We start from the raw sequence: 245,274 nt of genomic DNA, 5'->3' as shown, positions 1-245,274 counted from the left end.
CATCTTGTGTTTTTCACGTTCCTAGTACTGTGCTTCTGTGGCCAGTTCTGTTCATATATTTTTTCTCCCCTTTTCTTTCTATTATCATAATGAACACATTGCATTTACATAATATGTTTTGTGGTTTACAAAGCACTGCTATAATAGCATTTCTTGAGCGTCTATTGCATGTTGCGCAGTGTTTTAGACGTCGTGCATGCATATACCCTATAAGGTGAAAATTGCCCACTTCACGTTGAGGCTTTGAGAAGTTTAATAACTTGCCAGAGGTCACAGAGATAGTAAGTTTCAGAGCCAGAATTAGGACTCATGACTACATGGCTCTAAATGCTATGGTTTTTTCACCCTGCTATGCATGCTGCTTCCCTCCTCCAGCCACCTTGTGATGTGGGCAAAGCTCAGAGCATGCCTATTTTACAGATGAGGAAACAGGCACAGAGTTTGTCATTAGCCCAAGTGAAATAGTAATGTTCACTTGAGATGTCTTTGGGAATGTGTGAACCTCTTTGAGGGACATCAAAGAATGTAAGGAGAGAATCTATTTTTAATTTTATATATTGATAGCTTAAGCTGTGAAAACAATAAAACTTATAGCAAGATATGAAATAGAGAACAACTATTATTTCAATTCCGTTGGCCCTTGAACAACGTGGGTTTGAACTGTGTGGGTCCATTTATATGCAGGCTTTTGTCAATGATAAATACTGCAGCACTGCACGATCTGCTCTGCTACTTGGTTTAATGCATGGATGCGAACCACAGGTACGGAGGAACCGCATATACAGAGGACGAACTGTAAGTCATACACAAATTTTCGACTTTGGGGAGGGTCTGCACTAAACAATAAGCAAATTATCAAAGGATGGCTTAACGGTTTATGGCATGTGGCATATTAATCTCCTGTGAGTTGGAGAAGAAGCCATGTCTGGTGGGCCTCGTGTGGGGTAACTCACACCTCGTAGATGGCTCCCCTCCTCCTAGCAGTCAGTGATACTTAGATGCTACCTAGTTAGTGAGCCTTGCTCACTACGGTACAGTTAGTCACAGTTGTCTTCATAGTATATGATTTTACATAGTTATAATCTTAAATACGTCATTTTGAATTTTAACTCATAAGCATCTTTCTACATTGCTACGTAGTCATCAGTATTATTATGGTGACAATTATATTTCAGGGCTTCCCTGGTGGCTCAGTGGTTGAGAGTCCGCCTGCCGATGCAGGGGACACAGGTTCGTTCCCCGGTCCGGGAAGATCCCACATGCCACGGAGCGGCTGGGCCCGTGAGCCATGGCTGCTGAGCCTGTGCGTCCGGAGCCTGTGCTCCGCAACGGGAGAGGCCACAGCAGTGAGAGGCCCGCGTATCGCAAAACAAAAACAAAAACAATTGTATTTCAGCATCTATTTCATAATTGTTTCAGAATGTCTTCCAGACTAGCTAATCTGATCTTTGCTAGCTCATTCCCATGGAACAATTAACTGGAACACATACTTACAAAGGAAAAATCCTGCGAAAGAATAAAAATGAATCTTTGTTAAAAATCGCCTAAAACAAATTAGGAAACCAAAAGTGATCGATGGATGGGATTTTAGGTAACACCCACAGCTAGGTCCCATGGATATGAAAAATCAAAGGGGTAGACTGTCCAAGATTTATTTTTTCTCAAATGTCCTGTCTGAAATTTTTGTGAGCTTTTCTATATTTTTCACATACAGACCAAATCATTTCTTACATGATACATTTAGTATCACTCCGTTGTTCTGCAGAAGAAACACACTGAATTTCATAAAATGCAGTTCTCCATCAAGGACTACATGCATTTTTAGCAGTTTGTGTACTCACTAATAGCAACATTTGATGATTTATTCCCAGGAGGGGGTTCACTGCCTTGTCATGACTAAAGATGTTTCTTGTGACCGCTGCTTAATCTTTATTACTTACTGCTTGATTATACAGTGGATCACATCTTTAAGTTCTGGGTCAGGTATGTTCTTTTCATCCTTCTTTCTATATTCTGTCCAAGGTGATATCAGTGTTTGCCGGTGGGGTCTATGAAACACCTGCTCCAGAATCACTTAGGATGCTTCTTAACATACAGATTTCTGGCTTTCCCTAAAATCTACTAACTCAGAATTTCCGGGCTTGGGGCCATAAACTTGTTTTCCTCCCACCCCCATAAAGTTTTAAAACCATTGGTTTAGATAGTTGAGGGGTAGAGCCTATTGAGAATTTCTTCATGTTAATATTCTGTTTGCGGTTATCTTCCCCCTTAAAAGAGAAGAAAGAAAACCAGATGTCTGCCTTTGTAGTGGACTTGTATATAATATTATCACTACTTCCTGTTAGAAAAAAAATGAAAGGCAATAAAAGTTATATGAAGTTTAGTGTTAAATATTAAAACTGTTCTTCTGCATTTCAAATCAGAGAAAAATGTACACCTGATGAGAATCACTTGTGATTTCTAAGTTATCAAACGTACTAGGTAAAGTGAGCCCATAATAATTGGTCACCCCCGCAGACCCATCCCTGGCTTCTGTCTTCCTAAGGCACCTTGAGAGAGAAGTGGCTGCTTCTCACGCGACAGCCTCGAGGTGTCGAAACAATGAAGAGATGGCTCTACTCCGACGGGGTGGGGAAGACAGCAGTGAAAGCAGAAGATGGAAGAGCTCTGAGGAATGTGTGAGCCCTTGTCACGCACAGGCCAGGATCTCTGTGGCTGACCTGACCTTTACCCTACTTAGATCACCTGTTGGGAACAAACTCCACTTCACAGATCATTCCCCACCTAAAAAGGAGCCAGGAACCCAGTGCAGCCAGGACAGAGGCATAAGCTCTTCTTTCCTTCAGTCAAAAAATATTCATTGAGCTCTCTTATGTCAGGCCAAACAATGCAGCTGTCAGTCCTTTCCTGAAGACCAGGACTCTCAAGGTATCCTGGTACCCCAAGAGGGAAGCTGCCGGTGCTTCATCTTCTCTGTTCAGATTCCCCAATGCAGAAAGGGGTCTTTCCCCTTTTTAAAGTACCTGGTTGCAAAGGGTTGAATCACGCAGAAAGATTAAGAGGTTTGACTACATCAGTCTAGAATGCATTCCATTACCATGATTTTAATCAGCCAACCCTCTGTTTTTAGACATGCTTCCTCCTTTTTGCTATTTTAAACTTCATTCATTCAACAGTTATTTACTGACTGCCTGTGTGTAAGTGCCAGGTACTAGTCCAAGTTTTTAGGATACATCAGTGCAAAACTGACAAAAATCCCTGCCCTTGTGGACCTCGTATTTTGTGTGGGGAAGACAGATCATAGACATTGTAAGTAATTTCTATAGTACGTAGGAGAGAGAGCAGGGAAAGGGGAAATCAGCAATCCCGCTTTTATTCAGGGGTAGGAATGTGAATTGGAGTTTTAAACTGCGTAGGTCAAGACAGGCCTCTTGGGAAGATGACAGCTGGGCAAAAGGTTGAGAGAAGCAGAGTGGGACCTCGTGGGTCTCTGGGGGAAGAGAACTGAGGCAAAGGAAATACTCAGAACAAAGGCCCTAAGGTAGGAGTATGACCAGTTTGGAGGAACAGCAAGGAGCCTGTGTGGCTGGAGGGGAAAGAGCGAAAGAAGCGTGACAGAGATGAGGTCCCAGAGGCAGAAGGGAGGGCATAGGTGGCCTTGTCAGCCAACCTAAGGCTTGGCCTTATACCTTGGTCAAGTGAGGGTATAAGGGAGGGTGCTGAGCAGAGGGCTGCGGTGATGAAAATAGATTGTGCTGGGGCTGAGTGTGCGGGGGGGACAGTGTAGGGCAAGGATGGAAACAGGAAGATTCCTTATGAGGTTTCCACAGTCATCAGATAAACTGTCAGAGTTTTTCCTTCTTTGAGATCATTTTCTCAGTACAAATTCCATAAGAGGGCATCACAGAATAAGAACAATTTATGGCCAAATAAATTCCAATTATATTGCCACCCATAATATGTGAGACTTAGTTTCTTCTTTCCTATCCTTCCTAGGATAGGATATTTTGTTGTTATTACTATAATAGTTAATTATGTATATACATAACAGTTAATTGTATTATTAACTGTTTCCCTACATTTTTACTAGTTATAGTATCTTTTATGAATGTTCTCTTTATTTTCTTTGCCTCTTTATCTACTGGATCTTGATGTTTTTATCAATTTATATAATATCCTTATTTTCAGATGCAAAATTTGGATCCTGGAGGCTGGATCCAAGTTTCAAGAGATTAGCCCACATTCAAAACTCGAAACCTGGGCCCTAAAAATATTCACGCAGAGCTAACCAGGGATGCATGGGGTAGTTCTACTAATTTTCCTGGTTTGAGGCAGGACTAGCTATAGGACTATCCTTGTTATGCTCCCTTATTCCTGCTTCCTGTTCTCTGTTAAAAGTAGAAAATGAAAGATACATTTTTTAAAGTTAACACCTTAAATGAAAAATGGATAAAATAGTACAACCAGTACAGTTTTAAAAGAAATCATGGAAGAATGCCAAACAATGAGTTTATCCAATTAAAGCGGCTAAAACTGGATGGTAGATGTGCGTCTGTGGTCCTTGACTAGGAGGATTTAGCAGTTGGCAAGATCAGGGATTACCATCCTAAAGCAAGGGTTCTCACCATCCGGGGAGTAGAACATGAACACTAGGATTCAGGCCAGAAGAGCACTGCTATGCACAGGTGGACAAAAACAGCTCAGCCCCCAGTGAAATCTGCAAGTAGACTTTGCTGTTCTTTCCTGCCTGAACAAACAGCAAGGCAGGCAGAGCCCCGTGCTCGGGGCCCTCCTTGTGCCGGAGATGCCTGCAGGCTTGCAGTGAGTGATGCAGGCAGGTGTGGAGCAGAACTCGGGCTGTCGGCTCCAAGACTGATGCCCTTTCCACTGTATCTCATTGCTTCTTGCACTCTTTCTTATCCTCCAAGTTCAGCTCAAATGCTGCCTAGTCTGTGAAACCTTTCCCACTCTTCACGTTGAAATCAATCATTTTCTCCTCGGGGAGAGGGTATAGCACTATTGATTTATTCCTCCATTACAGAATTTCGGTCACTACAGCTGATATTAGAATTGTTCATATTGCCTCTACTACTGGATTATAAACTCACTGAGAGCGGAGACTGTGTCATGACAATTTTAGCATTATTGTTTTACACATTAACAATTCATGTTGGTTGTATTAAATTGATACTACATCCTGTGAGGAAGAAGATATTCTTTGTATTTTACTTATTACATTAACTGAAGTTTAGAGGTTCCTGGAAATCACAGGACTTCTGCATCTGAAGACAGTGTCCTATCACTGCATGGGAAGCATTTTGAGGGTATCTTTGCTCTATTCCAAAGCCATGTAAGATCTTTGAAATATAAGAATCTATTCCTTTTAGGGATATCCAAAAGAGGAGTTTTAACATATCTAGCCTACATACCAGTGCTTTTAATTTAACTTACTTTATTTTTAATGTGTATGGACCTGATCACTGTACTCAGAAAACTCCTCATAAATCTTAAGGAATAAAATTAAGCATTAAATATCTTCTTTTCTTTCTTTTTTTTTTTTTTTTTGCAAGCTGCGTGATTCTTGCTTCTTAAAATTCTACTCATCGTTGATATTTTTCTTGAAAACCCTTCTATTTTACTGGGTTGTTTTTTGTTTGCTGTGGAGCCCTCAAATGAATCTAGTGAACATCTCTCTAGTGTAAAAAAACGAAACAAAACAACAAAAAACTGATACTTCACTTGTTATGAATTCCATATACTTTTTAATGCAGCCTAGAATAGTTTGTGCTTTCCAAAGAAATGATTAGTGTTACCCATTTTTATGTTCCCAAGTGAATCTAAAGGATATCCAGGAAGTAAGATTCTCTGGGAAGGATATTATCTATTATTTGTATTTAAGGCATCTTGAGAGTTCTTACATGAGATTCCTCTGATGTCCCAGGGGAAAAAAGTTCAACTTATATAAAAAACAATACCTTAATTGTGAAAATACTAAGGCTGATCATCACATGTTTACTGCTGCTCTTTTATGGAGTACGAGGCAAAAATAAACGTGGAATAGTTCAAAATAAAAATAGACTCAGTGCTCAAAGGCCAAAATTCTTGTCCCACAGTGGCTTCTTCATGGGTTTTTGGTTTAATTATTGATAATAACTTCCATGTTTGAAACTTGATCTTCTGAACTTGAAAGTAGACGTAACCTATTTTGGTTTTCAGATTAGGAACACCACAAGAAGCACCAGGATAGAAAACCTGAATAATCTGAAGAGTGGTAGAACAAATAAGATTAATATGCAGTGAGAAAGGAGAAAAATGTAATCCATGTTGATCTAATATAAATAGTTCAGTTGATAAACTCATTGGAAAAAAAAAAAAACCTAAAACTCCACTTACTCTAAAATACTGTATTTCAGGGAATATTTTCTCACAGAAAAGTTAGCTTTTCCTACTCTTCCCACAATATCAAATGTCACTCCTCTGATTTCTCCTTTTATTTCATTTTTAAGAACAATTTGAAGATTTTAGAAGTTCTTGGTAGGCTTTCAAACTATAATTTGATTTTTACCAGTATCCACCCCAGCCTCGATCCTTCTGCCCCTCAAAAGTCCTATAAATATAATTTACAGTAGTAGTCATATTATCTGTAGAATATACCTAACCACTTACAAATAGATTTTCTGTAATCCAGAAATCAACCAAAAGCACAATAGGTATAGACTGTAGGTTGCTTTTCTGAATCTCAAGGGGGATTTAGAATATAGAACGTTTTGAACTGGAAAGAACCTTGCATGTAAGTTGAGGCAAGGAGGGCCCAGAGAGGTTAATTGCTAAAGCCACGCAGCTACTGAGTAAGGGAGACTGACCTGAAACTAGAACTTCTGAATCCAAACTTGTTGTTTTGTTTTTGCTTTTGTTTTTTGTCATGCTTTCCTGTGTACTTTGTGGTCTTTAGAGTAGAAAGGTAATTTTTGCCCCCTTTCTGTGGTATGCATTGGAAAATAATTGTGTGACTGTGGAAATGAAGATACTGTCAACTGAAAAAAAACAAAAAGCTCAATGTGAGAGTTGTGAGTTAAGTTTTGTCTGGAGCAAAATGAGGACTATAGCCCAAGAGACAGCATTTCAGATGGCTCTGGGAAATTGCTCCAAAGAGGCAGGGGGGAAGGTCAGCATTATCTATGATTTTAGTGAAGGGGAGGGTACGTGCAGTCAAGCACACATGTTGGCAGAGCCTTGCTGCTAGCCGCGAGGAGCAGATGTCACCGTTAATGATTTTGCTGCTTTTCTAGATACGAGGAGATGCAAGAACTGGGCTCATAAAATCTTCTCCTGAAACTACCTAACTCTCTGAAGACCTGTTCTGCCAGTTCTTCCCAGAGCACAGAAGGCCTCATTCCTGATCTCCACCCTGAACTCCTCTCAGGGGGTGTTGAAGGTCAGTGGCTGCAGCAGCTCATGATTTGATCCTTGTAGAGGTAGATGGCAGGTGCCAATTTGTAGTTGGCAATATGCATCATTGTGCAATTCTTTGGTGTAAATTTTCCCCAACTATTAGCTCTTTAAAGTGTTTATGGTTATAATACAAAACAGTATTCTTTATATGGAGATTTCCTTTTTGTAATAGAACTTCTTGGCAGGCTCTCCATCCACAATTTGATATTTACCACTGCCCAACCTGGTAATATTTCTTGTAAGTATAACTATGAATTAAAGATCAAATGTAAGTCCTAGAATACAGTGTATGGCTTAACATTTTACTTGTGATTGACTTACAACAACTTTTTTGGGCAAAATTGTGTTTAACTTTTGTGTGTGGGTCTGACAATATACTTTTTGCTCATCTTTGGCGTGTTTCAATGCTGCGGCTCTCAGCATCCCATGCTGGGAACAGGAAGGAGATGAATGCAAATCTGTGGCTGTCTTCCCCTTAATGCTTATGTTAGACAATGAAAATGTGGATCAATCTTAAGTTTTTCATGACTTGTTAGTATGTTGAGCAAGTGGGAAGAACACAAACCAGCTATGCTATTAAAAATACTGTCTTTGTATTTGCTAGCATCTGTTTGGGTGGATGTTTTCACCGTGGTGGAAAACAAAAAAGTGCAACAAATTAGGTTTGCCACTCCTTAGTGCTTTTTTCCAATGTGCACTGAATGAAAGATTTAAAACAGAGACAGAATTCCAGAGAAAACAGGTGGTGTGAGAGCTGGACTTGATGTTGGCCAAATCCTCTGTGGCAGGGATTCACCCTCTCTAAGCAACTGTCCATCCCATGAAAGCTTTTTGCAATTGATTACAAGGAACATATTATGTGAAGAGTGTTGAGAGTTGGCCTCTGGGTTGGACACTTGGGAGGACTGTGACAAAGGATCATGTGCTGATACCTACGTGTACATGAAAAATTATCCATTTTATAATGTAATTTCAAGTTAGATTAGTACTTATTTCTTGGGAAAAGGAGGTACTGTTTATACTCAGATGGCATTTGGCTTTCTACCTTCTTTTCTCCCCTTGGAGGGACGATCTAACTGGCAAACATGATTATACTTGACTGTGTGTGTGCATCCATGAGTAGGGTTTAGGCAGTGCCTCTTGGAGAAAAAAGGGAGAAAAAATGAGTCTTTGTTTATGGTCTTCACAAGCGGAAATTTGGCAATTGCTTTACATAGGACATAAATCTTTGATGATAGGATCAGTGTAAAAATTCTGTTCCCAAGAAAATAGTTCACAAAAACAATTATCTTGGCTTCCCTGGTGGCGCAGTGGTTGAGAGTCCGCCTGCCGATGCAGGGGACACGGGTTCGTGCCCCGGTCCGGGAAGATCCCACATAACGCGGAGCGGCTGGGCCCGTGAGCCATGGCCGCTGAGCCTGCACGTCCGGAGCCTGTGCTCCGTAACGGGAGAGGCCACAACAGTGAGAGGCCCACGTACCACAAAAAAACAAGCAAACAAAAAAAAACATCTTCCTGTAATTTGTGAAAATAGGAGTAAAACAACTTCACATACAAAGAAATAATGTTATCATCAGGTGATGGGTGCCCCTGTGGCTTTGTACTGTCACAGAGAATATGGTCAGTTTCTTGCTGGCTATTGGCATGGGGCCTCTCCAACATGGCAGCCTGCTTCATCAAAGTGCCCAAGCCAAGAAGGAAATAGAGTCTCCCAGCAAGATGGCAGTCACAATATTCCATGAGCTAATCATGGGAGTGACATTGCATCATCATGCTGTATTCTGTTGGTTAGAAATAAGTCACCAGGTTTAGCCTACACGTGAGGGAAGGGACTAAACATAAGAGTGGATACCAGGAGGCAAGGATTATTAGGTACCATTTTAAAGTCTGCCTACCATAAGTAGTGGAAATTCAACATTGGACAATAGAAGGTTGTGTGTGAAGGGAGATCAATATTGCCTGTTCCAAGGGAAATGGACTTGCACAAGATTTGTGAGGTTTACCTGAGTCACATTTCCAGAAAAGTGGTGTTCTAGAAAATTGAGGCACAGTATGGGGAAAACTTTCCCCTAGAAATAGTAACAGAAGTCTTAAGGTGAGGGACATCCAGTCAAGGAGAAGGTGACATCCATAGCTTAGGCCAACAATCAGTAGTTAGTTATGTCCATCAGAAGCATTTTATGCTTTGGAATTTTTGTAGGTGTCTAGTGAGTCATGAAAAACACAGAAGATACAAAGGAATGCATGATTTAAAGGGAAAATAAAACAAGCTAATACACTTAACTGCTAAAAAACAAAACAAACTGAACAACTACAGAGATTTTAAAATACAACTGTCAAGGAACGTAACCCTGGAAGCGCTGATAGTGTGGGTTTCTCACACGTGACTCCAGATTCCCAGGGGAGTTTCAGAACCCTGGGCAGCTGAAGGGGAAGGGAAGTGCGAGGGCTGTTCGTGTGGATGCACAAAGTGACTGGAGAGGAATTTGCAGGATATGAGGTATCAGGGATATTAAGTAACAAACATGTTTCAGAAGCAATCAGATAGTATGGCCTGGTTGTTAAAAGCTCTGAAATCAAACAGAAACTTGCTTCCTAGGGCCATTACTTGGTTCGCTGTGTGATCTTGGGCAAATTACTTAAGTTTTTTGAGCCTCTGTCTCCTTTTTCTATGAAATGGTTTTATCAATAGCATCTACCTCATGGGTTTGAGAATTAAATGCAATAATGTAGATGCCATTTAGTGGCACACAGTAAATGCCCACTAAATATTAACTATTACTATTATATAAATTGGTGACTGCACACAGAAGAGAAAGAGTTGAGAAAGGATGATACAAGGTTTCGGCTAAGGATGCTGAAAGAATGCTGGTACCATGCACTCACCCAGAGTAAAGGTTGAGGTGAGGGTGTCATATCATTTGGGTGGGGTATGATGAGTTTGGGGCTTGTTAAATTTGAGGTGGCAGCATGTGACGATATTGAGCAAATCTTTATGTGCTCAGGTAAGAGGTTAAGTCTGGAGGTGACGATTAGAGCTAACATGTTCTTACGACCACTTAGTCATAGTCGATCAACCCTAGGTGAGCACTTGACCCTTTCCCTTGACTGGACCCACAGTCAAAATTGATTTATTCAAGACCCAAGCCTAAGCTGAGCCAATCAAGATCCTTTCTTAGAGATTTGGGACGGAGACCGAGACATTACAGCTCAGTCTTCCTGGTCTCTGCAATGAAAGAGATGTAAATTCAGTCTGCACAAAGGAAAATGAGACAGAAAAAGAAAACAAAATAGGCAAAAGAAACAAAAAAGCCACATGTTTTGAGTCCCTAATACCAGGTGTTCCTGAGGCTCAGCTTCATTGTTGCCTGGGATCCTTAAATATATTTTACATTTTTATGCTAGTTCAAGTTAGGTTTCTAATATTTGCTACTCCCACCAGTCCCAAGAAGCCACATGTAGGTGATAATTGCAGGTATTTATAGTGAATGAACTCCCTGAGGAAATGGGAAGAAACCATGAAGGGAACAGTAACGGTGCAGTGCAAGAAATGAGTGCAAAGCTAACCTGGTATTGTGGTAGCCACGGGAACCAGGGCAGGGATGGGGAGGGATAGATGGACAGCCTCATCAAAGGCTACAGAGTGGTCAAGGAGAATGAGATTGGAGGAGTGCTCACTGACCTTAGTTTTTAATTTTAAGTTTTTAATTAAAATTTAATTTTTTTGAGTTACCACTGGTAACTTTAAAGATGTCTACCATTCTCAACAGATTATCTATAATGAAATCTCTAAGCATCTGTTTGGGTGGATTTTTGAAGCTCGGCAAATAATGTTTCCTCCTTTATAAATCTTCTTAGCACACATGTTGAGTATGTCCGTATTTAATTTAGAATTGTTGGGTAAATGGATTGACTGAATTAAATCTACGTTGGTTATGGTTCAAAATGATCTGATCTTTAATGGCAAGGTTACTGATTAGGGCTGAGTTACTTAGTCTTGAGCTTAGGAATCAGCTCAGAAACAGCTGACAGGGACATCACTGTGGCCACTATAAAAGGCAGGAGAAGAGGGGTATTTCAGCCTGCTTCAGGATGGAGAGCTTCACGGAAGGGAGCAGTTCCCAGGTGGAAGAAATTATGACCCAGAAGAGTGGAGCTGATCAGAGACAGGCTTCTCTGAGAATCAAGAAAGACTCAGCACAGGTGCATTGAGTACACTGGCGCTTTTGGCAACTGAGTAACCGAGGAGCAAATTTTCTACCTTTTTAAACACTGAGACTTGACTTAAAATAAGTGTGAATCCCCTTATAAACGTAAGGCCAAGGGATGATCAGCTTAAGCACATTGAGAAGCATAGGATACCTCTTTTTTTCCTCCTTTTGTTTTTCGTGCTATTATGTGGTTCTATGTCTGTGTGTTTGACAAGGAGGTTAACTGATTTGTTTTGAAAAGTGTGTGTGTGTGTGTGTGTGTGTGTGTGTGTGTGTTAGGATAATTAGTAGGGCTTTGCTTGCCCATATTTACATTTCTACAGGCCTAAATCACTGTGTTTTTTCCACTAGCCGAAAGAGGCACACAAGCCTTCTAGCAACACTGAGTGATGGTCTAGATGAGAAAAATTCAAGGATGTCCACTAATAGTTCCAGAGGTATCTCAGATCTCTCTGAGTCTTAGCTGTGGGCAGAAGGGAGAAAGCTCCATCTTAGATTTCTCTGTAACACATCTGGGACCTATCTGGACAGAAGACAGGGGCACACAACTTTAAGTGCGCATGGAAATTATGAGTTACCATTGGAACTGCATGTCTCCTACTGACCTGCATTGCCCTCGGGACAAAAGGCCTCATTGCCTTCATCCCCAGCTTCTTTATCTGTTGTTTTGGGACCCTAAATTAAGTATGAAGAAAACTCCCAAAATCCTTTGCCAAGGAAGTGATGAGTGCATATTTACCCCCTACCAGGCAAATGAAAAGCTGATAATATCCTGGAATCGGCTCTCCTGCTTTCAGTTGGGTTTTTGCTTGCATATGGTCAGTGCTTGTCAGCACTCATGTTAAGGGGGGTGACCCTGAGCTTGTCACCTAAAAGCTAAGTAGTTACCAGATTGAGAATTGTTTAAAGAAGTAACTGAAAAAACTAAAAGTTTTTACCATCTAACACAGGTGATGTGGCCTCTCAAATGATAGTTTTACAAATTAGCAGTACAGAAAAGTGCTTCCTGACAAGTTAGGTGAAAGGAAACTAAATACAAAGTAGCATCTGTTATGATTAAAACTAGGTAAAAAGTATCCATGTGTACAAACAGAACACATTTTTTGTACTTTTTTTTTTTTTTTTTTACGTAGACAAACTGAGGAGGGTGATTTACTAGAGTGGTGGGCATCTGGATGATTTTTTAAAATTCTTGTTGACGTTATAATATTATGAGTGTAACAAATTTAAAGTAACCAAATTTGATGGATTTGTAGCAAGTGATGGTTTTCTGCTTGAACAACAATAAAAACGTCTTAACCTAAACCATGCACGTAATCACTGAATCCAAGAGTGGCAGAAATCCAGATTCTTGCGAGCCAAGCAGTTATATGGGGTGATAGAGTGGGGAGGCCTCTCATCCCAGGAAGGGAGCAGAGGGAGCTCAGAAAGGGTTATAGGATCCCTTAAGTGAGATTTCTTTCTCCATAAAGGAGGGCTAATAGCTAAACTCTGAAGCCGGGCTGTGCAGAAGTTACACAAGTAACTCTGGGTTCATGGCTAGTTAAGAAGAGAAAAAATACATGTCAATGTCTTCTGGGGAATAGTCCACGAAGCTAAACAATAAGGATGTCTAGTGGTGATAAATTGTGCATAGAAAATTGACCAGACCAGAAAACGAAACCTTTTCTTGAGAAGAGATGGGTCTAACTTACTGGAGATATATATGTTCTGCAAAAGCAATTAGAATTAGAGTGCTTGAGAGATGGCCAATTCAGCTAGAAAGCAGGAAGTTTCACTTCCCTTGACTTAATGATGTAGATGAAAATATGGGCCCTCTATGCCTCTCCGTCTCCAATGAGCATTTGTTTTTGCATATTAAACTTTAAGAAGACACAGCAATAACTCCTGAAATCACAAAGATTCTAGCTTAGTAGATTCAGATTCAGATTCAGTCCACAATGTATGCTGAAATGGTTAGATCTAAATTAATCTAGTGGTGAAAAGCACAAACTTTGGAGTCACATGGACTTAGGCTTGAATTCCACTTTTTACTATCTGCATCATCATGGGCAACATCTTGCTTAAACTCTCTGAGTCTCAACAAAATGGGGATAAGAATACTCTCTTAGAGAGACCCCTGTGTTGCATGGAATGAAATCTACTCAAGGTAATTTAAGAAAGGAGAAATAATTGTAAGGATCCAGGCTGTCTCATGAACCAAAGACAGGACAGGAAGTATGGCGGACCTCATAAGCAAGTGAATCCAGGAACTGAAACATAGCCAGGCACCACGGGAGTTCTGAGTCAGTCAGTCTCTCTCAAGACCAAACAGTCTTCATCTGCATCATTCTTCATTCTCCCCAAAGACTTGCAAATGGATCCAGCATGGCCTCTCCATCAGACATTTGTCTGTTCCAATGTTCAACAGAGACCAACCTCGTTTATCTATATCCAACTGCAAATTTCTAACAGTATGAATTAGATTGGCACAGTCTACCTACTGTCAGGTGTTGGGCTCTGGTCTAGTCCAGTGTGACCTAGTGGATCAGGATCTTGTCATATGAAAACCAACCCCTTCCTGAAATGTGATGATAAGTGTGTAGGAGTAAAGAGAAAATGATAGACATCTCTAGAAATGAAACTTGAGGATCAAATGAGATAATGTATGTGAAGGATATAGAACAGTGCCTGACAAGTAGCTCAATAAATGGAGCCTGTGAAATAAACACAGCTGATAGGCAAGGGCCGTAAAATCTCCTCCACTTAATCTTTGAAATCGTATTTTGCTGCACCTGTCATCAGAGAAGGAAGCTCACAGAATCATTAATTATGTGAGATCTATGAAAAGTTTCTTTCTTGACCAAAGTGGCCACTATGAGAAAGAGCTGCCCGAGCAGCTGGTGTTATTGTGATCAAGTTCTTCCAGCCTGGTGAATGTTCACATCCCACCTCCCATCTCTCTGGTCTCATTTGAGTTTCCCATATATGTTTACTATAAGTATATGGCTACTTAAAAGCTACCTGGCAGAATGACTAAATTATGTGGATACTTTCCTTGAGTTTATGTAAAAGACATGTAGCCACTGACTAAATTTTTTGTTAAATTGTTTTCTCCTCCCGCATTGATTCTGATGAAATTATAGAGCATCTGAGGCAAGACATTGGGCCCAAATGAAAGCTCCTTGCTTTAACACTGAAACGGTATTTACCTTTCACAAGCACCTCTTCTCTGACTCTGAGAAAAGTATCCCCCATGCAGAAACAAGCATTCAGTCTCCCAGATAGCCAAGCTCAGCTGAAACACAAGCTCCTACCTGAGATGTGCTATTTCATTCCTGCTTAAATCAGGTTGCCTCTTTTTAGAATTTAAATATCCCCTTCAGTTAAAGAAACATTATGAAGTGGGTATGAATGCACTTTTTCTTCTGCACCTGCAGCAGTTGTTTTGTCCAGAGGTGGTGCTATTTATAAAAGAAAAATTATCCCAATAAACTTGAGTTCTGTACTTGATATTGTATATAAGGGAACTTTTTGAAAAATTCAAAAACCCAAACACACTGAATAGTTTCTCTTTGAAATGATTTGAATTTATTATTGTACCAAATTAAAGCAATGCCTTTCCTTGCAGGTTTTAGAAACCAAAAAATATAATTAAATGAAGAAAAAAGTTAACTTCTCTCTGAAAGATATTTTAATGATTTCATACTCGTGGAAGACATTACTTAATACATTTCCTCCTTTTCTCACTAGCAGCTTTCATACTTTACCTTCCAGGGCTAAATTCTGCTTTAGTCTAAGGTCGGTATTTATTTCAGAAACAAGGGTACCAGTGAAGTTGTCAGGAAATGTCTCAAAGAAAACCATGATGCACAAGTTATGAGAAATGTACATCTTGCACATGTCAGTGAAGTGGCTGTGGCCACCTCTGGTTTTAGGCTGCAGAATCTCGGGGGGGGGAGAAGTCCAGTCTTCAACCTGGTTTAGGATCACATCAGGAACCTGTATTTGTCCTGCCTGGATCCAGTCTACTCTGGTGCAGACTTCCTAAAATTGCCCCAGATAGCCTTCATAAGATGAACTTAGAGGTCCCTCCACTGCTGAGGAGTAAAGATAATATGGTTTCATGGTGGATACATCACATCTCACTGACATGTTCAGGATTACACAAACATTGTGTAGGATATCAGAGGTCACCCTGGTTATTAAATGGATAGCATTGGATAGAGATAGAGTGAAGGTACCAGACCTTAATCCTGATGCTGGAGGACACTGCCCTGGGCCTTGCCTAAGTGGCCCACTACCTTATCAACTCACACTTTTATCCTGAGCCTGACTTGTGTATCCAGCTCCCTCTTAGACATCTCCAACTGGAAAAAGCACAAAGCCCAGCATGTCCAGAAATTGAACACATGGTTTTTTTCTTCCAAAACTATACATCTTCCATTGGTGAACAGGTTCCAGCCTCCATCCACTTGCCCAAGCTAGAAATCCAGGGACTACTCTTTGAAATTCCTCTCCACTCACCTCCATAACTAGTTTCACTCAGTCATGTCAACTCTGCCTCCCAGTAAGTCTTTGATTTTGTGGTTTGTACTACTCTTGGGTTCCTTTTAAAGTCCATCAATTACAGTATTTTCTTCTCTCAATTGAAGTGATGATTACTTTCCTAAAAGTGGGCCATTAAAAAAAATACAAATGAATTTTTTGTAAGAAAAACAACAGCATCAGAATTATATATTCAAGTCATTAAGATAGAATAGTTATGCTGGTGTAATATGAATAATAAAAACAATTTATAGAAAAATGAATATATAAAGTGTTTTTTCATGAAAAAGAACGTTAATGACAATGACCAAACAAAATTAACTGATTTAAGCTCAGTCCTCCTCAAAGGCTAATGTGCTTACAAATCACCTGGTGATCTTGTTAAAATACAGATTCTGATTCAGTTGGTCTGGGGTAGGGCCTGAGATTCTGTGTCTTACAAGCTCCAAAATGATGCTGCTGCTGCTGTTCAGAAGCCCATGTTTTCAGTAGCAAGACCTTAGCTGTACCACTCTCAGTTATGTTCATTTGTATCTTAAGGAATTCTTGCCCCAAATCATCTCTGTCTTACTGAGGGCTGTTTCAAACTTGGCTTTTAAATATTAACAACATTGTTCTGATGCTTTTCCTCTGGTGAAGCAGCTCCTCAGAGAGATGACCCATTCACAATTTTTCATTGTATGTGATAACCTCTGTTCTTATACCAGGTGTAAAGGCTTCAATTTGCATGAATTCCAGTGACATTAAATGTCATTTGACAGACACATAAACTCTTAAAAGATTACAAAATAAGAAACAAGACCAGCATTAGATAAATACATGTGTTTATAGAACATGGACCTAAAAACACCTCAATAGCAACTGAGAAATCACTTCACATCATCCTTAGCCACTCTCAGCATGAGAACTTGTATTGCCAGCAAAAGTCTCCAAAAATGTTGTAGGGCAATATAAACCATGTTATCTTGAAAATAACACATGAGTATTTTGCCTAAAACAATTTTGAACTTTTTCATCACTTTATTCTGAAAATGTAAGGAGATATTTTAGGAGTTGCAAAATTTGATATTTTCTGGAGATAAAATTTTTATATTTTTTTACACAAATAAGATCATGCTATATATTCAATTCACTTTCTCCACTTAACAATGATCTTGGGCATCCTTATTTACTGTTACACTATATTATTTTTAACATATGCTTTTTGGTGCCGGTGTATCAAAACCCTTATTTTTGTTCATTTGCATGTATTCTGAAATTGAATTTAAAATCTGTCTGGCCTGAGGTAGAGGTTCATACCCATTAACTGAAAAAAATTAATTAGTTGCATGACTTTAGATTAAATTGTTTTTCTAAACACTTTCTGAATGCTTCCTCTGTCCCAGATACTGTACCAACTGCTTTACAAGCATTATTTCATTACACCCTGGGGCAAAATTTAATGGAAGGTGTTGTGAACCTAATACGTAGATGTGAGTCACTGCTCCTATCCCCAAACCTATTCTGCTTTCATCCTCAGCTTCGTGATTTCTTATTTGTCCTAGCAGATGCAGTAACAAAAACAAAACTTTATTTTTTATGAAATATGATTCTGTAAGAACTTTATACTTACTAGTTATTGCTAATGAGTAGATAGAGGTGAAGAAAAAGAGAAAATAGTCTAAGAAAATCATTTGGATAAAGAGTAGAATGTCATATTTGGCAGCGGTTCAGATAAACTAACTTTATCATTGTGAAAGGATTGCTATGGGCATTCCAGTTGGAGTGCAGAAACTGCTCAACTGGAAGGGAAAGATTCAATAAAAAATTAAAAGTCATTATGGTATTTAGACTGGCACAGGACAAGAATCTTGAAATGGAAATGGAAAGTTATTTGGGAGAAAGCCAGGCACTTCTGTAGACACCGCCATATTCATTCATTGGGAATTTGCAGGGACAATTTCTTTGTGAATGTCCAGGACCTGCTGTAGTGAATCTTTTGAATTGGCCTATTTCTCTCTGTCCCCTTGAGTGCTAACCTAGTTCAAAGCCTTTGTGATTCCTCATCTGGACTATTGCAGTAGACTCCGATTTGGTCTCACTGCCTCCAATCTTGCTGCTCACCCCTGCCCCAGCCCAACTAGTATTCCACACTGGCAACAGAATCACCTTTGTAAAATGCAGATCTGACTCTGTCATTCCTCTCCAAACCCTTCAGTGATCCTCCATCAAGTACAGGGTAAAGTCTCTGCAGCCCATTTGGTGTACAAGTTCCCCCCAGCCTGGCGTTTCTTTTCACTCCCTCTACTCTAGTCCTTGACTCTATGCTCCTGAAATACCATGCTACACTTAGGTCCCCAAATATATGTGGCTACTTCATCCTTTGTGGGCCATTGCCTACACCACCCTTTTCACCTGGAATCACTAGGCACCGTGGAAACAGTAAGCATCATGAGTACAGGGACCATCTGTCTTACTCTCAGAACCTGGCACAGACTTCCAATCTGTATGAAATAAATCCCCCTTTATTTCTTCTATCTCCTCTCTGTTACTACCACAGCTGGCACACATCACAGGCAATGTGTCTTCCCCCACTAGGAGTGAAGGGGTTGAACCTTGTAACTGAAGACAGTTATTCATCTCTGTGGGATAACTATTCAGCACAGGGCCTAACAGGGCTCAGTAATTGTTTTTTTTTTTTATTATTCCAAATTATTTTTTTTATTCCGGATTGAGTCGGAGGTTTGTTACATATGAGGTTAACCTGGAGGAGATTTATCCTTAATTAGGATGAACAATTGGGGCAAAATCTCTTCTCAAGTTTTCCTGATCTCATCAAGTGGCTTCTCAGTGTTTTCTCATGTTCATGGATGATTTCTGACTTTAAGACATTTTAGTTTGCTTAACTGATGCTTTTTTAGTAATATTTAAGTCTTCTGGGTCTACTTTCCTCATTGTCACCTACTTTGTGAGCCACTGGGGTAGGAAATACGTCTGAGTGACTTAATCTCACACACACACTGAAAACGCACCTTTTGAGTAATGGATTGAGGCGGGAGTCTCTATAAATGGAGCCTCTCGCTGGTTATTTCCACACAAATCCTGTAATGGTAATAAAGTGTATAGGAGGCAGGTAGGAAGCAAGACGCACCGGGAAGGGGCAAAGGAAGCGTGTGTCAGCTATTCCAATCCTCATCGTACTTTCTGTGTGGACAGCACATCACATTTGGCTGGGGCTGAAAAGCAAAATCCTATGTTTAATGAGCCAGTAAAATGCCTGGAGCACCAGTGGGCTTGGGGAGGCTTGACTTCTCACTAAGCTAAAAGCTGGTAATTGAGCCTGTGCGCCAGCTGAGACATGGAGGTTCCCGCTGAAAGAGCTGTGGCTTTCACAATTTTTTTCTTTCTCCCCTCTCACGTGCAGCCAGCTTCTGATGCGGACCCCAATTCTCCTGGGAGTCCTATCACGTAAATTATTTTGATTAACCCTTACTCTGAGAGTCTCAGTTTACTGACATGCCACATTAACGGCAATGCTCCTCTGTAAATGCCTGAGGGGGGAAGTGATAAACCAGGTCTAATGCCAGGGGATGAGGTTGAGCCTTCTTTGCTGTTTGTTTTGTTTTTTTTAAGCTTGAAATAGAATTGTAATGGTTTCTCCTTCACCAACGCACAAGGAAGAGGAAAAGTGTAGCACCAAAGACCATTTTATATAATTTTAGGCTCATCTTCCCCCTTCAGGTGATAAGTTTAGCTGTGAGATTGCCTTAGTGGGGATATTTTTTAAAACACTGCTTGATCATGTCTTTAAACAATTTTCATCATATATCTGGACCCTCATTCCCATAGTTCTCGTTGTGTGCGTCCTGAATTAGAGTTGATTCTTCTGGGAGTTTTACAGGAATGCTTTCTTGAGCTTTTGAGGCTGGTGGTAGAGAGATGTTTTGGGCATTTAAGAAACTTAAAACCCAACAAAACAAACATGATTGTCTTAGTCCATTCAGACTGCTATGAACGTAGACCACGGGCTGGTGGCTTATAAACAACAGAAATTTATTTCTGAGTTCTGGAGTCTTGGGTAGTCAAAGATCAAGACGCCTGCAGATTCAGCAACTATTGAGAGCTTGATTCCTGGTTCATAGATGACTGTCTTCTTAATGTCCTCATATTAGGGGTCTCTTTTATCCCATTCATGAGGGCTCCACCCTCTTGACCTAATCACATCCCAAAGGCCCCACCTCCAAAACCCATCACATTAGACATTAGGGATTAATATATGAATTTGAGGGGATAAAAACCTCCAGTCTCTAGCAATCATGATAAATTAGTTCAACTAGTCACTAGCCATTATGAAAAGCTAGTTCAACTACATTTGTGGACATAGAAGGCTAGTAATGTGATGACTTTTGAGCTTGATCCAGAACCTGGATCCTATGTTGTGAGATATGATAAAAGAAATCAAATGGGTGTGGCAGGAGGTGGTGGTGGTGGGATGAGTTGGGAGATTGGGACTGACATGTATACACTAATATGTATAAAATAGATAACGGATAAGAACCTGCTGTATAAAAAAATGAAATAAAATTCAATAATATATATATAACCTGACATTATTCTACATTCAGTGAGATTCATCTTTTGAAATATCCAATAATATAATGGCTTGACATAGGAAAGTGGATACTTAATGTAGTGTAAATGAATATAATTATAACTTAGTCAAACAGCCAATGAAATAACAACAACAAGAAGAAAGAAACAAGAAATCAGTTATATGACCAAAGTCTCCTGAGATTCTGGTAGAATTTTTTCAAGGTGTATAAAATGAAGTTCAAGGAAACATTTTATAATGAGTCATCTGTCAAGTTTAATATATAACTGTGATTGCACACCCCCAAATTTTATGGACAGTAGGCAAATTTAAGTGAAGATGGGCCATTACAACTTAGGCAAGTGTATTTTATTATAGGCTAGAGCAGCTATGTCAATCTTGTGCCATTTCATTTGCAAAGAGGTTTTATGCCACATTCTTCTTTCACTTAAAAACGTCTGTAGAGCATTTAATATAGTTATGTAAGATAAAAGGGTTTGTTTAGCATATTTTCATCAGGAAATAATTCCCCTCTGGCCTACATTTTTCAGACTGTATGTACACACTATTGGAAAACGAACTTAAAAACTCATTTTCTAGAGCCAGCTTTTGTTTTCTCTTGCCCCTGGTACCCCATTTCTCCTGCATAAACTTCACTTGAGAGTTAGAATTGAGATTTCAGGAGAAGTTAGAAGAAATGAAAAAATTGCAGATCAAGGAGGCAAATAATGCTTACGAGATGAGTGGAGGCTGCAAAATTCTTGTCAGATCCTCCTAACTATCCAGAGTTAGAGGAGTTTCTAGGCTCCTGTATGGAGTTCCTCATGTGTTCTCAATTACACATTATCCTCTGTGATTAAGAACTTTTCCCCTTAAACTAGACTCTTTTTCAGGAAGATACATACAAAAAAACTCTTTTGTTTAGGGAGGCAAAAATTTCATTCATATCCATTAAAAATTAAATTGATACATATGTATAACTGAATCACTTTGCTGTACACCTAAAACACAACATTGTAAATCAACTATACTTCAATTTAAAAATAAAAAATAAAAAGGGGTTAAAAAATAGTCTTATCATCATTGAATATAACTGGAATCAGTAATAGTTGATGTAATTAACATAATCATTTATTATAAAAAAATTTATTAAAGTAATTTCCTCCCAGAGATTCACTTTAAAACTGAGAACAGATTTCACTGGCTTAACTTTAAATTTTGAAATCAAAACATGTGCTTGCTTTATTTTTTTTCATAAATTAGAAAAAATCTTTATTGGAGTATAATTGCTTTACACTGTTGTGTTAGTTACTGCTGTATAACAAAGTGAATCAGCTATATGTATACATATATCCCCATATCCCCACCCTCTTGCATCTTCCTCCCATCCTCCCTATCTCACCCCTCCAGGTGGTCACAGGCAGCAAGCTGATCTCGCCATGTGATGCAGCTGCTTCCCACTAGCTATCTATTTTACATTGGTAGTGTATAAATGTTAATGCTTCTCTCTTACTTCATCCCAGCTTTCCCTTCCCCCTCCCCGTGTCCTCAAGTCCATTCTCTACGTCTGCATCTTTATTCCTGTCCTGGCCCTAGGTTCTTCAGAACCTTTTTTTTTTTTTTTTTAGATTCCATATATATGTGTTAGCATACAGTATTTGTTTTTCTCTTTCTGACTTACTTCACTCTGTATGACAGACTCTAGGTCCACCCACCTCACTACAAATAACTCAATTTCATTTCTTTTTATGGCTGAGTAATATTCAATTGTATATGTGTGCCACATCTTCTTTATCCATTCATCTGTCGATGGACACTTAGATTGCTTCCATGTCCTGGCTATTGTAAATAGTGTTGCAATGAACATTGTGGTACATGACTCTTTTTGAATTATGGTTTTTTCAGGGTATATGCCCAGTAGAGGGATTGCTGGGTCATATGGTAGTTCTATTTTTAGTTTTTTAAGGAAACTCCATACTGTTCTCCATAGTGGCTGTATCAGTTTACATTCCCACCAACAGTACAAGAGGATTCCCTTTTCTCCACACCCACTCTAGCATTTACTGCTTGTAGATTTTTTGATGATGGCCATTCTGACTGGTGTGAGGTGATATGAAAGTAGAACACTCCCTAACACCATATACAAAAATAAGCTCAAAATGGATTAAAGGCCTAAATGTAAGGCCAGACACTATAAAACTCTTAGAGGAAAACATAGGCAGAACACTCTATGACATAAATCACAGCAGGATCCTTTTTGACCCACCTCCTAGAGAAATGGAAATAAAAACAAAAATAAACACATGGGACCTAATGAAACTTAAAAGCTTTTGCACAGCAAAGGAAACCATAAAAAAGATGAAAAGACAGCCCTCAGAATGGAAGAAAATATTTGCAAATGAAGCAACTGACAAAGGATTAATCTCCAAAATATACAAGCAGCTCACGCAGCTCAATATCAAGAAAACAACCCAATCCAAAAGTGGGCAGAAGACCTAAACAGACATTTCTCCAAAGAAGATATACAGATTGCCAACAAACACATGAAAGGATGCTCAACATCATTAATCATTAGAGAAATGCAAATGAAAACCATGTGCTTTAAACCTAACACTTGTCACACTTGTCACAATTGTTCTCAAACGTAAGTGTGTATGAATCAGAATCAGCTGACGGGCTTGCTAAAACACAGATTGCTGGGCCCCATTCCGAGAGTTCCTGATTCAGCAAATCTGGGGTGAGGCCAGAGAATTTGAATTTCTAAAAGTTCCCAGGTATAATAGGCAGAATTCTAAAGCTGTCTCACCTGTAATCCCATGCCCTGGTTACTCAATCAAACACCAATCTAGAAACCCCTGTGAAGGGACTTTGCTGATGGAATTCAGGTTACTAATCAACTGATTATAAGATAGGAGATTATCCTGGAGTATGTGGGTGGGCCTAACGTAATCACATGAGCCCTTAAAATAGAAGGAGAGGTCAGATCAGAGAGAGTTGAAGCGTAAGAAACACTCACTCCACCCTTCCTAGCTTTGAAGACGGAGGAAGGAGGCTGCAAGTCAAGGTTGTGGTTGGCCTCTAGAAACTGAGAACAGCCCCAAACAGCTCAAGGAAACAGGGGCTTTGATCCTACAAGGAACTGAATTCTGACAGCAACCTGAATAAGCTTGAAAGCAGATTCATCCCCAGAGCTTCTAGAGGAAGCGCAGCCTTCATGACACCTTGATTTTTTTGCCTTGTGAGACTCTAAGCGGAGAACCACTTGAGCCACGCTGAGCCCAGACATCTGACCTACAAAAACTGTGAGATAATACATTTGTGTTATTTTAATTATTAAATTTGTGGTAACAAATTACAGTGGCAATAGAAAATTAATACACGTGGTAATACTGATGCTGCTGGTCCCAGGAACACAATTTGAGAATCATTGGTTCATCTTTTGTATTAACAATTTAGAGACTTCTGAAAAAGTTAAATCACTTTCCTTGTTTTCCTTATTTCAGAGAATAGGTACAAAGCGGAGGGCTGCTATTTTATTATTTAAACTGAAAATAACATTTTAAATGTTTAGGAGAGTGCTTAGCCTTTGCTGAGTGTTCAAAAAAGAGTAGCTATAATAATAACTTTTATTAGTGGGTAGCATTTATTAAAATGCTCTATGCCAGGCACTGCGCTAATTATTTACTACAAATTTACCGGATTTATCCTCATATTAACTCTGAAGCAGCATCATTGTTCTCATTTTATAGATGTGCAAACTGAGGCTAAGAGGAAACTTGCCCAGAATCAGGCAGTCAGAAAAACATGGGGGTGAGATGTGAACCCAGACGGTATGACTCTAGAACCTAAACTTTTAATTGCTATTGAGTTCTTATATGTTATTTCACATCGGCTTATGTCTTCATGTCTTGTTTGCCACTTGAACTAAGCATCCTTACATAGTTTTACAAAACAATAAAACTTAAGCTATATGCTTTTGTCTTTATTAAACTTGGCTAACTAACACAATAAAGCATATCTATATCATTTATTCAGCCAGTATCTATTAAACACATATTATATACCAGGTACTGGGCTGGGCTTGAGTTTACAAATTTGTGAGTGGTTTCTACCCCTGTTGAACTTACAATATCAAAATCAGCAGTCATTAAAGTACTAAGAGAAACACTATAGCACAATTCTTAGTAAAATCAGAAATAATACAGTGATGCTATGATCAGTATTATTTGGCATGATTCATGTAGTGCTAGCAATGCAACTAACCTTGCCAGGTTGAGAAAATAAAAATATAGGCTATCCAGCTACTTGTGAATTTCAGAAAAACAAAAATGTTTTTTAGGATTGGTATGTCTTAAATATTGCATGGGAAATACTTAAAGAGTTATCTGTTATTTAAATGAACAAAAAATTTTTGATCTTTTATTTTATCTGGTTACCTTAAATACAGTTTTGGTGCCAGAACATCACAGACAAGACTGATGTCAAGGGGTTTACTGCCTATGTTTTCTTCTAGAAGTTTTATGGATTTAGGTCTTATGTTGAAGTTTTAACCCATTTTCAGTTGATTTTTGTGTATGGTGTAAGGCAGTAGTCCAGTTTCATTCTTTTGCCTGTGGCTGTCCAGTTTTCCCAACACCATATTTTGAAGAGACTAACATTCCCCCATTGTATATTCTGGACTCCTTTGTTGTAAATTTATTGACCATATATGTGTGAGTTTATTTCTGGGCTTTCTATTCTTTTCCATTGATCTATGTGTCTGTTTTTATGGCAATACCATACTGTTACGATTACTATAGTTTTGTAACATAGATAGATTGAAATCAGGAAGTCTAATGCCTTCAGCTTTATTCTTCTCTCTCAAGATTGCTTTGGCTATTTGTGTCTTCTGTGGTTTCATACAAATTTAAGGATTATTTATTCTATTCCTGTGAAAAATACCATTGGAATTTTGATAGGGTTTGAGTGAATCTGTATATTGTTTTGAGTTGTATGGACATTTTAATATTCTTCCAGTCTATAAGCATGGAATATCTTTCCATTTATTTGTGTCTTCTTTAATTTCTTTCATTATGTCTTATAGTTTTGGTGTACAGGTCTATCATCTTCCTATCTCCATGGTTAAATTTATTCCTAGGTATTTTATTATTTTTGATGCAATTGTAAATGGCAGTTTTTTTCCTTGATTTTGTTTTTGGTAATTTGTTATTGGTGTATAGAAATGCAACAGATTGTATATGTTGATTTTTGTATCCTGCAACTTTACTGAATTTGTATATTATTTCCAACAGTTTTTTGGTGGAGTCTTTAGGGTTTTCTATATATAATATCATGTTATGTACAAATAATGACAGTTTAACTTCTCCTTTCCAATTTGGATGCCTTTTATCTATTTTTCTTGCCTAATTGCTCTGGCTTGAACTTCCAATACTATGTTAAATAAAAGTGGCTAGTGGACATCCTTGTCTTATTCCTGATTTTAGAAGAAAGGCTTTCAGTTTTTCACTGTTGAGTATGATGTTAGCTGTGGGTTTGTTGTGTGTTGTTTCATGTAGGAGATGAACTTTATTGTTCAACCTTGCACTAGCGCTTGGTTGTCTCTCAAATCTTTTGTCGAAGAAGTCTTCTTTGTTCTTCGTGGCTCCCAGTAGTTGAGGGTGTGCCAAGACCTGACAGTGTCCCAGATGAAGGAGCTCTGTCAGCATCTAGATGCAGGCTGATTGGAAGCTGGACCCTCAGGCCAGACTGAGGCCTGCTGATTGGAGGCCAGACCTTCAGCTTTTAGAGTACGCAAATATACCTCTTTCAGGTGTGACTGGGAGATGGGTGTTTCTGTCTGCTCCTTCTGCATTGAGCCCTGGGAGGGAGGCAGGGGGAGATAGCCAGTTAATAACTGTTGTTTTTGTTTGCTACTGTTGTGTTGAAACTGTGAAACCAAGCCCCACTGGCAATCATCCAGGTGATCAGGAGTGCATCCCCTGGGTGGCAGCCATAAAAACCAGGTTGCCAGTCATGTGCACAAGCTCCTTTCCAGTAGAATGCTGGCAATCTTAAGTGAGGTAGTGGGAGAGCATGAATATGGTGCCTGCCAGCATTGGCAGTCTTTGGAGAGTATTACAGTCACCCCTAGATGTGTGTTAAATTAGAAGCCTGCCCCTAGGGGCTTCTAAAGCTTTTAAGATGAGCAAATAGGCCTGTGTCAGAGAATGACTTGGCCTATTTCATTCTGCTGCTTCTATGCTGGCCCTAGGGAGATAACTACAGTAGGTTCATGCAAGCATTTTAAGGTCCATTTTGCAGATAACTATAGCCTTGTGGACCTTGTGGACTCAGGCCCCATTGGCTTTCAAGGGTTGATGTTTTGGGACCCCATCTCTCAGGGTGAAGTCGGGTCACCAGATATGGGATCCAAACCCTTCACTCCATGGGGAGAAGCTGGGATTTGTGAGTTCCCTCCTGGTTGTGTGTTGCCATGTTGGATGTGAGGTTTACAGATTGTGTCTTAGCCTCTCCTTCCTATTTTATATGGGTTTTTTCTTGTTCACCCAATGCGTAGGAGTCAGTTTCTGGATCTCTTTTGGAGGATTTTGTTCTGAGCATAGCCGTAGATTTGGTGTGTCATTGGAGGAGGTGAGTTCAGGGGCCTCCTAAATCACCCTCTTGAACCAGAACCAATAATACCACTTAAATTAACACTCAACAATGAAAAGTAAAGAGAAAAGTTACCAAGAAGAGTATGGAATAATATGAAGGAAACTGTAAAATGTAAGGGGCATAAAAAATTCTTGAAAAAAATGTATAGTTATGTGTAATATGTTCAGATGTCATTTCTCCTTAAATAGTATATTTAATGCAATTGTAATTAAAATACTAGTGGCGTGAGGGGTGGGAAGTGAGATGGGGAACTTTGAGAAGTGAATCTAAGGTTTTCTTGACAGGTAAAAGTGTAACAATAGCTTAATTCTGCCTAAAGGGATTAAAAGTTATGAAGGTGTGGCCAAAAATTTTGGTGTAAGAGAGCTGGTTTAGTAAATAGTCTCTTAAATAGAATTAAGCTCAGGAATTGTTTGTGTAACTTCTCCTGAATAGGGATGTAAGTTCCAAGTATAAAAGGATTGTGGTATAGCATGGTGAAGCCCCAGCATGGACAGGGGACTGTCACTGGGCTATATGCCCCCTGCCACTGACATATTGGGGTGTGGGCAAAGGAAGCCACGTTAAGGTATGAAACATTTGCCTCAGCTTTGTACAGCTACCTCACTTTCACCAAACTGGGTAAATAAATCAAGAAGTGTGTGTGTATGTGTGTGTGTGTATATCATGTACTCTTCCTGTTAACCTGTGGCCCACCTGACTTTCTACAAGGGTGCAAGTCAATATTCACTAATTTTGAAGAGGAGAAGGCATGACACCAAGACAAAAACCCATAAGCCAAAAGATTTTTAGATTTGACTTTACAAAAAATAAAACTTACACTTAGATGTTTATAAAAGAGTTTCTTTGAACCTAACAGACAAAATGCCAATATTCTTACAATGCCAAATAACTTTTCAATTTTATACAAATAACATGACACATATTAGAAACATAGGTATTTACAAAAAAGCAATAGAAATGGCCAATAAGCCTATAAAAATTACAAACAGTTTTTAAGATTCTATGTTTTAAAACCTATGAGCCTGATGTGGTTTGGGGTAGATAATTGGCAAGAGGTAATGAACATTATCATAAATTGTGGTGAAAATGTTTCAAGCATTGGGAAGCATCTGAAATTTTACCCTATGGGCAAAACCAACAGGTTAGGCTGTCACAGTTCATGGATGCCTAGGTCAGAGACAAAAGACTTTATTACTCAAGCAGTAACAATAGCTAGAATAGCAGCATCTTTTTTTGCCTCTCCTGTTGCGGAGCACAGGCTCCGGACGCGCAGGCTCAGCGGCCATGGCTCACGGACCTAGCCACTCTGCGGCACATGGGATCTTCCCGGACCGGGGCACGAACCCGTGTCCCCTGCAACGGCATGTGGACTCTCAACCACTGCGCCACCAGGGAAGCCCCCAGAGATAATTTTTTAAATTTTTAGTTAGTATTTTGGGGTAGGTATAAAAGCAAATGCAGTCTCATTTATCAAGTTAAGGCAAGTTATTTTTTAGTCATTGTATAGAAGAGGCTTGTTTTCATGAGTTGTATCATTAGGAATTGTGCCTTATTCAAAGAAGTATTTCCATTATGATTGGTGTTGGCTTAATTTTGACACCCTGTCTTTTGTATTTCATTTTGATATATTAACCCCTTATAGTTCATCACATTTATTTTATAGCAGACCAGTGATGCATTTGTGGCCCATTATTGAAAGGAAACAAATGTGTAACGCAGATGTTATCTGGGGCTTCTATTTCCTAAAGGTCCAGGTGAATTTTGTTCAAACCCTCAATATCCTAGTTTTTCTGACTACTGAATTCTCCACAATTTCCGTGACTTGCCACATTTATCTTATAATGGTCATTCCTACACATCATCAATCCTAGCATATTCATACTGTTATAATCCAGCCTCAACGAGCCAGTTGAAGACCTTTGCCATTTCATTTTATTTTCCATGAAAAAAATCCCATCAGTGATGACTTTGCAAGTTTAGTAACATGATTGAAGACTTGGGGTGTTGTAAGGAGAGATCAAATCACATCACACAGCCTTCAGCCAGTTTACTTGCCCCACTTGTCAGATCTTGCCACCTTCTAAATGTGTCCCTAATAAAACACCCTTCTCATGATTTGCAGACCCCTGGAAAGTATAATCTTGTCCTATTCGTTTGAATCCTTCTTTTACAGGGAACATTCTTTTCGGGTTTTTCTGCCTACCTCTGACACCTGGGAATTATGCAGAATAGACATTTTTCCATTCACTGTATTGATGACATGGAAATGTAATGTTACTGACGCTCATGCAACAAATCAGTGGCAGAGATGATATGCTCACTCAGCAAACAGGGGTTTATTAGATACCCTCCAAGTACCCAATACTGTGCTAAGTACTGAGGACACAGAGACATAGTAATTAGGTAAATGTTTTTAAAAGTCTTTTCCAATTGCAGAGACATGGATGGACCTAGAGACTGTCATACAGAGTGAAGTCAGAAAGAAAAACAAATATCGTTATTTTAATGCATATATGTGGAATTTAGAAAAATGGTACAGATGAACCAATTTGCAAAGCAGAAATAGAGACACAGACATAGAGAACAAACATATGGACACCAAGGGGGGCTGGAGGTCGGATGGATTGGGAGATTGGGATTGACATATGTACACTACTATGTATGAAGTAGATGGCTGGTGAGGGCCTACTGTATAGCACAGGAAAAAAAGAAGATATAATCTATTTGCAGGACATATATTAGGTTAACCTTAAAAGTGTATTTCAATATACATTAGGTGCAGACAAGTACTGTTTGATTCTACTTATACAAGGTACCTAGAATAGTCAAATTCATAGTGTCAGAAACTACATTGGTAGATGCCAGTGGCCAGTGGGTGGGGAGGGGGAATGGGGAGTTAGTGTTCAATGGGGACAGAGTTTCCGTTTAGGAAGGTGAAAAATTTGGGACATGGATGACGGTGAGTGTTGCACAACAATGTGAATGCACTTAGTGCCACTTAGTTCCACTCAACTGTACAGTGAAATGTACATAAAATAGTATGTTTTATATTATGTGACTTTTACCACAGTGAAAAAAACGTTAAAAAAGAGTCTTTTCCATATGAAGAAAAAAACATTATAAAGTTAAAGAATTTGACAACTAGGAAGGCTCTTGGAGGTCAGCTGTTTGAACTCTTCATCATTACACAGATGAAAAACTAAGGAATACAATTGCCCAACTGATTGATGGCAGAGCTGGGAATGGTACCTTTGTCTTCAGTCTCTTAGTCTAGTTCTTTATCCTGGATATCTTGGATATGGAGGATGTGGACTGAGTGAGGGGCAGGTGAGATGTGTTAGAAAAACATGGGGGGGGGATGTAAGAAATATACAGGGAAGGAAGAAATGAAACAAGCAGGGCATCCTGATGAGAAAAAGTACAAGAGGACATACCAAGTCCCAGGACAGTAGTGGGCTCATGCAGATAGGAGTGGTTCATGAGCAGACTGAAGTTATGTAGCAAAGGGAATGACACAGTTGTGTATGCATTAGTAGGTGGGATAGGAGAGAAAAATGTAAAACCAGTGCTTCCTTTTACTTTTTTTAACATCTTTATTGGAGTATAATTGTTTTACAATGTTGTGTTAGTTTTTCCTGTATAACAAAGTGAATCAGCTCTTTATGTACATATATCCCCATATCCCCTCCCTCTTGTGCCTCCCTCCCACCCTCCTTATCCCACCCCTCTAGATGGTCACAGAGCACCGAGCTGATCTCCCTGTGCTGTGCAGCTGCTTCCCACTAGCTATTTTACATTTGGTAGTGTATACATGTCAACGCTACTCTCTCACTTTGTCCCAGCTTACCCTTTCCCCCACCCCCGTGTCCTCAAGTCCATTCTATACATCTGTGTCCTTATTCCTATCCTGTCCCTAGGTTCATCAGAACCATTTTTTTTTTAGATTCCATATATATGTGTTAGCATACAGTATTTGTTTTTCTCTTTCTGACTTACATCACTCTGTATGACAGACACTGGGTCCATCCACCTCACTACAAATAACTCAATTTCGTTTCTTTTTATGGCTGAAAAATATTCCATTTTATATAGGTGCCACATCTTCTTTATCAATTCATTTGTCGATGGACACTTAGATTGCTTCCATATCCTGACTATTGTAAATAGTGCTGCAATGAACATTTTGGTACATGATTCTTTTTGAATTATAGTTTGCTCTGGCTATATGCCCAGTAGTGGGATTGCTGGGTCGTGTAGTAGTTCTATTTTTAGTTTTTTAAGGAACCTCCATACTGTTCTCCATAGTGGCTGTATCAATTTATATTCCCACCAACAGTGAAAGAGGGTTTCCTTTTCTCCACACACTCTCCAGCATTGCTGTTTGTAGATTTTTTGATGATGGCCATTCTGACCAGTGTGAGGTGATATCTCATTGCGGCTTTGATTTGCATTTCTCAAATGATTAGTGATGTTGAGCATCCTTTCATGTGTTTGTTGGCAATCTGTATATCTTCTTTGGAGAAATGTCTATTTAGGTCTTCTGCCTATTTTGAATGGGGTTTTTTGTTTTTTTGATATTGAGCTGCATGAGCTGCTTGTATGTTTTGGAGATTAATCCTTTGTCATTGCTTTGTTTGGAAACATTTTCTCCCATTCTGAGGGTTGTCTTTCTGTCTTGTTTATGGTTTCCTTTGCTGTGCAAAAACTTTTAAATTTCATTAGGTCCCATTTATTTTTGTTTTTACTTCCATTTCTCTAGGAGATGGGTCAGAAAGGATCTTGCTGTGATTGATGTCATAGAGTGTTCTGCCTATGTTTTCCTCTAAGAGTTTTATAGTGTCTGGCCTTACATTTAATCCATTTTGAGTTTATTTTTGTGTATGGTGTTAGGAAGTGTTCTAATTTCACTCTTTTACATATAGCTGTCCAATTTTCCCAGCACCACTTGTTGAAGAGGCTGTCTTTTCTCCATTGTATATTCTTGCTTCCTTTATCAAAGGTAAGGTTACCATATGTGCCTGATTTTATCTCTGGGATTTCTATCCTGTTCCATTGATCTATATTTCTGTTTTTGTGCCAGTACGATACTGTCTTGATTACTGTAGCTTTGTAGTATAATCTGAAGTCAGGGAGCCTGATTCCTCCAGTTCCGTTTTTCTTTCTCAAGATTGCTTTGGCTATTTGGGGTCTTGTGTGTTTCCATACAAATTGTAAAAGTTTTGTTCTAGTTCTGTGAAAAATGCTAGTGGTAGTTTGATAGGGATTGCATTGAATCTGTAGATTGCTTTGGGTAGTATAGTCATTTTCACAATGTTGATTCTTCCAATCCAAGAACATGGTATATCTCTTCATCTGTTTGTGTCATCTTTGATTTCTTTCATCAGTGTCTTATAGTTTTCTGAGTACTGGCCTTTTACCTCCTTAGGTAAGTTTATTCCTAGGTATTTTATTCTTTTTGTGACAGTGATAAATGGGAGTGTTTCCTAATTTCTCTTTCATATTTTTCATCGTTAGTGTATAGGAATGCAAGAGATTTCTGTGCATTAGCTTTCTATCCTGCTACTTTACCAAATTCATTGATTAGCTCTAGTAGTTTTCTGGTGGCATCTTTAGGATTCTCTATGTATAGTATCATGTCATCTGCTAACAGTGACAGTTTTACTTCTTCTTTTCTGATTTGGAATACTTTTATTTCTTTTTTTCTCTGATTGCTATGGCTAAAACTTCCAAAACTATGTTAAATAATAGTGGTGAGAGTGGGCACCCTTGTTTTGTTCCTGATCTTAGAGGAAATGGTTTCAGTTTTTCACCATTGAGAGTGTTGTTGGCTGTGGTTTGTCATATATGGCCTTTATTATGTTGAGGTAACTTCCTTCTATGCCCACTTTCTGGAGAGTTTTTATTATAAATGGGTGTTGAATTTTGTCAAAAACTTTTTATGCATCTATTGAAGTGATCATATGGTTTTTCTCCATCAATTTGTTAATATGGTGTATCACATTGATTGATTTGTGTATATTGAAGAATCCTTGCATTCCTGGGATAAACCCCACTTGATCATGCTGTATGATCCTTTTATTATGCTGTTGGATTCTGTTTGCTAGTATTTTGTTGAGGATTTTTTGCATCTATGTTCATCAGTGATTTTGGCCTGTAGTTTTATTTTTTTGTGACATTTTATTCTGGTTTTGGTATCAGGGTGATGGTGGCCTTGTAGAATGAGTTTAGGAGTGTTCCTTCCTCTGCTATATTTTGGAAGAGTTTGAGAAGGATAGGTGTTAGCTCTTCTCTAAATGTTTGGTAGAATTCACCTGTGAAGCCATCTGGTCCTGGGCTTTTGTTTGTTGGAAGATTTTTAATCACAGTCTCAATTTCAGTGATTGTGATTGGTCTGTTCATATTTTCTCTTTCTTCCTGGTTCAGTCTTGGAAGGTGGTACTTTTTTAAGAATTTGTTCATTTCTTCAAGGTTGTCCATTTTATTGGCATATAGTTGCTTGTAGTAGTTTCTCATGATCCTGTGCATTTCTACAGTGTCAGTTGTTACTTCTCCTTTTTCATTTCTAATTCTGTTGATATGAGTCTTCTCCCTTTTTCTTGATGAGTCTGGCTAATGGTTTATCAATTTTGTTTATCTTCTCAAAGAACAAATTTTAGTTTTATTGATCTTTGCTATTGTTTCCTTCATTTCTTTTCATTTATTTTTAATCCGATCTTTACGATTTCTTTCCTTCCACTAACTTTGGGGATTTTCTTCTTCTTTTTTCTCTAATTGCTTTAGATGTAAAGTTAGGTTGTTTATTTATGATTTTTCTTGTTTGTTGAGGTAGTATTGTATTGCTATAAACTTCCCTCTTAGAACTGCTTTTGCAGCATCCTGTAGGTTTTGGGTTGTCATGTTTTCATTGTCATTTGTTTCTAGGTATTTTTTGATTTCCTTTTTGATTTCTTCAGTGATCTGTTGGTTGTTTAGTAGCATATTGTTTTGCCTCCATGTGTTTGTATTTTTTACAGTTTTTTTTCCCTGTAATTGATATCTAGTCTCATAGCATTGTGTTCAGAAAAGATACTTGGTACTATTTCGATTTTCTTAAATTTGTCGAGGCTTGATTTGTGACCCAAAATATGATCTATCCTGGAGAATGGTGCATGTGCACTTGAGAAGAAAGTGTATTCTGTTGTTTTTGGATGGAATGTCCTGTAAATATTAAGTCCATCTGGTCTAATGTGTCATTTAAAGCTTGTGTTTCCTTATTTATTTTCATTAAAACCAGTGTTTCTTGAAGGTTGATAATGTTTCTTCTTGTTTTTTCAGACTGTCTGTTTGATCCCCAAATTTCCTCTGATGTAACTTTTCTTAATATGGGTTATGACAGTAGGAGCTGGTAAATTTTTGAGAAATCATGTTATTTTTGTGGGATTCCGAAGGGTTGAGAAAATGAACTGAATAATGCTTTTTTTTTTTTTTTTTTTTTTGTGGTACACGGGCCTCTCACTGTTGTGGCCTCTCCCGTTGTGGAGCACAGGTGCTCTGGACGCGCAGGCTCAGCGGCCATGGCTCACAGGCCCAGTCGCTCCGCGGCATGTGGGATCCTCCTGGACCGGGGCACAAACCCGTGTCCCCTGCATCGGCAGGCGGACTCTCAACCACTTGCGCCACCAGGGAAGCCCAATAATGCTTTTTTAAAAATTATTTTTCTCGGGCTTCCCTGGTGGCATAGTGGTTGAGAGTCCGCCTGCCGATGCAGGGGACACGGGTTTGTGCCCCGGTCCAGGAGGATCCCACATGCCGCGGAGCGACTGGGCCTGTGAGCCATGGCCGCTGAGCCTGCGCGTCCAGAGCACCTGTGCTCCACAACGGGAGAGGCCACAACAGTGAGAGGCCCGTGTACCACAAAAAAAAAAAAAAAAAAAAATTATTTTTCTCAAAAGCTTTGTTGGAATCACTGGGGTATACTGAATAGCTCCAAATGGTAAAATTAACAGTGATAATGTTAACCAAAGGACCTTAGATACATACACAAATACGTGATTTCTACGGTCCAAAAGCTACACAACATTAGAATGCTTGGAAGTGATAATGGAGAGAGAGTTGGAAATACTACTGAAGACTTTTGTATGTTCTCTAGTGCGTTGAAAATGGAAGTACTTGTTATGGTAAGGAATGCTTTTCCTTACCTCTCTGTTGTATAGTATTTTCTTTCTCAATCAGTACACAGTCTGACCTTACATGTGAATTGGTAACCTCAGCCAGGTAATGAATATTACCCTATTTTTTTAAGTTTATTGCTTATAAGGGATAAAAACCCATTTAAGCTAGAGTAGAACATGAACATTTAAGAATAGAAAATGATATAGAGCAAGGTAATACAGAAACTAGAACTGGAAATTCAAGACGTGAGGTGCTTCCTCTGTGATTTAAGTCTGCAAGTTCTTTTTTTTTTTTTTTTTTTTTTTTTGTGGTACGTGGGCCTCTCACTGTTGTGGCCTCTCCCGTTGTGGAGCTCAGGCTCCAGAAGCGCAGGCTCAGCAGCCATGGCTCATGGGCCCAGCTGCTCCACGGCATGTGGGCTCTTCCTGGACCGGGGCACAAACCCATGTCCCCTGCACTGGCAGGCAGACTCTCAACCACTGTGCCACCAGAGAAGCCCTGCAAGTTCTTTTTATACCTGCTTCTGAATATCTTTTCCCAAACCTAAATGATTTTATCAACATGTGGCCCAATATGGCAGCCCCAACCCAATTCTACATGATCTTTCTTATTATTCTTATACCCCTTATCATATTATTGGAGCCCTGTGTCTCACAACTCAAATTCTTGAGAGGTAATCTGGTTTACTGTGCTCGGCTTACATCTTGGGTCCCTTTTTAATTTTTTTTAATTTATTTTTTATCTTTTGGCCACACTGTGTGGCATGTGGGATCTTGGTTCCCCAACCAGGGATCAAACCCTCAACCCCTGCAGTGGAAGCACAGAGTGTCAACCACTGGACGACTAGGGAAATCCCTTGGTTCCCTTTTAAAAGGTATCCACTGTTGGTCAACTTAGCTGTGGCTAGAGAGGAAGGGAGGAGTGATGAAAACCCCTTTCTCTAGCAAGGGAATATGGTTTGCTGTTTCTCGGGAAAGTCCATGTGCTTGACTCTGTATTGTATTATTTTTTTCACACTCATAGTTTTGAAGAGCAAACAAATCACACTTCCCAACTCGTTAAGCATTTCTCAGTAGTCTTTTGGTCTGGGATTAAGAGTTTCTTAGTGAGTACTTAAGATATTTAGAATTAGGATTTGAGATCTCATCAGAGAAGGTGAGAAAAAGTTAAAAGCATGGGAATTGTGGGGCTTTGTTTCCTTAAGCTGTAAGTGGCAATAGCCACAATGCAGTACAGTTGCAGTACAGTTGTCTTTATGTCCCTGATTCTTTCACATGGCCTAAATTTAAAACAAAATCAGGGTAGGTTTTTAAAGAAATATGTATTTGATATGGTGAGAAACTACCCCTCCAAAATTAAAGCCAGTCTGAGAGAGTTAATAAAGTTGGGCTGCAGTGGAAGGATGTGTCAACTGGGGAGTGGGGATGAGGTTTTTTTTCTGGTCTGTAGGTTTTGATAAGTGGTGAAATCATAGAATTCCACTTGCTCTTTTCTGGAGATCTGAGAGCCTAATGCAAAGCATCAGTCATATCTCCAGTAATATCTGCAGAATTTCGTGGATTATAAAGGTGCATTTTATTGATTACATTATGAGAAATAGATTCAAAAGTCACCCAGACCTTTATCTCCAGGGTGCCTTCTGTAAACACAATGCAGGCTGGCTGTTCATCATTAAGGCTAAAACTGAGTAGCATGGAGTGCCCCTTTATAGCCCTGGTGAGAGGATCTTCAGAGAAGTAATTGTGGTCTCCTTCACTACCTTCATGTGGCCTCAGCGTGAGGAGTTTCATCATTCTTTCCCAGGCTGTGACAGCAAGAGCACTAATGCAGCTCTCTGTAATTTTGACTTCCCCGGTTCTTTAGATTGAATCAGCACTCCCCCCGTTCATTAAATAAAACCATTTCCCACAGATGCTGAGCAGCTGTCCTCATCTGAAGATGCTCTGAGAAAAAGCAGAGGCTAGAAACCCTTCATTTCCTTTGTTCAAAATAATCAGACTTGTTCATTGAAAACAAAACTTACCCCTAGGAAGGAGGAGAGCAGGAACCATGGGTTAAGGAGTGAACCAGAGAGGGTACAGGAGTGTAATGGAGGAGCTTTGTCAGAAGCCCTCCTATGAAGACGATATTCTTAAGGGCATCTGGCTCCCTTGTGCATGCTACAAATGGCTAATAAAATGCTTTGGATCAAATAGATTTCTTAAAGAGATAGGACATAGGCATTATGGCTGTCAGAATTTAACCTGTCTGCCAAAAAGAAAAAAATTATCAGAGCTGTCTGGGCAGTTTCTGATGTGTCTTCACTACTGCCTATTGACTTATTTTGATCTGCTAATATTTTTATGGTTTCCCATGTAGAACCTCCATGTGTAGAGAATGAGATAGAAATAGCATGAGAATATAATAAAAGAGAAGCATGTTATTCTTTCTATCAGGAAAAGCTTTAGTTTTGCCCTATGTTTCCTTAATCTTCTCCTTTAGTCTGGAAATAAAACACAGCAAGAGGAAAACAATGGGCAATGATGTCAATGTGTGCTTGGGTGGGGAAGATAGAACCCGTCTGAATCAAAGATGAGCTGCTCAGAGATCCAATCTCCTGAACTACAGTGGACTGGTAGGTCTGTTACTTTGGGAATTTGATAGGCAAAATATAATAGTATATATGATTCGATTTTCTATTAAAAATTTTCAGCTGTAGCTGATCTAGATTTTAGGTTTTAATGGTCAAAGAAATATCTTCAGTGCCTAAGTCCTGGATGTTTTTATTCCACTCAAAAGAAATAGGTTAGGCTTTTCTGGTGATTCTGCAATAATATATGAGAATCATTGCTGTAATGTGATCAACACATCTTTTACATTAAAATAAACGATCATCCAAGTTCCTAACAATGGAAATAGAGAACAGCTGATGAAAACAAGGTGGCCTATGCAAGCAAGCTATGAGGAATTATTTGTTTCTGTTGTCAAAAGCAAACTTTTCTGGACTTTTTTTTTTTAATTGAAATATAGCAAAAATAAAGTTTGGCGGAAAGGTTGCTATCTTAAAAGTAGGAAAATAGCTAAGCTACATTATCTTAGCTGTGATGAGTTTTGGTAGTGACTGATGGGTACAAAACTGTCAGCTTCGTTTCTTCATGAACAAATTATCAGTCTAAACTGTGGAAGACAAAATTGTCAGCTACGTCTCTGGATGAGCAAAATTATGGGTTGCGTCCCTGGAAGGTGAAAATCCTTGGGAGTAAGAGAAAATTGTCAGATGCATATTTTCAAGACAGAATTGTTGACCCTGTCAGTTAAATAACAGGTTACTATTATTTTACTGCTGAACTCTGAAATTTAGCATTTTTTCCCTTTGCCATTCAAATTGACATAGTGAATGCCATCCAAATTGTCATGTGCCTTGGTACTTAGCAAGGACAGATGTGCCACATGTGCTTTGGTGTTATGGCTGGAAAAACAGATACATATGGACAACCAACCAGGTAGCATATAATAAAATGTTGCTTGTGTTAATGGAGAAGGAGCCATTCTGGATTCCTTTAATGGGTGCTTCAATTCAAAATGAAAGGCAGCTAGGTCAGCATGAGTAGGACAAAGGCTCAGGGAGGGGGACAGTCATTACTAGAGCACTATACTTAATGACATGGCTGGTGAAAGCCATTTTTTGTGCTAAGTCAATAATTCCCTTCTGAGTCATGTTGTTTGGCTCTGCGGTGTATGTGTGTCTTTGTGTGTGTGTGTGTGTGTGTGTGTGTGTGTGTGTGTGTGTGACAGACAGACAGACAGAGAGACAGACTATATTTCTACACTGACTCCCATTCAACTGGCAAGAGATGTTTCTGACAGAGGAAGTTAGCCTGAAGGGTAAAGAGCAAATAGATGAGAATGTCTTGTGTAAACCTATATAACAAGAGTTTTCCATTCATATTTAAGAAACTAGCCTGATAACACTGCCAGAATGAGGTAGATTAAACACTACTGGAAGAATTTGAATTCCTTTCCCAACTACTGAAATGCTAACACTGGGTACATTTTATTTTTTGAGACTAGATGGTATGCTTCAACTCTCTGGGAATCTCTGAGATAACCTCAGAAATTAGTCATCAATTTTATTTTCATTCTGTGGTCTTGTGATTGTGGTTATAAAAGGCAGGTCCAACTTTGGGTCTAAATTAAGGAAGTTGAAAATGGATTCAGGATTTCCAAAGTTTTTTCTTTAGCAAAACTAATCCATTTATATGTATTGTGATACACTCTGGCGCACAAATTTTCAATGGCTTTCCAATGCCTACAAGATAAAGTAAATATACCCTAGACTAGACTCCAACACCTAGAATTAACTTAATTTTTAGTTCTGACCTTGATTCTTCCTATTTGAGTGTCTTGGGATCTAGAGCAAAGATATCTTTATGTCTGATGTTATCAAAAAGCACTTACTCCTTTGTACTCTGAGCAGTTATTGACACTCTATACTACCAATTTGGCTCTGATTATATATTGCCTTTTATTGTTATTTATGTATTTCAATAATATTTTAAGGGCAAACTAAGTGTACTATATCTGATATTTGTAATATGATGGTATATAAGACATGTGCCTAGTTTCTTGGCCATTGTAGTTCAATAAGGGAATCAGAGAAGAAACCAGGTGATTATAACAGGGGGCAGAAAGTGTTATGAGCGGGAAGCACAGGGCACAATGATAGCAGACAGGAAGAACTCCTTTTCCAGACTTAGGGTTCAGAAGGAGAAGTATTCCTTGTGGAAGTGACATTTAGGCTGACACCTGAAGGAAGGGAAGGGTCAGCCAGACCCACAGGTGAGAGATCTTAGTTCTTGCAAGGAAACCATGGCAGGGTCCTTTACTGAACAAGTAAACTGAGTTAGTGCTCCCTATACCTCTATGTTTCTCTTTATTCAAAGCAGGTTGGACTCTACTATGTGAGAAGGGGATGTGAGAGGTGGTTGGGGGTACATATCATGAAGGGTGTTGTAAGCCATCCCAAGCTGTTTGAACCTTGTCTTATAAGGAGCCATTAAAGAGAGGGACATAAGGGGAGGGATAAGATCAAATTTGCATTTCAGAAACATCACTGTGGTTTCAGGGGGAAAAGATTGTAAGTTGGATAACTAAATAGTGTGGTTTGCTTGTTGTATTGTCCTGTCCATTTTAGCGTTTGTCTTAGATTTTTCATCTTTTAACACATTAGGAACTTCACTTTATTACTTCTAGCTTCTACCATGGGCTCTTCTTATAGTGTTTGAGATGTATGTCAGTGAACATAATGCTCACCTTAACATGTGGGTGAGTCTGAAAGGCACCTCCCTTTCAAGGACACTATGCAAGACATTCATGATAATAACAGCCTAATAGACTACATCTAAGTTCTTTAGATCTCAAGTAGTTGTGGGAGAAGTGTATAAAACTGCTGATGTACCAACCAGTTGTGCCAGCTTGTGAGATGCAGGAAACCATCATGTCAGTGGAAAACAAGGGACAGTAGAAGTTAAATGTACATGAAATAATGAGCATAAAATAGAATTTGGGTGGTCTTGCTGTAGCACATAGAGAGAAGTCCCACTACAGTGGTTTTGCCATTTATTGTATGTCATAAATCTATAATTATTTATTTGATTTTATTATTTAATGACCTTTTATTTAGCAATAAACCCTTTCAGCAGCCATAAGTTCAAAAAAATCAAAAGCACATGTTCAATGAAAAATTAAGTACTGAATATTGTCTCCTGAGAAAGTTGAAGTTAATTGATCAACAGAATGATCAAACAAAATAATAGCACTAACCAAATAAAAACTAGAAGACAGAAATCCTTGAAAAATTGTCTATTTCAAAACTTAGTATTTATACGAAAACTGTGTTTAATTACAACAATTTAATGTGTGTGGGTACAGAAAGTGCATTTCCTTATGACTCTGAGAATATAATTTTTCATTCGATCAATTGACTGCTCTGTTCATCTTCAATTCCAAGTTTTCTTTTTTTTTTAATTGAAGTATAGTTGATTTACAATGTTGTGTTTCAAGTGTACATCAAAGTGATTCAGTTATACATATACATATATATATTCTTCTTCATATTCTTTTCCATTATGGTTTATTACAGGATATTGAATATAGTTCCCTGTGCTATACAGTAGGAACTTGTTTAGCAGATACAAACTACTGTATATAAAATAGATAATCTCAAACACCTAATTCATCCCTCCCCTTCCCTTTTAGTAACCATAAGTTTGTTTTCTATGTCTGTGAGTCTGTTTCTGATTTCCAAGTTTTGTAATACACATACAAATACAAGTGATAACTATTTGCTCCATTAGCAGAAGAGAATTCCACAATCAGTGAAATGATGACAGTTTTGTATAATATTATCAGATGCCTAAAATAGAAAATCAGTTAATTCTAATAATTGTCGTTTTAAAAATATAATTCATGGAATCAAAGCAAACCTTTTGGATATTCATTTGGTTGGCATGATTGTGGCTGTTATTTTGCAAGTTTAGTTTAAAAAGAAGTTCAACTTTGCATAATAAATAAAAGTTTGGGTGAAACACAGACATGAGGTATAATTATTGTTTTCATACTCAATTAAGAAACTTATGGAGCTGAGTTCTACTTGGATTACTTCTAGTGCATATATACTTTATAGCTGTAGCTAACTAAACAAGCTGTATTATTCTACTAATTAGATACATTTTTATATATTCAAAGTTACTGTAAATTTTTATGATGTTGGATACAGAAAACTTTTTTTTCATCGCAGAACTTACGTTTCTTCTCCTTGCTACTCATTACCAATTGGATTTTAGAAATGCCTGAGTTTTTGAAGAACTCTTTGTAAATCAACCTAATTGACTTACAGTGGTTCTAAACTTTTGGAGACAATTTATTTAACTTTTGATTGTATTTTGTTTAAAATAAATTGGGAATTTTAAATGCAAGTATTTAAAAATGGAGCAAACAAAATATAAGGTTTCAGCAAATCACAATTATTGGGGGGTGGGTAGAACTTAGAAACAGGAAGACATTTATTTTATCCCTGAAAAAGCAAAAGGAGCATGGACATAATGAGGACTCAACTGGAACATGATATTTCATTCTGAAGTTTCAAAAATTTTTTGCAATATTTCTATTTGGGGGAAGAATCTTTTAATGGAGCTCCTGTTTTTAAATGACTAAATTTATATTCCATATATCAAGATGGAAGGAAATGGAGGTTTATGATTTTCAGCATCTAAATTTAGTAAAACATTCAAAAGGATCATAGAGGCAACTTTTCGGCCAAATTTATTTAGTTTTTGCAAAAATATGTATCAAAGAAAGGCACTTTTCAGCGTGGCAAAAAGATAGTATCTGTGAAAATATTTAAGCTGAAATATCTACAACTTCCATATGCAAAATTTAACATTGGTCTGGGCTTATCAGGCACTGTAAAGAGTATTTTCTCAATGAAAATGTTAAGGACTACAGGGAAGAGTCAATTAAATGTATAAAAATCAAATTTGTTAACCATGACATGCAATTTTAAAGAAGATTTCAGATAATTTTATAAGAAAAATTTTAATAAATTTGAAAAATAACATTCAGTATTAAAATAGATACAGCTAAGAAAGTATATTCACTTTGTACAACAGAAACTAACACAGTATTGTGAAACAATTATACTCCAATAAAGATCTATAGAAAAAAAGAGTAAAAAAAGAAAGTGAATACAGCACATAAATATGTATAAGAATAATTATTCTACGAATGTGATTTTTAGTTTCAAATAACCCCATGTAAAGAATTTTTTTCTCTAATATACATGAATATTTTTTTAGAATTATGTTTATTGTGGTAAAGAATTAACAAAATTTGCCATTTTAACCATTGTCAATTCAGTGGCATTAGTTACATTAACAGTGTTATGTAACCATTGCCATTAACAGTGTTATGTAACCATTGCCACTATCTGTTTCCAAAACTTGTCATCAACCCAAACAGAAACTGTGTACCCACTATTCCCTGTTGCTCCAGCCTCTGGTAACCTCTAATCTACTTTCTGTGTCTATGAATTTTGTCTGTTTATTTTATCCAAGTGGAATCATACAGTACTTGTCCTTTTGTATCCCACTACTATCACTTAGCATAATGTTTTCAACTTTCATCAGTGTTGTAGCATGTATCAGAACTTCATTCCTTTCATACATCTGAAGAATATTCCATTTTATGTATATACTACATTTTATTTATCGTGCATCTGTTGATGGACCCTTGAATTTTTCCCACCTTTTGGCTATTATGAGTAATGGTGCAATGAACATTGGTATACAAGTATCTGTTTGAGTTCCTGTTTTCATTTCTTCTAGATATACACCTAAGAGTAACATTGCTAGGCCACATGATCATCCTATGTTTAGTGTTTTGAGGAACTGTCAAACTGTTTTCCACAATGGCTGTGCCATTTTACTTTCCTAAAAGGAACATAAATACGCACAAGGGCTTCAATTTCTCCAAATCCTCACCAGCACTTATTTTCTGTTTCTTACATTTATTGTTGTTTATTATTATCACCATCCTAGTAGGTATGAAGTAAGACCTCATTGCAATTTTGAGAAATTTTACTTATAAAGAGGTTTTGAAAAAATCTGTTTTATCAGTTCACCAATATAATGACATATATTGAAATCAACTTGCCAACCAAATAAATATTTCAAGATATCATATATCAATTAAATAGAGGAGGGGCAAAACATAAAAGTAGGCAGACTGAAGGGCAGTTGTATTCCAGGCAGTAGGTGATGAGGTCCTGAACTGGGGTAGTGGCAATATGAAGGAAATGAAGAGATTTAAGAAGTAGATATCAAAAGATATTAAGCAGGTAAGATGAATGGACTTGAAGGTTGATTTGATTTGAGGGATAGAAAGAAGAAAGAGTTAAGCACGATGCTCAGGTTTCTCACTTGGATTACAGGGTGGACGGTGGAGCCATTTTCTAAGATATAAACCCCAGGAGGAGGAAGAGCAGGTGTTGAGGTGAAGGTGGATAAAGATGATAAGCTGGATATGTTGAGTCTGAGATGTCCATGGAGCATCCAAATAGAGATACTTATCCAGCAAGCGGTTGGAACTATGGGCCTGAAGTTCAGGAGAGAAACCTGGGCTGGTTGGGTAAAGTTTGGAATTACCTATTTTTCTGTACTCTTATTTCTGTAACAAGATGATAAGATCCTTGAGGACATTTCAAATATTTCCTTGTTTTTCAGTCATACAGCAATTTTTAAAATGTAATTACGTTTTCTTTTTAAAAATTGCTCTATGACTGAAAAAAAGAAATAAGAAGTTTAAGGTATACAGCATAACGATTTGACTTACATGTATCATGAAATGATTACAGTAAATTAGTGAATATCCATGATCTCATACAGATACAAAATAAAAGAAAAAGGAAAAAAATTTCCCTGTGATGTGAACTCTAAGGATTTATTCTTTTAACAACTTTCATATACAACATGCAGCAGTGTTGATTATATTAATCATGTACATCCTATTCCTAGTACTTATTTGTCTTATAACTGGAAGTTTGTACCTTTTGACCACCTTTATTCAATCCCCTTCCCACCCTGCCTCTGGTAAACACAAATCTGATCTCTCTGCCTGTGGGTTAGTTTGTTTGTCGAGTATAATTGACTTACTACACAATGTTAGTTAGTGATTCAGTATTTCCATACATTACACAATGATCACCACAATTAGTCTAGTTATCATCTGTCACCATACAAAAATATTACAATAGTATTGACTACATTCCCTACACCGTACATTTCATACTGGTGACTCATTTATTTTGCAACTGGAACTCTGTATAATCTCTTACCTATTTTTTTCTTCCCTCCACCCTCTCCCCTTTGGCAAAACTTGTTTGTTCTTTGTATCTATTTCTGTTTTGTTATGTTTTTGCTTGTTTATTTTGTTTTATAGATTACACATATAAGTGAAATCATACAGTGTTTATCTTTCTCTGTCTGACTTATTTCACTTAGCATAACACTAGCTAGGTCCATCCATGTTGTCACAATGGCAAGATTTCATCTCTTTTATGACTGAGTAATATTCCATTGTATACATCATTTTTATCCATTCATCCGTTGATGGGCATTTTGTTGCTTCCATATCTTGGCTGTTGTAAATAATGCTGCAGTGAACATAGGGATGCATATATTTTTTCTAATTAGTATTTTTATTTTCTTTGGATAAATATCCAGGAGTGGAATTGCTGGATCATATGGTAGTTCTCTTCATTTTTTCAGGAATCTCCATAATGTTTTCCAAAGTGGCTGTACCAATTTACATTCCCACCAACAGTGCATAAGGGTTTCCTTTTCTCCACATCCTCACAACACTTGTTATTTATTGTCTTTTTTGAGGTTAGCCATTCTGCTGACAGGTTGCAAAGAACACATACTACCTATGTTTTCTTCTAGAATTGTTGTGGCTTTAGGTCTTACATTTAAGTCTTTAATCCATTTGATTTTATATATATATATATATATATATATATATATATATATATATATATATATATATATATATATGGTATGAGAAAGTAGAAAGTTTGGGGTTTTTTGCATATAGCTATCCAGTTTTCCCAATACCATATATTGAAGAGGCTGTCTTTTCCCCATTCCATATTCTTGTTTCCTTTATCATAGATTACTGACCATATAAATATGGGTTCATTTCTGTGCTATCTCTTCTGTTCCATTGATCTTTGTGTCTGTTTTTGTACCACACTATTTTGATCACTGTAGCTTTGTAGTATAGTTGAAAATCAGGGAGCATGATACCTTCAGCTTTGTTCTTCTTTCTCAAAGTTGTTTGTCTATTCAGGGTCTTTTGTGTTTCCATAAAAATTTCAGAATTATTTGTTCTAGCTTTGTGAAAAATATCATTGGTGTTTTGATAGGGATTGCATTGAATCTGTAGATTTCCTTTGGTAGTATGGTTATTTTAACAACATTGACTCTTCCAATCAGTGAGCACAGTATATCTTTCTATTTGCTTGTGTCATTTTCAGTTTTTCTTTAATGTCTTACAGTTTTCCTAGTACAGGTCTTTTCCCTCTTTAGTTAGATTTATTCCTAAGAATTTTATTTTTTGGATGCAGTTGTAAATAAGAGTCTTTTCTTAATTTCTCTTTCTGATAGTTTGTTAGTGTATAGAGACACAACAGATATCTACATTATTAATTTTGCATCCTGCAACTGTACTGAATTCATTGATGGGTTCTAGTAACTTTTTGGTAATGTCTTTAGGATTTTCTATATATAGTGTCATGTCATCTGCATATAATGACAGTTTTACTTCTTTCAAATTTGGATTCCTTTTTTCTTTTTCTTGTCTGATTGCTGTTACTAGAACTTCCAAAATTATGTTGAAAAAAAGTGGTGAGAGCAGGCATCATTGACTTGGTACTGATTTAGAAGAAATGCTTTCAGCTTTTCAATATTGAGTATGATGTTGGCTGTAGGTTTGTCATATATGGCCTTTATTATGTTAAGGTACATTCCCTATATACCCACTTTGTTGAAAGTTTTTTTCATAAATGGATGTTGAATTTTATCGAGATTTTTTCTGCATCTGTTGAGGTGATTATATGATTTTTAATCTTCAATTTAAAGATTAATGTGGTGGATCACATTGATCTGTGCATATTGAACTATCCTTGCATCCTTGGGATAAATCTCCTTTGATTATGGTGTATGATCCATTCTAAGTAATATTGAATTTGGTTTGTTAATATTTTGGTGAAGATTTTTGTATCTATGTTCATCAGTGATATTGGCTTGTCATTTTCTTTTTTTGTTCTATATTTGTCTGGTTTTGGTATCAGAGTGATGCTGGCCTTGTAGAATGAGTTTAGAAGCACCCCTTCATCTTCAGTTTTTTGGGAATAATTTGAGAGGGTAGGCATTTATTTCTTTTAAATATTTGGTAGAATTTACCTTTGAAGCCATTTGTTCCTGGACTTTCATTTGACGGCAGTTTTTAAAATTATTGATTCAACTTCATTACTGATAATTGGTCTCATCATATTTTGTATTTCTTCCTGATTCAGTCTTGGGGGATTGTATGTTTCTAGGAATTAATCTATTTCTTCTAGATTTGTCCATTTTACTGGCATATAATTGTTCATAGTAATCTCTTATGATCCTTTATATTTCTGTGGTGTTGGTAGTAACTACTTTTTCATTTCTGATTTTATTTATTTGGGCCTTCTCTTTTTCTCCGACTCTAGCTACAGTTTTATCAATTTTGTTTATCTTATCAAAGAACCAGCTTAGTTTTAATGATATTTTCTTTACTTTTTCAGTCTATTTCATTTATTTCTGTTCTGCTCTTTGGGGGTCCTGGGGCTGGTGCCAGCATGTTGGTGGGTAGGGCTGGGGTCTTGGGAGACCTGGGGCTGGTTCTGTCTCGCTGGTGGTAGGGGCTGGGTCCTAGAGTGACTAGCTGTGAGCCCATGGGGGTCCCAGGGCAACTGACTGTGGGGCCTGGATGATCCTGGGACTGGTGCTGACCAGCTGGGTGGCAGGTAAGCCCCCAGTGCTAATAGGCTAGAGGGAGGAATCCAAAATGTCACTTGCCAGCAACAGTGTCCTCATGGTAGAATAATGCTCCCCAAAATTGCTGCCACCAGTATCTATGTTCCCAGGGGAATCCCAGTTGCCTCCTGCCTCTCTGGGAGGCTCTCCAAGATCAAGTGAGTCTGACCCAGGCTCCTTTAAAATTACTGCCTCTGGGACTTCCCTGGTGGTCCAGTGCTAAAGAATCTACCTTACAATGCAGGTGACACAGGTTCAATCCCTGGTCAGGGAACTAAGATCCCACTGCCATGAGGCAGCCAAGCCCATGCACCTTAACTACTGAGCTCACGTGTCTAAACTAGAGAGCCTGCATGCGGCAAACTACAGAGCCCACACACTCTGGAACCCACATGCCACAACTACAGAGCCCACGCACCCTGCAGCCTGCGCAGCACAACTAGAGAAGAGAAAACCCTCACGTCACAACTAGGGAGGAGCCTGCATGCTGCAACTAAGACATGATGCAGCCAAAAATAAATAAATAATAAATAAATCTTTTTAAAAAATTACTGCCTCTGATCTAGGTCTTGGAGTGTTGGAGATTTTGCATGGATCCTTTAAGAGTGGAGTCTCTTTCCTACAGCCCTCCAGCTCCCCTGTGTGCAAACCCACTGACCTTCAGAGTCAGATGTTCTGGGGACTCACCTTACCAGTGCAGGTCCCCCTGGGTTGGGGAACCTGATGTGGGGCTTAGTCCCCTCACTCCTTGAGGAGAACTTCTGCAATTGTGATTATCCTCCCATTTGTGGGTCACCTACCTGGGGGTGTGGGTCTCAACTACACTGTGTCTCTGCCCCTCCTACCCTTCTTTATATCTTTAGTTGTGGAAAATCTTTCCTGCTAGTTTTTAGGTTGTTCTTGTCAATAGTTTCTCTGTAAATATTTGCAGTTTTGCTGTACCCATAGGAGATGGTAAATTCAGGGTCTTCCTACTCTGCCATCTTGGCTACTCTCCAGTCATACAGCAAAGTTTAATGGAGAATCTTTTATACTTGAAGCATTGTACTAGGCTTAAGACAAATTAGTTAAAAGATGAATAGGGTATAGTCCTTGTCCTCAGAGAATTTATAATCCAGTAAGGGCAAAGTAAAATGTAAAAATAAATAAATATAGAGATGAAATGAAGTGATTTAAGGCATAGAGAAAAGTATTCTAAGGATATCTTAGAATAAACTGTACTTAAAAAGACTTCAGTACATCTTTATTAATTGTATGATCTAATCAGGGTGGCTACATAATTTGTTGGACCCCTTGTAACATGAAAATCTGAGGCCACTTGTTCAAAAATCAGGAAAAAAAATTGCCCATTCAAGGTTCATATAAATTTCCATGACTCGGCAGGTTGTTTTCCATTTGCTATTTAATGTTGTTCTAAGTTAAGAAAAATTAAAATCTTGAATTATTAGCATGAATTTACCATTTAACTTTATGTTGCACGATGCTAGGTTAAAATGCAAATATCAGAGCATCTTACTCATGCAGAATCATTGAAATTATACAATTTGAATTTCATGGCTCGTTCCCTCAAAGAGTTCTTAAAACTGGCCAGGTTAGGTAAACACAACCCAGGCTCAGGAAGGTTGGAATGAGGGAGAGAGGATTCCCCGCAAGACACAGGAGGTTGGAGAGGCAAGTGCAGATCCTCACAGGTACCTGAGGCCCCTGCTCTGCCACGCAGGCCTGTTTCCCTTCCTACCAGTAGCCAGACCTCTGAGCTGTGCTTTGGCTGAGGGCCGGGTCTGGGGAAGTTGAGCCAGGAGCATCTCCTTTCTGCAGTGACACACAGGAGGGCACACAAGAACCTCGAAGCCTCCACTCTGGGAGGAATGTGGTACCTGGATCAGAACGAAATGGGTGAGGCGCTTCCCCTGCTGAGATGGGCACTGGCCAGCTGCTCATGACACACACCACAGTGCCTCCAGCCTCGGTCATGTTCTGCCCTGAGATGCCACCTGGCGTGCTCGCCTGACCCCAGTTCTCTTCCACACTCTGCCTAGAATGGAGGGCAGCTGGGGTCACAGAGTGGAGGGCAGGCAGGAGGCTGGGTGGGGCCAGGGCATCAGGGCTCCCGAGGTGGCATGACCCAGGCTGCAAACGCCCAACACATTTTCCATTGTCCCATCAGACTTCATTTACAAAAAATATTCAGCAAAAAATGTTAAAACTTTCGAGAGAGTGACAGCAAGGGGATTAAACCCTAAGTATGGGGCCATCTGAACTTGGGGCCCTATGTGACTGTGCTGATTGAGTGCCAGTGAAACCGGACCTGGATGTCATCAACTCATATAAAATACAGCAGGTTGTTAGGTTTATGGCTCTGTGTGTCCCAGGCCCTTGACTCCACGCTACCTTTTTCAGAGAACCAGGGCTAGGATCTCCATCACCCTGAAGGTGAGCATAAACATGCCCAGGTCCATATGGGGAAAAGTAAAAGTGGGAGGGGGTTACTCAAAAAGGAAAATGAATGCCCCTCGTCAGTCAATTTTTTCCAGTCCACTTACTGAGAGGAGAATTCCTGGAAACGTGAGGTTACGTGCAAAACACCCCAGAACTGAACCTACGTGTTGGAATAGATGTGTGTTCACCTCCACCTCTCTTTTCTCCTTTAAGACATTTAATTTTTCCTAGTGGGGAAAAAATATAAACAAACCAGAAACACACATAAAATGTGAATGTATTAAGTCTAGACTAAGCATTTTATTTGGAGGGAGGGAGAGAGGGAGAGAGGGAGAAAGAATTAGGAACAGCTTCCTTTCCCTACTAGGAAGTCCCCCCCTGCCCCAGGTACACGGGCCTCTCACTGTTGTGGCCTCTCCCGTTGCGGAGCACAGGCTCAAGACGCGCAGGCTCAGTGGCCATGGCTCACGGGCCCAGCCGCTCTGCGGCACGTGGGATCTTCCCAGACCGGGACACGAACCCGTGTCCCCTGCATCGGCAGGTGGACTCTCAACCACTGCACCACCAGGGAAGCCCTGCTAGGAAGTTTTTAACTTCCTGGCTTCCTTGTGGGTAAAAGGAGCTATTTCTCTCTCTCTTTTTCTCTCTCTTTCTCTCCTTCTCTTCCCCCCACTACTTCCCCCCTCCCCAGTTCCCTCATTAATCCTGGCAGCTGTAATTGGTATATTGAATCCATGTACACGCTTTAAAAGAGAAAATAGGTGGAGGAGTTTTCTGGCCCAGCCCAGTTCATTATTCCTCTCTCTGATTATCAAATGTAGATGCTATACACACTCAATTGTAAGGTCAAGTTCTTTGGTTTCTGGGCTCAGCCTCTCTGAAACTCTGAGGTACAAGAACCTCTGCTGCTTTGAGTCTCAGGCCTTCTGGGAGTACTCCTGTCATCAAAATACTTGAGAAGAACATCAACTTTGAGGAAACATGATTCTCCTGTCTCGTCTCCTCCCTCCTTCAGCCTTACCCACAGCCCTTCCCCACCCACCGCCTCTCTGACCCCATTTCCAGGATAGGTAGTGCTCTCTTGAGTCATTCTTTCTGTTTCCAGATGGCTCACATTAATAGTGACTCAGAAAAGCTGAACAGCCCTCTTTTCTCTGAAAGAGCTCATGGTTAGATTCAGTGAGTGGCTTCCGGGCATGTTTCTATCCTTCCGTTGCAGAGTGTCGTTCTCTGCAGCCCTGGGGGTTTTCCCTCTTCTAAAATTCTGGCTGTGAATGGTTACCATGAGAGCGAGTGGCTAACCGCTGTTTAATAGACCAAAGGGTAGGCGAGGCTCTGTGACATCAGGTGCCGGAGTGTGCTTGGAACCAGACACACGCCCACCTACACCCACACTGTTTTGCTTTTGTCATTTAGAGCTGGAAGCGCTGAATGGAGCAGGACCCCAGGTATTGTAACACCACATCGCTGTGTAATGTTTTCCACTGACTCTTTTCAGAGAGTCAGAGAAATGCGTGGCCCATCTGGGGGTTATAATGTGGATGTGACGCATGTATACTCAGCATTCTAAGCTGTGTCATTGGATCTGAGGGCATTTTTGTTTTTCCGTTCCCCTCACCCCTTCTCACTGACCCAGATCCCTTTGCCAGGGAACAAAGAAATAGTGGACGGTGTTTCTTAGCCAGTTCATTAATGGAGCCCAGACAACATCCACAGGATTCCTCTCAGTCCTAGATGAGGCTAATTATACATGTGGTCACCTGAGAGCTCTATTACAGATTGGACACCAGGGCAAAGGGCTGACCTACTGGGACTCTGACTGTTTTGACTGGTCAGCCAGAGAGCTTATTGCCCAGATAAGACAATTCTTCACATCGCCTTACTTTCAACCAGGCTCTGGAGCCGCTTATTAGCTCTGTGATCTTGAAAACATTATTTCAATTCTGTGTCTCAGTTTTCTCAACTATAAAATGGAGATAGGGCTTCCCTGGTGGCGCAGTGGTTGAGGGTCCGCCTGCTGATGCAGGGGACACGGGTTCGTGCCCCGGTCCGGGAAGATCCCACATGCCGTGGAGCGGCTGGGCCCGTGAGCCATGGCCGCTGAGCCTGCGCGTCCGGAGCCTGTGCTCCGCAGCGGGAGAGGCCACAACAGTGAGAGGCCCGCGTACCGCAAAAAAAAAAAAAAGTGGAGATAATAAGAGGACTTCCTTTAAATGGTGATTAGTGAGTATTGAAAAAGTTAATCCATGTAAGGCACTTATATCAATCTTTGGCCCATAGTAAAATTCTCTATAAATGTTAGTGATTATTAATATCCTTACTATGCTTATAACTTCCTAAGCTGCAAACCTGTAAGTAACATCACAGCCTACTTGGGAGATGAAAGCATAGCCTTTGGAAAGTTCTGTACCTTGACCTGAAAATACTATGACTGCCCATCTGAGTCATTCCCATCCATAAGCACCTGAGTGCTCCATGAACATATGCTCTTTAGCTGCAGCTGGACTTAAAGATACCTGTAGGGGCTAGGACTGAGTCATACTTAACCTTACTTCCAGCTCTCTTCCACAATGCCTGGCATGTTAGAGATGCTCAACTGAGTTGGCATTGAGGGCCATTGTTTGGAATCTTTGCTGTGAAAATGCTTGGCCGTGCAGTGCTGACTGCTTTGTCACAAGTGGAGGTTGATTTCAGGCACTAGCAGCTCCAGAATTCCTGACTAATATGATGTACGTGTCCCAGAGAGCACAGAGGGTTTTGTTTTTATTTTTAAACTGTTGGATCTCCAGTGTCTAGAACAGTACCTGGCACAAGATCAATGTTCAATAAGTACTTGTCGAAGTATAAATACATGAAAACATTGGAAGGGCTTCAGGAGGTAATGTGTTTAGAAGGTGGCACAAAGGGACTGACTTTAAGTCACATTTGTTAAAGTCCACGTTTTCAACTTAGGTTTTATTTTGTAATTTTTACTGTGATTAAATATACATAACAAAAAATTTACCATTTTAACAGTTCTTAGGTATATAGTTCAGTGGCATTAAGTACATTGACATTGTTGTGCAACCATCTTCGTTATCCATCTTCAAAAATGTTTCAGCTTCCCAGACTGAAATTCCCTACCCATTAAACACTAACTTCCCATTTCCCCCTACTCCCCAACCCTGGCAATAACTATTCAATTTTCTGTCTCTCTAAATCTGACTACTCTAGGTACCTCATGTAAGTGAAATCATATAATATTTGTCATTCTGTGTCTGGCTTATTTCACTTAGCACAATGTCACCAAGGTTTATCCATGTTGTAGCATGTATCAAAATTTCATTCCTTTTTGTGGTTTCATGATATTCCATTGTATGTATATATACCATATATACATATTTTTCCATTTGTCTCAGTCAATTTGGGCTGCTGTAACAAATTACCGTAGACTAGGTAGCTAAAACAGTAAACATATATTTCTCATAGTTCTTGAGTCTGGGAACCAAAGATCAAGGTGCCAGCAGATCCTGTGTCTGGTTGAAGTCCACTTCCTGGTTTGCAGATGGCTGTCTTCTCATTGTATCCCCACATGGTGGAAAGCAGAGAGAGGGAGCAAGCTCTAGTGTCTCTTCCAATAAGGACACTAATCTCATTCACGAGGGTTCCGTCCTCATGACTTAATTACCTTCTGAAGACGTACCTACCTACTGATACCATCGCCCTGGGGGTTAGGATTTCAACATATGAATTTGGGAAAAGGGCACAAATATTTAATCCATGATACCATTCAACTGTCAGTGGATATTTGGGCTGTGTCCACCTATTGTGAATAATGCTGCCTGTGAACACGGGTGTACATATATTTATTTGAGTCCCCACTTTCAATTATTTTGGGTATTCACCCAGAAATGAAATTGCTAGATGATACGGCAATTCTATGTTTGATTTTTTTTTAAAGAAACCACCGTACTGCTTTCCACAGTGACTGAAGCATTTTACATCCCTATCAGTAAAGCATAAGAGTTCCAATTTCTTCACATCCTCACCTGTATTTGTTATGGAAATCCTGATGGGTGTGAAGTGTTATCACCTCATGTGGTTGATTTGCATTTCTGTGATCATTATTGATGTTGAGCATCTTTTCATGTATATTGATCATTTGTATATCTTCTTGGGAGAAATGTCTATTCAAGTCCTTCACCCATTTTTTTTTATAGATGTTTATTGGAGTATAATTGCTTCATAATACTGTGTTAGTTTCTGTTGCACAACAAAGTGAATCAGCCATATGCATGCACATGTCCCCATATCCCCTCTCTCTTGAGCCTCCCTCCCATCCTCCCTATCCCACCCCTCTAGGTCATCGCAAAGCACCAAGCCGATCTCCCTGTGCTATGCGGCTGCTTCCCACCAGCCAACTATTTTACATTTGGTAGTGTATATATGTTGATGCTACTCTCACTTCGCCCCAGCTTCCCCCTCCCACCCCATGTCCTCAAGTCCTTTCTTTATGTCTACCTCTTTATTCCTGCCCTGCAACTAGGTTCATCAGAACCATTTTCTTTTTAGATTCCATATGTGTTAGCATATGGTATTTATTTTTCTGCCTGACTTCACTCTGTGTGACAGACTCTAGGTCCATCCACCTCACTACAAATAACTCAGTTTCATTCCTTTTTATGGCTGAGTAATATTCCATTGTATATATGTGCCACATCTTCTTTATCCATTCATCTGTCGACGGACACTTAGGTTGCTTCCATCTCCTGGCTATTGTAAATAGTGCTGCAATGAACATTGTGGAACATGACTCTTTTTGAATTATGGTTTTCTCAGGGTATATGCCCAGTAGAGGGATTGCTGGGTCATATGGTAGTTCTGTTTTTAGTTTTTTAAGAAACCTCCATACTGTTCTCCATAGTGGTTGTATCAATTTACATCCCCACCAACAGTGCAAATGAAATTAGAACACTACTTAACACCATACACAAAAATAAGCTCCAAATGGATTAAAGAATTAAATGTAAGACCAGACACTATAAAACTCTTAGAGGAAAAACCCTCTTTGATATAAACCACAGCAAGATCTTTTTTAACCTACCTCCTAGAGTAATGGAAATAAAAACAAAAATAAACAAATGGGACTTAAACTTAAAAGCTTTTGCACAGCAAAGGAAACCATAAACAAGACAAAAAGACAACCCTCAGAATGGGAGAAAATATTTGCAAATGAAACAGTAGACAAAGGATTAATCTCCAAAATATACAAACAGCTCATGGAGCTCAATATCAAAATAATCACCCATTTTTTAATTGGGTTTTGTGTTTTGTTAAGATAGTTGTTTTACATTTTTGTCTAGTAAATTTGATGCCTGTCATGTTTAAGGGTTGTATTCTGCCAGTTTATTTTCTTCTCTGGAATGGGCCATATTTTCCTATTTCTTTGCATACCTTGTGATTTTTTACTTGTTGAAAATTAGGCATTTGGAAAAACAGCAATCTCTTCCAGTCATTGTAGACGGGCTCTGTGCTGGCCTAGTCCTTCACTAATTAGCCAGGTGTGCTCTGGGCCTTGGGATAAGCCTGAGTTGATAACTAAAGGTCTTTTCTGAGCGTGAGTTTTGTCTGGGCCCATGTGTAACTTTAAAAATCACCCCTTGCCCACACACACACAGGGTTGCTTATGAATGTTTTACTTCTCCAAAGTGTCTCACCCAGCATCTGCGCAGGGCCTTTGAGGGTCTATTATATGTCTCCACCAGTAATCTCTGGCCCTGCGCACCTACTAATCTTGGTCTCCTTGTAGCTTTCGTGAGCAGCTCTCATTCTTTCTCCCCAGCTGAGCTTTAAGTTTGATGAAACACATGTTCAGGTAGGCCCCAGACAGGTTAGAATGTTGCAGGTAAGGTCTGCTCTGACCCTCTGGTTCATGGAATAGAATTGGAAACTGGGATGCTGCCTCTTCCAGACCAAGACTCTGTCTCATCCAGGGACTCTGCATCCCCCAGGAGGTGGTAGGGCAAGGGCAAGTAAAACAGCGCAAAATTTCCTACCATTCTAGATGTGACTTTTTCTTGATTGGGTATCCTCTTGGTTGCTGGTAGGCCTTTGACTTTTTTTTCCAGCACTCTTATCAGGTTATTTTAGTGTGTGTGTATATGTTTCTGTGGGGAAGTGACGGCTTGGAGATACCTAGTCCACCATTTGCTGACATCACGCTTCATCTTAGGTTTTTAGACTTCATTTCGAGTAGCTTTGGGGGAGTTTTGATGGAAATTGATATTTTTTGAGTTGCCTCCTCACTGAAGTTACCCTTAGGCACTATGCCAGATGTCAGTATTTTGAAGCCATGAATGAAACTAGAAGGCAAAGTGAAGAGTGTATAGAAAGCCATATTTGGAGTTGGGAGAAAGCCTTTCTGCTATGAGGACATCACTGAGGGCGTGACTCACATGATCAACACGTGTTCTTTTTCTTTTTTTTTTGTGGTACGCAGGCCTCTCACTGTTGTGGCCTCTCCCGTTGTGGAGCACAGGCTCCGGACGCGCAGGCTCAGCGGCCATGGCTCACGGGCCCAGCCGCTCCGCGGCATGTGGGATTTTCCCGGACCGGGGCACGAACCCGTGTCCCCTGCATCGGCAGGCGGACTCTCAACCACTGCACCACCAGGGAAGCTCAACACATGTTCTTTATGCGGTCCCAGGGGAGAAGTTTCTCTCTTTACCTGATAAGGTTGAAAATACACAAATATTCTCTGAAAAGGAGGCAAGACGTTTCTCACATTCATTTGCCTCATGAGGAAACTGAAAATTAATAGAAGTTTTAGCCAGGATTCTTCTTCCCACTCTAACATGCTGCCCTCTCGCCCTCCCTGGAAAAGGAAGATTCCTTTGTAGCTGAAAGCAGACTCTGTCTTATTTGCTCATGTATCGCGTGCATCTGGAATTGTGCCTGGCACACAATAGATGTTCAATAAATATTTGTGGAATGACAATTGGGATTATCATATATGTTGTATGTTGGGGTTAACATACACACACTACTATATATAAAATAGATAACCAACAAGGACCTACTGTATAGCACAGGGAACTATACTCAATATTTTGTAATAACCTATGAGGGAAGAGACTCTGAAGAAAAAATATATATAACTGAATCCCTGTGCTGTATACCTGAAACATGATATTGTAAATCAACTACATTTCAGTAAAAAAAAAATTTGTGGAATGAATGAGTGAATGTGAGGAGTCAGTTTTCTATAGTATGAGAAAAAAGAGGACTTTAAAAATCTTTTAAAAATTTTGTTTAGTGAACTTTATGTTGAAGTATACATGTAGAAACATGTAGAAAAGGGCACCTATCCTAAGTATATAGGTCAGTGAGTTTTCCCATGAACACATACAGGTAACCAGCTTCCAGATACAGAAACAAAATGCCCTCTGATAGTCAAAACCCACCACTAACCCCTATCTTCTCTCTGAAGGGTAACAAGTACCCTGATTTCCTAACCCCATGTATTTGTTTTGCCTGTTCTTGAATTTCCTATGGATTAAATAATACAATACATACTTTTTTGTTGTTGTTCAGCATTTTGTGAGATTCCTCTATATTGTTGAGTGAAGTTGTAGTCAAACTTTTTTAACTTTTGAAACTCTAAAAACATTTTAGTTTACGGTCAGTCAATGCAAGGTGAAATCCCAGGTTTATGGAATAATAACCTTCACTAACCACCATTTACTGAGTACATAGTGACAGACACTGTGCTGAGAGTTGACATTCATGAATGATCTTACTTAACCCTTTCAACAGTTTCCTGAGGTGTAGGTATCATTCTCCCAGTTTCTTGATAAACATAGAGAAGTTAACTAGCTTGCTAGTTCATTAAGGCTCATAATTGATGGAACCCTCATTTGAACCCAGGCCCTGCAGTCAACCGTACTCATGTTTACATTGACCGCTACTCTCATTTGCCTCTTCCATATAGGATTCCTTTAAGAAAATGTTTTTAAATGAATATGCATTTAGGTCAAACCAGGGGAAAAAGTGGGGTTGGTACTGATTTAGAGATGACTGTCTTTTAGCCATCTGTACCGTGTGATTGGACAGCTTCCCAGAGCCTCTTTGCTATCTTGAACTGTACATATGTGACCCTTAGGGTTTTTGCCCTTTCATTGCCAAGGCTGATTCAGGGACCCAGAGTCCAGGAGAAGAGGAAGAGTGGAACTGGCCCCCGGCCTGTGTGTTACAGATTTTGGCCTCAGGATAGAGGCAGGAAGAATTGTCTCCAGCCATGTCCTGTGTCTTTGGGTCCCAACAGTCACGGGTCACAGACCCAGTTAGAGGTCAACTCCACACCAGCTGTTCTCAATATCTGTGTAGGAGGTGGTGACCTTGGTTTGAATCCTCCCCAGTTGAGAACTGGATTCCTCTGTTGAGTGGTAAGCTGCATCTGTGGAACTTTTCTCCAGAGGCAAACTTTCCCAGCCTGGGATTTACTGTGCTTACTTCCCAGCTGTTATTAACACACCATTCAGAATGAAGCAATTTTTTTTTTCTTGCTAGATTTTCCTTGGGCCAACATTTGGCTGTCTCCATTTTCATAGGCCTTAAATACACCAGCCTCACTTTGACTCCTGCTTTTGCATTCCTTTGTAGAAGATATTGGCAAGCAAGGACAGAGACATCTATTTGGCACCAGCAAAGGCTGTACTCATCCCCCTTCCTTGCTACTCACAATGACCTGTCCTTTTGTGAGGCCGGATGCTCCTCAAGTGTCCATTCTCCTTTTCCCTACAGTTTTTTTTTTTTTTTTTTTTTTTTGGCTGCGTTGGGTCTTCGTTGCTGCGTGCGGGCTTTCTCTAGTTGCGGTGAGCAGGGGGCTACTCTTCATTGCAGTGCGTGGACTTCTCATTGCGGTGGCTTCTCTTGTTGCAGAGCTACTGAAGCTCTGCTCTAGGCACCCGGGCTTCAGTAGCTGCAGCACGTGGGCTTCAGTAGTTGCGGTGCATGGGCTCAGTAGTTGCGACGTGCGGGCTCTAGGGGATGCGGGCTTCAGTAGTTTTGATTTAGTTGCTCCATGGCATGTGGGATCTTCCCGGACCAGGGATCTAACCGTGTCTCCTGCATTGGCAGGTGGATTCTTAACCACTGCACCACCAGGAAGTCCCTCCCTTCAATTTTTTATTAAAAAAAAAGTTTTCTTTGCTGATTTTACAGATTTTGCCAGGATTTAACTCTTAGTTTGGATCTTTCACTTCCCCAGTTTTGGGGAAAAATGCATGCCCTCTGTCTTAGGTCCCTTTCCTAATTCTTATTCAAGCCTTCAGCCTTTGGGGAGTTCTCTCGGTGTCATCAGCGTCCTCTGTCAGTTCAACACTTTCCTTTATCTCTCTGTTGCTTTTAAAGATATATACTGTCAGCCACATAGCACAGGGAGATCAGCTCGGTGCTTTGTGACCACCTAGAGGGGTAGGATAGGGAGGGTGGGAGGGAGACACAAGAGAGAGGAGATATGGAGCCATATGTATATGTGTAACTGATTCACTTTGTTATAAAGCAGAAACTAACACACCATTGTAAAGCAATTATACTCCAATAAAGATGTTAAAAAAAAAAGATATATACTGTCCAGAGTTTTATGATTGTGGACTTTGCTTATTTCCTCTGCTGATCTTACGCTTTAAAAAGTGTCTTTCTCCAGCCTCTCCCCTTTTCTGTTCCACTTCCTCTTGTCTCAGAGAATGATTTTAAACCAGGAAGCACAAATTCATATTCCCCACAGCCTCCCTGAGTTGTCTGGAAGAGCCAAGCTTCTTTTGCACCAGGCATCTTGCTGGACACATTCCCATGCTTCACCCATGGGAATCCTCACGGCTGCCTTTGCAAGAGACCCGCTACTACTGCAGTTTGAGAGAGATGAGGAAATTGTGCCAAAAGGCATAGAGCTAGGAATCAAACTCAGGTTTATTTAGAGCCAATATTTGGTCTGCTGTACCCACTTGCCTCCAAGTCCTTTTATGTTTGGTAATTGTAAAAGAAAACTGTTCAGAGGAGAAGGGTCCCATTCTGTAGTTTGTGGAGGGAGCTTCCTAAAATAGAGGGCCTGTCGGACAGTATTTCTCTATCCATTCACCTAACCGGACGCCTCCATCTTTCAAAGCCCAGCTCAGATCTGACCTCTTCTGTGCAGCCTCCACTGGGAACGGCCGCCCCTAGTGTCCCCTTGTTCCATTGAATAATCGAGAGGCTTGTTCGAGCACATGTTTGGCACCTACTTATTTCACATTTTTATTTCATTGTTCCTACTAAGGCGCATCCCACCTCCCATCCTCGACCACTTAAGGGTGGCGGTTCTTTCATGTGCTTTCATTTATCTTCCAAGTTGCCCCGAACATAGTTTGCACCTAGGAAATATATTTTGATAAACTGGATTCTTATTTAGATTCTAGCTATTCTTTCCTTTTGTGTTTTGTCCTTTTTTTCCCCTTTCAAGTCCAAGGCTTTACACTTGAGTTTCCCGCCTTCCTCACAAAAGCCCTTGTATGTTTCCAGGTAGCTTAAGTGTCATCTTTCCAGGCTGCTCAGTTCTCTGCATCTCCCTCCTTATCCATATCCCTTAATAGCAGCAGCCTTCATGGGGCCCCAAACCTATGCAACCTTGCATTATTACGCTTTCATAATAAAATTTTTCAGGGAATTGTTAATCAGTATCATTTGAATTCCTCTTACATGCCAGGCACTAGATTAGGTGGGGAGTAAAATCAGGGCCCCTAGAGACAACTGACCCTGTTTTCAAGGAGCTAAGCAAGCCATTGTAGCCTGATGAATGGTGTGAGAGGGGAGACAGGGCTGCAGGGGAGGGACACAAGCCCGAATTGGGCATTGGGGAACATTCCATGAAGTATCGCCACCATGGGGAACTAAAAAGAGTTGGATATGACTAGAACATAAAATGGGACTGAAGATACGGGGCAGAGGAGGGGCAGGAGATGCAGGAAACGTGACCAGAACCCACAGCAGGGGCCCATCACCGAGGACCCTATAACCCTGGCCAGGAGGTTGAACTTGATCCCAGGAGCAGTGAGAAGCCCCTGAAGGGATTTTGTCAGGGATAGGGGTCGTTCTCAAAGCCTGCCACCCTGACCGTGCACTGAGGCCTTTGAAGCCAGATGCTTGTGTAGCTTTTCTGTAACTCAAAAGACCTTGGCAGTAACTGCTCAGCCGTTGATGGTGAGGAAGTTGCAGAGCTGGGATTCTGGCTTTCCTCCTACCAGCCCCACTGCCTGAAATGGAATTGAAGTAGGAGGGAAGTGGACTTCACAGGATAGGCTTAAGTGCTTACTCTGTTCTGGGCATTCTGCTACACACTAGTTTATGTATATAATTTTATTTAATCTCCACAACAACTTTGCAGCAAATGTGTTATCCCTCATTTACCAGATATGTAAACAAACTCAAAGAGGTTAGATAATTTAATCAATAACAATATCTGATAATAAATGTTAGATAAACTGAATGACTGCAGCTGGAGTGGCCAAGAAACAACCAACCAACCACAGCACAGTTTACACTTAACTTCCCGTTGAACCTAATCTCATAGACAACTTTATTAAAAATGCACTTAAGGTCATTTTCTCCCTCAAGTGTGTATCTTCCTAAGGTTTACAATGGCATTATATTAAGAGGAAGGAAGGAAGGAAGAGAGGAAGAAAAACAGGGAGAAACCTCTGCAAAGCTTCCCCTTATCCAAGTTCTACACTGACTTGAACTAGACTCTCTGTGACTTTGCAGTATATATGACAATGATGATTCCTGGTTAAGAAATTACACATTTGGGGTAGGAGGGATATTTGCCTACTTGTGATTTACAAATGAGCTTTTTAGCATTTGAGGCATGAACTGTCATTATACAAAATTTTTATCATAATTATGAATGAACTTTCTATATGAAAGACCTACCAGCACCTCTACTTAAGAAGAAAGCCTCACTTTAATTAGAAATGGGACCTATATGGTCATAAAATGGCATTTATTTAATAAAGCGATGGAATCTGTCAAGTCAGTGGGCTTTTACGTCCCTGTCCCTTCTGCCTTCAGTTACAGGGCCTGTAGCTGTGATTGGGTGGGAAACTTCTTGCAAGAAATAGCAGAAGGCCTGGGCCCATCCCTTGCTGCCTCGTCACCTCAGCCAAGTTGTTTTCCTGCCTTAGGCCTCCGTTTCTTCAGCATTTTCTTTTTTAAATTTAAAGAAGTCCCTTTGCCTCCTCAAGTATATCACGCCAGAATTCTCCCCTCAATCTTTCTGGTGCATTACCAATTTCCCGTCTCTACGGGATCATTCCCATCTGCGCACAGAGACCTCTATGGTATCCCAGCTTCAAAAGCCTTTTCCCTTCTTCCACCTACCCTCCAGACACTGCCTCATTTCTCTTGTCTATTCACAGCAAAGCTCCTTGAAAGAACCAGTGTCTGAAACCCCTCTTCTCCACTTCTTTTCATTTTATTTTTTTTATTGAAGTATAGTTGATTTACAATGTTGTACCAATCTCTGCTGTACAGCAAAGTGACTCAGTTATACATATATATATACATGCTTTTTTTATCTTCTTTTCCATTATGGCTTATCCCAGTATATTGACTATAGTTCCCTGTGCTATGCAATGGGACATTGTTGTTTATCCATATTCTAAATGTAATAGTTTGTAGCTATTAACCCTGAACTTCCAGTCCCTCCCTCTCCCTCCCCTCCTCCTCTCCACTTACTGAACTCTGTCCAGTCAGGCTTTGGCCTATGCCATTCCCTCAAAACAACTCCTTTGAATGTAGACCATGATCTCCCCGTTTCTAAATCCAGTGGTCCACTCTCAGGCCTCATCTTTCCTGACCTGTCAGCAGGACTGAACACTGCTGATCATTCTTTCTTCTTAAAGCGCTGTCTTCACTTGGTTTCTAGAAAACCTCTCCGTCTCACCTCCACTGCCACCTATATCATTAACAGCTCTTTTTCAGTCTTCTTTGCAGGTTTCTTTTCCACGTCTTCATTTCTGAGTATTAGAATGGCCCATGGCTCAGTCCTTCAGTATCTTTTCTATGTACACTCCTCCTTAGGTGATTTTATCTATTCTAATGGCTTTAATACAGTCTTATGCTGAGACTCCTACATTTGAATCTCCAACCACACTTCTTGGGCTCCAGAGTTTGTTTCCAATTGACTTTTCAATACCTCCACTTGAATATCTGGTAAGCATCTCAAACTCAACATCTTTGAAACTGAACTCTTAACTCTCCCCACCTCAGCCCCCAACCTTTTCTTTCTACAGTCCTCCCGTCTGAATTTCATTCTTTCCTCCTGAGTAAATGACAATTGCAATCTTCCAGTTACCCAAGCCAAAAACTTTGAGGTCTTTCTTCTTTCTTTCTTTCTCTCTCTTTCTTTCTCTCTCTTTCTCTTTCTTTCTTTCGTTCTTTCGTTCTTTCTTTCTTTCTCTCTTTCTCTCTTTCTCTCTCTCTCTCTCTCTTCCTCTCTCTCTTCCTCTCTCTCTCCCCCTCTCCCTCTCCCTCTCCCTCTCCCTTCCCCCTCCCCTCCCCCTCCCCTCCCCTCCCTTCCCCCTCCCCTCCCCTCCCCTCCCCTCCCCTCCCTCCCCCTCCCCCTCTCCTTCCCTCCCTCTCTCCCTCCCTCCCTTCCTTCCATACCCACATCCTTGATTCAGCCACTTCTCATTACCTCTAGCACCCTGGTCTCTTACTTGGCTTATTCCAGTGGGCTTCTTCTATCTGACCTCCTTGTTTCCATCTTTACCTTTTTTCCCCAGCTTTATTGAGATCTAATTGACACAAAACATTGTGTAAGTTTAAGGTGTGCAGTGTGTTGATTTGATACATTTATATATTGCAAAATGATTACCACCACAGGCTTAGCTAACACCTCCAAACTGTCATATTTCTTTATGTGTGTGTGTGTGTGTGTGTGTGTTAAGAACACTTAAGAGCTATTCTCTTAGCAACATTCAACTATGTAATACAGCATTATTGGCTAAAATCACCATGCTGTACATTAGATGCCCAAACATGTTAATCTTATAACTGAAAGTTTGTACCCTTTGACCAGTGACCACCACTTTACTTTCTGTTACTGAGTTTGACATTTTTAGATTCCACATGTAAGTGAGATCATACATTATTTGTCTTTCTTTGTCTGACTTACTTCACTTAGCATTATACCCTCGAGGTTCATCCACGTTGTTGCAAATGGCAGGACTTCCTTCTTTCTTCTGACTAATATTCATTGTGTATCTATACCACATCTTCTTTATCCATTCATCCACTGACAGACACTTAGGTTGTTTCCATATCTTGGCTATTGTGAGGAATGCTGCAATGAACACAGGAGTGCAGACATCTCTACGAGATCCCGATTTCAGTCTCTTTGGATACGTACCCAGAAGTGGATTTCTGGGTCATATGGTAGTTCTATTTTTAACTTTTTGAGGAACCTCTATGCTGTTTTTCATAATGACTGCACCAATTTACATCTCCACCAAAGTGCACAAGGGTTTCCCTCTCTCTACACCCTTACCAACACTTGTTCTCTTGTCTTTTTGCTTATAGCTATTCTAACAAGTGTGAGGTGATATCTTATTGTGGTTTTGATTTGCATTTCCTGATGATTAGTGATGTCAACTACTTTTGCATGTGCCTGTTGGCCCTCTATGTCTTTGGAAAACTGTTTATTCAGTGTGTCTGCCTATTTTTCAGTCGGGTTGTTCAGTTTTTTGTTTTTTTTGCTATTCAGTTGTGTGAGTTCTTTATACACAGTAGTCCCCCCTTATCTATAATTTCACTTTCTGTGCTTTCAGTTACCCACAGTCAACCATGGTCCAAAAATATTGATTGAAAATTCCAGAAATAAACAATTCATAAGTTTTAAATTGTGTACCATTCTGAGTAGTATGATGAAATCTCACACAGACCTGCTCTGTCCTGCCCAGGATCCCCAGCCATTGACATTGTCATGGCTCAGTGATCCACGATCACCTAGAGCAGATGATCTGCTTCTGATGTATTGTCAAAAGGCCAATGAATAGTAGCCTAACACTAGGTTGCAATGCCTATGTCCTTCACCTCACTTCATCTCATCATGTAGGCTTTTTATCATCTCACATCATTAGAAGAAGAAGAAGGCTGAATACAGTATGATAAGATATTTTGAGAAAGGGAGAGAAAGAGAGACCACATTTGCTTTACAGTATATTGTTATAATTTATTACAGTATATTGTTACTATACTGTTTATTACAGTATATTGTTATAATTCTATTTTATTATTAGTTGTTGTTAATCTCTTACTGTGTCTAATTTATAAATTAAACTTTGTCATAGATATGTATGTATAGGAAAAAAACATAGTATATATAGTGTTTGGTACTCTATACAGTTTTAGGCATTCACTGGAGGTCTTGGAACCTCATAGATAAGGAGGAACTACTGTACTTCGGATATTAACTGCTTATCAGATATATGATTTGCCAATATTTTCTCTCATTCCATACATTGTCTTTTCATTTTGCTGATTGTTTCTTTTGCTGTGCAGAAGCTTTTTTAATTTGTTGTCACACTTGTTTTTGCTGTTGTTGCTTGTGTTTTGCTGTCTTATCCAGGAAATCACTGCCAAGACCAAGGTCAGAGAACTTTCTTCCTATGTTTTCTTCTACATGTATAATGTTTTCAGTTCTTAAATTTAAGTCTCTAATTCATTTGAGCTATTTTTTTCTGAATGGTCTAAAATAGGGGTCCTATTTTATTCTTCTGCATGTGGTTATCCAGTTTTCCCAGCACCATTTATTGAAGAGACTATCTTTTCCACATCAAGTATTCTTGGCTCCCTCCTCAAATATTAGTTTGCCTTATATGTTGGGGGTTCATTTCTGGGCTCTTGGTTCTGTTCCATTGGTCCTTGTGTATATGTTAATGCCAGTACAATACTATTTTAATTTCTATAGTTTTGTAATATAGTTTGATACCAGGATGTGTGCTGTCTCTGGCTTTCTTCTTCCTCAGGATTGTGTTGGCTATTTGGAGTCTTTTGTGGTTCCATACAAATTATAAGACTGTTTTTTTCTATTTCTGCTAAAAATGCCATTGGAATTTTTTTTTTTATTTGCGTACGCGGGACTCTAACTGTAGTGGCCTCTCCCATTGCGGAGCACAGGCTCCGGATGCACAGGCTCAGCAGCCATTGCTCATGGGCCCAGCCGCTCCGCGGTATGTGGGATCTTCCCAGACCGGGGCACGAACGCGTGTCCCCTGCATCGGCAGGCGGACTCTCAACCACTGAGCCACCAGGGAAGCCCTGCCATTGGAATTTTGATGGGGACTTCATTGATGGCTTTGGGTAATATGGACATTTTAACAATATTAATTCTTCTGATCCACAAACATGAAATATCTCTCCAAACTTTTTTGGTTTACCTAGTGCCACTTGTTAATTTTTGCATTTGTTGGTGTCAAATCCAAATAATCATTGCCAAGACTGACTTCAAGGAATTTACCACCTATACTTCCTTCTGTGAGTTTTATTGTTTCAGGTCTTACATTCAAGTCTTTAATCCATTTCGAGTTAGTTTTTGTGTATGGTGTAAGATGGTGGTTCAGTTTCTTTCTTTTGCATGTGGATAACCAGTTTTCTCAACATCATTTATTGAAGAGATTGTCCTTTCCTCATTGTATATTCTTATCTCCTTTGTCATAAATTAATTGACCATATATGCATGGTTTTACTTCTGGGCTCTCTGTTCTGTTCAATTAATCTATGTGTCTAGATTTTTTTGCCAATACCATCTGGTTTTGATTTCTATAGTTTTGTAATATCGTGTGATGTCAGAAATTTTGATGCCTCCAGCTTTGTTCATCTTTCTCAAGATTGCTTTGACTATTCATGCTCTTTTGTGGTTCCATACTAATTTTAGGGTAATTTATTTCTACACCTGTGAAAAATGCCATTGGAATTTTGACAGGAATTACATTGAATCTGTAGTTTGCTTTGAGTAACATAAACATTTTAACAATATTTTTTCAATCCAACAGCACAGAATATCTTTCCATTTATTTGTATATTCAATTTCTTTCATCAGTGTCTTAGTTAAATTTATTGGTTAAATCTTGGTTAAATTTATTCCTAGGTATTTTATTCTTTTAGATGCGATGTATATAGGAATGTAAATGAGATGGTTTTCTTATTTTCTCTTTCTAATAGCTTAGTATATAACATTGCAACTGATTTTTCTATGTTGATTTTTGTATCCCACAACTTTACTGAATTCCTTTATTAGTTCTAACATTCTTTGGTGGTGTCCTTATGGTTTTCTACATAAAATATATTGTATCTGCAAATGGTGACTGTTTAACTTCTTTCTAATTTGTATACCTTTTTATTCTTTTTCTTGCCTAATTGCTCTGGCTTAGATGAGTGGACATCCTTGTTTTGTTTCTGATCTTAGAAGAAAAGTTTCCAGCTTTTCATCATTGAGTATGTGTGAGTTTGTCATATATTGCCTTTATTATGTTGAGGTACATTTCCTCTATACCCACTTCGTTGAGAATTTTTATCAGAATGGATGTTGAATGCCTTTCTGACATCTGTTGAGATGACCATATGATTTTTATCCTTCATTTCGTTAACATGGTATATGATATTCATTGATTTTGCAGATGTTGAACCATCCTTGCATCAGTGGAATAAATTCAACCTAATCATTGTGTATGATTATTTTAATTTATTGTTGAATTTGGCTTGTTAATATTTTGTTGAGTGTTTTTACATCTATGTACATCAGGATATTGGCCAGTAATATAATTTTCTTGTAACGTCCTTGTCTTGTTTGGTATCAAGGTAATGCTGGCCTTGTAAAATAAATTTATAAGTGTTCTGTCTACATCAATTTTTTGGAAGTGCTTGAGAAGGATTGTCGTTAATTCTTCATTTTTATTTTTAAAAATTTTATTGAATTGTGTTTGACTTATTAGTTTCAGGTAATTCAGTATTTTTATATATTTTATGCAAGAGGAAGTTATTAAAATATTTACTACATTCCCTGTGATGTACATTACATCCTTGTCACATATATTTTAACCTACTATTTTGTCCCTCTTAATCCCTTTTATCTATTTTGCCCCTTCTCCCACTCTCTCTCCTCTAGTAACCACTAATTTGTTCTCTGTATCTGTGAGTCTGTTTCTGTTTCATTATAATTGTTTTTTTAGATTCTACATGTAAGTGAAACCATAGAGTATTTTCTTCTGTCTTATTTCGCTGAACATTATACCCTCCAGGTCCATCCATGTTGTCACAAATTTTCATTATTTTATGGCTGAGTATTATTAGTGTGTGTGTGCTTGTGCATGTGCGTGTGTGTGTGTGTGTGTGTGTGTGTATGTGTTGTGTTATCCATTCATCTATCAATGGGCACTTAAGTTACGTCCATAGTTTGGCTATTGTAAATAATGTTGCAATGAACATAAGAGTGTGTATTTCTTTTTGAATTAGTGTTTTTGTTTTCTTCAGATAAATACCCAGGAATGTAATGCTGGATCACATGATAGTTCTATTTTTGAAGAACCTCCATACTTTTTCCATAGTGGCTGCACCAAGTTACATTCCTACCAGCAATGAATGAGGGTTCCCTTTTCTTCACAGCCTTGCCAACACTTGTTATTTGTTGTCTTTTTGTTAATAACCATTCTGACAGGTGTGAGGTGATATCATATTGCAGTTTTGATTTGCATTTCCCTGATGATTAGTGATGATGGTCATCTTTTCATGTGCCTGTCTTCTTTGGGAAAAATGCCTATTCAGGTCTGGTTCTCTGCCTATTTTTTAATTGAGTTGCTTTTATTTTTGATATTAAATTTTATGAGTTGTTTAAATATTTTAGATATTAACCCCTTATCAAACATAGTTTGCAAATATCTGCTCCCAAGATATTGAGGAAAGTAGGTTGACTTTTCTTTTTGTTGATGGTTTCCTTTGCTTTGCAAAAGCGTTTAAGTTTGATTAGGTCCCGTTTGCATACTTTTTGCTTTTGTTTCCCTTCTCTGAGGAAACAGATCCAAAAAATATTGCTAAGACCAAAGTCAAAGAGCTTACTGCTTGTTTTCTTCTAGGAGTTTTATGGTTTAAGGTCCCAAATTTAGGTCTATAATTCATTTTGAATTTATTATTGTATATGGTGTGAGAAAATGTTCTAGTTTCATTCTTTTACAAGTAGCTGTCTGGTTTTCTCAGAACCACTTATTGAAGACACTGTCTTTTCCACATTGTACATTTTTGCCTCCTTTTTCATAGATTAGTTGACCATATAAGTATGGATTTGTTTCTGGGCTCTTTATTCTGTTCTGTTGATCTGTATTTCTTTTTGTGCCAGTGTCATACTGTTTGATTACTGTAGCTTTGTAGTGTAGTCTGAAGTTGGGGAGTATGATACCTCTAGGCTTGTTGTTTTTTCTCAAGATTGTTTTGGCTATTCAGGGTCTTTTGTGGTCCCATACAAATCTTAGGATTATTTGTTCTTGTTCTGTGAATAATATCATGAGTGTTTGATAGTTATTGCATTAAATTTGTAGATTGCTTTGGGTAGTATGGACATTTTAACAATTCTTCCAGTCCATGAACACAGAGTATCTTTCTACTTATTTGTATTGTCTTCAATTTTCTTCATCAATGTCTTATAGTTTTCATATCCTTGGTTGAATTTATTCCTAGGTATTTTATTCTTTTTGACTTGATTATAAGTGGGATGGTTTTCTTGACTTCTCTTTCTGATAGTTCATTATTAATGTAAAAAGTGCAACAGATTTCTGTAAATCTTGTATATTACAACTTCACTGAATTCACGTATAGCTCTAATAGTTTTTTGGTGGAGTCTTCAGGGTTTTCTATATATCATATCATGTCATCTGCAAATAGTGACAGTTTTACCTCTTCCTTTCCAATTTGGATCCTTTTTATTTTCTTTTCCCTTGTCTGATTGCTATGGCTAGGACTATCAACACTATGATGGATAAAAGTGACAAGAGTGGGCATCCTTGTCTTGTTCCTGATCTTAGAGGAAAAGCTTTCAGCTTCTCACCAGTAAGAATGATGTTAGCTGTGGGTCTGTCATAAATCTCCTTTATTATATTGAGATATGTTCCCTCTATACCAACTTTGATAAAAGCTTTTATCTTAAATGGATGTTGAATTTTGTCAAATGATTTTTTTGCATCTATTGAGATTATCATGTAATTTTTATACTTTGTTTTGTTAATGTGTGTATCACATTGACTGATTTGTGGATATTAAATCATCCTTGAATCCCTGAGATAAATCTTAGTCAATCATGATGTATGATTCTTTTTATGTATTGTTGAATTTGATTTGCTAATATTTTGTTGAGGATTTTTGCATCTCTGCTCATCAAGGATTTTGGCCTGTATTTTTTTTTTTTTTTTTTTTTTTTAGTGTCTTTGTCTGGTTTTCATATCAGGGTAAAACTGGCCTTGTAGAATGAGTTTGGAAGTATTCCCTCCTCTTCAATATTTTGGAATAGTCAGAAAAATAGATATTAACTCTTCTTTAAATGTTTGGTAGAATTCCCCTGTGAAGAAGCCTGTTCTGTTTGTTGGGAATTTTTTATTACTGATTCAATTTTATTACTAGTGAATGATCATTCAGATTTTCTATTTCTTTCTGATTCAGTCTTGGAAGATTATATGTTTCTAAGACTGTATCCATTTCTTCTAGGTTGTTCAGTTTAGTGGCATGTAACTGTTTATAGTATTCTCTTTTGACTGTATATTTGTGATATAGGTTGTAACTTCTCCTCTTTCATTTCTAATTTTATTTTATTTGGGCCTTCTCCTTTTTCTTGATGAGTCTGGTTAAATGCTCATTTTTTTTTTTTTTTAATTTTTAAAAAGCAGCTCTTAAGTTTAGCAGTCTTTTCTACTGGTTTTTTTTGTTGTTGTTGTTGTTCTTTATTTCCTCTCTGATCTTTATTATTTCCTTCTTCTGCTGACTTTGGGCATGATTTATTCTTTTTCTAATCCCTTTAGAGGGAAAGTTAGGTTGTTTGAGCTTTACTTGTTTCTTGAAGTAGGCCTGTATGGCTGTAAACTTCCCTCTTAGAACTGCTTTTGCTGTGTCCCATAGATTTATAAAGTTGTGTTCCTATTTTCATTTGTCTCAAGGTATTTTTTCATTTCTTTTTTGATTTCTTCATTGATCCATTGTATTTTTAGTAGCACGTTGCTTACTCTCCATGTTTGTGCTTTTTCCAGTTTTCTTCCTGTAATTGATTTCTAGTTACATACTATTGTGGTCGGAAAAGAAGCTTGATATAACTTCAGTTGTCTTAAATTTTTTGACAGTTGTTTTGTGGCTAGCATGTGATCAATCTTGGAGGAGGTTCTGTGTGCATTTAAGAAGAAGGTATATTCTGCTGTTTTTGGATGGAATATTCTATAGATATTAAGTCCTGGTGGAATATGTCATTTAAGGCTATTGTTTCCTTATTGATTTTCTGCCTAGGTGATCTATCCATTGATGTAAGTGGGTGTTTGTTCTTTAAATGTTTGGTAGAATTCACCAGTGAAGCAGTCTGGTCCTGGAGTATTGTTTGTTGAGAGGTACGATTACTGATTCAATCTCCTTACTCATTATTGGTCTGTTCATATTTTGTTTCTTTATAATTCAGTCTTTCTAGGAATTTTTCTGTTTCTGGGAATTTATCCACTTCTAGATTATTCAGTTTTGGACATATAATTGTTTTTAGTAGTCTCTTATGATACTTTGTATTTCTGAGGTATCAGTTGTAATATCTCCTCTTGCATTTCTAATTTTGAATCCTCATCCTCTTTCAGTTTTTCTAAGTTTGTCAAACTAAAAGTTCATGAATTTTCTTTATCTTTTCAAAAAAACAGCTTTTAATTTCAATGATATTTTCTATTGTTTTTGTGGTCTCTATTTCATTAATTTCTGCTCTGATTTTGGTACTGACCTCCTTCTGCTAACTTTGGGCTTAATTTGTTCTATTTTCTAGTTCCTTGAGATGTAAATTTACATTGCTTATTTGAGATTTTTCTTTTTTATTAATATACACATTAATATATGAATATATAAAATTCCTTTTTAGAACAGTTCTTGCAGCATCCCATCATTTTTGATATGTTGTACCTTCATTTTTTAATTTGTATCTAAGCTATTTGATTTCCCTTGCTTTTTTTTTCTTTGGTTTTTTTTTGTTTTGTTTTTTTTAACATCTTTATTGAAGTATAATTTCTTTACAATGGTGTGTTAGTTTCTGCTTTATAACAAAGGGAATCAGATATACATATACATATGTTCCCATATCTCTTCCCTCTTGCATCTCCCTCCCTCCCACCCTCCCTATCCCACCCCTCTAGGTGGTCACAAAGCACCGAGCTGATCTCCCTGTGCTATGCAGCTTCTTCCCACTTGCTATCTATTTCACATTTGGTAGTGTATATAATTCCATGCCATTCTCTCACTTCGTCTCAGCTTACCCTTCTGCCTCCCCATGTCCTCAAGTTCATTCTCTACGTCTGCATCTTTATTCCTGTCCTGCCCCTAGGTTCTCCATAACTAATTTTTTTTTTTTAGACTCCGTATATATGTGTTAGCATATGGTATTTGTTTTTCTCTTTCTTACTTCACTCTGTATGACAGACTCTAGGTCCATCCACCTCACTACAAATGACTCAATTTCATTTCTTTTTATGGCTGAGTAATATTCCATTGTATATATGTGTGACATCTTTATCCATTCATCCGATGATGGACAGTTAGGTTGCTTCCATCTCCTGGCTACTGTAAATAGAGCTGCAATGAACATTTTGGTACATGACTCTTTTTGAATTATGGTTTTCTCAGGGTATATGCCCAGTAGTGGGATTGCTGGGTCTTATGGTAGTTCCATTTGTAGTTTTTTAAGGAACCTCCATACTGTTCTCCATAGTGGCTGTATCAATTTACATTCCCACCAGCAGTGCAGGAGTATGCCCTTTTCTCCACACCCTCTCCAGCATTTATTGTTTCTAGATTTTTTGATGATGGCCATTCTGACCAGTGTGAGATTATATCTCATTGTAGTTTTGATTTTCATTTCTCTAATGATTAATGATGTTGAGCATTCTTTCATGTGTTTGTTGGCAATCTGTACATCTTCTTTGGAGAAATGTCTGTTTAGGTCTTCTGCCCATTTTTGGATTGGGTTGTTTGTTTTTTTTCTTATTGAGCTGCATGTGCTGCTTGTAAATTTTGGAGATTAATCCTTTGTCAGTTGCTTCATTTGCAAATATTTTATCCCATTCTGAGGGTTGTCTTTTAGTCCTGTTTATGGTTTCCTTTGCTGTGCAAAAGCTTTGAAGTTTCATTAGGTCCCATTTGTTTATTTTTGTTTTTATTTCCATTTCTCTAGGAGGTGGGTCAAAAAGGATCTTGCTGTGATTTATGTCATAGAGTGTGCTGCCTATGTTTTCCTCTAAGAGTTTGATAGTTTCTGGGCTTACATTTAGGTCTTTAATCCATTTTGAGCTTATTTTTGTATATGGAGTTAGGGAGTGTTCTAATCTCATACTTTTACATGTACCTGTCCAGTTTTCCCAGCACCACTTATTGAAGAGGCTGTCTTTTCTCCACTGTATATTCTTGACTCCTTTATCAAAGATAAGGTGACCATATGTGCATGGGTTTATCTCTGGGCTTTCTATCCTGTTCCATTGATCTATATTTCTGTTTTTGTGCCAGTACTATACTGTCTTGATTACTGTAGCTTTGTAGTATAGTCTGAAGTCAGGGACCCTGATTCCTTCAGCTCTGTTTTTCTTTCTCAAGATTGCTTAGGCTATTCGGGGTCTTTTGTTTTTCCATACAAACTGTGAAATTTTTTGTTCTAGTTCTGTGAAAAATGCCAGTGGTAGCTTGATAGGGATTGCATTGAATCTGTAGATTGCTTTGGGTAGTAGAGTCCTTTTCACAATGTTGATCCTTCCAATTCAAGAACATGGTATATCTCTCCATCTATTTGTACCCTTTCTTGTTTTGATCCATTGGATTTTCATGAGTATATTGATTAATCTGCACATATTTGTGAATTTTCCAGCTTTTCTCTTGTTATTGATTTCTAGTTTCATACCATTGTGACTGGAAAAGATACTTTTATGATTTCAGTCTTCTTATATTTGCTAGGACTTGTTTTGTCACATATTATGTGATCTATTCTGAAGAAAGTTTCGTTTAAGCTTGAGATGAATCTGTATTCTTTTGCTGTTAGACCATTCTTCTGTATATGTCTGGTGGGTTTATTTGGTCTAAAGTTTGGTTCAAGTCTAACATTTCCTTGTTTTTCTGTCTTGGTATCTCTCCATTGTTGAAAATGGAGTACTGAAGTCCCCTACTATTAATGCATTATTGTCTATTTCTCCCTTCAGAACTATTAGTATTTGCTTAATATATTTAAGGTGCTCTAATGTTGAGTGTGTATATACTCATGATTGTTTTATCTTCTTAATAAACTGACACCCTTATCATTATAATGTCCATGTTTTCCTCTTGATATTGTTATTGGCTTAAAGTCTATTTTTTTTCTGATATAAATATAGCTACTCCTGCTCTCTTGGTTTCCAAGTGCATGGAATATGTCTACTCTTCATTTGATCCATGTGTGTCCTTAAAGCTGAAGTGAGTCTTTTGTAGGCAGCATATAGTTGGATCTTGTTTTTTAATCCATATAGCCACTCTATGCCTTTTCATTTGAGAATTCAGTCCATTAATATTTAGAGTAATTATTGGTAGGTAAGTTTTGAAGTTCTGGTTTTCTTTTCTTCTTTTTCCTTCCTTTCTTTGTAAGTTGATGACTTTCTGTAGTGGAATGCTTTGATTCCCTTCTCTTTATCTTGTGTATCTGTTGTAGATTTTGGCTTTGTATTTCCCATGAGGTTTACATAAAACAGCTGTTTTGTTTTTGTTTTGTTTATTTGTTTTTGTTTTTGGTCACGCCATGCAGCTTGTGAGATTTTAGTTACCTCACCAGGGATTGAACCCAGAGCCACGGCAGTAAAAGCACTGAGCCCTGACCACTGGACTGCCAGGGAAGTCCCAAAACATCTTGTATATATAACAGTCTAATTTGCACTGATAACTTTGACTGCATATAAAAACTATATTTTTACTCTCTCCCCCTTTTATGTTTCTGATGTCATCTTTAACCATTTTTTTTTAAATTGTGTATCCATTAACAACTTGTTGAAGCTAGAGCTATTTTTATGCTTTTGTGCCTTAACCTTTACTCTAGAATTAAGTAGTTAGCACATCACCATATTAGAGTATTCTGAATCTATTTGCTAATCTTTACCAATGTGTGGTATATTTTTATGTTTTCATTTTACTAGTAAGCATTCTTTTTTTTTTTTTTTTTTTACTAGTAAGCATTCTTTTGTTTCAAATCAAATAACTCATTTCAGCACTTCTTGTAAGGTTGGTTTAATGGTCATCAATTTCCTTTTGTTTATTAGGGAAAGTCTTTATTTCACCTTCAGTTCTGAAGAACAACTTTGCTTGGTAAAATAGTGTTGGTTAGCAGTTTCTTTCTTTAACACTTTGCCTATGTCATTCCATTCTCTCCTGACCTGTGAGGTCTCTGTTGAGAAATCCACTGATAGCCTTATGTGGGTTCCTTTGTATGAGAGAATTTTTTTCTCTTGCCTTTTCAATTCTTATTTTTCTTTGGCTTTAGACAGTTTAGTTATTATGTGTCTTGGAAAAGAACGTTTTGGATTAAAATTTTGACATGACCTATTAACTTCATGAGCTTGGATCTGTCTTGCCTTTTAAAATCCATTCTTAACATAGAGTTATCCTTTAAAACCCTAATCAGGTCATGTTCCTCCTCTTCTGAGAACCCTCTAATATCATCTTCTTAGGGTAAAGGCCAAAAGACTTACAATGCTCTATAACAGGGACCCCCTCCACCATCTAACCTTATCCCCACCACTCTCTTCATTGCTTGTTCTGCTCCAGCCACAACCTTCCTATATTTGCTAGCACACTTTAGGGCTTTTCTCTTGCTGTTTCTCTCTGCTTGATATACTCTTTCTCAAATATCCACATGGCTTGTATCTTCATTGCCTTCAAATATTACCTTATCAGTAAAACTTCCTTGACAAACTGATATTTAAAAAATCCAGCATCCCTCCCAATAGTCACTGCTCCCTTTTCCCTTACCCTGCCTTACTTTTCCTCTGTGTACTTAGCTACTTTATTCTGTGTGTCTCTCTCCTAACTAGAATATAAGGGACTTACTGGTTTTGCTCATTGCTGGATGCCTAACCCCCAGAAATGCACGTGACACCATTTTTAAGAGTGTTTAAAACTATTTCTTAATGGATGGATGAATGAGTGAATGAATGAATGATTATATAAAACCAGGTGTTGGGAAAGGTGATCTCTAAGGTCTCATTCAAATCTGCTTATCCATGACTTTGTACAGTTAAAATGTACTTCCTTTTTCTCACTAATGACTTGAAAATGCATAAAATAAAACCACTATGGTAGGAAATTACAGCTTCAGTTCAACTAATTAACATAATTATAATATCTGGCTTTTGTTTTTTTAGTTTTTTGATGTGCTTTGAATTCATGTATTCCTCACAACAACCTTGTGACATAGTTATTATTATTTTCATTCTTCAGATGTGGAAATTGAGGAAAATACAGGACAGATTAGCACATAGCCCAAGGTCGCACAGCTAGTAACGCAGAGCCAGGATTTGAACACAGAGCTATAGTTCTTTATTGTAGGTCATCTCCTAGGGAATATAAAAACAAAGATTTTTAAAAATCAATGATACATAATATTTGGAACATAACTCCCTTCCATTTTAACATACTCTGCCTTAAAAATATTTTATTCAAATACGTGTATTTGAAACATGGATATTATAAACACTAATTCCACGAAATACACCTGTTAGTAGATGACATTGTAAGGAAAGGAAATAAACATATAATTTCCTCAATCATTTATTTTTTTCCTTTGGTTAATTTTTTTTTCCTTCTGCTTTTAACTCAAATTGGTTAAGCTTCTTATTGGTCTTTGATGTGTATTTGGTATCTTAGAAACTGTGATGTCATTCCAACTACTGGAATTTTCACAGAGTCACTAGGGGATTATTACCTCATCTGAAAACCAATTTGAGGGTTAATAAGATTATAGGACAGAGGATTATTTCCTTGTTTTGTCACTGTCTTCTCTCTAGCTTGGAGGTCCTAGTGCTGCTTCATAATCAAGAGCTCTTACGGTGTTATGCAAACCTGTTTGGTCAGGCGAGGGAATTCGTGGTCGTGTTGTGGGAAGTCAGCTGGGTGGGCACTAAAGTGTGGTCAGTGGGATGCACCTTCTAGCAGGAAGCAAAGGGTAGGGAGGGAGGGAGGGAGAGGAAAAACTTTGCAAGAATAACCGTGTATTTGAGTTTGTACTTAAAGTTTTACATTCCCATTAATCCTTACGACGTCCCTGTGAGGAATGTACTATTTTACGGACTTTCACAGATGAAGCTTAACTAGTAAAACTACTGCATCCAAAGCCAGGTGCTTTCTGCTGCACTTCTGCCGGTACTTCGTCATGTTTCTTAAAGCTCAGTCAAGAGCTACCCATGAGAGAGGGGTTAGGGCACCGGGGCATCTCAAGTTTCAAGCCACACCACCCAGATTTCTATTACTGTGACTATGCTGTGCAAGGAATATAAAGCAAGCGCTTGGTGAATATGCCTATAAATCCTTCATTCCGTGAATTTAAATGACCTGAATTCCTTCTTGTGGGGGTAGGGAAGAAGTGGAGTATCTCTCTGTAACTACTATTTTACTCATCCACTAAGGAGAAATCTCATTTCAGTTTGAATTAAGAATTGATTAGAAAGTAAAATGTCAATGTAAGTCAAGAAATTCCTTTTGAAAAAGCATAAAAGGAAGCCCCCAAAGAAAGCATACTCGTGCAGCGTGTGTGCAAGGAAAAGAGAGGCTCCTTTCAAGAGGGAATGAATGTTGTACCAGACAAGCAAAGACATTTGTGAGAAATTGCCTGGTAAGAGAGAGGGAAATGCAGGCACGTGGCCTCGGAAATATGGGAATAAAAGTATCTTTGTTCTTCGAAAACTTAAGAGTGCTGGTAAAACTGAAATAATCTATAATTACGGTTAATTCTCTTCTAGGCTTTTTTGCGAACGTTTTCTCACCACTCTAACAACTAGAGAGTGTTTCTCAGCGGAGAGAGGGAAGAAGGCAGGGAGGATGTAACCCCGCCCCTTAGAGGAAGTAACCCCGCCCCTTACCGCAAAGCCCAGTGACTGAAGTTAGTTAGCAAGTGTTTCATGTGGCCCGCACTCTCCCCCTGCATTGATTTGAAAGAAAAGATGCTCCCCCAGCTTTCCTTTTTTTTTTTTGCTGGACACTCACCTCCAGGTGGCCTTTAAACCAACAAAACCAAATAAAAATTCTCTGCAGCTTGAGGAGAAGATTCCTTGATGAATAAGGTCTTTTCTCACTGAATCTTACATAGCTGATTTGGTACAGAGCAGGAGAGTCAGGCAGGAGTCGAAGAGAAGCTCGAATTACCCAAAGCGGGAGGGAGGGTTTTTAGGATAGACCAACTGAAGAGACCAAGGAAAGGAGCAAGTGGTACTGTGTGACAGGGCAGCTGTGTGCATGGCTGCTTGCATGAAAAGGTTCATTCTTGGCAATTATTTCCAGAGGAGGCAAGGGGTCAATAAAGCTTTGTGATGCTGGCTCATGTGTTACTGCCAGCTGTCTCTCCTCTCCACTTGTGGGCTTAGAAGCCGCAGGGCTGCCTGCACCTTCATTTACAGGGCACTGGCATCACCAGCTTCCACTAGTGGGATCTGGATGGGCCCTGGCAGGAAAAGTTTTTGTGCTCACAGAACCTTAAATTCCCCTTGCCCTGGGCAGTGGAGACTAGCAAATGTGAAGAGTGGGAGGTTCCCAAGGTCCAACCAGAGGATGGATCATGAAATGAGCGTTGACAACACCCCAAGAGGGTTGAAATTAAAAAAAAAATAAAATTGGTGAATCACTGCTTTTTAATGATGATGTTGCTTCTCCTCTTAACATCCTGGCTTGAGTAGAGTGCTGGAGGAATCACCCAGGCCACGAGTTCAAAGATCATTAAACGGCAGTCATTTCCTGGGCTCAGGCATGACTATTTGACCCAGCATGGGAAAGGGAATTCCCTTACTTCAGGCATGATGTAAATGATTTCCCTACCAATTTCGGAAGGGGTCAGGGTGAGGGTTGGAAGACTCAGTCTAAGTAGAACTAGTAACTGTGTTTGGTATCTTGTGTTTCTAGGAAGTGTTTCAGCAGGAGTGCACTGGGGCTGTGTGAGGGGTGATTGACATGACAGGGGAAGGGGTAGAGAGGAGGACAATGTAGCCTCCAGCTCCCTGAAGCCATGTGGGGTGGGTGAGGACATGCACATCTGTCTGGTGCCTCCCAGGCTACCTCTTCCCACTCCCGTTGCCTAACATTGCTTGCCTTTCCGATAGGCAGGAAGAGGAGTTTTCCTTGAAGAGTGGACTTGAGGAGGAAAATGAGAATCTGAAAGCAGGGCTGGCCTTAGACCTAAGCAGTATGAACTCAACCCTGGTGTCCCTGCTGTCACCGATAGCCCTCAGACTCTACACCAGGAGGGATGGTCAGCCTGTGGTCAGCAGAAGTGCTGTTATACCACTCCTGACTTACACTGGCTACACATGCAAAGTGAAGAGGCTAAACAAGCTTGAAAACAAAGTTGAATAACTAGAGAAATATTTTGGCCTTAATTATTTCGATGTTACCATATAGTTTGCTATTGAGAATAACCATCGGGCTTCCGGGCTTCCCTGGTGGTGCAGTGGTTGAGAGTCCACCTGTCGATGCAGGGGACATGGGTTCGCGTCCCGGTCCGGGAAGATCCCACATGCCGCGGAGCGGCTGGGCCCGTGAGCCATGGCCGCTGAGCCTGCGCATCCGGAGCCTGTGCTCCGCAACGGAGAGGCCGCAACAGTGAGAGGCCCACATACCGCAAAAAAAAAAAAAAAAAAAAAAAAAAGAATAACCATCTACAAAGTAGCTTTAAAAAGCAATTTCTTTTCATTCCCTTTTGCCTCACCGAGGTGGCAGTAATTCAGGCAGTAAACAGAAACTTCAACAAGACAATACTTAGAGTGCATTAAATAAATATAAATTTTATTAAAAACACTCACATAGCATTATCAGGAATGATATAATAATAAACGCTTTCAAATAACCTGCATTCATAACATTACAATACTTACAGTATTTATAACCATCCTCAGATTTTTACAGACAACCAAACATCTCATGAAAATGAAATGAAACTGTTTTTTAAAAAAGCATAGAAAAATGCACACAGATTCATTATATTAGTGTCAAACTGCAAAAGTTTCCTACACAAGTTAACCACTAGCTTTAGAAGTGAACTGTACACCACTGTGCGTCAATCAAGATGAAAAATTCATTCAAGTAAAGTTGACACCACTCAGAAGCATTTTCAAGTATGGCTATATAGTCAACCTGATATTCCTATATAAGCAAATTGGAGATCTGCTTTCCATTCATTCTGAGGCAGGTTTGATATTTACAATTATAGATCTGATATTTACAATATGCCACTCAATTTCCTCTCTTCCTCCCTACCTAATCTCTCCTCAACCCCCCAAACTATACTTCCTGCTCTTGTTGGCCAGCAGTTTGACAAATGACAGTGGAGGATACAGAAACCAAATATTCACTCATATCGGGATGGCTGACTCAAAACCAACACATGTGCATGAAGTAATCAAATATGTGGGGTGAGATATACGGTATATGCAAAATATTAAAATCATGCAGTTTGACAAATACAAAACAAATGTTCTTGAAATGCCTGTAAATTGGTTACAGCCAAAAACTGGAGACATTTTTTTAAAAGACAAAAGCCAAGTTATAAAGATTTGACCAATAAAACTCAAAGGCCTCTGTTGATTAAGAATTTATTTGAAATGTTAGTAAGCAAAAATGTACACAGACTAAGACATAATTGTACAGCTGATTGCACACCATCCCCCTAAGTGTTTTGTTTGTGTAGAGAAGTCCTCATGGATCTGTGCCTGTATTGGTTACAGGATCAAAACATCTTTATTTAGAGAGTTAAGGACTCTAGCCAACAGTCACTTGCCAAACTCCTGCCTTACAATTTTCCCTTTATCAGCTCAGTGCATTCTATTTTCATGTAATTTTTTTTTTCTGCTTGAAACAGTCAAAAGATTCTCCAAACTCTTAAAATGCTTTTCTTTACAATAAAAAGAGCCAACAGATTTACAAAATTAGTTTTAGTTACATCAGGACATATACAAGTAAAATAGGAGGGATTCAAAATAAAAGGGTTAAATCCCTGAAAAAGAATATATTTATTAACCTACAACAATTTTACATAAACACAGGTGACATGTTGGCATAAGGAGAACATGAGCTGAAATATCCCTGAATTTTTAGAACAAAAGGTTGAAGTTCAAGTTATACTTGCTAAGAAATCAAGTATTGAAAAAAGGTATGCTTTTTTTTTTTTAATAAAAAAAAGACTTGGAAAAAAATGATGGTACACAATGCTATAAGCTTTCACTCTCAGTTCAATATCCTATTGCCAAACTAGTGTTGAGGTATATGACAAATAGGAACATCACTCAAACCTTTAATGAATTCTTAGCTCACATTATGATATATAGCAGGCTGAGTAGCACCATCATGATGTGAATTCTGCTTCAAATCCATATATATATATATATATATATTTAATTTCTTTTTACAGTACTAAAATACTAAAGCATTGCGTTAAAAAAGTTTTGTTTACAATTTAATTTACTTACTATACATCTCTTTCACTTCTTTATACAAATTAATGATTTAAAACCACCACAGCAAACCAGCTGCCTGTTTTTTTTTCTTTTAATTAATAGATTCACATGGAACTAACCCTGTTTATTAATCTTATGCAGGCATCAGTCTGCTCAATCTTCCTGGTAAAGAGGACACTTAAGCTAAGAAATGACAACATCACAACGTACAATTATCAACACAAAGGCAGCGCTGAAGAGCATACAGATCCATAAAATAGCATTGCTTAAGTGAACTAGCTTTGTTGAGTCTGTAGCATGCGGTTAATCACTACCTGCAGTTAACAGAAAATTCTTAAAACTCTACATATTTGAGCAATGAACTTGTCATACAATTTTGTACAAAACTGTTTTACAGTATAGCATGTGAGATGAGCACCAGAAAACATGTGTTTTGTGGACTAATGTATTCCCTTGAATCCAATAAGTCCCGTTTTGGATTTAACTGGCTGTAATAAAAATGGACACATTGCTCATCAGCAGATGCATGGCTAAAAGCAAAAATATTTTAAAAGCTTTGTTTCCTTAAAAAAATCAACTTTGCATTCTAAAATGAAAGTAAACTTTTTTTTTTTTTAAACGTCTCAGTACCTTAGCATTGTTCAAGTTGTCAAAGCTTAGGTAGACAAAGTGCTTCTAAAACACCATTTAAAATATTTATAGATATACATGTTTGTGCACATATACATATTTGTGTGTATATATATATGTACATATATATGTTTATTGTCCTACAAGGACTTCACTGGATGAGCAAAATCCAGAGGCCTTTAAAATGTCCACATTTTAAAAACTAAGCTTGTGTAAGAATAGGTAATTATGATTAAAAACTTGAATGAAAAGGTACCCCCATTATTCAAGGGCATTGCAGTACACTGATAGCATCTTGATGATATAAAGGCATTAATTTTCAACTGTTAAAGACACCATTTTCTTAGCACCATTTCTTAGAACATCCAAACAAATTCAGTGTTTTGCTGTTTATTCATTTATGTTCCTGTAGCTATTTTGATAAATAAAAGTTAATATTAAGATTACAGTAAAAACTGCATGTTAAAAAGCCATAATTCCAGTATTTCAGTACATTGTATATTCAGCACCAGATGGTATTTTAAGATTCCTGCCCCTGTAATACTACAGTACTTGTTTGATTTGTGTTCCACGACTATGCAAACTTGGTATTATTAAAAGTGGTCACAGATGTGTAGAGCTGTAAAGGGGGAAAAATATCACATTTAAATATCATCTCGTCCAATAACAGAACCAGTGTTTAAAAATGTAAATTGTGGAACACTTTCTTCTCCACCTTCTTTTTGCATAGAATGCTTTGGTCTTTTGCCTAGATTCCATCTGTGACCACTTAGGAGTCAGTGGAAATTAAGTGCTATGGTAAGATGACCTCTTTCTTTGCTGGTGAGCTGAGGTTCCTCTCACCACATTTGTCAGGAATACTGTGTCCTTTCCCCACTGCCCACATCATGAGAACTACACTATGGACAGACTGGTTGTGGTCTTTTCAAATGAGGTAACCACAAGGGGCGACATCATATATATCTGTTGTAAGGCCCCGTGACCCTAGTGAAGGCGTATGGAGATGTAGTTACTGTGGAGTCTGTGGTCACGGACATGGTCCTTTCGGCAAGGGACTTGATGAAGCGCAGGTACGTGGGCTCGGCAGGTTCATGCGGCTCAGTGGGCTCCCGTTTCACTTTTTTGCCGTGGGTTTTCTGAGGCACATAGTCTGGGCCATACTTTTCACACTCTTCCTCTTTCTCGCGGGCTTTCTCGGCCATTTTGGCTTCCCAGAGCGCCAAGCCATGTTTTGGCTCATTCATGCTCTTGTGCTGGTAGAAGACGAGTGAGATCCTGGTGGGGTGATTCCTGTTGGGATTCTTTAAAGGGGTGGTGGCGTGCAGCTCGCGCTTTGCACACTCGATGAGAATGGACCCATGAGTCGGAGCCACAGCCACTCCCCCAACGTCAGGGTCCAGGAAGCTCTGCTCGCTATCAGACCAGACCTCGTCATTGTCCTCGGCAGCACAAGGCTGCTTTTCCTGACTGCCAGCGTCGTGCACTTTGTGGAAGCCTTCTTGGACAGAAGCAGCTCCATCATGGTTAAGACCTGGAAGCGTCTTAGATAACCCATTCGCCGTGTGGGAGAGCACGTCATTCTCCTTGTTTGGGAGATGCAGGGCATGAAGAGAGCTGTTGAACATGCTCGGAGCTGCACCGTAGTTATGGATTAAGTGAGAAGGTGGGTGATGCTCACCATTTTTATAGTCTGTGTTTGGATTGCTCAGATTGGGTGGTAATCGAGAGGCAGCCCCCATGAAGTGGCCATCCATCTCATGAGCGGAATAAGGAGGAAATGTACCTACATGGTGTACATTTGGTCTAAGAGTACAACTGCTGAAGGCATCTCCTTGTATATTTTGGTTTCCGTAACCTAAGTACTTAGAAGTAAAACTCTGGCTATTTCCGAACCTCGGCTGGTAAAGCGTATGGATGGGTGGTAGATTTAGCTTAGACAGAGGATCTTGGCTTGGATACCTGTATAGATCCATGGGCTGAGACTGGGGAGAACAGGAACCCAGATATTGGGAGCACTTGTCCATTGATATGTTTCCATTGCATTGGTATGATGATGGATATTGGTTATTCTGATTCAAAAGCCCAGGGTAGGGGCTCATGGGATTAGAAGAATTCAAATATGAACCTGCAGCTTGGGATGAGGTGGAATAGAGGTTCATAGGGTTGGCGCCTCCATAAATATCTGAAGTGTGTGAAGAGCTTGGATAAGGACTAACTGGATTGGGCCTTCTCGTGTATAGACTGGTGGATCCAGAAGACGTGTAAGAGCTGACAGACTCTGACTGAGGGTTATCAGTGAAGGGGTGGTGTGGCTGCTGCAGCTGTGGTGGCTGCTTCAGTGGCTGTGGAAGCTGCTTCTGCAGTTGGGGCTGGGGCTGCTGCATGACTGGTCCTGAAAGTCGCAGAAGTTCTGTGGACAGGATAAGAGAGAGCGAGGACAAACACGCTTGATCAGCACTTTATGAGAACTAGGGAGGATGCCTACATGTATGTGAGAACCGTCAGTAGAATTATGCAACACCCATCACACGAGGACAAGAGCAACGTCAGAGCTCTCTAATCACCGTCTGGCGTCATTTTTTGTGTCTAAAGCATTAGAAATAAAATGGCAGAGCACACAGCAGTACATTTTGGAAAATGGTGAAAAATGTAATAAAACATCCAAAAGCCATTCCATCGAGAGCATCGTGTTCTCTGGAGCTTCTGCGTGTTTGATCAAGCCACACTCTCTACTTGAAGTGCCCTGCCATCTCCCTGCCCTTCCTTGACACAGTTATGCCTTCCTCAAGGAAGCTGTCTATAAACCCAACTTCTAGTGCTTTTGTAATACTTCGTCATGGCCACTGCAAACATCAGTCAGATAAAGCAACAGTCATAACGTACTGGAATTATCCATTTTTAGTCCCCTCCTCACCTCACTGCAAAGTAGTCCCTTGAGGGAAAGGACCATGTCTTATTTTACTTTATTTCTCCATTGCCTGGCATGCAATCAAATATGTTAAATAGGTAATGTAGCAAAAAATTTGTTATGGAAGATTCAGCAATGCTATGAGAAAAAGAATGACATCCATTTAAATACCCAAAGCATCTTATACAATTGGCAAACCCTATTTCATTAGCGTGCTTTCCAGGAAGGAAATTAACACAGTTGTAGATACAACTTTAAAGGAACTTTCAGCTTTGTAAATGAAACTTTTAAAAGTCATACTTCTGTTTCATGGCCACACTTAAAAGAAAGAGTAATATGAGATGAGAACAGATAAATGGAGCCACAATGGCAGTCCTGAGAACTGAAACAATCACTGCAGAGGCCAGTTAGAAGGAACTAGACACAAAGTTCTAACTGATTGTACTTTATAGCTAACTTAAAAGAGATATCAGGGAGTGGATAGGATTTACTTCTCTTAGTGTAAGTCAACCAATCAACAAATGTTTATTAAACATCTTTGACATATTATTCTAAATTAGTTTTATCCTTGAGCTTCAAAATCAATCAGTAGGGAGATTTGACTTTGTGAAGCAAAGACGGTTGGTTCTAAGCAGAGCATTATACTAATGCAAAAGATATGCATTTTTCTTTTGTTAATAGCTAGGCCAATACCATCTCTGAAATTTGGATATGGACATCACATTGTATGATTTCTCCTTTTAGAGTATTAACTATAGACAAAGCAAGAAACAGAGTATCTACTAGCATTGATAAATAATGCTCTATTGCTACTACTATAGATGTGATCTATTTTGATGGGTAAAAGCTTTTTAAGAGCTATATGTGGATTCCCCTGGTACACCTCAGCCTCAACATGGCTAAAGAAAGGTATCTTATTCTCCTGGCCTTCCCTCATAAATCTTATTTTCAAAGTTACCTCAATAAATAGTACTGTTTTAATTATCTAGGCTTATAACTTTGGAGTCATCCTTAAGTATTTTTTCTCCTTCATTCTAATGGTTTGTCACCATCGTATTGATAATCATTTTGGAAGAATTCGCTTCTGTCATCTCTTCCTATATCTTCATTGCTACCACCAAAATTCAAGCTCTTATTACCTCACTCTTGGTTTACTGCATCAATCTCCAAACTATTAGTTCCTCTACCTCTAATTTGGTTTGTCTGTCATTGACGGATTAACACTAAGTTCACCATATCACTTACTATAAAACTTTGCCATTTAGTATAGAATAAAATCCAAACTTCTCCCTCACACTGGGGCTGATGCAACACCTCACTACCATCTCCAAGAACAAAGCCTGGGCCTTGCTACTTTAGAGAAAATTCTAGTACAGAACTAAGACCATGATCGAACATAACCTTCCAAAGTTAACAATGTTCGTTTTTAAAATAAGTGTCACGTAACATACAGTGCTTCACATTAAATTTACCTGCCAACTGTTTCACCTGGCTTCCATTTTCAATCTGTTTGGTGCGAGAGGAGGCTGACTTTTCCTTTTCGTTCTTATTTGTGCTGCTCTCCAAAGAGGAAAGCTTTTCAGCCGCAGCTTTCTTGGCTTCTAGTTTCCTTTGTCGGCATGTCTTGACTGGCTCTGCTAACATCCTGACTTTCCGTCGAAAAGAACTCAGTACCTGAATGGCACCATTTCGTTTTTTCTCCTCCTGAGCTTCTACGCTCCCAAACTCATCCACATCAGAGACTTTGTAGAGAGGCAGAACGTGGAGCTGCTCATCCTCAGGTTTTCCTCCAATTTCTCGATTGTCTTCTCTAGTGAGGGTGCATACCTGGCAGGGAAATAAGACAGCACAGACTCAGTTTCAGTCCAGATGACAGCTGGTGTGTGTGTGCGTGTGTTTTCCCTTCTCAGTATTTACATTTGTGGTGCTGGCCTAGTGGACCAGATTGGTTTGTTACCATAAAACCATGACTGTCTGTTATTAATGAAAATTGCATCAAAATGTACATCAAGATAAACAAGTTCATGTTGACATTTTTTTTTTTTTGGAATCTATCAGGAACCGTTACAGTCACTGCAGTGACACTTCTTCACATACATTTCTGACTAAGGGAAGAAGCTTCAAAAAGAAGCTACAAGTTTCCTCTACCAAATGACTTCCTCTGCTTTTGGTAACATCACATTTGCCTCATCTCATACTTTGTACACAAAGAGATTTCACATCTTTCCTCACAGCTAACTCTCCTTAGCTGTGTTTAAGAAATTTCCACAGGATACCAAAGTGAAATCTAAATAATGTAAAATTGAAGATTTGATTGATACAGGTAATATTTAAGTTAACACTGCTTCTACCTTTCTTTTCCCTCCTCTGTACTTTATGAAATCTAACTTACTGTTTCTCTTCTCACTCATTTCTCTTCTGAAAAGAAAAAAAAAAAAGCTACTTCTGCTGCTTTGATAATTTGATGGTACTTTATTTCTTTTGTTGGCCACAATCACATTGGCTTTGATGAAAGATTGTTTGTTGGTTTTAAAATACTAGCTTTTAGTATTTAGTGTTTTTAATTAACGGAGAAAATGCGACCACAGTTACTTAAAACCCAAGGTAATACAAAATCATTGAAAGATACTCTTGAAAGGAGTGTGATGATTACATTAGATTTACCTTTATAAATAAGTTTAACATGCAATGGTATTAAAATGAGCATTTCACTTCGTACACATAAGTCTTCCCAAATCCTTGCCTCTGAGCACTTGTAACCTTTTCCCACAATTTATCCCTACTCGCTTCCACCTCTCCAGTGCTGCTTTCCATTTCACCTCACAGAACCTGTGACCTATCAGAGACAAATTCCCCTTCAATCAAAAACTTTCTCATCCTCTGCCCACTCTCCATCACCTTGCTGGAGAGAAACCTGGTTATCTTCAAGACCTCCTGTAGCTCCAGCTATCATTTATTTCTTCTACTTCCCAGAATCTAGCAGAACCTCCAAATGATGAGCAGGTGTTCAATACCTGGTGAGTGACGGTGTTAGATATTGTGGATGATAAGTCTCATGTTTGTTCTCCTGAATCAGAAATCAGCAAACTAGGGCCTGTGGCCAAACTGCCTTGCAGCCTGTTTTTGTATGGCCAGTGAACTAAGAATGTTTTTTTTGCATTTTTAAAGAACTTTTTATTGAAAAAATCCCAAACAAAGAATATGACAGAGATCCTATGTGGCCTGCAAAGCTTTTAACAGAAAACTTTTCCAGCCCCTGCTCTAGACCAATACCTTCTTTGTTTCTCAACAAAAATTTCACAGCAGATTCCTCGAATTAATTCCACTACTGCCTACTATCTCTCTGAATTCTCTTCTACACTATAATTTAACTATAGTGCCTGCCTGCTATTTTCCATGTTAGGTCTCATTGGTCATCTTCCTCAATTACACCTGTATCCATGTTGATAACTCATTAGGTTGATTAATTTATAGTTTCTGTACTTGAGCTTTTTCGTTCTTTATCTCCACTCTGAGTCATCTCTTTAGGTGCAAGGCCACACCCTGGGTTTTGATGGTACGCAACACTGCTCCCCCCTAAGATGGATCCATTTTCTCCCCTTACCAAAGCCTTCAAATACAAGGACCAATCCATTTTACCCACTGTAATATGTACTTACAATGGGTTCTTTCGCACTTTGAACTTTCTGTAGTAGTTGGTGTGACATCGACGATGCATTTTTCATTTATACTTTTCTCTGCAGGCTGGACTGGTACCTTAGCTCGTATATGGCTTTTTGCTTAACTGATTATAACCTACTAGATATGTGACAGTGAATTTTGAAAGAATTTTTTTGGGCATCTGATTGTAGCTGGAGAGCCTTAGTCACTGGTTTAGATTAGCACCAAGAATTTCCATGTTTTTTTTTTTTTTTTTGCGGTACGCGGGCCTCTCACTGTTGTGGCCTCTCCCGTTGTGGAGCACAGGCTCCGGACGCGCAGGCTCAGCGGCCGTGGCTCACGGGCCCCGCCGCTCCGCGGCATGTGGGATCTTCCCGGACAGGGGCACAAACCCGCGTCCCCTGCATCGGCAGGCGGACTCTCAACCACTGCGCCACCAGGGAAGCCCAAGAATTTCCATGATTTTCACATGCTTGTCAATACAGTTTTCCACTAATGTGACATGCCAACCTGTTATGAGAGTACTAGTTATGCAAAACAAGGTCACCTTGCAATAGCAATCATTCATGAAAACACTGTTCTCTGCAGGGACACCGGCAGAAAACATATTACTCTAAATGCTGCTAACTTCCAGTCCTCTACTCTTCAACAGGACATGCTGCTAACCTCTCCTCAGCACCACTTACCAATGTGCTGCCATTCTGCATGTTGTGCAAGTCTCTATGGGCATGAGCACAGAAGTCCAAACATGCAGTGACCCCTGAGAATGGACGGCCTTCCTTCAGACCCAGACGGCACTCTGGTGCTCTGTGTTCATATTCAATCTGAAAAACGGAAGCGAGTGTGTGACTAGGGAAGTACTTAGGCATTTCAAATCTTTAGGCACACATTTGACAAAAAAGTACAGGACCTGTGTACTGAGCAGGTCAAAAAGGTTCCTTAGTATTATATTTTATATCCCCAAATACAATGGAATGACACAAAATAGAGCAAATGCCTTGACACAGTAAAGTTATTTAATAGTGTTACTGAGATATAATTGACTTACACTTTAAATATATGCTGTTTATTATACTATTTGATTATATATATATATATATATACACACACACACACACACATACATATACATACATGAAACCACTACCACAATCAAAATAATGTACATATCTATCATTCCCATAAGTTTCCTCATGCCTCTTTATAATTCATGCTTCCCACTTTGTTCCCAGGAAACTACTGATCTGCTTTCTGTCACTAGAGATTATTGTAGTTTGCATTTTCTAGAATTTTACATAAATAAATCCATTTTGAGTTGATTTTTACATAGGGTGTGAGATTAAGAGTCAAAGAATTTTTTTCCATATGGATATCCAACTGTTCAAACACTGCTGGGTAAAAAGTTTACACTTATCTCATTGAATTGCCTTTGTTGAAAATCAATTGACCATACATGTTGAATCTATTTCCAGACTCTCTATTCTGATCTTTTGTTATGTAATGGTGTGCTGGTGTGTGTGTGTATTTATGTGTGTATATGCCAATAATCAACTGTCTTGATTACTAGTAAATGTGGATTTGTAGTAAATCTTGAAATCAGGGAGTATAGGTATTCAAATTCTGTTCTTTAAAAAAAAGTTTGACTATTACAGGTTCTTTACATTTCTATTTAGAGTCACCTTGTCAATTCCTTCAGAACACCTGGTGAGATTTTGATAGGTCATGTACTGAATCCATTGATTAATTTGGGGAAAACTGAAATCTTAATAATACTTAGTCTTGTGATCCATGAACATGGTATATCGTTCCATTTAGGTCTTTTATAATTTCTATGAGAAATGTTTTGTAGTTTTCAGTGCACAGGTCTTGTACATTTTTGTCAGATATATATTAAGAATTTCATATTTTTGATGCTATTTTAATTGTTATTGGTTTTCATTTCAATTTTTAATGGTTTATTGCTAGTATAGAGAAATACAATCGATTTTTGTATTTTGCAACTGTGCTAAACCATTTATTCTAGGAAATTTTTTGGTAGACTCTTTGGGACTTTCCACACACATGTTGTCTGCAAATAAGGATAGTTTTATTTCTTCATAGTCAATCTGTATCCTTTTTATTTTCTTTTTCTTGCCTATTTCATGGTCTAAAATTTCCAGTTAGATGTTCAATAGAATAAGATACAAGGATATATTATACAGCACAAGGAATATAGCCAACATTTTATAATAACTATAAATGAAGTATAATCTTTAACAATTGTGAATCATTATGTTGTACATGTGAAACATATAATATTGTAAATCAACTATACCTCAATTTAAAAAATTAGGCTGTCACAAAAAGCTTGCTGGCAAGATGAGAACTATTCTTGAAAACATCCCTTGAATTTTCTTAAGCAAACATTCATTTGATAAAGAGTAAAAAGTATTTATTTTTATTATTGTATGACAATTGTATATTAAATTTATGTTTATAAATATGGCACAGAGAACATCTTCAACAAATAGTAAAACCTACTTCAGAAGTTAAAAAAAAAAAGATTTTAACTAGAAGTGGTGAGAATGGATATGCTTTTCTTGTTCCCAATGTATAATGTGTTTTTTAAAAAAATTTAGCTTTCCATTTACTGAGTTTTCATAGATGGCAAAGCCTACCTTAGGTAATAGGCATGATCCTATCACAATAAAATAGCATTAAAAAGTTTCATGTCACAAAATGGAGCAAAGAAATTACAGTTCCACCTAGCTGAGCAAGTTAAGGAATGAAATGCTTCTTTAACTTGCTACTTTACCATAAAAACACTAAACACTTTAGTTCTTTCACCATTATGTGTGATGTTAGTTTTAGTTTTTTAATCTATGCCCTTTATCAGGCTGAGAAAGTTTCCTTCTATAGATGTTAAATTTTGTCAAATGCTTTTTCTCTATCTATTGAGATAGTTTTTCCCATTATGTTGGTTAATATGGTGAATCACATTGATTGATCTTTGAGTGTTAAATGAACCAGCTGCTCCTGAAATAAACTCCATTTGATCATAATATATTATCCCTTTTACACATCGTTGGATGTATTTAGATGAAATTTTGTTAAGAATTTTCACATCAGTATTCATGAATATCATTGGACTTTATTTTTTCTTTAATGCCCTTGTCTGACCAGGATATTTCCAGCCTCATAGAATGAGTTGGGAAGTACTTACTCCTTTGCTACTACTGTCTAGAAGAGTTTCCATTGAACTAGTCTTTCTTTCTTAAATAATGAGTGAAATTTGGAAGGGAAATCATCTGTGCCTGGAGTTTTCTTTTTGGGAAAGTTTTTAATTACAAATTCAATTTTTAAATAGATATAGGACTATTCATGGTACTTTTTCTTTAGTAAGCTTCAGTAATTTGTGCCTTTCAAGGACTTTGCCCATTTCATCTAAGTCATTTATTTTCATAAAATTTTAATAATGTTTTCATTATTATTCTTTTACTATCTGTAGGATATATAATGGTGTCTCATCTTTAATTCTTGATATTGACAATTTGTACCTTCTCATTTGTTCTTGAACAAATTGACTAAAAGTACTAGCTTTTGGTTTCACTGATATATTCTATTTTCTGTATTCTATTTCATTGATTTCTGTTCTTACCTTTAGTTTTTCCTTCTTTCTGCCTTTTATGTGGCTAAAGTTGCTCTTTTTCCAAGCTTCATAGGATATAAACATAGATCATTGATTTGAGACTTTTATAAGAAGCTTCACAGCTGCATCCCACAAATTTCAATGTCACATCTTCATTTTCCTTCAGTTTGAAATACTTTCTCCCTTGTGATTTATTCTTTGGCCCATAGGTCATTTAGAAATAAGTCACTAAGTTTCCAGATATTTAGGGATTTTGTAGGTATCCTTCTGGTACAGATTTTCAATTTAATTTCATTGTGATCAGAGAACATATTTTTTGGCTTTTAAATTTATCAATACTTGTTTCATGACCCAGAATATAAACTATCTTGGTAAATCATCCTTGTATATTTGAAAATAATGTTAATTCTGTCATTGCATGGGGAGTTCTATACATAACATCAATTTCGTTAAAAGTGTTGTTCAAGTCTTCTGTCCCCTTACTAATTTTCTGTCTACTTGTTCTAATGGTTTGAGAGAGATATATTGAAAACTGACTGTATCTGTAGCTTCGTTTGTTTTTAGTTGTATCAGTTTTTGTTTAATAAAATTTAAAGCTATTATTAGATGCATAGTTAGGATCATCATCTTCTCTTGCTAAACTGACCTTTTTATCATTATAAAATGATCCTCTTTATAATATTCTTTGCTATGAAATCTACTTTGCTATTAATATCACTCCAGCTTTCTTTTGATTGACATTAGCATGGTATTTCTTTTTTTTTTTTTTTTTTTTGGCGGTACACAGGCCTCTCACTGTTGTGGCCTCTCCTGTTGTGGAGCACAGGCTCCGGACGCGCAGGCTCAGCGGCCATGGCTCACGGGCCTAGACGCTCTGCAGCATCTGGGATCTTCCCAGACCGGGGCACGAACCCGTGTCCCCTGCATCGGCAGGCGGACTCTCAAGCACTGTGCCACCAGAGAAGCCCAAGCACGGTATTTCTTGGTTCTTGCTTTTCTAAATATCACAATTGTTCTGTATCAATGTGATTATTCAATATCACAAGCTCTGCCTTTTAACTGGGAGTGTTAAAAAATTTATATTTAATGTGGTTTTTGATATGGCTGGGATTAAATATACCATTTGCTATTTGTTTTGTATTTGTTTTAGTTTTCTTTTAGTTCCATATTTTAAAATATGTTTTGGGATTAATTCCATTCTCATCTCTTTACTGGGGGATTACTTATACATTTTTTGGTTAGTGGCTGCCTGCTTTAAGGTTTACAGTGTAGTGTACAGTCTATATTCAAGTAATATACCATTCCATACATATATGACATAAGAATCTTACAACAGTATACTTCCAATCCCTAAGCCTCTGTGCTATTTTTATATGTTATAAATCTTAAATTACATTTTTAATATATTTTAAAATAAACTATCTTGTAAAGAAATTTTTTAAATAAGGGGAAGAAGTCTTTTTACTCGCATATCTACTATTTATGATGTTTTCATTCCTTTTTGCCAATCTAGATTTCTATCGTATCATTTTTCTTTCTATCAGAGGGCTTCCTTTAACTTTTTTGAAGTTTTAGTCTGCCGGTGGTGGTAAATTATTTCAGCTTTTGTATGCCTGAAAAAAAAAAAATCTTTATTTTTGTCTTCACTTTTGAGAGCTGTTTTTACTGGTTATAGATTTGTAGATTGATTGATAGTCTTTTTTTTTTCTTTCTGTACTTTAAGGATGTTTTTCCTCTTTTTTCTTGCATCTTTCTCAGACTTTAAGTCTTGTGTGTGTGTCATCCATTTTTTCCCTATAAGAAGTAATGTCTTTTTTCGCCCATCTACTTTTCACATTTTCTCTTAATCACTGTAAGCAAGTTGATTTTAATGTGATTTTATATAGTTTCTTAATATCTCCCCCCACCTCCACCATTTGGTGCTTGCTGAGCTTCTGGGATGAATGGGTTTATAGTTTTGAACAAATTTGAAAAACAATTGGCCATTATACTTAAAAATATTTTTCTGTCCTCCTTTTGGGACTCTAATTACACATATATTAGTGTAATAATATTGTGCGATGATGTGATCTAGTTGGCTTTATTCTGTTCCTTGAATAAAAATGTATACAAAATCTAGCTGGTCCTTAGACTCATGCCATCTCATAAGAAATACCATGCAGGGGTCTGTGACTGGATTACTGGAAATTTATCTCTATGTCTGGAAGACAGTTCTAAGTGCATGGCTTTCTGATGGTGTAAATCTGTGCTGTTCAATATGGCAGCTACTAGCCACATGTAGCAATTTAAATTTAAATTAATTAAAATGAAAAGTTCATTAACTCAATTGCACTAACCGCATATCAAGTGTTCAGTAACCACATGCAGCTAGTAACTACCATTCTGAACAGTGTAGACAGAAAATATTTCCATTGTCAAAGGAAGTTTTCTTGCTTTAAAATGTCTTCTCCACACATGACGAAAGCACATGATTTTGAGATTTGAGCCTGCTAATTCAGTCCTAAAGTTTAATGGTAAGATAACCATAGAAAAGATAGAGAAATATAACTCTACTGGATAGACATAAAGGATATTTAAGTTAAGAAAACCTATATTCTAATTCCATGGAGCTAACAGAAGAAATGCTGTGAAGACCCAATGAAGCTTAACTTCACCAATAAGACTTTATGAAATCAAGGAACAAAGCAAAGAAGAACATTCATATATGAGAAATAAAGGTACTATATTCAGTTGGGGGAAGGAGGCAAATACCAAATAGTAGACTTCCACAGCACCTATAACCTTGATGTGTTATGTATACTGTAGGAAAAGATCACATGGCTGTTTTCTGGGGTCTCTAAACCATGTTAAGACATATGGATAAACTTTCCAGTAGTACCTACCATGCAATATAAAAAACACCTTATTCGTTCTTAGCCATTAGTTGATTTAGTTTATATAGACATTACATTTATTTTTTAATGTATGAATGTATGTATGTATTTAAATTTTATTTTATTGTGGTAAGAACACTTAACATGAGAGCTACACTTTTAACAAATTTTTAAATGTACATTATCGTTGACTACAGGTACGATTTGTACAGCAGATCTGTCGACCTTATTCATCTTGCTTAACTGAAACTTCATGCCAATTGTTTAGTGTATCTATCTACACATTTACTCATATACAAATATTAAAACACATCTAAGGAATTATACCTAATCATCTTGTTATAACTTAAAAACTTGGGGGTACCTTCATATTTTAGATATTCCAGGTTCAGGAAATGCATAAAATACTCCAAACAAAAAGTAATAGTGTAGAATATAAATGCTTAGATAATCAAGTTCGTATGAGACAGTCTATAATAGGAATCAAAGGAGTAAGAACATCAATGCTTGTTGTTCTGTCCCTTTCCCCAGTTAAAGCCATTTGATTAATAGCCCCTATAAAAAATTCACTCAACAGAAAATGGCCAAACTTGAAATCTAGCAACATAGACTCAATTTATTTTCTTTTTATAGCTTGATTTATTATTTTGCTCACCAGAATTATTTTACAACAGTAGCAAACCATTCCTTATACTTTTCTGTGACACTGATTAAAATAGGTAAGGGTGTAAAAATAACAATATTAATCCCACTGTTATTAATAGCATTTAAAATAATTTCCATAGACATTAACATATATCTCTAAATATCTAGGTTGTGACATAAAACAACTTATAAAGAGACAGTCATTATTAAAGTTGCGTCCTTTGCTCCCACTTAAAAAAAAAAAAAAAGAATTGAGGTTTGGGGAAAATGTTAAAGTCCACAATGGAAACAAGAATAGCTAAATTGTTGGCTAGAATTGGTGCCCTGTCTGTCTCTGCTATGTAGACTAATCTAGTCCCCTTATAGAGTCTTTAACATTATTAAGTAAATGACAATGTTTGCAAAATGTGTCATACTTCACGCTTTCCCGTACCCATACTGCTGTGTACTCTGTTCTGAATACCTTCTCATCACCTCAAGCTTTCCTCCATCTATCAATCTTCCTCTTCCTCTTAAATCTTTAACCTCTCCTATTCCATTGCTCCTACCCCCAGTCCTTCCTTCACTGGTTTCTCTTCCCCACTCACCCCTAAAATGTTAAATATTAAAATCATTAGCCCCTTCTCCTCTTTGTAATCTTCACTCTGAAAAATTGTATTTACTACTAACTACTTCCTGCATTTTGATAATTCCCAAATCACAGTGCTAACCTGGATTTTTCTCCCGATTTTTCTTTTAATTATCCTAGAAGTATGTCAAACCTAGCACGTCCAAAATGAAATTTGTCATCTTCTCCTTATCTCCTCCAAACTTACTTTTCCTCACTGATTCCTAATACTAATACAACCATCTGTCCAAGCCAGAAATTTGGTGGACTCTCAAATTCTCTCTTTTGCTCGTTCTCAAATCTGATTGGTCACTAAGTTTATAAGTTCCACCAAATATTTCACATACTTAATTTCATTTTCTCTATCACTACTGATATTTCGTTAAATTAGGACCTTAACGTCTCTTGCCCAGTGATTGCAACAGCTTACTTCTCTAATTTAATCTTCTATAATCTAAGCTGTATTTCATTTATTTGGCTTGAGTGACCTTTTCAAGTTAAATCACTTCACCCTCACCGTCCCCAATATACACTTAGAACACCCCAGTGGTAGGCCTCTTACCTATAAGATAAAGTTCAAAGATCTTTGTATGGCCTCCAAGGCCATTTGTGACCTTACATCTCTACTTTCAGGGAGAACCTTTTTGTTCCTTCAGAAATGTGCATACTTCTATCCCAGCTGTTATCATGTTTTTCTATAGCTGGCATTTTACATATCTCTGTCTCCTCTAAGGAAGGAGTTTTGTAAGGACAGAGAATCTGCACTGCTCATCTTAATGTCCACAGTGACTAAACACAGCATCTGGTTCATAACAGGCTTTCATTTAGTGCTTTTGCTGTTGATGTTATTGAAACAGTGTAGACTTCACGGTCTTGCCTCCTTCGCGAGCATTTCTGAACAAATCACCTGGCCTTCCATATAGGTATAACCCAGCACACACTTAGAAAATAGGAAAGGAAAAAGAAAAAGGAAAAATCTAGCAAAATCTGACATATCTCGACACATGTATATACACTTACAAAGTAGTACACCCACAGCTTTACATGTATAGACTTGCTGTGGAAACAGTTAACAGGTGGTTAGAACCTATAGTATGAGCCATATAATTGCAATTAATCACTAAAGTCTGCTTACAGAGATAAAATTATCCATATGAGAACAAGATTAGTAGGTAAAATAGCTTGTGAGCCTTAAAAGCTCATTATCTTTATAGATTAAAAGACCAAAAATATACTCTTTTGGATGGTGTAATTTTCATATATCAAATATTCATATAGCAAAAACAGAACACTGCAGTGGTTTCAACAATTAGGAAGAGAAAAAGTTAGAAAAATAAAGGAAAATCGTTGCTTCAAAAATATTTTTGTAAAGATAGGCCATCAATAATGAGTAAGTAAAGTGTTCTAATCATTGTCAATAACTGTTTAAACTTACCTGATTATTATATGCATCAGGTGCAAGTTTCTTGTATGTTGGTGCCATAAGAGTGGACAGGTTTTGTAAATGAGACTCCAGTTTCTCTTCCTGTATAAAATGAATAATTCTACATATTAAATTCTAAATCCATTCTATCCATATATGAGAGAGGCTATCAATTAGATTTTTTTCCCCTGTATCTTAGATCCAAATCACAAATATATACCATCTCATTAAATATCGGCTTGGCCAAAAAGTTTGTTCGGGGTTTTCCCATAACATTGGCCAACCCAATAACTAAATATCATCTTAACGTGACTATTTCTAAGTGAAAAGCATAGACCTATTTTTGTATGTGCTGTTAAATGTCTAGCTCTTTGGTATTTACATGAGATTAATCAATTTTCTACTTTGCATGCAGATATTTGGCATTTTATTAATATAAGTCTATGCTGGTAGTAGGATTAGGAGAATGAAGCCATACGGTCTTTAAAAGGTCACATTCTCTATTCTTCTCCAATTAGTGGCCGAGGAAGATGAGCTATTGAAAGGATTTGTTTTAATCTATTTCTAATCTTTATATTTTAAATGTTTATAAAAAATAGCATTACAAAATTTGAAATGATCACTCCATAGAACTAAAAATTACTATGTGATTCAAATATGAATAAAACCCTAAGAACTATAATGTGGTGTATATGAAAAACTTTGTAAAGTTTACTTGAGAGGAAAAATGTTCAGGTATATTTGCCCCTACCCCCGAGCAAAGAATATGCTTTTTTAAATGGTAGGGGATGATACTCAGTTGTTCTATTCATACTTAGAAGTTCTCATTTCACATTGCTATTTCTCTAAAAACCTTGGGAGATGTAAGCAGCTGGCAGAGGTATACTTGCTTGCATTTTAGAAGGTGAGGAGGTTTCTGACTGGAGTCCTCCTACCTAACAGAGGGAGGATGTCACTAGCCATCCCCTGCATTTGTTTACATGAAACAGAGTGATAAACATTTATGAAGTAGTGGAGAAAATGCTCTCCAGTGTGAAAATTAAAAGTGTTAAGACAGTAGGCAAAATTGCTATTCATTAGGTTTATCAAATATTTGTGTTTTCTTATGCAAAGAGGATATCTAGCACATTAATACAGCTTATTAAAATGTTACGATTCTATGAAAAATTTATATCATGACTTGAAGAGCTTTTGCACTTTATTAAACTTCCACTTACTATTATAGTCACAAATAATAAAGCTAACAAATTTTTGAAAGGGACGTATAAAAATTATATCAATAGTATAATTGCATATTTCAACTGCATTTAAAATTTGAAAAAAATTATAACATGTATAGATTTACTAAAAATTTGATCATATATGAATGCTAAATATACTGAGGTTTTCTGATTATTCAATTAGCATACTCTAGAATACCATGCTACACAAAAGTTGTTAAACGTGATACCAATCTACAAGTTATATTTTGAGAACTATATATTCTAGAGAAGGACAAAAACCAGTGATGTCAATGAGAAATCAATGTTCATTTATTTCAACTACACCTTTATATTAAAATCTAAATGTTTTAGTTACTTGAATGCATTTATTATAGTAACATTAAGGCATCAAATCTCATGGGTTGAAACTGACTAGAAATGGACTTTTATGAATGTGGCAGTCACGAACATGATTTCTATAATCCAGGTTCAAAAGATGAAAGTTCTAACACTGAAGTAGTAATACTTAGTTTTAATATGGAAATGACAGCTGTGTGAAACTCTGGAGTTTACATAGAAGACAAACAATAAGTGTAAAAGGCCATAAGTATAGTTTATGTTGATCAAACTTTATTACTTTAGTATCACATGGTTGTTATTATGCTAATTTTATAAAATATTATTGTGTGTGCCTACCGTTTAGCCAAAATTTTACTGATCTATCTCTGAGATAAAATTCTCTGTTAATGAGAGTTTGAGTATATTATATTGTTCACTTCATCTGTGCTCATCAATTCTCCATGAAAAATAAACAGATTATACATCAGGAAGTAAACAAACCTCTTTTGGGTCATCCCCAAGCAGCTTAAATTTTCTTGGGATCTTGCTCCTGGCAAACTTACATCCATTGTAGTACATGCTCCATGAACAACCAAAAGAAAAGGAGGCACCACAGGTCTCTGGGTCCAGCCCCTGACAGGCACACGTTCTCCTGAGAAATCAAAGAACCAAGTTCATGACTATGGAGAGCACTGTCCAGGCTATAAATCTCATATTCTGGGTGTCTACATTCCAAAATGAACGCAAATTAGTTTTGAAAGAAGTCTAACTCTATATTAAGCTGTGCCACAATCACATTAGAAAAGAACTATTTCGATTGGCTTTAAAAGACAACTTGAACAAATATTTTATTGTAGTATAATACACACAGAGAAAGTACACATAATTTTATAGCTTCTCATCACTCACAAATGAAACATACACAAGTGAGTGCCACTCAAACTAAGAAACAAAACATATACTTGCACCCCTAAATCCCGTCTTATATTTCCTTCCAGGCATTGTCCTCCTAACAGTAACTTCTGTCAGAAGAGATTAGCTCTGCCTACTTTTATCCTATATAAAATATACTATATTCCTACTGAATATAGTGTATGTACGTGTGTGTATATATATATGCCTATTTTTATACTATATATACTATAAACCTACTGAATTTGGTGTGTATGTGTGTATATAAATGTGTGTGTGTATATATACAGTTTTGCCCATTTTTATACAACGTATAGTATAGTACACACACATATGTATAGTTTTGACTATTTTTATACTACATATAGTATGCTATATATTTCTATACTGTAGTATAAAAATAGGCAAAACTGTATGTGTATATGTATATATATGTACACATATACATACACACACATACATAACATACACATGTATATGCAGTTATCTAGTATAAGCTTATTTGTGTCTTCTTTTCTTCAACATTGTTTGGAATATCTATCCACATTGTTGCATGTAGTTATACTTTATATTGATGTATTTATTCACTGAGTACAGTTTCTATTATATGGATATGCCACAAATTAATCGTTCCACCATTGATGGGCATTTGAGTGCTTTCTAGTTTTTAGCTAAAATACAGTATTGTGACTTCACATCCCAAGTCAGTTATATCCTAAGGACAATAGACAAACAAGCAAAGAAACCAAACATTAAAAACAGGATAAAACAACCCACTAGGAAAACTATATTCAGTAGGTATTTTTTCACAGCTGTACTGAGGTATAATTGACAAATAAAACTGTAAGATATTTAAAGTATACAACGTGATGATTTGATACAAGCATATATTATGAAAGGATTTTCCCATCAAGTTAATTAACACATCTATCACCTCACATATTTTTTTTTCTTGCAACGAACATTTAAGTTCAACTCTTTTAGCAAATTTCAGTTATATAGTAAGGTGTTATCAACTATAGTCATTAGATCCTCAGACCTTACTCATTTTATAACTGAAAGATTATATATATCCTTTTACCAACCTCTCCCTATTTCCCTCATCCCCCAGCCTCTCACAACTTTTCTACTCTGTTTCTGTGAGTTTGACTTTTGTTTTTTTGTTTTTGATTCCACATATAAGTAATATCAGGTATCTGTCTTTCTCTGTCTGGCTTATTTCACTTAGTATAATCCCCTCCAGATTCATCCATGTTGTCGAAAATGGCAGGATTTCCTTTTTTAAAAGCTGAATAATATTCCTCTGCGTGCGTTCACAAACCACATTTTTATCCATTTATCCATTGATGGACACTTAGGTTGTCTCCACACCTTGGTTACTGTGAATAATGTTGCAATTGGAATGCAGCTATCCCTTTGAGATAATGATTTCATTTCCTTTGGATACATGTTAAGAAGTGGATTGTTTGTTTATGTATGGCTCTCCTGACCTCACTGGACAGCAGTAGTCTTATTTGTAGTAATGATATTATTTTGAAATTACTTATGTATGTTGTGACATGAAGAGAACATTGTTAATGTCAAAAATAAGAATTTCAGTGTAAGATGAAATAAGTCTAAAGATAAGTAAATACCCTGTAAAATCCTATGAACAAGAAATAGTATGAACTCACGATATGAATTAAAAAGCTCAGATTTTCTCTTTCAAAAAAAAATTACTTCCTATATCAGTCCACTGAAAATGCCTAAAGTAACAATATCTTTGTAGCGATGGGCACATCTGGACACATACTGTGATCTCTAAATATCATTTCTCATTGAAATGAATGTAGGTTAAAATCCATGAGGGTTTTTTTTTTCAAATGAGTTAATAATGATACCAAAAAGAAAGAACAAACTAACTGATCATTTTTGGATGGTTACAAAGGCACCAAATCACTATTTTGAAATTTCACAACTAAAGATACTTACCATGCATTATTCTGTCATTTGTTTACAAATTATATTTAATGGTAACCAAACAGTTGATAATGAAAAGTTCTTTAAAGAATTCCGTCTAATAAATGCAGAAGGAATGTTATAATTAGAAGTTACAATTTTACAGATGTCAGCAAAAACGGCAGAATAAGGATCTCTGAAAATACCCTCCTCCACAAAAGCAAAAGGAAATCTGGTAAATATGGTCAGAATCAACTCTTCAGAAATATGGAAATTAACAAAAGACTTGCAGCAGTCCTGGAAGCATTTCTTCAAGAAAGGCAATGAAATTTTGGTAAGAAGCTAAGCTTTACAGTGTTTTAACTTGCCCTATTTCCACTGTCCCCAGAACTCCACGACACCCTTGAAAACCAACAGCCCACATTTATGGTGAAAATCGGCAGGCTGGCAACCACTGGAGAGGGCAGAATTAGGCTGGATATCCTCCAAAGCCCCATTCCTAGAGAAATGTCATTATTTTACCTATTTGGTAGTTCTCTAGAAGACACCACTGGCAAGGCTTTCTTCATTTGATCTGACTTGGAGTTCACCTATTGTATATAGCCTTTTCCCCACTGGAGATATTTGTTGAAAATAGTCAGAGGCAATTGTTGAACACTGCAGCTGCCTGAGGTCTTGGTAGACAAAACTAGCTAGACTGACCAAGAAAAAGAGAGAAGACCCAAATCACTAAAATATTAGAAATGAAACAGAGGATACTACCAATGACCTTATAAAAAGCATTATAAGGGAATACTATAAAAATGATCTATCAACAGGTTAGATAACTTAGATGAAATGGACAAATTCCCAGAAAGCACAAACTACTGAAACTGACTCAAGAAGAAATAGAAAATCTGAATAGACCTATAACAAAAAGACTGAATTAGTAATCAAAAAACTTCCCACGAGGATAAGCCCAGGAGTACATGATTTTGCTGGTGAATTCCACTGAACATTTAAAAAATTAGCCCCAATCCTTTACAAATTCTTCCAAATAATATAAGAGGGAACCCTTTTCAATGTATTCAATGTATTCTATGTATTCTATGAATCCAGTATTACCCTGAAACCAAAAACAAAGACATCACAAGAAAACTATAGACCAATATCCCTTATCAATATAGATGAAAACATCCTCAATAAGATACTAGCAAATGGAATCCAGCAACCTATACAAAAAATATACATTATGGCCAAGTAATATCTATCCCAGAAATGCAATGTTGGTCCAATGTATAAAAATCAATCAATATGAAATACATTAACAAAGTGAAATGCAGAAAAAGCATTTGAGAAAAGTACAACACCCTTTCATGATAAAAATACTCAACCTAAGAATAGAAAAAAAAATCTTCCTCAACCTGACAAAGAACATTTACAAAAACCCTACATTTAGCATCATACCTAATGGTGAAAAGCTGAAAGAAATCAGAGACAAGCAATAGCTGCTTGCTGTTGCTAATTCTGTTCAATACCTACTGTAGGTTGTAGCCAGGGAAATTACGCAAAAGCATCAAAAAAAAAAAAAAAGAAAAAAGTAGACATCTAGATTGGAAATGAAGAAATTAAACTATCTCTATTTGTAGATGACATGATTTTGTATGTATAAATCCTAAGGAATCCACCAAAAAAATTTGGCACTAATAAACTACTTAAATAAGCTTGTAGGATATAAGAGTAATATATAAAACCCAATTGTGTAAGTGTATCCTGGCAATGAACAATCCAAAAAAAAATCAAAACAATTCTACTTAAAACAGCATCAAAAAGAATAAAATATTTGGAAATTTGACAAAAGACGTGTAGGACTTGTACACTGAAAACTATAAAACATCATTGAAAGAAATTAAAAACCTAAATAAATGTAAAGACATCCTGTGCTAATAAATAGGAAGACTTAATATTGTTAAGATGTCAACACTTCCCAATTAATTTGCTGATTCAACAGAACCTCTGTCAAAATCTCAGATGGGGAAATTATTAAGTTCATCCTAAAATTCATAGGGACATGAAAAGGACCCAGAGTATCCTGTAGGATACTGTAAAGATCCTGTAAAAGAAAAACAGTTGGAAGATTTATACATCCCAACTTCAAAACTTACTATAGCAACTACAGCAATCAACAACATGTAGTATTGGCATAAGGATAGATATGTAAATTAATGGAATAGAAGAATCCTGAAATGACACATACATCTTTGTCAATTTTCAACAAGAATGAGAAGACCATTCAATATGGAAAAAACAGTCTCTTCAACAAATGGTGCTGAGACAACTGGATAGCCACATGCAAAAAAATGAAGTTGAACTCTTATCTCACATCATAACAGTGATCAAAGACCTAAATGGAAGAGCTAAAACTATAATACTCTGGGAAGAAAACATTGGGGTAAATCTTTAATACCCTGGATTAGGCAATGATTTCTTAAATATGACACTGAAAGTACAAGCAGTTAATTAAAAAAAAACTGACTTCATCAAAATTTAAAACTTTTGTGCTTCAAGGATATCATCAAATGAAGAGACAACCTACAGAATGAGAAAATATCTGCAAACCATGTATCTGATGAGTTCTAGTATCCAGAATATATAAAGAACTCTTATAACTCAAAAAACAATTAATTTAAAAAGGAGCAAAGATTTAAGAAAGGATTTCTTCAACAAAGATATATGAATAGCCAATAGCAAATGAAATAATGACTAACATCATTACTCATTAGGGAAATGCAAATCAAAACCATGAGATACACATTATACCCACTGGAAGGGGTATAATAAATAAAATAAATAAATAAAGGCAGCCAATAAGTAGTTTTGGTGAAAATGTGGAAACATCAGAATCTCCATATATTGTTGGTAGGCATGAAGAGTGGTGCAGCTGTTTTGGAAAACAGTTTGGCAGTTCCTCAAAAAGTTAAATGTAGTTACCATATGACCAAAATTGTCACTGCTAGGTAAACACCCAAGAGAACTGAAAATATATATCTATACAGAAACCTGTACAGAGATATTCATAGCAGCATTATTCATAATAACTAAAATGTCCATGAACTGATGAACAAAGAAAATGTGGTACACATATATGCAATGGAATATTATTCAGCCATAAAAAGGAATAAAGTACTGATTAATGTTATAACATGGACAAAACTTTAAAACATTATAAAAACCTAGGAATAAAATATGTAGGAATAAATTTACCTAAGGAGGCAAAAGACCTGTACTCTGAAAACTATAAGATGCTGATGAAAGAAATCGAAGATGATACAAACAGATGGAGAGATATACCATGTTCTTGGATTGGAAGAATCAATATTGCGAAAATGACTATACTACCCAAGGCAATAAACAGATTCAATGAAATCTCTATCAAATTACCAATGGCATTTTTCACAGAACTAGAATAAAAAATTTAAAAATTTGTATGGAAACACAAAAGACCCCAAATAGCCAAAGCAATCCTGAGAAAGAAAAATGAAGCTAGAGGAATCAGACTCCCTGACTTCGGACTATATTACAAAGCTACAGTCATCAAAACAGTTTGGTACTGGCACAAAAACAGAAATATAGATCAATGGAATAGAAATAAACCCATGCACCTATGGCCAATTAATCTATGACAAAGGAGGCAAGAATATACAATGGAGAAAAGACAGTCTCTTCAATAAGTCGTGCTGGGAAAACTGGAAAGCTACATGTAAAAGAAGGAAATTAGAACATTCTCTAACACCATACACAGAAATAAACTCAAAATGGATCAAAGACCTAAATGTAAGGCTGGACACTATAAAACTGTTAGAGGAAAACAGAGGCAGAACACTCTTTGACATAAATTGCAGCAACATCTTTTTTTGATTCACCTCCTAGAGTAATGAAAATAAAAACAAAAATAAACAAATGGGACCTAATTAAACTTAAAATCTTCTGCACAGTAAAGGAAGCCATAAATGAAACAAAAAGACAACCCACAGAATGGGAGAAAATACTGATATTTGCAAACAAAGCGATGACAAGGAATTAACCTTCAAAATATACAAACAACTCATGAAGCTCTATGTCAAAAAAACAATGCAATCAGAAAATGGGCAGAAGATCTAAATAGACATTTCTCCACAGAAGACATACAGATGGCCAAAAAGCACATGAAAAGATGCTCAACATCACTAATTATCAGAGAAATGCAAATCAAAACTACAATGAGGTATCACCTCACACAGGTCAGAATGGCCATCATCAAAAAATCTACAAACAATAAATGCTGGAGAGGGTGGGGAGAAAAGGGAACCCTCATACAGTTGGTGGGAATGTAAATTGGTATAGCCACTATGGAGAACAGTATGGAAGTTCCTTAAAAAACTAAAAATAGAACTACCATATGAGCCAGCAATCCCACTCCTTGGCATGTATCCAGAGGAAACCATAATTTGAAAAGATACATGCACCCCAGTGTTCACTGCAGCACAATTTACAATAGCCAAGACACGGAAGCAACCTAAATGTCCATCGACAGAGGAATGGATAAAGATGTGGTACATATATACAATGGAATATTACTCAGCCATAAAACAGAACAAAATAATGCCATTTGCAGCAACATGGGTGGACCTAGAGATTATCATGCTAAGTGAAGTAAGTCAGATAAATATCGTATGATACCACTCATATGTGGAATATTTAAAAAATGATTTACAAAACAGAAACAAACTCCCAGATTTTGAAAACAAACTTTTGGAGACCAAAGGAGAAACGTGGCTGGGGGGAGGGATAAATTAAGAGCTTGGGATGAACATATACACACTACTATATACAAAATGGATAACCAACAAGGATCTACTGTATAGCACAGGAAACTCTACTCAATATGGGAAAAGAATCTGAAAAAGAATGAATAACCTATAATAACCTATACGGGAAAAGAACCTGAGAAAGAATGAATATATGTATACATATAACTGAATCACTATGCTGTACACCTGAAACTAACACAACATTGGAAATCAACTATACTCCAATAAAATTTAAAAAAATTATGCTAAGTGAAAGAGGCCAGACAGATTAAATATTGTATGATTCTATTAATATGAAAAGCCCAGAAAAGACAAATCTTTAGAGACAGAATGTTGATTAGTAGTTGCCATTTAGGGGGGAAGGAGAATGGGAAGTGATTGCCTAATGGCTTTGAGGTTTCCTTTTAGAAGCAATGAAAATGTTGTACAACTTTGTGAATATACTAATGCACTGTACTGTATACTTTAAAAGGGTGAATTTTATGGTGTGTGAATTATATAGAAATTGAAAAAACTCACACATAACAAAATGACTTCAAGGTGATTTCCTATATGAAGTGGATTCTGAAAAGGCACCTTCATTTTTATAGGGGCCTTTCAAATATTGTTAGAATTTTTACATTGCAGCCTAATTTTAACATGGCTCAGAATTTGGCTAATGGTTAAATAACAAATCAGAGAAATTGTAATCAAAATATTTACCTATACAACAGATTTTTAAAAACACTCTCAACCTCTTAGGACTTCTAACTGTTAAAAAAAAAAAAAAAAAAGGACTTCCCTGGTGGCACAGTGGTTAAGAATCTGCCTGCCAATGCAGGGGACACAGGTTTGATCCCTGGTCCAGGAAGATCCTACATGCCGTGGAGCAACTAAGCCTGTGCGCCACAACTACTGAGCCGGAGTGTCACAACTACTGAAGCCCGCGTGCCTAGAGCCCGTGCTCCGCAACAAGAGAAGCCACTGCAATAAGAAGCCCATGTACTGCAATGAAGAGTGGCCCCTGCTCACCTCAACTAGAGAAAGCCTGCACGCAGCAACGAAGACCCAATGCAGCCAAAAATAATAAATAAGTAAATATTTTAAAAAACAAAATTTAAACTAAAAATTATATCAGCCATTTAAACTTATGCAAGAATAGAAAAACTAGCAAAATAAATTAAATGTACATAACAAATTTATACTTTAAAAAATAAGAAAATTATCAATTTGCAAACTAATGGAAACAGGTAATAATCATCGATCGATGTGCTAAACCATTAGGTAGAAGTTTTCTGGTAAACTTTACGATGGGTGGATCAAGCTAACAACTCCTCAACTGAACGCTCATAACATCACTATAAATGGAACAAAGCAGATATTATGTCCCTCTTGATGGGTATGAAGAACTAAGATTATTTCATCACCACTTATGAAGCATTTTGCTAATATATACATTCACGCATACATACATATTTAACTCTAACTACCAGTGTACGGAAGATATTGGTGACAGAGGAACAAGTTAAGCAAGTGTGCACAGCCAAATCCAGAATGTGAGAAATTTTACAAAGCAAATCATACAGTCTCTTTAACAAATAAATTCATCAAAAAGAGAGGGGAAACTATAATAAAGTAAAAGCCTTGTGAATCATATACTGTATCTTACAAACTGGGACACTTTTGAGCGTAAAAGGAAGTTCTATCAATAACTATACTAGACAATAGGCATGAACTGGGACCTACTCAAAACCCTCAATCAAATGTAAGATATGGACTTTCTTTTCGTCAATATTTTTTTACTTTATATATATGTATATCTAATATGTATATGTGTACATTGGAAACAGTATCCAATTAGGGAATTTGAACATGGTCTGAATGTTAAATGATATTAAAGAATCACTCAATTTTGAGATGAATGATAATGACACTGTGACTAGGTTTTGTTTATTAAAAAAAAGAAAGTCCTTGGGCATATACCCTGAGAAAACCATGATTCAAAAAGACACACGCACCCCAATGTTCATTGCAGCACTATTTACAATAGCCAGGTCATGGAAGCAACCCAAACGCCCATCGACAGAGAAATGGATGGAGAAGATGTGGTACATATATACAATGGACTAGCCATAAGAAGGAACAAAATTGTGCCATTTGCAGCAACATGGATGGACCTAGAGACTGTCATACAGAGTGAAGTAAGTCAGAAAGAGAAAAACAAATATCGTGTATTAATGCATATATGTGGAATCTAGGAAAATGGTACAGATGAACCTGTTTGCAAGGCAGAAATAGACACACTGACATAGAGGAAAAAAACATGGACACCAAGGAGGGGAAAGAAAGGGTGGGATGAATTGGGAGACTGGGATTGACTTGTATACACTAATATGTATAAAACAGATAACTAATGAGAACCTACTGTACAGCACAGGAACTCTACTCAGTGCTCTGTGGTGACCTAAACGGGAAGTAAATCCAAAAAAGAGGGGATATATGTATACATATAGCTGATTCACTTTGCTGTACAGTAGAAACTAATATTGTTTTACAACATTGTAAAACAACAAAGTCCTTATCTGTTAGTGATACACACTGAAGTGAACATAGCTTAGATGATATGGCCTCCGTTTTGCTTTAAAACACTGGTGGGGATGGGGTTAGGAAGTGGGGGGGGCACAGAATATATGAAATAGTATAGGCAAAATGTTGATAAATATACTGCACTCCTCCATTTATGTATATTGGAAAATTTTTATAATATAAAGTTTCTTTAAAAGTTTAATATCACCCAGCATGGCAGAGACATTTCTGGCTTTGACTTCCTTATAATGACAGATACACTCCCACAACTCTTACTTGCCAAAAAATTATTGGTTAGGCTTAGTCATAAAATAAAAATCTCAAAGGGAAATCTTTAAAGGAGAAACAGCTGGCTGGGCTCAAAGGAAATGTAAAAATCCGTTTTGATTCTCCCACTGGAAGATGCTCTCGGAGTTCTTTTCTGGACTCACAGTGGGTGGTTATGGTGCATGTGGGCACTGGGATTTATAAGAACCCAGTGATGAGGGTCCCACAGCTTTCAATATTAAAATGAGTCAGCAGCCCCAATTTGAGATTACCCTCCATTCTTCACAAAAAAATCATAATTTTAACTTTTTCCAGAAATAAAACTTATTTTATAGGGTAGAAGAAACTTCAAAAGCTATATCCGAGTGAAGTCTCTATTGCCATTGGTTAAGTGTCTATTTGAATCATGTACCTCAAGTATATTTTTTGTTTCTGGAAACTTGCTCTAAGTATAGGTAGCTCAAAGCTGGAACGTCATCTAAATAACTACTCATCTTTATCTTGAAATTATAGACGAAGTTAAGCAAAAGTATACAGATTGGCCTTTAAAATGTCAATATTTGAAGCACATCTTTTAATAGTTTTGTTCTTGTCCCTATTAATTTTTCTTAGACCCTGGCCCAATCATCATTCATGGTTTTCAAATGCAAAATAACATAATTTAGGAAAGTTCTTAACATAGAATCTGACATATAGAAAGAAATTCTATTTCAGACAATAGCATTTATAAGAATCAAAGAAAAGCCTTCAGGGGAAAAATAACAAAGATGTATAATATTAATAAAAATTAAATCAATTACAAAGAATGTGAAATATAGTTTGCAAGAAACTTCAAGAAATTTAAATAAAACAAATGTCATTTTCACAAGAAGTTCTTTGGTGGTTTAGAAGTTCCAGCTACCAAGTCTAAGAGGAAGTCTGCTCTACAAAAACAAGGCAGTGTCGCTGAATTCCTGAGAAAATTGCTATCACCAACATCAGCTCAAGATGCCTTAACTTTCATTTTCTTTCTGATTAAAGACACCTACATACATTTTTTTCAAGGAGAAACAAGGAATGTTAGGGTAAATGGAATATTACTTTATACCTAAAGCAGTCAATCACAAGTTTGAGTCATGTCTTATGAATCAGCCACTTCTACCTGTCCAACCTATCATTTGTAAAAGTGGGTTGATGGCCTTGAGGTACACACCATGACATTTTGGGATCATAACTATCATAGAAAGCTAAGCCACACTTTCATATGTGAAAAGTAACTTTCCTAAACAGATTGTTTATAGTTGATTTGCAACCCTCCCTACCCACCCCCAATGACCCAGAGGGAGAACCTATGTTAATATACAGTAAAACCATACCAGTTAGAGTAATAGTCAGCAAAAGGACAAATTTGGTTAGCAATGGATTGTTGCAGTGAGCAGCACAATATTTCCATAAGCTCAGTAAACTCTTTTGTAGTTTGGTGGATGCAGAAGAAAGGTGACTAAAGGAAGAAGTGCAGGGACTTCCCCGGTGGTCCAGTGGTAAAGAATCCGCCTTCCCATGTAGGGGATGCGGGTTCGATCTCTGCTCAGGGAACTAAGATCCCACGTGCCGCGGCGTGACTGAGCCCGCGCATTGCAACTAGAGAAGCCCGCGCGCCGTGACTACTGAGCTTGCGTGCCTCAGCGGGAGGCCCTGCGTGCCGCGAACTACAGAGCCCACGTGGCCTGGAGCCCAAGCACCACAACTAGAGAAGAGAAGACCTGCACGCCACAACTACAGGGAAGCCCGCGCCACAACGAAAGATCCCGCATGCCTCAACTAAGACCCGACGCAGCCAAAAAAATTTAAAAAAACTAAGAAAAAAGTGTAATATTAAAATTATTTTAGTACCGACTGTGAGTAAAATAGCTACATAGGATTTCAGTGCTGCACTGTGAATTTTCCTGTATTCTTTTAATGATATACGAGAATAGCATAGCAGAAGGAAAATAAAAAATTAAGCTTTCTCCAAGTGAAGATGCAAACTTCCTGCAGGTAGATAAGGTTAAAAAACAAAAAACACAAACAAAACCATACCAGCACTTGGATGCATTAAATATATTTAACTGCATACCTTGCTCTCCTATTCCAAATTTTCATATTTCTAGAAAATAATGCCCATCCATAGCCACTAATTTCTTGATTATTTAGTAGCAGTAAAAGTGGAAGTGATTTTGATTATTATTATGGAAATAATGGACTAGATTGCAATGAAGTCAAAATCAGTTTGTTTCTACAGAACTTCTATAAGTAAGCCTTGTATTTTTATGTTTGTTACATATAAAGTCCTTGACCTGGGAATCCTAAAGTTTCTCACCAAACTGTCTCAGATACTGCTACACAGAAGTGGTGTCAATACTTACTAGTGTGGTGGCTAGGCACACTAAACAGTTGTCACTTGCAGTAAGCGGACACATAAATATTTTCAGGTTTATAGTATGGTTGAGTTTGTGGGTACAGACACTCAGATTTCCAGCAAGCTGCTTCTAACTCATAGCTACACTGTCCGAAGGTACAAAATATTAGTAAATGAAATTGCTTCGAAGTATCCATGTTAGCATTAGCAAATGCAAGTTCCTACTGAATGGCTGTGAAGCAGGCATTTTGATCCCTGTTTTGTAAATGTGAAAACGTAGTTTCAACTCTCTGCCCTCAAACCAACAATTAAGCTTTCCTAGCAGTGGAAAGAGAAGAGAGGCCTGGGATGCACTTACTCTTCATTCAGGGCACACCGACGATTGGTGAGCGTGCCGTATTTCCTTAGGGTCTCGGTGAGCTCGGAGTACAGTTTGTCAGCCAGAGAGAGTGGGATTCCTTCCCACACCAGGATGAGAATCACAATCACCGCAGCCTCACAGGTGTGGCCAGCTCGCTCTCGCACCAAGCACAGTAGCTTCTCCTCGCTGCAGCTTCTGCGAACCACCTGTTCGGGTCACCATTCCACCCCAACACCCACCACCCCAACCAAAACAAAACAAGGGTCACTTGCAGCAGATGAGAGCATTGACTGACGTCTGTATATTTTCTCAAGTCTGGGTCACAATTAGGGTGACATATACCAGCACCTGCAACTTGCCTTTTGCTGCCCATCTATAACGTCGGGGCTTACCCTGGGGTCAGAACTGGGAGAGATGCAAAAGCACTCGGGGTGTAGCAGACTCGACCCAGTACAGTGGGGACAATGCTCCCTGCACTAAAGCCAGAGCTAGATGGAAGACAAGCAAGCCTTTAAAGTTCAAGGTCTTCAAAAATGACAAAGATTAACTGCAGGTACTTAAAGGATGAAGGACCTCTTCCTCACATGCCGGGAAGAATTACACTTCTAGCAGGCACTTGAACAGATCTCCTCCTCACTATTAAATTTTTTCAATTAAATACAGTTTGTACCTGATTTTATACTAATCTGCCTTTTTCTTAAGAGATGACACGTGATAAATATAAGCAATATTCCTTTCAACTGGCATAAATGATTCTCTGATCTGATAACCCAATTCCCAGGGTTAGATGAATGAATCAAAATGCCCAAGACTGAAGACCAAAGGCCTTGTCAAGTCACACTTACCCATTTGGCAATAGGACATCCCTGAGAACTTTTGCCTTCTTTACCAGTATAGATGACTCTTTCAATCCTAATAGCTTTACCCTTCTGTCCAAACCTTAAAGAAATCCACAGAAACACACACACACATAAAATTAGCAAATGAATCTAAGAGGCAACCAATATATTGAACATTTGAGCATAATTTTACTCTATGGCCACATCCTGAGAAATGAATAGTTTATTTTTAAAAAACAGAACTAAGCCAAGCAAACTGGATAGTAGACTTTAAGCCTTGTATTTCTTCAGTATCAAAATATACTGAAAATTGTAATGAACTATTTTGAAATTATATGATGGGTAAAAATAATGGGAAAGCTTATTTTTATACATAATTTCACAAAACACAAAATTTTTTAAAGTTTGTTAAATTCAGTCTTCTAAAATAACGTACTATTTGTCCTTTACTAAATTTAGTTATTTTAAAACTTGGGGACTCATTTTAGTTAGGACTGTTTCTCTAAGAATCTCTCATTTTTTTTAAAAGGCTGGCAAATAACCAGTATCCAGCAATTTTGAAAATATAGGATAATTCTAGAAATAGATTTTATTTTCCCTTATAACCAAAGCACTACTTACTCCTTGCTAATACAAGAGGGCACTTAGGGAAATTCACTATTTCTGCCAGGCTACTAGACAATTATTTAGTGAATTTCTATGTGCTCATTTAGAAATGAATAATTTGAATTTTGGGCAACAATGATATGGAATATGTCCTTGCTGCCCAGAATGTCTCCTAATGTATTTTAATGATAAAAATGCCTACCTCTTAAAGAAAAGGCACCCTAGCGTAATAACAGCTCAGAGCTGTGGATACCTATATGAAAGTCTCTCTCTGCATTGATTATCTTGCTCATAACAGTCTTCAAGTCTGCAAGATGACATGCAGGAGTAACTGTGTAGATTCAGGTAAGTACTTGCATACCTATGACTGACAGGTAAAAAAAAAAAAAATGCAGCTATAAATAGAATCTGTCTCTATTTCTATTCAGTACATCACTCTTGCCCTCTGCTCATACTAATGGACAACTTCCTTGGAGATAACTACTCATTTATAACTCTAGGTGAATTCGACTCAATGGGTCCTTTCTTATACCACCTTTCCCCCCTTTTCCTTTTTTATCATCGAGTGGGAAAACCAGAGTGGGCGCTCTCTTTGCAGCCTGTGCCAGCACCCTTGTGCCTAGCAGGCCGGCTGGCTGGTTCTTGTTCATGCCTGGGTTTTCTGGCATCCATCTCAAAGTGGGCAGCCTATGCCAGCTTGCAGGCTATTAGTCCTGTCAAATATTGTGACTCTCTGGTGAATAGCACAGTGTGTAGTGTTGGCAACCCTGGAATAGCTAAGCCTACTAATAATTACTCAATTTACAATTGTTTACTGCTTTGTATGTGAAAGCTGGAAAAATTCTGACATATACAAAAGGATAAACGTTAATCTGCCCTGTGCCTTTGCGTTAATTACCTTTCTTCCATGATTTCTCTAATAGCTGCCACATTAGGACCTGCTCCTAGATGGGTATAAAAAGGACCTTCATCTTTTTCAATAATTTGCTCTGTTGAGATAATAGAAGATTATTATTTTAGACCTCAATTATACTAAATATAAAGGCTACATCCACAAAGCTTATCCCCCACCTGTACATTAAGGGTCCTAAATGTGACTTTAAACATTTTTTTTCTTTAAAATGAGTAAACTGATGGACTAATCTATTAGAAAATGTGCCAAATAATTAAGTATATGTCCATTCTGCCTGTTGGATAAAAATATATTAAATTGCATTTCAGATATGGGATAAGGAATTATTTTAAATCAAGTAAGTGGAACTAAATAGACAGTGAGGGAATTAGAATATATTATATGTAATATCAACTACAGTCCAATCTTTTAAACTGAAGAAAAAAAAATTACAGCTTACTAGAAGCCTGCCTGTTATTTGGATGTTAAAAGATTAAAAATAAAATTTCCTGTCCTATCTCACCCCCAGGATTTTGTTCAGTTTATTGTCAAGATACCTTTTTCTCCTCTCGTTTCCCCACAATATTCGATTACTCTGTTTTGAAAATAAGAACATTCAATCCAGACCCATGTTGTATGTACTACTTTACTTTAGAACAACTTATGATGAGAGAAAATATTGAAGAGAGGGTCAGATAAAAGGAAGAGGCTCTTGTACACTATCAAAGATGAGAAGTGGGGAAAAAAAGGTTTGTATGATAGGAGAAGGGTGTGAAGATGAGTATAACTTACCCAGTGTTGTCTATGACATGTGTGGCACATTAGGCCAGTGAGGCAATAATATTACCCCCACACAAAGGGGCAGTACGGATCTTCCCTCCATCCTTCTATAAAATGTGGAGTGTACCATTTTAAGAGGAATAACATAAAGTGGGTGGACCATTAGCCACATTAGTTGAACGCTGGTTTTTACAAATGTCTTCTACTGTATCCAAGCTGAGTAGCTATAATTAAGATCTTTATATACATATATATAAAACTGCATCAATCAGCAAAAAGTTTCCCTATTCCAACAGACCTATCATGCATCTTGAATTTTAACAAAAAGATGCTTGTTTAAAAAAAAGAAAGGGAAATAGCATATTTTCTATCAAAAAGATGAAACTTTTAAAGAGAAAATATCAAATATAAATCACACAATGTTTCAAATGCATACACGGAGAAAGGGCAACTTTATGAATATTCAGGACTTTGGCATTAAAATTTCCCCTAAGTCACCAAGACAGAAGATGATAATGTCCCCTTATCTATTATAAAAGTTAACCTTGTAAAACTACTAATACATTCAATCTTGAATTAAAAAATATTAAAAGCTCCTACATTAGTTTGCATAGGGCAGTTATTTTCTCATTTTAACAAGGTGCTTTTACTGCCTGGCTATCTCTCCAGGAGATATACAAAGAGTTAACTAGATTGATTAGGCTAAAACAGATACCTTTATATTTTAAACGGTTTGAAGGGAGGGACAAATGAGCATGCACAATTTTTTAATTTTTTTGAAAAACTGAATGTAAGTGAAGTTCTCTCTTGCACAGCACAAGCATCTGTAATTTAAAGACAAGAAATGTAAGCTTCAGGTTTTTATGAGCCTTCACAAATTGCTGCCAGACTCAAAGTTTTTAAAAAGAAAGAAAAATCCCATATCTGAAGATAAATTTGCTAATTCTGGATAAACACCATGTGTCTCAGTACATTTCTGGCACTTACCTACACATCTGCATGATGGGAAATCATACTGAGTCTTGACAGGTGTATCCAATAAATTTTTTATAGGAGTATCTAGTAATTTGGAAGGTGACTCTAAAAAATTATTGAGAACAGAACCAGCTGTTCTTTTGGTTGGTGTCTTTTCTGAGGAAGGCATTGCTTGCTGCTCTAAAGCTGGGGTGTGGCTATCAAGTTCTGCAGCAGTGGTTTGTCTAGTTAAAACTGTGACTGGCCCTGACATTTCAACTTTTACTTGCTTCTGTGATTTTAGAGTAAGAGCCTTATGGTCAAATAATGATTTGACCTGAAATTGCTTCAGATGCTGCTCCATGGTCTCAAGGATGCTCCGCTGCTGCATGTTATCACAGCTCGGAGGTGGAATCTCCTGCTTGGGTATCTTTTTCCACATTTTGTTTTCTGGCTGTGCTGACATGAGGCGCATACAGGCGTGGGGCTTGGATCCCGGTTCGACTTTAATTGGCCTTTGCATCTGACTATGGCAAGACTCGGCTTGGAGCTGTTGTGTTTGCTGCTGTTCTTGCTTCTGCAAAAGGTGCCACCTTAGAGCAGCATGCTTTTGGATGTCCTTCTGGGGCAGGGTCTGAATGTGACTTCCTGCCTGATTGGGCAAAGGGAACGCATTTGCTTGGTTTTGCATCAGGTACCTTTGCTGAGCGAGCTGTGCAGCTTGTTGACTAGACACATCTTGGTTTCTATTTTTATATCCCTGTAGAACTGAAGCTTGTTGAGGCTTCTGTTCTAGTTCTTGAAAGCACCTGTGAAGAACATCTTGCTTTGGGGTCACATTATTTGGAAAATATTGCATGTGATGTGAGTTTGGGATCTTGTTTCCTGCAAAGAGTTCAGAATTTACAGTCTGTTCTTTATTTTCTGGAACTACGTGTATATTGTTTGAACAAGAAATCTGCACTTTGCTTGCATTTGACTTCAAGACCTGACCATAGGGGGAATTTATACTATTCATATTCTGTACTTGCTCCAGTCCCACTTGGGGATTATGAGTCTGGAACTCACTTGATTTTGAATGTTGATCTTCACCACGAAAGCATTTTTCTCCTTTAATCTGGCTAAAGAATGATCCTTCTCTTTGCTGATCACTGTTGCCTTGCGGATGAGAAAAGGTCTGGGGCATCTGTTCCTTATTCGTCATCTGTAGTTTTTGCTGCTGTTGCTGGTTTTGAGAGAGATGTGAAGTCTGGGATGGTTGTGTTTGTGCTGCCTGCTTATGAGGCTTATGTTGTGAAAGGTGTGAGTTTGAGAATGGGTCAGTCTCGGAAGCCTGTTGATTCAAGTGCCGTTTCAATGTTGGGGGCATGAGTTTCTCAGTTTGGGGATCTGGTCTTTGTTGGAAATGACACCTCAGGGCACAGACTGAGTGTCTGTGAGCTTCGGGTGAAGGGTCCGTTTTGGAGAAGTGCACCTGGAGTGAGGGTTTTTGGAACTGGAGATGCTGGTCCACTGTACCTTGAGACTGCCCTTGATTCATCTCAGCTTGGTACCTTGGTGGTCTCTGCTCCGGTTGCATTATTTTCTGGGTGTAAGCTTGCCCTGGGAGCCCCCCAGGCACGTTGGAATTTCCAGTGTATTGTTTGGAGGTCATTTGATGGGAGGGGTTGGACTGATACTGAAGAATTGACCGCAGGGTTGCCTCATTACATTTCAGATGGGATTCTGCTTGATGACAGTGAGGGGCCTTCAATTCAATCCATCCTGGTTTCAGATAGGGCTGTGTTGGGAGCACAGGGTCTCGTGTCTGTTCCTTGTCTTGACTCTTGAAGATCTCTTGCTCTTTGTGTCCCATCAACTGCTGGCAGTGGTCCTGTGCATCTCCACTGCTACCAAGAATTGGTGGGTTATGTTTGAGATGTTCTGATAGTTGTCTTGTTTTCTCAGAACACAATGGAAACGTCATTGTTCCTGGAGTCCGTATGTCATTCTTGTTAACACAATAATTCTGAGGCCTTTCTGGAAGCATCGGAGAGGGGTTGGATACTTGTGTAGAGGGAGTTGGACTCCGGGATGGTGGTGCCTCGTGGTGACCCTCTATTTTCACTTCCCTTAAAAGAGTTGTGTTACTTTGGTTGGGGTAGTGATGGTGTTCTTCCAAAACTCCATCATTCAGAGTGCTTTTTCCTTCAGAAGGAAGCTGAGGAACCTGCGGAAGAGGCGGAGGGGGAGAAAGAAGCAATTGTGATGGTGGTGGTGTGGTAGTGGCAGAAAAGGAATCCTTAGTGAACACTGAGCTTTGCTTGAAGTAAGCACCATTCATTTCATTTTGCTTTAAATACCGTTCAGAGCTGCCACCAGGAGCCTGCAAATTGCTGCTGGAACCTGAACAGAATTCTTCACCAGATACTAGCTTTGTGGTTCCTTGGATGTTACTGTTTTCTGCCGGAGACGGGCATATCTCAAAAACTGACTTTCGTTGCTCTGGTTTCGGAAAGGGACAGGCCCCTAGCACTGCAGCTGGTATACTGGCACTATCAGCACCACAGGCCTCAGTCACCACTGCAGCTGGCTCTGGAGGCAGCTCAGAGTTCGAGGTCTGTGGGAAATTGATCTGCCCTGAGGTATGCGATGGGTGAGTGATCTCACAGGACAACTCATTAGTAGCCTGACTGTTAATGGCATGTATGTGAGATGTGGTTTTCTGCACCGCAATGGAAACACAATCTGGATAATATTGAGACAGCGTCTTTTCCAGGAGTTCACCATGTGTGTTTTCCATGGAAGAGGCAGAAACTGTAGCACCATTAGGCATTAGCACTGCCTTATTTTTAAGAAGTAATACAATGTTCTTGTCGTGGTAGTTAGCATTTTTCCCCTCCTGTTGGTTCAGAATCTGAAGCTCTGGATTTTCAGATCCACTGCAGTTATGTGATGAAAAAACAGTGAAATCTTTAACTTCATTTCCTTGGGCTGCAGAGCTAACAGATTCTCTCCTGTCACTCATATCGGAGACATTGGGTTGACTGCTGCCTTTGCCTGGATTTCTTTCTTGGCTTTCCCCGAAGTTCTTGCTTTCTCCATTGGCCTTTTGGTCTTGTTTCAGTTTCTTGTTCTGATGGAGCCCAGAGAGAGAAGGTTCACTAACTGTGCGCTTTATCCCTCCATTTTGCAAACATCTGGAATACCCTCTACTTTCTTGTATGAAGTCTGGACTCACGCGGCTATTCTGACTTCCTTTCATGTGGGGTATTCCATAATGACTCTTGCAAGGCTGCCACTTGGTGTCTCCATTTACTTCTGGATAAGGTCTCTTGGTTAATGGGCTTCCATTCTGGAGCTTTATAGCCAGAGGTTCTGTCTGGCAAATGGGAGAAGAAGATGGTATCAGGAATGGACTCAGTCTGTTGCCCTCAACATGGTTCGTTCTATCCTGTTCCATCAGGCTTGCTTCGGGGCCATCCACAAGGCTGCCCTCTGAATGAATTCTAAAGCGTATGGAAACAAAAATTAAAGTACATTAATATATATCTAACACTAACAGTGCACCTTAGAGAAGAACTGGGGCATTAATGATACTGGAATTCCTAGACATAGCAAACCACGATACTCATTTTCATGTCTCGGAGTGACAGCCAAGAGCTACTCAGGAAATGATTACTCTTGTCTTACCAGCAACTCTGAAATATTTATGGTCACAGTAAACAAAGATCAAAATCAACAGCTAATGTGGGAAGTTCATACTGTATTAGTAAATAGCATCAACTTCCTTCCCAAATAATTTTTTTTGTCAAAATGCTAAAAACAATAGAGAAAGACGACCTCCTTTCTTTCTTCTCTAGCACCTTACATATCCGATCATTTGCTAAGTTCTATCAATTCCATTTCCTATGTATTCGTTGAATCATCTTCACTGCCACTAGGTAGCCAGATCTACATTATCTTGCTTCATTATCTACTGTAATAGCTTTTTATAGATTTCTCCTGAGCCCAGCCTGTCCTCTTCCCAGTCCTTCAAGGATCCTTCAAACTGTTATCAAAGGGAATGTTCTAAAAGGCAAATCTGATGTCATACCCTTCTTAACACACTTTATTGACTCCATATTGCCTGCATTAGTAGTTCTCAAACTCTTTACCCAGACACACCTGGAAGATAAGGCACAGTCTCTGCAGTGTTGACATTCCAGGGGAGGGGGTAGGGGTGAAAGTGTAGTTTATAAAATGCCTTTTCTAAGTGATTCTATATTTTCCTCTACAAGATCTGGCTGCCTACTTCTTTTGAGAATTCCTGCCTAATATAAATGGTTTTTCATATGCAGGTTTCTATTTTTCTGTCCTCCTACTTGCTCCCACAGATTATACTCCAACTATAACAACAGCTTATAAATACCCAAACATTGCAAGCTGTTTCAGACCTCCATGCTGTTGTTTTATCTGCCTAGACTGCCTTCCTAGTCCTCTTATTGTGCCCTGTGACTCCTGTGTCTGGTTACAACTGTCTCAGATCACCTCCCCTAGAATTTTTTCCTTGATTTTCCAAAAGAATTACTCACTCCCAGTTTTATCCTGCTTTTTGATCTTGTATATGGTCTACTGCTGAACATATCACATTCAACTGCATTTTGTTTACTCTCTCTTACTGGACTGTGAATTCCTTAAAAATATCCTACTCTATTTATCTTTGTGCTTAGAGTGAGCATCCAATCAGTTTCACTAGATTGATATAAATTTGCTCATCTTGTGATCACTTCTTTATTCAGTCATTCATTCAAACTTTTCAAGATCAATCCTGATGGAGATTTCAAAGTCCAAAATGATAGGGAAAGCAAGAAGAAATGGGCACCAGAAAAGCAAAAATAATCCATTATATAAAGTGAATGCTGCCCCATTCATTATAGAGTCATGCTTTATTTTCCCACAGTTTTTCTCATTAAATTTATTTTAAGGCTATAAGTAGGAAAAAAAAATCAAGACTATTTTCCCTTTGGGCTATAAAAAAGCTCTATTAAAATAGCCATTGCTTACTAACCAAGACAAATGAAACAGAGGAAGAAACAAACACTGGGAAGCAACACTAAAGTTATCATTTGCAGAGAATAAGATTGTATACTGGCCAACCAAGAGAATCAACTGAAAATCTGTTACAGACGACAGTAAAGTAGCTAGAAAAAAAAAAATCAACAGCCTTGGTACCTAAAAGCAACAATCAGTCAGAAGCTATGGTGGAATAAAAAACTGTAATAGAAAAAATATTTTTATAATACTAAGAACAAACTTAAAAAGAAATGTGAAAGACCTATCTGAATAAAACGTTAAAACAATACTGAGGGATACCCAAACACAAAAACAAAACAAGTAGAAAGATATAATATGTACTTGTATAGCTGTCAAATTAATCTATTCATTTAATGTATTTTCATAAAAATACTAAAAGAATGGGTTGAGTTATTAAGAAGCTGACTCTAAAGTTCATGTGGAAAAATAAACAAATTGGATAACCAGGAATAATCTGAAAGAGAATCATAATGGGGCTCGGGCAGTGTAGGAGCCAAATGGAAAGATATTAGAAAGCAACAAAAGCTCTACTGTACTTAAAACAGCTCGTACTTGCACATAAATAGATAATAGAGTGTTTATAAGACCAATGGAATAGAATAGAATGTCCAGAAATAGATTCATACACACATAGAAATATAGTATGAGGTAATGATGGCATTTCAAATAAATATATTAGAACAATGGAATAGTTTTCTGAAAAAATGATACAGTTGGATCGGTCCCTTACATCTTGTACCAAAATGTATTCTAGATGGATTTAAATTCTGAATATGGAAAACAAAACCCTAAAAAAAATTAAAAACAGCCTGAGAAAACAAAAAAAAATAATCGAATGACTGGACAAGGTCTTTGTGACACAAAATCTAGAAGCCATAAAAGATGAGGAAGTTCAATAAACTTTGTGCATGTAAAAATAAACCCACAGCTAAGTTAAAAGTTACATAATACTTAATATACAGGACTCATACACATTGACAGGGACAAGACCAACTATCAAACAAGAAAAAATAAGCAAAGGACATGGACAGTTCACAGAAAATGAAATGCAAGTGGCTTTTAAATATTTTTAAAATGTCCATCAGAACTTATAAAAAGAAATGCAAATTAAGACTGCAACAAGATAGTTTTTTTTTCCAAATTGGCAACGAACAAAAACTTTAATAATACACTATGTTGGCAAGCATACGGGGAAACAGACATGTTGTCACGTAGTTCTCAGGAGTCAAAACTAATACGAGTACCATACAGGAGGATTTAGCAATATCTACAGAATTTCGTAGAAACTTCCTTTGATCCTTCAGTTTTAAACTCTCATCTAACAAATATGCACATATTTGTTAAACCATGTATGCACAGTGTTTTGCACTAGCAAAGTTTGGAAACAACCTATATTTTCAGATGAAGTATTTCCAAGTAATTAAATGAAGTAAAGAAAGCTGCAGAACAGTATGTATAAGAATGCCACAACCTGTACCTTTACAAAAATAAAAATAAAATCAGCTCTGGGAGAATATACAACAGACTGGCTATAACACTTTGCCTCCAGGAAAAGGAATGGAGAGGCTGGAGAATAGCACTGAGAGGGAGATTGTTTTTAACTGTGTCATTTTGGAACTTTTAGGCATGTATATTAATAAAACTTAAATCAAAAGGTCATAATTCCTAATGACAAAAAGAACAAAGTGATATTTTTATTTCTGCTAGACCTACTTCCTTTCAAATGTTAAGAGATGGGCTAGATGTGCACAGTCACTAGTCACAAATGGCCGTTGAGCCTTTGAAACGTGGTTAGTCCAAATTGAGATGTTCTGTAAGTATATATACACACTGGATTTCAAAGACCTTAGTGTGGACCAAAAAACGTAAAATAACTCAATTTTTAAAAATATTTATTACATGCTGAAACAGTGCTATATTGGATATAATAAGTAAAAAATATATCATTACATTTCATGTGTTTCTTTTTACTTGTTTTAATGTGAATACTGGAAATTTTTAAATGCGGTATGTGGCTTATGTTGTATTTCTATTAGGAAGCTCTGAGCTAAACTAATACTCTTAATTAGCAATAACCTTTCATAAAAAAAACCTTTCGTTTCCAGAATCATGAAAATTGATTTGTAGTCTTTGATGTACGGAGCTTCTCCAAAATCAGGGGCATTACCACTTTTGAAAAATTAAGAAGCATAGGAAAGCGGCCAAGATGGTGAAATAAAAGGACCCTAACATCACCTCCTCTTAAGAGCACACCAATCACAACAATCTGCAGAAAAACCATCCTTGAAAAAGACTGAAACCTACCAGAAAAGATCCTCTATAGCTAAAGACATAAAGACGGGGCCACAAAGAGACTGGTAGGAGAGGCGAACTCCCAATGTAATCAAATCCCATACCCCCCAAGGTGAATGACCCCAAACTGGAGAATAATTATATTACAGAGGTTCTCCCACAGGAGTGAGAGTTCTGAGCCCCCCACCCTGGGGGTCCAGCACGGGGAAGAAGAGCCCCCCAGAGCATCTGATTTTGAAGGCCAGCAGGGCTTGATTGCAGGAGCTCCCCAGGATTGGGGGAAATAGAGGCTTCACTCTTAAAGGGTGCACACAAAATCTCATGTGCACCGGGACCCAGGGCAAAAGCAGCAATTTGATAGGAGCCTGGGACAGACCTATCTGCTGGTCTTGGAGGGACTCCTGGGGACTGGTGGTGGATAGAGAGGGGGGAATTCATCTGCATGAGCTCTCCCAGAGACTGACATTTTGGCACCAAGACCTGGCCCCACGCAGTAGCCTGCAAGCTCCAGTGCTGGGACGCCTCAGGCCAAACAACTAACTGGGTGGGAACACAGCCCCACCCATCAGCAGACAGGCCAGCTAAAGACTTCCTCCTCCCACAGCCTAGAAAATGGGGGAAAATATTTGCAAAGGATGCAACAAGGGTTTAATTTCCAAAATGTACAAACAGCTCATATAGCTTAATAAAAAAAAAAAAAAATCCCAAGCAACCCAATAAAAAAATGGGCAGAAGACCTAAACAGACATTTCTCCAAAGAGGATATACAAATGGTCAATAGGTACATGAAAAAATGCTCAACATTGTTAATTATTAGAGAAATGCAAATCAAAACTACAATGAAGTTTCACCTCACACAGGTCAGAATGGCCATCATCAAGAAGTCTACAAATAATAAATGCTAGAGGGGGTGTGGAGAAAAGGGAACCCTCCTACACTGTTGGTGGGAATGTAAATTGGTATAGCCACTATGGAGAACAGTATGGAGGGTCCTTAAAAAACTAAAAATAGAATTACCATATGATTCAACAATCCCACTACTGGGCATATACCCAGAGAAAACTCTAGTTAGAAAAGATACGTGCACCCCTATGTTACTAGCAGCACTATTTACAATAGCCAAGACATGGAAGCAACCTAAATGTCCGTCGACAGATGAATGGATAAAGAAGATGTGGTACATATATACAATGGAATACTACTCAGGCATTAAAAAAGAATGAAATAATGTCAGCAACATGGATGGGACCTACAGATTATCATATACTAAGTGAAGTAAGTCAGACAGAGGAAGACAAATATCATGTGGTGTTACTTATATGTGGAATCTTAAAAAATGATACAAATAAACTTATTTACAAAATAGAAATAGGCTCACAAACTTATGGCTACCAAAGGGAATAGCAGGGGGGTGGGGGTGGAAGGGTGGGGTAGGGGAGATTGGAATGTACACACTGCTATATATAAAATAGGTAAACAAGGACCTAACGTATAGTAAGAGGAAATAGAATCACTATCCTAGAATAACCTATAGTGGAAAAGCATCTGAAAAAGAATATATATATATGTGCGTGTGTGTGTGTGTGTGTGTGTGTGTGTGTGTGTAACTTAATCACTTTGCTGTACACTTGACACTAACACAACACTGTAAAATAACTATATTTCAATTAAAAAAATTAAGTAAGAAGCATAGACATAAGCTTAGATAATTCTTCACAGACTAGGTCAATTAGCTTTCCAAACACTACAGCAAAAAATGCTTCCCTTTGGCAACTGTAAAATTGATTTACACATATACCAAACAAAATGTATTTACATGTACATTATGTTGTTATATATTATATAAAAATTTGTAGTCTCTGTATACAATATATAGTCCTACTTAATTTTTTAGATAAAAATATTTATATAAAAAGTATTTAACACATTACTCTCTATTACGATCCATACCACATAATTTGGACATTCTTCAAAGTGTCAAGGGCAGAATTACAATGGATGGAGTTTGCAAATCTTTTATGAGCATAATAATAGCTTCTAAGAAGAATGAAGGTGACAATTTTTTTTCAATATGGAGTTTTAAACACAATAGCCATTTTTAAACACTAATTCTATTATTAGAACTATTCTGTCCATGACAGCAATTCCTTTACTGAATACAACCATCAAATGTAAAAAGTTAAATGGTTAACTTTTTCAGGGAGGACAGGAAAATTGTATATTATTCTTCCATTTTTGGATGAGGATAACGTGTTATTTGAGGATTATCTGTTATTGGTCTATGAATCTAATTCAGAATATTTAAACCAATAAAGTGCCATTTTAGAGGGAGAAAAAAGAAATATTTTCTTTGACTTCTGACTTCTTTCTGTGGCCAAACCACACTTTTTGTGTATACACCCCAGAATATTACACAATCCAGTAACCTTCTTGCAACAGCACTCTTATAATCACCTAGTGCCTTTATACTGATATTGGAAGCATTATTTATTTTTAATGAAAAAAGAAAGAAATGAGACCTGTTCATTTTGATCATTGTAGAAATACTGAAAAAGCTTTCATGCTATAATTTTTACAGTGCATATAAATATACAAAGTTTTTTCAAGCTTATAAAAGTCAATAATTTATATATAAGACAAATCTTCCAAGATAATTTTTTGTAGATATCTACCTGCTAATCTGTGAAAATAGAGTTAACAGGTTATTTTTACAAATTGAGGGGAATAGGGAAACTTTTTCCATAGTTTAAGTTTTTTTTTGAATGAATAAATGTAAATTTTTGCTATAGAGATATTTTTGTGTGGCATTCCTTTTGCTCCTCAGAGACTAAGAACAGAAATAGTTTCTATTCATTCAGATCTGCTCTTTTACATGACTGATATCAGAAATATTTTGAATTCTCATAATTGATTTGAGATTCAAATGAAATATCCTTCATTTTTTCCTATACTCAAGAACATATAATTAATATGATGTATAGTACTGATCAGGATACTACTTCATTGTGAAACTGAATGTTCAATTTTTTTTTTTATTGGAGTATAATTACTTTAGAATGTTGTGTTGGTTTCTGCTGTACCACAAAGTGATTCAGCTATATGTATACATATATCCCCTCGCTCTTGGACCTCCCTCCCCCCAATCCCATCCATCTAGGTTATCACAGAGCACTGAGCTGAGCTCCCTGTGCTACACAGCAGATTCCCACTAGCTACCTATTTTACACATGGTAGGGTATGTCAATCCTAATCTCCCAATTCGTCCTACCCTCCCCTTACCCTCCAAGTCCACATGTCAGTTCTCTACGTCTGCGTCTCTATTCCTGCCTTGCAAACAGGTTCATCTGTAGCATTTTTCTAGATTCCACATATATGCACTGATGTACGATATTTGTTTTTCTCTTTCTGACTTACTTCACTCTGCATGACAGACTCTAGGTCCATCCACATCTCTACAAATGACCCAATTTCCTTCCTTTTTATGGCTGAGTAATATTGCATTGTATATATGTACCATACCTTCTTTATCCATTCATCTGTCGTTGGACATTTAGGTTGTTTTCAACCTGGCTACTGTAAATAGTGCTGCAATGAACATTGTGGTACATGTGTCATTTTGAATTATGGTTTTCTCAGGGTATATGCCCAGTAGTGGGATTGCTGGGTCATACGGTAATTCTATTTTTAGTGTTTTAAGGAACCTCCATACTGTTAACAGCATTCAAATGTTTTTAAAGTAATGCCAGCTCTTGGAGGTTTGTATATGGTAATTTATACCAAATAAAATTGTAATATAGTTAATGCCAAATAAATTTATGTCTATAAAAATCAGGAGAGAGAATTTTCATTTTAGAACAAGACTCAATTTTTACAGTAGGGACAGTGACTCACCTACAAGGACATTGGCCAGTCAAAACTAAGGCACTAATATTTTCTTAAAACTGTTATGAAGTTTATATGCAAGGGCATAGGCAGAAGAGCCTTTGGTCAACCTGGAAAGGATGATTGGTTAAGCTTACCCAGTGATGTTTTTCATGGTGTCAACACTTGATGTTATTGCATTTAGTTACAGTTTCAAAATGAACAGTGAGCTTTTAACATATTCCTTAAGAGATGTTCTTACAGATGATGGCTGATTTCAAGCTCTCAACCGCCAGCTCACAAAATTCCTGAAAACTTCACAATCTGCTCTTGCAAACTGTTAAGAGCTGGTTCTAGGTACACTACTGTTAGGGCTACCAAAATATTAACAAATCATATTTCTTTCTTTTCTTCCTTTTTGGAAATAGAATGAAAGTTCCCCAGGAACAAATACATGCCATATTATTTGGGTAGTCTTCCTTGTTTCCAGAATAGTAGTGGACAAAGCGCTCTTGCCCACAGAATTACTGAACAGCATTTTAAACTTTGGGGAGGCTAAGAAATTTAAAAATTACTTATTCAAAATGAGTGATAAATGTGAAGTTCATGGTTGTAACAATGTACAAAACATTTCAGAGCATAAGAAAGAATCTAGTTTTACTCTCTCATTTTACAGATGTAACAACTGAGCAATTTGCTCAAGTTAGGCCTCAAAATAATTGCTCCCACAGGGTCTAGACTGGCAGCTCCACAGAAGCTCTTCCTGCCACATAATATTAAGAAAAATGCATAATTCAAGGAGTAGGTTTTATTTTGTTAATAAATTCACACTTTGCCAACATTTTAGTTTTTTTCAGGCTTAGGATAAAAAGTATTCTTTTTACATATCTGTAGGACTGTAATTATTAGCATGATTAAAGGCATTGTGCATGTATTTCATCAAGGTATTGTTTCTTTGTGTGAATTGGAATAGAACAAAAAAGAAGATGTAAACGTTTAGTACATGGAATTTGAAGTTGCCACAGAGTTATTCTGATCCCGTCCTTGCTACCTTTCTAGATTACCTTTTTAATTGACACTGGAATGCTGACGATTTTTCTCTAAAATATCCGAGCACAATTTATAAATTTTCCCTAGTAATGTCATTGAGAGAACTGGAGCTCAACTTGCATTAGTTCATTTGTGTATTCAGTCTAGCATCAGTTGAATCCCCACTCAGTGCAAATGCTTTGGGGTGGAGCAAAGACACAGAGGCACAGGTTCTGCACTGCTCCGGACTGTGGTTACGGTGACACATTGTGACTGTTCAAGTGCCACAGGAGTGAGTACAGGAGAGGGGATAAGCACTTCCAGCTGTCAGGGTCTGCATGACATCAACCCAAATTTCTCTCATGAAATTTAACTTCATTTCCCTCTTACCATAATAAGAGAGAAATACGTGTCCCACTAAGTTTTAAAAGAATGACAATGAGGGCTTCCCTGGTGGCGCAGTGGTTGGGAGTCCGCCTGCCGATGCGGCGGACGCGGGTTCATGCCCCGGTCCGGGAGGATCCCACATGCCGCGGAGCGGCTGGGCCTGTGAGCCATGGCCGCTGGGCCTGGGCGTCCGGAGCCTGTGCTCTGCGGCGGGAGAGGCCACAGCAGTGAGAGGCCCGCGTACCGCAAAAAAAAAAAAAAAAAAAGAATGACAATGAGTGTTCGCCAAACATATCTATCAACATCAGTGAGGCAGAAGAACTAGTGTCCTAAGTAGAATGCATATATGTCAGTAGTTACCAGGTACAGAGGAGACTATATAAAAAACTCAATGCGTTTTTAAAAAAACTAGTAATGTTCAATAAATGACTTATGGAAACTTTTCTGGCTATTGAATCCTTAATTTAGGAAAAGACGTGGCATATATTCATCTGCTTTAACTGCTCTGTTATCTTCCCTAATCAAAATGTAATAAGTAACTCATTACTTAAATTGTATACACACACACATACACGCACAGTTTTTGATTATGTGGTAAAGCATGAAGTTTCTTTATAGGTTTACCAAAAAGGCTTAAACTTAAACTTTAAGAATGTGACTTAAACTTTAAGAATGGACTAAATATAACACTCAAATTCTAAAACCAGCTTTGGCATTTTGTCAAAGCCTAAAGAGGCAGTTTTAGAAATTATTTACCTAAATGACAGGTGTTAATTAAATCACAGTTCAAAATGTCATAATTTAGATCTTACTAGTCATATTATTTATGTTTCTCCCTTTATTCTAATAGTCTAATATACCCCATGAAGTATGGTCTTCTAAGGAACCAAAAAGAGTAGTTTTGTCTGCTATAATTTTTTTTTTCTGGAAATTTTTTTTTTCTGGAATTTTTTTTTTCTGGAATTTTTTTTTTCTGGAAATTCTAACAGTCAAATTATAACCAGGTAATAGAAATGTGCAAGAATATGTTATGGTCACTCTATGATTTCAGCTAATGCTCCAGAATAATTTTTCATAAGCTATTAGGGAGAGGGAGAGAAAGAAATATATTGAGATAGAGCTTGAGAACTTTAAGTAAAAATGCCAAGTATGTCAACCTGCATCCTCAGTGTCAGAGGTACACGTTTATGAAGTCTGTTTATCTCAGTTGAAAATACTAGCCTTTTGACTAGTAGCTAACATTTTGGTTTCCTAAGACCAAAACAGGTTTTAGCCACAGCAGTTTTTCTTTGGTATTTGATTTTGTTCCTTCTCCCGCCTCTCTGACAATAATTTATTATGAATTCAGGTCACATCGGCAGCATCTGTGAAACAATTACTGCATCTAGGACTGACTCTGCAGTCTAATCCATCATAATTATGACAGGCCTCTTTGAAGATGCTATGATGCATGACTTAAAAATAGCACATTAGTGTGCAAATGGATCAGCATCTCATTTCACCAATATGCATTTAGGGTTATAATTTAGCTCAACACCATTTGACTCCTTTTGAATCACTTGAGAATGGTGGCTGCATCTCTCACCACATAAAGCTGTAGATGATGCTCAGAATTTGTGAAGAGGGCTTTTACTTTTTGGTTTATTGATCTGGTTGCTGGTGCACTAAGAGAAAAAAAATAAACATCATTTAAATCTCATGTCAGCTTTTTCCAAGGAGACAAAAGAGTCAATTTATAGATCTGTATAGCTGCCCTAAGGCAGTAATTTTTTTATAAAAAATCTTTGACTTCATGTTCTAATACTGAAAGTATATAAAATACTCTGCCATCATCCGATGAGTCCTGTTTACTGATACATGCACACTGTCGGGGATAAATTCTTAAGACTAGTTACTTGCGAGGACTGTATCTAGTAAAGTACATGTGTCTCAACATCAACCTTAGGAGATTACTATATATGTCTCTATCACCTCCATGACAGGCTTTGCCCCTATTATAATTCTGGTGTTAGGAATTAATTAGTTCCTGACATGGAAAACACTGAGTAGAGGTGATATATTTGACTACACTTCCTGAGTGGATGGCACTGTTTTCCACAACTATTATAGATTCTTCCCACCAAAATGGGAGATAATTTGTGTCAACTACACATTTATTTCAAGATATGTGTAGGACAATGGGCCTGTTTTGTCTATTGAATGTCCCTGTGGGTAGTGCTCTAAAATCCCGACAAATTTCCATACTTATCTTCTGCATCTGTCAAATTCCCTCCACTCAGTTTGACTTTCTTTCTTAATATATAATATTAGTATGGTTAAGTCCCACTCTGGAAGTAAGCAAAGTGTTTTTTATAGGGCATAACTTATGAAGTTAAAAATTATTTAATTTAATACTAACATTAGTTTAATATTAGAGCTAACATTTTTAAGGAAAACAATCTATCCAAAACATATTTTCAACAGCTAACTTTATGTATCCAAACTACATGTTAAGCATGGAACATAACGCATTATGTATGCATTAAATATGGACAATACAAGGTGAGTTAATATTTTTACTGCAAAACTGACTTTTCTATTTCTCATCTTGTAAGAGCTTTCAATTTTATTATTAAGAAATCTCTTAAGATGTACTTATCTTGGAAGAAAAAAAAAAACAGTGAACACACAAGCATGTCAAAATCTCAAAGAAATTCCTGCATTTCCAGAAGTGCATTAATAAGTAGCTACACACACGACAAGCACTTGCTTTGCTCCTGCTGTGTGTTATACATGGTTATAGGAGAGAGACCTTGTCCAGTTTTTCATAATCCTCAATAGAAACTATATAATTCCAATATTTGAAGTTTTAAAATTTGTTTCTTAAAATAACATTATAGACACAATTTAATAACATATAGATTATTTAAGGGAGGAAAGTCAGGAGAAATGTCACTGAGGATTAGAGAAGAGGCATACAGACAGATGTCTGCATGTAAGATGTGGACAACTGACAGTTTAGAAATAAATCTGCTTACAGTTGGCAACTCTAGTCAACTAGTTTCCCAGCTGGTAAGATGGGCATGCTCTTTTGTCAGTTTTCAATTATCCACGTATCTGTTAATCCTGGGATTGTTTCTCGAACTGGGCTTATTCCTGGTCTCTAACTCTCACCAAACTAATATGTGCTGAGGGAAAAGATCATCAAACATAATTATAAATATCATTTGTCACAAGCGTTATTTGTTTCTCATAAATTATAAAAGTTATTCACATTTTTCAGTTTCAGTCCACTCATAATTAGAATGGTTAATTGTGAGCTGGTTATTCTTACTAGGACACTAGTGTACTCTTATTAGAATACACTCTATACAGTGCTTGACATTTCCAATTAAAAAAATGTATTACAGAAACTGTAGTTGTGTTTGCTCCTGCTGATATCCTATCTGAGAATCTGTCCAGTGGACAAGCATACCCCAGCACAAAGAGGCTGTAGGGTGGACTCTCTGTAGGCAAAGCTGAAGTGGGTGTGGTGATAGAAGACACAAAGAGAAGACAGACTTCCTGGTCAGGGAGCAGTGCAGTAAGAGCCCCTGCAGACCCCTCTGAAGAACCCATGTGTGCCAAGAGAGAGCCAGTACTTTGATGCCTGACCCAAAGAGGGCATCCAATGGCTAGTCAATTTCAACCACCAAAGCAGCAACATTCAAAGTCCTGCACAGCCTTGTTCAGGTGAATAAGGAACCTTAAGCTTTTTTTCATCCTTCCTCCTAGTGGCTGGTGTTTAAAAGAGAGGGGGCAGGGGCAGAGATATTCAGAGTGAGACTCTCCAAGTGTTGGAGCCAGAGGTTAAGACTGTGTTGGGGGAAGAAGAAGAGTACTGAATCAGGCTTCACTGGGGACTTTTAAGGTGAATAGGGCTGAGTTTCAAAGACAGGAATAAAACTGTTCTAATTACCAGAAAATGCTGTACAAAGTACAGAGTCTACTCAAGAAGACACCATAGGGATAGTAGGGCAGGAAGGACAATATCATAGTATGTTTGGGTAAATTACAGGGAAAAATGCTTTCATTTTTATACCCTGGAGTATGACTTTTCCAATAAAATTGTCACATAAATCCAACAAAATAATCTCTAGTAATGTAAAAGAACTTGATGTAATTTCTGACAGGGTTCATAATCATGCAATGCTTTAATATAATGACAGAGGCAGAGGCATAAAAATAAAATGTCGATGTATTCATTCTTTTAGTCAATAAATATTTATTGAACATATCCTATGCCTATGTGCTAGGCACTGTTGTAGCCAATAGCAGTATATCACTGAGCAAAAGAAACAAACAGCCCTGCCCTCTTGGATTTGATACTCTACTGGGGAGAGAAACCATAAACATAATAAGGAATAAACTGTATGGTCCAGTAAGAAGATGTTGAGTGCTAGAGGAAAAATAAAGAAATAATAGGGCAGGGGATGGGGGGTCAGGAGTACCAGGGAGGGTCTGCAGGTTGCTGTATTAAATACTACAGTCAGGGCAAGTCTCATTGAGACAGTGAGATCTGAACATAGTCTTGGAGCCAAATTATACAAGAAACATCCAATTCACCCAGATGATCTTAACTAATCAATGTGTGAAACTGTATTATTGGATACACTAGCCCATGTCTTGAGCCCTAAAATCAAGAATGGAAAAAGAAACAAAACTACCAAGATGTACAAGATAACTATACTAGAGTCACCTAAGTTGTCACAGCCCCAGGGGACTTTAAAGTATTATTGTGAAACAAATAACATACCTAACATTTATAGAAAAACTTCATACTAGGGATCTTTGCAACAAAGGCATTTTGGCATTTGCGCACTGTGTTGTATTCATGAAATCTGCTCCTTCTCAAAGGTGTTTTGTTCCTTAACAGTGCCTCAGAAGGCATGCCATCTGTGTTTCTGAGAAGTTTTATACAACTTTGAACAGCTCCATCCTCATAGCAATCTAGTCCTAATCTGCTACAGTTACTATGACAACCTAGTCATTTGTTTTCTTTCTATTTTGAAACAATCAGTGATTATTTTGGTTCAGTTAACTTGCAGGGGGTTACAAAGTTATACTTGAGGGTAAAATGAATATTCTACAGGGCTTCCCTGGTGGCGCAGTGGTGGCGCAGTGGTTGGGAGTCCGCCTGCCGATGCAGGGGACACGGGTTCATGCCCCGGTCCGGGAAGATCCCACATGCCGCGGAGCGGCTGGGCCCGTGAGCCTTGGCCGCTGAGCCTGCGCGTCCGGAGCCTGTGCTCCGCAACGGGAGAGGCCACAACAGTGAGAGGCCCACGTACCGCAAAAAAAAAAAAAAAAAAAAAGAATATTCTACAAAAAGATTAATAATGGAGATGCTATTAAACCCATTACCCATCAATGGGCTGTCGATTTAAGATACTTCAATAGTCCTAAAGAAAACCGCCAACATTATTTCATAATATAAGTAAAATAATTTTTGTCCATCCAGGAAAAAAAAGTAAAAGAGATTTTCTAGTGGGTAAAGCATTAGGAAAATGAGAAACATCAACTATTTGATGTTATTTTAAAAGATTATATAACCATGTGTTCACCAGAAACATGTTCCCATATGTTAAGAAGGTTACTCTCATCTTCTTTGATCTTCTGTGTTGTTAGAATCTCTGATGAACACTTTATATTGCCCAAAATTATAGTGTACATTTTAACTGGTATCAAAACAGAAATAAAAAGACTATATATGTTTTTCCTCCAAAAGGTTCTTACTTCTGGAAACACAATCTAAGGGATCCAAAAGTAGTATTAAGAATTTTTAATTACTAAATTGGCTGGAGAAGACCTACACATACAAGACCAGCTATTCAGATCTAGTCCTGGATATAGATTTTTGAGCAAGTCACAACCTCTGTGCATCACAATTAAAGAAGAACCAAAAACAAAAACAAAAACAACCTCAATTATAATCTGAGGAAAATGAACACGATTATGTCTAAGATCTTTCTGAGTGCGAAAATGATACGATTCTCTAAAATTGGCAATGATAAATATCTACTGGTGTCTCACTGAAATAAGTCATCACAAAGACTACTCTTTGCCTGGAAAGTATACTTTTCACCTCATTTTACCAATAAGTAAGTAGAAACTAAGAGAGCAAAGAAGCCTGGCATAGCTAATACAGGGCAGATGTAGGTATGAAACACAGACCTGTCAACCTCTGAGCCAAAGTGTGGCTAGATGGGGGTGGTAGTCCAGGGCAGAGAAGCAGGTTTAGCATCCTTATGGTTATATAAGCACTCCATATACTGGGAAGAGAAAGTCTGGACTGGCCAATATGAGTACAGTCACTAGATGAGCAAATTCTTCTACAGGCAATGATGGCTAAGCTTTCTTCATTGAGGTCTAGACAAAAAAAAAATTCCTTAAACTCTCCAAGTCCAAGAAACACTGGGCACCCTGAATGCAAATATCAATACTTTGGACAACGCACATAAATCGTATTTTGATCACTAGAAATGTGAATTTCTGATTATGAATTGAGAAATACATATATTTGTTTAAACATCAACCTCATGTGCATTTGATTAAGACAAATCACTTTCCGTCAATCCAATCAACTCTGAGAGAAAGATAAAATTGGTTTTCTGGATTTTCAAATTAAGGAGCAGAATCTGGGCAGTGGTGTCCATCCCAAAATGATACCTTCTTCATATCTCTATCAAGTCTCTTTATAAGTGCACTGCTAAATGCGCTAGAGATTAGTCTGTACATATAGGTGGAAGAAAACAAATAAATAACCACATTATAGGAACCAGGTCACATCATATGTGATATATAAAGCACTAGTTCTATTGGCTATTAATATGTATTTTTTTAAAGGGAAAGACCAGGCTGAGAGAGAATAAGTAAGGAAAACTGGGTTACAAACAAATTTCAAACTTTAAAGAAAGCCCTCAAAGCCTTTAATATGATTCTGGGATCCCTAAAAAGGCGATGTGTGTGTATGGCATTTCCCAGACATACCTTGAGTACAGAATCAGTTTACAGAGTAACCTGCGAAACCAACATCCTATGGAATAGCACACACTGGAAAACCCTAATTCAGATATACACGATGATTTTATGCAGTTTTAATATGTACATGGATCTTGAGGCATTGATGAGAACTTGGGGTCCAACAGAATATCCACAACTTAGTTGTAAAGAGCTCTGAGTCCATCTCTGAAAGCCAAAGACATGCACATATGCAAGTCTTGCTTTAACTTCAAATTAAATATGTAAAAACTATTTTCCCTGTCTAATTCCTTCCAACAACATTACCATTCTAATACTTAACCTCTTCCTTAGAAAGGGCTCTTGGCTTTAGCTCAAAATCTCTTCTGTCCTGATGAAAATATTCAGAAATGGCTACAAAATCTCAAAACAAAATGTTTTGAAACAGTGACTCAGAACTCTGTAACTAATGGTAACAAATCTTTCTTGGTAATTTTAAGAGTAGCAGTCACTTAATTAATGCCCAAAGTGATTTACATCATATATACATATTTTAAGAGACAAATACTTGGTTTTAAGATTAAATCTTATAAACATAGCCTTTGGGATGTCTGTGTTCCCACCTGCCACATCAAGAGAGCCTCTCCTAATTGTCCATCACATAAAAATGTAATGGAAGCATGCAGACTGACATAAAGTAAGTTTTTATGTACTAAGTTTAAATAACAAATAAAATCAGATTAGAGATGAGAAACTACAGTAATATAAAGAATCCAATTAAGGGTAATATTGAATAAAATAGGAATAGGAAACTTAGCTTTTCATATTATCTTCTAAACATCAAAAGTGCCAATATGTTCATATATTAAAGAGAAATAATTCTCCTATCAAAGATTTCTTCAGCCTTGAAATGAACAATTAAACTTTTGATAACATGACCACAAAACTCCTGTTTCTTTCTAAATGCTTCCAAATATGCTGTGCATTAGAGTACAGTTTTCAGCACTAGTGTTGAATACAGTATAAAACAACCTTGAAGCATAATTTTAAAAATAAAATAAAGACAAAAAGGAAAATTCAAATTCCTGGCAGAAAGTTTACTTATATTAAACTATCCTACTTTGCTCTAATACTCAGAAATTGCTAATTTTTTTGTGTGTGAGCTAAATAGACCATTTAAGTTATGTCTATAAAGTTAAGAGAAAGGCTGCTCTCAGGGTGTAATGTAGCATCGCACTGATGTAAATGTTCATAGGGCATGTGGGAAAGATAAGAAGAAAAAAAAATTAAGAAAAAAAAAGGATTGTAAACTCACCAAATCTAAACATTGAGAAAAACTAAAAATATACTTCCACTATGTCTGTATCAAAATGCTATTTGACTTCAAAATAAGACCTAATTACGTACAAAGTAATTTCCATACAACCAGAGCATTATTTAGGGGATATCACAAATTCACATGTCACACCAAAGGATGCATTAAAGGTTGATTTGGCTAATGATTTGCCCAATAGACATAGTTATATCTGTTATCATGACTGTAACTAAATCTGCTAAAAGATGAATTAGCTTTTCGTTTGAAAATAATTTCAAATTAATAGATCAGTGAATAATCCAAGTTCATGGCATTTTCATGGAACAAAAATAGAATTTTCTAGAGAAAAAATCTAATAGAAAATATCATACATTTTCTGTCTTAACTTGTATCAAATTGTCATGTTTATACTTCAATTATATTTGAATATGGTATATGCAATATAAATCTGAAGCAATGTACATTTAAAATGTCACCAACCATCTAAAAGTTGTAGCTTTTCCTTGTTCCCTTTCCATCTTTCAGTGGGAATAAGCACTCTGACTTTGTCATCTTATAAACATGATACCATAAGATAAGTCTACCAGTTAAAATACACACTGAATTAGGATGAAGAAAAAGAACTTCTCAGATTAATTTATAAAGGTTACAGAATTGTAGTAACCAGAAGTAGCAACACTTCTGTGAGAATTATAGAGAAATAAACAAATTTGAAATATCCATTTGTTTTAGTCTTTGGTTTTAAAAATATTGATTTCCACTCTACTTGTCCTCTTTCATCTCCCCCAGAAACTCTAACCAAACTCCAAGTCCACTAATTCTTATATGCAAAGTGTGGAAATGTTTTACACAGTCTTCTAAACCCATGGTTAGCAGTAAGATCATAAAATACGCTGAAGCAAAATTAATTTTATTTGAGGGGAGAACAATGAGTAGAAAGAAACAATGGTTAGTCTCCTAATGGGAAAATTACTTTAGTCACATATGGAGAAAACAGAACTCTGAATTGTCAGACTTCTCTATTCAGAGGTATTGACTTATAGTTAAAATGTTCCTCAGGCCACCCATTTATGGCATTGCATAAAAATTCTACACCGTTCTGCTCAAAGAGGTTATGGGTTAGAACCCCAGAACTGAGTTGGCACTCTGGTCCCCTTTCAGTTTCTTACAATTCAAGGCAAACTCTTTCCCATGTTTAAATGTTCTCTTTGTGGCAAGAGGCAGCATGAAGAGATGGTGAAATCATTGCAGTCAAGAAAAAAAGAAAACTGGCTGATCTCATCTTAACTGCCGTTAATGCTTTGAGATGATGCTTAAAATGGCATTATTGAAGCAATGCTGGGAAAATGTTGTATTCCTTTCTGTTTCTTCATTCAGAATACTTTCAAAACTCTAAATCTTTCCTCAGAACCCACTCTGGCATTTCCACCTTTGGAAGACTGCCACAGAGCTACCAATCAAAGATTTTAAGTACCTCCAAGCTAATTTAAGCTTTAAATAATTGAAATTAAAATGTGCTGCATAAGAATTCAGTCTTTTTGGTAATAAATATAAGTCAAGAGTCACGAAGTTTAAAAAGCTCTTTCATTAATTTTCTTTTTTTTTTTTTGCAGTACGCGGGCCTCTCACTGCTGTGGCCTCTCCCCTTGCGGAGCACAGGCTCCGGATGTGCAGGCTCAGCGGCCATGGCTCACGGGCCCAGCCGCTCCGCGGCATGTGGGATCTTCCTGGACCGGGGCACAAACCCGTGTCCCCTAGCATCGGCAGGTGGACTCTCAACCACTGCACCACCAGGGAAGCCCTCATTAATTTTCTTGAACATATATTTCATGATCTGGCAAGTGACCACAAGATGTTACTATAGAGAGGAACTGAAATAACCCATTCTTTTCAGTTTAAATGCTACTTACTTGAAGAATATTAGACTTTATTAAAAGGTCTCATGTGGCATTTTCTGTAAAAGTAAGCATTATATCTGTACATGACAAACTTTTACGGTATACTTTTTGACACATACTTTCAAATTTGTAGTTCAACTCACCATTTACTGAGCCTGTGAGCTGAGTACATGCTAGGTGCCATGAGAAACAAAATGACTGGTGATAGTGTTCTCAGGGAGCTTATACCTAATTTAGAGGTGGATCATAGAGTTATAAGAAGATACATGCAGGAATTCCTCAGCAGTCCAATGGTTAGGACTTGGCACTTTCACTGCCAGGGGCCTGGGTTCAATCCCTCGTCAGGGAACTAAGATCCCGCAAGCCACATGGCATGGCCAAAAAATAAATAAATAAAAAAGAAGATAAATGTCATCAGGTTCATATGAACATGGAACTATGGAACACACATCAAAATGGAGATGATTTTCATAGAGGCCCTAAAGGATTTTTAGGATTTCTTCAGTTGCGGTGAAAGAAGCACATCCTAGGTGGAGGGAAATGCTTAAGAAAATTTCTAGAAAGAAGACTTGAAACAGAGGTCTTAAAATAACAAGAAATCTATTTGGTCAAGCAAAGGTATATGCAAAACCTTAAAATGAGAAGGGTATACATGTGATAGTAATTAGGGTGTCATTTTGAGTAAGGCTACTTGTGATTATCACTACAAGCTTTGATACACAATCACTCAACTTGATTAAAACTGGCTAAAAAATTTAGTATGCTTCTTCTGACTCTACTTCTTCTGAGTATACCTGAAGAGCTGAGAATCTCCCTAAATTCTACCTTTATAACCTTATGATAACCAAGTAAGTATACTGTCAAATTTCAGCATAGATAATGAATTCTAGTCCTAAAAATAGTCACTGTAGGCTATTTCATACTTCAGCTGTACATTTCCATCTCAGAAGAAGGGTTGAGAAGTTGAGTCAAGAATTCAGTTCAGACTTGATGCAGTTAAAAAGAAAAGAGAGAAGCAGATGCATTTGCAAAATAAAACTTCCATGGAGTCTTTTGCTGGGGGAAGGGTGGGGTGGAGAATGAATGCATTTTTTTTTAAAATAATGGAAAGTTAAAAAATTGAGACTAATAACACGAATTCAATTTTCAATGTATTTAAGCTGAAAAGAACAGCACTAGAAAATATAGACAGCCTTCACAACTTCAGTTTCCAAAATTTGTGGTATCTTAACTTTCATTTAGTGTGCACAAAGTGAATAATTTGACTCTAGCTTAAAATATAGGTATACAAACTAAACTCAAAACAGAAGGAAGGAAATAATAAAGATTAGAGCAGAAATAAATAAAATAGAGAACTGGAAAACAATAGAAAAGATTTACAAAACTAAGAGTTAGTTCTTTGAAAAGATAAACAAAATTGACAAACTTTTAGCTAGACTAACCATGAAAAAAGAGAGAGCACTCGAATTTTAAAAACTGACACTGCAGAAATACAAAGGATCATAAGAGACTACTATGAACAACTATACACCAACAAACTTGGACACCCTAAATTCCTAGAAACATACAAACTACCAAGATTGAATCATGAAAGAATAGAACATCTGAACAGAACAATAATGAGTAAGGAGATTAAATCAATAATCAAAAACCTCCCAATAAAGAAAGGCCCAGGACAAGATGGCTTCACTGGTGTATTTTAATAAACATTTAAAGAAAAAGTAATGCCAATCCTTCTCTAACTTTTCCAGAGAATAGAAGAGAAGGGAACACTCCCAAATGAGGCTAGCATTACCCTGATACCAAAACCAGATAAGGGTACTACAAGAAAACTATAGGCCAATATCCCTAATGAATATAGATGCAAAAACTCTCAACAAAATACCAGCAAATCGAATTCAACAACACATTAAAAGAATCATACACTATGATCAAGTGGATTCATCCCTGAAATGCAAGGACAGTTCAACATACCCAAATCAATAAATGTGACACATCACATTAATAGGATGAAAGATAAAAATCATATTATCATCTCAATATATGCAGAAATAGCATTTGACAAAATTCAACATTCACGATTAAAAAAAAAAAAGACTCTCAACAAACTAAGTATAGAGTGAATGTACCTCAACATAATAAAGACCATATATGACAAGCCCACAGCTAATATCACACCCAATGGTAAAAGGCTGAAAACTTTTTCTCTATGATCAGGAACAAGACAAGGGTGCCTACTCTCACCACCCCTATTCAACATAGTACTGGAAGTCCTAGCCAAAAGAGTCAGGCAAGCAAAAGAAATAAAAGGCATCAGAACCAGAAAGAAAGAAGTAAAATTTCTCTATTGGCAGATAACATGATTTTGTATATAGAAAATCTTAAAGACTCCACCAAAAAACAGCCCTAATCAACAACTTCAGTGAAGCTGCAGGATACAAACTTAACATGCAAAAACCAGTAGTGTTTCTACACACTAGCAATGAATTAGCTGAAAAGAAATAAAGAAAATGATTCCATTCACAACAGCATCAAAAACAATAAAATACTCAGGAATAAATTTAACCAAGGAGATGAACAATTGCTACACTGAAAACTACAAAATATTGATGAAAGAAACCAAAGAAGACACACAAAAATGGAAAGGTATCCCATGTTCATGGATTGGGAGAATTAAATATTGTTAAAATACCCATACTCCCCGAAGTCATCTATAAATTCAATGCAATCTCTATTAAAATTCCAATGGCATTTTTTTAAGAAAAAAAAAATCTAAAATTTACATGGAACCATAAAAGTCCCCAAATATCCAAAGCAATTCTGAGAAAAAAGAACAAAGTGGGAGGCATCACACAGCCTGATTTCAAGCAATATTATAAAGCTATAGTAATCCATGCCAGTATGGTACTGGCATTAAAAACAAACACATAGACCCATGGAACAGAATCAACAGCACAGAAGTAAACTGATGCATATATGGTCAATTAACATTTGACAAGGAAGCCAAGAATACTCAATGGAGAAAAGACAGTTTCTTCAATATATGGTGGTGGGAAACGGAATATTCACATGCAAAAGAATAAAACTAGATTCTTAACTTATACCATTCACAAAAATTAATTCAAAATGGATTAAAGACTTATGTTTAAGACCTGAAACAATAAAACTCCTAGAAGAAAGCATAGGAAAAGAAGCTCTTTGACACAGGTCTTGCTAATGATTTTTTGGATATAACACCTAAAGCACAAGCAACAAAATAAAAAATAAACAAGTGGGTCTACATTAAACTAAAATGTTTCTGCACAGCAAAAGAAACATCAACAAAATGTAAAGACAACGTATGGAATGTGAAAAAAAATTTGCAAATCAAATATCTGAAACTAGGTTAACATCTAATGTATATAAAGGATTTATACAACTCAGTAGCAAAAACCTCAAATAATCCAATTTAAAAATGGACAAAGGACCTGAACAGACATTTTTCCAAAGAAGATATAGGAATGGCCAACGGGTACATAAAGGTGCTCAATATCATTAATCATTAGGGAAATGCAAATTAAAACCACAATGAGATATCACCTCATGACTTTTAGAGTAGCTATCATCAACAGGACAAGAGATAACAAATTCTGGTGAGGATGTGGAGAAAAGGGAACACTTGTACACTGCTCTTAGGATTGTAAGTTGGTGCAGCAACTATGGATAACAGTATGGAGGATCCTCAAAAAATTAAAAATAGAACTACCATGTGATCCAGAAATTCCACTTCTGGGTTTATATCCAAAGAAAATAAAAGCACTATGTTGAAGAAGAATCTGCACCCCCATGTTCATAGCAGCATTATTTACATTAGCCAAGACATGGAAATAACCTAAGTGTCCCTTAATGAATGAACAGATAAAGAAATGTGAGACACACACACACACACACATACATATCTGTATATGAATATTATTCGGCCATACAGAAGAAGGAAAGCCCACATGTGCAACAACATGGATGGACCTTGAGGGTATTATGCTAAATGACATTAAGTCAGACAGAGAAAGACAAATACCATATGATCTCAATTATATGGAATCTTAAACAAACCAAGACAAGCCCTAACCCCTACTTACGGAGAATAGACTGGTGGTTGCCAAAGGCAGGGGTGGGGATGGCAAAATGGGCGAGGGTGGTCAAAAGGTACAAACTTACAGTTATAAAATAAGTAAGCCACAGGAACATAATGTACAGCATGGTGACTATAGTTAACAGTACTGCCCTGTATATTTGAAAGTTGCTAAGAGAATAGATCTTAAAAGTTCTCATCACAAGACAAAAATATTTTTAACTATATGAGGTGATGGATATTAACTAAGTGTGGTGATCATTTTGCAATAAATACGTATATCAAATCATTATGTTGTGTACATTAAATTTATATAATGTTGTATGCCAGTTATAGCTCAAAACTGGAAAAATAAAAAACAAAATACAGAGGGGTGTGTATGTATACCTACAAATACAGGTACACATACATAAACAATCCACTATAAAATTCTAAGTTGCCAATCTTTAGAAGTAATTGATTTTGAATACACAAGAAAAATAATTCAACACTTGAAACTACCATAAGCTTATTCATTTAATAGTGTTTTGTGATTAAATATAACCTTTGGAAAGTCTGCTGTTCCTCTCAATTTGAGAGGGGCTTCAAGTGAACTGTACAGGTCATTTTGCAAAACAGAACAGTAGGGAATAAAGAAGAGGTTCTCTTCATTATGAGTAAACTGGACTTGTTAACCCTCTGACAAGATAGAAACTGCATGGTGCAAACATTTAAATTTTCTCCTATTTGGGGGACAGAAAAAGTGCTAAAATGAGAATAGTTAATTTTTTCCTCAGCCTCAATTTCTCTTGAGGCTATAATGGGAATAATCAAAGTTAAGAGTATCTGTCTTCACTGCCACCTACTTGTTCACACCTTATTCCATCACTGGCATACTGCTATTTGCAGGGTAAATATGAGGTACCTGTAGAGAATCTCAATGACATAAGTTGGAATAAAAAAGTAGGCTTTGCAGTCAGGTAGATCTACATTTAAATCTTCATTCTTCCACTTACTGTGTGATTCTGATGGAGCCTTTGTTTTTTAATCTAGTGACAACACTAACACTAAAAGGGTTACTAACTATTAAGTGAGATAGATATATGAAAGACTAATGGGATGACTTTCTGTTCCCCACCAAGGCATGTATATTCTGCTTCTCTGCCTTTGTGCCTCCATTACCTCCTTCTTACAAAATTTCCCTACCTATCTGCCAAGGTTCAATAAAAATTCACTTCCTCCATACAGCTTTTCCTGTTCCCTTCCAGCTGGAAGAGCTGCCCTTTTCTGAACTCTCTTTTCCTGAGATCTGTATTAGGACACTCTCACTTCAGTGACATCTCGCCTTAGTTACTGTCTATCTCTCATTGCTCCTGCTCACTGTCCTATCAAGCTGTTCTTCCTCTGCTTATTGCTTAAATGCTGACGTCCTTGGAATTCTAGTCTAGAACTTCTTCAACATTCATTCATATATTTATTCATTCTATTTAACAGGTAGTTATATTCAAGGTATTGCTCTGAGTTCTAGGGATGTAGGGATGAACAAGATAGTCTAGATTCCTCATTAGTGAAGTTTATTTAGACAAGTAAACAAATAAAACAATTGTAGATTGCTAAATGCTAGGAAGGAAATAAATCTGAATGACGGGATAGAGAGGGATTAAAATGGAAGTATTTAATAGAGAAGTTAGGGAAAGACTCTGAGTTGCTGACATCTATCTGAGCTGAATGAAAAAGCCAGTGGCAGGAAAAGTTGGGGGAAGAATGTTCCAGTCAGAAGGAACAGAAAGAACAGAGAATCTGGTCTGGTTGGTGAGAGAGAGAGAGAGAGAGGGAGGGGGGGGGGGGGGGAGAGAGAGAGAGAGAGAGAGAGAGGTTTTAAGATGAGGTTAGCGGTATGTAAAGGCCAGGTAGGGGTGAGGCACTTAGATTACTATTTAAATCCAATGGGAAGCCATCTGAGCATTATATGAAGAATGGTTGCATACTCTGATTTGGACTTTTAAAAGATCACTCTGGTAGTCTGTGGAGAATGAATTGAAGGCATTAAGAGTAGATGCATCAAGCTGGGAGAATGCAGTAATCCGAAAGAAAGGATATGATATCCTGGACTAGGGTGACAGCAGTGGACATACAGAGAAGTGAATGGATTCTGGATGCATTTTGGAGGCAGAAATGAAACTTCCTGGTGATGGATTAGATGTGAGGGAATGAATAAAACGGAAGAAGAAACCAGGATATGCCTAGAGTGTTATTCTGAGCCACAAGGTTGATGATGGTGCCATTTGCTGAGACAGGGGTGAATGGGAGTAACAAGATTGATGGGAAAATTATGAGTTCGGTCTTGAACAAGCTAAGTTTGAAATGCATATTATCATTCAAATGGGTATACTAGGCAGGCAGTTGGGTATAAAAGTCAAGAAGTAAGAGGTCTAAGCTGGAGTTAACTTTGAGCTGTGTCAGCCTATCAGTGATATTTAAAGCCATAGGACTCCATGAGATTATCTTGAGAGTACAGTTAGAGAAGGTGGCCTAAGATGGGGGCTGAGAAATCTTTAGAATTTAGAGATCCTAATGAGAAAGAAAAGACAGCAAGATGACCCAAGAGACTGCCAGAAAGATAGTGACATAACCATTTCCTGAGTGACCTATTTAACTCCCATTCTCTCAAGTTGCAGATCGATCTCAGATCTCTACTTCTAGTCCTCAGCAGAGTTGCTAATTTAAATTTGCAATTGTCTCCTAGTCATCTACATACTCCAAACCAAATTCATTGTCGTTTGCTCCAAATTTGTCCTCTCTTTTATGTATTTCCTATCAGAGTGAGTGGTAATATCATCTACCCAGTTACTTAAGAAGAAACCCTGATGTTCAATTCTTTCTTTCCTTTTACAAACATCCCAGCAAATACGAAGTATTATTGTCTCAACCTTCTCATTGTCCCTGGAATCCATAGATTATCCACATCCTCATTCTTACTATCATGGCTCTTACTGTCACCATCTCATTCCTGGATTACTACAACAGGCCATTAAATGGCCTTCTTGCCTCTGGTCTTCCCTTTTTGCCTATTCTCTACACTAAAGCCCAATGCTGAACATCATTGCTTCTCCACTTACTCCCATCCTTCAGTAGATCCTCTTAGCCTTGATACTCCTTAATCCCCTTAATATGACCCTAAAGCTATCAGGATCTGGCTGTGACCTCTCTCTAAACGTTTCTCTCATGGCCATTTGCCCCAGCCTCTTATTGATGTATTTATAATTTATAGTTCCTTTAACCCAGCAGCTTCTCTGGCCCCTGTGCCTTTGCACATGTGGTCTTGTCCTTCTCACCGTAACAAATCTTCCCCATCTCCTTCTTCTTCACCCTTCCCATTCTGAACAAATTAATCCTCATTTATTCCATTTAGATATTAGTGTAGACAGTACTTCCTCTAGGAAACTAAATGACTTTCTAAGGGAGTGCTAGATGCTCTCCAGGATGTTCCAAGAACACCTTGTATTTCTCCTCATCATAACACTTAACACACTATGTATCTGCCTATCTCCTTCTCTGCATCCTCCACCAGGCCTTAAGCTTCTTGCAGAGAAGAAGCTGTCTACTGGTTTCATAGTCATAATCATAATACTTAACCCAATATCTGGCAGAAAGTAGGCACTCAGTTATGTGTGGAGTGAATGACTGTGTATACATATTCTCTCTCCTACTGGTTTATAGGAATCTTAATATTTTCATTTAGCAATTAGGCCTTTTAACACAGAAATTTATTTTAGTGACTAAATGCATTAAAAACTAGAACACACAGTACTCTATAAAGAGAAAAAGTACTGTCAGGTGTAGATAGGATACTACCTGACAAAAAAATAACACCTAGTTATTGAATTAGCAATTGAGGAAAAATTAAGTTTAAAATCTCTTCCCATACATGTTTATTTTCAACCCAGGTCCCAACACACACACACACACACACACACACACACACACACACACACACACACACACACACACACCCTCAAAAAAACTACTTTGACTACAATATAAATTGTTTAGATTTTAGCACATTAGATACAAGTGCAAGGGCCTCACGTAGGGGTTTGGAGTCCTTAATTCCCTTGGTGACTCCTCTGGTTATCACTAACAAGGTTTGTCCTTCTTTGACTCAGTTATTTTGGACTCCCTAGGGGCAAATTCCATGTCTTATCTACGTTCCCTCCCAACCTGAAAGCCTAGCACAGATATGCAGAAGGCACTCAAAAACTGCCTGTTCACTGAACGAAAATAGAAGAGATATGATTATTCTTGATAGGCTCCACTATAAACAAACCAACCAACCAAACTGAAATATCAGTAAAATATCTATAACTAAATATTTTATGTCACATGGGGAAAATATTAGCATCTTGGTGTTCCCAGATAATTAGAAATAAACGCTTTAGTTTTCTGCATCTGTTTAAAATAGTAATTTTATAGCTACACATTGAAGATTTCTCAATTTTCTTAAAGACATCTTTTATTAATAAAATATCTTCACTGTGGAAGAGTAAAATCACGTATTTAATTCCATTAAGAAATGCAAAAACATATGTGAGACATCTGCTGTCAGATTTCTATTCTGTTCCCATTGTGACAAACCAACCTGGCATGTATTCTATTTTAGTTAAAAGAAAGTTCAGTCATGAACCTGTATCAAAGGGCACAAAGGATTTAGACCTCTAAGTTTAAAAGTCAGTTCAGCTGACTATTTAACATAAAGATCTAAAGGCAATGAGTTCTGTGTCCAGGATCATTCAGAGCAGCTCAGTTAGGGTAAGGACAGATATTTCAAATTTCCTCGCAGACAAGGCTGAAGGCTTGTTTTGATTCAGAAACCTGTTATTACACTTGACTCATCCTAGAGCAAATTCAAACTTCAAATACTGCTACTCAGATTAATTTGGAGTTATATTGGTACAAACAATCACCCTTGTGGGATAACTCATAGTTGGAATGAATGCCAAAGGTGAATGCATAAACAATATTCACACAGACATTCATCCCAGTGTATTCAGTTCTGCTGAAAGCGGCCTCCGCCCAAACATAGACACCATGCATCAGGCATCTATTTGTATTTCTGCTGTGCAAGTTGTAACGTATTAAATACCAAACTTAATTAAACTGGCATGCATTTTAATTGTTTTCCACTAGATGTTGAAATTTAATAGCTTTGTCCTTTTATTCTAGTTCACCTAAAACACTTATCACTATTTGAATTTGAGATTACATTTGCTGACAGTTCAGTTCTTTGGTGGAAGGAGACTGGTTTTAATTGGTACCAAGTTTCCTGCTGTTTCCTCTTCATTATGACAGGTCACTATGTCAAAAAAACAGGAAGACACCAAAGAATAGAATTAATGCTAAATTAATCCCAAACATTGAGATTAATTGGAAACACTATCTACTCACCATTGTGCCTTTACACACTCCTGTTTTACTTTTCTTCATCCTATAAGCTAGTAAACAAAGTTGGGCTTGCTCAGCAACTTTTCTATGATTGGAAAAGATGTAAGAAATATAAAAGGGTTAAGTGGTTAAATAAAGATGCCCTAATCAGCTTTTTAAAATTGCTGCACATAAAAATAAATCAAGTCTCTCTGTATCCCTTATACTTAATGGCAAGAAAAAGAATTAGATAATAAAAATAAATGAGAAAACCAGAGTTTCCCAATTTGGGAAGTTGATTCCTCAGAGGACTCAAAATGTAATTCAGAGGAAGATGCTGGAAAGTCCTGCTCAATGCTGGCCAGTTGGATTCTTCACAAATTGAACGATTTGTTTAATTTTTCCTGAAAATTGTTCTACCGGTTCCCACCAAACCAAAAAAGCATAGGAAAATATTCTGATACATTAGAAGAGGGAGCTTTACTCATTCTGCTAATGCCTAACAACGTAACAAAGGCTGCCTTCCACAGCAGAAAAAAAAAAGCTGGGCTCTTTTGCCCTCAGAAACCATAGACATGCAGTATTGCTATCTTGACCAGCCATTTCAGTTCCCTCTTATGTTCCCTTAATATGGACACTGAAACTGAAGTCATGGCCAAAACAAAGTGAATGTGCTCTCCACTTGTCTTTTAAAACTCCCTCCTCCTTCTTCAGCATACCAAAGAACTATGCAATACAGGATCTTGTTTAAAATCTGATGGCTATTCTGGATACACTTCAAATGGTAGCAAATCCAGTTTTCTGCACTCCAGTTTCAGCTCTTCACTCTCCTTTTATGTAGTAAAACTAGAAACTCATAAGATGGTAAATTTTTGCCTTAATTTTCTTATGTATTTAAGAAAACTAGTTCCAACATTAGTTCCTAAGCACTGAGATCCTACTGAGGATCTTAAGAAAGCAACTTGGTCCCCTCTTTCTAGCAAAATTTATGGAAAACTTCCAGTGAGCTTATAGATTCTCATAAGCAAATGCTTAGGATCCTTATCAGTTAGAGTTTAGCTCTTTGGTTTCATCTGAAGAGTTCAACTTGAATTGGAAATGTTAAAAAAAAAAAAATTACTCCAAAAAAATTTGGCTTATTTTTATCCTTGTGAGACTGGCTGATAATTTATTCTCTCTTCTCGAAAGCTTGCTTTCTATTTTGAATTTCCTTGAAAGCAGCATCCAATATTAAATTCATTTAAGAAACTAATTTTCATCATGTTCACGAACAAATTAGGCTGGAGGACTTGTAGAAATGGTAACATAAGAGCAGATATCCAAGCCCTCTTCCCATTAAATGACTGAAATAATTTTTTAAAATTTTGGAAAATATCCTATATAAGCACTAGAGTCACTAGGGAATAGTGACAGCTGATAGGCAGAAGTTTTGAGGAATTTCTGGCTAAAATGCAGACAAATCCACATTAAAGGACATCTCTAAGAGTCTAATCACAGCCCCTCTTCCTAAACCAGCTGTGGAATGTACAAAACCCCAGCCAACTGCCCCAACAACCCTTCCTTGGAGGCATGCGTTGTGGTAGTCAGGGCTAACAGGAGAGAGGGAGACTTTGCAATGGAAGCCCTCCACCCCTGTACCATAGCTGAGAAGGAACTGGAAACTCAAACAGAAACACAGCAGTGCTGTGGTATCTCTCCCAGTTATGTACTCAAGTGGCCGGCTCACCCTGATATAGGGAAGTTTCTTTTCATCCAAAGTTTCCCTCCTAATATATAGCAGGAAGAGCTAAAGGTGAGGGAGGCTTTGGAGAAACAGGTAAGTCTTCTTTAAACACAAAGCAGCCAAAGACAGCAGTGTTGAGGAAAGGAAATACGTACAAACTCACCAGAGACCACCTATGGGTGGCAGGACTCTTCTCTAACCCAGCCCCTCACTTAGAGTGGGCTTACCCTGGCAAGAGTGTTCAATTTCCTAAACTGGTAGGGTTTACTGGGGGAGGAAGGTACCAAAGAGACAGAGCTCTTCTCCAAGTTGTCTGAAGTTGCAAAACAGAAAATCAGACAAACCCAAATTATGAACCTGGACTAGTGGCCATGACAAATGAAAGACAGATACAAAGGGGAATAGGAGGGAGGGAGCTGATCTCTTAAGCAGTATTTTCAACAAACAGAACTTTTACCATGATAATGTTCTAAATGTCCCACTAAAACAGTCTAAGAAGATTCTATCACACTTTTGTGGTAGTAGATGAATCAGCCCTGCTGATTCAGATGAATCATTCAGATGAATCAGCTAAATAGGGGAAACAAATCCAGAATGGTACCTATAAAAATATACTTCAACTAAAAGAAAAAATAAGCATATTACTCAACAGTAGAAGAAGAGCATGCTTAAAGAAATGATTTGCTAGAATCATTTGTGTTCTAGAAATTAATCTTAGACCTCACGTGCCTTGTGCTGCCAAAGGAAGTTTTCATAGATACTCTTTGAAACAGATTAATGATTAAATTAGAAAACAGACTGAAATTAAGAAGGAAATTAAGAAGTTAAGAAAAATAATGCCAGGTAACATAATTCCACAGCAAAATATAAAACAGAATTAAGCTCCGAGACTTCATACTATACTACAAAGCTACAATAATCAAAACAGTATGGTACTGGCACAAAAACAGACATAGATTAATGGAACAGGATAAAAAGTCCAGAAACAAACCCACGTATCTATGGTCAATCTGTGACAAAAGAGGCAAGAATATACAATGGAGAAAAGACAGTCTCTTCAATAAATGGTGCTGTGGAAACTGGACAGCTACATGTAAAAGAATGAAATTAGAACATTCTCTAACACCATATACAAAAACAAACTCAAAATGGATTAAAGACCTAAATGTAAGACCAGATACTATAAAACTTCTAGAGGAAAACAAAGGCAGAACACACTTTGTTATAAATCACAGCAATATTATTTTGGATCTGTCTCCTAGAGTAATGGAAACAAAAGCAAAAATAAACAAACGGGATCAAATTAAACTTAAGAGCTTTTGCACAGCAAAGGAAATCATAAGCAAAATTAAAAGACAACTTAGGGAATGGGAGAAAATATTTGCAAATGATGTTACTGACAGGGACTAATTTCCTCCAAAAGATACAAACAACTCATACAGCTCAGTATTTAAAAAACAAGCTGGGGGGCTTCCCTGGTGGTGCAGTGGTTGAGAGTCCGCCTGCTGATGCAGGGGACACGCGTTCGTGCCCCGGTCTGGGAGGATCCCACATGCCGCGGAGCGGCTGGGCCCATGAACCATGGCCACTGGGCCTGTGCGTCCGGAGCCTGTGCTCTGCAGCGGGAGAGGCCACAGCAGTGAGAGACCCACGTGCCACAAAAAAAAAAAAAAAAAAAAAAAAAGCAAAAACAAAACAAAACAAAAAACAAGCTGGGCAGAAGACCTAAACAGACACTTCTCCAAAGAAGACATACAGATGGCCAAGAGGCACATGAAAAGATGCTCAATATCACTAATTATCAGAGCAATGCAAATCAAAACTACAATGAGGTATCACCTGACATCAGTTAGAATGACCATCATTAAAAAGTCTACAAATAATAAATGCTGGAGAGGGTGTGGAAAAAAGGGAACTCTCCTATACAGTTGGTGGGAATGTAAATTGGTGTAGCCACTATGGAGAACAGTATGGAGCTTCCTTAAAAAGCTAAAATACGTTACCATATGAACCAGCAATCCCACTCCCAGGCATATATCCAGAGAAAACTAATTTGAAAAGATACATGCACTCCAATATTCATTGCAGCATTATTTATAATAGCCAAGATGTGGAAGCAACCTAAGTATCCACTGACAGATGAATGGATAAAGAAGATGTGGTACATATATACAATGGAATATTACTCGGCCATAAAAAGGAACAAAACTGGGTCATTTGTAGAGACGTGGATGGATCTAGAGACTGTCATACAGAGTGAAGTAAGTCAGAAAGAGCAAAAGAAATATCGTATATTAACGCATATATGTGGAACCTAGAAAAATGGTACAGATGAACCGGTTTGCAGGGCAGAAATAGACACAGATGTAGAGAACAAACATATGGACACCAAGAGGGGAAAGCGGCAGGGTGAGGGGGGTGGTGTGATGAATTGGGAGACTGGGATTGACATATATACACTAACATGTATAAAATGGATAACTAATAAGAACCTGCTGTATAAAAAAATAAATAAAATTCTAAAATTAAAAAACAATAATAAATAAATAAATTTATCTCTACTAAAAAAAAAAAAAAAAGATTCTTACCCCTGAGGAAGAGAGTTTCTTTAAACATCCTAAGGAAACAGTGTGATTAGTTTTCTAATAGATTATATGCAACATGCTTTGGAGACACAGAAAAGAAAGGGGCTAAGTTTACCTCAAGGAGTTGGGATGACTTCACAGAGGTTGTATATTCCTTATATCGAAAACTTAAATCTTGCCAAAGACATTTCCTCAACATCCTTAATCATGGTTCTGACTCTTTTTGGTATTACCTACTGCTCAGCAGCATCAGTAGTGTAATTAAGAGCTAAGGTATATGTGCTTCCCAAAGCCAGGCACTCCCTTCTTTGTGATGAAAATGGCCTTTCTCGGACACAAGCACATTCAATTCCCAACTGTTCACAGTGTTGTTCAGGATATTTTTAAAAACTGGAAATACAATTATTTTCCAGTAAATGCAAAGCCTAAAACCCTCTTCTACCACTCCTTTCTGGCCAATCATCTCCCAAACAAATCTGCTATTTTGTGTATTGTGGTGAAATTATATAAGCCAAATAAGAATGTATATGGTCTACGTAAGAATGGAAGTAGTTCTTAACTTAGTATAGCATAATCATATGGCACTATTTTTATCCCTTAAACTTATATAAAATGTTTCAAAGTAACTAACTGGATATTGATAGCACTCTTCCAACTCTCCTCATTTAATAAGTCAATGATAATCATTATTCATCCACCAAACATTTATTACCTAACATGTGCCAAGCACAGTGTTAGGAATCCTAATAGGATAGGAATAAGAGGGAAGTCCAAGTACTTCGTGAGCTCAAACTCCATTAGGTCATTTTCAGTTTACATGGATGACTATGAAATTCAAATGTTTTCACTTACATTTCTTAAGACATTGAAAAATACTTGGCCAGGTATCCCACTGTATTTGATACTTTTACTTACTCATGTTCTGTTTTGTTTCAGAAAATGTTTGTATTTACTATTTTCATTTTGCCTGCTATAGTTAACCGTTCCATGTCTTCACAATAAAATCTTTATGGCGTTAACCTAGTATCTGCTAGTTTGTTGACAGCAACCCTATTACAAAACTGTGGACCCCAAAGAGAAAGTACTCTTCAATAAATTATAAATGATAATAATAAAAACCCAAGCCTTGTTATAAAAAGTAAGAGAATATGGTTCAAAATAAGGGCTTAATGTGGCCATTCATTAAAGTTATGATGTTACTAAAAATATTAAATGTTACTTAGAAGAGGCCAAAAAACTACTGCCTTTGAGAAAACCAGAATTTCAGAGAAGAAAAATACTAAGGTAACTGAAAACAATGAGTAATTTAAAAATCTATCCTGTAATTTCTTTAAGAATAATATAGTAGTTTATGGAAAAGATTAAAAAAAACAAAGTACGAATTACAGATTTTTTTATAGAGGTAGTCTGTAGCAGTGGGTAGAGAACCACTATGTGTTCAGAGAACTTGAGAGGCAGTGGTGCCAAGTAATTCATCGCTCCACGCTGAAGCAGTCACCTCGCCTCCCAGAAGACTCAGGCTGCTCAAAGGCAAGGGCTAGGAAAACAATTAATCATTTGATTTTCATATTAGTTTCAGCATCAGCTATCCATTAAGTAAGATTAATATATGTTATGTATCCACAGTTTTTGCAAGCTTTCTGTAAAAATGAAGTTTGAAGAGATAGCTATGTAGGGACTTATTCATTTATATTTATGAGTCAGGGAACCAGTTCACTGGACATTTACAAAAGGTCAAGGAAAAAAGAAGTTGGGGGTGGATGTTATCTCACAAAATATGCAGTAAATTCTATGGTCACATAAATCTGGAGGGCAGGAGATGGTAATCTATGGATTCTGGATGAAGATGCCCTGTTAATGATAGCATATTTAACTATATTGGCAGGAATTCAACTCTAGCCCCAACTTGGAGGTGACCTTCCATTGTTTTATAGTTTGCTTTGTAAAATCCGTAAGTAGTTCTAAAACCCTCTCAGGGAAATGAAGTTCTTCTTAAAAAAAGCTCACAAATAAGAAATACCCCCACTTTAAGTGCCTGGTTTAAATATTGTCAACTGATAATTTTATTTACTAAAAGCTACTGAGCACTACAATGGGAACAAAAATAAGCATTGCACCAATGCACCCACAATTTATCATTTAAAAAACACCTTTTTGCCTCATATCTATTGTGTTGTTTACTGTCAATGAATGAAAATATAGTATTAAGACTTTCCATAACATTTTTAGGAAATACTTTACATTAAACAATAGGGCAAATAAGATGTATAAGTGTGACCACTTCAATAGGAAAATATTTCTTCTCAATTACATATTTGAAGGGAAAATGGTGCCTTTTTTGAGGAAGAGATAATTTTATTTTCAAGGGCAGTTCATCCAACTTTTAAAAATATATCAAATATAATGTTCTAAATTAAACTCTTGATTTGCAAGTAGTTAAATGATTCAGCTAAATAATTGAATTTAAAGAAGAATTTAATTCTTCTCACTCTCCTGGGGTAGAAGGATTCAACAACAAAGACCTTAATCATAGTATTATTAAGTGTCTCAAGTCATAATTATCTCATGAACATAAAACTTAGAGCCTGAACATAAAACAAAACATAAGCAACTGAGTAAAGTCAAACTTCCTTTTCATTTTGGTGAAAAGTATGACCTACGTATTATATATTTATATTCATATCAGATACATGGTTTCTGACCTACTGACCAGCAGGAAGCAGTGTGTCCAGACAGGGAGGAAAATGGAAAATGGTTAAAGAGTAGGAGGGAGGAAATGAGAATTAAGTGGAAAGGTAATTAGGGGTTGAATGAACATATAACAAGTAGAGACACAGCAGATCTTTTAAATTAATATACCTTTTTCTACATTCACAAAATAAAACTCTTGAAGGAATTTTCGAAATAGAAATAACTGATGAACTGAGGCTCAGAGAAACAACAGTGGAAGTTTAAAGCTTACTTTTTTTTTCCTGATGTCCTCTAAAAACAAATTCACAGGTTTTCATATCAATGTCCACTGTGCTATCATTCTGACCTTTGTATTCTAATGTGACTTAAACCAAACCACCTTGGGTTTAAATGATCTATTATCAAGAGTATTATCTGCTATACCTGATAAACTAGCTAAATGGAAAATCAGTCTACCAATGCGTCAAAGATGATAAATACATTACCTGCAGAACCAACAGGAAAGTGTTTTCTCTCTCCTTCAGTAAAGGCAAAAGTAACCACAAATTCAGGAGTGAGACAATTGCTTCTACATGTTCAAGCCTACCTTCTAATATGGGGTCCCCAATCCCCGGGCCGCACAGCAGGAGGTGAGCGGTGGGCGAGTGAGCAAAGCTTCATCATCTGCCGCTCCCCATCGCTCCCCATCACTTGCATTACCACCTGAACCACCCCCCACCACCCCATCAGTGGAAAAATTGTCTTCCACGAAACTGGTCCCTGGCGCCAAAAAGGTTGGGGACCGCTGTTCTAATACACCCTTAAGTTCATGGTTCATCACTGTGTCCAACTCACTTAAAATGATTCCAGTAAGGCCTGCCAGTTCAGAGTTGCCTCCCCTTTTGGGGGAGGAGGGTAGAGTGAATCTTAATCTTCTTCAGCTGCCTATCTTGATTCAGAACCTCCAGTCCATGGGAACCATCTAATTATACCACCAGTTGTAAATATAAAAAGCTAGCTTTTAAAGTTTTAAAAGTATGGTGTTATGTAATGAAAGTAGATTCTTTTCTCCTATCAAGTAAGATGTACAATGCCTCTACTTTCCAGAGGAGAAAGTTAAAAACAGAGAAAATAAAGGACATCACAAATGAGAGTTGTTCTAAGTTTTAGGTAAGACTTAAAAAATATATATAGGGGCTTCCCTGGTGGTGCAGTGGTTAAGAATCTGCCTGCCAATGTAGGGGACACAGGTTCGATCACTGGTCTGGGAAGATACCACATGCCATGAAGCAACAAAGCCCGTGCAACACAACTACTGAGCCCGCGGGCCACAACTACTGAAGCCCATTCGCCTAGAGCCCATGCTCCGCAACGAGAAGCTACCGCAATGAGAAGCCCGTGCACTGCAATGAAGAGTAGCCCCCGCTCGCCCAACTAGAGAAAGTTTGCACGTAGCAACAAAGACCCAATGCAGCCAAAAATAAATTAAATAAATAAACTTATTAAATATATATATATATATACACACACACACATAAATATATATGACTTGTTCTCTCAATGATCATCCAATTTTTAAAAAGAAATTTTATCAACATTATAATCAGTAATATCAAAGAAAACAGAGGTCATGCTTATAAAAGTTACAGAGAAAATGAAAGAGAAAGCAGAAACATAAATAGAATAAAAAATAAATAGAATGAAAAAAGATTTTCATAAACTTGCCTAGGCTTAAAGGAGGGACTAAAAATAACAAGATGCAATTTACTAAATTAAATGTTAAATTTTTCAACATTGATTTAGAAAATCACAGTCCCAAAGTAAGGATGAAAGAGATTTGGTTTATCAGCTGCTTCTGTGAAAAAAGAAGACAAGTTACACTGCAACTTTAATGTGTGGCCTTGTGGCAAGAAAGCCAAGTGTGCTTTGAGGCCATATTAATGGATGTGAAGTGTCCAGAAAACTAGGAGACGTATGATGACCTGATCACAACTATTTAAAATACCGAACACCATACTTTAATATTTAAAGGACCAGTACGTAACACAGGGATCCAACATTCTTCAACAAATGCTGATTTTACCTTAACAGGATACGAAACAGTTAGAACATTCCAAAAATGTACTCAATTACTGCATTCCCATTAGAAAAATCCAATCTAGAATAGTCTTTTGTAGAAAGGTAGTAAAGAAGATTCCAGCACGGCATGAAAAGGGAATAATTTTTTTTTAAGTTTTAAAATATATAACTTTTCTTCAGTTATAGCAATTATCTAAACATTTATTTTCTCATAAAATATGGAAACTGCCCCTTTTAACTCCTGGCCACTTTTCTCCCCATATCTCCCCCTTCTGCTTTCGTTACAGCCCTCAATAAACATTTGAAGTAGGCATTTTATGATATATTCCAGTTGTATGACACATATTAATGAAGAGAAGTACCTTCTACAGCATTAATAAAATTTAAACTAAGTTTTAAAAAATACTTTGATATTAAGTAATCTTCTTTTCTATAGGATTACAACCCCTTCACTCAATCAAAGCATATTATTTATTTAATACTTACTATGCACTAGGCATTCAGATGTGCTTTCCTCCCTTGCTACTGCAGGAAAATTACTAACTGAATAATCATTATACTAATTTCTATTTTTAAAATGTCTTAAAAAGACTCATTTTGAGAAGGTAGAACTTTTGAAAAAATGGAAAAGGACAACTAAAATACAAAAAAAATAAAAATTAAACCCTACCTATCTCTTAACTTTAAAAAAGTATATAACAACAAAAAAAAAGACAACCTACAGATGGGAGAAGATATTTGCAAATGATGCTACCGACAATGGACTAATTTCCAAAATATACAAACAGCTCATACAGCTTAATATATTAAAAAAAATCAAAGACAACTTATGGAATGGGAGAAAATATTTGCAAACAATGTTACTGACAGGGATTAATTCCCTCCAAAATATACAAATAGCTCATACAGCTCAGTATCAAAAATTAATTAATTAATTAAAAACTGGGCAGAAGACTTAAATAGACATTTCTCCAAAGAAGACATACAGATGGCCAAGAGGCACATGAAAAGATGCTCAACATCACTAATCATCAGAGAAATGCAAATCAAAACTACAATGAGGTATCACCTGACATCAGTCATAATGATCATCATTAAAAAGTCTACAAATAATAAATGCTGGAGAGGGTGTGGAGAAAAGGGAACTCTCCTACACTGTTCGTGGGAGTATAAATTGGTGTAGCCACTATGAAGAACAGTATGAAGCTTCCTTAAAGCTAAAAATGGTTTTACCATATAAACCAGCAATCCCAATCCTGGGCATATATCCAGAGAAAACTCTACTTCTACAAGATACATGCATCCCAATGTTCATTTTCTTTTTTAAATGGGAAAACAATCGTTTTGTTTGTTTTTTAACATCTTTATTGGAGTATAATTGCTTTACAATGTAGTGTCAGTTTCTGCTGTATAACAAAGTGAATCAGCTATGTGTATACATATATCCCTATATCTCCTCCCTCTTGCGCCTCCCTCCCACCCTCCCTATCCCACCCCTCTAGGTGGTCATAAAGCTGATCTCCCTGTGCTATGCAGCTGCTTCCCACTAGCTATCTATTTTACATTTGGTAGTGTATATATGTCAATGCTACTCCTTCACTTCGTCCCAGCTTACCCTTCCCCCTCCCCGTGTCCTCAGGTCCATTCTCTACCTGTGTCTTTATTTCTGTCCTGCCCCTAGGTTCATCAGAACCATTTTTTTTTAGATTCCATATATATGAGTAGAGTCTGTCATACAGAGTGAAGTAAGTCAGAAAGAGAAAAATAAACACATCCTAATGTTCATTGAAGCACTATTTACAATAGCCAAGATGTGGAAGCAACCTAAGTATTCATCAACAGATGAATGGATAAAGAAAATGTGGTACATATTGGGTTGGCCAAAGAGTTCGTTTGGTTTTATGTAAAAATAAAAGACACATTTTTCATTTTCACCAAGAATTTTACTGAACACTGTATTCACTAACCCAACAAACTTTTTGGCTATCCCAATATATACAATGGAATACTACTTAGGTATAAAAAAAAAGGAATGAAATAATGCCATTTGCAGCAACATGGATGGACCTAGAGATTGAGAAAGACAAATATATGTGATATCTTGTGGAATCTAAAAAAATGACACAAATGAACTTATTTACAAAACAGAAATAGTCTCACAGACATAGAAAACAAACTTATGCTTACCAAAGGGGAAGGGGGGGTGATAAGTTAGAAATTTGGGATTAACAGATATACACAACTATATATAAAATAAACAAGGACCTACTGTATAGCACAGGGGATTATATTCAATATCTTCTAATAACCTATACTGGAAAAGAATTTGAAAAATAATATATATTGTGTGTTTGTGTGTGTGTGTAACTGAATCACTTTGCTGTACACCTGAAACTAACACACTATCAATTAACTATACTTCAAATTTTTTTTTTTTGTGTGGTACGTGGGCCTCTCACTGTTGTGGCCTCTCCCATCGCGGAGCCCACAGGCTCCGGACGCGCAGGCTCAGCGGCCATGGCTCACGGGCCCAGCTGCTCCGCGGCATGTGGGATCTTCCTGGACGGGGCACGAACCCGTGTCCCCTGCATCAGCAGGCGGACTCTCAACCACTGCGCCACCAGGGAAGCCCAACTATACTTCAAATTTTAAAATGTTTTTTTAAATAGTATGAAACTGAATAAAGGAAAAAAATCTTTTTGAGACCATCTGGTTTTATACTTCAAAGAAATATATATATCAAAAGGCTAAACATTTTTTTGTTCTAAATGAAATACATTTAAAATTCCAAAGTATTCAATCCTGCATTTGATGCGGGAAGTTTATTTACCCTCCTCTGAAGCTATGGATTTTAATAATCACGTCACTGTTTGTTTGGTTAGGGAACCTGGAGCTCAGAGGTCTTTCCTGAAATGCTCTCTAGAGATCCAGCGTATCGATTTAGTCCTGTAAGCTTGCATACACTCCCAGCTATGTCCTCATAACATCGCAAGGCACCTAGGCAGCACTGCCAAACACATGGCTTCCCACAAGGGCCTACATTCTAAAGTACACTGACCAATCTTTCTCCTTTCACCTGAGAGTGAAAAACAGAACAAAACAAAAAACTGCTAGGTCAGAAAATCTATCGTCAACTAAACTTTCTGGAATTTTCTAAACATTTCCTGCATTCATGTCTCAACAAACAAGGTCTTGAGTGTGTTTATTCATTAAAATTATCACCCAAGAGACACCATATATTATCCATAACAGCTTTCAAATTTCTCTTCCTATAGTGAAGCATTTATGTTCACCAATACTACTGGAATTAGAATATCCTTAAAGTCTCCCAAAACAGCCAACAAAAGCACAAATCCCAATTGTAATCAATTTATTTTCGGTAGGACACTTTAGGGAAAAAATATATAAGCATCAAATGTTACTTTTACAAATGTTAGTTACAACTGAGTATCTCTGAGATTCAAGCTCTGAAACAAGGTAATTTTGTATACAAGATTACCATGTCTAGACACTGTAAGTTCCAACTTCTTACCCTCTCAGTTCCTCTCACACCCCACCCCCACTTAATGGGCAGGTGCTGAATCTATTTTAAGAAGGAGCCAGAGGGGACAAGGAAGAACAGAAGATATGATCACAAAGTGAATTCCTTCTTTTGAAGAGTGTGATTAAGTGCCTACTATGTAACCAAACACTGTGCAAGATGTTAGGAATGGAAGATAAGATACAGCCTTTGTCCTAGGGATTTCAGAGAAGACAGGCACACAGGACTACAGAAAGTGTGATGTTTGAGGGACAATAAATGCCACAAATATGAGGTTTTGCTGATGAGAAACCTGAGCTGGGGCTCTACGGCAAAAGGACATTTAACCAGGAGAGGAACAAGTACAAAGACTTGAATGTGTGAAATATAATGTTATGTTCAAGGCCTATAGTTAGGAAGAATTATACCACACAATCTGAGGGACAGTCAATATGGTGACAAGGAGGTTGAAGAGTAATCAAGAGCCAGATCAGGAATATTAAATACAGAGTTTGATCTACTTCCTATAGGTCAATGGTTTTCCAAACTGAGTTCTTTAGATAGCAAGAGTTCACAGAGCTGTTCAGGGCCACACTGGCTGAAAAGGGGGTAGGTAGGTGGCCCTATGAGTCCCCACATTGTATCCATTTCTGCACTGACCAGATGAACTTCATTTTAATTGTAAAAACTTTGCAAGGAAGGTGGGGTAGGGGGTGGTGCTTCCACTGCTTTAACAAAGTTCAACAATAGGTATCCATCAAAGGGTATTAAGAAGGGAGTATACATGGTTATATTTGCATTTAAGAATGAGCACACTAGAGCACTTTAAATTGACCAGCAGGTGAAAAAAAGAATAAAAGAACAGAAGCAGAGGGAACAATTAGGAAATGATTAATTCATGCAGAAAGGAAATTAAGAGTGGTAAGAATAAGTAGAGGTGTGGACAAGCTGGATTTGGGGGTGTGGGTGGAAAAGAAAGTGGTAGAAGTTCCTGTCCAACAAGTTCAACGTTCTCAATGAAGTAAGAAGCAAGCTGGCTGGAAGAATTTAAGGAAAGATGGGTGTGTACATATGCAAGTGGGGGAGGCATTCAAGATCTGGAAAAGATGGCCAAGGTTGTTTTTTGTTTGTTTATTTAACTTATTTATTTATTTATTTGGCTGCACTGCGTGGCATGTGGGATCTTAGTTCCCTGACCAGGGATTGAACCCATGTCCCCTGCAGTGGAAGCGCAGAATCTTAAGCACTGGACTGCCAGAGAAGTCCCTTGTTTTTGCTTTATAAAGTCCCTTTAAAACCACCACTAAGATTCAAGGACTGTATGTGTTCTTGGTTGAAAATTACAAAATTGTTATACACATATACAACATTAACTATACGATCATAGATTCTCCCAGAAACCCATTACTTGTTCTCTTAATCTTTTCAACATTAAAAAAGCCAAGAGAACAAATTAATTTCACACTTTGAGGAAAAGGTTTGGTTAGAGTAACATCTGTAACAATGGGTAAACATTTCTAGTGCCTTTAGCTGCACTGCAACTTTCTTTCAGAACACAAAGTGTTTTCACCAAGACTCTTTCATTTATGCTTAAAATATCCTATGAGATCAACAGAGGCAACTGATGCTTCACCTTTTGATAGGGAAACCGAAACACAAGAATGGTGAAAATAACTTTCATAGGGTGCAGTCTATTTTAGCATGGCTGACTCGTTCCAAACTCAAATATGTGTCATATGTGGACAGGCACTGATGCCAAAAGTGTTAATAGTGTTATTTGTGAATTTAGGGACTGCCAAAGTTCTCAGCAGAGTCCCATGAGAACGTCAATAGTCTTCTATAATTCACTCTCTTGGGATATAGAGACCATGAGACCAATCTGGGCCTTATATGCATATAAGACAAGATACCACAGGTAACAAAGATTTTGCTTTCATATGGTTCAGTCATGACTTGTATTATAATGAGGCATGTATAATGGCGAGAGTAAAGAAATGTATAAAGAAAGAATTGTAGCACTGTTGTTAATAGAAAAATAAAATTTTCTCTTTTAAGTATACTTCTAATAATTTAGAAAATGACATTTTATTAAAATTTTCTCTTTTAAGTATAGTTCTAATAATTTAGAAAATTACATTTTATTAAAAATAAGAAAATATTTAATAACAAATAGATGGGTAGAAAAAATAATAGTTTGAAGGGTGCAGTTTGAGGAGCACTGCCTTGGATGCTCTCTAGGGTCTTTTTTTTGTTTAAAGTCTTATGACTCAAAGGATAAACTAATCAGGCTTGTTAGAACAATGATGATGGATTTCAGTTTATAAGACTGGCCTGTAAGGAAGGGAAAATTGAAGTCTTAATTTTAAAATGTAGGTGGTGATTTAAATTTGAGAAGGCAAAAGGCATTTTCCTTCTGAAAAATAAAACAGAAAATAGGTACAATGATAGAAATAACTGTTCCATCTCAAACTACTGAAGAGACAGAAAGATGACATTTAAAATCAGGAAACATTGGGCTTCCCTGGTGGCACAGTGGTTGAGAGTTCGCCTGCCGATGCAGGAAACACAGGTTTGTGCCCCGGTCCGGGAAGATCCCACGTGCCACGGAGCGGCTGGGCCCATGAGCCATGGTCGCTGAGCCTGCGCGTCCGGAGCCTGTGCTCCACAATGGGAGAGGCCACAACAGTGAGAGGCCCGTGTACCGCAAAAAAAAAAAAAAAAAAAAAAAAAAATCAGGAAACATCAATAATCACTATAGGTGGGAGAATCTAAGCATATAGAATGACCCTCTTCCAGTTTTACCAATGCTTCTTTAACCCTTTCTAAACAACTTAGATCTGTTTCATGAGAGAGGGTAAAAATGTCCACATTAATTAGAAAAATGGCTATAAGACAGTGTGAATGGGCAAATCCGAAACTTCTAACTCTATTCTCCCCAACCAATCTGGCAAAATACAAATCAGTAATATTTCCTACAGATGGCATGGGGAGCAGGGGATGGGGAGCTGTCAATATGGAGACGTGGAGCTAGTCCAGGTTCTGCCAATAACTAATGACATGAACTTAGGGAAGTCATGTATCATTTCTGGGTACCCTATTTCCTATAATTTCCTATAATGCCAACACTTCATTGGTCAATTTAAAACTTGAAAAATTTGACATTTCTTCTTAATCTCCTATGTGCTATTAGCAGTTAAATCATCATTTTTCTTTAAAACATATCAAATCTCTCTTCCCTTTTCTGCCTTATCTTTATTATCATAATCCATGTTCTCAACCTCACTCCGAAATTCCTCCAACAACTTCCACCATCTCCCTACTCTTCTCAACTTGTCAAAATAATAATATCGCTAGAGACCCGAATTAACCTCGTTACTTACCTCCTCCAGTTGTTCCTCAATATGTGTACAATGGCATGTAATAATCTTTAGACTGGCTTTAGGGTTTTATAAAAATTGACCTCACCTATTTTTCCATCTCCTTTCCCACTACTTGCCAACTCTGTACAAGGTTGCCTGCCCTCGCCCCTTTCCTAGTGCACCCCCTGCCCTTAAGGCCAACATCCTTATTTTATTCTATCTCATGCTGTTTCTCCTCCACTTCTGTCACTGGGATGTCATTCCTTATTGTTTATTTGTTTTATGGCTGATGGTGTGAGGCTACATGATTGTGAACTGTATAAAAATAACTTCAGAACTTTTTCTTTGGAGTTTTTTTTTTCTTTCAGCTTCATTGAGGTATAACGACAAATAAAACTGAAATATATAAGGTATACAATATGATGATTTGATATATACACTGTGAAAGAATTCCCCCCATCAAGTTAATTACTGCATCCATCACTTGACACATTTAGGTTTTTTTTTTGTTAAATTGTTTTGGTTTTGTTTTTTGGTGAGAACATTTAGGTTGTGCTCTCTTAGCAAATTTTAATTATACAACACAGTATTGTCAACTATAGTCATCATGTTATATATTAGATTTTCAGACTTTATTCATCTTATAACTGAAGGTTTGTACCCTTTTACCAACTATCCAAATTCTTCCTCTCCTTCAAGATCCGGACCACAAGCTGCCCCCTTCCTTCATGAAGGCTTCTCTACCTGTTTTAGTCTAGATGGGCCTTGCCATTCTTTGAACTTCCAAAGTTCTTATCTGTATCACTCACTTGGGTACCTGGGTAAATGTTTATTGGTGATACGTGATCAAGCTGTACACGATGTTCTGATTCTCTTTGAATCACTCTGAAAAAACTACTCTAGGGCTTTGTAGTATATTTCTCATCTACCTGAAATGCCCTTCCCCCGTGTAACTTTATGGTATGCGTGTATTCCTTTCTCATGTTTTTACTTAAAAAATAATTTTACCCTGAGGTCTTTTCTGACTACTCTATCTTCAATTACTAACTCACCATGCCTCCAATTTCCTTTTTCTACCAAAAGTTTTATGCTTAGCACTTCTTGGTATTCTACCTACTATGCACTTTTATTTATGTCTGTCTCCCACTCTATAAATAAGAGAGACTTTGTTTTCCTCATTAATGCACCCCAGTTCCTAAAGAGTGCCTGGTAGTTGACAGGTGGTCAAGAAATACTTTTGGAATGAATTCATTATTAAAAAACTAAAAGCAAGATTAGTAACAGTGATTAATAATAATAAACAAATGCTAATATAAAATTGAGAACTTATTATGTGCTAGGCCCTGCACACATTATCCATATAACATTACATAATTCCATTAGTATTTAACTCTGACATAGTTTCCTCCTTGCCAAATAAAACAAGGCTTAAAGAGGTTAAATACTGTTCCCAAGAACACACAGCTAATAGACATTATTAAAAATGAGCCCCCGGCGTATTTAGTACTGAAAATAAGTCCCTGGCTGAGTTTATCCAACTGTAAAAAACTAAATACAAAATTAGATTCTTTTTTGGATATGAGGGAAGAACTCCTTCGGTAGTCACTTGAAAATTTTTTTTTTAATAACAGCTGATATTTTAATTTCCTGTCCTCTTTTCTTGTTAGTAATTTATCTTATACTTTTCCCTAAACTTTTACTCTTCCTTACTCACCCTTCACCACCAAGAAGAGAAAATCTTCTGACTGATGTTATGACTTCACTAAAGAGATAACAATTCTATCTTAAAAATGTGTCTCAGTTCTCATGTTAAGGCCAAGTACAGAATGAGTAGCCACAGTCCCCACAGTGAGAGGTAAAGCAACCACTAAGGCAGGAGGGGAAAAGCAAAGAATGCTTTATTCATAATTACCTAAGATTTTCCAGCATGAGAGGGGAAAGAGGAAGTCTATTTTCAGTGACAATGATTACTCTAAAAACATTAACATGTAAGGGGAAAATTTTCATTCTGAGAGTTACTACTGTGCTGAGATCTCTTTCCCTTACACAGTGACTTAAAATTCCCAGGGCAGAGAGGTAATCTAGGCAGATGCACTTGCCCTGTGTCTTGAAAATGGCAACATCCAGGGATCATGGGAGTTTAACTGAGGACACACTGGAAAGGATTTCTCAGCACCAGGTCAGTCTCTAAGAAGTATCAAGTGGCAGAGCGGATACTTATATCCTCAGGCATCTGGAGTGAGGGAAGAGATTACAGCTACACAGGCTTTTTAGAAGATCTGCTATGCTGAATGTAATAAACAAGATTCAGTGAAACTAAAGCTAAATTATCTGCTAAAGAGTTATAGATGGAAAAAAAAAAAAAAAAACCTCATTCTTCCTTTTCTCTAGCTAACCTGCATTTTCTTTTCTACAATGCATCCACAATTTAAACTGGTTTACAGTACAGGCAAAGGCATACATAGTAGAATTCATTCTAGTGTTCATCTTAAATATTTTGGGGAAAAAAGATACATCAATTCTCTACTTCTATATGTCTATATAAATGATAGTGATGTGATTAAAAAAAACAAAAAAAACAAAACCAAAGAAACCCTTTAGGTTGGGACACTCATTAGCAAAACAAACTGATCTTTATTAAGATCAACTATAAGAACATAATGAAAAAAGTGTCTTTCTCTCAGTACCTCTATTTGTATTTTCAGAAAAATCATGTGAAAAAAATCACATAGGCTCTCCTGAGATCTGTCGTTCTAAACTTTAGTTCTCTGTTCGTTCTACGAAGCCAAACTGTCATGAAACCCAGCTGCCTAGGTTCAAGAGGTACTCACTTTCAGACCAGCAAATAACCACAGAATAGCACTTTTTTTGGGTCCTCAACAAGATTGAGACAAAGTGGCCATAGGTGATGTAAGAATGGAGAAGAGAAATACTGTGACAAGTGGTTAGAGATAGCACCTTCCTCCATGCTTATTATTATATTTGAATGGCTCTTATCTCTCTTTTATTAAACTAGCAAACATTAAGAATCTGATGAAAATCTACCTTTTCTTCAGAGGAAAAAAAAAATGTATGTATCAGTACTTAAAAGTCAGCACACAACTTTAGGGGATTCATAGACCTTAAAATCTAAGCCATGCATACTAAGCACAGATAATAGAGGTATCTGAGAGAGTACAGAGTAACTTAGCATTGGAGGTTGTAAGAGAGATTGACCATTAAACTGAGAACAAACTTACACTCGCAAACAAGCACCCACTGTCCCCAGTGTCTTACCAGCAGCTCTATCCCTCACTGCGCCTCCTGGGTCATGGCCTGTTGGCTGCTGCGGAGCCCATCTCCTGCTTCCACCCGTGGTAACTCAACAGGAGCGAGGGCAAGTAGACAATCTTGAGAGGGTCTGCTGCTGAATGGTGGCCAGCCTGGAAAAGACACCGTTTGAATATTTTTAAGTTAGCAAAAAGGAACACAGCATGTACATCTGGTATGAAAGCTATTGCGTAGCATTTAAAGGTTTCAGGTGCCTATAATTGGATATTTCCACTATGCCATTGGCTGTGAAAAATATGGGGCTGGAGGATCTTTCTCAAATCAATGAAAGTCCCAACTGCACCACAGTATTTGTCTAATAGTTGTAGAGCAGTTTGCAATATCCAAAGCATCTCTGCTCACATCAGTTTGTGATCACATCTTGATTGTGATAATCAATTAGGTTTGAGACCCACTGGCTTGTATTACTTCATCTGTTGAATATAATAGTTCTCAGCCTTGGTTATAGTTATCACCTTGGGTGTAAAGTTGAGGCCTCACGCTCAGAGATTCTGATTTGTTGGCCTAATGTGAAGCCTTGCTCCCCAGGTGTTTCTAAGGTGCAGCCAGGATAGAGAATCATTAGCATAACTCCTTCTACTTGTTGAGATGTAGCACTAACTTAACTCATAAATAGCAAATGTCTATTCCGGATATACCACATCAAGACAATGTGTTAAGTGCTGTCGGAAAGGTAAAGCATTATAACATGTGACCCTGTGCTCAGGGGCTCTAATTTACCTGGACACATACTTTCAAAAGATCACATAATAAGATAAATACTTTAAAAATATAACCAAAGTAAGCCTTCACTGGTCAAAGATGTAGTGAAAATCTTGAAATAAGAGGAAAAGTTTCATGCACGAGGAAAGGCTTCTTCTGAGTTTTAAGGGCAGGATGAAATTCAGAGAAAGAGAGCGGCACAGAGAGAGACAGCACTGTTTTCAAGAAAAGACACAGCTGCAAGAATATGCAAAGTAAACTGAAGGATACCTAAAAAGCCCATTCTGATGGGAGGGTTACTATAAAGAGCATTAAGAGAATTTGGAGAGGCGGTTTTGACCTGGAATGTAAAGAGTACTGGTAAAATGACAAAAGAGTTGAGCCATTTTCCAAAATATCTGGAAATAGTATCTGAAATAGTATTGGAAGCTGCTGAAGGCTCATGTCCCAAGAGGCCTTAGTAAATTTACTGGGTTCTTAGTAAATGCCAGACACCGTGCTAGAGCACTACATATGTTAGCTCATTTAACACAAACATCTGGAGAGGTAATTATTATTATCCCTATTTTACAGAGTCAGAAGGGGGGGGTCACTTAATTTTCTCAGTTACATAGCTAGAAATAGTATGCTGAGACTGGGGCATGCCATTGTTTTTTAGCAACATGGCATCATAAAAGTAATGTATTAAGATTTAGGGTTTTTAAACATTGAGATATAACTCACATACCATAGAATTCATCATTCTGAAGCATATAATTCTGTGGGTTCAGTATATTCAAAAAGTTGTGCCATTACTGCCACTATCAAATTCCAGAACAATTTCATCACTCCTGAAATAATTCCAGTACCCATTAGGAGTCAGTCCTCATTCATCGCTCCTCTACCTAATTGACCTTCTCTCTCTAGGGATTTGCCTATGCTGGATATTTCAGATATATTAAATCATGAAAAATTTGGCTTTTTGTTTCTGATTTCTTTCACTGAGCGTTTCCAAAGTTCATCTATGTCTTAGTGTGTATCAGTACTTCCTTTTTATGTCTAATATCCCACTGTATAGATGTACCACACTCTATCTATTCATGATAAATATTTGGGTTATTTCTACATTTTGGGTATTATAAATAGTGCTACTATGAACATTCATTTACAAGTCTTTTCCTATTGTGGTAAAATATGTGTAACATAAAATTTACTAATTTAACCATATTTTAAATGTATAACTCTGTGGCATTAAGCACATTCACACTGTTGTGCAACCATCACAACCATCTCTAGAACTTTTTCATTTTCTGAAACAAAACTCCATACCCATTAAACAACTCCCCATTCTCCCCTCTCCCAAGCCCCTGGCAAACACAATTCTACTTTTGGTCTCTATGAATTTGACATTCAAGGTAGCTCATACAGAATCATATTTGTTCTTTTGTGACTGGTTTATTTCACCTAGCATAATGTCTTCAAGATTCACCCATGTTGTAACATGTGTCAGAATTTCCTTCCTTTTTAAGGAAGAAAAGTATTCCATTATATGTATATACCACATTTTGGTTTTCCATTTATCTGTTGATAGACATGGGTTGCTTCCACCTTAAGGCTACTGTAAATAATGCTGCTTTGAACATGTGTGTTCATTGTTTATAAGTTTTTATATGGACATATGTTTTCAATTCTCTTGGGAGGAAAATTCCTAGGTGTAGAATTGCAAGGTCATATGATAATTCTATGTTTAACCTTTTGAAGACTGCCAAACTGTTTTTACAAAGTCTCTGTGCCATTTTACATTCCTATCAGCAACTGTGTGAGAGTTCCAATTTTTCCAGACCCTCATGAACACTTGTTATTGTCTCTTTTTTTCAAGCCATCCTAGTGGGTGTGATGTAGTAGAAGATTTAGGGGTTCTAAATCATTAAATATAAGATATTGGCTTGGGACGTCCCTGGTGCCAGCAGTAAAGAATCCACCTTACAGGAGATTGGTTCAAGATGGTGGAGTAGAAGGATGTGCGCTCACTTCCTCTTGAGAGAACACTGGAATCACAACTAACTGCTGAACAATCATCGACAGAAAGACACTGGAACTCACTAAAAAAGATACCCTACATCCAAAGACAAAGGAAAAGCCACAAAGAGATGGTAGGGGGGCGCAATCACAATAAAATCAAATCCCATAACCACTGGGTGGGTGAATCACAAACTGGAGAACAATTATACCACAGAAGTCCACCCACTGGAATGAAAGTTCTGAGCCCCACATCAGGCTTCCCAACCTGGGGGTCCAGCAACAGGGAGGAATTCCCAGAGAATCAGACTTTGAAACCTAGCGGGATTTGATTGCAGGACATCGGCAGGACTGGGGGAAACAGAGACTCCACTCTTGGAAGGCACACACAATGTAATGTGTGCAACAGGACACAGGGGGAAGGAGCAGTGACCCCATGAGACTGAAAAAGGCCTACCTGCCAGTGTTAGAGGGTCTCCTGCACAGGTGGGGGCCGACTGTGGCTCATCGTGGGGACAAGGACACTGGCAGCAGAAGTTCTGGGAAGTACTCCTTGGCATGAGCCCTCCCAGAGTCACCATTAGCCCCACCAAAGAGCCCAGGTAGGCTCCAGTGTTGGGTTGCCTCAGGCCAAACAACCAACAGGGAGGAAACCCAGCCCCACCCATCAGCAGACAAGCAGATTAAAGTTTTACGGAGCTCTGCCCAATAGAGCAATACCCAGCTCTACCCACCACCACTCCTCCCATCAAGAAGCTTGCACAAGTGTCTTAAAGATAGCCTCATCCACCAGAGAGAGACAGCAGAAGCAAGAAGAACGACAATCCTGCAGCCTGTGGGATGAAAACCACATTCACAGAAGGATAGACAAAATGAAAAGACAGAGGACTATGTACCAGATGAAGGAACAAGATAAAACCCCAGAGAATCAATTACATCAAGTGGAGACAGGCAACCTTTCAGACAAAGAATTCAGAATAATGAGAGAGAAGATGATCCAGGACCTTGGAAGAAGAATGGAGGCAAAGATTGAGAAGATGCAAGAAATGTTTAAGAAAGACCTAGAAGAATTAAAGAACAAACACCTAGAAGAATTAAAGAACAAACAAACAAACAGAGATGAACAATTCAATAACTGAAATGAAAAATACACTAGAAGGAATCAATAGCAGAATAACTGAGGCAGAAGAACAGATAAGTGACCTGGAAGACAGAATGGTGGAATTCACTGCTGCAGAACAGAATGAAGAAAAAAGAATGAAAAGAAATGAAGACAGCCTAAGAGACCTCTGGGACAACATTAAACGCACTAACATTTGCATTATAGGGGTCCCAGAAGGAGAGAGGGAGACAAAGGACCCGAGAAAATATTTGAAGAGATTATAGTAGAAAACTTCCTCCACATGGGAAAGGAAATAGCCACCCAAGTCCAGGAAGCACAGAGAGTCCCAGGAAGGATAAACCAAAGGACAAACATGCCAAGGCACATAGTAATCAAACTGACAAAAATTAAAGACAAAGAAAAATTATTAAAAGCAACAAGGGAAAAATGACAAATAACATACAAGGGAACTCCCATAAGGTTAACAGCTGATTTCTCAGCAGAAACTCTACAAGCCACAAGGGAGTGGCATGACATATTTAAAGGGAAGATCCTACAACCAACATTACTCTACTCAGCAAGGATCTCATTCAGACTCAACAAAAAAATCAAAAGCTTTACAGACAAACAAAAGCTAAGAGAATTCAGCACCACCAAACCAGCTTTACAACAAATGCTAAAGGAACTTCTCTAAGTGAGAAACACAAGAGAAGAAAAGGACCTACAAAAACAAACCCAAAACAATTAAGAAAATGGCAATAGGAATATACATATAAATGATAACCTTAAATGTGAATGGATTAAACACTCCAACCAAAAGACACAGACTGGCTGAACTGACACAAAAAGAAGACTCATATATACACTGTCTACGAGAGACCCACTTCAGACCCTGGGACACAAACAGAGTGAAAGTGAGGGGATGGAAAAAGATATTCCATGCAAATGGAAATCAAAAGAAAGCTGGAGTAGCAATACTCATATCAGATAAAATAGACTTTAAAATAAAGAATGTTACACGAGACAAGGAAGGACACTACATAATGATCAAGGGATTAATTCAAAAAGAAGATATAACAATTATAAATATATATGCACCCAACATAAGAGCACCTCAATACATAAGGCAACTGCTAACAGCTATAAAAGAGGAAATCGACAGTAACACAATAATAGTGAGGGAATTAACACTTCACTTACACCAACAGACAGATCATCCACATAGGAAATTAATAAGGAAACATGAGCTTTAAGTGACACAACAGACGAGACAGATTTAATTGATACCTATAGGACATTCCATCCAAAAACAGCAGATTACACTTTCTACTCAAGTGCACATGGAACATTCTCCAGGATAGATCACATCTTGGGTCACAAATCAAGCCTCAGTAAATTTAAGAACACTGAAATCATATCAAGCATCTTTTCCGACCATAATGCTATAAGATTAGAAATAAATTACAGGGAAAAAAACATAAAAACACAAACACATGGAGGCTAAATAATACATTACTAAATAACCAAGAAATCAATGAAGAAATCTAAGAGAAAATAAAAAAAATACCTAGAGACAAATGACAATGAAAACACGAAGATACAAAACCTATAGGATGCAGCAAAAGCAGTTCTAAGAGCGAAGTTTATAGCAGTACAATCCTACCTCAAGAAAGACGAAACATCTCAAATAAACAATCTAACCTTAAACCTAAAGGAACTAGAGAAAGAAGAACAAAACCCGAAGTTAGTAGAGGGAAAGAAATCATAAAGATCAGAGCCGAAATAAATGAAATAGAAACAAAGAAAACAATAGCAAAGAACAATAAAATTGAAAGCTGGTTCATCGAGAAGACAAACAAAATTGATAAACCTTTAGCCAGACTCATCAAGAAAAAGAGAAAGAGGACTCAAATCAATAAATTAGAAATGAAAAAGGAGAAGTTACAACAGACACCACAGAAATACAAAGCATCATAAGAGACTACTACAAGCAACTCTATGCCAATAAAATGGACAACCTGGAAGAAATGGACAAATTCTTAGAAAGGTATAACCTTGCAAGACTGAATCAGGAAGAAATAAATTGAAACTGTGATTAAAAATCTTCCAACAAACAAAAGTCCATGGACCAGATGGCTTCACAGTTGAATTCTATCAAACATTTAGAGAAGAGCTAACACCCATGCTTCTCAAACTCTTCCAAAAAATTGCAGAGGAAGGGACACTCCCAAACTCATTCCACGAGGCCACCATCACCCTGATACCAAAACCAGACAAATATACTACAAAAAAAGAAAATTACAGACCAATATCACTGATGAACATAGATGCAAAAGTCCTCAACAAAATACTAGCAAACAGAATCCAACAACACATTAAAGGATCATACACCATGATCAAGTGGGATTTATCCCAGGGATGCAAGGATTCTTCAGTATATGCAAATCAATCAATGTGATACACCATATTAACAAACTGAAGAAAAAAAACAACGTGATCATCTCAATAGATTCAGCAAAGGCTTTAGACAAAATTCAACACCCATTTATGATAAAAACTCTGCAGAAAGTGGGCATAGAGGGAACCTACCTCAACATAATAAAGGCCTTATATGACAAACCTACAGCAAACATCATTCTCAATGGTGAAAAACTGAAACCATTTCCTCTAAAATCAAGAACAAGACAAGGATGTCCACTCTCACCACTATTATTCAACATAATTTTGGAAGTCCTAGGCATGGCAATCAGAGAAGAAAAAGAAATAAAAGGAATACAAATTGGAAAAGAAGAAGTAAAACTGTCACTGTTTGCAGATGACATGACACTATACGTAGAAAATCCTAAAGATGCTACCAGAAAACTACTAGAGCTCATCAATGAATTTGGTAAAGTTGCAGGATACAAAATTAATGCACAGAAATCTTTTGCATTCCTATACACTAACAATGAAAGATAAGAAAGAGAAATTAAGGAAACAATCCCGTTCACCACTGCAACAAAAAGAATAAAATACCTAGGAGTAAACCTACCTAAGGAGGTAAAACACTTGTACTCAGAAAACTGTAAGACACTGATGAAAGAAATCAAAGATGACATAAACAAATGGAGAGATATACCATGTTCTTGGAGTGGAAGAATCAATATTGTGAAAATGACTATATTACCCAAGGCAATCTACAGATTCAATGCAATCCCTATCAAACTACCAATGGCATTTTTTACAGAACTAGAATTAAAAATCTTAAAATTTGTATGGAGACACAAAAGACCCCAAATAGCCAAAGCTATCTTGAGGGAAAAAAAACAGCTGGAGGAACCAGACTCCGTGACTTCAGACTATATTACAAAGCTACAGTAATCAAGACAGTATAGTACTGGTACAAAAACAGAAATATAGATCAATGGAACTGGATAGAAAGCCCAGAGATAAACCCACACACCTATGGTCAACTAATCTATGACAAAGGAGGCAAGGATATACAATGGAGAAAAGACAGTCTTTTCAATAAGTGGTGCTGGGACAACTGGACAGCTACATGTAAAAGAATGAAATTAGAACAGTCCCTAACACCATACACAAAAATAAACTCAAAATGGATGAAAGACCTAAATGTAAGGCCAAACATTATAAAACCCTTAGAGGAAAACATAGGAAAAACACTCTTTGACATAAATCACAGCAAGATATTTTTTGACCCACCTCCTAGATGAAAGACCTAAATGTAAGGCCAAACACTATAAAACCCTTAGAGGAAAACATAGGAAGAACACTCTTTGACATAAATCACAGCAAGATATTTTTTGACCCACCTCCTAGAGTAATGGAAATAAAAATAAAAATAAACAAATTGGACCTAATGAAACTTAAAAGCTTTTGCATAGTAAAGGAAACTATAAACAAGATGAAAAGACAGCCCTCAGAATGGGAGAAAATATTTGCAAGCGAATCAACCGACAAAGGATTAATCTCCAAAATATATAAACACCTCATGCAGCTCAATATTAAAACAAACAGACAACCCAATCAAAAAATGGGCAGAAGACCTAAATAGACATTTCTCCAAAGAAGACATACAGATGGCCAAGAGGCACATGAAAAGCTGCTCAACATCACTAATTATTAGAGAAATGTAAATCAAAACTACAATGAGGTATCACCTCACACCAGTTAGAATGGGCATCATCAGCAAAATCTACAAACAACAAACGCTGGAGAGGGTGTGGAGAAAAGGGAACCCTCTTGCACTGCTGGCGGGAATGTAAATTGATACAGCCACTATGGAGAACAGTATGGAGGTTCCTTAAAAAACTAAAAATAGAATTACCATATGACCCAGCAATTCCACTACTGGGCATATACCCAGAGAAAACCAGAGTTTAAAAAGACACATGCAGCCCAGTGTTCACTGCAGCAGTATTTACAATAGCCAGGTCATGGAAGCAACCTAAATGCCTATCAACAGACGAATGGATAAAGAAGATGTGGTACATGTATACAACGGAATATTACTCAGCAATAAAAAGGAACGAAATTGGGTCATTTGTAGAAACGTGGATGGACCTAGAGACTGTCATACAGAGTGAAGTAAGAAAGAGAAAAACAAATATTGTATATTAATGCATATGTGTGGAATCTAGAAAAATGGTACAGGTGAACCGGTTTGCATGGCATAAATAGAGACACAGGTGTAGAGAACAAACATGTGGACACCAAGGGGGGAAAGCGGGTGGTGGGGGCTGCGTGTGTCGTGGTGGGATGAATTGGGAGATTGGGATTGACATATATAGACTAATATGTATAAAATCGATAACTAATAAGAACCTCCTGTATAAAAAAAATTAAAAGAGAAGATCTAAAAACTTTAAAAAAAAAAAAAAAAGGAAAAGAATCTGCCTTACAATGCAACGGACGTGGGTTCGATCTCTGGTCAGGGATCTAAGATCCCATGTGCTGGGGGGTAACTAAGCCCACACCCCACAACCACTGAGCTTGAGCGCCTCAACTAGAGCCCACATGTCGTGAAGTACAGAGCCCATGCGCCACAACTAGAGAAAACCCACACACAGAACTAGAGAGAAGTCCACGCGCTGCAACAAATGATCTTGCATGCCTCAGTGAAGTTCCCGTGTGCAGCAACCAAGCCCTGATGCAGCCCCCAAAAAATTAAATAATAAATCTTAAAAAAAAAAAGATATTGGCTTGCCACAGTTCAGATGTTAAGTGATAAGTCTGAACAAGATGCTGGCAGAGGAAATGAAATAAAATGATCAAGCAAAGAAATATTACTGATTGAGAAATGGGTGGATATTAGTAACACTCTAGATGTAGGGAGAAAAAGAAAGACTAAATTATAGTAATAAAGCTTTGAGCTTGGTTGCCTGGAAGAATGATGGTATTAATCAGAGAAAATTCTATAAAGGAATTTGAAATGACAAAATAAATTTTTGACATCATGTATTTGAGGAATCCATGTATTCCAAATAAATAATTATCAGACAGGTAAAGATCAGGAGGTTAGGGTTGGAGACCAAAAAAACCCTCACAAGATATTTCATTAACATCTTTATTGGAGTATAATTGCTTTTACCTTGTGATTTTAAAAAAGGTCAAAGAAGCATTGGTAAGACTAGAAGAGGGTCATTGTATATCCTTAGATTCCTAAGGCTGGGTTTAGCAACTTATGTACCAAACACTGAGGAAGGAAGGAAGCACTTTACTTCCTGTTTTCTGTTTAAAATAGTAATATAAAACCTAAGTGGTTAATGTATTCTTTACACTCAGAGTTTTAGCAGAACTTGGTTGGTATGGGATTTTTATCTATACTGTGGGGCACTCAGGACAGCAGTGCCCTTGGCTCAGACTGGTGTGAGCAGGCTTAGTGCAACTGTCCTCTAAAGAAAGACACAAGATGGGGAGTCCTAGGGAAATGCGTGTCACTGCAAGCAGTTATCTGATTGGCTGGGAACCAAGCTGGCAAATTATCAAGGAGAACATGAAGTTCCAGTTTTCTATGCCCCAAAGAGCCCCCTTATAGAAAGAGGCCATCCCAACAAATAGAATGTACACCTGTAAGAGACCACAAGACTCTTGTTAGAACACAGTTCTTCAACGGTCAGTGATCTTGGCTTTGTTCAGTTTTGGAAAGTCTCCAACATGATAACATTCAGGAATCACTACAGTGATGACTCATATGCTTGGGTACCTCTTTTGAAAGAGAACGTTAATAATACTATTTAGGATGCTATGGTAAGTAGTCTCAAAGAAAATGTAAAACATTATCAGTCTGCTGATACACTGAGTTTTCCCTCTGACCTGATATACTGAGATTATAAAGGAAAAAACAAATCATTTAGAAGGCAAAACAGAATAAACATAAAGGGTAACTGCTGCCAAAGACAGAAGTTAAGGTAAGAGCCAGAAAAACAAACAAACAAAAAAAAGCAAAAACAAAAAAAGAGAGAAATTTAAGAATGAAAGCCTATGAACACATTGAAAAGTTTTCACTCCCACACACATATCTACATTTTTAATTGAACGAAATAAACCTCACGGTTAATATCACCATCTTTCTGAGGATAATGTGGTTCGAAGACAGATTTTTCTTTTGTTTCCCTAAATTGAAGCTTATTCTGGTATTTTATCTTCATCAGCTATTCACTGTTTTAAAAGGATAATATCTTTCTGAAATATTTTCCAGAATGTAGATGAAAAAATAACAGTGATAATAAAAACAGCTAAGATTTATTGAATGCCTTCTTAGTCATTTAATCTTCAAAATACTTTCAGTCATGTTCCTTAGCACACACTTTGTAGGTGGCAGGCCTTCAGAGCCTGTGCTCTTAACTGCCATGCTTCATGGCCTCCAACAGCTTATAGGAGATTCAATGAAGAATACATTTCATTTTGGTGATAGGTAAATTATTCTGTATTTCAAATCCTAGTAGCAGACACTTTCCTTCAAAAATGGAACAAAACTTTTCTTTACAAACCAGTCACTCTACCTATAAACACGTATACATCAATGCATGCCATGTATCATGTATAGAAATCTTTTGGGGGGTCTTAAATACATTCTCCTTTCAATAAATGGATATTTCCCTGATCAAGACATTAAATAAATACTTCCATCGTGAACAGGGCACTATGTTTATCCTGCTGGATCTAGGCTGTCCTTCCCCCTTGGTGCTAATCATCCACCATCATTGCACGTCTCTAAAAAGCTTCCCAGCAATAGGTGTTTCCTTGCTGTTGTCACGCCCCCTCCGCTGCTCCCCTGCTTGATGTGATCCTCCTCCAGGTCTAAATGGGGTCAGACTGGAAGTTCACTGAACAGCAGGTTACTGGCCTCAGCAGGATATACCCACAACTCAGTTCTCCTCCCTCTTTCCTCTCCCCACCCCACCATGCCCCAACAAGCGTGCACTCATGCTTACTCTCCCTCTCTGCAAGTAAATGATCCCAACTGTAAGGTGCCCAAAGGGAAATGCTATTTCAGAATGTCAGCTACTTGGCAGCAATGGCTGTTCTATTAATGCTTAAAAAAAAAAAAACCCAAAAACAAAAAACAGGGACTTCCTTGGTGGCACAGTGGTTAAGAATCCACCTGCCAATGCAGGGGACACTGGTTCGAGCCCTGGTCTGGAGAGATCCCACATGCCGTGGAGCAACTAAGCCCATGGGCCACAACTACCGAGCCCGTGTGCCAAAACTACTGAAGCCCGCGTGCCTAGAACCTGTGCTCTGCAACAAGAGAAGCCACTGCAATGAGAAGCCCGCGCACTGCAATGAAGTGTAGCCCCCGCTCGCCACAACTAGAGAAAGCCCGCGCACAGCAAAGAAGACCCAACACAGCCAAAAATAAAATAAATAAAATAAATTAATTAAAAAGAAAAAAGCAAAACAAAAAAAGAAAACCAAAAACACTACAGGAGTTAAAGTTCTAAGAAGAAAACTAAAGCAAGTCCTCATGCATATTTACTCCCTGCTCTTCCTAACATAGAGAAAGTGGTGACTCCAAGGAAAAATTCAGTGAGCGTTTACAGAACAAATTCCACTAAGATAAAAATATATACACCAAACAAGATTGTTTCTAATGAAGTCTTTATAGAACTAAAATTGCCGAACAAAGCTGAAATATTAGACAGTTATAAACTGTTTGACATAGTATTTCTATTGCACAAAGAAGTTAAGAACCAAACAGAAATGTAGAGGTACAGGTATAAATTCACTTGGCATTGTGTATAGATTATCAACTTATATACCTTCCAGAAACAAACAAGCAACCAAAGTTATGAGGGAATAGATATTTTGAAAAAATGAGATGGAATTTCCACATTAAAAGAAAATATTGAGTAAAAATCAAGCAGAACAAGCATATATAATTTCTTGCATCTGAAATGCAAACATTTCTATGACACTCTTGACACTTGCTAATACTTGGTCAGAAACTGGGCTATAATTAACCAATGGAGGTGTGCCCAATGTCTTAACTCTGAAAAGCCAATAGAGGATATAGTTTATCTTTTATCCACTAAAATAGGAAACATAATTCTTTATAACAGAACTGCCATTCCCAATGTTTAAGCATTTTAGGGATCCCTTCTAGAAATTCTGTGTAGTGGAGGAAAGAAAAGGGGCAGAGAAGAAGAAAGAGGTGAAGAAAAATGTGTACACTGATTCTATGGTTCATCTGTTCCTTTTTCTCCACACAAGGAACTTTAGGTTTTGGCGACGGAATTTCTATAGTTGACTGCAGGACAATATTTCTATTAGGAGCTAGGCTTTGAGCTGAATCTCAGAAGAAACTTCTCACCCATCACTCTCATAAACCCACAAGCAAACTAAGGAAGTCAGAAGGTAGAAGAGATAACCAATGTACAAATCCATCTCAGGTTCTAATTCTGCCACTAATCCTCCATAACTCATGATCTTGAGCCAACCAATCACTTAAGGAAACTGAGGTTTGAGAAGTCTATAAAATGTTGAATTGTATTATCTCTGTTTCAAACCAGCTTTAAGGTGTTATGATTCTATGACTTAGATCTATCGTCTAGTTTGATACAGATAGAACAAATACATGTATAAAAAAAGAGGTATTACACAATGAATAAGGTATAAAAACATGAGCAAATTTACATTGGTAGGATTATCCCAATTTAAATACCCTCATATAGTATTAAAACTTTATAATGGGGACTTCCCTGCTGGCGCAGTGGTTAAGACTCCAAGTTCCCAATGCAGAGAGACCGGGTTCAATCCCTGGTCAGGGAACTAGATCCCACATGCATGCCACAACTAAGGAGCCCGAGAGCCACAACTAAGGAGCCTGCCTGCCACAATTCAGACCCAGCACAACCAAATAAATAAATTTAAAAAAATCAACTTTATAATGAATAATCCTCAAATTGTAATAGACAACTATAAACTCATAATCACAATGCTTACTGATCCCCCCCCAAAATTATTTTACAAGGTATATTCTATTCCTTTAGATTTGGTAATTTCATATTATAAACTGATGTAACAGACTTTTCAGAGTAATGAGGCTACTACCATGGTTCATTTAGACTGAATTGCTAACAATATCCATTTATAATAGCCATAGGTTGACGATCGATAACTTGGTAGACTGTGAAAGCTTCATTAAAAAAAAAAAAAAAAACTGCTTCAAATCAATAACATTAACCCAGATATTTTAAAAATGAGTTCATTTTCTTTACATTTTAGGAAAATTATTAGGTGTATATTAACCCCACCTTCCCATTTCTTTAAGACAGATGGGAAGTAAAAGAACGAATTTTTAACCATTAATTATTATATAAATTATTCATAGCCCAAAGAATATCTTCATGTACGGATGCTATTAGTCATATGAGCTAAGGCTTAATGCCATTACGTTAATAACATTAATACAAACACCAAAGGATCAGTGAGAAAATTTCTAATGCTTGATGAGACAGCAAACTGTATAAAATGAAATTTTATACTATATTATAAAACTGCCAACATTTGCTATATCACTATTTTTAAAAAGCAACACTACTTCACTTAAAATACTGTCTACATTTTTCATCCTAAAAATGTTAACAAGGAAATTTCATTAAACCTTATTTCCAATAAAAAGCCAAAGGAAAATGACTAGAAAACTCCACAAATTTCCCAAAGTTTCTAATTTTATTGTTTTCCTTAAAATAGAAAAATATATGAAAAAGATTTCAGAATACGTAGGAAAACTCCAGTTCTATTTACCTAGATTGTTAAAAGCAAGTTATGCATTTTACAAAATTGGAAGTGTCATTAACATGACATAAAATACTTCTATCTAAGGTACTCTTAAAAACAATTTAGTAAACATCGTTAAGACAAATAAATGATGATTCTCTGGCTATACACATGAATGATAATCAAAATATTTAACAGCTGGCATGTCAAAGCATGGGTAATAGTGCTGGAGGAGGGTCTAAGAGGCCACCTATTTTAGCTGCAGGACTGTGGGGAGGTTCAGGGAGTCATGGCAAGGGAGCCAGGGAGTCGCAGGGCAGCAGAATTCCCCCGCTAACTTGGAAATATTTCAGTAAACTTCAGCAGAGCCACACTCATGTATACCTCCTGTGTATAAGCTCTGGTTATTCGCATGATTCTTAAATAAGGGATTTTTTTTTTAAGCTTTTAAGCAATTGTTAAAAGTCTGCAAATCACAACAGTGTAAATCAACTATACTTCAATAAAATAAATTTTTTAAAAAATCTTTGCAAATCTGCTACTTGCTACTGAAGAAAATGTAACTATTAACTTTGGCAGTAGCTAGAAAGAAACATCATGGGGGAAATTTGATGGAAGAAATGAAAAATGAAAGATGGAAGGGTCTTTTTTTAATTTTCAAAACTTTATGTGAAAATTATATAAAGTATTTTTGTGACACTGAAGTTATTTAAAAATTAAAGTATGAGGTTAAACTTTCAAGTAATGACCACAATGACAGAATGTAAATACATTTCTCCCCTAAATAAATAAAACATTTAGTATAAACAGCTGTATATCCAATCACACTTAAGACTGGAGAGTCATATAAATAAATGAGAAAGCCAAATAGATATTTTAATAACAAAATTTTGATACAATATTTTCATAAAATTATCATTTTCAAATTAAACTGGATTTTCAAATATTTCCTGGAGATAGCAAACACCTATTGCTGCTTATAAGTTAATTTCTTAAGAACAAGCATATCATAATGTTGAAGAAATGGCTGCATTATTAAAAAATATTTGATGCCATATTCCAGAGATGTAAAAGGTGGTCTAGTCTACATAGAACTGCATATTTAAAAAAAAAAATGTTTTAAATCATTTTTTATTTGCTAGATCTTCTAGATGGAATATACAAATCTAAAGAGAGCAGGAATTTATTGTTGTTGTTGACTGTCCTCTTGTTGAAGGGATTAAAGTTACCAAGCAACCCCTGTGTTGCAGAAACCAAAATAAAAAAGGAGTCAGTTGTCAACTACCAGTTCTTCTAAAACAGAAGATTGCAAGCAGGTAAGCATTATTTTGCTATAATGTTTGGTCATACATTTTTAATCATATGACAAAGTAAAAATCATCAAAAAACTCCCAAGGAAAAAAACTCCTCTAAAAGCATATTAATTGTGACTAAATTGAGAGTTTATAAAATCACCATTATCACCATTTTAAAATCATCATTGAGCAAAGTGGAGTTTGGAAAAAAAGGAGCCACTGACCCTGCCTTTAGAGAAGAATGTTTGAGAAAAGCCCTTGGTGCCAAGTTGACTCAGCTTCATAGGCCATGGAAATCAACACTGAATGTCTTGATTCTTCATTGACTCTGAGTGGATGAAAAGCTAAATGAAAACTGGAGCATTAACTTCTTATACTTGGAGACGTGAAAGTGTCATTTCTAAGAAAGCTCAATTGTCAGCTGACCAGAAAGGCATAACTACTCCAACCTCCAAGAATGAGTCAGTAAACGAAGAGAAGGGAAACAAACAAATGAGCACCATTAGTATATGCATATTATTTCAGCTCAGTAGCCATTACAAGCCAGATACTCTACATGCTAGAAAAACCTCTTTCCTTTTGAGAAAGATGAGTAATACTGAAGAAACTAATAGTGGGATAAACTTAACCAGGCCTCACTAGGAATGCAGCTGCTTTACAGAACCTCACTGCAGACAGACTTATAGTGGGAGGTCAATCCTCTCTCCAACAACTGTCACTAAAATGACTTAACACTCCAGGTTTATGCCAGGTCAGTGTACACAGGTCATCTCCAGAGCCATGAATGAAGTCATGCGTTATCAGAAAGCAGGTCAGAGGTGACATAAATCACCTAACTGTAACAGCTGACTAAAAATAACTTTCTATTATAAGCACTCATTTCCTAAATGAGAGGATAGATATCCTTCATTTTCTGAGGAGTGATGAGGGGGGAAATCCTCACATAAAACCAAACAAGGCTTTTTCATCTTCAGTACTCACAGAAAAGGCATGGAGTCTGTAGGTACCTGAATTTGGCTTGTAGCCTTTGATCTATCATGGGCACTGAATGAGGGCAAATGAATCTCGCCCACTGATCGCCTTCTGAACAACTACTATCCCCTCCCTCACCTTTTTTATGAAGGACTGGTGCTACCTGTTCATTGCAAATAAGGTTGTGATTCAATTAAGAAGGAGATTAGGTTATTTTCTCAACCTCAGGTTGGAAAACCCAGTGTCAATAGAGGACTTGAATAGAAACACTGTAGGTACCCGTAAGAAAAACAAAAAATATTTTTACTGCCTAGTTTATTTTCTTTTTATAAATTTAAGGTTTGTTTTTTTTTTTAGGCTGCTTTTCATTTTTAAAATTAAAACTTTTTTTTTTTTAGAGCAGATTTTGGCTCACTCTAAAATTTAGCAGAAAGAACAGTGCGTTGTCATATACTTCTGTCCACACACATGTATAACTTCTCCCACTATGAACATCCCTTTCTCGGGTGGTGCATTTGTTACAGCTGATGAACCTATACTGACTGACACATCATTATCACCAAGTCCACAGCTGACATTAGCGTTCACTCTTGATGTTGTACATTCTATGAGTTTTGGCAGATGTACTACAATGACATGTATCCACCATTGTAGTATATTAGAGAATAGTTTCACTACCCTAAAAACCAAACCCTCTGTATTCTGCCTATTCATCCTTCCTATCCCCTAATCCCTGGAAAAACTAATCTTTTTACTGTCTGCATAGTTTCACCTTTTCCAGAATGTCATACAATTGGAATCAAAGAGTACGGATCCTTACAGGATAGATTATTTCTCTTAGCAATAGGCATTTAAGGTTCCTTTATATCTTTTCATGGCTTGATACCTTATTTCTTTTTAGTGTTAAATTAATATTCCATTGCATGCTACAGTATATTTACCCATTTACCTACTGAAGGGCATCTTGGTTGCTACCAAGTTTTGGCAATTATGAAGAAAGCTACTATAAACATTGTGTGCAGGTTTTTGTGTGGACATAAGTTTTCAACTCCTTTGGGTAAATACCAAGAGTGCAATCACTGGATTGTATGGTAAGAGTACATTTAGTTTTGTAACTGCCAAACTATCTTCCAAAGTGGCTGTACCTTTTTGCATTCCACCATCAATGAATGAAGAATTTCTTTTGCTCCACAACCTCACCAGCATTTGATGTTGTCAGCATTCGAGATTTTGGCCATTCTAATAGGTGTGTAGGGTAATCTCATTAATTAATTGGCAATTCCCTAATGACATATCATTTTGAACATCTTTTCATATGCTACTCACCCTCTGTGTATCTTCTTTGATGATGTGTCAGTTCAGGCCTTTTGCCCAATTTTTAAACAGGTTGTTCATTTCTTTTATTGTTTTAACAGTTTGAAGAGTTTTTGGATAATAGTCCTTTATCAAATGTGTCCTTTGCAAATATTTTCTCCCAGTCTGTGGCTTGTATTCTCATTCTCTTGACATAGCCTTTAGCAGAACAGGAGTTTTTAATTTTTCTTTTTTTTTTGGTCATGCTGCTCAGCTTGTGGAATCTTAGCTCCCCAACCAGGGATCGAACCCAAGCCTTCGGCAGTGAAATTGCAGAGTCCTAACCACCAGACTGTCAGGGAATTCTCAGGAATTTTTAATTTTAATGAAGTACAGCTTAAAAATTATTTCTTTCATGAATCATGTCTCTGGTATTACATCTACAGAGTCATCATAAATAAATAAATAAATAAATAAATAAAATAGTCACCACCATACCCAATGTCACCTAGGTTTTCTTCTATGTTATCTTCCAGGAGTTTTACAGTTTTGCATTTTACATTTAGGTCTATGATCCATTTTCAGTTAATTTTTGTAAAGAGTGTAGGGTCTATGTCTAGATCTGTTTTGTTGCATATAGATGTCCAGTTGTTTCAGCACCATTTGTTGAAAAGATTGTCTTTGCTCCATTGTATTGCCTTTAGCCTTTGTCAATTGACTATATTTGTATGGGTCTATTTCTGGGCTCTCTATTCTGTTCTATTGATCTGTCTAACCTTTCAACAATCCCACATTGTTGTAGCTTTACAGTAAGATTTGAAGTCAGGTGTGTCAATCCTCCAACTCTGTTCTTCAAATACTGTGTTTGAATATTGGGTCTTCTGTCTCTCCATATAAATTTTAGAATCCATTTGTTGATATTCACAAAATCACTTGCTCAGATTTTGACTTTGTGTTGGATCTATAGATCGAATTGGGAAGAACTGACTTGACAATACTGAGTCCTCCTATCCATGAACATGAGCTATCTCTCCATTTACTTAAGTTATATTTTGATGTCCTTCATCAGAGTTTTATAGTTTTCCTCATGTATCTTTTAAATACTTACATCGTTTGTAAACTTTTTTTGTATACTGTATGTATTTTATTAGATTTATACCCAAGTATCTCATTTTGAGGGGTACTAATGTAAATGGTGATGTTTTCAATTTCAGATTCCACTTGTTAATTGCTGTTATATAGGAAAGTGACTGACTTTTTTTCTACCACTTTTATTGAGATATAACTGACATACAGTACTGTGTAAGGTAAGGTGTACAGCATGATTTGATTTACATACATCATGAAGTGGTAATCACAATAAATTTAGTGAACATCAATCATCTTATATAGATACAAAATTAAAGAAATAGAAAAAATAATTAGCATTACTCAACATTACTAATTATTAGAGAAATGCAAATCAAAACCACAATGAGGTATCACCTCACACTGGTCAAAATGGCTATCATCTAAAAGTCTACAAAAATAGAAAAAGTCTACAAATAATAAATGCTGGTGTGAGTGTGGGGAAAAGGGGACCCTCCTACACTCTTGTAGGAATGTAAATTGGTGCAGCCACTATGGAAAACAGTATTGAGTTTCCTTACAAAACTAAAAATAGAGCTACCATATGATCCAGCAACCCCTCTCTTTTTCTCTCCCATTGCGGAGCACAGGCTCCGGATGCGCAGGCTCAGCGGCCATGGCTCACGGGCCCAGCCGCTCCGCGGCATGTGGGATCTTCCCATACCGGGGCACGAACCCGTGTCCCCTGCATCGGCAGGCGGACTCTCAACCACTGCGCCCACCAGGGAAGCCCTGGCAACCCCACTCTTGAGCATATATCCTGAAAACATGAAAACTCAAATTCGAAGATACATGCACCCCAATGTTCATAGCAGTACTATTTACAACAGCCAAGACATAGAAACTACCCAAGTGCCCATCAACAGACGTTTGGTTTAAGAAGATGTGGTATGTGTGTGTGTGTGTGTGTGTGTGTGTGTGTGTGTGTGTGTGTGTGTGTGTGTGTGTGTGTGTATTCCACACATAATGGAATATTACTCTGCCATTAAGGGGAAAGAAAGAGAGGAATAAATTAGTAGTATGGGATTAACAGATACAAACTACTATACATAAAATAGATAAGCAACAAGGATTTGCTGTATAGCACAGGGAACAATACTCAATATCTTATAATAACCTACAATGTAAAATAATCTAAAATAAAAAATAAATAAATATATAAATATATATATATATATATATATGGCTTTCCTGGTGGTGCGGTGGTTGGGAATCTGCCTGCCAATGCAGGGGACGCAGGTTCCAGCCCTGGTCTGGGAAGATCCCACATGTCACAGAGCAACTAAGCCTGTGCACCACAACTACTGAGCCTGTGCTCTAGAGCCCGTGAGCCACAACTACTGAGCCCGCGTGCCACAACTACTGAAGCCTGTGCGCCTAGAGCCCATGCTCCGTGAATAGAGAAGCCACTGCAACAAGAAGCCCACACACTGCAACGAAGAGTAGCCCCCACTCACCGCAACGAAGAGTAGTGCCTGTTCACAACTAGAGAAAGCCCATGCGCAGCAACGAAGACCCAATACAGTCAAAAATAAATAAATAAAATAAATATAAAAAAAGAAAGAATGTTAAAAATATAGAGAGAGATAGATAGATAGATAGATAGATGAATCACTTAGCTATATACCTGAAACTAACACATTATTGCAAATCAACTACATTTCAATTTAAAAATTTTTTTCCTGTGATGAGAATCCTTAGGATTTGCTCTCCTAACAACTTTCATATATATCATATGGCAGTGTTAATTACATTTACCACATTGTACACTACATCCCTAGTACTTATTTATTTTATAACTGGAAGTTTGTACCTTTTGACTGCTTCATCCAACTTCCCTCCCCCCATCTCCCACCACTGGTAACCACAAATCTGATTTTTTTCTGTGAGTTGTTTGTTTTTGAAGTATAACTGACCTACAACACTACGTTAGTTCCTATTCCATAACACAGTGATTTGATATTTCTGTGCCTTTCAAACTGATCACCACAATAAGTCTAGTTACAATATATCACCATACAATGACTATATTCCCCACACTGTACACTTCATACCCATGATTCATTTTGCAACTGAAGTTTGTACCTCTTAATCTCCCTCACATACTTCAGAAAGTGACTGACCTTTGTACATTAACCTTGTACCCTGCAACCTTGCTACAACTGCTTATGAGTTGCAGGAGTTTTTTTTTTTTTTTTTTTTTGGTCAATTATTTCAGATTTTCTGAAGAAGATCATGGAATTTCAATGCTTTCTGAGAACAAAGTTTTATTTCTTCCTTTTCAATCAGGATACCTTTCATTTCCTTTCCCTGACTTATTGCATTAGCTAGAACTTCCAGTACTATGTTGTAAAGCAGTAGAGATGACATCCTTGCCTTATTCCTGATCTGAGTGAGAAAACTTTGTGCCTCTCACCATTACATGTTGATATTAGCTGTAAGGTTTTTTTTACATGTTCTCTAGCAAGTTGAATAAGTTCCCCTCCATTCCTATTTTGCTAAATTTTTATCACAAATGGATGTTGAATGTTGTCAAATGCTTTTCTGCATCTATTGATATGATGATGTGGTGTTTCTTCTTTAGCCTGTTAATGTGGTCAATTACATTAATTGATTTTTGAATGCTGAACCAGCCTTGCATACCTGGCATAAATCCCATTTGGTTGTGATAATTCTTTTTAGACATTGTGGGATATGATTTGCTAATATTTTGTTGAGGATTTCTGGATCAATATTCATGAGAGATCTTGGTCTATGGTTTTCATTTCTTGTTATATCTTTGTCTAGTTTTGGTACTAGAGTAATGCTGACCTCAAAGAATGAGTTGGAAAGTATTCTCTCTGCTTCTGTTCTCTGACAGAGATTATAGAGAATTGATATAATTTCCTCCTTAAATGTTTGGTAGAATTCATCAGTGAACCCATAAGAAAGGCCTGGTGTTTTCTGTTTTGGAAAATTATTAATTATTGATTTAATTTATTTAATGAATTAGGCCTATTCCGATTATTTAATACTTCTTTTGTGAATTTTGGCAGATTGTGTCTTTCAAGGAATTGGTTGTTTTCATCTAGGTTACCAAATTTGTGGGCACAGAATTGTTTACGGTATTCTCTTGTTATCTTTCTAATGTCCATGACATCTGTAGTGCTGTCTCCTCTCTTGATTTCCTGTTTTCAGTTTCATTGATTTCTCCTCTAATTTGTATTTATTTTCTTCTGCTTACTTTGGATTTAATTTGCTCTTCACTGCCTAGTTTCCTGAGATGAAAGCTTAGCTTATTGATTTTAGATTTTTCATTTCCAATTTATGTATTCAATGCTATAAAGTTCCCTCTAAGCATTGTATTCACTGATTTTCCACACATTTTTGTAAGTTGTATTTTCATTTACTTCAAAATATTTTTATATTTCCCTTGGGATTCCTTCTTTGACCTATGTGTCATTTAGAAGTATGTTAAATCTCCAAGTGTTTGGGGGATTTTTCAATGGTCTTTCTGTTATTGATTTCTAGTTTAACTCCCTTGTGTTCGGAGAGCAGATATTATATGATTTCTACTATTTTAAACTTGCTAAGGTATTTTTTATGGTCCAGAATATGGTCTATCTTGGTGAATGTTCCATGAGAGCTTGAAAAGAACATGTAATCTGCTATTGTGGGATGAAATAGTCTATAGATGTCAATTATATCCAGTTGACAGATGATGCTGTTGAGTTCAGCTATGTTCTTACTGATTTTCTGCCTGCTGGAGCTGTCCATTTTTGATAGAGGACTGTGAAATTCTCCAACTATAATAGGAGATTCATCTTTTCTTTTTGCAGTTCTACTAGTCTTTGCCTCACTTATTTTGACACCGTTGTTAGATGCATGCACATTAAAGATTATATATTCTCTTGGAGTGTTGACCTCTTTACCATTATGCAATGCCCTTTTTAAGTCTGATAGATTTCTTTGCTCTGCAGTCAGCTCTGTTTGAAATTATTATAGTTACTCGAACTTTTCTTTTTCTTTTTTTAACAAGTATATTTTATTTTTTTATTTCTTTTTTTTTATTTTTGGCTGCATCAGGTCTTAGTTGCGGCACGTGGGATCTTTGTTGCAGCACGTGGGATCTTTGTTCCAGCAGGCAGGATCTTTTGTTGCGGTGTGTGAGCTCTTCATTGCAGCGCGTGGGCTCTTCACTGCAGTGCGCAACCTCTCTCTAGTTGTGGCGCATGGGCCCCAGGGTGCGTGGACTCTGTAGTTTGTGGCACGTGGGCTCTCCAGTTGAGGCATGTGGGCTCAGTAGTTGTGGCGTGTGGGCATAGTCACCCCGCAGCATGTGGGATCTTAGTTCACCAACCAGGGATCAAACCCACGTCCTCTCCATTGGAAGGTGGACTCTTAACCACTGGACAACTAGGGAAGTCCCTCCAGCTTTTCTTTTGATTAGTGTTAGAATGACAAATCTTTTTCTATCCCTTTACTTTTAATCACTATGAGTCTTTATATATATTTAAAGTGGGTATCTTGTAGACAATATAGAGTTGGATCTTGTTTTTTGATCCACTCTGATGATCTCTGTTTTTTAATTGGTGAATTTAGACCATTGGTATTTAAGGTGATTATTGATATAGGTGAATTGATATCGGCCATATTTATTATCGTTTTCTAATTGTAGACTTTGCTTTTTCTTCCTATTTTTGTCTTCCACACTTTTTCTTTCTTTTGTGGTTTTCATTGAGCTTTTTATGTTTCCTTTTTCTCTCCTTTCTTAACATGTGAGTTATACTTCTTTTTAAACATTTTTTAGTGGTTGCCCTAGAGTTTGCAATATACAACTAATTCAATAAATTTCACTTTCAAATAAAACTATACTGCTTCATGGGTAATGCAAGTACCTTATAATAAAATATTCCTAATTTCACTCTCCTGTCCCTGTATCATTGCTGTCACTTATTTCACTTATACATGAGACTATACATTATATACTTACATATGTAATTACAACATATATACATTATATATATGCACATATTATGTATATCCATATATACGTATATATATATATATATAAAATCTTGTTATTTTTTTACAAACTGTTATATGTTAGACCAACTAAGAATAATAAAAATAAAAGCTTTTATTTTATCTTCAATTATTTATTCTCCAATGCTCTTCCTTTCTTTATGTAGATCCTGGTTTCTTATCTATGTCATTTTCCTTCTCTGTGAAGAACTTCTTTTAGCATTTCTTATATGGAAGACTACTTGCAACAAATTCCTTCAATTTTTGTTCGTCTGAGAAAGGCTTTATTTCTCCTTCACTTTTGCAGGATAATTTCACAGGGTACAGAATTCTAGGTTGGTGGGTTTTTTCTCTCAATATTTAAAATATCTCTCTCCACTTTATTCTCGCTTGCATGGTGTCTCAGGAGAAGTTGCATGTAATTTTTATCTTTGCTTCTCAATAGGAAACATATTTTTTTCTTCTGGTTTCTTTCAAGAGTTTTTCTTTTTCTTTGATTTTCTGAAGTTTGAATATGATATGTCTATGAGTAGTTTTTTGTTTTTGTTTTGTTTGTTTTTTGGCATTTATCCTGCTTGGTGTCTCTCAACTTCCTGGATATGAGGTTTGGTGTCTGACAGTAACTTGGGGAAATTCTCAGTCACTGCTGCTTCAAATACTGCTTTTGTTTCTCTCTCTCTCTTCCTCCTAGTATTTCCATTTTGCCTACATTACCTCATTTATAATTGTTCCACAGTTCTCGGATATTCTGTGTTTTTGTTGTTGTTTTGTTTTTTTGTTTTATTCTCCTGTGTTTTCTTCTCTTTACTTTTCCATTTTGGAACTTTCAATTGTCATATTCTCAAGTTCTGAGATTCTTTCTTCAGTCATATATAGCCTACTCAGGAGTCTCTCAAAGGTACTCTTCATTTCTGTTAGTGTTTTTGACCTGTAGCATTTATTTTTCTTTCTAAAAATTTCCATCTAGGACTTCCCTGTGGCACAGTGGTTAGGAGTCCACCTGCCAATGCAGGGGACATGGGTTCGAGCCCTGGTCCGGGAAGATCCCACATGCCACAGAGCAACTAAGCCTGTGTGCCACAACTACTGAAGCCCATGCGCCTAGAGCCCGTGCTCTGCAACAAGAGAAGGCACCACAATGAGAAGCCCGCGGACCGCAACAAAGAGCAGCCCCGCTCGCTGTTAAATTATATCCTGTCCATACATCAGTGTGTTAAGAGTTCTCCTAAGGATATGAGCCTGATTTCAGATGTTTTAATTTACCATGTAATTAATATCTCAATAAATGGACTTTTGTATTCACTAAGTAGAGAAAATAAATTAGCAAATTTCTTTGAATTTCCTAGACTCATCAACTTTGCATTCTTGCAGCCAATCTGTCATTTTCAAAACTAGACTTTATTTTCTTTACTTACTAAAATGCCTCACTGCTATCTCAAGTTTTTCAATAAGCTTGATATCTTAAAAGTGTAATCCAGGAACTTATCACTTTAGTAAATTGTACACAGTAAATAGCAATTTTATGAACATTTTCCTTCAGGGATTAAAGATAGGTAAACTTTTTATCCTTTGTATTGGTGTATTGATGTGAACTTCATCTTAAGAACAAAATCTACATTCTTAAGAGGTCTGAAAAGCAGAATTTTTTTTTACAACATCTATTCCCTCAAGGAATATTTAAAGTTTGGTTTATGGAATTAAGACCAAAGTAACTTTGCTCTCTGCTGTTTCACTTTATGATAAACATTTCAGCAAGTAGAATAACAATCTGTAAGAAACCCTGAATTCAACCTTCAGAGTTCTGAAATGTTTCTCATAAACATACAGGCATCTGAATGCAATACTATTGTTTTTTCCTTGAAAGGAAATAACAAGGTCGCTTACAAAATGCAATGAAACAAATCTTTAATATCTGTGATACGCTGCAAGTAGTCTCACACACACACACAAAGTTCAGTGAAATTTCAGAAAATGTTAGCTTGTCCAAGGTTTTCATGTTACAGATAAGGAAACAGTAATAAACTTGCTGCCCAGCATCACAGGAAAAGCTGAAGAACTCATTTAAAGTCAATAATGCATTTCTGCAATACCAAATATGTACTAATCCTGTTTGGCCTGTCTGAGAAACGCATGCTATGAACATATGAAGAAGATGATAAGCCTTGGAAGAAGATTAGAAAACAGACTTCCAAAACAGGTAAAGATATGCATATGAAAATGAATAATGCAATCCAGAAGAAAGCAGCTAACCTACTTCTGTAGGTCATTGTAAATGGGCAAATGTAACATTGGCAGCACGGACTAGCATCCTTTATCAAGAAACAGCTGTAGCTCAAGAGTTGTACCTTGTGGCACCAGTATAGAATTTAAGGATTTCAGAACATGCCTCAGTAAGTTATACTGTGAGGGATTACTGGTTTCTGTTACCTGGCTATATGGTCACATATCATTATGTCAAAAAAAGATATTAAGTCTTAAATCAACTCTTCTCTGATTTCAGAAAGTTCTCTATTTGGAAGAAAAGTAAGGAAAGAACTACTCTATCAATTTGTATCTCATTTCACTAGCATCAAGTAGAATATTAATCATTATGGGATTTTATGCTACTAAATCTTTGGAATTAGAATTCTCTACAAGTATTGGTCTACATTCAACAAATAGCTATTGTGGGCTTACAGTGTTCCAGGTACTGTGCTAGACAATGGCAGTAACCCTTTAAACAAAACAGAAATAGAACTCCCACCATGAAACTTACAAATCACACTCAAATTCTACTGGATTTTGAGCCTTTAGTAATAAAAACAATAATGAAAGAAAAATGCACTCAAAACACTATGGATTTACATAAGTTTCCCACCCCCTTTAATGAAAAAAGAAGGTATTTCGAAACCTTTGGAAAACTTGAGTTGGAGAATCATCGATCTATAGCTATTTTCCACTATGAAATAAATGTCAAGGACACTTGAACTCAGAAGTAATATTCTGAAGGATATTATCTCATCATGACAGTAGAAGTTAAGAGATATTGAAAACCGTGCCATTTCTCCTAGCTAGAAGGAAGTTGGTAACCACACAACTGAGAGAAAGGAAGCAGAAAGAAGAACATGAGCATTGCTCATCTTTTAGGAGGTTTGAGCTCCAAAAATCTATTTATAAATTAGTTGTTTAAAACTTAAGGTAGCTTTTCAAATCATGTTTATAATTTAAAGTAGGCTTTTAAACACCTAATGTAACTTAAATACTATCCAATTATAATAACATCAGAAAAGAGTACAGTTGCTGATATGCATGATATTTTAGCTCCAAATGTTTCCTTGGTCCTAGAAACTCCTGGGAGATTGTCTCAGCTATGCTGTGTGGATCCAAAAGCCTAGTTTCACCTGTGTGTGCTAAATATATACTTTTATCTATCTTTAATTTCTGATGGGGAGAAAAACACAACACTGGTAGCCTTAAAGGGAAAAGTAGTAAAAAATAAAATTATATCATGGCCCCCCCTTTTTTTTCACCATTTCATTCACTCATACATTCACCAAATATTTATTCAATGCCTACCATGTGCCAGCCACTGTTCTAGGTGCTGAGGTTATATGTGACCCAAACAATGCCTTTGTTCTCAGAACTCACGTCTACTGGAGTGAACAGAAAATATTTTTTTGGGGGGGGGGCATGCCTCACAGTATGTGGGACCTTAGTTCCTGGACCAGGGATGGAACCGGTGCCCCCTGCAGTGGAAGCTCGGAGTACTAACCACTGGACCACCAGGGAATTCCCACAAATTGTTTTTTTTTTTAAAAAAGCAGCAACAAATACTCTAGTAAGTGATGATAAACCTAATCAAAGAAAATGAGGCAAGGTAAAGTATGGCAGTTCTGTTAAATGGCTATGGATTTATTTCTGAAAAACTAACACTCAAAGAGAGATTAGAAGGAAGGGAAGAAGCAACACATTGGATATCTAAACAAAGGCTTTTCCTGGAAGAGAAAACAGCAAGTGCAAAAACCTGGAGGAAAGAGGACGCTCATCATGTTGTCTGGACAGCAAGAAAACCATGGAGATTGGAGTGAGGGAAGAGAACTGGCAAGAAATAGAATCAGAAATGTAGACATTGGCCTGAGACCTTGTAGGCCACAAAAAGAACTTTACCTTTTATTATTGAGTTAAATGGGGATTCATCGATGGCTTTAAGCAGAGAGGCATGATCTGACTTAATTTTTAAATGACTTAATTTTTAAATGATCACTTGAATTTCTGGGTTTGGGTAAAAGACCTCGGTGAGGTAAGGAAGAGAGGGGCAAAGGCAGAAGCAGGGAGACCCATTAGGATGACACTGCAATGTTCAAAGTTAGACATGACAGTGGCTTGGAAGAGTGTGGAGATGGTGAAATGATGGGAAATGGTCAGATTCTGGATATGTATCAAAGCTAGAGTCAACAGACTTTGTTGAGGGATTGAATATTTTTACCTGTCTCTTCTTTCGCTAAAGTTAGGGAAGTGGGGCTTTTAGGAAAAGATGATGCCCTTATGGATATTGCACTTATTTTAAAAGATTACTAAACAGTGCAAAATAGTGAAATTTGTTTCACCTCCTTTTCTTACTTACCTGTTACTGAGCAGCAAAATAGGGAAAAGATATGAAGATGAGCAAAGTATCTTCAAGGGCCCAGAAATTATTCAGTCACACCTTAGATCTGCACTGGATGAATCTCTACTGCTAGGAATAATAAGCACAATCACTCACTATGCCTGGGGATTATAATACTGAAGCATGAGGGGGATACTGAAGGCTTACTACGAAACCACACACACCAAGTTTTGAAAATTAGTAATGGACTCTAGCACTACTATTATTTTTAAAAGGAGTATAAATAAAGTACCAGTAAAACTATAAATATATGTATATATTATCTATGTACATATAATATATAGTGTATACACATACATTTTTTAAAGTTGGTTGCACTGTTTCATAGAGATATAATAGAATGTAATTCTTTATTTCTGTAATTTTTGTACAAAATTTAACTCATTCCATAGAATTTGAGCCACAAAGAGACTGCCATTAAAAAGAATCAATCAGAGGGTATAAGACCTTTTGTAAATTAAAATTCAATTAACATTAAAAAAATCAAAAGAGTTGGGAAAATAAAATATACAGAGAAAACAGGTAGAAAATATGAAAAGAAATACAATAAACAAGAAAAATAAATTGAGGAGGTCCAATGTACAATTTGTGTGAGTTCCATAAAGATAGAGAAGAAAGAAAGAGAGGGGAAGAAATAATCAGAGGTATAATAGAAGAAAAGTTCCTAAAGCTAAACAAAGGGAGTTTTTTCCCAGATTGTACGGGATCATTTAGTGCTGAGAAGGATAAATTTTAAAAGAGTAATTCCTAGATATATTAGGATTTAGATATTCCTGTGACCCTTTACTTTTCTGGTGGGATTTCAGAGCTGAAAAGATAAAGATCAAAATAAGCACTTAAATTTTTTAAAAAGTTATCTAAGAAAGAAGAATCACATTTATTTCAGATATCTTATAACCAACAATGGATGAAAGACAGCAATGCACCAACGTCTCCCAAGTTCTGAGGAAAAATTACTTTGAACATGGAATCCTATCTTTATTTTATCAATTAACTCTGAGGAAAAATTCAAGGCATTTTGGACATGCAAGGACTCAGTTTTCCTCCTACACACCATTTCTGGGGAAAAAAATTGGGGGATGTACATCAGTGAAAAGAAAAGAAAAAAAAAAGAATCAAATACCAAGAAAGACATGGGACTAAGGCAATAGAGGACCTAACCAGGAGAACAATGAACAGAAACTAAATCAGAATAGAATAGTCAGACAGCATAGAGAAGAATGACTTTAAGAAGAATGTATATTTCATTCACTAAGTGGTATAATTAAGAAATTTGAAAAATCATTGTGATATATATTGTGAGATAAGAATTTTTGCTTTTCCCATTTTACAGATTGGGAAGCTGATTCAGAGAGGCTAAAGCTGCTGTTTTGAGCAAGAACATACACAGTTTATAAGAAGGCAAGTCAGGATTCAAAACTAGATCTTCCTAACTCCAAAAACCAGATTGTTTGATGGCATCCAGCTGTTTAGAGTTGATTGATTCATTAGAAATAATGAGGCAATGTAGATTCCAGGGAAAACAATATGGGAAAAGCAGAAAAAGCTGGAAGAGGGTGGGAGAGAAAGCTCATACAGGCAAGAACACCAAGGAGGAAGAAATTAGTCACAAGGGAACAGAGTGAAAAAAAAAAAATAGGGTGAGGGAAACAGAAATGGAAAGGGGCAAGACAAATGGCCATAGTAAACTATTCTATAGGGTTTAGTGATAAATTTGCAAATGGGGAGATGTTAAAGATAATTCAAAATGTATAGGGACTTCCCTGGTGGTCAAGTGGTTAACAATCTGCCTTCCAATGCAGGGGATGCCAGTTCGATCCTGGAGGGAACTAAGATCCCACATGCTGCAGGGCAACTATGCCTGCACCACAACTACTAAACCCAAGCACCACAACTAGAGAGCCCACAAGCCACAACCAGAGAGCCCACGCTGCAACGAAAGATCCCACATGCCACAACTAAGACCAGAATCAGCCAAAAATAAATAAATATTAAAAAAAAGAACAGTGTAGCTAAGGACACATTTAAAAAACGAATTCAAAATGTATAGGGAAATTATTTAATCCTATGTCCTGGTTTCTTCCTTAGTAAAATGGGGATAATAACAGCGCCAACAAACATAGAGGTGATGGGGCGATTTCCCTGGTGGTCCAGTGGGTCAGATTCTGAGCTCCCAATGCAGGGAGCCTGGGTTCAATCCCTGGTCGGGGAACTAGATCCCGCATGCATGACGCAACTAAGAGTTCAAATGCCACAACCAAGAAGTCTGCGTTCCGCAACTGAAGATCTCGCGTGCCGCAACTGGGACCCGCCGCAGCCAAAATAAATAAATATTTAAAAAATTAGAGGTGATGTGAGAATTGAATAAGATAATCTCTAGAAATGCCTAGTATGGTGCTAGACACAATGTGAATAATTAGTCAATACTGGCTATTATTAGAATGATAAATATCCTGTTACTCAATTTGAGGCAACTGACTTTACCTTCCCATGCCTCCATTTTTTTCTTATTTGTTAATGCAACAAAGAGTCTCTAAAGTTTTTGTTTTTTGCCAATAAGAGTCTATGATTCTGTTTGAAAATGAACTACATTTTTGCAAATCTGACAAATGCTTTATTGAAATGTGGAAGCAAAGGTGGTGGAAATCCAGGTGGCAATATCTTACAAGTAGCTGGAGATGTCTCTAGCTTACATAGCTAGATCTAAAATATAATAACATACTCAAAAACACACAGACATGCACACAGAATCTCTAACCCACAGTCCAGAAAAATCTGTTAAAAGTTCAAAGAGAGATGGATTTTAAAAAGTCCTGGATAATTTGTTACAAGTAGGAAAGAGTTTGAAACAAATCTTATAAATGTTCATAGTTTGTAATAGAGCACTTATTCACTGAAAACTCTATATTCTCCTTATTTATAACATGTTTTCCCCTCACCCTTTTAGGCACTTTTCCATGTTTAAATACGCTAGCTTGGTATTTAGTTGTATGGATACCACCACCTTACCATTATTACATATTTTCCAAAATTACCGCTCACATTTCGCCCCCTTTATCATGATTCTACCAGATAAGAAGGGGGTTTTCCCCTGTATTGTTGTAGATATAAAGCTCTTAAACAAAGTCATTCTATATAAACATATTCAGTGATTTTGAAAAGCATTTTTATATGTGGTAGGATTGGCATATTTTCACAAATAAAACAGAAATAATGGGTGAGAAACAATTTTAAAACCAGAGAAAATGGCAGCTCTAGCTCCAATTGTCTGTTCCCATGCAGGTATGTAGTAATAGTATTAGAGCTGGTTGAGTTGCCATAAAAGCTTCCAAAAGAGTCTGAATCAGCTTGGTTACCAAAGAGAGTGACACTCTTAAGAGCTTTGTCACCTCCAGTCCTTAGTTACTAAAGCACTTACTCATGTGTCCGAGTTAAAAGCTACTATTTTAAGTTCAAAGTAGAAAACTCCCTTTGGGTGGTAATGATAGTTTAAAATAAACAATTTGGGGGCTGGAGGCAAAGCCTGCTTTAAGCATCTACTCTATTTCCCCTCCAGGCAAGTTTTACTACAATCAGGGCTTTCTTATTCTCTATCAGTATTCATGACCTAGGTCATCAAACAGTTTGTAAGATACAGACCACCCCTTCCCCCACTGTTACATCACTGGCGTTCAGAATTCTGGAACTGTGTGTGTAAACATTAAAGCCATGTGTGCTTGACCACATGGGAAGGCGTCAGGATGACCTAGGGCTCCTACGCAAGAGGGAACACCCTGGCGCCAATCTTAACATCACCAAGCCAGCTGTTTGTTTTTATGTGTGAGCCCTATGCGACTCAGCAGTCTTCTAAAGGGACCATATAAAAACAGTTTACATAAAAGACCCTGGGGATTTTGTGCACCTTCATGATATTTGGAAAAATGCATGGCATCAGTATTTTTAAATTTTATATTCATAGACAGAGAGTTTTATTATGGTTTGTTTAATTAACCATTTCCAGCAATGAGGACTTAACTCATATATCAAAAGTCCAAAACTTTTTGAGTGAGGGCGCACACACATGCTCTCAATAGTAGCTGGAAAGAGAAAACAACCTAAAACCCCCACATTGCATCTTGATACATATCTTTCACATTCAACCTACCATTTTGGTATTTTACAATACAGAGACAATTATCAGTCAGTCTCATCTTTATGAAGGAAGCCCATCTTTTGAACAAATCAATGTTTATTGAATGCTTGCCACTTCAGGTGAAACAAAAATACAGTCAAATAAAGTTATATTTAATCCTTTTCCTAGCAAAAATGCATTAATTTACGGTCTTTATCAAATTCTGAGCACTTTCAGCTTATAACCATATATAATTTACTGTCCAATAAAGGCATAAGAAGAGGGGAAAATATTAATGTTCTAATACAGGGTAAGATCACCCTTGTGAAAGCTCAAGAGTGTTCAGACATGGTACTGCTCTTAGTAAGAAAGTATATTCATAAGTAATTTCACACAAACTTTCACTGTTTGGGCCAAGGGTAATTAAGATAAATACACCATCTTCAGGCCAAAACAATGAAAAGCATGCAAATAAAACAATTTTTAATGCCTATAATCTAAATTCACCGCATCTTAATTCAACGTATAAGAAAAGTACAATAACTTATAATGTATTCAGTGGTTATAGGTTACATCTTTTCAAATCCAGAAGAAACCTGTACTCAGTAAGGAAAGATGAAAAATGTCTATCCTCAGATTTCATTGTGTTGGTTAAATGAGTCACTCTTTTGATAATTTCTTCTAAAAATGAGCAGATACAGGTGTTAAACATCTGAAACTTAAATTTCTAAATCTCATATGTAAATAATAGATTTGAAGAGATAACCTCTAAATTATTCCAGATCTAAACTTCTCTTATACCAAACATTACTTGGTACTTCGTTTATCTCTTGGAGAAAAAAAAAAAATCCTTTATTTTTAAAAGTTAAGCAAATTCCTTCCTTTTACAGTACCACATTTCAAAGATTCTGATCTTTCCTCTTTTTAGAAAGATAGGGTAATTAGAAAAAAATATATTCTATGAAAGAAGAGTTCAAAGAGCCCAACTTTTAAAGTAACTACAAGTTCATTTTTTGATTTAATTTCAATTCTCCGTTAGGCTAGAAGGTTTCTATTTTTGGATAATCAATGATGACATCCATCTAAAATGATCCTAAGATGCAATACAAAAAGAACTCAAAATTTACTCATATTTTAAATATTCCAACCAGTCAATTTGCAATTTACAATGAAAAAAAACATCAGGAAACATATACCAGATACATAGGAGTAGACATAAATTCTTGGTGCTTTAATTTATTAACTTGAGACTTTTTAAAAAATTGATAAATATATATGAAAAATTCTTAAAATCAATATGGAAAAGGAAGAACAATTCCCTAAGTATAGAAATCTAATTTGTTTTTTAAACACCATGTCTTGATATGTAATTTAAAATGGAGAAGGGCTGAGGGAGGTGTGGTAATGAGGCGTTGAAAAGGGAGCTGAGAAGGGATGGGGATGGGTAATGCGGGACTGGATATGGAGGATGATCAAACAATCGTTTTCTTGAGTATTCCGTGGTCAGAGTGTCTAGTTGGGCAAGTCAGTTTATGAATTCTCTTGCATCTGAAGGTGCTTACACATGAGAAAATAAACTTAAAAAAAAAAAAAGCATTTGTGAGACTGGGTGGCAGGCATGTGCACTTCAGTCACAAGTGGCACTGTAAATTACAACCAAAACCAAGGCACAATTTGCCCACATTTTGCAAAAATCACAAAAAAAGTTTGTCATAACTGGTTCTGTTTGTTGCAGGAGGAAAAAAAAAAAGAGTAATTCTATATTAAGGCACAGCCTTTGAGGCTTTGGTAGGAAAACTGCATATTGGGTGGATCCTGACCTAGACACCTTGATCCTTGATTCATGACCCCATCAGAGCCAGACAAGGGCTCTCTGACTATGAATTAAACTGTTTGATTCCTCTGCGCCCAGGGACACACAAAGCCTGTACTCTCAGCTGTTACATAAGAGGCTCTGGAATCCCTGGATGGTGTTTGTAAATAGCGCTGCCATGCGCATGGAACCCACGTGTCAAATGTTGACGTGACTGTGTGAAGTGTCAACAAGTTCCGAAGAGAAACCTCCTATTTCTTTTGCCCTAAAAAAAGAGCATGTGGGTGTCAAGGAATTATTTCCAGGGGAGATTTTTTTCTCTCCCTCCATCTCCCACCAAAAAAAAAAAAAAAAAAGTGGGAAGAAGAACTGGAGGAAATGACCAATCTCCATCACTTTTCTTCTTATGTAACTCCTGACATGAGGACATGATCAAAATTAACTGCCTGTCTAATTAAATTTAGGGTAAGTTTTGTAATCTCAACAATGCATTCTGAATGCACTTTCTACCTCCTCTCATCAGACTTCTTGTTTTTCTTATTATGAGAGATAGTATTACAACCACTAGAAGGACACTAAGCAGGCAAATAGTTTGCAAAGTAGCAAATCTCCATCCAAATAAAATTACAATATGACCCTTGCAGAGGAAAGTATCCAATAGCTTTGTTTGGGTGAACAGAAACACAATTTAGTACCTTTTATCATGGGTCTGTGAACAGAAAACAAACTCCATTCCTTAAGGAGGCTAAATTCTTACCAATATTAGAGAAAACTGACAATGTCAACAACTAAGTTTTTATCCCTAAATATGAAAAGTTGCCCATAATCTTCAGGATTACTTAAAGCACAAGTTATAACAATGTAAAAAAAACTGATGCAAACTGTCAGTAGTAAGTTAAACTGTTTTAAAAAATACACTGCCTTCAAAAAAAAATCTCAAGCATTTTTAAGTCATTTTAAAATGCCATGTTCTATATCTTTTATATACTTGATACAAAATGTTTTTAAATTACATATTAAATATGAGCTGCTGTCTATAAAATGTCCTACTTGAAAAGTATCACATTTAAGAGTAAACAGGTTAAGTTTCAAAATATTGAAAATTTAGTTCCCAAAGTTAACCAAATGTCCTTTCTAATTTTGATTTCCAGTAGACACACATAATTCATAGTCATTTAAAAAGGTAAATTATTAGCAAAACGTCTACTAGCTTCATTTTCTGCCAATGTTTTTCTCCAAGCTATTATGTGGTAGACAATTCCAAAATTAAAAACCATTTAGGTGATTGGATTGGACTAAGGACAGATGAAATCTAGAATGAAAAGTTTAAAATATGTGCTTTCTTGCTGAAATGTATCTACTTCTCTTTTTACAAAAACAAATTATGTGTTGAGTATTTTTAGATTGGAAGATTTGTTCTTCCCTCATTTTTAAAATATTTTTCCAGTTTTATTGAGAAATAATTGACATACATCACTGTATGTTCTTCCTTCATGTTTGAAAAGTATCCATTTATGGTCATTTTTCCTCTTATCAATTATGTTTGATATATGAAAATATGAATATAAAGTGAATTAATGTTTTAATAACTGATTCACTTTTTGAGATGCTCACTCCAATTTTATGAACTATCAGACACTTCATTTGCACAAATGATTTCTTGTTCTGTTACGACGTATGCAGTAAGACAAACAAAAAGCTAATAATCACCCAAACTAATTAGTGGGTGTCCAAAAGTAATCCTTTTAATGCAAAAATCGTGAAAGGTTATAAAAGAGCTGACAGAACTTTACAGCCAATGGCAAATGTGAAAATTCTGTAACTTCAAACAAAAATGGAAAAAGTACCGAAAGAACAAACAGATTAAAAAATAAATTAACAGGAACAAGACAGTAGGTTACAGATGGAATCTGGGTATAGTATCATTGTATTATTTTTAGATTCTGGTGCTTTACTTTAGAATCAGCACAACTAATAATTAAGGTATTTTTTAATGGGTGTCCTTGTTTCTCAATGCAGGCAGGAAAGAAAAACAGGAGAAATAACTCAGAGATAGACCATGCTATATCCTCTGGGCTTCACTATCATTATTTAAGCCTTTTTTCCTTTTACACTGCAAGACAAAAAAAAAAAAAATCAATTTGAGGAGAAATATATAATAAAAACCCACCTTGAGAGTTGGGTGAATAGTTTCCATTAAAGTATAATCTGAACATAGAAACCAGATTTAATACTCTATCAAGAAAAAGACATGACTTGGTAAGGCAGGTTTTAGTAATGGCTAATAAAGCATGACAATAGTAATTAAAATTATCATTACTTTGTGACATCCACAAAATTGTGACAAATCTCAAAATAGCAAAAGTAGCAAATGAAAAACATCAATACTATGTATGGCATATGTTCATGGGAGACCTACTGTCTATGCCTGACATGGGCAAGTCTGCTCTCTCTGAAGAGAGAAGTCCATCAGCAAAAATCCACAGCCCACTGTTTTGAATACAGTGTATCTTTCAATAATAATTATTTATTAAAAGGTAAGCTAAAAATATTTTTTAAAAAATCAAAATATCCCTAATTTGAAAAGGTTTACAATTTTTGGAACCACATTAAATAAAGCAAAGATGGAGTACTACACTCAAATTCAGTGAGCAGCTTTCTGAATATTCTAGAGATACTAGTATGAAAATCTACTATCAGCTGAGTTGGTTCAAAAAGTGTTGCAAGAAACAAGAGATGGCAAAAGCAAATAAACTACTCATTTCTCCTATAAGGAAGACCAGACCTATATTCTACCTTATTGCTTTCCATAATAATCACTACATCAACTTCCTGATGGGTCAAAGGTTCTAACATGAGTGTCTAACTTGGGCCTGTCACAAATACACAACAAACATACAAGTAAATGCTATAATCATACTCTTAAAAGGTATATCTGGGTCATTTCTACAGCTATTCCTTGAAAAAGTAATGATTACAGCAATTACATAAAGCCAAGACATGTCCCCACTGAGTACAGTAACATGTGTACATTATTAAAGCTAAATGCTTCAAGATCATTGGCTTTCCCCCACACTGTTATCAGTCATGGCACCAAGCTATGGGATCCAACTGGCAGCATTCTAATCAGAATAAAAGGGAAAGGAGTATTGCTTAACAAGAAGAATGTTTGGTATCTAGAATTACATAAAGTTAGAAATTCAAATAACGCCAACCCCAAGTAATTCACTGTGTGTGTTCAAAATTATGTCCTAATTTCATAGGGTCTAGACCTAAAAATCTGCACTCATTTTACCATTAACAGTCTTTAAAATTCTGCTGGTGTTAGTAAAGACTGTGACTATTTACCATTAACAGTCTGTAAAATTTTGTTGGTGTTTGTAAAGACTGTGGCTATATGTGGCGAAACATGGAGAGCCATCAACATTCTGATCCTAACTCTTTCCCACTTTGTCTTGGCATCACAAAAAGGCTGCAGACCAGTTTCTTTTCTTAACCCTATTTTACGTGTATATTGTTAATAATGCTGCTATGAATATTCAGGTACAAGTTTTTGTGTAGACAGGTGCATGCACTTTAAGTCTCCTTTTTATGACTTTCCCTATATAGCCCACATTATAGCTACATTTTCATCATTAGTGGTAATGAGGCGGTAGAGCATAATGGTCAAAAGACTGGCTCTAGAGACTGACTGGCTAAATTCATAGCCTAGCTAAGCCACGTACTGGCTGTAGGAACTTGGGCAAGTTATTTAATCTCACTGTGTATTAGTTTCTTCTCCAGAGATAGGGATAACAACACCACCTACCTCTAGAGTTGTGATGAGAATTAAATGATATAACTTGCAGTGTCATAAAACATTAAAACAACTTAAAATATTTTTAATGCAAAAGTATTTTAAGCAAAAAAACACCTTTTGAGTAAACAAAAACCTATATTCTGATGCACATTTTGATAAGACATGGCAGTACAATCACATGATTGATGAAACAGAACTGTGTTAAACTTTTTTGTTTTTGGGGAAAAAAAGGTTTAAAATTATCTGATCATGTCACAAAATGGTACAGAACTAAATATATACATACACAAGTATACAAGTCAAATGGGAAATCTGAGTAAGATTGGTAGACTGTATCAATGTCAGTCTCCTGACTGTGATATTATACTATAGTCTTGCAAAATGTTACCACTGGGGAAAATTGGGCAGAATGTTCATGTTCAATTATTATCATTTCATACAACTGCATATGAATCTACAATTAGCTCAATAAAAATTTCACTTAAAGATATGTGATCCCGGGCTTCCCTGGTGGCGCAGTGGTTGAGAGTCCTCCTGCCGATGCAGGGGACACGGGTTCGTGCCCCGGTCCGGGAAGATCCCACATACCGCGGAGCGGCTAGGCCCGTGAGCCATGGCCGCTGAGCCTGCGCGTCCGGAGCCTGTGCTCCGCAACGAGAGAGGCCACAACAGTGAGAGGCCCGCGTACCAGGGGAAAAAAAAAAAAAGATATGTGATCCCTTGGACTTCCCTGGTGGCGCAGTGGTTAAGAATCCGCCTGCCAATGCAGGGGACACGGGTTGGAGCCCTGGTCTGGGAATATCCCACATGCCGTGAAGCAACTAAGCCCATGCGCCACAACTACTGAGCCTGCAGTCTAGAGCCTGTGAGTCACACTACTGAAGCCCGCGCGCCTAGAGCCTGTGCTCCGCAACAAGAGAAGCCACAGCAATGAGAAGCCTGAGCACTGCAACGAAGAGCAGACCCCGCTCGCCGCAACTAGAGAAAGCCCGCACACAGCAACGAAGACCCAACACAGCCAAAAATAAATAAATTAATTAATTAATTAATTTTTTTTAAATAAAAATATGCGATCCCAGTATAAATTTACTAAACATCAATCAACTGTATGCTTATAATGACTGGCTTTTATAGGACAACTGCCATAACCTGTAGAAGTTACATTTAAGGAGAAAGCACCATCTTTACTACCATCATCAGCAACACCAACGCCTTTTACATTATTTTTCTTATGCATTTAAAATAGATTACACAGTTTCTAATTAAATGACATTTTTTTGCTACTTCTACATCATTTATTAAACCTTTCTTCCCCTCAGCTTTTATTGAGAGTAACTGACATATAACATCATGTAAATTTAAAGTATACAATGCAATGATTTGTAATAGGTATATATTGGGAAATGATTACCACAATAAGGTTACTTAGCACACCCATGACTTCATATCGTTATGATTTTTTGTGTGTGTGATGAAAACTTTTAAGATATACTCTCTTAGCAACTTTCAGGTATACAATACAGTAATGCTAACTACAGTCACCATACTATGCGTTACAACCCAGAACTTATTCATTTTATAACTGGAAATTGGTACCCTTTGACCACCTTCACCCCCTACCCCCGACCCCCAACTCATTAAATCTTGATTTAGTAGTATACCACTAGATTCTATTACGGAATAAAAAGACATAGGCATCAGTGCCTCCCTTCCAACAGACATAAATCTAACTTAAAAAAAAAAATTTACAGTATTTTTAGGGAAGCAACCAGTTAATTTTATGTCCTAAATTGTCCTCCAAAAATGCTTCATTCCAATTCATTCATCTTTTTATGTAATCCTCAGATTATGTGGAGCTTGATTTCAAGTCAGTTTGAGGAACAGCCCTTAGTGAGTATAAGATATCGATCTCAAAATTCTTAAAACTGCAGGTAGGTTGACATTATCACTGAATTTAATTTTACACAAAATATTAAAAATCCACCTACCATCAATTTATACTTCTTGAAGCCTGGCACATTTAACTGCATTTCATGACAAGTGGAGAAAGCATAAATCGAAGCTGATAGAATGTACTATTTTGGAATGGGCAACCAAAATCCATTTTATTGAGGAAAGATTTTATATCTATCTTAGGTATTTTCTGCAATGTACAACCTAGAATAAGAATAATGCTGGAAATAAGCAGATACATACAATCCTTTTTGGCTTGCAGTCACAATGATTCAAGGTGTCTTGCTTTGCACTCTTCCCTCCAGGAACTCTTCTCTCCCACTACACACCAAACCAACAGATGAACTATATAACCGCCTTAAATAATGGCACAGTATTTACAAAGTTTTGGCAGTGAGTCAAAATAGAAATTGGAGATCTAGACCAAGTAAATACTGTATATTTGGCAAAATCACATTTGTGGTTGTGTTCTTCAGCACAGTTTCCAAGATAACCACCAACTCTACTTGGCAACCTGACTCTCCCACAGTTAAGGCTCCACCTGTAAAACTGGCTTGAGAGATATTTTCCTGCTACTGGATTTGGTGCCGTTACTACTCTTAAGAACTACTGTGCAATGATGGCATAACAGTTGAGAAAATGTCATTTTGATGAACCAAAACTGACAGCTAGCTGGTCCAAAGTTTTAACCTGTCCCCATGACAGGAAACAATTAGAGTAAAACAGTCTACATGGTTGCTTACAAAACAAAGAAGACTCCCTCTAGTAACTGAAGATTGCTAAGACTATTAAAGTCTATTAAGCAATGATAACATCAACAACAAAGACAACAATTAAACTTGTAGAGGCAATTAGGGCATTAAAAAAAGCAGATTTAACATTTTCTAAGTATTAAACATTCTAAAATGCCAAACATCCACAGCTTATGAGAACATTTTAGTTCAAACTAATTTCTTAAGAATTCATATGAATTTACTAACTTGGATTTGGTGCAGTATGAAAAATAAAGTTTCTGCCAGGTGTGTCTGTGAATCATAAGAAGAACTTCTTAATGAGATAAACAAGGAAAGACTGGGCTGGCCAAAAAGTTCATTCAGGTTTTTCAGTAACATCTTACAAAAACCCAAACGAACTTTTTGGCCAACCCAATACATTTCAGTAGTGCCATCTGGCTTACAACACTGTGTATGGGTGGAGTCTTGGAGAAGTTGATAGAGAAATTCTAACTGCAACAAGCGAAACCAAAACATTAACTCCACTCTTTGTTACCTAATACAAGTCTAGTGCCCAAACAGAACTTTGGAAGTCTGTCATAACAACTCCCAGGCAGGTGCATGTCACTTGTTCTGGAAGTGATGTTGACCTGCCAATATCTAGGTCCATGCACCACTGAATCAGAATCCTATTAATCCCTCTGGCTCCTGGCATGGACCAACACAATACCAGATCTAATTAGAGCCATAAGAAGGGTTTGGTAAATGTGTGAATTTAAACAAGGCAAGAGACTTCCCTCATTCCAAGTTAATTTCTCATTAACCATTAGTTCAATTTAAAAAATAAGCAGGGGACTTCCCTGGTGGCGCAGTGGTTAAGATTCCGTCTGCCAGCACAGGGGACACGGGTTCGAGCCCTGGTTTGGGAAGATCCCACAAGCCATGGAGCAACTAAGCTCGTGCGCCACAGTTACTGAGCCTGTGCTCTACAGCCCACGAACCACAACTACTGAGCCTGCATGCCACAGCTACTGAAGCCCGCGCACCTAGAGCCCGTGTTCCACAACAAGGGAAGCCACCGCAATGAGAAGCCTGCACACCACAACGAAGAGTAGCCCCCACTCACCACAACTAGAGAAGAGCCTGCGTGCAGCAACAAAGACCCAACGCAGCCAAAAATAAATAAATAAATGAATAAATTTATAAAAAATAAGGAGGGCTTCCCTGGTGGCACAGTGGTTAAGAATTCTCCTGCCAATGCAGTGGACACGGGTTTGAGCCCTGGTCCAGGAAGATCCCATATGCCGCGGAGCAACTAAGCCCGTGCGCCACAACTACTGAGCCTGCACTCTAGAGCCCGCGAGCCACAACTACTGAAGCCCGAGTGCCACAACTACTGAAGCCTGTGCGCCTAGAGCCTGTGCTCTGCAACAAGAGAAACTACGGCACTGAGAAGCATGCGCACCACAAGGAAGAGTAGCCCCCACTTGCTGCAACTAGAGAAAGCCCGCGTGCAGCAACCAAGACCTATTGCAGACAGACATACATACATACATACATAAATGAATGAATGAAATTTTTGGAGAATCCAGGTAGTATTGACTCTCACAAATATGGTAAATGAAAAGCTGAGGTTATGTCTTTCATTGTAAAGTATCCTATGCTAATTAAAATAATTTTTCTAGGGCTTCCCTGGTGGCGCAGTGGTTAAGAGTCCGCCTGCCGATGCAGGGGACACAGGTTCGTGCCCTGGTCCGGGAAGATCCCACATGCCGCGGAACGGCTGCGCCCGTGAGCCATGGCCGCTGAGCCTGCGCGTCCGGAGCCTGTGCTCCGCAACGGGAGAAGCCGCAACAGTGAGAGACCCGCGTATCGCAAAAAAAAAAAAAAAAAAAAAAAAAAATTTCTACTAAAGGAAAAAGTAATATTTTCTTGATTTGGTGAATAATATGCACATCTCCTCCTTATAATCATTGAAGCCCCTCATACAATATTAATTAGCAGCTATTTTCAGAAAAGAGTCTAAATTGGATGCTGGGAAAGAACAAGCTTTCATGGTCACAATGAAAATTATTAATCAATGTAGATATCCTTATTTATCAATGTGATGTATCTATTATTAGTTGAATAGCCTTAAGACAGTATATACAACATCTGAAAAGTCCCCCAAAAGTAGTTATATACCACTGTTAGCAAAAGAAATCATTTATTTTAAATTCTGAATTGCTGGAATAATTAACCACAGTTTTCTCAACAAACAGTAAGCATTTGTGCTAAACTCCTAAGTGTTTTCTTTATTATTTAGGACAAATAAGAACTAACCAAATGAGCTGTTTCTATTCCACAGAGATGAGTAATATGTCTCCCTTGTAATCATGCCTCCGATATCAATGATTAAAGTAAATTTAACTGCTTTTCCAGAGATCAAAATACAAGGAGTTACAAAGTGAACTATTGAGGACAAATAGTTTTGGAAATCCGATTTATGGAGTAATGTCCATTACTGTGCTTTTCCAACTCTGTCCATCTTTTAATCATGTCCATGCCTTCTAAACTTGTTTGACTTTCCAGTCTTTCACTAACACTTCTCTGCTTGATAACATTTAAAAAATCAGTATTTATTGTGTTGAAATTTATATTCTACTTCAAACCTATTACAAAACACACATGCAATCATGGAAAAGAATATAACTCCCCTCCAGTATTTCAACTTTTCATTAAAATGCAAATATAATGATTTTCATTAGCCAGGCAACAATACCCACAGTCTTAAATCAAACCCAACCCAACCCAACCCAATTATCTTTTCTATGTACATTCCAACTGTCCCTAAGATATATTCTTCCTCTTATGTTGGATCATTTGTTGATGAATACTTTTAGATTTGTATTTGCCATTATTATCCCTGATTGGAGAGGAAAAAGCACAATGTGTGACCCGAGATTTTAAATTTTGGATATATCCTCCTCCCTAGACAGACAAATATAAAAATATTTCACTAAATTTTCAACAACTGGAAAATGATCCTTTTTCAATTCCTAAACACTACAAGAAGAAGGAAGAAAACTCACTCAAGGCAATTAAAAGTATGTCATGAGGGTAACAGCCAGTAAATTTCACTTATATTTCACATTCGACCTTCTCAGCAGGCTATCCAGCCCACGCTTTATTTGCCATAGGTAGAAAAGTCTCCATAGAAACTTAGCTTAATATCGCTAGACGAGCAGCCCCAATGAAAGAGATTCAGCAAGATTCATGTGCGTAAAAAGGAGGAGGAGGAGAAAGAGGAGAAAAGGAAGAGGAAGAAGGGGAAGAAAGGGGAAGAGGAAGAAGTAGAAGAGGAAAGAGGATGAGGAGAAAAGAGACACAGAGAAAAGCAGAGAGATAAAAGACCAAAGAAAAGAGAGCAGCCAAGAGGGAAAGAGAAATTTGGATGGGACTGTTAGAAATCTGCTCTCTACGTCTCTGTTTCTTTACTGGGATTGGGTTTCATTTCTTTCGGCGCCCCTGACCTTGCAGTCTTCCAACTCTCCACACTCCCCCCCCCACCCCCGCCTCCTGCCCGCCCGCCCCCTCCCCCGGCCTGCGCCTGCCTTTGTGTCTGCCTGTCACTTACCGGGGAACCCGACGAAGCTGATTCGGGAGAAGCACAAAGCCAGGACACAGATTTGCCCACAAATTCTCTCACACACATTCCCCAGGCTGGAAGGTACAGCCCATCGCAGAGCTGATGTACCTCGAGAAAAGTGGGTTCGGGTCTTATTGAGGGAACCAGAGAAACTATTCTTTCCTCTCTCGCTCGGCACCGCTAACAAAACGCGCGGACTTCAGGAAAAAACAAAACCCCACTGAGTGGACTCCTGTTCCACTCGCCTGACACTCGCTGAGCGCAGCCCCCGAAAAGGGGGACACGGGGCAGAAAGGGGCGGACGCAAACGCACACCCAGACCCAGAGCCCCAGCGGAGAAAAGGGTCGAAGACCACTCCGTCTGTGTTCTCCCCAGGGCGGGCGAGGATAAACCCGAGGCTCGTCTGCCTTCCACGAAGGGAGGGGGTGGGGAAGCTTCAAGGGGAAGGTCGTGCCCCCCACAGCTGAACTATTTTAGAAAGGAAAGCAGAGAAAAATCACTTTCCGGAGGATAAAAGGCCGGGAAAGCAGCCGGCCGGACTCACAAAGGTAAGTTTTCTGGGCGAGGAGGACACGAGCACTAGCAGGAGAGAGAGGAGGACACAGAACTACAGGTTTAAAGGGGGGTGGGGGGGAATTAAAACTATATTTGTCAGCCATGTTGAAGAGGCTCCAGTAATTTGTGAAGCTTCCCTCTTCCCTCTTGGTATTTGTGGGTGACACTGCAGGCTTTGCTCCCCAGTCCCCACAAGCCCGAGAGAAAGCGCAGGGGAGAGGAAAGGGAGAGTTTCGCGGCACAAGAGAAGCGCTCTGACCTCGTTCTCGTCCCTCAGCCTTGCAGCAATCCAGCAGTGGCAGTCGGGTCTCCTTTCTAACAAATCCTAAAGGGCAGCCATCTTGCTTCCTTCTGCTTCTCTACGAAAGCAGCCTAGCCTCCGCATCAATATTCATAAGGCAGTTTGACGTCTGTTCTCATCACTCGGCGGGGCCGGCGTCTCGGGGCGGCCGCGGCGAGGGGGCGGACGTGACTCGCATGCGAGCCGGGCCTGGGCGCGCGGCGCTCGCGAGGAGGCGGCGGGGCCGCCCGAGCTCTCGCCGCAGCCGCCGCTCTCCTCCTCCTCCTCCGCCTTCTCCGCCCCGCTTCCTCCTCCTCCTCCTCCGCCTCCTCCCCCTTCACCCGGCCGCCGCCTCCTCCGTCCCGGTCTCCGCCGCCGCCCCGGGACCCTCGGCCACGGCTCCCCGGGAATCGGCTCCCCGCCCCGGGGCTCCCCGCACAAAAGCCGGCGGCCCCTGGGGCCGAACGAGGGGGCGCGCGGTCGAGGCCGGGACTGGGGAGCCAGCGTGGGGAGCCGTGGGCCCGGAGGAGCGCGGGGCGGGGGCACGCGGGGGAAGGTCCGGCCCCCGGGACCCTCTGATGGGTTTCCACTCCAGTGAAGGCGCGGGGCGGGCGCGAAGGGGGAGGTGGCGTGCGTCCCTGGCAGGAGGCTGCGAGACCCCAGCTTAACCTTTTAAACTTTTTGCTGGTACCGCACCCCACCGCCTCCTTAGAGTAGGTGGGCGCCGCCCCCGCCCCGACTCCCACCTCCTGGCAGGTATCCCCGCACACGCCCCCTCGCGCACCCACCCCCTGGTAGGTCCAACCGCCCCGCCTCGTCCCCGCTTTGGCATCCTCTCCACACAGTCGCTTTCATCTCGCTCAGCAGAAGCACTCCCCAGTTTCGCGGAGGGCATGCCCTTAGTGCTTTAGGGGCCTGTAGTTTTAAAGACTCGACAAATTAGGAATTTGACCCAGGCCCGCTTCTCCCCGCCCCGGCCCACCTTCTGTTTACTTTGGCCACGTGGGCTGGGAAGAAGGATTCACGCAGATCCGAGAGGGCTTTCGCACCAGTGACTCTCCACTTCGCGCTGGATTCGGTTGTAAGAAATAAATCTGCACTTTCAAATGCTTAAATTTACCCCCATAAGAGCCTCTATTTTGAAAAAATGCCCAGCCTTATAATTAAGTAATGACATCGACCCATAAAGAACTAAACGCCGAATGACGGACGCTCGATTTTCCCTGAAGTTCGGAATTCTATATAACCACTCGCATCCACTGACAGATTTTCTTTTCCATCACCGAGTAGTTTTACTTCTCTTTTTAATGCTTTTTTCCCCCAATCATAAATTTTTTATGTGAAGATGAGATCAAGAACAAAGCCCACGTGAATTGGTATATCAGATGTTTTTTGAGATTTGCCCTCTATTAGAAGTTCTCACGTTACTGGCATTCAAATTTTAGATAGACGTTTTGGACACATCTTTTACGGGATCACTACATTGTGATCACGATACTCTTAAGTAAACACAAGTTATTTTGTGTAGCTCACGGTTTTTTGTCCGCAAATTTCTTTGGATGTCTTTACCTAATTTTATGAAATCGGAATATTTTCTCTTTGAAAAGGGTTAAAAAAGGAACTCTTTGTATGTGTCACGTTGTTACTAAGAAGAGCGTTTGAAATGAAACGCTGTTTATTCCACTTTGAGACAAAGTTGACTTCGATTTCTGGTTTTGCACTAGACTAAGTAAAATCGTTCGTTTCCCTAAGCATTCATGTAAAATGAATTTCCATCTTTTCTAATTGTACACTAATGTGTCATTGAAGCCTTGGCAATTGCTAACGGACTTTAAGCTGTTTAAAAGGTGCCTTGTAATTTGTTTCTCAAGTCCAAAAAGTAAAGTTTTCCGAAGGCTGTGACGTACAGTTGTGCAGCGCACAGAACAGCAGAATTGTGGAAAGCGTGAGCTTTGGAGTCCACAGAGGCAGATGAATCTTGACTCCACGCTTACTAAATGTGTGACCTTGAGCGTGGTACTTAACCCTTTGTGTATGTCAGTTTCCTCACCTGTCAAACACCATCTAAAACAGTGCGGTTGTGAGGATTAACCATGACACTAAGTGCCCAGGTGGTTATTACTACTGGTTATTACTATTACCAGTCATAAGCCATCTACTTGCAAGAGTTTTTCTTGTTTAACTAGAAGTATAGAAGTAATTATGTCTTCCTACATTGAATAACATGGCAAATATTGTATTGGCATGTGTCTGATATATACACCCGTATATGCCCTTATTTATATGATAATTGAGGAAATGGTCTGTAGGGTCACCTCCCTCTCATCTTTTAAACCTCTCTCTTTGTTGTAGCAGGTGGTTCTCGTCTACCTGGAGTCATACTTGGCTTGCAGTTGGTTTTGCAACAGGCCCTGAACCTTTTCTTGCCAACTTCTTCCTTTGCACCTCCACCCCACCCCACCCTTAACCACCATGACATTTGTTAATTGAAAATACCTTACTCCTCTTGGCTGTTATGACTTTTCAACAGCAAAAGGAAGTAAAATTCTAAAGGTCTCCAGGTGTAAAATATCTTAGTGAAATTTTGTATTGTTGATTTTTTAAACACCTCTTTCTTGTTATTTCTGGGAAAGATAAGCTATAGTGAACGTTGTTGACTGGATATTAGTGGGTAATTCGGAGCAAGCTTTTATTAATTGTGTGCATTCTTAAGATTTCTCCTCTTACAGATGTGGATAATCTTTTTAAAAGATAATTTGCTGTTTTAACAGCAGTCAATTGCTATCAAACTCCTTACCATTTTCTTTTTTTTTTTTTTCTTCAACTAGAAAGACCAGCACTATTTCCACACAGAAAAATCCTTGCTTCCTTACCAGAGGAAAAAAAACTAATAGAACAAGTCCTACAACATGCTATTCTGTGTTAGAAAATTGACTTGATTGGGCTGGGTACCTGCTGTCTAACTCAGTTGCTCGGTCTCTAAGCCTCATAGGGTGGAGGCAGCTTCCTGTCTGCTTTGTCCTTTAAAGAGCTGACAACAGGGCTTTCCTGGTGGCGCAGTGGTTAAGAATCCGCCTGCCAATGCTGGGGACACAGGTTCGAGTCCTTGTCCAGGAAGATCCCACATGCTGCGGAGCAACTAAGCCCATGTGCCACAACTACTGAGCCTGTACTCTAGAGCCCGCGAGCCACAACTACTGAAACCCATGATCTGCGACAAGAGAAGCCACCGTAATGAGAAGCCTGCGCACCACAAAGAAGAGTAGCCCCCACTCTCCGCAACTAGAGAAACCCTGCGCGCAGCAACGAAGACCCAACGCAGCCAAAAATAAATAAATAAATAAATTTCTATTAAAAAGAAAAAGAGCTGACAATAGCAGCTTGCTTTACAATGCAAATTTCTTGTACTAACAAAAAAATAATAGGTGATTCTTAATTTCCTCCCCACCTGCAGAATAGGAAATTTTCTTTAAGGACTTGATTTTCTCTTTAACTGAGATGAGAGTTGTGGTGCATACACCTTTGAAAGAATTATAGTGGTTTAACAAAAACATTAAATCATGGCCTGTTGTTTCCCATCTCCAAAAACATATTTCTGAAGTATGACATGATAAAGATTCTCTCCATGCTTAAAAGACAATTGACCTTCAAACAGCACAGCAGTCATTGCTGGGAAGGGACTTTCTTGTTTCTTTTGTCTAGTGACATTACTGCACACCATACAAAGGTACATATTTAATATAAGTAGAATGCCAAGTTAAAAAAATCCCCAAGAGATGAAACATTTAGACAGAACACTTCAAATTATTGATATACATTATTATTAATACAGACCATCATTGTCTAAAGCCGAGGATCATAATATTATGAGATTCTTGATAGAGTCTCTTTTGTTAATATGATTTCTACTTTTTTCCTGACCTTGTTTCATATGGTTAATTTCTCTTTCTATCATTTGGAAATTTTAAAGAAATAGACACAACTGATATAATCCTAACACTCAAATCAGGAGCTTTCCAATGTGTGTGCTGATTTAATGGGGGTTAAAATGAAATGTTAGATGAAACTCAAAAGTTTAATCCTGTTAAAATATTGTCAAAGACGTTATAAGAAGAATATCAGGGGGACTTCCCTGGCGGACCAGTGGTTAAGACTCCAAGCTTCCACTGCAGGGAGCATGGGTTCAATCCCTGGTCAGGGAACTAAGATCCCACATGCCACGAGGTGTGGACAAAGAATATTAAGCTCATTAGTGAGACAGATCTCATGGAAGTGCCTCCAGAAGTATTGCAAATGTGTTGCTAATATCAATCTCTTTTCTTCTCATAAATTCTGAATTCACAGTCCAATAACTACTCTTCTTATTCTCATCCAACTTTGGTAACGCATTTAATATCCCACTTTCTTCTTTTTTTAAAATTAATTTATTTATATTTTATGTTTGGCTGCGTTGGGTCTTTGTTGCTGCACGTGGGCTTTCTCTAGTTGCGGTGAGCAGGGGCTACTCTTCGTTATGGTGTGCGGGCTTCTCATGGCGGTGGCTTCTCTTGTTGTGGAGCACGGGCTCTAGGCGCGCAGGCTTCAGTAGTTGTGGCACGCGGCTCAGTAGTTGTGGCTCGCGGACTCTAGAGCGCAGGCTCAGTAGTTGTGGCGCACGGGCTTAGTTGTTCCGTGGCATGTGGGATCTTCCTGGACCAGGGCTCGAACCCGTGTCCCCCGCATTGGCAGGTGGGTTTTTGACCACTGTGCCACCAGGGAAGTCCCCCACTTTCTTCTGATAGAGTAATTTTTCAGTTTCAGTGATAAACTTCAATAATGAAGTTTATTATATAGGATTTTATAGTTTTAAAAGCATTTTTGTACACTAATATTTTTGTGGTAAGGTGTACACTAACAGTTTAATATTCAAAATCATATGCCACATTAAAATGGCATATAATTCCTGTCTTATAAATGAAAATTGAGGCTAAGTGACTTTTCCTGCAATAGAGGATCACCTCTCAAACCCAAGTTTAGTGAATCCAAGATCAGGCCTTTTTCATTATACCCAAATTATCCTCATATCTTTTCCTGCTCATCTCCGTCTAAATTTTTCTCACCATTATTAGTACTAACTAGTATAAGAATCTTCCCTTCAAAACTCAAAATAATTTTCCATTATTCTGTTACTTAAAAAAAACAACTCAACACCTGCATTTACATATACATTTACTTGTTAAATACTGGCTATGTACCAAGCATTGTAATAATTCTTGTACATTTATTATCTTTTAATTTCATGCTTAGCATAACCAAATAAGGTAGGTAAAAGCTTATTGAGAATTAACAGTTGAGTGATTTGGTTGGGATTAAAGAGCTGGAACCAAGGTCTAAATCTAAAGCTAGGTTTGTCTGATTCTAAAGCTCATGTCCTTGCAAGCTACACTGTTCTGTCTCCCCAGTTTAGCAGATACAGATATCTATGTTTAATGCCATGATAAGTTTTTCACACAGTTAGGGTGTGTGTGGGGGGGGATTGTGTTTTGGGGTTTTGTTTTTGTTTTTTTTACAATAACATTAGTGTTCCCTATCTCTTCCTCATAAAACAAAAACAGAAACAAAAACTCTTGTCTAAACTTTTACTTGGTTTTTGTTTGTTTTTTTTTGTTTGTTTTTTAATCATTTGCTTTCTACGCTGTTTCTTTTGTTTCCAATTGTATGCTAGAAGTTGGCATGCTTGAACTTTTTGGAATAATGATTATATTTGTGTAATAAACAAATGTGGTATCACACTCCTGCCCACTGCCCCCATCCCTATAACATATGTCTTAACCCCACTAACAGATTGTTTACAGATAAGTTCTGCTACCTGTTTTCAGTATTAGTGTGGTGAAAGGACGTTGCACCCTTGATCTGCTCCTGACTTCCTTGAATGACTTAGGGTTCATTCCCGCCAAACAGGGAAGCTGACAGGTGGAAAGAATGCCACCTACTGAAATTGTTCATAGGACATGGATCTTTGGGGATAAAATACTTAAAATGGGATGGCACTAAATCTTTCCATTGGGAAAATGAATGAGACTCACCTCTGGAGCTTTTGAAAAATACAAATAACTAGCTTGCACTTCTCTACCCCCAGCAGTGTCTTGGTTTAATTAACGAGGTCTGGGATGGGGCTAGAGTAACAATATTTTTCAAAAGATTCACGGATAATCAGATGTACAGCTCTGCTGAAAAATCGCGGGTATAGCTTAATGTGTAAAAATACGATGAAAACAATTAATGCTTACACATAATATTAATAGTTAATGGGCACAAAATGTTGTCATTCATGGAGCATCCCATGACAAAAAGCAAAGAGTGGGTACCTCACTACAGTCTGGTGAAGCCCTCACACCTTTGCAAAGATGGAGCAAATTTGCCTGTGAGTCCCTTTCTGTATTTCAGGTTGGTTAAATCCTTCTAAGTTCTCTTGTGTCAGGTTAAAAACAAACAAACAAACAACTCTCCTTTGAGGAAGAGATAAATAATTAGCAGCCAAAGAATGACCCAGATTATTACTAGTGAAAAGGAAAGAGCAGGGGAAAATGCAAGTGATAGGACTGATAGCCTGATGCAGTGGGGAGAAAGAAGTGTTGAAAGTTGCCTGAGTTCAACTTGAGAAGAATACTTAGGGATTTTTGTTCTAATAAAAAAAAATTCTATTGGTTGAGTTTCGTCACATTTTTCTAAAAACATTTAAACCATTCTTTAATCCAGGCAGACAGACAAATTGATTCTGATTTCTTTCTTTTTCCAAAATAATGGTCATGCAATAGTTTATGAATGTATTACAAGCAGCTAACTATTAGTGCAGTTCTTCCTGGAAGAAAGAGCTTTACAGATTAAACTAATTTTAGGTCCCCATGAGTTAAATTCTTCCCTTTCTTATGATATTCTATATGGAAAAGAAGGAAAAATAAAAAAGGAAGTAGGGTAGTTACTATTTGACATCCAATTTTCTTCAAATATTCTAAAGTGTGTTTTCATACTTTCTAGAGATGTGTGAGAAAAATCTAATGAGATCTGAATCAGTGCCAACTCAGAGCCTGTGGGAAGGCAGGGTAGTTTCCTGCAAAGATCTACACCACCAACCTCTGTTTAATTTGTTTTCTTATTTTATATCTTAGAGTACAATACTATTACTATTTGGCAGAAAATCTCCTTGATCTGTCAGTAATTAGGCACGCCTCTAAGTTGAACATGGGTTGATTGCCAAGCAATTGTTCTGCATTTCACAATGACTTTAAGCCCCAAGAGAATAAAGTACATTTAAGTAGTGACCACAAAATAGGGGTTCCTGAAAGAAAAGTTGGAGTAGAAGGTGAAAAGAAACACACACACACACATTAAATCAGAACATCAAAAACACATGCTAAAGAAGCATTTCTTTGGGGGTCCCTAACATTTATTTCTCTGAAATCTTATGATCACTGACCCTAGTTAGACTGGGTGAGAGAGATAAGGAAGTGAGAACTATTGAAGAATGGTGTGCTTAGCACAGGGTTGGGAGATGTCAGGTGGGTGTGATCCTAGTGGTAATACTGATATACTTTAATAAAGGAGACTTTCCTGATTCTCCTTAAATCTTAAAACATTAATAGCTATTGTCTACTAGTGAACAAGAACCAAAAGAGTCTCTCTCTAAATTTAAAATCCAAAAAAGGCTAAAGTCATAATTTTGGTGGGTGAGGGCCACTGTTAAAGGTAAAAGTATCAACTCACAAAACAGATACTCAAAAAAATTTAGACAGAGAAACTAGTAAAAGCATACTTATTGGAATGTTAAACTCAGTCTGATATGAGTAAATGACATGGTTTAGGATTGTAGTCTAGACTCTACTACTAAAAAACCTACCCAAAATCTTTAACATGCATTATCTCACTTAGTATTTACAATAATCTTTAAAATAGGTGAGACAGTTATGAATCCCATTTTATTTTATCTTATTTTTTAACACTAGGGAACATGTATTTAACACATGAGGGGACATGTCAGAGAGATTAAGTAACTTGCCCAGGATTACACAGCAGGTGATACATTCTGAGACTTAAGTCTTCTTCAGTATTCTTTCCACAAACCAAAGGGAAACAAATAAACCAACTTTAATTCCTTCCTGGGGGCAGAAAAGAAGCTCTGATCAACCTGTGACATTGTACCTTAGGCTGATACATTTGTATTCCTTGCCTATGCTCACACAGGCAGAGCAGAATGCTACAGTAATGGAAACATTTAGGAAAAGTGTGTTTACTGTTTTTCGTTTATTTACTTGTTTATGTTTTAATGTAGGCCATCCACTGTGGTAGGAATTCTATTCATTCCAAATGTGAGGGGAAAGTTAATCTATTCCCTAAAAAACATTTCTAAGGGGAAGAATAACAAGTCAAGACACTTTGTCAGAAATTAAAAAAAAAAAAACTTTAGAAATGAAGGCTTGTTAGTCTCATTTTCCATTGCAAAATGGTTCATCTGAAGTTTCTAAACTGTCATAGGTTATGGTGATGCTTGAGATACTGATGTGTCATTTGTGTTTCAATTTCACATTCTTGAGAGGCAGCTTAATCAGCACATGACCATAACCAGAGTCAAATGGCATCGTTACAAGGGTTTGCTCAGGAAATCCTCAAATCACAGAAGGATCAGAAACGGATGGAAATACCATCGCAAAAACATCCCTTAAAAGGTGTAATAATAACGACATATCTGGTCATTCTTGTTTCACATTAGTGGTAGCATTTCCCAGGCTCTGCTTTCTCAGCCTTTAAGAAAGGCTATATTTAAAATTAAATTTAAATTAATTCTATATTTAAAATTAAACTCACATGGTGATGGCTCATTGCATTATTCTCACTTCAATATACTTCTTATTTTTTCTCTCATTCAGTGATATAACAGTGAACAAGATGTGTTCCCTGCTCTCCAAGAACTTATAGTCAAGTGGGAAAACAGACATGTAAACGGGCTGTGATAAAACACTCTGTGTTGTGTGCTGGGGTGCAGTCAGAAGGGTGCTTACCTCATGTTTGAAAGCTCAGAGCAAACCTCCCATGAAAGTAATATTTAAGCTAAGATCTTAAGGATGAATAGGAATTATTCAGGCCAAGTAGAAAGTCAGAGAAGAGTGCTCGGTGGAGATAAAAGAGTAAAAAGAGTATATGAAGAACCAGGGGCAGGAGAGAGCACGACATGTTTGAGGGGGAAAAAAAAAAAAACCCACATTCCAAATGACTTGTATAGGAAGTGAAGAGGGAGAGGGTGACTACTCAGGTTGTGGCCATGTGCAGGGACCAGACCATGGGGGTTAGTGACAGTCATGGTAAGGGGTTTGGGTTGTGGCCTAAGTGCAGTAGAAAGTCAATCATGGGTTTTAAGAGAGAAGAAAATGATCAGATTTGGATGTTGGAAATATCTCTCCAGTAGCACTAGGGAGAGTGGATTGAGAGAACACAGTAGCAGGGGCTAGAACACCAGTGGGGAGACAGGGGTAGTGACTTAGGGAAAATTAGAGTGGTCTTGAATTAGAGATTAGTCAATAGGAAGGAGAGAAATGGACAGGTACATGGGCGTCACAGAGGTAGAAGAAATGGAGCCTAGTAACTGCTTGGAAGCACGGAGAAGCAGAGGCGGGACTCCAGAATGTCACCCAGGTTTCTGACCTGGCTGGGGCAGTTGGTGGTGACTTTCACTGGAGATAGACATGACAGGAAGAGAAGAGGACCTGGAAGTGGGACTTTGAGAGCGGAGTAAAAAAGAAATCAGTGATCAAAACATTAAGTTCGAGGCACCTGAGGGACATCCATGGGGAGATGTGCAGTAAGCAGTTGGATGGCTGAGCCTGAAACCTAGGAAAAGGATTCAGACTGGAGTTTGAAATTTGTGAATCATCTGCAGACAGACGGCAGTTGAGGGAGATACCATTACACTCTGAGTGAGAAGAAAAGTGGAGTTCTAGGACAGGACCCTCAGAGGGACACCCCCTGTGAAAGAAGAGGAGCCCCCAAAGGAGGAAACCAGAGGTGTGTGCTGTTGTGGGAACCAGGTTAAGGACTAGCCTCATGAACGAGGTCTGACCTGGTGAGCAGGGCCACATGCTAAGGAGCCGTCACCTGAGACGAGTAACGAGAAGTGCCTTGGGTATAGCAGTGGGGCATTCCTTGCAATCCTTGGCCAAGTGAGCTTCAGGAGAAGAGTCCTGGTGACAGAAGCCAGATTGCCTGAGGTTGAAGGATAAACAGGAAGTGAGGATGTGGAGATAGGGAGAGCCGATGTTTAAAGAAGGTTGGCTACAGAGAGAAGGAAGCAGATAGCAAAGAAGCTCCAGGGCGTTGTCGGATGGAGGAAAGAATGTCTTAAGACGGGAAAGACTCCAGCACGTTACTGATGGGAGAGAGCAGATTGAGGTGGGTGGTTAAAGATACAGGAAAGAAAAGAAAACTTACTGAACAAGGCCCCTGAAAAGTAGGGTCTTTTTTTTTTTTTTTTTTTTTTTTTTTGCAGTACGCGGGCCTCTCCCGTTGCGGAGCACAGGCTCCGGACACGCAGGCTCAGCGGCCATGGCTCACGGGCCCAGACGCTCCGCGGCATGTGGGATCTTCCCGGACCGGGGCACGAACCCGTGTCCCCTGCATCAGCAGGCGGACTCTCAACCACTGCGCAACCAGGGAAGCCCCAAGGTAGGGTCTTTTAAAATTCTGCTGACAAGCTGAGGAGGCGCATAGACCTTACAAAGGAGGGGAGGACAATTGGTTTAGTGAGTTCATTTCATCGTGCCCTCCCTCCATCTCTCTCCCTCCCTAGTGGGCTTTGTAGATTTTCTTCACAAGTTTCATGGCTTTGGAGAGAAAGAGGAATGGGGTCTGTGAAATGTATTATGAATTAAATGCTGGTGGTTGGACAAGGCTGAGGTGGTATCTATAATATAACATAAATTTCTAGAAATCGGAGCTTCCTTCAAAACACAAGGGTGTATTATAAAACACTGCAGCTAATAAATACATACTAAAGAGACCCTACAGTGGAGGGACAATCTCCATCTGGGTGATGTGCAGTGATGGGTAAGGTTTCTAATCCATGCTTTGTACTATAATGACAGCTCTGTGATCCAAGAATAATCATAAGAATATATACCAAATATTGATTGTCTACTGAGTGCTGAGCACAAAGTACATATTATTTTTATACTACAAGGATCCTGCAAGGTAGATATTTATTTTCAGTTTGCAGGTAAGTAAAGGCTCAGAGAGAATAAATAAGTTTCTACAAAGAGCTGGTTAATGGCTCAACTAGCACCAGAACGAAGTTTATCTATTTCAGATTGTGAGCACTTTGCACTAAGTAACATGATGTATCTTTCAGAAATATCTTATTGAAAATTATTTTTGCTCCCGATTTCCCTCATAGTTATGTATTATTATGCAACTAAAATATCTTCTCTTTTAGATAATTGTGACCAACCAACCTAGGAAAAAATTGGTATTGGTGTGCAAGGGAGAGGGAGTTGGGGACAATCTAGATCCAGACATATAGAGATTAATGAGAGAGAAAGAATGATTTCCAGCATCACATATTCCTTCAGCTTGCCTATTTCCTGCATGCCGCAACTAAAGATCCCGCATGCCGCAACGAAGATCCCACGGGCGGCAACCAAGACCCAGTGCAGCTAAATAAATAAATAAATATTTTAAAGGTACAGAGATATTTTGTCTGCCCAGACCTGAAAGTAATTACACAACTAAACACTTAAATTGCGATTATGACAGGCACTACAAGGAAAAGGTTCGGAGGCTGTGGGGGAAGGTACAAGGAAGGATGCAACCCAGTTTAGAAGTCAACTTGAGCTTTCCTTGAGGAAGTGATAATTGGGCTGACTTTTGAAAAATAACTAGAAATGAACCAATCAAATGGGGTGTGGGGAGAGGAGTCTTGTTTCGGGCAGAGGGAATTGCATATGGGAAAGCAGAAATGCAAATGCAAAGCAGAAATGGATGTATCATAAGGCCAGTGTGGCTGCAGCCCAATGAGTAAGTAGGAGAATACAATCAATGAGGCTGAAGATAGGCAGGGACCAGGACATACAAGGCCTTGTAGGTCACATTGAATCTGTTTTGGTCATTATATATTGAATTAAACTGCTCAGGATCCATCCTCACTTTTGTCAGAGAATGATACTATGATTTATCCTTGGGAAACTCTAAGCAGATAGGGTAGGGGAAAAAAAGAACCAGGCATGGCTTTCTTGACAGTAGAGAGGCCATCTTTGGCCTAATCCATTTTGTGAGCTAAGCCTGGCCACAATGCTTGCCTTTGAATAGGTCTCAGTAGTAATTATCTTAAGAGAGCACAAGGACAAACTTCTCAGGCAAAAGAAGTAACCATAGCAAAGAGAATATATCACTTGTAAAGACCCCCAGTTCTATTTCAACGGTAAAGATTAGCCTGAAGCTCTCAACCACCAGATCACCCTGAACCTAAGGGATGATGATGTTGACCTTTTCAGACCCTCATGACTTCAATCAACTAAGGCTTGGACTCTGTCAACTGCTCAAGTCTCTGTCAACTGCTCTGTCAACTGCCAATGGTACATGAATATGCATGTACCATTAGCTTAAAACTTCCCCAGTTTTGCTGTCTGGGGAGACACTGCTTTGGAAAGATCCCAGGTGTTCTCCTTACTTGCTGCAAGAGATAATAAATCCTTCCTTCTCCCAGTCTTTGGCTTGGTTGTGTCTTTTGGCTCAACATCCATCAAGAGGCGAACTCAGTTTTTTGGGTAAAGAGCCAGTCTTCACACCATGAGGTTTAGGCAGAGCCAGTCTACCTTCAGCTTCAAATGTGGGCCTGTGTTGAAGTAGCCGTGGCTAATCAGAGAATAACTTCCTGCTCTCCCCACAGGAATTGTTGAGAGAGGGAAACATGCAACCCAAGCCAGGCCAATCAGAACCAATAGGGCCAACTCTGAGACTTTTGCTGGTGGTGTTGGCTATTGCAACCAGAGGGAAAAGCTCAGTTCTCTCAAAGGAAATGTCTCTCTGTAGCCAACACAGAGGAGAGTAGTGCTGAGAGATTATGTCCAGTTAATATCGCTGAATAGATCTGCTCCATAACTTTTCGGGTTTGTGAGCCGGTAAATTCCTCTTACCAGGCAAGCCCGTTTGAGCTATATTTTAGTAACTTAGAACTGGAGGTGTCTTGATCTATTGTTATTTTTTTTAAGTGGTCGAAGAATCAAAGTGTGGTGACAGCTGAAGTGTGGAATTAGCTGGGTGGAGGTAGGAAAGAGGCAACGAGGACCTCTTTCTGTTACCTGAAAACTGGGTTCACCTTGTTATTGAACCAAACTTGGGTCCCCTCACCCATGCACAATAAAACCAATCTACTGACACTGGATTGTGGTGAAGGAAAGTGCAGCTTTATTGTAAAGGCACCAATACAAGGAGGGTGGGTGGCTTGTGCTCTAAAACCCCAAACTCCTTGGTGGTTTTCAGGGAGAAGTTTTTATAGGGAAAATTTGGGGTGAGGGCTGCAGGGTGTGTGGCTTTCTTCTGATTGGTTGGTACAGGGCTGTGTTCTAGGAGTCGTGTACTCAGCCTGAAATTACCATCCTCCACCTGAGTGGGGGCCTTAGTTCCTGCAGAATATATTGTTATATATACTCCTTGAGGAGGAACCGGCACCCTGCCCCAAGGCTGCACTATTGTTTCTTGACTGCTCCTCCCTTGTCTCTGCATTCCCTCCCTTCTGTGATTAGTAACTGTTTGACTCTACACTTTGGAACTCAGGGAAGGTGAAGGAGGCTGAATGAAGCCTATTTCCTACAAATAAGAAATGGGAGACACGGAAAGTACTCGTACCTGGGAGGACCCTACAGGGTCCTGCTCCATTTCAGCCTCTTGGTGGATGTCAAGTCAAAAGCCACAACCAAGCGAAAGATCAGGAGAAGGAAAGATTTATTACTTGCAGCCAGTAAGGAGAACACCGGTCCAAAGCAGTCTCTCCCCAAACAGCAAAATTGGGACAGAATCCAACTTCAGTTGATCAAAGTAGTGAGGGTCAGAAAAGGTCAACATCATCACTCCTTAGATTCCAATTGATCTGGCGGTTGAGCACCTGAGTTGGGGGGGTGGGGGGGGGGGTGGGGTGGGGGTGGGGTGTGGATTTAAATTCTGTAAAACAGCTCAAGACAGTGCTTGATGCTAGTCTTTACCATCAAAATAGAACCTGGCATCTTTACAACTGATTTGTTATCTTTGTTATTTCTCTTGCCTGATAAGTTTGTCCTGCTGTTCTCTTAAGATCCTTATTACTGAGACCCATTCAAGGGCAAGCATTGTGGCCAGGCTTAGATCAAAAAAATGTCATAGGCCAAAATGGCTTCTCTTCTGTCAGGAAAGCCATGCCTGGTTCTCTTTCTCCAAGGATCCCCTACCCTATCTGCTTACATTTCTTTAGCTGAGAAGTGAAACACAACAGTTGATTAACTTGTTATCTGTGGTATCTTGGGACTCAGAGTATGGGCCTCCTGAGACTGGAGATTAGAAGATATGTTCTTTTTTTTTTTTTTTCTTTAGATAGTAATGTACTGGTTCTTTATTTATTTTAAAACTTTTTATTTTATATTGGAGTATAGCCAGTTAACAATGTTGTAATAATTTCAGATGCATAGCAAAGGGGCTCTGCCACACATATGCCTGTATCCATTCTCCACCAAACTCCTCTCCCATCCAGGCTGCCACATAACATTGAGCAGAGTTCCCTGTGCTATACAGTAGGTCCTTGTTGGTTATCCATCTTAAATATAGCAGTGTTGTACTGGTTCTTTTTTTGTGAGGTTTAGTGAGGTCGTTTAAGAAAGGGACAAGCTGCAGTTAAAGCTGGTTTGTCTGGGAGCAGTGAAAACACTAAGAGCAGCCCTTTAGCCCTTGTCCTGAAATCCCAAATGACTAGGAGTCAGAAACTTTATAACTGTTTGGAGTTTGAAAAGTAAAGTCCTCTGTTCCAGTCTAAATTTAGTGCTAGCAAAAGTGGGGAGAGTAGAATGAAATCAGAAGATAAGATTGAAATCAGGAGCTGCACCCACCTCTGTTGACAAAACATCAAGGTTAATTGTTAGAAGACAGAAACCACCCCTTTAGGATCTAGAATCAAGGATTAGGCCTCAGTACCAATGCTGGCTTTCGTTGCTAACTCCCTGAATTTATAGGAAACAAATAGATTGTAGAGTTTACTAAACTTTTAAGGAACTTGGGTTTCCAGAGAAACTCAAACACCCATAAACTCAGGGCTGTGATTGCTCAACCCCCAAGGCAGTACTAGGGATCCTAAACCCACACTAACAGAAATAGCACCAGTAGTAGAGTGTGATGACCAGAAAGTAAAAACTCCCCAGTGCCTTTCTCACCGATGGCCATAGAGGACATATTACACGGGAGGTTATCCCCGAAGACAGATTCCAGAGTAGACAAAAGGGGTCCTCAAGAAATTCACTCCAAAGCCAAGGCAAGGGATTGCTCTACTCCTGTCCTGCAAATAGTCCATTGCGTGCCACCCCTCCTCCCATTTCCCCTTTTTCAAATAGAAGTTTTTACGGTAGTTATTTTGTTTCTTCCTCACAAATATACATTGTTTGTTGGAGATGATTAAATGTATCATTTTACAATAGGTTTCTGAACCAGGAGGAATGCACATTAACAAGAGAGTCTAGACTCAGTCTGGTTGCAGTAACTGGGTAACACTTGAATGGTGCTAGTACATATGCTTTTGATTCCATATGATATTATTGCTTATAGGCTTGGGGAATTTTGAATTGTTAGGTATAAGAAAAAGATGTGTGGATGTTGTGCAGTCAGGAGGTGAACTATAGTAAACATCTGTGTTTTGACCTATCAGGAATCTATTTCTTCTAGGTCCACCCCCTAATTTTCCCAGAGGAACTACTCTTAACTTTCATTACATGTGACCAGGTGAATCTGACTTTACTTTCAGCTTCAGACATGGCCTATCAGAACATTGTAAACCTCTGACTTTAGTGATTGGTTCTGGACATCCTAACCACATGTTGGTATCTAGGCCAGTTAAATCAAAAGCAACAAAACAGTTCTGGGGCTGGGGAAGAGGCTTTTTTTTTTTTTTTTTTTCTGTTGGGATTGTTGTTAATATAGAATATAGGCCTGAGTTTTTTTTATCACCTATTGTAAATGAAGAACCTGCCTGACAATAAAGCTAAAATAGACCAAATAAGAGCATTTGACCCATGTGAGTCACCTCATCTAGCTGAACTTAAAAATAATCTATCCTTGAATTTTTCTTTATGTGAGTCAATCCCCCCCACCCCACTTCCCACTTTCTTGGGGGTAATCTAGTTTATGCTGGGTTTATTTCCTTACTAATTGAATGAACCTTTAACCCAAGAGCAATGGGAAGTCATGACTGGATTTAATCAGGGATGTGATCATATTTGAGATTTTTGAAGAGCAAGTTTTGTTTGAGTAACTCTTCTTGAAGGAACACCAATAAAATGTTTCCCATTTCATTCCCAAAAAGTAATAAGGGGAAAGAATCAGTCGGCTAACTGTTGTACCTATATTAGTACCCAGTGTGTGTAGCGAGACCAAATCTAACTGTGATTAGGCGTCACTGAGGACAAGGCAGATGAGTATTGTACACACATTGTTACATTACTCTTCTTTAGTGTCTACTATTTGATCTCCCTTCATTTGGCATAGAATTGTATCCATGTATATTTTTGTACATTCACCAGCCAGTTAGCATTTCATAGATGAAATGACTAAGGTTCTGGCTCATTCTCTGTTTGTGAACTGAAAATTTGAAAAGATAGTTGGTAGGACTCCTATTTCTTTTCCAAGATAGAAATATAGTAAGCATTTGTCATGAAAACATGGAAGAGAATAGGCCCACCAATTGCTATAATTACCTATAGCAAGATGAAGAATGATTTATTAGCATTAATTATGTCACATGTACATATATTAATTAAGACTAAGAAGAAATGCTGGAACTTTTCTAATGAAGTTAGAAGTGTTCTGGCTGTCTTCCATCACTTAAACTATTTTTTTTTAATTCTTTTAATCTTAGCCAATGGGTAAAAGTAAAGTATACAACTTGTAGATCACATTTTAAATGTTACTGCTCTCCACTTCAACTCCTTTCCCTACTGTAGGCTGGACTGTGGACATGATGGTAAGAGCCAGTGTTGACCATGGGCCATGCAGATGAGGACAACCCTCTAGAAGAGGCAGAGCAACAAGGCAGAAGTAACCTGGATCCCTTAATGACCACCTGGATTGGAGCCACCTCCCTACCCAAGACCACCCATGAGAAATAAATAAATCCTGTTGTATCTAAAGCATTGTATTTTGGTGGCTTTTTATTACATCAATTTAGCATGTACACCCATAAAATACAATGGATTATTTCCAAATAATGAGTGTGTGTATGTGTGTGTGTGTGTGTTTGTAGCAGATTAGGTGACCAAAAACTAAACAAAAATCCAACTTTTCCTTTATTCTCATGATTTAGAGGGAGTGTCCTCTATGGCAATGGTTGTCAAACTTTAGAATGCATGAAGATTTCCTGGGAAGCTTCTTTAAAAAGATGATTCTGGATTCTATTCCCAGAGATTCTCATCTACTAGGGCTGGAGTATGGTCCAGGAGTCTGCATTTTTAAACAAGCAACCCAGATAACTCTGATACAAGTGGCCTGAGAACTTTATGTGTAGAAGATCTGTCAACACTATCCATGATAAACTGTGTGTGCTTTATGAAAAGTAGGGATATGTAACAGAATAACAAGTGTATTTCTAAATTCATAATTTGGGGGGCACAAAAATTTAATTTGATTAATCAGTTTATGTAAAGGTAATGATCTTAGAAACTGTTACTCTTTTAAAATTAGTTTGAACTTAATTCTATCTAAGATATAGACAGAACTTGAAACATTTAATTCTGCATGTTCTAAAAATGGACTTGAACTATGCTAAAATTATAAACAATGATTCAATTATAGGAAGTGACCGAAAATCTGAAATTTATATCAGAAAGATATAAAGCAAGAGATAGACTTTTTGCTGCAATATTCAGTTCTGTAGGGATGAAACAGAAGTTCTAAACCTTCACTTAAACAAATTTAAGGATAGAATGACAAGCTTAGTATTCAATTCTTAGATGTTTCTATAACTTTCTGAAGCAGAAAAGTATAAGAAAACAGGTGAGAAAAATGAAAGGAAATGCTAAACTAGGCCCCTCTCACTTCAAATCCTCAAGTCTAAAAAAAGGTTTAAGAAAAATTTTTAATCTAATTATGCCTTGGTGGAAAACAAGAGCCAGCCAGGGGGGATGGGGGTAGGATGGGGGAAGCCCCCAGACTCTACACTGGTAAACTCTTTCCTTCACTTTTGTTGAATTATGTATCTTTTACCTCTAATATATATTTGTTGTGAAGAAAAGAGGGCCTATTTTTCAGCTGAGGACTTATTCCACTTCCTCAGAATGCAAGAAAGATACAAAAAGAGGAAAATTATGACCTAATGCAAAATTTCCTTCAAGGCATCTATGTTCATTTCATGGTGGGAAGGAGCTGACACATGGAGACCTGAGCTGCAGGAGAGAAACATATTTCTCTTCCAGCCAGGTGGCTTTAAATGCCTCTCCTCAAAGGAGGAACCAGTTGGACCTTACATCTATGCAACTTAAAGAGGTGAAACTTCTCACACATTCAGTGTTTTCAGTGGCTTTTTCTAATGATTAAGTAGTTTGCCTTTAACGAACATTTTAACATTGTTAACTGTTTTCATTCCAGAGGAAAGAATGTACTTTACACTCTGATATTAACATTATTCCTGAGTATACACCCTTCTCCCCAAGAGATTCAAGCATTACTTTGTATAAACAGATTTCTAGAACATAAAGTCTTATTTAGTATAAAAATAAATTTAAAAAGTAATTACTAATCAATATGGAATTTCTTGACAACCTGTTGTGTATATGAATTTGGGAAAAATACTATTATCTACTTTTTATTGCAAAATAAAAAATTTAAATTAGATATTTACACAAAGATACTCAGGGTGTCACACCACTATGAAGAATAATTGTGTAACATCATGCCAGTAATATGCTCCTTAGTCAAGACTTTTAGGAAAGACAATTTTGAGAAAAGTGAGTCAGCTTTTTAAAATGGCTTTCTGTATGATTTTAAATTCTATTGGTATATTTTTCAAAGTTTAACAGTAAGTAGCATTTTTCCCCATTTAATGTTACCACCACCTTACCATCTTCTAGTTGTGAAATCTCGTGATTCATTATCATTAGAAAAGTTTAGAAAGTTCTGATGGTATAATGCCTGAATTGGCTTCTCATTGTAATATTCCAGTGGCAAGATACCAACCTATACATATATTTTACACAATGCTTCTGAGACACAAGATTTCCTTCTTTATAACAGTGTTCTTTTCCCTCTATATTTCTCAACATATTTTACTGAGGAAGAGTGACCTAAAAGTCCAGATCACTGAATTTTGTCGGTGAATTTTGCTCAGTGATTGGCTAAGAGATATTTGCATTGATAAGTTTAAGAGTATTGGGGTAATTCACTGGGCCCATTCCCAGAAAAGAAAATACTCTTTTTGAGACTTTTATTCAACAAGTTAACCTGTTAACATTCTAAACTAATGTTTCCTTTTGAACAGAAGTGCAAGATGTTAAGCATGAAGTCTAACTTACTGTTTGACAGAGTTTGTTATTCAAAACTAGGCTTCTGTGGCCAACTCTAAGTGGTGGAGGTTTGGAGTAAACCCTCTTGTGGTTTTACAAGTGATTGTCCTTAAAATCTGAGTTTCTTCAGATGAATCCACTTATGCATCAGTGAAGCCCACAGCTTAAGAGTAACCTTCTCACTCCCCATTCTATTTTAACCGAGAGCTAAGAGTAGGTTTAGCCACACGAAAATAGGCTGCACCCATAATGTCATGGTGTTAGGGACATCTGCCAACTATTTCAAAACCTCGAGGGCATTGGCTGGCATCAGTGAAACAAATGGAGTTTAGCTTTGAAAACTGATTTTGTAAGTGCTTCTGTTTCTACTATGCCTCCTGAATCTCATTCAAATACGTTTTGCAATAAGGTGGTTACTGCTTTATTGAGCTCTGAAAAAAGACAAGCACTTTACCTTTTAGAGGAGAAAATGTTCTCATCATATTAGGTTAAGGTCAATTTATGAACCCCAGGTACTTTTCATTTCAGCATAGATTTTTTTCCATCTGTCCCTCGAGCAAGTTCTTTGGCCAAGAAGCACATCTACAAAAGCAGATATTTTGTCTGGATTTCCCTAGAGAATAATAAATAATTGAAATTTCTGTGTTTCAAAAATATTTGAAATTATGATCATAGTTTGTGATAAAAGAGACATGAATTTCCATAGGTCCAAAAGTGTTTAGAAAGTATTCTCAAACAGCTTACATGAGGGATTACACTAGTACTCAATTGGATAGACTTCTTTTCTTCCATGAAGGGGCACAGAGTGAGTTTTCTTATTAAAAACATGTGTCAAAGATTTTTTTTCTACAATCTATATATTATTTACCACTTAGGAAGATATTTATGTATAATTTCCTTCTTGGAACTGGTTAACAGTCCTTGTCAATCAAGATAAATCTTAGGATTCAATAATATAAAGCTAATAAAATCAAAATCTGTGTTAAAGTGGAACATGGGAAAATACTGACATTTAAAGTTGCTAGATTGTTTCAACTTTTACAAACCCAGCAACTTATCTATGATGCTAATTTTTTATTGAAAAATAGTTATTGAATCTAGAAGGTATGTTCCTATTAGGCACCTTTATAATTACATTAACCAAATTTTAGTTTATCAGTTTCCAATGAATTCTACTTATTAGTGTACTTTTTAGGTACACCACCCTATCATTTGACAGGTACATACTTAGAATTGATCATTCCTAAAATAATACTTTCAGGGACATAACGCTTAAACCTTTTAGAAAAATTCCAGTAAGATCTGAGTCATAAAGGGTCCCAGCAGGAAACAGAGTGCATACTCAAACAAGAATACTTTGAGAAGGGTTTAATAAAGAGATGTTACAGGTGTTTGGAGAAGGTTTATGAAAATCACAAAGGAGAACACTGCTATCATCTCTAAGCCTGGAGGGGCAAGTTGAAGAAATGGTTACCAGAACCTGGAAGAGAAGCTATGTGTGGAGTAAGCCAACTTGAAAGGAGCTATGAAGGACAAAACCAGTCTGAGGTGACCCCACAGGGAAGGAGTCAGGGAAGAAATATCTCAAATTTACTCTTTACCACTCTGTGATCCATTACCATGTCTTCCATGGGCTAAACTGCACTGCTTAATATGGTAGCCTAGTCACTGATGGCTGCTGAGTAAGTGAAATGTTGTAAGTGTAAAACATACATCAAATTTTGAAAACATAGTATAAAAAGAGAATGTAAAATACATTACTAATTTTACGTTAATCAAAAATAGGGAGGATAATATTTTGGACATGTCACTCCTGGGCATATATCTGGAGAAAACCATAATTCGAAAAGATACATGCACCCCAATGTTCATTGCAGCACTATTTACAATAGCCAAGACATGGAAGCAACCTATCTGTCCATTGACAGAGGAAAGGATAAAGAAGATGTGCTACATATATACATTGGAATATTACTTAGCCATAAAAAAGAATGAAATAATGCCATTTGCAGCCATATGGATGGACCTAGAGATTATCATACTAAATGAAGTAAATCAGACAGAGAAAGACAAATATATATGACATCACTCATATGTGGAATCTAATTTTTAAAAAATGATATAAATGAACTTATTTATAAAACAGAAACAGATGGATTTCAGAAACAAACTTACAGTTATCAAAGGGGAAACATAGCAGGGGGAGGGATAAATCAGGAGCTTGGGATGAACATACACACACTACTATGTATAAGATAGATAACCAACAAGGACCTACTGTATAGCACAGGGAACTCTACTCAGTATTCTGTGATAACCTATATGAGAAGAAAATCTGAAAAAGAATGAATATATGTATGTGTATAATGGAATCACTTTGCTGTACACCTGAAACTAACACAATATTGTAAATCAACTATACTCCAATAAAATTTTAAAAAAGTGAGAGACTAAAATATCACATTACTAATTTTACATTAATCAAAAATAAGAAGGATCATATTTTGGACATATGTATTCAAAATATGTATTATTAAATACATATTTATCAATATATGTAATGTTTAATATAAGTAATATATAGGCTATATTGTTAAAACTGATTTCACCTGTTTCTTGCTATTTTTTAAAATGTGCTACTAGAAAATTTTAAATGTTTGGAAAATTATTAAATTTAAAATATATTTATATATCATATCATTTCTCTTGGAGAGCGCCAGGATAAACCCACCAGCAGTTAGAGAATGTAGAAGTCTGCTGATTCAGTTAGTGACAGGCCAGCCTTCTATAGTAGAAAGTAGGATGGAGAAGGATGGAGAGTGGACCTCCATCCTGGCTGAGGCTGTAAATAAAGAAAATTAACATTAAAAGATGTACCAGAAGTAAGAGGCTGTATGTGTGTGTATGTGTGTGTTGTGTGTGTGCACGTGCATGAGATTTCTATTGTTGACCAGTGGAATAATTTGTTAGCAAACTTGTTAGGACATTTCACATCATTGAAGACTAGCATTTTTTTTTTTTTAAACAGCATTGGGAATGGGCCAAATAATAGTTGTGCCGTTTAGAATTGTTTTGAACTTATGTACATTCCATCTTGCTAAAGTGTAAATACAAACTGAAATTCATATTATGGAAATACCTTTAGTACCTGACAAGTGGAAGACATAATTTAAAATGGTTTTCTGGTATGGTGTTTTGATAAAAAATATTTGATGAAAAACTGGATTAAAATTTTTTGATAAAAAAGATTTGCTTAAAAAAAATCTTCTGTTGAAAAACTTTTGCTTAATGTGAGACAATTATCTACTTATTCAACAGATATTAAGTTGGAGCACCTTCTCTAGTCACCCATTGAGCTTTTCAGTCTAATATGAGGAGATATTTAGCAAGTAAGCAAGCAAACAAATAAATAATATTAATTTCCTAGAGTTTTCTATATCAAGAAGGAAGAAAAACAGGCTAACGTATAATGACTGAAGATTCCTTTTTTAGATTAGGGTGGTGCATTTGTCTTCTACTGCTGTTTAACAGATTAGTATAAGCATAGCAGTTTAAGCATTATCGTATGGCTAGGTAGGTCAGAAGTCTGGCACAGTGTGACTGGGTTCTCTATTCAGGATCTCCCAGGCTAAATCAAGGTGCTGGCTGGGATTCATTCTCATCTGGAGGGTCTGTGAGAATATATGCTTCCAAACTCATTGCTGTTACTGGCAGAATTCAGTTCCTTGCAGTTGTGGGACTGAGGCACTTGTTTCCTTGCAGGCTGTCCTCCAGGGGCTACTCTTCCCTCCCATAGTTTGCCCACATTCTTTGACTTCCTGCATCTTCAAGTCAGCAATAGCATGTGAAATCCTTCTCATGCTTTGAATCTCTGACTTCTACTAATGGCCAGAGAAAATTACCTATTTTTTAAAAGGCTCATATGATGAAGTCAGATCCACCCTGTTAAGCTCCCTATTTTAAGGTCAACAGATTTGGGACCTTGATTCCCTCTCCAAAATCTCTTCACAGTGAGAGCTAGAATTTGATTTAATAACTGGGAGAAGGCATGTGTGTACACCAGGTCTGGGAATCTTGAGGGGCCATCTTTGCATTCTGCCTACCACAGATGGTTAGGGGAAAAGAGCCTCTCTGATGAGTTTCCATTTGAATTAAGGCCTGGATGATGAGACGGAACCAGTCATAGGAAGATCTAGGGGGAAAGCATTAGAGCCAGAGAGAATAGCAAAAATCAAGACTCTGAGGCAAGGCAGAGATTTACTTACTCAAGGAGCAGAAAAAAGCCACCAGGATGAGACTGTGGTGTGGGAAAGTGAAAAGAGATGAGGTCAGAAACGCAGACTTCAGGGCTTCCCTGGTGGCCCAGTGGTTAAGAATCCACCTGCCAACGCAGGGGACATGGGTTCAAGCCCTGGTCTGGGAAGAACCCACATGCCGTGGGGTAACTAAGCCCGTGCGCCACAACTACTGAGCCTGTGTTCTAGAGCCCATGAGCCACAACTACTGAGCTCACGTGCCACAACTACTGAAGCCTGTGTGCCTAGAGACTGTGCTCCACAACAAGAGAAGCCACGACAATGAGAAGCCCGACGAAGGGTAGCCCCCGCTTACCACAACTAGAGAAAGCCCGCACACAGCAACGAAGACCGAACACAGCCAAAAAAAAAAAAAACCCCAAACAAACAAACAAACATAAATAAATAAATAAAAAGGAAAGCAGACTTCAGGTCAAGGGAAGGAATTTCGAATTTACTCTAATCACAATGGTTTAACCTATTGAAGGGTTTGAGTGAGGGATGTTTTCAAATGACTAAAGAAGATCTCTTTTCTGGAGTACCCTCACCAAAATCCACACTTGGTAAAAAAGAATGAAAAAATGCCATTTGCAGCAACATGGGTGGACCTAGAGATTATCATACTAAGTGAAATAAGTCAGACAGAAAAAGACAAATACCATATGATATCATTTATATGTGGAATTTAAAAGAAACGATACAGGGACTTCCCTGGCGGTCCAGTGGTTAAGACTCTGCCCTTCCACTGCAGGGGGTGAGGCTTTGATTCCTGTTTGGAAAACTAAGATCCCGATCAAAAAACGATACAAATGAACTTATTTACAAAATAGAAACAGACTCGTAGATTTCGAAAACAAACTTACGGTTACCAAAGGGGAAACGTGAGGAGGAGGGATAAATTAAGAGGTTGGGAATAGCATATATACACTACTATATATAAAATAGTTGACAAGGACCTACTGTATAGCACAGGGAACTCTACTCAGTACTGTAATAACCTATATGGGAAAAGAATCTAAAAAAGAATAGGTATATGTATGTGTATAACTAAATCACTTTGCTGTACACCTGAAACTAACACAACATTGTAAAGTAACTATACTCCAGTATAAAATAAAAAAAAAATTAAATGCACACTTGGCCAAATTCTGGTGTACAGATTCTTTCCTCATGTTCCATACTTTTTTTGGTGATTTATCATACAAATACCAGATTCTTCTGTTCTTGTCTTAATGAGTACAAGACTTACATTTGAAATCCATTTCGCTGAATTGGTTTTTATAGTTTTGAGTGCTATGATATACCACTGATTATAGTTTTATAAAGTGGATACAAATAAACAAATATTGTAGAGAGAACTTTAAAAATTAAAGCCTTTAATTTCCTCTTTGTGACCACCTAGAGGGGTGGGATAAGGAGGGTGGGAGGGAGGGAGACGCAAGAGGGAAGAGATATGGGAACATATGTATATGTATAACTGATTCACTTTGTTATAAAGCAGAAACTAACACACCATTGTAAAGCAATTATACTCCAATAAAGATGTTAAAAAAAAGTCTTTAATTTCCTGATTGCATAGTCTTTGACTAAAATGCAGTTCAGTCCAATTAATACTAGAAAGATTATTCTTTAAAATCTTATAAGTTTGAGGGAACAATTGAGATTTTCTTTTGCATGAGAAATGCATATGCTTCATCTAGATTTTGAAATCTTTTGATGCGAGAGGCTACTTTTTTTACTTTTGCCACTTGGGTAATTTTGTCTTTTCTGCACCCAACGTGCTGGATCATCTGCATAGTATACCAACAGCCCAGATTTTGAGATGATGTACATTTAAAATTGGGGATTCCTCAAAAAATTATAATGGGAATATCATTTTAAAAACTCTGAAAGCCTCTGTAAGCATACAGACCATCAAATCCTAGGAGTCAATCAGGGCTGTATACATATATCTATTGTGCAAATGCTAATTTTAAGTATTAGCATTTACCAGAGAAGGACAGACAGTGAACAACCTCTTCAGGGTGTTACATTTTCTATACTTCCCAAAATTTCTATTCTCTTCCTCTTTTTCTAGGCTCCAACCTCTTGTTTATATTCCTCAAGTATCTTCTTGTTCCATCTTCTTCTTCCTTTATTGTCACATAGTCTAGTCTTAATCACCATATTATGCCTTTGCATTACCTTTTAAGTGATCCCAAATATCTAGAAAAATCCTATCTTTCCTTTAAGTTCTTATTGACTTTTTAGCACCTCTACTCTTCCAAGTATCCACAGATATCAGGCCTTCTCTTCCTTTTCCAACATTAAAGCTCAGGTTCAACTAGATCATATTGGAAAACTCTCATATATTTATTGAAGTTTAAACAATTGGTGAGTAGTTTCATGTGTGCAAGGAGTGTCTGTATCTTACCATGGGATAATTGGTTAATTCAAAGCACTGAAGATTTAATCATGAAATGTTTAGAACAATCAGATTAGGTGCCAGTCATCCCCGATGCCCCTATGAACTGCCCTGCTCAGGAAAGCAGCACCAGGCTCTATGTGCCAAGTCAGAACTAATTTGACCCAAGTAGGCCCCTGGCCAACTAAGGCCTCAACATAAAAATGCCAATAATCTATAAGAATGACTGGTACAAAAAGTTCTGTCCAATAAGGGTGAGATAATTCACTAAGCCAATCATTCTATCTCCTTTGGAGTTTTGTATGAAGATTTAAGAAAGAATTTCCCAGTAAGCGTAAAAGAGAAGAATGAACAGGGCAGTCAGGAAAAACAGAGATGAAAACAGGAGAAAAACCATATGGTGATAAAGGAGAAAATGATTGACCCCTAAGTGTTTTGGTTATCTATTGCTGTATAACAAATTACCCCCAAACTTAGTGCTTTCAACAAGAGTTTTTTTTGCTCATCTTTCTTTCCCTTCCTCCCTCCCTTCCTCCCTTCTTTCCTTGCTGCGTTGGGTCTTCACTGCTGCATGCAGGCTTTCTCTAGTTGCAGCGTGCGGGGCCTACTCTTTGTTGTGGTGCGTGGGCTTCTCATTGTGGTGGCTTCTCTTGTTGTGGAGCACAGGCTCTAGGCGTGCGGGCTTCAGTAGTTGTAGCACGCAGGCTCCGTAGTTGTGGCTTGAGGGCTCTAGAGCACAGGCTCAGTAGTTGTGGTGCACGGGCTTAGTTGTTCCGCAGCATATGGCATCTTCCTGGACTGGGGCTCGAACCCGTGTTCCATGCATTGGCAGGTGGATTCTTAACCACTGTGCCACCAGGGAAGTCTTGCTCATGATTCTTTGGGTCAGGAATTGAGGCAGAGATGGGTTGGGCAGTTTTTCTGCTCCACTTGGCATGTGCTGTCTCATTCACTCATTTGCAATCACCTGGTGGTTGAGCTGGACTGGAAGTTCCAAGCAAGCTTTACTCACATGTATTGCACTTCGGTGCTTCTCCACATGGGTTCTCACCCTCCACAGGGTTAACTCCAGCTTCCTCACATGGTGGTCTCTGGCTAGTTGTACTTCTTACATGGTGGCTGGTTTCTAAGGAGCATTTCAGAGGGGCAAAAGGAGAATACACACATCTTGAAGACCAGCCTTGAAAGTTATACATCCACTTCTGCCACATTCTGTTTGTCAAAGTGTGTGATAGGGCTAGTTTAGATTCAAGGGGAATCACCTCTTGATGAGCGGTGTAAGAATTTGATGATATCTTTAAGTCACCATATCAGGGTTACTTTAGAGCTAGATGGTTTTCCAGTTCTGAGTCTTTGTACTATGCAAATGGAAGGTCCCAACAGACAGCTCATTTGGGGTGGTGGTGGTGAGAATGGGGTGTGTTCAGGGCCACTTGTCATAACTTGCTGATAATCACTACGCTTATTAGTAATGTTTTGTTTAAATCATGCCACATATACAATATCTCTCCAGTCTAGGGATATAAATAAGAACTTTTAACTTTCTTGAATGCTCTGCAGACAGTTATTTTCTTTGGGATCCCCTTTAAATGTACTAAAAAACTTTTATTAAGTTAATAGAACAATACAAATATAAAACTAAAAAATACAAAACAGATCTTTATGGAAGATTTCGTTTTCTTTTTTCTTCTCTTTTCTTTTTTTTTTTTGGCCACACTGCATGGCTTGCAAGAACCCAGGGCACTGCAGTGAAAGCACGGAATCCTAACCACTAGGCCACCAGGGAACTGCCCGGAAGATTTCTTTTAAAATTTGTGCAGGTTTCCCTGGTGGCACAGTGGTTGAGAGTCTGCCTGCAGATGCAGGGGACACGGGTTCATGCCCTGGTCTGGGAGGATCCCACATGCCACGGAGTGGCTGGGCCTGTGAGTCATGGCAGCTGGGCCTGCGCGCCATGGCAGCTGGGCCTGCGCGTCCGGAGCCTGTGCTCCGCAACGGGAGAGGCCACAACAGTGAGAGGCCTGTGTACCACAAAAAAAAAAAAATTTGTACAGAGGAGCAAGAAAAGGCATCTGGCCTCAGAGTATGAGGTATAATAGGAGTAAATCTGTGTGGAAGAGGGGCTATTACAAGGATTAGACATTTATTTTAGTGTGTCCCATTAATCAAGTGAGTGTACATGTAACACATACGAGTAAATTCCTTTCTGATCTATCTGAAATGACAAGGGCTTTTCAGAATAAATGCTGTTTTTACTGTTCATGGGATAGAAGTGTATTCAGCATTCATATAGCATGTGTCTTAGGCTCCTGGCAGAGTGGCGGAGGGGGTAGGAGGGCAGGAGGTGGGCAGGAGGCACATGCAGTGGCTAAACTAGAGTGACCTAGGGTGAAAGAGATACCCCTGTTAATTTCTGGTAAATAAAACCCAAGGAACTTGAGGACAAGAGAAAAGTTACATTAGGGCTAGAAGACTTCTACTTTGGCCTTTTCTTTTTTTTACAAATAATTCTAAGAGAGGTTAAGAAACCTCTCTTAGAATTATCATAATTCTTATTATCTTATTATCATAATTATCATAATCATAATTCCTTGGATACAGCCATTTGACTTCACGTATCTACCACACCATAGCTTCAAGTAACATTTTCCACTTTCCAAAGATCAAATCTGGTCCTGTCACCGTTTATGAGATCTACTTCCCTTGTGTTTCCTTTTAAGGAAGGCCTTGATGTTGATTTTAGAACCATTGCACCTGTTTTAAATCAGATTTTCTCAACCTTTCATGTGAAGATGGTGATTCGTTAGGTCTGAGATAGTGTAGGTTTCACAGGCTCCCAAGTGATGTTAACGATGCTTGTCTATGGGCCAAACTTTTAATCTCAAGGAGTTAGGTCATTAGGGCATCGAAACTTGTCCCTAAAATACCAGTGGAAATTACCAGGAAATTAATAGTAGGTATAAATGCCAAATGAATTCTACTTTCCTAGGCTAGTCAAAGGTTTATTCATTTACTCAAGAGATATCTATCAAGAGCTTATGCACTTTGGCCATAGATTATACATATATATTATACATACATATATACATATATTTTCCAGAAATAGACTCTCTTACTCTACCAGTATATTGTTCAAGTTCCTAGAATTTAGAAAAACTTTTGGAGACTACTTTCAGTGAAATTTTGCTCCAAAATAAAATATTTTACCAATCAAATAAGTGGAAAAACATTTTCACTTTTAGTCCATAGAGGAAAGCCAGCTTATACTGTATGGTACTTGACCTTGTTAAATGTGCACAGAATGCTTTTTGTGACACTTATGCTACGATCGCTTGGTTTGCTTCCGCAGCTGCTCCATGTGGTCTTTTGTGACATAACCCAGGTCAGGTTGACCTGCCAAATAACTAACATTGCCAAGTGCCAACCAGAAAGAGTGAACTGAATTATTTGGTACTGCCTTCTCTCATCGCACGGGCAACAACCTCAGCATTTATTAATCCGATGAGATGCTCACTTTATAATTAACCTGGGAGCTCCATCAAATGTCTAATTGTACCTCTGACAGCAAGAGAGTGAGCTTTGCTGAGCCTTGAAACTCTCTCAACAGATCCTTAGGAGGTGCGGCTTTGTAGCTACCAGTTGGTAGCTGCAAGATTAAAAAAAAAAAAAAATTGCAGTCACGCTATTGCAACAGTGATTGCCCCAGCCTCTCCTTTCAGTTAATGAGGTGTTGAAAGTTCAAGACCTAAGTTATTTGTGGAACTAACAAGAACTAAAAGAATACTACTTGCTGAAATGAAGACTTTAGGATTTAAAGGTTATTCACAATCACTCTACCAGGACTGTATTTTGGATGCATTTACTAGATTACTAAGATTTATTTGTGCATATCTTTTGATCACATAAAGTGTAAGCTACTTACGAGCCAAAATAGTGCCACCTGTTTCTATACAGTCTCACTGTGTGTTTCAGCACAGTGCCACTGTGCTGATATACAGCCTTGTTCATTTTAAGTGCCCAGAACTGCTTGGTGAGTAATAACAGGATGCAATCTGCGTGCTTATCTTCTTCTATTATTTACATATTTTATTAGCATCAAATTTTCTGCTGATTCCAAAGAGAAATTCTTGGCCCACTTCTCGCCTTCTTGAATGTGGCTGAATTAGACAATTAGAGCAGTCTCTCAAAGAACTTTGGATGAATTCCCATGATTCCATAATTGACTTTTCTAGAGA

General features: G+C 37.7%; 1 protein-coding gene and 1 long non-coding RNA gene across 3 annotated transcripts; one reads left to right on the top strand and one right to left on the bottom strand.

Moving 5' to 3' along the window:
• Positions 1–80,861: 80,861 nt before the first annotated feature.
• TET2 (tet methylcytosine dioxygenase 2) lies at positions 80,862–214,702 on the bottom strand. 2 transcript variants are annotated; one of them, XM_082653028.1, is made up of 11 exons: positions 214,572–214,702; positions 169,323–169,468; positions 117,818–121,272; positions 116,057–116,147; positions 114,559–114,652; positions 113,711–113,919; positions 100,966–101,116; positions 98,936–99,025; positions 90,434–90,571; positions 87,560–87,914; positions 80,862–85,589 (listed from the first exon to the last, which is right to left on the bottom strand). In XM_082653028.1, the coding sequence occupies exons 3-11, from the start codon at positions 121,224–121,226 to the stop codon at positions 84,133–84,135; spliced, it is 5,994 nt and encodes a 1,997-aa protein (XP_082509154.1). In that variant the 5' UTR covers positions 121,227–121,272; positions 169,323–169,468; positions 214,572–214,702; the 3' UTR covers positions 80,862–84,132. The 2 variants fall into 2 exon arrangements, with proteins under 2 accessions (XP_082509154.1, XP_082509155.1); XM_082653029.1 differs by lacking the exons at positions 80,862–85,589; positions 87,560–87,914; positions 90,434–90,571 and adding an exon at positions 98,318–98,440.
• Positions 213,786–231,935, top strand: LOC309821585. The gene is made up of 3 exons (XR_014296632.1): positions 213,786–214,305; positions 225,109–225,284; positions 231,788–231,935. It is a non-coding gene; the product is annotated as an uncharacterized lncRNA (long non-coding RNA).
• The last annotated feature ends 13,339 nt before the right edge of the window (positions 231,936–245,274 follow it).

Source organism: Grampus griseus (assembly GCF_964374135.1).
Source record: "Grampus griseus genome assembly, chromosome: 4".
Classification (NCBI taxonomy): domain Eukaryota; kingdom Metazoa; phylum Chordata; class Mammalia; order Artiodactyla; family Delphinidae; genus Grampus; species Grampus griseus.
The sequence above is the reverse complement of the archived record's forward strand: the minus strand, read 5'-3'. Positions and strand labels throughout refer to the sequence as shown.

What these genes read in the sequence shown, in the direction of transcription:
- TET2 (XM_082653028.1), bottom strand. Translation starts at nt 121,226, where the DNA reads ATGGAACAGGATAGAACGAACCATGTTGAGGGCAACAGACTGAGTCCA. An exon ending in AGAGAAATCATGGAAGAAAG is followed by an intron (nt 114,653 to 116,056) that starts GTAATTAACGCA and finishes GATTTCTTTAAG; the next exon opens with GTTTGGACAGAAGGGTAAAG. An exon ending in GATGTCCTATTGCCAAATGG is followed by an intron (nt 113,920 to 114,558) that starts GTAAGTGTGACT and finishes TGACCCGAACAG; the next exon opens with GTGGTTCGCAGAAGCTGCAG.